General features: G+C 44.5%; 2 protein-coding genes and 1 pseudogene across 3 annotated transcripts; 2 read left to right on the plus strand and 1 right to left on the minus strand.

Annotated features, from left to right (window-relative positions):
- The first annotated feature begins 15,599 nt into the window (after positions 1 to 15,599).
- FBXW11 (F-box and WD repeat domain containing 11) lies at positions 15,600 to 195,421 on the plus strand. 2 transcript variants are annotated; one of them, XM_083181811.1, is made up of 14 exons: positions 15,601 to 15,757; positions 52,383 to 52,484; positions 59,943 to 60,005; positions 90,916 to 91,141; positions 92,811 to 92,997; positions 93,089 to 93,179; positions 132,878 to 133,015; positions 133,719 to 133,837; positions 137,209 to 137,458; positions 142,855 to 142,973; positions 146,588 to 146,698; positions 147,023 to 147,101; positions 159,215 to 159,403; positions 192,717 to 195,421. In XM_083181811.1, the coding sequence occupies exons 1-13, from the start codon at positions 15,713 to 15,715 to the stop codon at positions 159,374 to 159,376; spliced, it is 1,692 nt and encodes a 563-aa protein (XP_083037937.1). In that variant the 5' UTR covers positions 15,601 to 15,712; the 3' UTR covers positions 159,377 to 159,403; positions 192,717 to 195,421. The 2 variants fall into 2 exon arrangements, with proteins under 2 accessions (XP_083037938.1, XP_083037937.1); XM_083181812.1 differs by lacking the exon at positions 52,383 to 52,484 and having other exon boundaries at positions 15,600 to 15,757.
- Positions 195,422 to 215,098: 19,677 nt separating this feature from the next.
- On the plus strand, positions 215,099 to 215,215 carry LOC146076136 (5S ribosomal RNA; annotated as a pseudogene).
- A 29,039-nt stretch (positions 215,216 to 244,254) lies between these two features.
- NPM1 (nucleophosmin 1) lies at positions 244,255 to 263,861 on the minus strand. The gene is made up of 11 exons (XM_083181813.1): positions 263,691 to 263,861; positions 262,865 to 262,947; positions 258,513 to 258,632; positions 257,223 to 257,316; positions 257,010 to 257,122; positions 251,154 to 251,224; positions 250,697 to 250,733; positions 248,153 to 248,242; positions 245,138 to 245,248; positions 244,731 to 244,805; positions 244,255 to 244,503 (listed from the first exon to the last, which is right to left on the minus strand). The coding sequence occupies exons 1-11, from the start codon at positions 263,749 to 263,751 to the stop codon at positions 244,453 to 244,455; spliced, it is 906 nt and encodes a 301-aa protein (XP_083037939.1). The 5' UTR covers positions 263,752 to 263,861; the 3' UTR covers positions 244,255 to 244,452.
- Positions 263,862 to 288,358: the final 24,497 nt, after the last annotated feature.

A 288,358-nucleotide genomic window follows, 5' to 3' on the forward strand; every position in this document is an offset into this window, starting at 1 on the left:
GGGTTAATGCTTTGGCCGGGGGGACTTGTATAAAAAGTCTCCCCCCGGCTGTGGCATTACCCTGCTGGCTGGTTGTGTCCGGTGCTGGTTCTTAAAATACGGGGGACCCCTAGTCATTTTGTCCCCCGTATTTTGGGAACCAGCGCCGGACCTTGAGCCTGGTGCTGGTTTTATAAAATCCAGGGAACCCCAACTTGATTGTTCCTTTGATTTTATGATACCAGCACCGGCTTTTTGAGCCCGGGGCTGGTTATGCTTAGGGGGGGGACCGCACGCCGTTTTTTTTTCTTTTTTTTTTGACAACCAAAATCGCATATATGAAAATGCGCACATTTTCAGGACTGAAAATGCGCACATTTTCATGACTAAAAATCGACCTAAATCGCGGCAAATCGCATTTTTTGCCGCTAATTCGCATCTCATTACATATGCGAATTCGCTGCAAAAAACGCGATTTTTAAAGGTGCGATTTGGTGCGATTTTTTTTTTGTCTAAAAAAACGCACCCTATTACATTTCGCCCCTGGTATCTGGCCAGCGTGGGGATCCATGAAGCACTGGGGAGGCAGCGTGGTCCTTGTGGTGGATGGGCAGTCAGCGGCAGGGCCCCTCTGAGGCAGTTGTTGGTCTCGTAAATTTGGATGAAACGAGATCACAAAGATATATTTTCAGATATACTTTATATTTTAAATTATGTTTTTAAAGTAAAAATTTTTTATTTATCATTGTCTGGTTGCTTTTTTATGATATATATAGCCATTTTATGTCATTTCAAATGTGCATACAGATGGAGGGTAACTAGTTATAGCATGGACTGAACATGGGATGACCAAGTCCAGCCCACCAATGGAAGGGCGGGTTCGCCCACGAAACAGACAGGAGCCCAATTTCAAAAGATCAGCCTTCTGCCTCCTAACCATAGATGGTCCCCACCACCTCCCTGAACCCCCTCCCCCCCTAAACCATGCCCTTCTCCCTGAAGCAGAGACGGCCAGGGTTCCTCCACCAAGTATCCCAGTGTAAAGGAATTCCAAAAAAAGCTGCGCTCGTCTACAGAGTAATTCTGGTAAACGTCGTAGCTGACTGAGAGTTGCACCATCTTTATATGTAAGCAATATATATTTAGTGATGCCAGGACCATGTTCTAGTTCAGAAACTTGGAGAAATGTCTGTGGTGTTGGAAGTAAGACCATATGAACGTTGGGGAGGGAGGGAAATCGCGGAAGACAAAGGGAGACAGACACATGCAGCTGGACAATGGGAGAGGGATGAAACCAGTTGAAAAAAGTGGGAGTTTGAAGGAGCCAGACATTTGGAAATGATGAATAAAGATGACGGTCTGGCCATGGTGTAAATTGTATGGAATAATTATCAAATTCAAAGACATGTAAGTTATTACAGAGGCCAGAATATTTTTCAACTGTTGACTTACATATCTTGCGAACTCAGTGGTGGTTGGTCAGTGTGCACAAACTGCCTCAAATTTGGATTTTGTTTGATCAGGGGATATATGTTTAGGCAAGTAGTAGGATTTATTATGTTTTTATATATTCAAAACAAAGCCCAGACACAGACAGGAGTGTCAATAACCTTGGTTTAAGGCTTTAATAAATTATATTTATTAAGTGACGGTACTTGTTTCCTAGCGGGGCGCCCAGATTTATTACGTACGCAAACATAGTGAAATCACATTGCATGACGTATAGTAGTAGCATGCGATGCGATTTTCCCGTTCCCGCTCCCTGTCATTCCCGACCCCTGTCAGATCCTCTCAGAAATTACTCTGAGGTGATATTCTACCGTGAGAAGAAGTGTACCTCAGAGCTGGTGTTACGATGGCCGCCTGGGCGCTGGATGGAACTACAGGAGGCTGGAGGTCAGGCGTGAGCCCGTAGCCGGGACCGCCAGTTAGGACGGCCACAGCGAACCCTACTCTGACTCTATTGAGTCCCCCGGGTAGATGACAAACCCCTGCGGGAACTAGGCTTCACCTGTGGCCGCCGCGTTCGAAGGAGCGAGTTAGGACCGCTCCAACCTCGATGCAGCCAGGTCTTATGGATGGACAAAGGGTGAGCGATCGTCATGGGTAACTCAAGAGGAAGGTACTAACTAACGGGCCTAACTGAATAATGCCCCTATCTGCTGGCACCTGGCCAAAAGACGGGAATGCGACCCAGTCGCAAGCACCAGAGACAGACACAGGGAATCTCCAAACCAAGGGTATAACACAGCGAGTCCCAAAAACAAAACCAGATTAGAACGGGGAAGGCCCTGCCTATTGAACGCAAGGAAATGAAGATAGATTACTGGTACCACCAGAGGGAGGAAAAGGGCTGGGCCCACGGTGGGGCGCAGTCCTAACCCCAAACAAACTAAACAACAGGCTGGATGGCCCAATAACTACTAACTAGCTTGGCAGCTCTCCAAAAGAACAAAAAATGGAAAATAACCAGGCTCCACAGGAGCACTTACGTGACCCACTGAGAGATGGTGAGCGTGGATCAGAACCGGACACAGGAGCTGAGCAGCATGCTCGCAGTGAACCGGCAAGAGACCAGGACCAAGCAGTGGCAGACAGATCCAAGGGTAACACCCAGACGCTGGAACCAAGGGACCAGATATATTAGCTAAAAGTTATAACCGGCGTCTGTACCCAGCAGACGCCAGCTTCTTATTTGAAACTGCGCGCCAGATGCCGCCGGGTGGAAGTTCGGGGACGTTGCCTAGCAACGTCCTGACACCTGGAATCAGAGAGAGGCTTGGGACGTTGCCCAGCAACGTCCCCAGCCCTGCTGCGCTGCCACGCTGCCCAACATCCGCCGACCGTCTGGGTGCTGGGGGTCCCGGACGGCAACGCGCAACAGCTGGTGGTGATTTGTGGTGATTATTTGCTGTATCATTGTTATTGATCGAGATTGGCTGGAGTTATTAATGTGTTCTAGCTGCCGCAGATGGAGGAGGAGGCTGTCACCTTTTTCCAGGTGCACGATCTGCTTCCGGTGGCGCAGAATTGCGGAAATGGGCACGCCATGCGCCTTTCTTTGAATGAGTCGATGTGGCGCTGCCATGTGAAGGTGTGTTGGCTGAAGGTCACCCTGAGATTGGCACACTGGTTTCCAGGCTGCCGCTTGTCATTTCTCACCATGCTGCGATTTATTTATTCATGGTCCCAGGAGCAGACGTCTATTGAATACTGCAGCCAGCAGCTGGACATGTCCAAGAAGACGGCTGTGCTGTATAATCGCTGGATACGTGAGGCATGTGCTCTGGACATAATGGCGCAGCCCCAGCGGAAGATTGGTGGCCCTAGCCACATCGTTGAAGTGGATGAGAACCTTTTTGTTAAAAGGAAGAACAATGCTGGCCGCATTCTTCCACAACAGTGGATATTTGGAGGGATCTGCCGGGAGACAGGCCAGTGTTTTCTACAAATGGTGCCCAGGAGAGATGCCACAACGTTAATGGACTCCATTAAGCAGAATATAGAGCCGGGCATGACAATATATACAGACTGCTGGAGGGCCTATTCTACCGCCCAATTTGAACTGGCTGGATATCATCATTTTACCGTTAACCACCGGTTCAATTTAATTGATCCGGCTACAGGGGTCCACACTCAAAACGTGGAACGACTTTGGGGTGCTCCAGTCATACTTAACGGAGTTCATGTGGCGCAAAACCTTGGGAGCTGAGGACCCTTTCCTCTGTGTAATTGAGGCTCTGAAGATCCCCCCAAAGGACGATTAATCATGTTTTAAATGTATTATTCTTGTTACTTTTATTGTTCTTGTTCTTTAATCATTTCTGATTCTGATTTTAAACTTATCTTTTAATTGTTCTTAATTATTTATGCTCATTAATCAAATTATTTCAGTAAATTAGTTATTAGTTAACACACATGTCGTCATTACTGTGTCAGCTGTATGAACTTGCAGGTGTGAATGTGTTCCTAAAACAGCAGCACTATCCACACCACCCCGAAGCGTGGCGAGCGCAGCGAGAGGTGTCGTAACGCGTCCTCTGACCTTTTAATATCCCTGTTATCCACGTCGGGGTGGAGTTGATATTATATAGTGTGGCGAGCGCAGCGAGCCCCGCGAGGGGACGCGGATCACTTTACATGTATTCCGCATCCGCTCGCCACGCTTCGGGCTCGGTGGCTCGCTACGCTCACCACACTATATAAAATCAACTCCACTCCAACGTGGATAGTGGGGGTATGAAAAGGTCGGAGGACGCGTTCCGCCGCTGCTCGCCACGCTTCGGGGTGGCGTTGATACTGGGGTTGACGCTAAACAATGGAATAGGTGCAGGTGCTTACAATTGTACTGTATGCACCCATCACATCACATGGCATGGGTGCTTGTACAATGAAATATCGCATCGCATTTGGTGCACTGAGATCGGATTCGATATTTCATTGTATAAGCACTCCTGTGCACTTTATATGGACATCGCATCGCATGCTACTACAACGTGGCATACAATGCGATGCAATGCGATTTCACTATGGTGAATAGCCCAGTATGCTAAATGCGTACTGGGCGCCCTGCTAGGAAACAAGTACCAAAGTGACGATTAAAATGTAATTTTTTAAACATAAATCTTATATATTTTTTTTAAATACAATTGAAGTCAATTCTGAAATGAGGTCCAATAAGTTATTTAATGTTAAACAACAACAAACTGTTAAAAATAAAAACTCTATGATGGAAACAAAACAAGCATAACCAACAAGACAAAGATATTACACTATACATTGTTCCTGCCATTGGACAGCTCCTTCACCGTTAAAAAAAATTGCATATATTTGTCACACACATTTTTTCCAGTTGATGTTACACCATGCGCAGAAGATGTCTGTTCCATATTGTCCAATGGACAATTTTCATTAATTTGATGCAGCTAGAACAATGGTATAAATTTTTCAGGTTCCAAATCAATTGCAGTGTGAAAGACCCTGAAATGATTGCACAGAATTCCAAATGTATTCTCAATTATGCCCTAGAGAGTTGGTAATTGAAAATGTTTTTTTCTTTTGACAATGCCCGCTGTGGAAATAGTTTCATAATATGCTCTTCTAAGGTAAAGGCCTCATCAGCAAAAAAATTAAGGTACTTGTTTCCTAGCACGGCCACAAAGATTAACATCTGTGACATCTGTATCCATCTTTAGTATCGCGTCGTGTTGTGCACATTATGGTATGGTAACGATGGTCCCGACACGTGTCATACCGACGATGTTTTTTTTTTCCTTCTGTTTTTTAATCGCCATCTCGTTCATCGCGTCGGGTACCTCTAAATAGCTGCTCCCGATGTCCCCGACGGTAACGTTTTGATGTCAAAATTTAGTCAATCGCGTCGGTCGCGTCGAATGTTACCTCTAATGCTACCGATGGTTGCGATGAACCCGATTTTCATTAGGCACATTCCCCCTAGGTTTTTCCCGCTATGTAGGCCCATCTCTAATAGGCCCACTTAACCCTTGTAGTCCTGCCTCTTATCAATTCTTCCTACAAACATATGTTTTAATGTGTGTTTCTATGTAAACATGAAATCTGCCCTATGTAATCTGCACAGTTACAGCATGATATTATCTCATCACTGTCAATATTTACTATCATAAGCCGGCCCCTTCCCAATCCGGCCCCTTCTGACAGCTAGTCTCGAAGCTCTTTGTGGGTTTTGTCTCGGTTGGAGTGAGACGTGTGTTTATTGCTGGTTGATTTTGGCTGACTGATCCTTTGCTGGTGAAATCTCCCAAATTGATTCCGTGCTTTAAACACTATTTGTGCTGATCCTGTGCTTTGTGCTCTGGATTGCTACTGTTCCTGAATCCTGTGCTGTGCTGTGGATTGCTGTGCTGATCCTGTTACCCTGCTTATCCTGAGTCCTGTGCTGTGGATTGCGGTGGTGTGGATTGCTGTCTGCTGGAATCGGTGTCCTCCGATATGGCTGAGGCGAGTTTCTTCACCTTGCCTACAACTGAGGCAGAGGCTGTGGCGTTTCTGCAGCGTCACCATCTGCTGCCAGCGGAGGCTACGTGTGGGAATGGCCATCCCATGCGGCTGAACCTCAAGGAGACGATGTGGCGCTGTAACATCAGGGACTGCCGCCTGAAGAGGAGTCTCTGAGCGGGAATGTTTTTCCCTGGCTGCCGCTTGCCCTTTGTAACCGTGGTCCACTTCATCTTCTTCTGGGTCGAGGAGATGACCAGTATCGACTACTGTGAGAGGCACCTGGACATGTCTAAAAAAACCGCTGTGCTTTATAACAAGTACATGCGGGAAGCCTGCCTGCTTGACCTGATGGCGCAGCCGCAGCGCCGGATTGGAGGTCCCGGCATGATTGTCGAGGTAGATGAGACTCTCTTTGTTAAAAGGCAGGCTAACGTGGGCCGGGTGTTACCCCAGCAGTGGGTATTTGGTGGCATTTGCCGTGAAACTGGGCAATGTTTCGCCAAGAAAGTTGATACTCGGGACGCCACCACCCTTATTGCTGCTATTATCCAGTTTGTTGAGCCTGGGTCTACTGTGTATACAGACTGTTGGAGGGCCTACAGTACGACCCAGCTCCAAGTAGCAGGATATGAACATGCCCGGGTCAATCACCGATATAATTTTGTGGATCCAACAACAGGGGTGCATACCCAAAACATTGAGCGCATGTGGGGGGCGTGTAAGTGGCGCAACAAGCGCCAACGGGGGACTGCCAGACACATGCTTCAGGGGTACCTGGAGGAATTTATGTGGCGGAAGAGCCTTGCACGTGACGACCCCTTTGCCCGTGCATTACATGCCTTGACTTTGTTACCCAAAGACTGATTTACGAACAATTCCCCCATCCTATTTATAATTATCCCATTTTTTACTACTGTCCTTTGCTTGTTTTTAAATGAAATGCATATTTTCTTGATTATTTTAATTTTGAAGTAAAATTGCAAAAATGATTTAAAAAAAATTGTCTTTACTGTCTCTGAAGAATGATTGTGGATGTATGTATGAATGGATTGCAGTCACACACCGCCACTATCCACGCCACTTTAGAGGCGTGGTCAGGGGCGATGTTCATGTCACCACATATTTGATAAGATGTACTGTGCTGATTACAGCAAATCCGGAAAGCACAAACTGCTTGGGGGCTTTGCTGTGATCAATACACTACATTTTATGAAATCCATGTTGACATGTATAGTCGACAAGTTGACATGGTCCACATGACGACAAGTGGTAAAATTACGTCGCGTCGGCCGCAATGTACTGTAACCATAACAGTACAATGCGTCCGACCGACGCAATATTTCATAGTATAAGCACTATATAGTGCTTATCATGTCAGTCGCGTCGGACACAATGTACAAGGGCTGCGACCGACGCGATCAATATTTTTATAAATACTCCGCCACACTTATCTGGCGAAATCGCGTAGGTCGGGGTGTAAGGGACGGTGTACCGTCTAACGCGAGCGACGCGAGGTATGAGAAGTGACGTCCATAGTAAGTGCTGCTGAGTTCTTCTAATATAAAACATCGATTTTGATGACGGGCAAAGGCCAAAGGCGCCAAAAGCACCCTGGGGAAGGACAACAGCAGCCATTTTACATGGTCATTAATCAGTGCCTGCAGCTGAAGTTTCTGGCCTCCTGCCCCTGCGCAAAAAGTAAGCAGATGTCATGATTATTCTATTCAGGTGGGGTGTGGGGTTTGGGAGAGTCATATACAGAGTGTTGTAGGGAGGGGGGGCGCTTTAGGGGGACAATAATATATATATTTATATAGCTGGTTTTTCTTATGTGTAGGAGCCCTGTTATGCAGGGTGGGGTACAAGTATTCATGCTGAGGGGAGAGGGAGAGAGGGGAGACAGGGGGGAGTGGGGAGAAGAACTACATAAGGGGGATTGTGATCATGTATACCAGTGATGAAATCCAGGGTGTTGTATAGTTTTTAAAGTGTGTGGATCATGTCTATTTTCAAGGGTACTGCTCATGTATAGATGTAGACAGTGATCATGTGAAGGGGGTGATGTTGTGCAGGTTTTAGGGTGATCTGACTAATGCACTTGGGTGTACAAAGTGTTGATATATTGCCAGGATCATATTCTCATGTGGTTGTTATTGCAATGGTGCTGCAGGTATCATGATGTATCCTATTACTGTTAATGTGCAAGCTTTTGATTTTTTTCTGGTTTTTCAAAAATGTAAAAAGAGTTGGAGTAGACTTTGTGTAACTTGTGTCCGATTACAGTGCCCATGTCATGCCATCCCGAAGCGTGGCGAGCGCAGCGGTACGCGTCCTACGACCTTTTCATACCCCCACTATCCACGTCGGCGTGGAGTTGAGAATATAATAGTGTGGCGAGCGCAGCGAGCCCGAAGCGTGGCGAGCGGACGCTGATACCTGTGTAGCCCACGAGGGGACGTGGATACCTGTGAAGCCCGCGAGGGGACGCAGGGATCTGTGAAGGTATCAGTGTCCCCTCGCCACGCTTCGGGCTCGGTGGCTCGCCACATTATTATATTCTCAACTCCACACCGACGTGGATAGTGGGGGTATGAAAAGGTCGTAGGACGCGTACCGCCGCCGCTCGCCACGCTTCGGGATGGCGTGGATAGTGGGGGACACATATATATCAGTGCTTCTGTCAGCAAATGTGGTGTATATTGCAGTTATTATGTAATATGCAATTAGAGTCTCAGATTAAAGCCTTGTTTTTTTTTCTCGTATTCTATTTCAGTTGTTCACATTTCATTCATTCATTTGCCAATAAGGCTAATTTTGGATTTTGTGTATTTTCGCAAATTCTACACCGTCTCAGGTAAATATTAGTGGCTTTCTGTTGCGTATTAATGAATAACAGTGGAGTGCATTGTAGTTTCCATGCAAAACTTCATTTTTTGAAATTTTGTTATTGAAAATGTGTATTATGATGTGTCCTTTTAATATTAATGTGCGAGGTGGATTTTTTTCCCATTATTTTAGGGATGAACTGTTGGAGTAGACTTTGTGTAACTTGTGTCCGATTACAGTGCCCATGTCACGCCATCCCGAAGCGTGGCGAGCCCCGCGAGGGGCAGCGGTATGCGTCCTACGACCTTTTCATACCCCCACTATCCACGTCGGCGTGGAGTTGAGAATATAATAGTGTGGCGAGCGCAGCGAGCCACCGAGCCCGAAGCGTGGCGAGCGTTACTTCAATTATTAATTTGTAATTCGGCTAATTTGAGTTTCAATTTATAATTTGGCAGCAATGTTCTTGTTTCTGTTCCTTTCTGATTTCTCCATAATGAACTGTTTTTGGTCATGTACTGCAATTTTGGTTGGTGAACGTTGCAGTCCGGTCTTCCTGAAGTTTGTGATGACCGTACTTGTTTTGCTCCTTCACTAACCACTGTTCTGCATATTTGTGTTTTCTTCCGGATTCATGTGATTGTTTGCATTAGTTGGCACAGTTTTCTAGTGTGCCGTTATCTTCCCATGCCTCATTTCAATTTGCCTATTTGTGATAGCCAGGCATCTATTCTTCTTGTACTGATCGTTCAACTTCTTCTGCATGTGACCCATGTTCTTGTATTTTTGTTTATAAAATAATGTTAAAAAAATAAAAAAAATACAAAATGCTTAAAGATACAAAAAAAAGTAAAAAAAAAAAATTAAAGATCCTGTTTGGGTCTCCCCCATTCCCATTGCCTCTGTTAATATGCGTGGGTCTCCCCTATGCTCGAAAAAAAAAAATTCCAGGATCCTGTTTGGGTCTCCCCCATTCCCCTTGCCTCTGTTAATATATGCATGATCCTGTTTGGGTCTCACCAATTCCCCTTGCCTCTGTTAATATATGTTATGTGATGTATTAATTTATTTTTATTTATTTTTTCAATAAAAAAAAATAAAAAAGGCCAGTTATTACTCAAAAAATGACCACAAAAAAAAATAAAGGCCTGAGAACAACTTAAAATTTTTTACAAAATAAAACCCGTTAAATGTATTGACATGTGTCGTGTGATTTATTGTGTCTAATTTAGGGGTTCAAAATGGGGTGCAAAATGTAAATGTACTTGTAAAACCTGTAAATGTGGGGTATAATTGTAAGCACCCATGTCAAAACATGAAATGGGTGCTTGCAATGAAGAAATCGCGTCGATCGCGTCGGGGGCATTGAATACTGACATTCAGTGCTCCCGATGGGACCGATGGCTTGTTATGCCGCCGATTTCGGTCAATTCTTCAATCATCGCGTCGGTCGCGTCGCGGTAATTGAAGCATGGTACACAATGCCCGCGATTTCTGAAATCAAGAGCATCACGTCCGTCGGGGTTGATCGCGGCCCTTACAGTGCACTAAATAAGAGCCGCGACCGATCCCGATTGTGGCCGTGCTAGGAAACAAGTACCAAAATTTAATTTAACCCATATTTGCAAAATTATGAATTGGGCAGATGCAGACAATTTGCCTTTAGACGCTCGTAGAACTGGGTGGCTTTGAATGTACCACCATATGAGGAACGGCCATTTGTTTCAACATCAACGTATAAAAATTCATAAATAGAATTTGCTATGGCATCATAGCTATGCTGAAATAGCCTTTGTAGGTATAAAACAGGAAGTCACTGTTTGCAGGTGGTTAGGGATTGCGATTGTTAAATTATCAAACACAAGCAGACCCCTTCTCCGTCAGGCTTTGCATATTTGCAAAGTGACAAATTAACTACAATGACCATACCCTCTACATTAGAATATACAGGCAAACCAAGCAGAGAGTTAACTTTGGAGGACCGGATAAAAGCCACGGCATTCATACAGTGCTTTGAAAGGATTCACTTCATTCCCCAATCTGGAGAGCATCTTGGTGTAACATTCTTACATTGAACATTTGATTAGTGACATTGCTGCTGTCCACTGCTTTGAGGTATAAGCGTGGGATACCGGTAAATTAATTTTTTTGACAAGATCTTTGGTAAGGAAATCTACAAGGACACAAATATGATGGGGGCCAACTTAGGTCTCAAGGGTGACAGGTAGTATAAGTTTAAGTGTGGGAGGTGATTTTTCAAGATGTCCTAGCCTGACTCCCCCACAGGTCAGGACTTGGCATTTATTGAAAGCTCAGGACAAAAACCAATGAAGGAAGCAGCACAATACAGACATGATCTGCTCCCACAGCGTTCAAAGAAGATCCTGTCAGCAGGGACATGATATCCGCCACCTTACTTCTGGATGATGGGAAGTTCTGTGGTTGGAGCTCAAACTGGAAACCCCAGCAGACTTGGGGTTACATTAGTACTTGTGGTGTACTAGAAACTGGAGGAGTGAATAGGACGCTATAGGAGGCGGGCAGAAGGAGTCATCACTACAGGAACGGATGGCATTTAGGACTGCTGTAAACTATCCAGATGAGCAGAAACATCCTGCAAATAGGTGATCACTCGCTTCTGAGCGGCTTCCTGAGTCTCGATACATGATGTAACATCTTGGAGGGCTGCTTTTCCCACATTTCTGTCATGAGTCTAGTCCATTGGCCTTGAACAAACTGTTAGAACTAGGGAGCGATGTGTTCTTGGCTGTGACCATAGTGGATCAGTGGTGGAAGCTGGATAAAGGAAACTTGGGGTTTTAATGTATTGATGGTGCATACACTAGATAGATGATGCTGAGAAACAAAGGACATAGCTGGGGGAGGAGTTTAATACTCTTAATTTATTTATTACCAGTTATTTATATAGTGCATAAATATTTTACAGATAGTATTTAAACATCAGTCCTTGCCCCATTTTAGTTTACAATCTATATCCCCTAATGTACATGCACACACAGAGACACTTTCTAGGAATCATTTATTGGGAGCCAATTAACCTATCTGAGTTGTAACTAGTGACTTGGGATTCCTCTGACTAAGGATTCCCTTCGTGGCCAAAAATATATCAAGTTTTCTTGAATTTAAATACATTAACAGTAGTTGCTGTCACATCTACACCAGCAAGGAATGTTACTGCTCTAATGATAAAAGAATCCTCTTCTTAATTTAGCATGGAATTTCTTTTCCTCACGCCTCAGTCGGTCTGGGAACCGATAGTACTGAACAGTATATTGGAATGGGTTCCAATGGTCGGTCTAGGAACCAATGGCGATGTTATTGGACTGGATAACAATGGTCTGTCTGGGAACTGATGGTGATGTTATTGGACTAGATACCGATGGTCAGTCTGAGAACCAATGGTGCTGTTTTTGGACTGGCTACCGATTTCAGTCTGGGAACCGACGGTGATGATGTTATCTAACTGAACACTGATGGTAATTTTATCAGACTAGATACTGATGGTCGGTCTGGGAATCTCTGGTGATGTTATAGGACTGAAAACTGATGGTCGCTCTGGGAACCAATGGTCGATCCTTTGCTGGGAAATCCTGGGCTGCACAGCAGATACTTCAGAAGGAGAGCTGGAGGTCGTAACAGAAGCAGTAATTCTGACAGAGGGAGAATAACCAGATAGCAGATGCAGTAGCAGGACACAGGTAAAAGGTATCATGTATCAGGTAAGAGCCTGGAGTCTAGGAAGCAAACTCTGGGAAGTCTCACAGGAGGTAGTCACTTGCTCAAGGCTATGGATACTGAGCTCACTACTTCTATCCCCCTCAGTGTTTGTTGATTGGACAGGAATGCGCATGACAACAGTAGCATCCTGTATTTTAGCAAAGGGTACACAGTGATGAGAATGTACATAAGTCATGTAACAAAATCTAGGAACTGTGGATTAGTGCATGATGGTCAGCTGACACCAGTTGTCATGGCGACGCCCATGTTTAATGGAATTGGCGTGGGAAGCTGGACGAAGGGGGCAAGCCCTGGGGTTGGATAGGGACATCATGCCACTGGTTGTATCCACAGGCAGAGGCATTGGCAGATCCATTGACCATGCTCCCGTCAACCGGATACAACTAGCACTGGGCAACCATGGTCTAAATTTGTGGCTGTAATCTCCGGGATGTGAGTATTACTGCCAAGTGCTACAAGCTCTGGGGCGGGAGGGTGGGTGTTGGGTTTTACCCATGATTACAATCTCCAGGGAGAGGGGGTTTGGGAAATGATAGGTCGATATGAGGAGATGGCCTTGCATGCGCTGCTATAGGATACTTGTGGTTGGGCAGCACTGTCATGGGTGGTGGTGATTGGGGTAAAACCTCCATGCTTTCATCTAGTGTGGCTTCAGGGGACAGATATGAGCACCCCAGCATGACAAAACACTATAGGGGGTACATAAGACTACCACAGTACTTGACCAAACAGTATAACAGTATAGGGATTCCCTATGAGAACCTCAGCATTAAAGCACAATGGTAACGTATAATACACCCAAACAAGAACCTTTACAATATAGCAGACCATTATGCAATATATATTTGTGTATAAATGCAAATTCCCCCCAGATTGTAAGCCTGCGAGCAGCGCCTTGCTACCATTTCGACTATCTGTAATGTAATGTAATGTAGTATGCCTATTTCCAATTGTAAATTGAGTAATGGAGCTTGCTGCAATGTATAAGAAGCTATTAACAAATAAAATATGTGCACCTCAGGGAACATTTTGATGGAGGAACATCTGAACACCAGAATGACTACACTTTTTAAGGGGGGTGCACACCTGGCCTATTGACCCACCATATCAACACCTTTTTTGAGGGACACCCATTGACATTCTGTCCCCCAGCATGTCAGTACTGTTTGGGGTGCTTATAAAGTCAGGGTAGAGGGCAGTATCAAGCACTGTGAGCCAGCTACCCTTGGTGTGCCTGCTGCCAGCCAGGTCCCTTACTATACACTGTCCATCTTATTATTATTATTATCCTCATGCAAGTCACCACTAGTGGCCATAGAGACCACCATGGCCTCCCCCCAGTTATCTCTCAACTGTTGGGGAACTTAAACCATACTTGCCAACTTCTCTTGTGCCCTGTCCGGGAGAGGGCAGCAAGTTACAAAAAGTAGGGGGCATGGACATCGATCGTGATGTAAATGGGGCGGGGCCATGGGCGCAGCTAACCAAATTACATTTCGATTCAAATTTTAAATCCTTCCTCTTCTCTTACTCCCTCCATGCTGCTGCAGCTTTATTAAAATAATTGTTTCCTTTCCTCCTGCACCCTCATTATTGTTCCTCTCTCCCCTCCCTATTGCTTCATAAATATGATATAAAGCAGTGAGGAGGGGGAGAGGAACAATTTTGATGAAGCTGCGCTGCTGCAGCAGCGTGGAGGTCTTAAGGCGGAAGGAGACAGAGGGAGGTATCAATGACCTAATTCGTGCTGTGCAGCGAATCCTGTTTTGGATTCTTTGCACAATCGCCGGGTTCCGGAGGGCCAGCCCTCCCTCACCCCCTATTCAACGCCTCAGGGGCTCGCTGCCCCTGGCGGCCGCTTTTAACCCCCCTGGCGAATGCCACAAGGAGCCAGGGGACGGCGGCAGGCAGGGAGATGGAAGCTGGACACTGTGGGGGTGAAGGAGGGCTGGCAGGGACACAGGGAGTGCCCCCAGAGAGCTGGCAGGGGACTGGGATAGGGACCATGGAGTCGCTGCACTCACTGGTCCCAATCCTGCATATTTAATGATCAGGACCAGTGTGAAGTGAATATATGAATATTAAGGAGCGGCTCAAGGCCCCCTGCTGGCGAATGTGTAAAAAAAAAAAAAATAGTAAAAAAATAATATATATTAAATATATATTTGCAGCACATGAATAAAAAAAGCATGCCCCTTCACAGAAAAAATAATCCGATTTTTTGACACCAAATATTAAATAAAATCCCCTTTATTTTAAAAGATCACATTCCAGTTTACCTAAAAAAGATGACGAATGCAAAACGGTGAATCATGGCGAAAATCACTGGAGAAAGCAGTTCTCCATTTGAGCATTGAATACACTCTCGGCTAATTTGATTAAAAACCCCATTGAAAACCACCGGCGAATCGGCAGACATTCGCTGTTCACTTGCTGCGAATTGTCTCCATTGAATAGGGAGAATCATTTTTTTCAGAGGAAAAATTTGCCGCTAGCCCGGATAAATGCCAGATTCGCTGTAAACTATGGCGAATCTGAGGCAAAGCCTGAGGGGAGCTCTCACTCAGCCAGGGAGCTGAGTGAGAGAAGCAGAAGGCAAGCACCGTAGCAGCCAGCCTCTAGCTTACTCACCATCTCTTCTATGGTGCTGCCTTCTGCTGCTCGTCCACTCTCTCACCACTGCTGCCGCTCCCAAGGCCGCCCGGTGCTGTGCTGCGGCCAGCGATACCCCTCTACGTCCCACAAAAGCCCTGCCGGCAATATAGTGCAAGCAATATATCTCCCCCCGTGTGTACGCACCTTTAACGCTGCACTGTTGGTATGCCTGAGGACCGTGGTTGGGAAAGCCTGCTGTACAGTGTCAGCTAGCCCTCCTCCAGCGCTGTATTGAACGTGCACGCCTAGTCTCTGGCTGCTGAAATGTCGCAGCGGCCATTTTCCCGTAGTCCAAAATAGGATCAAGCCAAAGAAATAGATATTGGTCACTGAGGAGCCCTACATTCACAAATGAAATGGCATAGTCGCGCTTTTGTGGTCATGTGATTTTACGTCATTACGTTCTCGTCGAGCCTGTGCCGCCTGCGTCGTGCTTCCGCCTGCTGCTGCTTTTGCTGCGTTACTCGGGGTGGGGGGAAGGGGAGCGACATCGGCAGTGTCGGTATAGGAGATCATGGAGCCGGACTCTGTAATAGAGGATAAAACCATTGAGCTCATGGTGAGTACAAGACGCCTGTGCTGCGGGGAAGTACCGAAGTGATATTGTAATCCTGAAGATATAATCGCAGCCTGAGATGTGACGTGTAGCGGCGCCCGCTATCATCGTATTGTTGTGTTCTATGTAAATTGTGCGGCTGTATCAAATGTGTGTCTCTGACATCGGCCAGCCCAACATCTCAATCTCCATCACCGTGCCTGTGCGCCATTGTCACTGCTATAGGCGGCTCATGGCGAGACACAGATACCCGGCCCTGGTGTAAGCCGCCTCATCCTCCGGCGCCCACAGAGAGAGGAGGGGCCGGGCCCGTAGCCTGTCTGCCGCAGAGCATCCACCGTACATTGTCTACGTCTGTCTCCAGAGTAACCTCATCTGCCGGGGTATCCGCCCGCAATCCATAGTGTATATCCCGGCCTGTCACTGGTAGTGCCTCTCATTCCCATTTAGCAGGCAGACTGCTTGTCATCCGATACTACTAGATGATGGGGACAATACGTTTTCTGACCTGTCCTGAACAGAATTTTCCATTTTCATAACAGTTAATTCTGTATAAGCACATGCCTTGTTTCCATGGTTTCTTCTTTAAGATTTTTTATTTTTATTTTGAAGCTTAAACATGTAAATGAATTGTGATGATGGAAGTGCTCTGAAAAGATAATGGGCATTTGTGCCAAATAAGAACTCCATCCACTATCCGGATATTGTTCAGGAGCAGTTTCAGGGCTTCATATGACCTAACTTGCGTCTATGATAGGTCCAGCACTGTCTTCAGCTTAGTGGCTGGTAATTTACTGCTGTCAACAGCGGGTTGTATGTAATGCTCATGCATGGCTGCAGTCTGCATGTGCAATGCAATTGTACATGGTAAGAACTCTTCAAAACACGCTGTCAGATTTACTATAAATCTGAAAACACAAAGGTACTATTAGTAATCATTGCCACAATTAGGGTCCCTCAAAGAAAGTTTGCTGGCTTCCATACACATTAGGCACAAAAAGAATGGTTGGTGCCAACATAACGTCTAATAGTCATCTGCCAATATTAATATATGCAGACAAATCAACCCCTGGGTTTACATAAATGTTATTTGAACCCTTAGCGATATATTCATTTGTAATATTGCTACCGATCTCCTGTCTAAAGGGACCCATCAGCCAATGAGATGCGCCTATCAGGCATCGATAATCGGCAATCCGTGGATTGGAAACCTTAAGAATGTAAAATAAAAAGTCCAGATTACGCAATCCATGATGGGATCGGGATTTTTAGACATGTTTAATATCGGACGCGACTATCGTGATTGCCTCTATATACCACAGGAGTATTAACTCCTTAAAGCAATGGTAGATTGTGGGGCGATACGCAATTGATGATGGTTTTCACGATCATAACGGCTGGGTTTAGCAGCTAAACCTGACCAAACTAATGGACTCCCTGTGGAAAAGTCAATTAGGTGACTTTTTGCACATTTAAATTCGCCAACCTGGTAAAAAAAAAAGATAACTCTTGCTTTTTTCTTTCTTTTTTTTTTGCCAGATCTGTCAATGGCAGAAATCTGGAGCATAAACATAGATGCATACACTCTTTGTCATTATCTGTGAAGAAAGCTGTTGTAAGAATGTTATACTGCTAAAACAGTATAAAGTGTAATGCTCAGTACACACCTAATCTTGCTTGCTACCATTCATGTAAGCATATACACTTACTGATTGGACACCCGCCCTTTGTTATTTTGACATCATGGGTACTTAGGTGGGTATTTCAATTTGTCCAATCAGCTTTGATGTCAGTACCCATATCAGCCAGATATCAGATATTGGCTATGCGGCAACTTTTGCAGTCTGTGAACTGTCATGTGACACCTGCCATTTGGCTTGTGATATATCGTCTATCTGCTCAAATGGACAAAATATTGCCCAATGTGTACCCAGTTTAAGAATGCCAGCTTACTGAAGGGTAAGTTCTACATAGACATTTAAAGATGTTCACTTTTATTAAACAGGCCATTTGGTTAACCTAAATATATGTGTACAGGATTTCTAAGTAAACTTAATTATACATTTTTAATTAGTGTATCTATTTTACTATGTAATACTTTTTATTTTCAATAAATAATCTTCTTCTAACCTCGTAGCTAACTAATAGCATTTTAATGATACGGGCAGATTTGCAGCATGCACAATAATACATAAGTCCTGTGTTCTTTTTCCATCCTGTAATACCCATGTGAAGTGTCAAAAAGAACTAAATCGGTAAAAGGTGCCTACACACGAACGATTTGAAGCACAATGTGGGCGTTCCTTATCGATCAGACCGACCAATTGTTCCATGCATCGTTAACGATGCTTGTACCCGTCGATAGTTAACATTGGTGTATGTTCTTCCATGCATGCAAGAAGATCATAGACCAATCTTTTGTGAGGTGTATCAAATCGTTCAGTGTGTATGCACAATGAACCATTTGATACACTATTGAATAAAATCAGATAGCTTCCTTCATCGTTCTGTGAGTATGCACCTTTATTCAATTGTCCTTTTTTTGTTTTTTTTTACTTATTCAGAAAAAAAAAATTAACATGAGGAAAAACAAGCAAAGTAAAAAAAAAAGGTACCTTCAATTACAACCTTCAATTAAATAAACAGAAATCAGTCCATACACACTGCAACGATGATCACGCTCATCGCTGGGGGGAAAGCCGCCCGGCGCCGTCAGCGGTGAGAGGACTGCTTTGCATAGTGCAGTGCTATGCAAAGCCGCTCATCTGCTGCTATAACAAGCAGATGAACGGCTTTCCCGGCGATAATGCGGGAGCGAAAGCAGCAACACTCATCGCCGGGCCATACACACTGAGCGGCTTTGAGCTGAAAGCCGCTCAAACATTCTGTTTTGAGCGACTTTCAGCTCAGTCACCCAGTGTGTATGGGCCTTTAGTGCACACAAATAATAAGAATAATCAGATAACAGAAGTGCAACAAAAGCAAAATAGTTAGAAAATATGACAATAACATGAATAGGAGCTAACAGAGTGAATGGAAAAGATACCAGGGGGACTTGTGATATATTCTATTGACGCAAATGAATCCTCCTAGAGATAGCTGCCATGGACGATGCCTCTGCGTGTTTTCAACTCTTTTTTCGCGACTAGAAATAATTTGGCACCTGTTGAGCATTGAATTGTTCTGCAGATTTGTGCTCCCAAACACACCAAGTTTACGTAACAGCCGAACCTGTGCAAAGTATTAGGCACACCTACAACAAAGTCAATTTGTACAAATTTGTGATCTCCGCTTCAGGAGGGTGTGAGCAGAAATAATGGGCATCCTTCTGCGAAACAATTGAATTGTCAATTAAATTGAATACACCCATAATCAAAGTTTTTTTTTTGTTTTGTTAATAAGTACTTTGCCAGAAAAGAAACAAATGGTCCATCTAGTCTTCCCATCAAAAGTGCTAAGAAAAATCTGAGATTTTTTTTATCCTTAAGGTGCGTACACACGTCACAAAATTGCTGGCAATATGGTCGCTGAGTACGGAGCTCATTGCTGCGTGTATGGGCATCTTAAGAATCCAACAACTGCAGTGGGGAAGCCTTTTGAAAAGCCAGTGCTTGTTTTTAGAGTTTAAAAATGGACAGGTGTATTATTACAGTTATGGGCATGAGACTACCCTTCACTGTCTTCTGTTTTTCTATCAGCATCTACTCAGCTCTTGCATTAATCTGATATCACAATTTTAAGGTTACCCCCTGTTCTTTGCCCCATTACTCTGAAATTAGCTCCTTTACACCATAAGACTTTGTGTCATTATCCAAACTCATTAATGATTCCTCAAAATTCATGCTTCATAAGCATTTTAGCTCTACTCATAATTTCCTATTCAGCCCCCTTGATAACACAATTACCCTCTCCTTAGTGTTCATTCTAGCACCCGCTATCTTTGAAAACCCATGCAGTTCCTCTTCCCTGCCTGGGGTGTTGCTGTCTGCTGTGGTGTTTCTAGCACATGTCTGGTTGGCATATCAGTGCTGATATACAGACCACACTGTGCTAGAAGCACTACAGCAGACAGTAACACCCCAGGCAGGGAAGAAGAACTGCATGGGTTTTCAAATATAGTGTTCATTCTAGCACCTGCTATCTCCTGGTCACACCCCTCAGACTGTAAACCTTCACTGCTTGCCTGATGCGTCTCTACCACTAGTTTTCATTTGGTCCTATGTCTCCCATCCTCTGCTAGCATCTCTATTCTTGTCTGCCCAAGACCACCCATTCATGTATAACAGGATAATTGAGTACTGGGTTGCTTAGTACTTGTCTCTCTCCCATATTTCCACATATCCTCCATTCAATTATGGCTGCTCATCCCAATCTTTATGGTAAACTTGAGAGTTCCTGCACTAATGTAGCCTGAATGTGCTCACCATTCATTTAAGGGGTGCTTCAATTGTATAATAGGGTCTCATAATTTCGTTTATCATTTAAGATGGGGAGGTAAACAATTGTTTGAATGAGCACTGATCACACCTAGAAATACTGGGTTCAGCCAGGAAAAACCTCTAAACCAGATTAAAGTATTGAGCAATGTGAAAAGTGCCACTTGGGAGGGGAGAACAATTGAATTGCCTCCTGAGAGTATAATTATATTACCCAGTTGTTTAGTGTGTGTGTATGTCTAATAATTTCAACTATGAAATTATGCAAATAAGCAAAGAGATTATGTAACCAAATCGTAGCTATTGGCAGATATGCAAGTTTAAAGGATAGCTTTAATTGAATCTCTCTATTGATTGAGTTACTGAAGTTAATGCTGGGTAGACAGAGCAAGCATGTCCAAACTGTGGCCCTCCAGCTGTTGTTTTAGCATTCCCTAATAGAAAAACTGTAGCAAGGCATAATGGGACTTGTAGTTTCACAACAGCTGCAGGGGCCTAGATTAGACATTCCTGCATTAGAGTAATATTGGCATGATTTGCTGTATCATATATCCAAATCATGCATATTGTCAATGTGTATGTCCTTTTGCACATTCCCATGCGACATCTTCAACATTTTGGGCCTTATTCTAGTTCACTCTTAGAGGCAAATTCCTTCTCAAATAGACAAAACCATGTGCACTACAGGTGGTGCAGATATAACGTGCAGAGAGAGTGAAGCCCTGTACACACGCTTAGATTTGCTTTTGATGTTAGATTCGATTTTCTATTAGATCATCCCATTCGGTTTGACATTAGATCTGTACTTTTGCATTCGATTTCACAATGTAGGCACAATGTACTCATTCAATTTACTGGATCGAATTCGAGATTTCATGGCTGCATAGTAGATTTTTCTATTTGATTTTGAGAAAACGGGAGTGCGAATCGAATCGAATGCAGATCGAAAGTGTCCTTAAAACCATTCGATGTGGATTCGATTTTGCTTCTATAAGCAAAATCGAATCGAAAACGGAAAAATCTAAGCATGTGTACACAGCTTTAGATTTGGATAAGGTTTTTCTTCAAAGTGATATCTATATTGCAGTGTAAAAAATAAAGCAGTCAGTGTTTTCCCTGCACAGAAACAAAATAACTCGCCCAAATCTATTCTAACTGCACCTGTTACATCTGCCCCCCTGCAGTGCACATGGTTTTTTCCATCTGACAAGGAATTTTCCCTCATAGGGGGGTATTCAATCGCTGGAGACCATCTCCCCACGGGGGAGATGGTCGCCGGGCCCTATTCAATGCTGTTTCCCCGACAGCATTGAGCAGGGTTTCTCGGCAGAACGAGCCTGACTTCACAAGTGCATTTCTTCAGCACTATTGTTTATAAATCCATTTCAGTTTCCGGTGGATGAGCTCTCTCCACTCTTATTTACCATTTGATACCAGCGTAAGATGGTGGAAAGTAGAAGATGGTTCTGTGTATTAACCCATCACACTTTTTCTATAACTGTCATCTCTGCTGCTCTCTCATCTGTTTCCAGCTCCTCTGCAATGACCCATGGTAACAGGGAAGGTTAGAGTGCAGCAGAAGCACACCTTAGCTTTCTTTAAGGACATTGGTGCCCTCTCATCTATGAGGAGAGTTACTGACTCCTCTCCCCTTATAACCCCGCCTCCATGTACTATGGACATTGTACATATGTTTTTTCCATGGCTTGTCCACTGCTGATATTTTTCCATGCATGGAATTGACTTCACTTATATGAAAATATATTTTTTAATTGATTTTGGATGTGCTGGCTTCCAGAATTATTGCCTAATTAACCTAGTGTTCATTGTAGCACTCACCATATATGAAAACCCATGCAGTTCCTCTTCCCTGCCTGGGGTGTCGCTGTCTGCTCTAGTGCTTTTAGCACAGTGTGGTCTTTATATCAGCACTGATATGCAAACCTGACCTGTGCTAGAAACACCATAACAGACAGCGATACCCTAGGCAATATAAATACTGCACTTTTTTCTTGAAAAAGGAAGTAAACCGACTTCCGAAACGTTGACCCACTCCTGGTGTGTTGTGTCTTCTTATTAACAAGTCCCCGAGAGTGCCAGACTCTGCCAAGCTATTTATCCTTCCCTCTGGCACCCTAGCAGCTGTACCCAGGGTTTGACAGAGTGCCTGCTATCTGCATTTTATTTATATATAGAAAGGATAGTGGCCCCAATAATGCGCTTAGAAGAGCAGCACCTCTATAGTACCTTGCTGTTAGTAAAGGTACAGGTAGAACAAAGATAGAAAAAAAGGGGAATAGGGGTACGCTAAGTGTACCACTTATTGGCTATACATGCAATAAATCAATAAAAATTATTTTATAAAAACAGGTAAACATTTATTGGTGGTTCGTCCAGCAGTATGAATTCATTTCACTGTTTCAGGATTTTTCAAGAAAGAGCCACAAACAATGTAGATCCGCGGTCCGACGCGTTTCGTCCCTTAGGACTTCATCAGGGGCAATGAATCAATCTAATAAGGAGGAATCTCCTATACAGTGTATGGGTGAAGTTGTTTCTTCTGGTTGCTCTTTTAGAGCTGCCAATTTCGGTGAAAGAGAGCTCTCAGGTGCAATTATGTTCTATCCACAATGACAAATTAGCACAGCCTCAATTTAATTGAATGTGGTCTTCTCAGACCCAAGGGTGAGTTCACACAGACCAGGAGATAGACTCACGCAGAGAGTTATATCGTTCCTTTGGGGGTGAGCCAGGCACCAAGGTAAGCTGCTGTGCTGTCCTTAGCCTCCGTGCACCCCAAGCCCCCTTCCAAGAGGATAATGGATGCTGCACACAAGCATGCAGTAAGCATAATGCAGGATTGGTGCAGCATTTTGGATAACTTCCATGGGTTGCGTACTCCACCCTGACAAGGTACCAGGTGTGGCAGCCATTTTAGGTGCTCTGCGTAGGATTACACTGGGTGGAATTACCCCTAAAAGAAATTGCCCATAATGGGTGATTTCAGTGTATACTCAGGTCCATGTATTTTGCATCCCATCCACAAATGCACCAGATGAGGCAGCCATGGTGGGCGCACTACAAAGGTTACATTGTAGGAGGCGAGCCATGCAAGGACCAATGCATATATTGGAAAGCAAATACTTGCGTATGATAAACTCTGCACAGAAACATCCACGTGACCCCCAGAGAAACAATCTGAGGCAACCAAATGTGTACACTGCAGTGCAATCTGCGGAGGTACACATTACAGGAATAGCACATGCTGGGGTAGATGTATGCTGTGGGTGTGGTACAGGGGTCCGACAGTTGGGATCCCGACAGTCATTAGCCTGATGTCGGGATCCTGACTGGCTGGACCCAGACAGCATGGTGAGTGCAACTAAGCCCTTGCGGGCTCGATACGCTGCGGGCACGGTGGCTCACTATGTTAGCCACCTATTCTATTCTCCCTCTATGGGAGTCGTGGACCCCCACGAGGGAAAATAGCAGGTGGCCGTCGGGATCCCGACTGTCGGGACCCCGTCCGGCACCCGTGTGCTGCAGGGGTGGGGAGAGAATAGACATGAACACACCTTTGCAGGGGACCGATGAATGGAAAATATTTTGAAATCCTTTTCATAGAATCATCAATGTCCTGGACTCATGAGAGCAGTACAGGTGGTTATGAGAAATAGGGGGGCACATTCAAATATGGTAGAAGAGTTGCTACGTAGACTGACCCTGGTGCTTCCCCTCACAGCTCCATGCTCACCATGAGGGGTAGGCCGGGGGGCAGTCCTGGTGTTCTCAGCCGTAGGGGTGGTGGCCTGGTCCAGGTGTTTTCATGGCAAAGGTACCCCATTTACACCGCTGCTGACTTGGGTCAACGAGGCCAAAACCTAACAAGACCCTAGTTAGGCCTGATTTGGAATTCAGAGTTCAATTCTGTGCCCAATACTACAAAAAGGACATTACTGAAATAAGTTCAATGAAGGGCACCCAAGCTCATTAAAGAAATGGAATCCTTGAGATACAGTATGAGGACAGATTAGCAAATTTGGGAATGTTTAAGCCTTAGAAAAGACATTTTAAGAGAAGACAGACTTAACATGTATAAATATAGTGTTGACTCTAGATTTATTTTATTTTTTTAGAGCAGAGTGCTGATCACTGAGCAGGGCACATTTTACAATCTAAATATACATAAAAAAAGTATGTATAAAAAAAAAAATGTGCACACTGCCAGATTATGACCATTACACATTATGCAACATAAGTGCTGCTTACCTACATGCTCATTGCAATGGGTTACTTGCTTGTGACAGGGGTTACATGCTGGTTTCCACTGGGCAGAGGGGGGTTCACGCTCGTTGCCATATGGTGGGAGGAATCTGACTCTCATACTGGTTGCTTAGGGGTGTATATTTCATGCTCGTTGCATAGGGGGCTGTAAAAGCTGTGAGTTGAGCGACATGTCTGCGCTGTGGGGGACGGGATGCTTCTGTTATAGCTGACAAGCTGCTCTAAGTTGAGCAGCTCTTTCAGTCACATCTAGTCCCTAGCTGCACAGACAGGCTGCTCACCTCCTCTGCTGAGAGGCTGTCCGCTCTTCCAGCCACATCCTGTCCCCAGCTGCTCTCAGCAGAGGACTGGACTTTTACACCGTGTGGCAGGGGGTGGTGGAAGGGCGCACAGTAAAACCTGTTCAAAGGGCAAGGCAGCTTAAGAAAGTAAAAAAGATGGCAGGGCGCCGTACCCTGTAAACTAAACCTTGTGAACACTATAAATACATCGGGGGGCGATATAAGGAATTATAAGGCAGCCTATTTACACTCATTGACCTTGACATGTGGGCATCCTCTTAGACTAGAGGAAAGGAAATTTGGGATTTACGGTTAAGGTGGTAATGGTATGGAACTCTCTTCCGGAGGAGGTGGTGGCGGCAGACACAAACACATTTTTTTAAATCTTTTGGTACTTGTTTAGTTTCACAGCGGCAGATATCACATGCGATTTGCATAAGATTACGGCATGGAGTTGATTTTATATAATGTGGCGAGCGCACCGAGCCTGAAGCGTGGCAAGCGGACGCGGATTACTTTACATGTATTCCGTGGCGAGCTCACGTGGAATACATGTAAAGTAATCCGCGGGGCTCGCTGCGCTTGCCACACTATATAAAATCAACTCCATGCCGTAGTGGATAGTGGGGTTATGAACAGGTAATCGCATCACACATCGAATCGCATGCAATATATCTGCCGCCGTGAAACTAAACAAGTACCAACTTTTTATTAGTTTTCTGATCGATTTTTTTTTTTTTTTCCCCAACAAGAAATGTATACATAGATACAAAACCCAATTGGTAACATTTCTGAACATAAGTGAAATGGTCATTCAAAGAAAATTTCCACAAGTTATTGAAGGAAGTATTCACATTAATAGTATACTACTAACAATTTGTATTTTTCCTAACAACTATGCAGCTAATGCTACTAATACTAAACCATAAGACAACCTGACTCACACAAGAGGGAAACATTCTTTTCTGGGTAACCACGCACATTACGTTTATACTCAACAAAATCCAATGTAGGTTGGGTTATTAGAGGGGTTTGAATTAGTTAAATTAGTCAGAGGTTTGTACATCTCAAATTTAAGTCATTATCCCATTAAATTGTTTATTGGGATCTTATACTTTAGAGAAGGCTCGGGGGATACAATAAACACATTTTAAGTGTTTGTTATAACAATGAATATTGTTATCCAATAATCAATATGATTTTGTATAGGGATAAGGGGGCACGTTAACCTAAGCAGAATCAGTAGTTGGTTATCTTAAAGTATATATAATATATATCAATTCTTCTGGTTGGCACTGAAAGACTCACAGTTCAATAAACACTGGACAAGTGTATTAATGTCAACATTTTGGGCTGTTATGCCCTTTATACATACATATACTTGTTAGAAGGATGTCTTTATTCAGTCTTAAGGTGCCCACACACTAGAAAGATCTGCGATCATAAGATGTGCGCATAAATTAGCCTTCAAATCTTTTGTCCGATCTGGACAAAAGATTTCAGGCAAGCGCACATCTTTACCAAAGATTTTTCCTAAGATCCCGTGTGCGTTCCTATGGATCTTTTGTTAAATCTTCTGATCTTTTGTGCAGCACGTAAGATCAGAAGATTTAGCAAAAGATCCACGGGAGCGAGCATCGGCCGATTTATCGAAAATCTGCGATTTTCGGTAAATATAGGTCGATATATCGGCCGATTTATCGAAAATCGGCCCAAAAATCGTTCTAGTGTGTGGGCACCTTTACTTACCATGCTACTTAAGGTTATTACATGTTCAAAAGGTCTTTTTTTTTTTCCTTCATAATTTACTATCCGCTAGGACTTCAATTGAGAATAGTAACCTGTACCAAACACATCGAGTGTACAAGTGTCCACCAATTTGGTGAAACCTTCAAAGTGATTCAAAATATTGAATCCCACCCCTCACAGACTCTTATACCCCATTCACACTGCACTTGTTAAATGGTATATTGCTGTTTTTCCCCTTTCAAAACGTTTAAGGCTGCAGTGGGAAAGTGCCAGAGTTGATTTACCGGTTAAAGATAACCGGTATTTCAACACATTTAAAAAGCAGAGTCCTACACGTTTCAGAGCCGTTTTTTATGCAGTGAGAATGTCTCTGAAAAGATATTTAAGATCCCCACTCATCTTCCCCCTCCCCTGGTACCCCCCCTCCCCTTGTACCTTGCAGCTGGTACCGCCCCCCACCTTGCATATTGTACCCCCGCAACCCCCTCCCCTGGTACCTGGCAGCGATCCATCCGGGCAGGGGGGCAGCTTGGTAGGCAGCGGGCATTCCAGGGCTCCTAGTTGGCAGGTCCCAGACTGATGCATGAAAGCATCATGCAGGAGGAGGCTGCAGCTGGTGCACAGACAGCGGGGGCACTGGGGATCCGGGCAGGTCCGTGCTCAGTAGGAGGAAGATCCATTAAGAGATTGTCAAATGGGAAATAGCGGAGTGACTCATTAGATATGCGCATATGTAATTTCCGTGCCTGCTATTACCCATTCGCAGCAGGGACCCCCGCCGATGAAATGACAATCTCCTAATGGACCTTCCTCCGCTTCCTCCTCCTGAGCACGGACCTGCCCGGATCCCCAGTGCCCCCGCTGTCTGTGCACCAGCTGCAGCCTCCTTCTGAATCATGCTCCTGCATCAGTGGGGGACCTGCCGAATAGGAGCCCTGGCATGCCGCTGCCTACTGCACTGCCCCACTGCCCGGATGGATTGCTGCCAGGTACCAGGGGAGGGGGGGTACCAGCTGCCAGGTACCGAGGGGGGGGGGACAGGTACCAGGGAACACGTAGTATATTACTGGTGAATTACCATTTTTGTACCTTTCAAAACAGGTTTAATGTGAATGGTACAAAAACGGTAATATACAGTTTAAAACATGCAGTGGGAAAGGGGTTTTAGGCTAGACACGTTTTAAAGTCCCATTTAACAATACCGTGTCTTTACCCGTTTCTGCAGTGGGAAAGCCGCATTAGTGGGTGTTTTTGACCGATAGTGGTTAAACAAAATAAACTATGAAGGCACTGATCACATCTCAGGTGATTAAGAAAAATAATTACTAATGCAGCATTCTTTATTTGAATGATATTCTTAAAATGTTACTTGTAGTTTCTAAACACTTTATATATTGATTACAGTACATAGTCACTCCTAAATATGTTAATTATTTACAGCTTTCCAGATAGTCATAAAAAAAAATCTTTTTTTTTCGTACGAAATGAGCTTCCGTATTGAAAATGTGTGTGACTTATGCTTTGAAAAAATGATTTATGATGTATGTTTTTATATTGTTGCATTCTGGTTACAAACTATTTCAAATGATCTTTTTTATTTTTTGTTAAGTTGATTCATCTGGTTGCCTAGATTCTATAGTAGCAGACTTTTTATCATTAGGGTAAATTCAATTCAATTTGCTGTGAATAGTGCCAGGAGGGAGCTTCCCAAGTTATTTAAAATGTGTGCACTGTTAAGTCAGACTAGTGGATTTCTACTAGCGGGTGTGGTATAACACACAGACAGTTGGGCGTCTGACAGCGGGGACTCAGACAGCGGGGCAAGCTCAACGAAGCCCCTTGCGGGATTGCCATGCTGCGGGCACAGTGGTTCACTACACTTCCCACCATGGCACCCTACTAGCACCCTCCTGAGGTGTGTGCAGAAATGTAACAGAACTAGGTTGGCGTTGCTATTTTGTGCCCTAGTGTGACGCAAACCGAATTGCATTGGATCACTTAAATTGGAGAATGCCAGTTCTCATGATTAAACACCTGCGAGTACCGGCATTCTTTGATCTACAGTAAATGTGCGCTGGTTTGAATAGCTTCTGGAGCTCCCTCTCAGCGTTATTCACAGCTCGCTGAATAAGACCATGTTGTCACAAATATGCAATATAGCCAGAACATTCTTTATGTGCAGTATTCATGTTTTTTCTTTTTAACTGAACTTTGCTTGGTCATAGAAAGCCTGTGTTTGTTAAGGTATATAGCAAGCTAGTGCCAAAGACCCAAGCCATGCAGCGATGATGGTCACCACTATATAAATGTTATTGCTGCACTGCCTTCAAGGTAAAATGCTGGCACTGTGCACCAATGTAGTATGTACATTTTGAATCCCTGTCTTGGCTTACTGTGTGTGACACATTAACAGTGTCTTGTGGCTCTAACACTCAAGTAGTTTAGTCCCTGTGCTGGGCCCTAGAGAAATATTGTTTTAAAGAGAATTATGTTGGCAAATGATTTAATGTATTTTAATGTTCTATTTAATGATTAACGCTGCTGTGCTGAATGGTTATTGGAAAAGTTCAGTCTCTGTGTGCCAGTTGTGGAGATGTATTTCATTTATTTGGTTAACAAGGTATTTTGTGATTTTTGATATTTGTGACCTTGGGGCAGATGTATTAAGCCTTAACAAGAGATAAATGCAAGGGTGATAAGGAGAGATAAACTTCCAGCCAATCACCTCCTAACTGACTTTTTTCAAACACAGGCTGTAACATGGCAGTTAGCAGGTGATTGGCTGGACATTTATCTCTTTATCACCCTTGCATTTATCTCTTGTTAAAGCTTAATACATCTGCCCATTCTGCCTTAGGAATTTGGTTGATAATCACTTAATGCCCTCAGTTACCTGCTCTCAGTGAGAAATGTAATGGCCTGCAATATTTAGGTATCATCGAGATGGTGTTTATTTCCACTTTAAAACATTAATCAAATGGGTTGGGATTGTTTGGTCTACAGCATGTTGATCGACATGGTTCAAGGTCGACAAGCATTAGGTCGACAGTGTCTAGGTCGATAGACAAAAGGTCAACATGGGGATTTTCACTATTTCTCTTTTGTCCATCCTGGTGACACAGCTAACCTTGGGATGTAGGAGGGTCCGCAGGAGCCAAGGCACCTATGTTGAAGTCTTTGGACGCAGGCTCCTCCCTTCTGCATCCCATCATGCTTCAGTTCGTTTTAGGTGCCCACAGGAGTGGGTGCTATGCTCGGCTGCTCCTGCAGCCGCCGGTTTTTCTTTGGATTTTTAACTAGAATAGTTAGAATTTTATTAACTTAGTAGTCAGTGCAGGTTTTCCAGTGTGCTGCTTCTGCCAGAAGCATCACACACTGAGAGCGCAGCAGAGGCTGACAGAAGTGCGTCCTGTCGGCTCTCTGTGTGCAGGGGTACGCTCTCTGCACAGCGCTTAACCTCAAAAGGGAAGAGGTTTGCCTGGGCCCCGGGGGTGTCCTGAACCTGCTCTCTACTTAGAAGGTGATCTTGGTGGACGGACCTCCTGCGATGGCGCAGCTGGACGACTCCAAGTGATCCCGGAGAGGCACTGGAGGTGAGGACAAATCCTTGTGGGAGCGGTTAAAGGGGGAAAGTCGCCAAACTGGCTACCTTACCCCACTGAAGCAGAGACTTGGTCTCTTCCTGTTCTGTGTGCTGGCGCCATTTCTCTGACATGCAGCAGGGGCCACTGGGAATCACTTCGGGTTTTGGAGCTTGGTTAGCAGGGAGCTAGGCACTACTTAGTTTTAATACAGGGGAGACTAGCTCCTCCCCTCCAAGACCCATCATCTCCCAGTGAGAAAATTGTGCCGAGGGAGCTAGTCACAGCTCTCACTGCTCCTGCACTACTCTAAGCCTTTTTTCAACTATTTTCTTCAGCTTTTCTACATAAATCTTAGGATCCCTTCCCTGCTTATTAAAAAGCTAGGGTCCGGGTTCCTGCGCCCCTGGGTTTCCCAGGCTGTCAGTCAGAGCCTCTTCAAAGGCTCCTGCTGTGACATCTTCAGCGTTCCTGCCGACCTCCAGCAAAAAGGATTGCCAGGCGCTGCTCCTAGAGCCTCAGCAGGGTGAGTACAAACCTCCCCCAGTACATATGCCGTAGCGCTTACCCGGCAGACGCCGCCGCTAATATTTGGCGGGGCGGAAGGGGTTAATGGCGGCAGCGGCGGGGGGTCTGAAGCGCGGTTTGTACGAAGGCGCAAGTACCAGCCCCCACCTGTCCCTACCCTCTACACGCGGGCAGCGCTGTCCCTGCAAGGCGGGGGTTAATGGCGGCCGCGAGGAGAATATAAGCGCGCCTGAATACACAGGCGCAGCTAACTCTCCAAGTGCCGGCAGCCTCAGTCCCTTACTTAAGCAAGGCACAGGCAAAAGCTGCGGAGAGGAGGGGGGGAAGGTGCGCGCTGAGGTGGGCATGGCGCGGCCCTGTTAACACACACACACACTATATGCTGCTCTCTCCCTCTTGTCTTTTCAGGCAGACTGCAGCTACTGTAACCCTTTCAGGGCAAACTATCTGTCAGAGATTTGACTGTTTATAGGGACTTACTCCCTTCCAGGACCCGCTCCCCCAGGGGGGATTTGGTTACTGCCCTAGGGTGATCTCTGTCTTGTGTTGGGTGTGTGTGTGTGTGTGTGGGGGGGGGGGGTGTCTGTGTGTGCCTTACATTGACTGGCCCACGTGCAGACATGGCGAGCAGGTCCAAGGCTGCTCAGAAGTCTTTCACCTGCACGGTTTGTTCAAACAAGTTCTCCCAATACTCTGATGGGGGAACTTCAGTCTGTCAGACCTGTGCGGTCTCCCCGTCAGGGTCCCAGAGTACCGACACTCCAGCCCCCCAGTGGGCTGCAGCCTTAGTCGGCACTATGACTTAGTTGTCTGCGGAGTTGGCAGTATCCCGCAGGGCAGAGCCTGCATGGGCTACGACCTTGTCCAGGTCGGTGGACTCCTTAGCGGGGGCCCTTTCCAAGCCCCAGAGACCGGGTCCCTTAGCCCAGAAGCGCCCTTTTCAGATGATGCTTCAGGGAGACGACACCGACGAGGAGCCTGAGCCCTTCGAAGAGATGGAAGAGGGCGAGTGGGAGGAGGTACAGGATACCCCTCAGGAGGCGGAGCCAACTCCGGTTGGTATAGAAGCTCTTATTCTTGCAGTTAAGGAGGTGCTGCATTTGCCTGAGGATCCTCCTCCGGCTCCCCAGGAGTTGGATTTATTTGGAAATACACAGAAAACCTCTGTGGTTTTTCCTTGCCCTAACCAGGATCAGCTTCTTGAGGCTTGGAAGCGACCGGACAGGCGTTTTCAGGTACCAAAGAGGTTCCCTTCAATGTACCCCTTCGAACCGGCAGCCTTGAGCAAATGGGAAACGCCTCCACCGGTGGACACATCCGTGTCCAGGTTATCTAAGAAGACTACCCTACCTGTCCCAGGGGCATGTTCGCTTAAGGATCCGTCAGACCGGAAGTTGGAGGCCACCTTTAAGGCTATGTATACGGCTGCTGGTGCCCAGCTTTGGCCGGCCATAGTGTCGGCCTGGGTAAATAGGGCAAATGCCAGGTGGGCGGAGCTGATCACTGAGGGCCATGACTCAGGGATGCCAGCAGAGGAGATTCGACAACTGGCGGAACATATAAAGGAGTCGGCGGGATTCCTTGGAGACGCTGCTAAGGACATTTCCCTTATTTCTTCACGCATCTCTGCGAATGCCATTGCAGCGAGACGGGCCTTGTGGCTGAGGTCTTGGCAGGCTGACGCAGAATCTAAGAGAGCGGTCGAGGGCCTCCCCTTTGCAGGTGATATTCTGTTTGGTCCAGAACTGGACAGATGGATTTCACAGGCAACGGGGGAAAATCTGCTTTTTGCCAACAGCGGCGCCGCCTCAGAGACGCCAGTATGTGGGACCCTCTTTTCAATCCTTTCGCCCACAGCGTTCCTTTCGTGGCAGAGGAAGAGGCTTCCAATCCTCCAGAGGTACTAGAGCCAGATCACGACCACAGGCCACCCCCCGGGTCCAGGAGCCAAAACAGCCCCCAAAGCCGGCAGCATGACGGTTTGCCAGCTTCAGTGGGAGACTGGTCAGTCGGAGCACGCCTCTCCTACTTCAGAAACCAATGGTTCTCCCTAATGGAGGACCCTTGGGTTCGCAGGATTATCTCGGAGGGCTATCGTATACAGTTCGACGCTCCTCCTCCCAACAGGTTCTTCACCACAGCGCTGCCAGAATCCTCGGTCAAGAGAGATGGGATTCTCCTGGCTATCCAGATGCTGTTGGACTCTCAGGTCATCTGTCCGGTTCCGGTCTCACAGGTCATCTGTCCGGTTCCGGTCTCACAGAGAAGGTTGGGGTATTATTCCAATCTCTTTGTGGTGCCGAAGCCGGATGGGTCAGTCCGACCCATCCTAAACCTCAAGGCTTTAAACCTACTGGTCTCGCGCCAACCATTCAAGATGGAGTCAGTCCACTCCGTAATAGCTTCCTTGGAGCCAGGGGAATATATGATTTCCCTGGATATCAGGGATGCTTATCTGCATATCCCCATCTGCAGCCATCACCAAGTTTTTCTGTGCTTCGCAGTGGGCAGAGACCATTTTCAATTCAGGGCTCTGCCTTTTGGATTATCGTCAGCCCCCAGAGTGTTCACCAAGACTCTGTCGGTTGCGATCGCAGCTCTTCGGAGCCAGGGGGTGACGATAATCCCTTATCTGGACGACCTTCTCGTCAAGGCCCCTTCAGTTCAGATGCTCGAGGATCATACCAGGAGGACTATTATGATGCTGACCAGTTTAGGCTGGGTCATGAACTACAAGAAGTCCTCGCTGACTCCTACTCAGAGGATTCGGTTCCTGGGCCTTTGGTTGGACACAGAGGCTCAGAGAGTCTTTCTACCGGAGGAAAAGATTTTGGCCATTCAGGAGCTAGCACGAAGGGTGTTGCTACCTCAAAAGGTCAGTTTGCACCTTTGTGTGCAGTTACTGGGGAAGATGGTGTCAGCCTTTCTAGCACTGAGCTGGGGACGCTTTCACTCCAGGACTTTTCAGATGGACCTCCTCAGAAAGGGAGCAGGTTCTCATCTATTGCTTCACAGACAGATCAGGTTATCCCCCCATGCCCGTCTATCCTTGACTTGGTGGCTCCAGCGAGATCACTTGAGCAAGGGCCGTCGGTTCGCGATCCACAATTGGACGGTAATGACGACAGACGCCAGTCTGAGTGGTTGGGGAGCGGTGCTCCTAGACCTCAGAATGCAAGGAAAATGGACCACCCAGGAACAGACCTTACCGATCAATGTATTGGAGTTAAGGGCTATTTACAATGCGCTGGTCAGATCGGAGAATCTTCTTCAGGGTCACGCGGTGAAGGTCCGCTCGGACAACGCGACAGCAGTGGCCTATGTGAACAGGCAAGGGGGAACGCGCAGCCGAATGGCCGTGACAGAGGTCAGAAGAATCCTTCTTTGGGCAGAGCGTTGGAAGGTGGTTCTGATGGCGGTGTTCCTACCAGGAGTGGAGAACATAGAAGCAGATTTTCTCAGCCGCAAGAGTCTGCATCCAGGAGAATGGTCCCTACACCCAGAGGTGTTTCAAGAGCTCACCAGGAGGTGGGGCACTCCCGAGGTGGACCTGATGGCCTCGCGGGAAAATCATCAGCTACCAAAATATGTGGCTCGCACAAGAGACCCAGGAGCAATAGCAGTCGACGCTCTATCAACTCCGTGGGACTACAGGTTTGTCTACCTGTTCCCTCCGCTTCCTCTCCTAGCGCCAGTCTTGAAGAAGCTCAAGAGCGAGTCAGTCCAGGCGATTCTCATTGCGCCGTTTTGGCCTCGACGGTCATGGTTCTCGGACATTCAGAGGATGGCAGTGGACGACCCCGTCCGGTTGCCGCTACGCCAGGACCTTCTACAACAGGGCCCATTTTGGCACCAAAAGTTGACGCAGCTCCATTTGACGGCGTGGCTGTTGAGACCGCAGTATTGAGGGAGCGGGGCATACCTCGTTCGGTAATTCCCACCATGCTGAGGGCTCGCAGACCTTCGTCAGCGGCCCATTACCACCGGATTTGGCGCTCCTATGCGAGGTGGTGTGAGGAAAAGGGCTGGCCTTACCGGAGTTTCAAGCTCTCACACCTGTTGCTGTTCCTGCAACGAGGTCTAGATGGAGGCCTTAAGCTAGGATCGCTGAAGGTACAGATCTCAGCGTTATCCATCCTTTTTCAAAGGAGGTTGGCACTCTTGCCTGAGATCCAGACCTTTTTGCAAGGGGTCCTAAGAGTGCAACCACCGTTTGCTCCACCTGTTCCTCCATGGGACTTAGACTTGGTCCTGTCGTTCCTCCAGTCAGAAACCTTTGAACCGCTTGAAAAGGTGGAACTTAAGTTCTTATGTTGGAAAACGGTCCTTCTGTTAGCTCTGGCCTCCGCGCGCAGAGTATCAGAGCTTAGTGCACTGTCCTGCAGAGCTCCATATCTCATTTTTCATGAGGACAGGGCAGAGTTACGCACGACGTCTGCATTCCTCCCAAAGGTAGTCTCTTCATATCATATGAATCAGCCTATAGTGGTACCGGCTTTTCAAGGGGACTCTTCTCAACAAGAATCATTGGATGTTGTGCGCGCCCTAAAGATCTATGTGTCTAGAACTCGACGTATCCGTAAGACGGATAGTTTGTTCGTTCTGTATGACGCTTTTCGCCGGGGACGTCCGGCTTCAAAACAGACATTAGCGAGATGGATTAAATTCACAATCAGAAGTGCCTACTTAAGGGCGGGAAGAGTTCCGCCTTCCTCCTTGACGGCACATTCTACTAGATCTGTAAGCACGTCTTGGGCTGCAAGACGAGGTGCTTCAGTTGCGCAGAATTGCAGGGCTGAGAACCACTGCAATAAATTATAAAAGGAAAAGGTTAACAAATGCAAATATAACTTTTTATAAGGCAGGCAAACAAGGCTAGTGACTTAGGACCCATACACACTAACTGATGCACTAAATCGCCAACATCATTAACCACGACAAACCATATAACACATAAAGACTGAACAATATATTTTACATACATCACCTGGCCCCCACTGCTAGCATGCTTTGTTGCAGATATAGTCATCTTTGGGCATGCAGCACAGATGAAAAGGAGGGGGAGGGTCGTAAACTACGCTTGGGCGCTCACATCTTTAATGATATTGTTCATACACGCAATGACATTATAAACAATGTTGCTCAGTAGGGCCGAAATTAGCTATATTTTTTTATATCGCTTAGGGCAGGCATGTCCAAACTTTGTCCCTCCAGCTGTTGTGAAACTCCAGCATGCCTTGCCATGGTTTTAGCATTCCCTATAAGCAAAAGTGTGGCAAGGCATGAATCTTGTAGTTTCCCAACAGCTGGAGGGCCATAGTTTGGACATGCCTGGCTTAGGTTGTATGGGGCTTTATAACAAATCTAGGAGGTTACCCTGTCCTGGAGTCCACAGTCCGAACCAGGGTATGAAAAAAGCTCTTAGCTTCATATACAGACCCTGCGGCATCCCTAAGCCAAGTTGTAATCTCTCACAAAGCATCTCCTAGCTAAGGTAGCAGCATAGGTTCACAGTCCGCAATGGTCGTCGGCAAACATAGGAGGAAATCAGAATCATCTTTATTGGCCAGGTATACTTGCGTATGCTTGGAATCTTTTGTGGTAACAGTGCAGCATCAATCAGGGAACACAAAGGGGGTGGGAAGAGAGGCATAAACATACATCACATACATTTCACATGTATCTAGAAAAGTTTGAGTTAGTATTTAGTATTTGGTATGTTCAATACGATTTAGTTGGTGCACAGCTATTGGGAAGAAGCCTTTTGTAGTTCTTGTCGTCTTTGCTGGGATGGACCTAAAACGTCTGCCTGACGGAAGGGGTTCAAACAGGTTGTGGCCAGGGTGTAGCTTGTCCGCCAAGATCTTTCCTGCACGCTTATTGACCCTGGCTAGGTATAGTTCTTGGACAGTGGGGAGCTCCGCCCCAATGATCTTTTCTGCCATCCTCACCACTCTTTGCAACCTTCGTCTGTCATTCTCGTTTGCTCCTCCGAGCCAGATTGTGATCGAGGAGCAAAGGACAGACTCTACTATGGCAGTGTAGAAGATGAGCAGCAGCTCCTGCGGGATGTTGAATTTCTTGAGTTGCCTCAGGAAGAACAACCGCTGCTGAGCCTTCTTGACAGTTGTAATGATGTTGGGACCCCATTTGAGGTCGCAGGAAATCTTTGTTCCTAGGAATTTGAAGGAGTCGACCCTCGACACTACTCTGTCAGATATTATGAGTGGGTGCATGGCATTTGGTTTCCTTCTGAAGTCCACCACCATCGCCACCGTTTTGAGGGGGTTGAGGTCAAGGTTGTTTCCGCTACACCATTTAGTTAGCCGATCCACCTCCCGTCTGTATGCCGACTCGTTTCCATCCATGATTAGGCCGATAACCGTTGTGTCGTCTGCAAATTTTATAATTTTTACTGACTGTTCTGCTGAGGTGCAGTCTTTTGTGTAGAGGGAGAAGAGCAGGGGGGAGAGGACACATCCTTGAGGGGCACCGGTGCTAATTATGCATGTGTTTGAAATGAATGCGCCTGCTTTCACTGCCTGTTTCCTTTCAGTCAGGAAGTCAGTGATCCAGGAGCATGTAGGTTCTGGGACTGCTAGTGAACGGAGTTTTGGCTCCAGGATGTGAGGGATGATAATGTTGAATGCCGAGCTGAAATCAACAAATGGTATCCTTGCATAGGTGCCTGGACTGTCCAGGTGCTGTAGAATGTGGTGCAGCCCTAGGTTGACTGCATCCTCGACACTTCTGTTTGCTCGGTAGGCAAACTGCAGGGGGTCGAGGTGAGCATTTGTAACAACTCTCAGGTGGTTCAGCACAGTACGTTCAAGCACTTTCATGACCACCGATGTTAGTGCAATCGGCCTGTAGTCATTGAGGTCTTTCGCAGTTGAGCTCTTGGGAACCGGGACGATAATTGAGCCTTTGAAGCAGGTGGGGACCTTGCACATTTCTAGTGAAGTGATGAAAATCCTGGTAAAGATAGGGGCAAACTGTGTTGCACAGGTCTTGAGAGCAGATGGAGACACTCCGTCTGGGCCTCCAGCTTTCCTAGGGTTGACCCTCTTGAACATTCCTTCTACCTCTGTTTGGTCCACCTGGAGAGTCTGGGGGTGGCAGTTTTGGTAGGAGGGTGGGCAAGCCGTTTTGCCCCGGTCAGGGGTTGGACTGATGCAGGTAGCTTCCTTCTCGAACCTGCAGTAGAAATCGTTCAGCTCGTTCACTAGTTTCTGGTGCATGGTGGAGGGGGTTCGAGAGATCTTGTAGTTGGTTATAGCTTGCATGCCTCTCAAAGCTGACGCGGGGTCGTTGGTTGACAGGTTGTTCGCCAGCTTGTCTGAGAATCTTATTTTTGCCAGCTTGATTTCCCGTGTTAGGGAGTTCCTGGCCTGTTTGAACAGGACAATATCACCACTGCGATAGGCTTCTTTCTTTGCCCGACGGAGCTTCCTGAGTTGACCGCTGAACCATGGCTTGTTGTTGTTGAAGGTGCGTGCTGTTTTGATTGGCACACACAGGTCCTCGCAGAAGCTGATGTAGGCTGTCACTGTGTCGGTCAGATCGTCTAGGTTTGTAGCGGAGGATTCAAAGACTCCCCAGTCTGTGCATTCGAGACAGGCCTGAAGCTTTATTTTTGCCTCGTTTGTCCAGCTTTTGACTGATCTGACCACTGGTTTAGCTGACCTTAGACCTAAGTTCTACAAGATGGCCCGGAACAGGAGGAGACTTGGGGAAAAAGCTGGTCTAATAGGAAAAATGGAAAGAGCTCCTTATCACCAGCAAAAAAGGAGTCAGAGATTCACCTTGTATAGGTACAGTAGCTGACGGAGACAAATCACAGTGGCCACAGCGAGAAGACAGTGGAGAGAGTAGATCTTCAGTACGATTGCTGGTGTCTTACTGAACTCAGAACTCACAGCCTACAAAATGTAGAAGAGAAGGTGCCAAACAGAAAGCTGCAACAGGGAAAGATGTCTGGTTTCTCTGCCCTACAGAGCTTTGAGGATGAGGTCTCCTTACCCAGTCTATCGCACAGCGGCCATAGAGATCAGACTGGATTAAGGGAGGTTTGTTGGGAGAGCAGCTTGTCTTGCAGGACTCAGCAAGAAGCATCTCTAGATTGCACAGTCACATGAAAGCCATGGGGATTAGTGGCATATTGCCTGCATACTGCAACAGCGGGAGCCCGTACAAAACAGAGCTGGATTGCTTTGGCAGGTGCAGTCTAAAATCCTCAGGACAGCACCTGCCTGGTGGGATGGGAGAGACACCAGCACATGAGCAAGTGGTAGGTGCAAACACAAAATTAATTTGTTTCAGAAGATCCCAGGAAGCAGTCTACCTATTGGAGAGCTCGGGGAGGCTAAATATAGGTAGAAAGAAGGGGAGCTGGCATGACGTGGTAACTACGGTGCCCTAGCATCTGAAGCTAGAGAAAGCCCTGATGCAGCACAGAGCAGCATTTGTGTGGAGTACACACTACAGTTTGAGGATCCCTTATCCAAATATCCGTTATCAAAATTATTCCAAAAACCATAGACTTGTAAATGTACTTTTAGTTTTTATTTTTTGCTGAAAACTTCGTGGCTACATCTGTAATTGGCACTACTGGGGAAATAACATGTAACTGGCACTTAATATGTGCAAGGACATGATTGCTTGGCATTCAAATTCAGTGTCTGAGAATACACAAACTTTGTTTCATGTTTTAAAACCTTGTTTCTCTACCGTCCAATGGGATACTGGGTTCAATACTATGGGGATAGAGTTCTTCCGCAGGAGAGACAGGCACATAAGATCTTTCACTGTGGGTGCACTGGCACATCACCTCCCACTTTCTCTCAGTTTAGAAAAATGTGCCTCAGGAGAGGCTGCACTTCTGGTAGCTCCAGAGGATTTTTCTTGAAACTTTTATTTAATTTATTATTTTGGGGCGCTGCTTTTGGACCAAAGCAGCAGTCCTGCTTCGAGTATGCCAGGGGAAGGGTCAGTCACCGGCCTCTTAAGGCGCAGAGCTGCCCTGCTGCAGGACTTTGTCCTGAGAGGGGGTTTCTCTCACCGCACAGCATTGCGCTGGGGCGAGCAGACCTCCCAGCTACCGCACACCCCTGGCAATGTCCGAAGACGTTGAGTGGTGAGTACCAGTCAGGGTTCCCCACAGGGGGCACCCCGACTTCTAGGTTCGGCAAGATGGCGGTGGCAGTAGTGGCAGCCCTCACGCAGGGACCGCGTGAACCCCCCATCCTTAAGACTGACACACACAGTTAGCCGCTGGACCACCAGGGCTATAACTTAAATTTGTTTTTTACACAGATAAGCGCAAATGTCAGTATAATACACTGAAGGCGCCAGCTCCGTGCAAGGGGGCAGGGCTTCACTCAGAGCGGGACCAGGCTCTGCTGGGTGCCTTTTTTACTGTTTACTGCAGGCGCCATTACAGGAGCTTCTCAGCGCTGCTGAGATCCTGAAAATGCAGAGACAGCAAGCTAAATGCTATTTAGCACTTGTCTAGTGTTGCCTAGCTTATATTACTGTGTAGTTGTAACACTGTGTATTATAACAGAACCTGCTCTCAGATCACGTGAGCTTAGGTTAAACAAGGTACACTGGTCCCCAAGTAGCTCTGATTCTTACCCCACTGACTAGATAATAAGCGATTAGTCTCTTACACTTAGAGTCTATACTGATATATATATATATATATATATATATATATATATATATATATATATATATATATATATATATATATATATATATATATATATATATATATATATATATATATATATATATATATATATATATATATATATATATATGGAGCCTGACGAAAATGCACATGCATTGAAACGTTGCTTGTCTGCAAATAAACTTTTTTGGATTACTACAATGTCTGGAGTGCTACGTCCACACCCGCCACAGTCTACATAACCTTTGACGGGGCACCCGACCAGCTACAGCAACAGGGCAGTGTGCTCGGCCACACCAAACAAGTGTATATATGTGTGTGTGTGTGTATATATATATATATATATATATATATATATATATATATATATATATATATATTCACTCTGTGCACAGATAGTGTGAGTGAAGTGTGTGTTATTGTGGTGACTACAGCAAAATGGCTGCTTGGTTTGCAGCACAAAATTTGCATCTCAATCACAGGTTACCTGTGAACCATGTATGTTACTACAGCCCAGTGGGGCTATCACACAGGTCAGTGGGATGCCCCCACAGTTATGTGGAGGGTCACAGGTTGAAAGAGAGCCTGTGTGTGACAACAGTATTCACACTTCTGGACTCTATTTATTCTCAGTTGGCTGCTAGTAACAGCAGACCCAGACAGTGCAGAGAAAAGTATCCATATTATCTGCAAGGGTTGATACTCTACCCCCCACCCCCCTTCCTGCACAGCCCCAGAAAAGGCCTGCAGCAGTGATTACCTAAGGGAGTGTTAAAACTGTGGCAAGGCATGCTGGGATTTGTAGTTTCACAACATCTGGAGGGCCACAGTTTGAAGACCCATGCTCTAGAGGAACTCACGGATGAGGATTCCTCCTTATGACCCAGAAAAGGCAGCCTGTCTATTTTACGGAACAATCGGAACAGCATGAAAGAACCCGAAAAAGAGGTTCCAATTAACTAAGTGGTTTGCTAATAAATATCCTTTGACCCTGCAGGTAGGAAAATGTGGGAGGAGCCACCTGTTGTGGACTCCTCAGTTTTGTGCCTTTTAAGGAAGGTATTGCTTCCAGTCCGGGAGTATCCACTCTTAGGGATGGAGCTGACAGGAGACTTGAAGCTACAGTTCAGGTCCATGTATACAGCAAGTGGGGCTTCACAGCGTCCTGTTCTAGCCAGCTGTTGGATGGCCAAGGCCATTTATACCTGGTCCACGCAAATCCAAGAGGGTTTGTTGGGGGACATGTCTGTTGCACAGCTAGGTGAAAAGCTGCGCCACATTCAGGACACAGCAAGAGTGCTTTGCAAAGCACAAAAGGAGCTGGGTGCTATAAATGCACGCAATTCAGCCATGTCTGTGTCAGCCAGAAGAGCCCTGTGGCTACAGTATGTCAGTGGGAAGCAGACGCGGACTCAAAACGCAGTGTGACATTCCCTTTGTGGGAGATAGACTGTCACACTTCAGCCATGTATGGGAAGCCTAGTACCTAGATCCCTGGGCCCGAAATCTTATTTTGCAGGGCTAAAGGCTGGAGTTTGCCAGTCCTCCCCCAGAAGATTCTTCCGATCAGCCTTTCCAGCATCGGAACAGAATCGTACACTCCTTCAGGGAGCCATACAGAGACTACTTCAGTCAAAGGTAGTTATTCCGGTTCTAAGGCAGGAACAAGGTCAGGGTTGTTACTCAAACCTCTTCCTTGTACCAAAACCGGATGGGTCGGTAAGACCCATTCTCAATCTGAGATCCTTGAACCCTTTTCTTCAGGTGTCCAAGTTCAGAATGGAGTCGCTCCGCTCGGTAATTGCCAGTCTGGAACAAGGGGAGTTCCTAGCCTCCATAGATGTGAAGGACGCCTACCTACACATACCTATATGGACCCCGCACCAAATGTTCCTAAGATTTGCGCTGGGCGACGACTATGATCAATTTCAGGCGTTGCCGTTCGGTCTGTCCATGGCACCACGCATGTTCACAAAGATAATGGCGGAAATGGTCTCTCCTCACCAAGGGGTACATGTAATACCATACCTGGACGACCTGCAAATCAAGGCAGGATCAGATGAGGCCTTGAGGAGTGCAATCCAGCTGACATTGAGACATTGACTCATCATGGGTGGACTTTGAATCTGCCAAAGTCATTGCTTGCCCCAAAATAGAAAATGCTGTTTCTGGGTATGATCCTAGATACGGTAGAACGGAAGGTTTTTCTACCGATGGGTATGATGGGTTGAATACTCTGAGATGTGTCAGTGTGGTGTTTCACCCATAGGAGGTCCCTAGATATATTTAGTATAATTTAGGGATAGATTTCCCATATACCAAAATGTGTGTTGGTTCACCTATACAGGTAAATCGACTCTTATGTGGCAGGAGGTATTTCAAATTATGATATTATACCAGTTAATTGGTACACTCCCCCGAATCAGCGTATTTTAGGGGTATATTCCCCAAAGAATATTTCATACACTGGCACAGAGTCAATGTATTCAGTGTAATTTAGGGATATCTTCCCAAAGAGTGTTACATACATTGACCCAGAATCAATACGATTAGAGGTATTTTCCAGAGAGTGTGCTCCCATATAATTTTTAGGGTTGAATTCCCTGTGGGAGTCCTAAGGTGTATGCACTGGTATAAAGTCTATATAGTTAGGGGTGTATTCCCCATAGAGTATTAATTAAACTGGCACAGCGTCGATATAGTTGGGGGTATCTTCCCCAAGTGGTATTACACACACTGGTATAGTTTAGGGATAGATTTCCCATATATCAAAATTTGTGTTGGTTCACCTATACAGGTAAGTCGACTATTATGTGGCAGGAGGTCTCTCAAATTATGGTATTATACCAGTTAGTACATTCCCCAGAGTCAACGTATTTTAGGGGTATATTCCCCAAGGAGTGTTTCATACACTGGCACAGAATCAATGTATTCAGTGTAATTAGGGATATCTTCCCAAGGAGTGTTACATACATTGACCCAGAATCAATACAGTTAGAGGTATTTTCCAGAGAGTGTGCTCCCATATAATTTTTAGGGTTGAATTCCCTGTGGGAGTCCTAAGGTGTATGCACTGGTATAACGTCTATATAATTAGGGGTGTATTCCCCATAGAGTTTTGAGTAAACTGGCACATAGTCGATATAGTAAGGGGTATCTTCCCCAAGTGGTATTACACACACTGGTCCAGAGTCAATATAATTAGGGATATCTCCCTCAGAGAGTGTGATCCCAAATAATTTTTATGGCCAAATTCCCTGTAAGAATCCCAATAAGATTTTTTAGAAATAAGAATTCAGAATTTTCTGCTAAGGTAGCCCAATACAATTTTTACTTAATCTGTATCCAGGAGGTTATAGCCAGACTACCTGTAGCAGCCACTGCTAACAGATCAGACAGTGGTCTTGCGTATATACGCATATCTGGCAGCATTTTTATACAGCCCAGTACTAAGTACCATATGAAAGGTGTTTGAATAGCAGTACCCTGCATCTCTCAGCAGGTGTCGCTGCTGTACCTCAGAGCACATAAAGTATATGAAGACAAAGTATCAATTTGTCTCCTAAACTATGATCTCAATGTGCTAACATATGTAACAAACTTCTTAGTGTCATTATAAAACTCTGTTTGATAATAAGAAGCATAGAGTGTGACAAAACTCGTTATTGGGCTTAAATAACCTCTCGATTCATACCAAGTGGTCTAAGTCGTTACAGTACCAGACAAATTTGGTATACAGCAATTTGAATGAATAGGAATACACCTTCACATTCTTTATGAAGTGATCCTATATCTGCACACTTAGAACCAATTACCACCACTCTAAAGGGGAATATACACCCCCCACGATGATATTTTGCTTGTTTATGTAAAAATTGTATTGGGCTACCTTAGCAGAAAATTCTGAATTCTTATTTCTAAAAAATCTTATTGGGATTCTTACAGGGAATTTGACCATAAAAATTATTTGGGATCACACTCTCTGAGGGAGATATCCCTAATTATATTGACTCTGGACCAGTGTGTGTAATACCACTTGGGGAAGATACCCCTTACTATATCGACTATGTGCCAGTTTACTCAAAACTCTATGGGGAATACACCCCTAATTATATAGACGTTATACCAGTGCATACACCTTAGGACTCCCACAGGGAATTCAACCCTAAAAATTATATGGGAGCACACTCTCTGGGAAAATACCTCTAACTGTATTGATTCTGGGTCAATGTATGTAACACTCCTTGGGAAGATATCCCTAATTACACTGAATACATTGATTCTGTGCCAGTGTATGAAACACTCCTTGGGGAATATACCCCTAAAATACGTTGACTCTGGGGAATGTACTAACTAACTGGTATAATACCATAATTTGAGAGACCTCCTGCCACATAATAGTCGACTTACCTGTATAGGTGAACCAACACAAATTTTGATATATGGGAAATCTATCCCTAAACTATACCAGTGTGTGTAATACCACTTGGGGAAGATACCCCCAACTATATCGACGCTGTGCCAGTTTAATTAATACTCTATGGGGAATACACCCCTAACTATATAGACTTTATACCAGTGCATACACCTTAGGACTCCCACAGGGAATTCAACCCTAAAAATTATATGGGAGCACACTCTCTGGAAAATACCTCTAATCGTATTGATTCTGGGTCAATGTATGTAACACTCTTTGGGAAGATATCCCTAAATTACACTGAATACATTGACTCTGTGCCAGTGTATGAAATATTCTTTGGGGAATATACCCCTAAAATACGCTGATTCGGGGGAGTGTACCAATTAACTGGTATAATATCATAATTTGAAATACCTCCTGCCACATAAGAGTCGATTTACCTGTATAGGTGAACCAACACACATTTTGGTATATGGGAAATCTATCCCTAAATTATACTAAATATATCTAGGGACCTCCTATGGGTGAAACACCACACTGACACATCTCAGAGTATTCAACCCATCATACCCAAGAAAAGCCCCCATAAAGCAATAATAAATAAATACGTGTGGTAATATTTCTTTATTGATACAGATTTGAAATTAAATGTAAGGACTCCAGTGGGAATGCACCCCAATTGATATCAGAGTACTAGCACCAACATTCGTATCTACCTACATTTTTAAAATCTTTAAATCACATTTTCTCTCTTAATCACTGTTTGTTGATCAATGTAAAAAATCTTTTAACCCCTTATTTCGCTACATGTGGTGATTTCCTTATCCATCATGGTCCTAATAAAGATAAAAGGAACCTCCACTTTTTAATAGTATTTGAAAAGGAATAAAACCAGTTATATTTCTTATGATTGTCCAGTAAGGAGTGCATCCGTACAAACTCTCTTCTCTTTTTTTGACTTTGTATGCTAATGTTTGGGATAGCACCCCCACTGTTGTGAACCGACATACAGTGGTAGATTGCCCGCCAAATAGAGGGCATCAATCTTCCTTTTTTTGTGTGCAGAACCCGCCCAAACCCCTATCCATTTTCTACCGATGGAGAAGAACAGCTCTTCAGCTGTTGGTAGAGGAGGGGCTAACAACCCCTCAATTGACTGTTCATCTTTGCCTCAAACTTTTGGGCAATATGGTGGCTTCCTTCGAAGCACTCCAGTTTGGCCGATTTCATTCCAGAACATTTCAACTGGATATTCTGGCAAAGTGGTCGGGGTCCCCCCCTTCAAATGCACAGAAGGATTCGGCTGTCGGCTCAGACCAAGCTCTTACTCCAATGGTGGTTGAACTCAACCAATCTCCTGGCAGGTCAGTGTTTCCAGATCCAGGATTGGCTCCTGTTAACCAAGGATGCCAGCCTAAGAGGCTTGGGAGCGGTGATTCAGGGTTTCCGTCTTTACGGCAGATGTCTCTCTTGGAATCCAGGTTACACATCAACAAGCTGAAGTTGAGGGCGGTATATATATATATATATATATATATATATATATATATATATATATATATATATATATATATATATATATATATATATATATATATATATATATATATATATATATATATATATATATATATATAATTAAGGTGTATGTAAAACGTATTGCTCAGATTCGAAAGTCGGATTGCCTCTTGTGCTGTATGATGCACAAAGGAAGGGCTCTCCAGCATCCAAGCAGACCATTGCCTGTTGGATACACTATACAACAGGCTTACAGAATGGCTGGTCTTACACTACCAATTTCATTGAAGGCTCATTCAACAGATCAGTGGGGACTTCCTGGGCAGATGCCTGAGGTGTATCGGCCTTACAGCTCTGCAGAGCTGCAAGTTGGTCAGGTCAACACACATTGTAAAATTTTACAAGTTTGACGCTCTGGCCAGGGAGGATTCCCAGTTAGGACAAGCGGTTCTACAGCAGACTCCGCACATACCCGCCCGTTCTGGTAGCTTTGGGACCTCCCCATAGTATTGAACCCAGTATCCCATTGGACGATAGAGAAAATAGGATTTTGGGTACCTACCAGGAAATCCTTTTCTCGTAGTCCATATGGGATACTGGGCGCCCGCCTCTGTGCGGATACTCTCCTGTCCAGTCGAACCAGTGAGGTCTAACCTCTGAAACTTAACATACTGTAACTTCAGTTATGTTGGCTTGTTGCTTTGTTGTCAGTGCTGACATTTTTTCAATTGCTTGGCTTGTGGCCTCATTGTCAATTCTGACAATTTTCAATTGCTAGGTTACATCTGAATATTAAGTATTCACCTGCTGTTTCATTGTTTATTGTTTGACTGTTGTGTGCTGGTGCAAATCTCACCGCACTGACTTATTCACATACCACCTCATAGTCGCCTCTCGTTCGGCACAGTTTTTCATTAACTGAGAGGAAGTGATAGAGGGGAGGAGCCAGTGCACCCACAGTGAAAGATCTTATTGTGCCTGTCTCTCCTGCGGAGGAACTCTATCCCCATAGTATTGAACCCAGTATCCCATATGGACTACGAGAAAAGGATTTACCGGTAGGTACCCAAAATCCTATTTTCATGCACAAATGCATCTCATGTGTTTTATGTGCTTATACAACATATGCACGATATCTAAATCAAATATAGAAATATTCAAAAAAGATCAATATTCAGGGAGAATGCACATTTAGGATCATTTAAAAAAATCTTTAGATTATTTTTTTATTTATTTGTGATCAATACTGTAGATCTATTATAACAGCTGCAGGTAATAGGTGTTTCACGGGATGGAGTTCTACTTATGAACAGATTACAGTTAACAATCCAATTCAATCAGCCCACAGGGGCATGGAAGCAATGGAGGACCCTGTAATTATGCCGCTCTGTATTGCAATGGATGGGCCTCGCCTAGATTTCGGGAGTGCAATTCTGGGCTCCACACTACAAAAAAAGAACTTGGAAATGTTCAGCAAAGGGCAACCAAACGAATTAAAGGGATGGAGTATTTAAACTATTAAAACAGATTAGCCTTCTTACATTTTAGAAAGGGTTGGACAAGTACTCATGTTGTCATACAGGGTTATAACCATCACGTTATGGGTTAGTGTGGGTAATGGCAATTTAATAACTGGATAGCCTTATTTAGATAGTAGAGCATACCAGTTGAGGATATAACCTCTAGACCCAACTCTCTAATACAGGCATGCCCAAACTTTGTCCCTCCAGCTGTTGTAAAAATAAGTCTCATCATGCCTTACCACAGTTTTGCTATTATGGAATGCTAAAACTGGCGAGGCATGCTGGGATCTGTAGTTTCACAACAGCTGGAGGGCCAAAGATTGGACATACCTGCCTTTATTCAACCTTGCTTACTTTATTAATATGTATGTTACACCAATGTTGGTATTCCCCACCAATGGGTTCACAATCAACCCTGAAGTTTCAACAATAAAATACCAAATTTGGCATGGTGATCCAACAAAGCTGCCTTCACTTCAGCAAACCCTGAAGTTTAGCTGGGCAAAATAATGAACCCACCATCCGCCTCATATTTAACACGAGGGTCATGGATCCCAGATTTGGCCCAAGAGCTAACACTGAAGCTCTGCTTTCATGAAGGGAAGTTCAGAGACACTATTGATGTAGCCAATTGACTGCTTATGACAGAGTTTGAATAAGTAAATCCATTTGGTAAGCAAGCAGGAAATGTTTGGGTTCTGTGTAAGTATCTGATAAGTACTTGGATATGCAGAATTTGAGTTAAAACTCGCAGGACATTACATTAATATGAAATAGGATGTAACAGATTAATAGAACCCCGGCACACACTTCTGTTTCAAGAATACTGCTGAATTATGCTCTGTTCATTTTACTTGACCGCATCATGCTCCTAATTCATGTCACAACTCTGTCCCTTTTGTTGAGAGCAGCCAACCACATTGTACTGCCGCATGAGCTGGAAGTCTCACATTGATTTACCAAAGGGAAAATATCTGGAGAAAACGCACAGCTTATGGTTATTGGTGAACATGCTTATATTCACTTGGAAGAAGCTATACAATGAGCATTGTTACACTTGGTTCTGTTCTCTGATGGCATTAACAAATCAATAGCATAAAAAAGTATTTTTAGTGCCATACAATTTATATATAAATCGGTACTTGTGAGTTATCTGGGCGTCCGATTTTGGATCCGATATCGTATGCGATATCGCATGCAAATCGCATGCAAATCGTAAGTACAAAATCGGGAGCCTCACAAGTACCGATTTGCTATTCATTTCATTACCCCACTATCCCCAAAGTGTGTCTATCAACGTGAACCCGAAGCGTGGCGAGCGCAGCGAGCCCGCGAGGGGCGGCGGTACGCGTCCTCCGACCTTTTCATGCCCTACTATCCACTAGGGCGTGGAGTGAGAATAGAATAGTGTGGCGAGCGCAGCGAGCCACCGAGCCCGAAGCGTGGCGAGCGCAGCGAGCCCCGCGAGGGGACGCGGACACCTTCACAGGTATACGCGTGCCCTTGCGGGCTTCACAGGTGTCCGCGTCCCCTCGCGGGGCTCGCTGCGCTCGCCACGCTTCGGGCTCGGTGGCTCGCTGCGCTCGCCACACTATTCTATTCTCACTCCACGCCCTAGTGGATAGTAGGGCATGAAAAGGTCGGAGGACGCGTACCGCCGCCCCTCGCGGGCTCGCTGCGCTCGCCACGCTTCGGGTTCACGTTGATAGACACACTTTGGAGATAGTGGGGTAATGAAATGAATAGCAAATCTTATGCAAATCGCATGCTAAATCGCATGTAAATCGCAAATCGGATCCGATATCGTATGCGATATCGGATGCGATATCGCATGCAAATCGCATGCAAATCGTAAGTACAAAATCGGACGCCCGGATAACTCACAAGTACCTATAAATCTTTGTTACATGTCTACATATTATTTATTGATGCCACTGTAACTTATAAGCACCATGCAATATCTTGGAAATTAACTGCTCCTTTGAAACCCTACTCTGTAGGCCTTAAGTTAGTGAAAAGGAAGCAGAAAGTTTGACATTTCAAGTGGTAGGTGCAAACACAAAATGCATTTGTTTCCTATGTACCTTGTACACATAGCCTCAAAGTCACTTTATACAAAATTAACTCAGGAGAGGATATGGAAACACTACAAAGTGACCTAAATAAACTGGAAAGGTGGAAAATGCAGTTTTAACGTTGAAAAATGTAAAATAATTCATTATGGGAACAAAAATGAAACCGGCTACTTATAGGCTAAATGGAGATATTATAGGGAATTCTGCTGTAGTGAAGAAGCTGTGGGAGATTAATCCTATTGGGGGTATTTAAAGATATTGTAACATAGGGGTGTGGTATAGGGGTCCGACAGTCGGAATCCCGACAGTCATTATCGTGACTGGCCGAACCCAGACTTGGAGGTCATCATAGATGAAAAATTGGGTAACAGTGCACACTGCTTAAGTGCAGCAGCAAAAGCAAACAGGACTCTGGAATGCATTAAAAGGGGTATGGATTCAAGGGATGCCAATGTGATAGTGCCTCTTTACAAGACATTGGTGAGACCATAATTGGAATATTGTGTTCAGTTCTGGGCACCGCACCTTTAAAAATGACCATAAATGAATTTAAACCGGTACAGAGAAGTTCTAGTAAAAGGTCTCAAATCACTAAAATACAAAGATAGGTTAACCAGGCTGAATATGTTGAGAGGTGATCTGATTAGTATATTCAAATACACGATTGGTAATCATATGGAACTGGGAAATGATTTGTTCACACACAGGCCTATACTTAGGACATGCGGGCATGTACTGAGGCTCGAGGAAAATTAAAATTCCGTACTGAATTAAGAGGAGTATTCTTCACCATTAGAGCGGTTAAATTATGGAACTCATTGCCAGTGGGGGTGATTACAGCAACTACTGTTAATTAATTTAAATCAAAACTGGATGCTTTTTTAGCCACTAAGGGAATCCTATAGATATGACTTACTCAAGTCAGTAGTTAACAGATATTTTGAACTTGGTGGACTGACATCTATTTTCGGACTTAATTACTATGTTACTGGGTGCTGGACGGGGTCCCGACAGTCGGGATCCTGACAGGCATTCACCCGACGGCCGTCGGCTATTTTCCATAGAGGAAGAATAGAATAGGTGGCGAGCCACCGTGCCCGCAGCGTGGCGAGCGCAGAGAGCCCGCAAGGGGCTTTGTTGCACTCGCCATGCTGTCTGGGTCCGGCCAGTCGGGATAATGACTGTCGGGACTCCGACTGTCGGACCCCTATACCACACCCCTATGTTACTATGTATATTACTATGTTACAATATCTTTAAATACCCCCAATAGGATTAATCTCCCACCGCTATTCCCGTTTGTGCTTGAAACATAATTTGTGTAAATTGAACAATTGGAAAGCCATCTCTAAATTCTTTTGGGGAAAAATACAAATTTGAATATGGTAGACTCAGACTGTAGTAGACGACTTGTTTCTGCATCTAACAAAATAACGGACCAGGTACTCATTGACTGTTACAAAAGGGGGGAGGAGGGTTAAAGTAATGGTGTTCAATAAGAGCAATTAAGTAATGGGTGCGTAATCAGAACTGAAGTGCCCAGAAAGATGGAGTTTTACAAGTAGCAGCTAATCCTGTCTAAATTAGTCCCCACGAGGAAAATACATTTTATCACACATTTTATACTCGCCGGCTTGGGAGGTTGCAAGCAGAAATGATGGGGCTGACAGTGATCACACCCAGATGGAAAAACAATTGAAATGCTGCAGCTATCTACTGGTGGGCACCTAAAAAACAATTGATTTGCCTAACTGGGAGTCTCACAAATCCGATGTTAAAATAGTGACAATGCAGCTGCAAAGATTCTGATCACAAACTCCTGGAAGATAGGAGACCGCTATCATGACCTATGGACCACGTCATTGACCTTTGTAACATTGGTCCTATGGGACTCCGGTATTCCCATGCTGTCCTTTTTTTTTTTTTTCTTTCCCTTGTTTTTATAAGGCATGCTAATTATTGGACTGCTGATGAAGCAATTAAATTGCTCCGGGTGTCCATTAAGTTGTGTGTTTGACAAATTGATTGTGTTTAACTGCATAAAGTGACTTAAACCATTCTACTGTCCTGGTTAGGGTGCCTGAACCACTGACTTTTCACACCTCTCTGTCCGCCAACTCATCACGCTGCAAGCAGAAATGTCCTCCCATGGCATGCATGCGTAAGCGGCACAATAATGTAATTTCTCTGTGGAGACACCCTTTAGTTACAGCCACCGTGAATCCCTTCCCCTCCCTGCAGTAAGTGTGTATTAGCTGTGCAATCCAAACTTAATCACCTTGTATTGCTTTTAAAATGCTAGTCCACTTTCATTCAGTGCTGTTTTTGTTAACTTATTTCGCTCCGAGTATACTTTTCTTTAAGCAGAAATGGTCCTGAACGAATTATAGTATTTAGTTCACATGCCATTTTTTTATGTGTCTGAAAAGCATGCAGAGTTGCTTGTCCATGCTCAGTACATTAATATACTCAAGTTGCTTGCCTGAAATATTTTTGTGGCATCTAACTGCTTTTTTCCTTCCTTTTTGTCACCCTGCAGTGTTCTGTGCCAAGGTCTTTGTGGCTAGGCTGCTCCAACCTGGTAGAGAGCATGTGCGCACTGAGATGCCTGCAGAGCATGCCCAGTGTCAGATGTCTCCAGGTGCCTTTCTTCTTTCTTGTACTATTATCTGTATGCTCTGTCTTGTGCAACATTCATTACTTTTTTTGACTTGGTGGTCTGGCTATTTTGCATGCCATTTTCATGTTCTATTTGTTTAATTTGATAGTGTGACAAGTTTGTGTAATTGTGAATCCTGTTGAGCATGTTAGTTGTTTTGCCATTAATTGATGTGGTATGCTCAAAAATCATTTGCGCAGAATTTTTTTTTTTTAATTTGTATATTTAAAATTTTTGTCTTGCATCTTTAGTAGATACTGTGCATGCAAAATACCCAGAGACTGACTCTTATCCATTTTCCACTGCCGCAATAACCTGGATTATCATTAGGTCTACTCAGGCCACAGCTTGGTTTAAAAATGGTCTTGAAAAATAACCCAGGTCAAGTGACCTGGGAATCTTACCCTTGTTGCTAGTGTAAAACCAATATCGCCGGTTATCAGACCGGCTATACTTAAAAGCTGCTGATTGGCTGTGTATGCAGAGATCCACATTAATGCTGTGTACACACGGGGGAGATATGGGCTGTAATCGCTGGGAATATGGTCGCAGGCGACCATATTGCCAGTGATTGGGAGTGTGCCCCGGCGATAAATCGCCGGGTGCGCGCTCCCGTTTTCTACCCCATTGTAATCGCTGGTCGCAGGAGCTTGCTCCTGTGACCAGCTAATTACCTCTGCGGCACCCCCAGCAGAGGTTCCTTTTCAACAGCGACCATCTCTGGTCGCTTGTTGAAAAGGAGACACTGAGCAATATATTGCTCAGCAATATATTGCAAGCAATATATTGCTAGCAATATATCTCCCCCCGTGTGTACGCACCTTAAGAGTGTCTGCCTGAATGTGACCTGCAGGGCAGACCGGGGGGTTCAGTGTAAATGGGGACTGACCTAGGAATAACCCATATTAGAAGCGCAGTGTAAACAGGGTCAGTGCAGTCTCCAGAAACCTGGGTGGGACCTAGGTTTTTGGTGGAAAAGTGGTATTCCTTTAGTTTTGGTTTTACAGCTTTAATCTCTAGTTTGTAATGTAATATAGTCTTGGCAAAAATGTTAACTCTCGCTGTACAGCAAAACTATAGGTGGAATTAGTAAAAATTCGCACACCACATGTGGTGAAATCGCCAAATTTGTCTAAAATGGACTCTCGGTATAAACTTAGAACGAGAGAGCAATTCTCAGAATTATCTGGTTGATAATTATTTTGGGTATACACTTAAATCTGGTTAGCAGATGAACACTGTCAGCCTTTGTTCTACTACAGTATCTATGTGCATATTGGAAGTTGACCTCATTTTAGCAAAGTGGTTGGTTTATCCATTATTTTGGCCATACATTTTGCTATCCATCTGATCAATCCATCTGTATTTATCTAGAATTAGGTCACTGATATGTGCAGATTACACTTTCCGTTTGGCTACGTCTCCCCTCATGCATTTACAGATTGAAGTTATTCGCAGACTTGACATTCCCATCTATATGGATCAGATACAATCTGACTACATTTGATTTTGTTCTGATCTGATGGGATCACACACCTGCTGCAGTGGCATCTAAAGTCCAAATCCTTGTTCTGCTAAATGGTAGACATCCGTTATTGGCAATGCGTCTGGGAATTGTCAAAACAAAACATTTTTAATAAATGTTTTGGGTCTGAATCGGTGAATTGAGAATTTCCCCTATATCCCGACCCAGGCATCACCACGCCGAATAGAGCGTCAATTGAATTGCTCCATCTGGTAACATCTAGTTTTTGCCAATGTGATAAACAATGGACTCCCCAACCACCTGATTTTTGATCAAGTTTGCCACATACACATGTCCAAATCATACCTATACACTGTTTTTGCTTTTTGATCATAAAGAAGTACAGATCCCAATATTCAAATTAACCGGTACTCGCAGGGGTTTAGTTGAGAGTTCTGGCATTTCTCTACTGAAGTGCCTCCAGTGATGCTATTTGCCATGTGCTAGGTTAGAAGGCCTCATTGCCATCCTAGTTTTGTCAGATTTCTGCTTGTGCCCCAGGAGGGTTGAGAGCAGAAAACCATTATTTAGTGTTACCAGCGCTCTAATTTGAATAGCTCTGAAAACTCCGCTCCCAGTGCTATTCACATCATTCTGAATAGAATTGGTTCCTTCTCTGGGAACTTGGAGTAGCATTGCTATAGCTCAGCGGTTCCCAACCTTTTTTCTCTCCTGTACCCCTTGATTTGGATTTTCATTTGAGTAGCCCCTCCTCCCAGTGTGAAATATCCACAGTACTTAAGAGTGGAGTGGAAGTGAGCGGTATGTGTATCCTTATATTAAGGAGTAGCAGAGGACTAGTGTGCAGTAAGGAATAGGTTCCCTCTGTGTCTGGCCTCTTGCTGTGTACTGTCTCCGGGGTTCCCGCTAATGCCTGTAGGATTAATGTTGCTGTTTCCTACACACCGTGTCAGTGCAGGGCAGATGATCGCTGATGTCTGTGGGCAGCGCAGATAGCTCCCTGTGGATTGCTGGTCAGGCAAAAGGGAGATGCTGATCGCGCTGCAGATGGAACCGGAAGTGATGCACCATAGGGAGACTTCTTTTTCTTCCGCCATTACCAATATTCTTTTTAAGTACACCCAACTGGTTTGCAAAGTACCCCCGGGGGTACTAGTACCCCATGTTGGGAACCACTGCTATAGCTAATAATGAGTACTTATAGTGCTTTAGTAGACCATTTATGTGACCTGAAAATTAAAGAAAACCCTGTATCCTAGCTATTTGTCAATGACCAATAATGTTAAACAGTAGCTACATCTGTATTATTAAATATATTAAAGGAATGTCATAGTAAATTCTTCATGAATATCCTTTTTTAAAGCATTTAAGGTTAATAAATATATTTTAAGGAAATATACAGCAGAAAAAAAAATCTAAAGTAGAAAAAGAAACTAAATCTGCGGATATTTATAGTACAAGAACGTTGTCAGTGCTTCATTTTTAGTTTTTTTAAACAATACCTTATTAAGGTAAAAGAATAATAGTATATGGAAAGGATCTGAATGTGTAGATGATGGAGTACTTTTTATTAGTATAAACAAGGAGTTCCAATCGGACAAACTGACAGAAGAGAGCAGTGCCTATGAATTCATCCTGTCTTTTATAAAGCCATGCTATCTATACTGGGACAGTGCTTTCCATAAACTTTGTGTTTTTGTTCTTGGTTTTATATTTTTATAGTACCAATCTGTTTTTTTGTGTGAGTGAATGAAATTAATGTGTTATGAGGGGTGTGTAAATCATGTAGGCTGCATATAGTTACCCCCTGTACCTGGGAGTCACTATTGCATGTTATTCATTATGTATTGTAAATAGGTTTTATAAGCCTTTAACCAGCTTAATGTAAATTTTTATCAATAGTTACTTACATTATTATTTTCTGAAATATTGTGATATTCAAGTTATTAATCGCTTGCGTTCTCCCGACGGTGATTTTGGGGGATGTGATATTCAATTGCTTTTTCTTATTGCTTGGAGAGCATAAAGCCGCTAAAGCAGATGTAAGTTATGGGTGTGATGTGAAAATCACAGTTCAGCTTTCAAACTGGACCCTTCAATTTTTTGTTATTTTTTTTTTACATCTTGCCACCTATGGGATAGGATGCAGGCTGGAATGCCAGCAGTGGCAGATGATCGCGCACCAAACGGGGACAAAATGTGTAATAGCTTCATTGGATGTAACTGTTAACCTTGCTAAACCCAGAGCTTTCAGGCAAGTTAAATGCTAATAAGCATTTGAACGGAACCACAATTGAATATCTCCGATAGACTCCCTTTCTTATAGATGCCCAGGTGGCACACGGTAGAGTCCAATTGTCTTTTTACTGGTGGTGTCATTTAACAATAAATCAGATTAAGGTGTCCATACATCTACAGATTGAATGTCAGATTGGGTTGGTTGGAACAAAAACCTGGTCATATCTGAATGACCGTTTTTGTCAGTTTTCCAGCATTTCAAAGGAAATGGTCAACTGTCATTTGCTCTCATCCATAAGCAGGATTTTGTTCCAACCAGCCCAATCTGACAATCGATCTGTAGATGTATGGTGAGCTTTACTGTGTTCTCAGCATTTTGCTTTTCATAAGAACCCATGGAGATTTTCATGAAATTAGTTGAAGCTGTCTGTAGTGGAGCAGGGAAGTAATACCTGGTTAGTGAGAGTTCTATTCCATCTTTCCAGACCATGTAGTCAGAAGACTTTTCTGATATTTCTGATTTGAAACATGTAAAGGTGGGTTTATGGTTTATGTATTGTGCTCTAAATATGCCACTTTATTGCTAGGGTAAGATTTTTGGTTTGTTTGCCAGAATGAGCACCCTAGCAGTTTTCAGGGCTAAATAAATGTCTCCTCCTTTAATCTTTTATCGTGGATAATGTGGCCAAACCATTACATTTGAATGAAGTAAGGTGGAGTAGGGACCAGGAATCTATTTTTTTTTTTATCATTCTTTAAGATTGATTTTCTATTCAAAAATTCAGTACAGCAGGCATGTCCAAACTATGGCCCTCCAGCTGTTGTGAAACTACAAGTCCCAGCATGCTGCGGTGTCACTATTTCAGGGGACTTAAAGGCAGGTAGGCAATGTAACAAAGCAATGAAGAAGGCAAGTCAGATGCTTGGTTGCATAGGGAGAGGTATCAGCAGTAGAAAAAAAGAAGTAATAATGCCACTGTATATATCATTGGTACGACCTCATCTAGAGTATTGTGTTCAGTTCTGGAGGCCATATCTCCAGAAGGATATAAATACATTAGAGACTGTACAAAGAATGGCAACTAAAATGGTGCATGGCCTACATCACAAAACATACCAGAAAATACTAAAATATCTTAATATGTATACTTTACAGCAGAGAAGGGAAAGGGGGGAGATGATAGAAACTTTCAAATATATCAAGGGTTTTAACAAGGTACAGGTGGGAGACATTCTTCACAGGAAGAGGAGCAGCAGAACACGAGGACATGCACTGAAACTAGAGGGAGGAAGATTCAGGGGAAATTTGAGGAAGAATTACTTCACAGAAAGAGTAGTAGATAAGTGGAATAGCCTCCCATCAGATGTGGTAGAGGAAAATACAGTAGTACAATTTAAATATGCTTGAGATAGGCACATTTATATCCTTACAAAAAAATACGGATCAAATATGGTTTGAGGTAACATGTTTAAACAAGGGGTAAACTAGATGAGCCAAGTGGTTCTTGTCTGCCGTCAAATTCTATGTTTCTATGCTGAAATTATGGCAAGACATGCTGGGATGTGTAGTTTCACAACAGCTGAAGGGCCACAATTTGGACATGCCTGCAGTACAGCATAAAATAATTTGGGTACGTTATAATTGCTTTGGTTTCTAATAACTGTGCTTACTGGCATATATTCAATGCCGTGGGCGAGCGGTGACTGCGAGCAGGACTTTTTGCTCGCAGTCACCGCTCACCCTGTCAGTATTCAACTGACACCCCTCATTCGCAAATTCCCCCTCGCTCCGTTTTTTGAGAGAGGGGGAATTTGCGAATGTGCCTCCAAAAGCTGCGAAAGCCGAGGCTAATTACAGCGAGTTTGCTGCACTAGCCGCGGCTCTCGCAGTTTAGGGGAATCCTCACCGTTCTGTGACGGCAAGGATTCACCTGGAACGTTGCATAGTGCGAGCGGCTGGCGCGGGGGTTAAACTGCGAGGATCACTGGTTTTCTGTGATCCTCGCAGTTTAACCCCCTCGCCGGCCGCTCGCATCGGCATTGAATACTGGCCACTGTGTTTACAAAATATACCAAAAGTAACACCTGACAGTTTTTATATGCATGGTCTAATATTTTTTCAGAAGAGCTTTAAAACAATTCCCAAATGTGTTAATGTTTTTAGACACGTTTTGTAAACATTATGTATTTTTTTTTCATCTAATTTTATTTGAGTGTGTTTTTGTTGTACTGAAGCACTTCCATATGTGTCAACAGACTTAATTTTTAAGGTGTCCATACACTTATCCAATTTGGGCCAATTGCATCCCATCACGGCGGATTGGGCAGAGAAATTGGCCAAAATCGGATGTGTTTTAACATCCCATATGAATTGATACGTGGTCACTGCTGCAGGTTCAATCTATTGGGCCATCAGCAGCACATCTCTGGTGCTTTTTAGCACCCACGATGTGTTGGGTTCGAGGTAGGTGTGCGCCAGTGGCACACCTGTGTGCAGGGGCGAGGTTCGGGCTGCGTTGAGTGCCCGGGGGGGCCAGCGTGTGGAGGCAGAATAAAAAATAAAAATGAAAAAAAGCAATCGAGAAGCCTGTCCGATTGGCTGAGACAGCGCTCCCGGCCAATTAATTAATTGTCTTGATTTCTTTTATTTTTTTTATTTTTTTTTATTGTGTGGCTGCAGTGCTTCTCAGACACTACCCGCCCCACTGCTGTATGGTCACCCATGGGCTCTCAGCACAGCCTGGCACCCGACACTGCCGCTCGCCAGTTTTTTTGTTTTTTTTTAAATCTCCTGCCTCGCAGCTCCCCGGAGTTTACATGGAATAAATCACATGCGATTTTATCCCATGTAAAAAATGGCACATCAAGTGCCAAATCGTTAGCGAGCTCTTCCGGGGAGCTGCTGGGGGGAAATTGGCTCTGACTTGTCCTCAGGACAAGTCAGGCTAGTGTATGGGGACCTCAACTGTGACTATTGTATCAAAGTTGCATGTAATTACAGACTGATCACAGTAGTCCAGAATGATTAATAAATACAAAGTTTTAACACAATTGACACCATGTACAAGAATGCTGGGGCTGTTTTCCTGTGTGTAGTGAATTCCAGTATCAAGTTATTTCACTGTCCAAATGTTTCCAGAAACTTAAAATTACACCATGAAAAATTGTGATTCCCAATAATTTGATTTGCATTATTATTGAACTATATAGGTAAATGCGGATGGAAGATTACTATAGACCAGTGTCTGGACAGTCTAAACTCAGTCTTGTCAAGGCATCTGCTTAAGGAGCTGAAAAGCTGTTTTAGGTACAAATGGGTAACCCAGTGGTTCCCAAACCTTTTTTGACCACGGCGCCCTAGAGCACAGGTTCTCAAAGTCGGTACTCAGGACCCCACACAGTGCATGTTTTGCAGGTCTCTTCACAGAATCAAGTGAAATAATTAGCTATTATTATATGTAATTATCTATTAATAAATACACAATAAAATAAATTAATTAAATAAAATTTAATTGAATAACATAAAAACCTTAAACAATCACTCCTTTCTGCAGTGAGCTGTTATTTTCCAACAACTGTGTTTTTCGTTGTTACCCCCGAGCAATAGCTAAATGCTAAAATATGTTGTAATTAGACCTGCATGCTGAGATTTTAATGGTTTGCTGTGTATCTTAAAGAAATATCACTACAAATGAGCTTACTGTTCTTTTCCTTAGAACACATCCGTAATGGATGACCTGAATGGAGATGAATCTCCGAAAAAAAACACTTTATGGCAGGTAAGAAAATATTTTCTATTCTGTTAAATAAATAAGTGTGTATGTGTGTATGTATATATGTATATATGTATGTATATATATATATATATGTATGTATATATATATATATATATATATATATATAATCTATCTGCAGGTCCACCACTTCAGTGTGCTGAGTTATTTTTTGTCGGGTGCCTCCCCCGTGTTGCAGTTGTATCGGAGTGAGCCTGTTTCATTTCCTGGGAGGGCACCCAGATTATCTCCAGAGTGCCGGCCAACCACACCATTGATTATTTATTTATATATATATATATATATATATATTTTTTTTTTTTTTTATGTGTGTAGTGTGGCAGATGGGACTTTTCTTATTATAGAATAGGTAGGGATAAATATTTTATTTTTCTGTTATTATGACTAAACCATTTCGCACTACAACTCCTACCCCAGAAAGGTGAATCTAAATTTAATCTTCCAACTGTTCAGACGCTTTGTGTGCTGGCAGTAAACAAGGAGTGTGCCATCCACCAATTGCAGTTGACCTAGATCTACCCTCTGAAGAATGGCTAAGTAGGACCATGATCTATAAAACACATTTTGTTTATGCTATACCCTCACCTCTACATATTTTCCCAAACCTTTGTAAATAATGCCACTTAAGTATGAGGGGAATTTAGCTGCAGTAACCTATTTAGAGTACTTAATTCATCTAAATGCAACTTAACATGGCCATTGGCAACCTTTTTGCTATTCAATTGGGTGTGGTATAGTGTGGGTATAGTAAGGATTCTGAGAGTTATTAGTCCGATGTCGGAATCCCGACTGCCGGGACTCACAGAGGGGTGAGTGCAAGGAAGCTCCTATTCCATTCTCCCTCTATGGGGGTCGTTGACCCTCACGTGGGAGAATAGCCCCTGTCAGCCGGGATTCCGACGTTGGTGTAATGATTATCAAAATCCCAACTGTCGGGAGGCTGTCTGGGACCCATTTGATTAGCTGTGCAAATGAAGCATAGGATTTACCACCCCTGGGCAGGTGAAATGTTTGGGAAAATCCCTATTTTTTTTGTTGGCGCTTAGTTCAGGATTTCTGGGACACCCTTTTAAAAGTTCGTAATAATCTTATCTTGGCCAATTACATATATTTTTTGCGTCTATAATTGGGAAAATGTAAAATAATTGGTTAAATGATGTGCGAGAGGTATATGGTGTTGTATTGAGGGGGGTAAAGCTTTTTAGGGTTGCAGGTGGGAGTTACAGGTCTTTAAATAAACCTTTAAATTGTCAATCTCCACTTGCAGGCGTTTTTATGCAACTGAAATATATCAAGATAATTCACATTAATCTGAGGTAAACAAACATTTTTGGTGGGTATAATTGCCCCTACGACTGCAAGCAAAAATTATTTTGGGTGAATGAATAATTTTAAGTTTTCAGATGGGATTTTATGCTTTGCCATCTAGAGGAGAATTAATTTAGTAGTGGTAATTTACACCTGGTGGAAGCCTCTGGCTTGAATACCCATGGGTATTGAATTAGAGGCTTGTTTTCTTGCCCAGTGTTTTATCATGGCATTAGAATCTGCAGTATTAAGACACGGTCTATAATTTAAACCTTACTATAGGTACTCTCATCCCCACAATCAGAGGCTAATGTCCTGCACTGGCTACTGTGCTACACAGGATATCCCCTTTAGCTGCGGAGACAGGAGGTGCTGACTGACGAATGATCCCATTCCAATGTTACACAGACAGCATTTAGTTCTACAAGCATTAGGTCTACCCCACTAGGTCGACTGGCAGGAAGGTCGACCTGACTTAAGGTCGACATGGGCCAAGGTCGACATGACTTAAGGTCGAATTTGCATAAAGGTCGACATGAGGAAGGTCGACTGGTCATAAGGTCGACATGGGTTTTTCACTGTGTTTTTATCCGAATGTCGACACAGTCGACATGGACACAGTTGGCAATGAGAATCGGACCCTCGCATAGCTCGCTTCGCTCGCAATGCTTCTGGCACGGTGCCTCGCTGCGCTCGGCACACTATTTTATTCTCCCACCTCGCCCTAGTGGATGGTAGGGCATAAAATACCGCCTGTTGGCACATGTCGGCTCAAAAAACAGTGAAAAACCCATGTCGACCTTATGACCAGTCGACCTTCCTCATGTCGACCTTTATGCAAATTCGACCTTAAGTCATGTCGACCTTGGCCCATGTCGACCTTAAGTCAGGTCGACCTTCCTGCCAGTCGACCTAGTGGGGTAGACCTAATGACTGTAGACCTAAGTTCATTCTAATAGATGACCGCATCCCGTAACATTTTACTCCCCGTTTACAACTGACAAGTTATTCTCGCTCGCTTGCTGCACCAGGTACCAGACAGTTACAAAGCAAGCAGTTTTTTAACCCCTTCCCGACATTTGACGTAAATGTACGTCATGACTTTAAAATGTCACCGCGTCTAGAGACGCGGTGACAGAGGGATGATGTCTGCTGTCCCTGACAGCAGACATCTTCCCTCATTGCCCAGGGGGGGCAGCGATGCCCCCCCCCCCGATCGGCGATCGTTGCAATTAGCTGTTCAAATGTGAACAGCCAATTGCAGCGTTTACTGTGTTATGTATATAATTTTGACTCTGCTGCCACCTAGTGTCCAAAAAAAATAAAAGAAAGTTGAAATAATGATGTAATAATAAAGTTTACATATGGTCTATGTTAGTTATGAACTATTTTGAGTGGTATGATTATTTGTCTTACAAGCAGAAAATTTAACATTGGCAAAATGGCAAAATGTTCAATTTTTTTACGACATTTTGGTATTTTTCACAAAAAAAAAAGACTGTATCGACCAAAATTTACCACTAACTTAAAGTACAATGTGTCACGAGAAAACAATCTCAAAATCACTGGGATAAGTAAAAGCAAAAAAAAGTTATCCCCACTTAAGTGATACATGTCAGATTTGAAAAAAAGGCCTCTGTCAGGAAGGCAAAAACAGGCTGCGTCAGTAAGGGGTTAAACAGTCTATAGGTCACTAGGTTGTGCTGCCTATTTTCACACTACCTTGGGTGGCTTCCACCAAGAGAGACAAATGCAACATAGCTGCCTTTAGTCACCCGATTAACACCACTACTGCATTTATTGAAACCATCTTTTTAATTGAATTGATTTCTTGGACCTTTCCTGAACGGTATTATTTACCCAGAGTGTTACTAATTTACAGTAGGACTTTTAGAATATGGTTTCTCTCCCGACACTTCATCTGGCGCATATTATCTATCTATCTATCTATTGCCTGTGTCTCTCTAAATACACTGCCATCTGTTGGCAGCACATGAAGCTACATCTTTCTCATACATGCACAAACAGAGGCAAAGGTAGCAGACTAGCTTTTGAAGCATTTGCTTCTGCTTTGGGTGGGATTACTAGCTATATGTAAAGACACAATAGCATATGTAGCAATACAGGGACTTACCTAAAAAGTGTGCTTATACATTTACACAATATATCTGCTTGGAGATTATCCTGTTAAATATATTTTGCTGGTTTAACCCCTTCCTGACAGAGCCAGTTTTTGCGTTCCTGACAGAGCCCTTTTTTTCAAATCTGACATGTCTCACTTAAGTGGGGATAACTTTTTTTTGCTTTTACTTATCCCAGTGATTTTGAGATTGTTTTTTCGTGACACATTGTACTTCAAATTAGTGGTAAATTTGGGTCGATACAGTCTGTGTTTTTTTGTGAAAAATACCAAAATATCGTGAAAAAATTGAAAATTTAGCAATTTGCAAAATGTAAAATTTTCTGCTTGTGAGACAAATAATCATACCACTCAAAATAGTTAATAACTAACATAGACCATATGTCTACTTTATGTTTCCATCATTATTTCAACTTCCTTTTCATTTTTTTGGACACTAGGAGGCTTACAATATGAATAGCAAATTCTCAAATTTTCAAGAAAATTTCAAACACTGATTTTTTTAGGGGCCAGTTCAGTTCTGATGTGACTTTGAGGGACTTGTATGTGAGACACCCCCATAAATGATACCATTTCAAAAACTGCACCCCTCACAGTATTCAAAACAGCATTTTGGAAGTTTGTTAACCCTTTAGGTGTTTCACAGGAATTAAAACAAAGTGTAGGTGAAATTTCAAAATTTCATTTTTTTTGCAGATTTGCAATTTTAATACATTTTTCTAAGGAACACAGTACATTTTACTAGAGAAATGTGACTAAAAATTGATTCCCCCAATTCTTTTGTTTTCATAAATATCCTATATGTGGCCCTAGTGTGCACGTTGACCAAACCACAGGCTTCATAATAGAAGGAGCACCTACTTGATTTTGGAGCCTCCTTTTTATGAGATTATTTTTTAGGCACCATGTAGGTTTCTAGGCACCATAAGATGCTAAAAGTTAGGAACCCCCCCACAAGTGACCCCATTTTGCAAACTACACCCCTCAGGGAATTCATCTAGGGGTATAGTGTACATTTCAAACCCCCAGGGGTTTCACCAATTTTGATACAACTGGGCAGTGAAAATGAAAAATTAAATTTTTTACACAAAAATGCAGTTCTGGCTCAAAATTTTTCATTTTCACAAGGAATGAAGGAGAAAAAGCACCCCAAAATCTGTGCCCCAATTTCTCCCGAGTACGTCAATGCCTCACATGTGACCAAAAAATACCAGTTGGGTGCATGGCAGGACTCAGAAGGGAAGGAGTGATTTTTGGATTTTGCAGCACAGATTTTGGTGGAATGAATGGTGGGTGCTATGTTGCACCAATACAGTGGAACCCCCCCACAAGTCACCCCATTTTGCAAAGTACACCCCTCAGGGAATTCATCTAGGGGTATAGTGTACATTTCAAACCCCCAGGGGTTTCACCAATTTTGATACAAGTGGGCAGTGAAAATGAAAAAATACATTTTTTTTACACAAAAATGCAGTTCTGGCTCAAAAATTTTCATTTTCAGAAGGTATGAAGGAGAAAAAGCACCCCAAAATCTGTGCCCCAATTTCTCCCGAGTACGGCAATGCCTCACATGTGACCAAAAAATACCAGTTGGGTGCATGGCAGGACTCAGAAGGGAAGGAGTGATTTTTGGATTTTGCAGCACAGATTTTGGTGGAATGAATGGTGGGTGCTATGTTGCACCAATACAGTGGAACCCCCCCACAAGTCACCCCATTTTGCAAAGTACACCCCTCAGGGAATTCATCTAGGGGTATAGTGTACATTTCAAACCCCCAGGGGTTTCACCAATTTTGATACAAGTGGGCAGTGAAAATGAAAAAATACATTTTTTTACACAAAAATGCAGTTCTGGCTCAAATTTTTTCATTTTCAGAAGGTATGGAGGAGACAAAGCACCCCAAAATCTGTGCCCCAATTTCTCCCGAGTACGGCAATGCCTCACATGTGACCAAAAAATACCATTTGGGTGCATGGCAGGACTCAGAAGGGAAGGAGTGATTTTTGGATTTTGCAGCTCAGATTCTGGTGGAATTTTGGTGGGTGCTATGTCGCATTAGCAAGACCCCCCAAGCACCAATACAGTGGAACCCCCCCACAAGTGACCCCATTTTGCAAAGTACACCCCTCAGGGAATTCATCTAGGGGTATAGTGTACATTTCAAACCCCCAGGGGTTTCACCAATTTTGATACAAGTGGGCAGTGAAAATGAAAAATTACATTTTTTTTACACAAAAATGCAGTTCTGGCTCAAAATTTTTCATTTTCAGAAGGTATGAAGGAGAAAAAGCACCCCAAAATCTGTGCCCCAATTTCTCCCGAGTACGGCAATGCCTCACATGTGACCAAAAAATACCAGTTGGGTGCATGGCAGGACTCAGAAGGGAAGGAGTGATTTTTGGATTTTGCAGCTCAGATTTTGGTGGAATGAATGGTGGGTGCTATGTTGCACCAATACAGTGGAACCCCCCCACAAGTCACCCCATTTTGCAAAGTACACCCCTCAGGGAATTCATCTAGGGGTATAGTGTACATTTCAAACCCCCGGGGGTTTCACCAATTTTGATACAAGTGGGCAGTGAAAATGAAAAATTACATTTTTTTACACAAAAATGCAGTTCTGGCTCAAAATTTTTCATTTTCAGAAGGAATGAAGGAGACAAAGCACCCCAAAATCTGTGCCCCAATTTCTCCCGAGTACGGCAATGCCTCATGTGTGACCAAAAAGTGGCAGGACTCAGAAGGGAAGGAGTGATATTTGGATTTTGCAGCACAAATTCTGGTGGAATGATGGTGGGTGCTATGTCGCATTAGCAAGACCCACAAAGCCCCAATACAGTGGAACCCCCCCACAAGTGACCCCATTTTGCAAACTACACCCCTCAGGGAATTCATCTAGGGGTATAGTGTACATTTCAAACCCCCAGGGGTGGGGTTTCACCAATTTTGATACAAGTGGGCAGTGAAAATGAAAAATTAAATTTTTTACACAAAAATGCAGTTCTGGCTCAAAATTTTTCATTTTCAGAAGGAATGAAGGAGACAAAGCACCCCAAAATCTGTGCCCCAATTTCTCCCGAGTACGGCAATGCCTCATGTGTGACCAAAAAGTGGCAGGACTCAGAAGGGAAGGAGTGATATTTGGATTTTGCAGCACAAATTCTGGTGGAATGATGGTGGGTGCTATGTCGCATTAGCAAGACCCACAAAGCCCCAATACAGTGGAACCCCCCCACAAGTGACCCCATTTTGCAAACTACACCCCTCAGGGAATTCATCTAGGGGTATAGTGTACATTTCAAACCCCCAGGGGTGGGGTTTCACCAATTTTGATACAAGTGGGCAGTGAAAATGAAAAATTAAATTTTTTACACAAAAATGCAGTTCTGGCTCAAAATTTTTCATTTTCAGAAGGAATGAAGGAGACAAAGCACCCCAAAATCTGTGCCCCAATTTCTCCCGAGTACGGCAATGCCTCACATGTGACCAAAAAATATCAGTTGGGTGCATGGCAGGACTCAGAAGGGAAGGAGTGATTTTTGGATTTTGCGGCTCAGATTCTGGTGGAATGAATGGTGGGTGCTATGTGGCATTAGCAAGACCCCCGAAGCACGGTGAAATTATGAACCTAATAATCCATAGATGTGTGGTATATTTTAAAACACTCCTTTATACATAGGCCGGGTTTGTCGGGGCAAGTGTCACACTGGAAAATAGTTTGCTTTCTTATTCCCTTTTTATAGCAAACTTTGCACCTTTTTTGTGTCCTGCCCTTTTTTCCAGTGGAGGGGATTTCATCAGGAAAATGCTGCCCTGGTACAATACGGGGGCCAGTACTAGAAGTACTGGGGCCCTCTGCCTGCTGGTTCCCAAATATTAGGCCCTTTATGACTTCCTCTTGAAAGTGCATAAATGTCCCCCTCTGGCCGATAGAACGGAATAGCACGTAAGCGTTATACAGTGCCATCTGGATGATATACACGGCCACCTTCTTGTACCAGATTTTTGTTTTCCGCAGGGCACTGTACGGCTTCAGTACCTGATCTGAAAGATCCACTCCGCCCATGTACCTATTGTAATCCAGGATACAATTAGGTTTTGAGGTGTGGGTACTGGTACCTCGTACAGGGATGGAGGTGGTACTGTCTCCATGAATTGTTGTCAGTATAAGGACATCCCTCTTGTCCTTATATTTGACCAACAACATATTTTCGGTGCATATTCCCCTGCTTTCACCCCTTCTCATTACTTGGGCAATGTGCGTTTTTGGGAGGCCTCTTTGGTTCTTGCGCACAGTACCGCAAGCTGCTGTACCTCTTGAACCAAGGGCCTTAAACAGGGGGATGCTAGTGTAAAAGTTATCCACATAGAGGTGATAACCTTTATCCAGGAAGGGGTGCACTAAATCCCAGACAATTTTTCCACTAACACCTACGAGGGAGGGGGGGCATTCTGGCGGTTCAATTCTTGAATCCTTCCCTTCATATACCCTAAACCTGTGAGTGTACCCTGAGGTGCTTTCACACAGCTTATACATTTTTATGCCATACCTTGCCCTCTTACTGGGAAGGTACTGGCGGAATTTAACCCTTCCTTTAAAATGTATAAGGGACTCGTCAATGCAAATAAATTTTTCAGGGATGTACATCTCTGCAAATTTGGCACTGAAATGATCAATGACCGGCCTGACTTTGAATAGCCGGTCAAAGGTGGGATCATCTCTGGGTGGGCACTGTGCATTATCGGTGTAATGTATAAATTTAAGAATTGTCTCAAAACGAGTCCGGGTCATGGCCATACGGTAAAATGGGGTGCTGTACAGAACATCTGTACTCCAATATTGCCTAATTTCTGGCTTTTTTACTATGCCCATATGAAACACCAGACCCCAAAACATCAGCATCTCTACTGCATCTACAGGGGTCCACCTAGCAAATGATGACGTGGGGTTTTGAGCAATAAACTGCTGGGCATATAAATTAGTTTGGTCCACCATTAAATTTATAAAATCATCAGAGAAAAATAATTTGAAAAAGTCAATTTCTCTGAGACCTGTGGAATCAAATTGGATTCCTGGCATGGCCAAAAACTCAGGAACCTGGGGCTCAAAATTGTCTGGTGGTGGGGTCCATACGAGATCAATTATTGGGGGGGGGGTCTCAGCTGCTCTACGGGGGCGTCTTTGAGGGGGTCCCTCATCACCAGAGGAGGAAGAGGAGCTTAAGACGAATCCTTCAAATTCCCCGCTTCCCTCACTGGCTGTGTCAGAGTCAGAGGCAAGCATGGCATATGCCTCCTCCGCTGAATACATTCTTCTGGATGACTGGGATGACATTTGGGATGCCATTTTTATTTTTGTGTTACTGGTAGTGAAATGTTTCAACACGTGTATAGTGTAGGGGGGGGTACAAACTTTATTTCAACCCGGGGGGTATGTAGTGTGTAGTGTGTATGTAGTGCAGAAAAAAAAAAAATACTTTATACAGGAATTTGATCCAAATATAAAAAAAAAAATTGAAGGGGTTAAAAAAAATTTTTTTTGAAGGGGTTAAAAAAAAAAAAAAAAAAAGGTCCTGCGCCAAAAATTGAGCACAGATGTTGGTCAGTAAACTGAACAGCGCTCAAAGGCAACAGGAATTTGATCAAAAAAAAAAAAATAGATCAACCCTGTGCCGAAAAAGCTGATCAGTGATGTACGTCACTGATCAGCGCACAGTGGCCACAGGACACCCACAAAATCACAGTGTGTGTAAAAAAATAAAATAAAAAAAAGACCACACAAAAACAAAAAAGGTGATCAGTGATGCGACACTGATTACCAGTGAGGGGCAGCAGGTGCACAACCTTTGGTGCAACTGACAGTGCAACTGGCAGCAACTGACAGGTATATATATATAAAAAAAAAAAAACCCTGCGCCCCCAAAAAGTTGCTGATCAGCACAGTTATACTGATCAGCACAAAAGGGGGGGGTATCAGACACAAAATATACACTCTCTATCACTCTCTGTCACTATCTCTCTCTATCTCTCTATCTCTCACTATCTCTCACTATCTATCACTCTAGGACACTGCAGCAGCAGCAGTTATTGACAGTTGACAGTTATATGTATAAAAAAAAACCTGCACCCCCAAAAAGGGTGTCATCGTCACCGATGACCCCGTCATGCCCCCTGACGCCCGGCGGTGATTGACACCTGTGTTACCGAGCGTCTGATTCGCTGGTAACACAGGAAAACGCTGTGAATGGCTGTTCACACTGAACAGCCAATCACAGCGATCGCCGACGGGGGGGCGGCATCGCAGCCCCCCCTGGGCATGCAGGGACATGTCTGCTGTCAGGGACAGCAGACATAGTCCCTCTGTCACTGCGTCTCGAGACGCAGTGACAGTTTAAAGTCATGACGTACATTTATGCCATGTGTCGGGAAGTACATCCCGGCCATGACGTAAATGTACGTCAAATGTCGGGAAGGGGTTAATACAACCTTATGCTTACATTTTTTAGACGATTTAGTCACTATGTATGTTGGTTCTTACATATGCCATACTATCTATAACACAACAATTGTGTTGATATATTTGTCTGTTTTTATATTTTTAAAAGGGTCTTATTAGCCATGTCGGACCCAATTTCCCCTGAGCTACCCAGGAGAGTTCACTTACGATTTTGGCACTTGATGTCCCAGTTTTACATGTGATAAATCCCATGAATTATCGCATGTAAATACTCTTGGGGAGCTGCAAGGGAAGTGCTGAGCTTGCAGTTGGCGGGCAGCCAGCGGCAGCAGATATGAAAAAAAAAGACAGGCTGGCTACTTGTGAATAATAAGATGTATAGTCTCATAAAATATATGCGCAAGAAGATTCTCAAGTGACCAGGCATGCAAAGATGGGCTGTTTGCCATGACTGCAGCAAAGTTATATGAAGATATATTTGTATATGTGACTCGCAACCAATCAACTGCCATCATGTCTTTTAAAAATGTAAAAAAAATTCTGCTCCCGCTAGCTGCCTGGCTCCTCCAGCTCAGCGCTTCACTGCTGCAAAGCACCCACCGCTGAACCCTATTTTTCACCATCTAAACTTTTAGTTTTCAGGCTGTTCTTGTCAAAGCTAGTTATGGATAAAATCCACACATAGTATGAGAATAATAATGAGAACTTGCAGATTTGGTGAATGGGTGAAGTTATGAACACAAATGAAGGTAAATATTTAGGATTAAGTGTGATCATTTAAGAAAAAGAATAAATTAGGAAATTGTAATAAATTTAAAATATTATTTATAATAAAATGTTTTATTTAAATTTTAAATGGAGTGGCACTGTAATTTTTGATAAATGCTTACTGCTACATTTGGTGATGTGGGAGTCCTTTTCCAAGTGAAAGCCACACTAGCCTGTCCCTACCTCCTAGTTGAAAACAGTGAAGTCGCTCTTGTGCTCCTGTCTCCTTATAGAGGTGAGAGAGCCGTGGAGCTGGTCATGCAGTCCATCATGTGTAATTAATGTGGTCCCGATTGTTCTCCTGATGAGTGATGCTGCTGGGTGTGGAAGGCCAGAAGCTGCTTTCTTAAAGGTGTTTCAATGAGATAAACATGTTTTGTGCGTTAAGCGCACATTTTTTTTTAAAGATGATAGATAAAAAAAAAACTATTAAGATGACCTGAAGTTATTGCTTCTACGGGAAATGGTCACATTACATTTGGAAGTAATCATGTACCATTAAAAAGCCTATTTTGTATGACTTTATAAAAAGAGCTTGTATGGGAATAAATTAAAAGGTGCCAAAAAATGTCAAGGTTAAATAAACAAATGGATATAAATAAATAAAAATAAAATCTAAGAATTACATTAAAATGAAAATAATTTAAAGTGAAAGGGGAAAAAATATAATAATTTCTAAAAAATGCAAAAGTATACTGGAAAAAATAGAAAAAGGAGAAGAACTGAGAGGATTTTTATCTCTGACAAATAAACATAATAAGCAAGTAATCTATAGAAGTGCGGAGGAATAAGAATGTACTTTTAAATAGGATGATTGGTTTGTTTAAATCTATTAAAAAATTAATTATATCATAAAAAGGCATTTCAAGTTGATATAGAGTCCTATGTGTTGTAGTGTCTGTAGTTCGAAAATCTATTTTGAATCTGTTATTTTGAGGTTTCTAATGTGGTCGCCACCTCGCCAATGGTTTTGGACTTTGTTGATTAATTAGATGCCCTTTGGGTTTCTGGTGTGTTTTTCAAAAAATGGTTTGACAGGCTATGGGTTATTTAAGCAAAGTATATATACCGAACCACCTAGGTGGGGCGGTATATACAGGCGCTTGAGAGTGAGTTGTTTGGCAAGCTGCTCACACCGTGGGGAGGTCAGCCCCCGAAAAATATGGGACAAGAAAACAAACAAATGGTGGAGCGCTAACACAAAATTACATATGACCAATTGGGTATCACAAATGTTTTATTTAATACTAGCTAAAAGGTTGATACGTTTTTGGCATAAAAAAAGGCAATTGCAATTTACAAATAAAAAGTGTACAGCCTAAGGTACGGTACCTTTGAAAAAGTTGTCTGTGGACGACGAAACGCGTCAGGTCTAGTGCCTACAGCCTATTTACCTTTTGGATTACAAAAGGACTCTCACTTGAACCAGCCCACCCCAGTTCCATCTTTTCCCACATTTGGATAACCGACTGGAAAATCCCACTGTTGGACACCGACTGGAAAATTCAAGGGAAACCACCACCTGCTAAAACACCTGGAGACATTACACCAAGGACTGAATTCTATGGTCCTACAAAATCAGGATCAAGTCCCAAGAACCACTCCTGCAGGTTTATGGACACCCGCCACCCCAGTTTCCCATTCATTTGTGGGAGATTGTCCAACTCGATTTCTGGAGAGCATTTCTAGGAACAAGTGAGATACACCCCCCCCCCCCCCCCCCCCCCCCATTGCTATATTTTTATGTCCTATAATAGGCTGTACACTTTTTATTTGTAAATTGCAATTGCCTTTATTTATGCCAAAAACGTATCAACCTTTTAGCTAGTATTAAATAAAACATTTGTGATACCCAATTGGTCATATGTAATTTTGTGTTAGCGCTCCACCATTTGTTTGTTTTATGGGTTATTTAAGACTCTTCTTATACTATATAGATGCTGCACAAAACGGACATTGATTTTTTTTTTTTTTTTTTTTTTTTTTTTCATCTGTCCCACATATTTTTGCCCACGTCGGTATTGGATTAAGTAGATTGCTCCTTCCATGTCCCAAAAAATTTATTCATTGGTCTTGTGTTCTATTTTGGTTTGTGTGGATTAAAAAGGTTAATTGTTCTTGTTGAATTATTACTTACATTACATGCTTTACAATTGTGGCACGGATAAAATCCCTTTGTTCTTTTAATGCTATTTGTTTCAACTAGGTCTATGTAACTAGATCCTGTTGATGATGTGTGGTTTGTCTGGTAGGACAGTTTTCAAATCTTCAACTTGAAGCACATGCCAATTTATCTTTCAATGGTCCTGGTGATACAGCTCGCATTGGGATGTAGAAGGGTCCACAGGAGCCAGGCACCTATGCTAAATCTTTTAGAGAGGTAGGCTCCTCCCATCACATCCCATATCCTCAGTTCATGTCTGGTCTCTCTGTGCGGCGCTATCCGTTTCTTTTAAGAGGCTGCCTGGGCCCCGGGGTGTCCCTGAACCGGCTTCACGCAGGTGAGGATCATGAGGGATGGGGGCTCCGTAATGGCGGCGGATGCCATTTTACAGGGAGTTTGCAAGCTGAGCTCTTTATTGAAAAAGACAGCAGCTTGTTACAGGGCCTGCAGGCGATTCCAAACGGTCCTCATTCAAAGTGGAGACACTGGGAATAGGAGAATCGGCAGATGGGAGCAGCTACAGGGGGTAATTTGGCGCCAAAACCACAGACCCCACTGTAGTCTCTTCCCTCGCTCTTCTTGGCGCCATTTTAAAGGGGTGTTTAGAAGATGCTGACTGCGGAGCTGAAGCGCTGTTTCTGGCTGAGTGATTGATTCTCCTGGGCATCGCTACCCCCTGCATTCTGGAGGAAGCATCCGGAGCATACAGACATATAAGTACTGCAATATATTATCTCAGTACTACACTCCTGTCATCTTGCACTGTGTGAATTTGTTATCATGACAGAGCAACAATCTGTAGCTTTGCGTGAGGGAGCCCCTGATACATTTGAGCGCGTGCAGGGTTTGTGCACTTCAAATTACCCCTGAACAGATGACTTAAAGGGATTTGTGCCCTGCTTACGCAGCTGTGAGACCAATGGGTAGTGTAACTCAGAGGGTAGAGCAGGCAGAGCCTGCGTGGGCCAGTGCCTTAGGCAGGTCGGTTACTGCCCTAGTGCAGTTGTTGGATAAACAGAGAGATGTTTTGGTTTCTTCTCCTAAACCCATGTCATCATCTCAACATTCTTCTGGCTCCTTGCCTTTAACACAAGCAGAGCCAGGTAATGCAGGATACAGCAAAAAGTATCAACAGATTTAATGCACTTCTGGATAAATTTGATAATGATTCTTATGTGACTTCTAAACAGTCTTATTCATTTCCTCCTTTACCGGTAGATTCGGGTGAGGAGGGGAAGTGCAATTCTGATATTCCCTGGGAGCAGGTCTGACGATGTATCGGTCCCTGGAGTGGAGGACTTAATTTTAGCAGTGAAACAGGCCTTAAGCTTATCGGATGAGGACAAAACTCATTTTAAAGGGGTGTTTAAAAGGCATCGCAGGGAGGCTGTTACTTTCCCATCAGATGAAGGTTTACAGGACCCTTTTGGAAGGGGCTTGGAAAACGCCCGATAAAAGACTCCATATGCCTAAATGATTTTTGAGGCTTTACCCCATGCCTGAGGAGCATGTTAATCTCTTGGGAAAAAGTTCCTTTGGTGGATGCCCCCGTAGCCAGACTATCAAAAGCTACAGTACTTCCTGTTCAAGGGGTTGCTGCATTTAAGGACCCCGTAGAAAAGAAGCTTGAAGGGAACTTTTTAAAGCTATTTTTGAGGGGGTGTGATTTACGCTCCGACCTCTTGTTGCTTCCGCATGGGTGTCAAAAGCCATGATTATATGGGCAAGCAATTTGTGTATAATGGTGCACTCCGACCCAGGGATCTTAATGCTGGCAGAAAAGTTAAAGGCGGCAGCTGAATATGTTTTGGAAGCTGAAGAAGAAGCACTTAAAATGGCTTCTAAGGTGTCCACTGTCTCTGTAAATGCCAGGAGCGTTCTGTGGCTTTAAAGCATGGGAAGCGGATAATGAGTCTAAGAAGGCCTTAGCCTTTAAAGGAAAACTGCTATTTGGCTCTGAGTTGGAGGACATTATTAAGCAGGCTACGGGGGGGGGATTACCTTCCTGCTCCCTCGGTTAAGCAAACCTCAAAATTTAAGGCCTTTCGGACGTCCTTTCCTTTCTCCCCTAGAGGAGGTGCGTCCACTGGAACAACCTCCCGCCACCCATCAGGCTTTCTGATTCCCTTACCTCCTTCAAGCGCTCCCTCAAAACCCACTTTATTCGACTAGCCTATCCCTCCTCCTAACCTCTTTTGATCCTCCTATCCTGCCTCCGTTCCCATCCGTTCCTACTTATCCTATTGTTTTTCGTTCGTCCACCCACCTTTTTGTATGTTAACTCTTATGAGTAGGGCCCTCCTTCCTCACGTACTCACCCTACCTCTTTACCTCACCAGGGCTCCTGCCCTGTTCTTCCCTTCCCTTCCTCTACTTCATCTTCAGTCTCCTCGACAATTTTGAAACCTTCTTTTGAACTGATGCTGATTTTAGTTCTACCAGCTATACCCCTATTTATACTGTATTTTTCAAAACACCCTGTACGTTACCTTGTAATTAGTTTTTTGTTTGCTGTGTCCGGCGCTGCGGACACCTTGTGGTGCCTTATAAATAAACGTACTACTACTACTACTTTGGAGGGAAAGGAAAGGCCCCAAAATCCCGCTTTTGGTGCATTCAATAAGAAACAAAGCACCAAGGGGGAGGAAAAATCATCAGCATGACTGCCTGGGGACTCCCCTTTCTGTCCTCAGAGTGGGGGGGTCACCTTCTGCAGTTTCGGGACACCTGGACCTTTTTAGAACAGGATCCTCGGGTCCTGGACATAGTTTCTCAAGGATACAAGATTCACTTCAAAGGTTTTCCATCAAGAAGGTTCTTACCCACACCAAAGGAGTCACGGCTCAGGACTGCCCTTTTAGGGGCGGCTCAGTCTCTTCTAGAAAAAAGAAGAATGGATTTTATTCTATTCTTTTCTTAGTACCCAAGCCAGATGGATCTTTCAGACCCATTCTGATTTTAAAGTCGTTAAGTCTCCACCTGTGGGTGGACCATTTCAAAATGGAGTCTCTGAGGTCAGTGCTACTGAGCCTAGACCAAGGAGAATTTTTGGTGTCAATGGACATCCAGGACGCATATTTACACGTTCCCATTTACAGGGAACATCAGTCTCTCCTACGCTTTGCAATAGGAGATCTGCTTTACCAGTTTCAGGCTCTACCCTTTGGGCTGGCAACGGCCCCAGGGTATTCACAAAGATCATGTCTGTTATGGCAGCCGTTCTCAGATTAAAAGGAATTATAGTGATAACTTATTTGGACGAGCTGCGGCAGAGAAATGACAACAGGACTTGACAGAGGCTATTCAGTTTCTGCAGCATCATGGCTGGCTGCTGAATTTTCAAAAATCTCAGCTAGTACCATCCCAAAGGATTCAGTTCTTGGGAGTTCTTCTAGACACACATCTACATCTGGTGTTTCTTCCGGAGTCAAAGGCCAGGGACATTTGACATCCGCCGGGAAACTACACTCCCTGAATTCCTTCTCCGACCTCCCCTCGTTTTGCACAGCACTGGGCCTCCCGAGTCTTGACATACCTAACTGGGAGTTCACTCATCCTGAGCTCCCCCCCCCCTTCGACGACCAGAGCAATCTCGGCCCTGGCAAGAAGTCCGCCATACCAAAAAGAAACATGATCAGACGTCAGCCCCACCTGAACACCTGAAAGGGCGTCTTTGTTGGACTATCTTCTACTCCTACTCCTAGCCCTTACCCAGGACTGGTGAATTTACCGTTATAGTTGATTGCTAAGTTAACTGTTTACTTGTCGTTACAAACTACCCCCCCCCCCCCACGTCCCCAATTGGAGGGACATAGTTTATTTCTCCCTTTTTTAGTACCTTTTCAAAAGTTAATATACTTAAGCTATTATTTTAGAATGTCTCATTATGACTGCATTCACTTTAACAAATCATTGAATGTGCACTATAATCTGTTTACAGCGGTGACTCCCTCACCCCATACCTGCCTTAGGCTATACTGCCTTCCGGGTTGCTGGCAGGCCTCGCGGCCAGTCGCCCCTTAGCGGGATTTTTTTCATTAGCGTTGTTGTTTAATATGTTTCCTTGTATACCTTTCCTCCATGTTTTCCTCTCACTCCCACTCTCCTCCTCCCATCTGACCTTTCCCGTAACCGTAGAAATCTCACCACACCTCGCCACATATGACTACATCAGGTAAACTTAAGATCCTTTCGATCAATGCAAAAGGCCTTAATAGCCCAGAGAAAAGATCTAGCCTACTCAGAACCCTCTGGGCCGAAAGGGCAGATATAGCCATGATACAAGAAATCCACTTCAGATTATCCTCCCAAAACCCATCCATCTCCAACCGCCGCTTCCCCCTCGCCTACTATTGCAACACGCCCAACAGCAAATCTAAAGGAGTTGCAATCCTGTTTTCTTAAAACCTTCAACTTTACGATATTTCGGTACAGAAAATAGTTCCTGGTAGAATCCTCCTTATCAAATGTAAGATCTCTGCCCAACCCTATACATTTGTAGTAGTCTATGCCCCCAAGCAAGACCAATGTTCTTTCTTTCAATCACACGTTTAGACTCCCTTTTCGAGGGCACGGTAATCGTAGGGGGAGACCTTAATTGGACCATAGACCCAATCACAGACACGTCCACTAGCTACCCGCAAATATCAAAAAGTTCACAAAATTCTACATGACCTCCAGTTGGCCGACTCCTGGAGAGTTCTAAACCCTACTGGCAGGGACTACTCCTTCTATTCCCACCCCCACCAGACCTACTCCCAACTGGACTATTTGGTACTTATGTAATATCTGGGCTCCCGTTTTTCTTGTGAGACCGCGTCCGCTCGCCACGCTTCGGGCACGGTGGCTCGCTGCGCTTGCCACACTATTTAAAGTCAACTCCATGCGTAGTTGTATAGTAGGGGTATGAAGAACTGGGGTGCATTTAACGTGGGAGCCCAGATAATACTGAATATTTATTCCTAAGCCATAGACACCTACCTCTGCTACTAGACGCATCCGTGGGCTCCATTACCTGGACGGATCATGCTCCAATCACGATGACTCTAGCGATTCCCCAACATGCCCCCGGCCAGTGGACATGGAGGCTAAATGAATCCTTATTGCAAGACATGCACTGTAAATCGGAACTAGATAAGGCACTTTTGGACTATTTCAGTCTGAATGACACCACAGATATTTCCGCAATAACGCCATGGGAGGGACACAAATGCGTCATAAGAGATAAATTGATAGTTAGGCACATACACCAAGAAACAAAAAGCTGAAAGAATACTGACACTACTGAACACTATCCACAACCTTGAAACCATGCATAAATCTAATGCTTTACCATCAACACTAGCAGAACTAGTTGAAGCCCGCTCTAATCTGAATAGAATCCTCACCGAACGCACCAAATTAGAAATACGCAAGTGTAAGAGTAGATATTACCAGTGGGGCAACAAACCGGGCCGACTTCTCGCACAAGCCATTAAAGCCCAAAGATCCGCCTCTTTTATTAATGCGATAAAAAAGGACGCAAACTCTTTATGCTTCAAAACCCCGGAGATTGCAACATGCTTCCAAAACTATTACTCCTCACTATATAACCTTCATGAACAAGCTACCCCACCAGACCACTTACACAAAGTACTTCAGGCCAAGGAATACGTATCCTCAGTAGCTTTCCTCACCTTGCCCCCTTCAGATAGAGATCTACTAGATGAACCTTTTTCTCAGCTGGAGTTGGATTTAGCAATCTCCTCCATGCCCTCTGGCAAAAGCCCAGGCCCGGACGGCTTCACAGCTATATACTATAAAACCTTTAAAAACTTCTTAGCCCCTAAACTGCTCCATGCTTTCAATGCCTTCTCCGCAGATACTCATTTCTCTAAACAGTCACTAGAGGCACACATAACTGTTATTCCAAAACCTGGAAAAGATCCCTCGATGTGCTCTAGTTATAGACCCATATCTCTTTTAAACATCGATGTTAAGCTGTTTGCAAAATTGATGGCGACTAGGCTAAACAAACTCCTCCCTGCATTGATCCACATCGACCAGGTGGGATTTGTGCCTGGCCGTGAAGCGAAGGACAACACCACCAAGGTCCTTAACCTGATCTATCTTGCCTCTCAGCATCGGATGCCCACCATTCTGGTCTCTACAGATGCTGAGAAGGCCTTTGACAGGGTTAGTTGGAGTTTCATGCGGTCTGTACTAGAGCATATCGGCCTAGGCACACAAGAACTACATAGGATTCTGGCCCTATACCACATGCCCACAGCAAGAGTAAGGACAAATGGCTTTCTCTCAGATCCATTCCCTATTAGCAACAGAACAAGGCAGGGCTGTCCCCTTTCACCGCTATTTTTTGTCCTATGTATGGAAGCCCTGGCAAGAGCCATAAGACTTAACAAACATATCTCGGGTATACAAGTCGGAGAGGCGGATTAGAAGTTGGCACTTTTCGCTGACGACCTGCTGGCAATAATCACACACCCAGAAACATCACTCCCCCACTTTGTACACGAGCTAGATCGCTACAGCTTCATTTCCAACTTCAAAGTTAACATGACCAAATCGAGCATCCTTAACATCTCAGTACCCCCCACAGGGGTCCCCCAATTGAGAAATGCCTTCCCATTCGCACGGCAACCCTCCCACATAACATACTTAGGTATTAATCTACCCAGCGACCTAACCCGACTATACTCTTTAAACTACCAACCCTTACTTAAATCCCTCCGTGCAGACTATAGCAGATGGCATAACAAACCGTTATCCTGGCTGGGCAGAATTAACATCACTAAAATGAACTCCCTACCCAAATTGCTCTACATACTCCAGACCTTACCTATCTCTGTCCCAGAAGCCTGGTTTAAATCCATCCGAACCCTGACCCAGCAATTCATATGGTTTCGTAAAAAAAACTAGAATTAAACTAGAAGTCCTGACGAGAAGTACCCAAACAGGGGGATTTCAACTACCAGACATGAAAAATTATCATGCTATACATCTAAACAGGGTACTAGACTGGGTACTAGAAGTAGAAGCAACAAACAATGGGTGGAACTAGAGGGCGTTTGCGTCCGACCATATCCTGAAATATTTCCCTGGCTCCCTAAGCTCCCTAAACCGCCACCTTCCCACCCGACCATTACCCCTACCCTAGCTAGTTGGAAACTTTTACGGCGCAACCCTATAATTTCTTCCGAACTTGACCCATTGACTTCCTTTCTGTATAACCCAGACTTCCAGCCAGGGTTAAGCACCCCCGACTTCTCCCAAAGGGCACTAGAGGGACTTTTTAGAGTTTGCCAGGTGATAGCTGGCTCAGGTGTGCGCTTGTTTTCAGATACACATTCAAAATGGGGGATCCCTTCTAGGGACTTCTGGAAGTTCCTTGAGCTTCGGAATTTCATGCAAACAAGCTCTAGAATCGCATTATCCTCACGAGAACTGACCTCTTTCGACAGACTTTGTGTAGCTACATGTGACCCCACCCACACGATCTGATTGCTATACAAACTCCTCCAAAATTCAAACAACAATACCACCTTGACATTCACCCGGGCCTGGGAGCGGGATCTAGGCCTAACTATCTCTAACAAAGAATGGGAATCTATCTTCCTAAAGGCCCACGCCAGTTCTGTTTGCATCCAAACAAGGGAAACACAATACAAAATAATTATGCGCTGGTACAGACACCCATCTATCCTACACATCATGAACCCGACCATCCCAGCAATCTGCTGTGGGTGCAGGTAAGCCACTGGGACTCTCCTACACATATGGTGGGACTGCCCTCTAATTACCTGCTTCTGGACCGATGTTATTGAGACCTCACAAAAAATACTCCACGTCTCCCTTCCCGCAACTCCTGCCTTTTGGCTATTAAACCTCTCCCCCACTCCGGTTTCTTCCTACAAAACCTTTCTATGTCAAATGCCCCCCCATTAACGCCATGATCAACGCCAACCCGAAGTGTGGCGAGCGCAGCGGTACGAGTCATCCAACCTTTTATACCCTCACTATCCACGTCGGCGTGGAGTTGATTTTATATAGTGTGGAAAGCGCAGCGAGCCACCGAGCCCGAAGCGTGGCGAGCGCAGCGCATTACTTCACACGTATTACGCTTCCCCTCGCAGGGCTCGCTATGCTCGCCACGCTTCGGGCTCGGTGGCTTGCTGCGCTCACCACACTATGTAACATCAACTCCATGTCGACGTGGATAGTGGGGGTATGAAAATGTCTGAGGACGCGTAATGCCGGCGCTCGCCACGCTTCGGGTTGACGTTGACCGTGGCGTTGCGTTAACAATGGGGGGGGGGGGGGGGGGCATTTGACATAATTAACCATCAGGGTGGGTATACAATTAAAAATTGGGGTCCAATGTAAAATCGGGTCTCAAGGAGTATTTTTACATTGGGTCCAATGTAAAAATCGGGTCCATCGCATGCCATTATAATGGCATGCGATGCGAACGATTTTTTTAATTATAAGGGAAACGTCTTTAAAGCCCAAAAATCGGGTCGGTCGGGTCCCATTGCATACCTTAAGTTGTGGTATGCGATGGGGCCTGATGGGCGCCGTGCTAGCAAACAAGTACCAAATCATCTTCATCCTCTGTGAACTCCAACCCAGTTGTCCTTCTGGGTTTCCTGCTCTGCAGCTTCCCTAGCTGGCCTTATCTTCCGGTGCTGCTTCTGTGAGAGAGACTTATATCAAACCTGCTACTCTTCAGTCTCCTCCAGACCGTGACACTTTACCCTTCGGGCCTCAGGCAGATCCACAAGGTACCCCTAGCGTGACACATATGTTAGTGCACTCTGACTAGCACAGCTGACCATAGATTGAATACAATGCTATGGCTTGCAGTGAAGTCAATGTTTTAGGTTGTCAAGTTACCCTGTATTAGGCCAAGCAGACACCAGCCTAATATGGCTCTAATTAGCAAGGCATCAATGTGTACATTTTCAAACACAGATACAATTTAGAAGCAGATTGTGTATGTGATAGAGCAATTCTAATAACATAAATAGGCAGCATAGTGACAGTGGAATGCAAGTTAGGTACATACGTTCAATTTTAGAGGTTATTGCCTAAGGGGTGAATGGCATGTAGTTTTTTTTAAACTCTCTTAGGCTTGAAGATGTTTTGGGGATGGTTTCATCTGTTTTCATCCTGTTAAAGTCCTGAATATGGTCTGAATATGTTGTTTCATTATATCACCCTTTTAAATAACACCCTTTGAATATAATCCAACAGCCCAGGCTTCAACAGCCTAGAGAAGTTTTCTTATGAATGATGGATCCTGACCATGTGAACTAAATATCACTTATCAAAGGTTGAGCAATCCTCCCCTCCCCAATTACAAGGCAGGCAATAAAACTCCAATATAAACAAACATTCAAATAGTAGATTGCCAGCACTTGAAGAAAAAAAATAGTTTAAAATTAGACAAGAGCACTAAAATCTAGAAATAATATTAGCACTCTAAACTGCAGGAGCAGACAGGCTAGTACAGCAAGGGATCGATATTTACCCAATCAATATATTTGATAAACTGCAGACAGTTTCAGGCCCTACCTTTCAGCCTGTCTACCTCTCCACGCATCTTCACCAATGTGATGGCGGAGATGATGTTCATGCTCAGGACTCAAAGGATAAACATCATCCCATGCCTGGATGAGTCAGAGGCAAGGTTGATTGGAGTGATAGACAACACCAGACGAGTGCTTTCCAGTCATGGCTGGATATTGAACCTACCAAAATCCTCTAGTTCCGACCCAGCGTCTCCAATTTCTGGGGATGATCTTGGACACAGTGGAGAGGAGGGTGTTCCTACCGGAGGACAAGATGTCCGCACTTCAACAGTTGCTGGTAGAAGTGATTACTCCCTTTCAGGTATCTATTTACCAATGCATCAGGTTGATGGGCAAGATGGTGGCCTCCGAGGCACTTCAGTTCGTTAGATTCCACTCCAGGGTTCTCCAATTGGACCTGCTGAGCAAGTGGTCCAGATCGCACCTCCATATGCACAGGTTGATTCACCTGTCACCTCGGACAAAGCAGTCTCTGCAGTGGTGGCTTCATCCTCCAAATCTCTTGGCGGGATGGAGGTTCAGAATCCAGGACTGGATTCTGTTAGCAACGGACGCCAGTCACCAAGGCTGGGGAGCTGTAACACGGGGTGCATTTTCAAGGGAAATGGTCACCCTGGGAAGCTCAGCTTCATATAAACAACTGAGAGGGGTCTACTATGCTCTGCTGCAGGCCCATCCTCTCCTGAAGAATCGTGTGATTCCGGTTCAGTCGGACAACGCAATGACGGTTGCGTTTATAAACCGTCAGGAAGGTATGAAGAGCAGAGCCTGCATGAGAGAGGTAACCAAGATCCTCATGGACGGAGCTTCATGCAATAGCGATATCAGCCATCTTCATCCCAGGGGTAGACTACTGGGAAGCGGACTTCCTCAGTCGTCACAATATTCACGATATACGATTTGGTGTACCTGTTTCCTCCTCTTCCGTTATTGGGAAGAGTTCTAAAAAGGATTTGAAGCCAAAAAGTGGAGGCTATTCTGGTGGCTTTAGACTGGCCTCGAAGGGCGTGGTACGCAACTCTACAGTACATGCTGTTCGAAGAACCGTGGCGCTTGCAACTCAGAAGGGATCTTCTAGTTCAAAGCCCGTTCGTCTACCAGGACTTAGGGGGGCTTCTTTTGACGGCATGGAGGTTGAGCGGCAGATCTTAGCTCAAAAGTTGTTTCATTCTTCAGTAATTCCTACAATGACCAGGCTAGGAAATCTGTGACTGCGTCCCATTATCCTAAGATATGGCATAAATATGTGGCATGGAGTGAGAAGTTTGGCTTCCTACCAGCGGATTTTAGGCTGGATCGTTTACTGCACTTTCTCCAAATGGGCTTGGGCCTGCGCCTCTGGTCCTTGAAAGTTCAGATTTTGTCCCTTTCAGTCTTCTGCCAGAAGAAGTTACCAGAAATTCAGACCTTCCTTCAAGGGGTGCTACATATTCAACCCCCATTTGTGCCGCTTACAGCACCTTGGGACCTGGAAGTAGTTCTTTCCTTCAGTCATCTTAGTTTGAGTCTTAAGACATAACTGAGTTGAAATTCCTCACCTGGAAGATGGTGATGTGGTTGGCCCTGGCAACGGCCAGGAGGGTGTCCAAGTTGAGCGCGCTTTCTTGCAAAAGCCCCTAACTTGTGTTTCACTAAGATAAGGCGGAACTTTGGACCAAACAACAATTCCTACATAAGGTTGTGTCAGCATTCCATTTGAACCAGCCGATTGTGGTACCTTCAAGCTCAGTGCACTCGGGAATACCTGAATCCTTAGATGTGGTCAGGACGCTTCGGGTGTATGTCAGTAGAGCGGCTCGAGTCCGTAAGACAGAATGTCGGTTTGTACTATACGACTCTCAGAAAAAGGGCTGCCCGGCATCAACACAATCTGTTGCTAAAAAAAAAAGTAACAGATACCGAGGTATCTGAAGTAGGGCGCCTGTATAGACCTGCTTTGTCAAGCTGCAACAAGAACAAGGGATGTCACTCCCTTACACATAAACAGAAAACACAAAAGGAAGTTGCGCTAAACTTATACTCAGGTGTGCAATTAATTTAAAAATAACATTTATTTACTATAGACAGTATTAAAATGTACGAATTATGACTTAAAAAAACATGTATAATATGTATTTTTTGTAAAATAATAAACAGAAAAAATTGAAAAACCGGTTGCTTCATTAATTTGTGCACGTATTAATGTTGTAGTCACCTTACATTCAGGTGTGTCCGAATCCTTTTTTGGGCCCAAAAGGATGTTTGAAATCCTGTAGTGGGTGGATGTTGGGAGTAGTTGGTAGCCCTCCAATGTACTTTTCTCCAACCAGGGTGGTGAGGATGGCGTTTCCTCCACAGGATTAGATGATACTGGAGCTTGGGACTGGTGGATCTTGGTACTGGCAAATTAGAGAGGTGGCGTTCCTCCACAAGGTTTGTAGGTGCCTTTTTAAGCGATCCTGCAGTCAGGGGCTGTGTACTTTGAGCTATTGCTCCACTCGTTCTCCCAACACATACGGACACACTTTGGATGGAGTGTGATGTAGCAGCAATCCTGGTGTACCGATGGTCACCGCGTTTCGCTGCTCCTGCAGCTTTTTCAAGGTGAAATGTATTGCTAGGTGGATTCGTTCCACCATAAAGCAGGCAGCACACTTATTTATGCCGGCTTCTGTAAGAGCTCCCTCTACAAGAGCGGTGGGAGCATCCTGGCGGCTGCCTGGGGCGATTCAGCATTACAGCTTTGCAGAGCTGCTACTTGCTAAGGTCAACATACCTTTGTCAAGTTCTAAAAATTTGACGCTTTGGCCAAGGAGGATACCCAGTTCGGGCAGGCTGTGTTGCAACAGGCTCCGTACGTTCCCGACTCTTCTGGAAGTTTTGGGACATCCCCAATGTATTGAGACCTCACTATCCCATATGGATGATAGTGAAAATAGGATTTTCACAAAGTCCATATGTGATACTGAGCGCCCGCCTCAGTGCGGTGTCCTTATTGCAATTTACTTGCGATCTTCAGCTACTGTTCTTGCCTGTTGGAAAAAATTTGTGTAGACAATATTGTCTAGTACCTTCTAGGTTATTTAAGGAGCCCATAGACGCTCCGTTGCTTCCGGCTCCATTTTGTACTATGCGATGCGCGCTCCCGCGCATCACATAGTACGGTACAAAAAGTATGTGCTGCACATACTTTTTGTACTAGGTACACATCGTATCGGATCGCAGTGCATGCACACTGCATGCACTAGGGATGCGATCCGATGTGTATTTTAAAAGTACAGAACGGACCGGAAAAAACGGACCGTGTATGGGGGGCATTACTCCTTTCACATTACAGCTAAAACACGGTATATTGCAGATTTTAAATGGCTTTAAAACATATCTAGCTGTAATGTGAAAGGTCCAGAGAGAATTTACCTTTTTTTAAAATACCTGTAATCCAAAACGGGTTAAAAGCAGTGTCCTACCAGTTTCAGAGCCAATCCATTTGTAATGTAAATGGCTCTGAAATGGTATTTACAAGTCATGAGCAGGTCACAGAGGGTGATAGGCTATCTCCCTTGTGATCTCACCAGGCACAGACAGGAAGTAAAGAGCAGAGAGGAGACTTTTTTTACCCAATGCATACTGTGCAGGTGTTGGGATCATTTGGTCAACAGTCTTTAGGTCGACACTGTTGGGTCAACATGCTGGAAGGTCGATATGAGTCTAGGTTAACATGCTGGAAGGTCGACAGGTGTCTAGGTCGACATGGGGTTTTTCGCAGTTTTTTTTTTTCTCGAATGTCGACATGGACACTGTTTTAAGTGCACGCTTCCCCTCAAATGGCTTGCTATGCTCGCTATGCTTTGGGCAAGGTTTTCTTTTATTCTCCCACCATGCCCTGTTGGATGGTCGGGCATGAAATACCGGCACATGTTGGCTCAAAAAACTGTGAAAAACCACATGTCAACCTAACCCGTGTCGCCTAACGCATGTGTTGACCTTCTCCCCTGTCAACCCAGACTCATGACGACCTTCTGCCATGTGGACCTAGACACCTGTTGACCTTCCAGTATGTCGACTTAAAAGTGTCGACCTAATGACTGTCGACCATCTTATGGTCGACCCATCGACCGTATCCCCTTTATTTTTACCTTATTCATTTATTTCTACATATTTATTTTACTTTAATTTTTATTTTTACCTACCCCCTCCTTTTTATGCTGTAAAAACCTCATATGTGCGCATGTGTCCCAGAAATAACCATTTAAAATGACATCCACTGTTTTCTATGGATGAAATGATTGAATGTGAATGGAACAAAAACGGTATTGAAATGGTAATATACCAGTTACAACATGCAATGTGAAAGGGGTTTAACTGGCTTTAGACCCGTTTTAAGAAACGTTTACAAAAACGTGTTGAAAGCAGGTTTGTAGTGTGAAAGCAGCATAAAAACCTGAGTTTGAACAAGGTTCACATCTGAGTTTTGGTGACATTGTTGCTCGCTAATTGTCACGGTAGTTACTTTGATAAAATTACAATAACAGGGTTTAACTAATTTTAGTTGAGTGTGTTCTTGTTGTGTGCTGGTATAAATCTCACCACATTTTTTGTTTAACATTTTATCCTACCTCACATACGTTTATCCTTCCAGAGGGCACAATTTCCTGGCTTGTAGAGGGGAGGAGCCAGCCAGGTTGAAGAAAGTTTTATGTGCCAGTTTCTCCTGTCGGACGACATCTATTCCCCAATCTGTGTCATTCCATATCTAGACGATCTGCTATTGTAAGCTCGGTCAGAAGAGGCTTTACAACCAGACCTTACTGGTGTCCATGCACACTCTCAGACCACGGTTGGTTATTGAACATACCGAAGTCCTCCCATATACCATCCCAAAGACTTCTCTTTCTGGGAATGGTTTTGGACACTGTACAAATGGAAGTGTTTCTTACAAGGGACAAGATATCTACCTGCTGCTCCTTGTGGACCTACTGGCACAACGTCAGGTTTCAGTGCATCAGGTTGCTCGGAAAGATGGTGGCCTCATTCGAGGCGCTCCAATTCAGGAGATTTCATTCCAGGGTATTCCAACTGGAGCTTCTGAGCAAATGGTCCGGCTCTCATCTTCATATACATTGGTAGATTGTGTTATCATTCCAAACCAGATTGTCGCTACAATGGTGTAAGCACACTCCCAACCTGCTGGCGGGCCGGAGCTTTGGTATCCAGGAATGGATTCTGGTCACGACGGATGCCAGTCTTATGTGTTGGGGTGCTTTGATGAAAGGGATGTCCTTCCAAGGGAAGTGGACCTTCTGGGAAACAAAGCTCCACATCAACAATCTGGAGTGGAGAGCAGTGTATTATGCAGTACTGGAAGAAGCCCCTCTCTTTGTATGCGAATCAGGGTTGGATTTGGGCCTATGACTGGGTTCATTAAAGGTTCAGGTTTCGGCCTTGTCCATCTTCTTTCATAAGAAGCTGGCTAATATCCCTGAAGTTCAGACGTTCCTTCAAGGTGTCTTACATATAAAACCTCAGTTTGAGGCTCCCACTCCACTGTGGGTCCTAGATGTCGTCCTGTCGTTCTTACAGTCCTCTTAGTTTGAACCTGTGGATGAGGTAGACTTAAAGTACCTCACTTTGAAGACAGTGGTCTTGTTAGCCTTAGCCTCGGCTAGGTGGGTCTCTGAACTAGGGGCGTTAGCCTGTAAGAGCCCATATTTGATCTTCCATGAGGACAGAACGGAGTTGCGTACCAAGCCTCGTTTTTTTTCCTAAAGTGGTGTCTGCATTCCATATGAACCATTGTAGTTCCGGCTAGTGGACCCTCAATCTGATGTCCCAGCTTCTCTGGATGTGGTTAGGGCACTCCGTGTGTACGTCCAGAGAATGACTAGAGTTCGCAAGACAAAGTGTCTTTGTCCTATATGATTCTCAAATGAGAGGACATCCTGCTTCAAAGCAGTCTATTGCATGATTGATCTGTAAAACGATCAAACAGGCTTATGTTGTGGCGGACCTTCCAACGCCTTCTGGGGTGAAAGCCCATTCCACACGTTCAGTGGGGACCTCCTGGGCGGTTGCTTGAGGAGTCTCGCCCCCTCCAATTATGTAGGACCGCTACATGGTCTGGTCAACATACCTTTGTCAAATTTTACACGTTTGACGCCCAGGCCGGGGAAGATACTCAGTTTGGGCAGGCGGTTCTGCGGCAATCTCTGCATGTTCCCACCCGTTCTGGTGTCTTTGATATGTCCCCAACGCCATGAACGATTCCCAGTATCCCATATGTATGCAAGAGAAAATAGGATTTTAATACCTACTGGTAAATCCTGATCTCGGAGTCCATATGGGATACTGGGTGCCTGCCTCTGTACGCAGTTCTGCTGCTACTGTTCTCACTGGTGTGAGATGTTTGTGTCACTCAGGTGACCCCCCTGTTACTTTTGTTGTCACTCAGTTGACCAAATGTATTTTTGTTGTCACTAGTGACCAACTGTATTTTTTCGTCACTAAGGAATTGTTGCCACTATGGTGACCAACTATTTTTGCTTTGGCATTGACGCGACCACTTGTTTATTCGGTACTGCTTTCCTAGCACGGCGCCCGTCTCATTGATTGTATGCCTTAAGTTTAAGGTACTTAAGGCATACAATCAACGCGATGGACCCGATTTCTTTAATCTCATGGATCTTATGCATCCATAAGATGCATGAGATCCATGAGATAAAAAATCGTGAGCCCCCAATAACCATTGTTAACGCCACCAGCACTATGGAAGAAAAAGGGGATTTGAGACCGCGCTCGCTAAAAGAGGTGTGCAACAGGTGTACTTAAAACATTTATTTTGAAAATGGGTACATGTAAATATAAAAAAATACAATAAAATGCAATAAAAAGATTGGGGGGTATCACAAGTAAAATAATAAGAGCAGGGATATTCAACCACAGTCCAATGGTGGTAATGTCCTGTGTCCGTTCCTATAATACCTCCAGGTAATTATCTTGTAGAATGCTAATTGCAATGAGGATAAGGAAGAACTGTTGGTCTCCAAACCAGGGAGCTCCCGATGTTGGGGGGTGCTCTACCCGGTGGGCTTGATGTTGTTGCCACTTGATTTCCTTGATGGGAGTGATGTTAATCTCCTAACCAGGGAGCTCCTGATGGTAGGTGGTGCTCAACCTGGTGGGCCTGATGGTATTGCCGCTTGATTCAAGGAAGGAGACAGTTCAGGAGGTTGGTCCGGTTTCAGGATGAAGATGAAAGGGGTGTCTGTAGATAGGGGTGTCCCTGCTCCCCTTCACCAACGCGTTTCGCTATGAGCTTTATCACCTTCTTTTGGGCTAGACTTCCCAATTCCAGAGACCGCAGCTCCAGCAAAACAACTCTACTCAGGCGCCCTTTGGGCCACTTTTGTGACCAACAACCTTTTTTCTGCCACCAGCACTATCAACGCCAACCCGAAGCGTGGCGAGCGGCGGCGGTACGCGTCCTCCGACCTTTTCATACCCCCACTATCCACGTCGGCGTGGAGTTGATTTTATAGTGTGGCAAGCACAGCGAGCCACCGAGCCCGAAGCGCGGCGAGGGGACGCGGACTACTTTACATGTATTCCGCGTCCCCTCGCAGGGCTCGATGGCTCGCTGCGCTCGCCACACTATATAAAATCAACTCCACGCCGACGTGGATAGTGGGGGTATGAAAAGGTCGGAGGACGCGTACCGCCGCCCCTCGCGGGCTCACTGCGCTCGCCACGCTTCGGGTTGGCGTCAAGTGGGGTGGCATTAACAATGGGGGGGGGGCATTTAGCCCATGTGGGGGGGGTTAGCAATTAAAATTGGGGTTTTGGGGCCTTTTTACATTGATTCCAATGTAAAAATCTCGTTGATTGCATCATCTCATGCATCTTATGCCGCACAAACACATAAGATGCATGAGATGCTTGAGATATCAGCCCCACACATACAATCTAGATTGTGGGCGCCGTGCTAGGAAAGCAGTACCGTTTATTCTGTGGTAGCTTTTCTGAACTGATATCTTGCATTTACCCCAAATGTCCGCATCAGTGAAAAGTTGTACACATGACTCGAAATATGACCGCTTTCTTAATATGAAGGTAAAAAAAAATAATGTATTATTATGACTGCTAACTCAGTGGTCATAACATACCAAAAAATTCTATATTTTTTTTAAAAATAGTAGAGCAAAAAAAAATTTTTTTATTCTGGAACATTTGATATTTATTGACCCTTCAGGTAACTTGCGTGCTCTTGACTGAACAGACAGAAATTCTGCTTGTGCATAATAATAGTACTATATGATTATCAATATGATGTGCAGGTGCTTAGCGAACACACTGGCTTTAAATTGCTTGTAGTGAAACAGGGTGCGCATTCTTTTTCACACCTGCAATAGCTTACATGGTCTACTTGCCCAGTTGTATTTGTGTTTAGCAAGTCTATATATAACTTGATTATTTATTTTTCCATGTATTACAGATCAGTAATGGAACATCATCCGTAATTGTACCAAGAAAACGCACAACTGACGGAAATTATGAGAAAGAAAAGGACTTGTGTATAAAATATTTTGATCAGTGGTCTGAATCAGATCAAGTGGAGTTTGTTGAACACCTTATTTCTCGGATGTGTCACTACCAACATGGACATATAAATTCATACTTGAAGCCCATGTTGCAACGGGATTTTATCACTGCACTGCCAGGTATACACAGTTGTATTTACATATGCTTAGCGAGTAGTGCCCTTTTTTAATGTGAATTGGTGGATATAGAGTCTAATCCTTTGAATGATTGCTCTTACTGGTAAAAGGAGAAAATAGAATGTGTCCACTAGTCCCAGTGACTCTTATTACTTGCTTTTTTTTTTTTTCTCTAAAAAGGTGCTTGTATGCTCTGACCTTCTTCAATATAACACCTGTGTTCTAGGCAAGGAAATCTGTCTCCACTGTTCGGTCAAAAAAAAAGACAGTAGGGAGATGTGCATATGATTTGGTTTTATAGTCCTACGTTCTAGGTCCCATAGGAAAAACTGACATACTTAATATGAATTTGCTACTACAACATTTTTAATGCAATACATAAAAGGTTGTCTACATTTACCAATGTGATGAAGTCACTTTTGGTTGCAAATACACAACTATTTCTTGGAGTTAGTAATACCCCTTTTACACCAAAATCCCTGGTCGGACCCTGGTCTTTGAACATGGGAGTTTCCAGGGTTGGACCCAGCTTCATACCCCATTTACACAGCACTGTGACCCAGGTCGGACCCAGGTCTGCACCGTTTACACTGAACCTGGGTCAGCACTGCTTTTCCCTATGGATGACATTAAAAATGTCCATTTTAGGATAAACTGCCATCCAACTTTATTTAGTAAAATATTTTTCAAAAAGTCTTATTCACTGCTCAAGCACACATAGGGGTATAAAAGTGCAGCATCACCCATGTGCTCTCCCCAGCCCCTTCCACTGCAGCAGCAGACCGAATCTCCCATGTGCCCCCCCACCCCCCCCCCCAAAAATATATAATAATAATATAAATTATACTGCATCCAATTATGATTTCTGTGTGCACTGCCCGTATCCTTCCTGGCTGCTGTCTTTTGCCACTGCAGCGCACTGTGGAAAGGCGTCCAGCACTTCTGGTATCCTTTCAGCACTACCCAGATGTGTCAACCTGGGTTGGTACCATTTACACCGCCCACGACCCAGGTCCAACCAGTGTTCAACCCTGGTCAGGACCTGGGTAGGAGACCAGTGTTACTGGACCTGGGTTGACCCCTTTTACACCAACGCTGACCTGGGTCCGACCTGGGTTATTTCTTGGTGTAAAAGGGGTATTAATATGCAGTATATTGCAGAGTGGTCTATCTTTGCGATCCTGAAGGCCAGCAAAGCTTTTAAGAAGTTATAAGCAATTCGGTTGGCAGCTCCCACCTTCTCTAACTCTTTTTAGAGAGACATTGTACAATGTGTTTCAAATGCATTGGTTGGAGACAAAGATTAACTTATGTACTGAATATGTGCCTATGATGTGTACACAGTTTGAACTGAGTGTCTTGGGGGTCGATCCCATTAATCCCTAAGGGGGCGGATGATTCGCCGACTGCGAAACACTGCACCCGAATGGCAACTCACACTCGTCTGGGTTAATAGGATAGACTTCTTGGTCAGTTACACTGTTAAAAAATAGTTGTAGACGTGGACTTTTTTTCATATACACCTTTTTTTATTGTGTTTCAAATGTTTTTGCTGAATGTGATGTAATAAATAAAAAGTTCAAATAAAAAAAAATGAAGAATTTACGCAAATCACCCATTCTTATGTTTTTTTATGTTGATAACCACTTTTGTGACTTATCCTCTATTGTAGAACAGGGCTTGGAGCATATTGCAGAAAACATATTATCTTACTTGGATGCTCGATCACTGTGTGCAGCAGAACTTGTGTGCAAAGAATGGCAGAGAGTGATTTCAGAGGGCATGCTGTGGAAGAAATTAATAGAGCGAATGGTGCGTACTGATCCATTGTGGAAGGGGTTGTCTGAAAGAAGAGGGTGGTAAGTGTTTTTGTTTTTTTTTACTATATTTTTAAATGTTTGGTATTGAAGTAGATCGGGTAACTTAACTACATTTTTTTTTTTTGTTCAGGGATCAATATCTCTTTAAAAACAGACCAACTGATGGCCCACCAAACTCATTTTACAGATCACTGTATCCCAAAATTATTGAAGATATTGAGGTACGTCATTTTTTTAATAATATTTTGGCCTGTACCCAGATTTACTGTAATGATGCTAAAAATTAGACTTTACAGTTCCTTTTTTTTTCTTTTTTCATCATTGGAGGTTAAAAAAAAAATAAAAATAAAAAAAAAAATAAAAAACCATGGCACTCTGATTTTAGAATTAGGAGCAAATAAAAAAAGAAAAAAGAAAAAAAGTAAGATCTGTGAAGGACTGGGACAATTCACTGTCCTCTATAATGTTTAGAGTACACCAATCGCAAATTTGGAACAAGAAGTAATCTGAATCTTTCTTTCACCTTGTCTCCACCATGTCGGCTTTCATTACAATTAGTGCTGTAGATTGTGTATGGTAGAGATCAGCCAATATGGTGACCAGATAGAGAGCACTTAAAGTATACACAGTAGACAGTATATACATATATTTATAAACGATCTATTAAAAAGGCAAATATTTAGAGGACTTGCGCTTCCGGTCTCATGCGGGCAGCAGCTTGATACAGCTGCTCCGCACATGGACCGACTCACCTGCTGTCTGGGCTGACCCCCACCCAGCCCATAATCCGACCGCATAACCCCCGCTGAGGCACCGCTGCAGCAAATGGAGAAATTTTTATCCCACCCGGGTAGCCAAAAGTCGCAGCAGGAATGGCCGGAGAAGCGCCCGGCCAAATAAAATATGGCACCCGACACGGCCTCAGCTCCCCTTAATCCAGCACAGAAGCTGCCGGATGTACAGGTACAGCTGCGCCCTCCAAACATTGACCACCCTGTCACATACAATGATATAGTGACTGCTATAACAGCCACAATGACTCCCCTGCTATCAAAAGCAGTGGCAGACATAACACTGCAACTGCAGCATCTCACAAACAGAGTCTCTGACAATGAGAATAAAATAGGAGCGGTGTGTCATGACATGCACATTGCACAGCGAGACATTATCAGAATACAGAAAGAAAACATGCAATTATGGAACAAACTTGACGAAATGGAGAACTGTTCAATATAATAATGTCCGGTTGATCTTCCCGGAAAATACCTAATCTGGTCTGGGAAGGTCACAAACTCAGACTTTTCCAAGATTATTCGGTGGAACTTTCCAGACAAAGAAAAGCTTTCTCCCCCATCTGTACAGCCCTGGTTGCTGACTAGATAAAGTTTGCCCTCATTTACCTGGCCCGTTTGTGCATATTTACAGAAGGACCTGCATTACGACTTTAATTCTCCAGAAGACCCACAAGCCTTTCTGAGAGAGAAACGAAGGCCACACCCTGTAGATATAACTGACCCACCTAACTGACTTTTCTCTAATATTATATCTACATTGTCCTGAAGAAAAGATGCATATGAAAAGTTTAGTTGACTCATAGTTTCATCCACCTGAAAATCTGTATTGCCTTTAAATAATTCAGGATGACTCTTGAGTTCCAGTTCTAACTAAGTAAAATGTGTTCAGAGTTCAAATATTTTATATAGATATTATTCATATTTTTTTCTGTACGTATAGATACACAAGGTGTGTCTATTAAATTCCAGGACTGTACGTGTAGTTAATGAATGAAAATGTGTAGGAATGCGTCATCATGTGGATGTGATAGCATAACCAATGAGGTGCAAAGGTGGAACAAATGCGCAGTGATTGTATCAGCATCCGGTTTGGAGAAGGTAAACGCAGGTGGTTCATTAGAGCGCTTGTCACGGTCGGTGATGGAGCAAAGAGTGAATATCAAGTTTTGTTTCAAAATTGGGAAACCGCTGAGTGAAACCTACGAGTTACTGAAAATTGCATATGGAGATGCTGCTATGTCCCGCTCCTGTACTTTCGAATGGTATGCACGCTTTGGCGATGGCAGGGAAAGCACGGAAGATGATCAGCGCAGTGGGCGATCCATCACAAAACTAACAGAAAATGAGGTCGCAAAAGTCTGTGCTTTGGTGACTGCAGATCGCCGAAAGACCTTTAGGATGCTTGTGGACGAGTTAAATATGGGCAAGGACAAAGGGAGAATTTGGGAAAGAGAAAGATTTGTTCGCGGTTTGTGCCGCATTTTTTGACCGACGATCAGAAGCAATGCAGAATGGAAGCTTGTGGGGACTTATTTGACGTCGTTTCTACAATCGATCGTGACAGGCGACGAATCCTGGTGTTACCAGTACGATCCCGAAACAAAGAGACAGAGTTAAGAATGGAGATCACCATCTTCTCCAAGACAGAAAAAATTCCGTTTCCAGAACTCGAAAGTGAGTCTTGTTGATCGCTTTTTTTGATCCATCACGAGTTTGTGCCACCTAATCAAACTGTCAACAAAGAGTACTACGAAGCTGTTTTGCATCAGTTAGTTAAACGAGTACACCGCGTGCGACCGAATATGGATAAAGGCAGCTGGCTCCTACTGCATGAAAATGCGAGGCCCCACTGTGCTCTCAATGTGAAGTGCTTTTTGGCAAAACATGACATCGTAGAGGTTAATCATCCTCTGTATTCTCCTGATTTGTCACCTCCTGACTTTTACTTGTTCCCAAAACTTAAAACTGATCTGAAAGGGTATCAATTTCAGGATGTAGAGGACATAAAGAAAAACGTAACCGCTCAACTTCAAAGCCTATCTTCAGAGGACTACGAAGCGTGTTTCCAGAATTTGTACCGCTGTGCACAAGTGTGTGAGTGCCGGAGGTGATTATTTTGAGGAGTATTAAACGTATGTTTGTTTTTAATTATTCATTCCGTTGTATTAGCCCTAGTCCTGGAATTTAATACACACCTTGTATATCAATGTCTTGATATATTCTCCTACCCCCAGCTTTTAGCTTTTAATTGTCTATAGTATTACCTCCTTTACTCCACTATTACATTTTGACAATACGGTTAGATGTATTGTTACAAAGCGAGAGGTATAGCCATTTTAGCTCAAAAAAATATCCCTATAGACATCACTTAATCCCAAGCTGATCCAGAGGGAAGATATTTATTTGTATCTATGAATATATATATATATATATATATATATATATATATATATATATATATATATATATATATATATATATATATATATATATATATATATATAATAAACCAATCGTAGTATGTTCCATATATGCCCCAAATACATATACTAAATCTTTCTTTGCAAATATTAATACACTGCTTATGCCTCACAGAGCCACTCCTATAATACTATGTGGAGACTTTAACCTTATGGCTCACCCCATATTAGATAGATCCTCAACCACCTCACGACACAGACAAAATCCCAAATTTGGTATTCCCTTTCTGCTTAAATCCTTAGGATTAGTAGATACATGGAGAGCCCTCCTTTCCTACAAACCGAGAATATACCTGCCTATCTGCGGCACATGCCACATTCTCGAGGATTACTTCAGCACATCTGAAAGTCTTTTCCCTCATGTAACAAATGCGGTAATTCACCCTATCCTCTTATCTGATCATGCCCTTATTCAGATTTCCATACAAATCTCTAAAGAAATCTCCACATGTAAGACATGGAGATTCCCAGCTCATCTTACCCATTCTCCCCCCTTTGCTACATTACTAGAATCAGAATGGACAGATTTGCATACCCACAATAGTGAAACTCTAGCTACAAACCCCCCTGTGTACTGGATGGCAGCAAAATCAGTCAGAGGCACCATCATTATATATGAAGCCCAACTTAAACGACAATATTCACATAATTATCTCCAACTTCAGGAATCTCTCACTGAGGCCTACTCTACATATATTTCCAGCCCATCATCCTCTAACAGACTTGCAAACAAAATCTTTGATAGAATACTTATTGCCGGCAGCCCCGGGGAGAACACACCAGACCCACAGGGGGATGGGCGTGACCACGGCAGGACGTGCGTAAGGGCGGGCTTCTGACCTCCCCCATGGCTACCGTCTATGTTGACGTCTCTCCCCATGAACCGGTGAACCTACCCAGCCTGTGAGCCCTTGCTGCCGCCGTGTCTGTCTCAACGTGAGGGAGTGATAATCGGGCCGCTGTGTCTCTGTGTGCCTCTGTGCACCTCCGTGTGCTGCCCCGCTGAAGCCGGAAGGAAACTGAGAACGCCGGCGAATGACGTAGCGGCCGAGCGTCTTTCCTGTACGGCCGCAGACAAGCTCCGGGTGCGTGTGAGAGACGCGAACCGGATAAGAAGCAGTCGCAGGCGGAGAGGCACAGACCCTGTACATCTGGGTGTCTGTCAGATCCTGTAAGTGCCTGCCAGGCGTTGTGTGAGGACGCCGGAGCAAGGCACGCTAACTACAGAAGCTGGGGCTGTGTCCAGGGCGCGAGTGAGAGGCGCTGCCCTGTGAAAAAGCCTGAACACAGTGTATGCGGTTAACAGAAGGAGTTTCAAGGCTGGAGGGAGTAGAAAATCGGAGGCTGGAGGGTCCATGACAACGGGGAAGACAGACAAACTATCTGCAGCAGGAGATAAGCATAAAGAAAGGCAAAAGTGATCAGCAAGTGGTGAGCAAAACTGAAATTGATCTGTTTAGAGTGGATGTATGATAAACACTGTGAGCCCTGTGATAGAAAAACATTCACTAATTCGTGACTTTAACGACAACTCTAAGTGAGTATATACCCAGGGCTGAGAGTATTCTACTAAAGAGACTGCACTGAGTATATAGTGGCACACATCTTTCTGAATTAAACCAGTTTTGGTGAAAAACCCTCCCTGACCAGCTCTGTCAAGGTGGCAGTAAAGACCTGGCCCCAAGTAATTTCTACTGTGCAAATACACATTAACAGGCATCAACATGGGCAAAACAGGCCAGTGTACAGCTGCGGCCAGACTCGAGAGATTTGCCAGGTCCCAGGCGGGTAATAATTCGCAAACAAGCACCCCCCAAACAACTCCGATTAAAGAAAATAAGACCCCGCAGCAACCCGAGGTTACGTTGCAGCAGGTGTTGGCAATCAATACCTGTGAGACCCGCCTTTTGGTACAAATACACAAAGTGCAATCAGATATTACCCTGCTCAGAGAGGATGCACAAAAAATCCGCGAAAGAGTGGGGGAGGTGGAGAATCGTGTGGCGGCGGTGGAGGACATTGTGGCCCCATTACAGAAACAAGTTAATTGGGTGTCAGGACAATTGGCAGATGTACGACTAAAAATTTCTGATATGGAGGGAAGATTAAGACGAAATAACGTCCGCTTTATAGGTTTTGAAGAGCGTATTGAGGGCAATGCCCCCGAAAAATTCTTGGAGGACTGGCTAATACAGTTGTTTGGCAAAGGGGCCTTCTCAGGACAATTTACTATAGAGCGAGCTCACCGAGTTCCTGGACGGGCACCTCCTCCGGGGGGACCCCCGCGCACAATGATTGCCAAATTGCTTAATTTTAGGGACCGGGACTTGGTGCTGAGATTGGCACGGGAGAAAGGGGAGCTTTGCTTTAATGAAAAAAGAATTTAGGTCTTTCCAGACTATTCGGTGGACGTGCAAAGAGACCGAGCAAAATTTAAAACCATTAAAAACCGTCTTAGAGAACTGGGACTGCACTATTCGATGCTCTATCCCTCTAAATTAAAAATAGTGTCAGATGGTGCTACCAAGTTTTTCTCTACCCCAGAGGATGCGGCCGGTTGGCTGGATAGCACACATCCGGGGAGAAAACAGCTGGGGTCCAGCTAGCCTTCCACATTTGGGGGTCTGACATTGTGACCTAGTGTATTTGCATCAAGTGTACTATGCTATGTTTATGCTTATTCTTTTTTTTTTGTTGTTGTTTGTTTTCCTTTTTTCTTATTCTCCTCTTTCAAAAGTGGGGATACAAGTGCCGGAATGGGGATTGACCGCATTATGTTCTTTTTTCTTGTTGTATAAAATATAATACTAGAGCAGTGAGCTATGGGGGGGGGGGGGGGGGGGGGACGACTTTTTTGTGAGCAGAGGGCATGGTCCCTATGCCAGCTGCCTAGTCCAAGGATGGGCAAGCATATATATATATATATATATCCGTTTTTTCTTTTTTATTGTTAGCATTCCAATATGGTTAGAATAATGACCTGGAACGTCAGAGGGCTGAACAGTAGGGTTAAAAGAGCTTTAGTTCTTAAACAGTGCAAGAATATGGAAGCAGATATTATCTGCTTACAGGAGACACATCTATGTGGGGATCGCTTGGCCTCCTTGAAACGACCATGGATAGGTCATTTGTATCATTCACCCTTTTCATCCTCCTCTAGGGGAGTGTCAATATTGATAAAAAAATCCCTGGTTTTCAAGGCAGGAACAATAAAGATAGATAGTGGGGGAAGATTCATATTCTTCCAGTGTTCTATTGAGCACGTAAATATGTGTATTCTTACAGTGTACATCCCACCCCCGTTTGCATATGATGTTGTTAAACAAGCTGTGGAATTTGCAGCATCATTTCCAGATAATGGGGTAGTCTGCCTGGGAGATTTTAATAATGTTCTATCGACATGTTTAGATAGATGGAACGGGTCTGGTAATAACAAGGTTAAAGAAGACAATAGATTCGCTAACTTTGTAGGTGCAGTTGGATGGCAGGATCCGTGGAGGATGAGGAATCCTGAACTCCAGCAGTACTCCTGCTATTCATCTGCACACAAAGTCTTTTCAAGAATAGATATGATATTGGTTTCTAACCAGATCATGGATAAAGTCACCCAGGTAGAATACAAGGCACGGGGAATTTCCGACCATTCGCCAATATGTATACAAATTAATCTGACGATAGAGACGGGATACCGTTACTGGAAGCTGCAACCGTACTAGCTCTCTCAAATAGGAGATCAAGATGAAATAGAAGCGATAATAGTAGAATTCTTTAGTGAAAACAGGGGGACAGTTGAAAATACGTGTTTGTGGGATGCCTTCAAAGCATATTTAAGGGGCATCTTTATTAAAAGAATTGCTTTTGCCAAACAGTCAAATCGAAAGAGGGTAAAAGAATTAGAGGCAAGGATGGTTGGGCTAGAAAATAAGTTTCTGGGGAGCAGATTGGAAGTGGATAGAATAGCCTGGCAATCGGCCCATAATGAGTGGGTAGAATACCTTCAGGATGTGACGTGTCGTAGGCTGACGGCTAAGTCTCATGCGTGGTATGCTAATTCAGATCGCGCTGGAAAATTTTTAGCCTTCCTGGTAAAACAGGATAGGCCACCAAATATAGTTTCGATGATAAAGACAGAATCAGATGAAGTAATATGTGAAGCCCCTAAGATTGCTGAAGTCTTTGCGTCACATTTTGAGAGTGTGTACAGGTCTCGCTCTAATTGTGGAGAAGAAGAAATAGGGACTTATTTGAGGAGGCTCAACCTATCTAAAATATCTCCCTGTGCAAGGGAATCCTTGGATTCACCACTGACGTTAGAAGAAGTGACAATAGCAATTAATTCTTTCCCGAAAGGCAAGGCACCTGGATTGGATGGCCTCCCCATGGAGGTGTATCAGAGGTATATCAGCGATCTGGGCCAAAGGCTTTTAAATGTATTTGTGACTATGGAGGAGGAGATGCGCACTCCTACCTCAATGACAGAAGCCACGATAATTGTAATCCCGAAGAACGGGAAGGACCCGACTAGGGTTGATTCATATCGGCCCATTTCGCTGATCTCCGCTGATGCAAAAATATATGCAAAAATATTAGCAAATAGGCTCAGGAAGGTAATTGAACAAGTAGTTCACCCAGATCAGACGGGTTTCATGGCAGGGAAATCGACAATGATTAACATTCGAAGGGCTTACACTTATCTCCAATGTGCCGAATGTGACGGGTCGGACGCATTGCTCGCATCCTTTGATGCGTGCAAGGCGTTCGACTCGGTCGAGTGGAATTTTTTATGGCAGGTACTCCATGAGTTTGGCGTTGGAGATGGGTTTATAAGACGGGTATCGCTTCTATACCAGAATCCGATGGCTAGGGTGACGATTAATGAATTTACTTCTCCCCCCTTCCACCTTTATAGAGGTACCCGGCAGGGGTGCCCTCTTTCCCCTTTTTTATTTGCCATGGCGATGGAACCCTTGGCCTGTCAGTTAAGATCGATACTGAAGAGGGATCAGGAGACAGGGTACGCTAGGAGAAATTTAATATCACTATTTGCGGATGACTTATTGGTTGGACTGGGGGAACCGCAAGATCTACATATGGTGATAGGAAATCTTCAGGAATTTGGGGATTACTCCGGGTTGAGGATGAATTGGAATAAATCTAATTATATACAACTTAGTAAACAAGAGGACTCAACCTTGAGTAGTGAAATTTCACTAAATAAGGTGGAAAGGTTTAGATATCTGGGAATTGTAATGTCGAATAATTCAGTAGATTTCATCATAGATAACGTTGTTCCCTTTATAAGTGAACTTAGGGCTAAATGCCGGAGTTGGTCTAAATTACCATTATCCCAAATAGGACGGGTAAATTTGCTTAAAATGATAGCGTTGCCTAAATTTTTGTATATAGTACAGCAGTCCCCAGTTTTTATTAAGGATCAGTATTTTAGGAAGATTAAAAGTATCATTTCATCTTTTGTGTGGAGGGATAAGCGACCTAGGGTAAGGTTGGACACTCTGAGCCGTGATAGAAATAAGGGAGGACTTGCCCTACCAGAATTTAAAGTATATTATATTGCGGCCCAGATGGTACACCTATGCTCATGGGTACGACCTGATGAGGTCACAGAGGAGTTGATAAATATATTAAGGTGTGTGAATCCAGGGATTGCCCCCATACAGAGATTGATGGTGAAGGGGTTGGGTAGGAATCTGCCTCCGATAATATGCCAGGCTGTTAAAGTCTGGATATGGTCATGTAAGCTTACTAAATACGACAAGTTGGACCCTGACACTCCTTTTATGTATTTACAAACGGTGAGCCATTTGAAAGAACAACAGGGTGTGAGATGGTGGAACGATAAAGGGGTAAGCTCCATTGGACAGTGGTACGTTGATGGGGGGTTGAAGTCCTTTACCCAAATGCAGGTGGAATTTGGTCTACCTAAGGAAGCATTCTATAAGTACCTACAGATAAGGAGTGCCTTGGTCCAATTTGAAAAAGAAGATGGGTGAACGATAGAGGACTCCCCGTGTAAAAGATTCATTAAAACATTAGGGCAGGGAGGGGGGGGGGGGGGGGGTAAACGTCTATCTAAAATGTATAGGTTTCTCCACGCCTATTCACAATCAGAGGAACTGGGGATACTAGAGTCAAAATGGAAGGAGGATATTTCCCTCCTTGACGAGGCGAGTTGGTGCTCTGCTCTGAATGGACTTAAAGACGCGACCAATTCCATGCGGGTACAACAGATACAATTTAATATCCTCCATAGGATCTATCTGACACCTGTCCGTATGAAGAAATACACACACTCTAGATCAGATAAATGCCCTAAATGCGGTATAGCGGCTGCGTCTTTTATACATTTGCTATGGGACTGTAAAATAGTGAGCCTTTTTTGGGGAGGGGTAGGTAGCATTCTCGAACAGATTGGTATTCCAAAAGTCGCGTTAAATAAACTTAATATGATTCTGGGGGTATGTAAAGAAGTAGGAATAACAAGAGATATGAAACAGCTGTTTAAAAATCTGACCTCACTTGCTAAAGTTATAATTGCCCGCCAATGGTTGGCTTCTAAAGGTCCGGCAGTGGCTGAATGGATTATGCTGGTAAACTCCACTAGTAGACATGAGAAATTTGTATACGCATCCCGGGGGGTGTCTCCAAAGTATTATAGTATATGGAATAACTGGAACCGCTCAACATATTACAGTGTGTGTAATGACTTAAAGGATTAAAAAAAAAATTATTTTTATTTTTTTTAATGTATATATAAGTATAAAAGGTATAGCAAAAAAGTATCTATATGAATAAGAATAAAGTTGGATGTTACACTAAGGAGAATTAACACTTAAGTATTTTTTTTTTTTTTTTTTTTCTTCACTAGATAAAAGGATGTAAGCTCGCAGGAGCAAATAAACACAATATAAAAGGAGCTTTAGAATATAAAGATATGTGCACTATAAGCAATATGTCTATAAAGAAAAGTAAATCTAGATAACCTAGGTCACTTTCACTAGATAATTGGTTGGAAGCTCGCAGGAGCAAATAAACACAATATAAAATAAGTGTTAGAATATAAATATATGTGCACTATAAGGAATATGTTTACATAGAAAGTGGATGAAAGTATATGTTTTTTTTGATTCCTTGTCTAGAGGGATAGCGGTGTTGGGGATAAGGGTGGATAGTTCCTATAAGTATGAAGGGAGGCTGAAATAGGATGTAATAAGAAAGGAACGGAGGATCAATTAATATTAAATCTGATAACCCATGTATATGAAAATAGTCAAGAAGACTCAATTATTGATATAAATACAATGTGCAATGGTATGTTCTATGTACTCGCTTTTATGTATCTGTGTATTGTGTAGTGTTGTTTGTTGGTATATGTATACATGTAAATGTTTTTTTTTTATATGGAAAAAATACAAAAATAAAGACTCAATTAAAAAAAAAAAGAAGACATTGCCGTCTATGGGGGTATTCAATGTGGGGGGTCACGGCAGTCGAGCTTGCTTGACCGCCGTGACCCAGTCCCGTTCTCGGTCAGCTCGACCGTGAACACGCAGGCAGGATTCAATGTCCCGCGTGCAGCGGGACGAGAGGGGGGTGCAGCCGCGAGCTGCAGCCGGCAGCTCGTCCCTTCCCGGCAGAACGAGCCCGACAGCTTGTGATATTGCTTGTGCTATATTAACACATTATTCACCCAAATCAGACAGGCTTTATATACAGTAAGGTAGGCACTCAGTGCAGAATGTGAGAGAGGTTCTAGCAACCACCCAATCTCTCTATTCCAATGAGTGTTCTAATAATCCAAATCTAATTTTATCAGGAGACGCAGAGAAGGCCTTTGATCTGGTCCTATGGCCACAACAATGTCTAACTTTGGCATACCTCCCGCCTATATTGCCTTCATTAAGATTATTTACACTAACTCATCTTCCCAGATTGCATGTAACGGCTTCTTGTCACCCCCTTTTCCTATCCAAAGAGGTACTCGTCAGGGATGCCCACTCTCCCCCTTACTTTTCGCCATAGCGATCAAACCCCTAACTTTAGCACTTAGAAGGTCTATATCCTTTACAGGTATTTTTATAAATAATAAAGAAATGAAGTTAGCATTGTTCACAGATGATATGCTATTGTTTGTCTCCAACCCCCTTGTGTCAATACCAGCTATCATGGATTTCATTGAATCCAAGGACCCATCTCTGGGTACTAAATTAACATTTCTAAATCAGAAGTTCTTCCACTAATGTCCGTTTCTCCCCGAATTCAATTGCACCCCATTATGTCCCAGTTTCAAATAAAACATACACATATCAAATATTTAGGCATAGCAATAACCAGAGACCCTCAACTGCTGTATAGAAATATCACCCCACTAATCTCAAAAATCAAAACCCAATTAGACGGATGGACAAAATTACCATTATCACTCTTAGGTAGAGCATTTGTGCTAAAGAGTATAATATTCCCAAAAATCTTTTACTGCCTTCAACTAATCCCTTGTATACTACATAACTCCGATATCAGACTCTTAAATACGATCATGTCCAAATTCTTATGGGCAGAGAAACGTCCAAGAATGGCAATCCACAAACTAATGAAATCACGCTCAATGGGAGGCCTTCAGATACCCAATTTCCAACATTACTCTTGGGTAATACATTTCCGCGTCATTAATGATTGGTTACAAAACTCATCTACGTTTACAGATATGAATTTAGATGCAGCTATTTTCCATCCTTTCTCTCCTAGTGCTCTACTCCACAATCCTTATTCCCCCACACATCTTAAACCACATCCTCTTTAGGGGCTCCTATAATGCTTGGCTTACAATAAACAAAAAATTGCTTAGAGACCCCACTAAATCCCAGTATTTACCACTGGGGGCAACCCTACTTTTCCCCCCTCCTTGACCAATTCCACATTCAGAGAATGGAAAAATAAGGGACTAGACTTAGCAACAAAGTTATTCGATCCTGGAGGCTCTATTTTTCACTTTTCTACTCTGAAAACTACTTACAATCTATCGAATACACAGTTCTTTATGTAACTCCAAGGTAGACACGGTCACACCCTTGATCCCATTTCTTTTGTCAACACATGATCCAGACCCTTTATCACATACTTTCGCTCTACTGAGTGTTTCCAAGTACAAAGCTAAATATATATGTGATACCTTATCCTCACATACCATAGACAAGTTTAACCCACAACTCTTATACAAATGGTCATTAAACATCCCCAGTATAACTGATAATGATGATCTTTTTGCTCACTTCGCGCAAACAATGAGTCACAATCTGCATACCTGCAAGAAGTACATTTTAAAACCATACATAGATTATGTATTGCCCCGGCTCAAAGCTAACATATAAATTTTGAAGCTACTGGGGAATGTTTAAAGTGCAAAATGGCAAATGCCAACTTTCCACTGTTTCTGGTCATGCTCTAAAATACTGAGATTTTGGCGTAAAACATTGGTATCTATTAATGGTATATGCTCGTCTAACTTCCCCCTGGATCCACGGGCATGCCTCTGTGCAAACTTTTCGGGATGGCAGATTCCACCACCTCTCTCAGCTAGTATATCATTCCTTACAACCATCTTTACGATGGCTTAAAAGCTTATCCTAACCCACTGGACAGTCAAAACTGCCCCTAGGTTAGAAGATCTGAAAAATAGAATATATAAATTAATGCTATAGAATACTGTATATTAATTAATGCTTTTTGACAAAAAGAAAACCTCTGAATAATCCCACTATGCCTCCGGACAAATCTTTGTCCAAATGGGGATGCTTTATGGAGTCCTTACCTCAACACCAAAAAACCCAAGCTATCCAAAATTTAACCCTAAACTGATATTATACAATGATTTGACTGGCATTCCAGATTGCTTGTGTGGGTGTTTCCTGGATACATTACGAATGACAAACTCACTACCAAGGACGAATACATAGTATCCTCCCCAATGAACCCAAGGATATACCCCAACTTCAGCAGAGGAGAAGTGGAAGTCCTATATTGTAAATGTTTACAGGAAGATACTGGCCTAACTCGCCCTATATAAGCTATACAAATGACATCACTATATTTAGAACCTATTCCATTAGATTTACCACTAAGACTAGACTCAGTGACACCCACTTCATTTAAACCCCTTCCCCCCCTGATGGATCCTAATCCCCCCCCCCTTTTTTTACCCATCCATCATACCATGCTATCACCCCTTCCATACTGTATTTGAAGGGTCTCTTTATTTAAATGCTCGGTTATATTACCCTACTTAACTATTTATGTAGAAATTTTACTACGGTAAAGTTCTCAGACTATATATATGCCAAGGATAATATCCTGAATACCTTACGTGATATAACAGGACCTTCGCTGGTTAATATGGGAATGTGTGGTTATGTTACTAAAGCTACAGATATGACTATACGTGTGTGGGAAATTCCACTCTTTACATGAATCTCTAATTTCAAGTTTTCGATTGTCTATATTGTTAACTTATTGTGACTTATTCATTTCAAATAAGAAATTTATACAACAAAAAAGCAAATATTTAGAGCCACATTCTGGTCAGTAATGCAAATCTGGTGATTATGTATTCTCTCAATGAGTAAAGGCCCATACACACTAGAAGATTCTTTCCAATTGCTCTGATTAGAATGAAATCTGGAAATTTTTGGGAACAAATCAACCATTTTCTCCCAAAAGTTGGAAAATGGACAAAAGCAATAATCTGCATAAATAGATTTAACCAATTTGTCTATGACCATTTTCATCTATTTTCCATGTTTAGGAGCAAATTGTCAGTTGTCATTTGCGCCAAAAATTTCCAGATTTTCATTCCAACCAGACAGATTGGAAAGATAATTTTCTAGTGTGTATGGGCCTTAAGCAGAGTCTGCACTTTATTATTTAAATGTCATAGCCAGCAAATTTTCAATCATAAGGGATTCTTCAAGCGCTATCAACCACCTCCATTTTATGTCACAAATCAAGATAATGGAGAATAAAATAATTCCCAGAATGGAGAGAATATATACTCACCAGATTTGCATTACTGACCAGAATGTGGTTGTGAGTATTTGCTTTTTAATAGAGCTGTTTATAAATGTGTATACTGTCTTATTCATGTCCTATGAATAAATCTGAATATTTTTAACTTTTAGCGTTCTCTAATGTACTGTTTGCGTGTGCTGAATATTGGTTACCATTAAAGCCATTTGGGAGCTGCTGTTTTTAATATTTAAGTGGTTAATGTGTTGATAGGAAGTAATATTTACATATAAATCTGTGATACTCTCTGCGCCCATTTTTAAAATGTTTTTATATGGGACCATATCTAGTAACATGATGAATGTTTCAAGATTGGAAGATATGTATTTGCTGAAAATGATCTGCAAGTAGCTAAAAAATATTTGCAATGTACGGATAATTATTAATCAGAAAAATAAAACTATTAAAACGATTTTGAGATATGTATAGTGCCCCTTTATAGAGGTAGGAAGTATTTCATTTTAAAACCTAAGCTTCCTTGTATCGTCTATAGTCAAAAGCAGCCAGTATTTTATCTTTAGTTGCAACTTGTTTTGTACAAATAACAAACTGCACATTCTCTTGCTCCCTTTTTTCTTTTTATATTTAAAACTCAGAATCATGCACTTAAGGGCCCAAAGTTTGTCAAAGCTGCTTGCTCATCAGTGGTTTTGCCCATTTTGGGTTAGTAAATATAGCCCCATTTTAGTTTACATTAAATGACCATCCGTTCTGTATTCAGCCTGCTTTTTTTCAGCTTCAAAGTAATAAGATGATTTCAGATTTTGAACAGCATGTGAACATGACAGAAGCCCTTTTTTTGGACAACTGCAGCAATTTCTTATTTTATATAGCTCATGGTTATTTATCTGACAGTTGAGACATGCATAGGCTACTTGTATGTCCAATTGTAGGGTCACCCAGTTTCTGATTAAGTTTTTTTTAAACATTACTTTTTTTTTGAAAAATGTTCACATATAAATGTGGTACGGAAAAAATAGTAGGGCAGCCAGGTACAGCGAAAAACACACAATTGAGGCCCAGTTGGCCTTATACCAAAACAAACAAGAGAAGAAAAAAATTACATTATAATAATTATAATTACAAAACTTTGTATGGGGAAATGTTGTACATACAAATCAGTAAAATAATTGTATACAGTCGAGTGGCCCATTTGTTCTCTATAGAGGTTTCAGCCATACCATTTCTTAAGAATTGAAGGAGAGGAGAATTATTTGGCCCCAGCAGTTTCAAGCCTGAGGATCGCCTCTGATCAAGTTGTGACCTATAACATATTTCTCTCCAGTGGACAATTGATCCAAGTATATGTGAAATAATGCTATAGCAGGGTCTGTAGGGATGGTCACACCTAGGATCGTACTTATCTGAAACACCTCTTCCCAGAGTGGTTGTAAATGCGGGCAAGCCCAGAAAATATGGTAGATATCACCAAACCTTGAAACACTTCCTCCAGCAGAATCTAGATGTAAAAGACCACATTTGATGTTGCCTCTGTGGGGTGAAGTATGCTCTCTGTAACAATTTGAAGAACGTTTCTGAGTGGTTGATGCATTTGGAAAGTTTAAAACTATCTCCAGTAAACAGATCTCCTATTGATTCAAGTCCACTACTTATCCAATTATCCAGTACTGGATTCGGGATCAATATCATCAATGCTTTCAATGCTAAGAAGAGGGACGGTAGGGTTGCCTCTTCAGAGGCCGATATCAATTTATGCCATACTGTACATCCAGAGTAGTCTTAATTGATTTACAGGAACCCACCCACTGACGGGTGGTGGGGAGCGGCATCCACAACAGATCAGGGAGAGGCACTGGGTAACAACTACCACTTTCTAATATAACCCAAGGTTTTGGTGATTCTAGATCAAACCAATCTCTAGTCTGATCAATTATACATGCAAAGTGATATTTCTCGATATCTGGGAAAGCTATACCTCCTGCTAGTTTAGGCAAAACTAGAATATTCCTTGCAATTCTTGGAGTGGAGCCTTTAGATATAGAATTAATTATTTCTGCTCCCTGTCGCCAAGAGACTGAGACGCGCAAGCGTGTGTGACGCTCGCATGTCCCCGTCAGATGGAGCGCCTCTCCACCAGCCTGCAGCAACTCACGGAATCTGGCAATTCCCTGAGCTGGCTGAGATACGCTCCATCTGTACATGCCGTGAACATGAGAGTAGAATGTAAAGTCTTTCACTGATCGATGTTTCCAGTGCAATATATCAAATAATCGTATTCAGCTAGTAACTGGTGAAAACCATTTTCCGAATGGAAGGGTTGACTGGAGAGCTGAGGATACTTATGCATTCTATCAACTAGTGGGTCCAAAACCTTATTAAAATCACCCAATATTATTAAAGTGCCTTTAACATGTTGTTGGATTCTGGAACAGAGTTTCCTACAAAATTATAATTGTCTTGCATTAGTGGCATAACAAACTACCAAAGTGGCCCTTATTTTCTCAAGCTGCCCGATGAGGATCAAATATCTCCCTTCAGGGTTACAATATTTGGAAGAGAGGGTGAAAGCACAGTGTTGTGAGAATAGCCTTGCTGCCACTGCTTTTTTTTCAGGGCCATTGGCCACATAACAGAAAGGGTTTGTCGCGTCATTAAACTGAGCAGGAGCTGAGGCTTTAAAGTGGATCTCTTGTATTGTGACAATCTTTGCTTTATGTTTATGAAAGAAATTTAAAGCTAATCCCCTTTTGTGAGGGGAATTAAGCCCCTTTGCGTTAATTTAAACAATATTAACCATTATTTAACTAGCCTGTACACCCCAGCCCACACCTTGACATACATGGTCTAAACAACTATCTGGCAATAATAGGGGGAATAGTGAAGGGTGAAGAAATAAACAAGAACAACCAAGACAGAGAGAACTCTTGGCACTTTTGGATGCTGTACCATGGCAACTTAAGAATTGGGGTGTAGTGGCTAATCCACCTACGCGCGGAATAACATGTTAAAGTTCTTCACTATTAGGGATCTGTTACTTCAAAACACCAAAACAGTATCACAAAATAGACATAATAGATGTGGGTATTACAGTTGAAAAGGGCTAAATGACCTAAACATTTAGCCGATACTTCTGGAGCAACGGATGTAAGGTTAACATGGATACGCCTACTTCTAACAGCTAATTGAAGAATCAGTAAAGTGAAAAAAAAACCTCTTAAACTGTGGATGATACATTATACTATACGTTAGTTATAATCTACAAAGTCAAGTAGAGAGGAAAACCTTTTAAAAGCAAAAAATAGCAGTACTGTAACAAAACATGGAATCATTAAGCAATCATAAACCACATTTAAATAACACTTATGATGAAGCGCCTGCTGTGAACCAGTCCTGCTGAAGACAATGGTCAGTAGACAGAATTGTAGAAGTCTGCAATGTTCCATTTGCAAAGTAGATTCTTTCCTTCCTCTAGGGTAGCAATTACAGAGGTTTAGCTCACTGGAAGGATCTATATGGAATATTGTTCTTGTGAAGAACAGATGTGATGCAGTAAAAGAAACCTCTTTTTAGATAAGGTCATGAGATAAATCCCAAATGATTTGGAAAGGGCCTAGAATCAACCTCCTATGGCCTAGCAGCCTTTAAAGTTGCCTCCTCGACGTGGAAGAAATGGATCCAATGGAACTCCTTCTGCTGCATTCCTAGCCTTGGGAAGCCGATTGATGTGATCTATCAAAAGGTCTGGCGACTTAGTAGATGGCAAGAGCCTCTTAAATAGATCCATTGCAAAGTTGTTCAAACCACTGTTTGAGATGTTTTCAGGAACTCCACGTAATTTTAAGTTATGTCTAGACCGATCTTCAATGTTGTAGACTATATCCCTAAGTGCTGCCACTTCGGCCTGTAGCAACTCTTGCGAAGCGCTCAATTCGTTATGTGAGCTAACTACTGTACTTCCCCCATTTTCATTTCCAGGTGATCTCTACACCCCCCATCCCCTAAAGTAGTCTAAGGACTGTTGGCATGTTTGGAGAGTAGTTCGAAATTCCTCTGTATATTCCTCCTTAAACTTCAACAGTAGAAGCTTCATTGTTTTTACTTTAAGAGCCTCATTATCTCCGACAGGTTCTATCGAGCTTTCCTTTAGGACTGGTGAAAGTGCTGACAGCTGCCGCAGCAGGCATTTCTGTTGCAGAAGTAGATGCCCCATTATATTTAACCCTCGAGGATTGTATGGAGGGTTTAAAGAAGGCCACCTAAGAGACCGAAATAGCAGCTTTACTACTTTCTGGAGGCATAATAAGGTTGTAATGAAAGTGATCAATTCTTTATAGAATAAACAGAGCTTACAGTTACTTGATCAAGATGACTCCATTTTATTGTTCAGAATATCAACACACAGGTAATAGGGCAAGGTGGAGTGATTAGCTATTCATCATTTGTAACGCTTTTCCATCACTTGTCCAGTACACTGGATTTAACACAAGTTTGATGTGTCCTAGGATCTTATGGCCACTAGATGTCCTCCTGGGATAAAAAGGAAAACAAAAAAGGAAAGCTCATCAGATTCATAGAAAGTAATGGGCATCAATCACTGCAAATCAGGGATTATCGCCTATTGAGTGAAATTCACCTTAGGCTCTGGGGAGTATCATAAGGGGTCCCCAGCTTCTGCACACATTAAATAGTCCCCGAGAGAAATACTTAAAATGGCCACTACCTCTCACACCGCTCATCTTTAATGAGCAGACAGTGCACCTCTGTCCCACAGCACCCTGTACCTCTACAAACGGAGCTCCAAAGGTGGTCCCAAGTGAGTAGCCTGTGTGGTGATATCTGGCTGTTCCCTCTACACTGCGGGCCGCAAATCCATCATTTGGCGATACTGGATCCCTCCACCAGATTAAAATCCAAGGGTCCGGTCTCTGAAGGCTGTGCAGGCCGCTATCCGCCTGCATGTGAAAACGCACTCCCCGGTTCTGCTACGGGCCTCTCCAACAGGAGGATTCCGCCGCTGGTGGTGAGGGGGAAGGGTAAACAGCATGTCCTAGAGCTGCCCTTTTCGCAGGACACGTCTGGTCAGTATGACGTTCAGGCCATGCCCCGTCTCTGATTTCCGAAAGGTATTTCAGAATGCAGGGGATAGAAAGCATTATCTGCAGACAAGACACAGTCTTCATGAGACAGATGTTATAAGCTTTGGATAGTGATAAAAAGAAGACAGATGAAATACCAGCCAAATTGTCTTCTCACTGCGATGTTGCACGCTGTGTTTGCAAAATGACTGGAAATGTTTGGTAGTTTATCTCTCTACTTAATCACCTTCCAAGACTTTGTATACCGATTCCCATGACTGCATCTAAAGTCGTGTCCATTCTTAATTGTGGAAGTGTAAGGAGCATTAATTGCTGCCATAGTGAGTGATTGGAAAGGCTTTTTTTTTTTTTTTGCAATGTTTCCCCCAATAATCCTGTCTCTTTATCATGTACTACCTATGCAGAGCACAATTGGATTTTAACAGATTTACAAATGATTGGCAAAAGTGAAGAGAATTTAAAGGAAATTTAAAGCGTAAAAAAGGTGATTTGAAGACCTCTCATGTCTCCATTATTTCCACATGTCTCCACCCTAATTCAAGTGCCTGGGAAAATTCTCGGAGCTCATGTGTTATCACAGGTTCCGACAGTTATTTACCGGGGATTGTTAAGTGTGTCTCAGGCATGCAAAACAGAATACCCAATAACAGTGGGTGTCGTGGTACACCTGGTTTAACTCTATAATGTATTTATGACTAATCATGGAATATTTAGACTAATTAGGGGCATTTAAGATTCAAACTGAATACTTTTGTTAGTAAAGAGCATGTTAATTAGAATTTAGGCATTTCCCTTATTGCTCTATAAGCCACTAGAACTAGTAGTGTATTTGGACTTCATGACATTGAGAATTTCTAAGGAATTAAAATCCCAACAGTGTCACCCAGATGGTGGCCCATTATTAGGAGGTAAACTTAATTTGATATCTGCATTTAATGTTGCTTACAGCTCAATTATTTTGAATAGATAACCAGAAGGAGGACGAATTGGGACACGTTTCTTTTGAAAATAATTTTAATGCACATATTAACAGGACTTCATATCTCATTATTTATATCAAATAAAAGGTATATTTTAGACCACAGTGCACTCTTAATTAGTGTCCAAATACATAGGAAGATAGCTTGACTTCTAAATCCATATTAAATTGAAGTACCACTTGAGGCAGTATTTGCCTTCCAGGAAAATCAGCTGTTGTATGTTGGTGTGTACTTTGTTGAAGGATGCAGCTCAGATGTATAGCAAGTAAAGTGGAAAAACTTTTGACCACTGAGTAGTAGTTGATTGATAATTGATTCCATGAGTAGAGATGTTTGAGTAATGATGCGTACCACAAACTGGGTGACATTTCTCATTATGCTGTCAGTGCCCACCAGTTAGCCAACCTGGGGATTATTTTGAAGGGAGGCCCATTCTGGTACCCCCCCCCCCCTTAAGAAATTGCCAATGTGGAAATATTCTAGGTGAATAGGGCCATGTATAAATGATGGTGTGCCACATTCTCCTCCAGTGCTGGAAATCACTTAATTTTCATTATGGTTGTTGGAGCACAGATAATAGTAGTGCACTAGTTCAGGAGTATTGTCTTTGTGCATAAGGTGTTTAGAAATGCATTAAAACATTAGGGTTTCTGTAATTTAACTAGAAGGCTTTATCTAGAGCAGAGGTTCTCAAACTGTGGGTCACGGCACCAAAGAGGGTCCTGACCACCTCAGCATGTGCTCTCTAATCCATGTTGCGGACCATCAGTTTCATTACTCCTCTAATCTCTCAGCCAGTGATCCTAATCTATATAATTCATGTGGTATTGCACTTGAAATAATGGACTATGCCTCAGAGTCCTTACAGGACAAACCTGGGGTCCTGAGGTGGCACTGCCCACATTTTACTAAAATTGTGCCATTTTAGGAAGGTGGAAATATGCAAATGTGTCTAGCTTTAAGTGACCTCCAACTAGATGCTTAATTTTATATTTATTTTTTACGTTGCGTTCACATTTTATATATGGAATGTGTACTTAGAATTATATACATAGTAACATAGTAATTAAGGCTGAAAGAAGACGTTAGTCCATCGAGTTCAACCGATCTAACTTGTAACTACTGACATGAATAAGTCATATCTATAGGATTCCCTTAGTGGCCAAAAATGCATCCAGTTTTGATTTAAATTCATTAACAGTAGTTGCTGTAATCACCCCCACCAGCAATGAGTTTCAGAATTTTACTGCTCTAATGGTGAAAAATCCTCTTCTTAATTCAGTACAGAATTTATTTTCCTCGAGCCTCAGTACATGCCCGCGTGTCCTAAGTATAGGCCGGTTAGTGAACAAATTATCTCCCAATTCCATATGATTCCCAATCCTGTATTTGAACATTCTAATCATATCACCTCTCAACCACTGTTTCTCCAGTGAAAACATATTCAGCCTGGTTAACCTATCTTTGTATTCTAGTAATTCAAGACCTTTTACTAGTTTACCGCCCTTATCTGTACCTGTTCCAATTCATTTATGGACATTTTTAAAGGTGCGGTGCCCAGAATTGAACACAATATTCCAAGTGTGGTCTCACCAATGCCTTGTAAAGAGGCACTATCACATCGGCATCCCTTGAATCGGTACCCTTTTAATGCATGCCAGTGTCCTGTTTTATTTTGCTGCTGCTCTTGAACTATTACCCATTTTTTTCATCTATGATGACCCCCAAGAACTTCCTATAATAACTCCATTTAGCCTATAAGTAGCGTGTTCATTTTTGTTCCCATAATGAATTTCTGTACATTTTTCAACGTTAAACTGGATTTTCCACCTTTCCAGTTTAAGTCACTTTGTAGTGTTTCTACATCCTCTCCTGAGTTCATTTCCTTACACAATTTCGTGTCGTCTGCAAATATTGCAATTTTACTCACGATGTCACTTATCATTAATGAATATATTAAACAAGGTGGGTCCCAATATTGAACCTTGCGGGTCTCCACTTTGGATCTTACCCAAGCTGGAATGTATGCCATTTACCATTTATATGGAAGTGTCATCATTTCTTTGTTTAATTTTGAGGTGTTTTTTTTTTCTTTTTAGAATGATTTGACAGCATATTATAATCATCATGCTTTATTTATATGGCTAGAGAAAACAGCTGCTTTCATAAGTTCATAACATAATTAAGTATCAGGAGTACAGTGTAGACCATAGACTAAGTAAGAGAAGGATAAGCAGATTAGTAGAGCCCTGCTTGTTAGAGCTTACTTGCTTAGAAATGTCAAACTCCTGTAAATCTACTACAGTATATTCATCATTCTAGAGGTCTGAGATTTAGGGCCAGATGTATCAACCTTCAAAAAGTGATAGTGTGATTTTAGCACTTGCAAGTTCATTGCAACTAAATTTTTACTTGAAAATGACTAAACTGTGGGGTCCCTTGTTTCTGGCTCTCAAAAACTGAGATTTTAACCCTAGAACTAGCTGGTATCCATGTGATGGGTCGACCCTTTCAAGTGGTCGACCTGACAGTTGGCGACACACAATATATGGTCTTCACAAGTTTGTTTTATTCCACTTTTCACTAACAACCTATGGGATACTGGGATCATCTCAAGACATTGGGTATTAGAGGGTATTCGCAGGAGACAGGCACATCTATAACTTTGAACTGGGTGTACTGGCTCCTCCCCTCTGATTCCCCACCCATGAACCAGTTTAGAAAAATGTGCCCTCAGGAGAGGATGCACACTGCTGGAGCTCCAGAGAGTTTGTCTTCAGTTTTATTTATTTTGCTGTGTTGGACTTCACAGTATTCCTGCTTTGTGGAAAGTCAGGAGAAGGGTTAAGTTGCAGGCCTCTTAAGGTACCAAGCTGACCCTGCTGCAGGACCACTGTCCTGAGAGGGTGATTGTCATCGCGGGCATTGCGCTGCAGCTTTACACACCCCCAGCATGCCGCACACTCCTGACCCCTGTGCATTGTGCGGCAAGATGGCGGCAGTCGCGGTGTCCCTGCACAGGGACTGCGCAGGCCCCCTGTCACAGACTGGATGCTAGGGGCTAGCCACTGGAACACCAGGGCAATTCCCCATAAAAACTCTGTACAATACAGCCAGCTCCAGTATATAGTATAAGCCCAGTTACTATGTGACTATGTAAGAGCGGGACCAGAGAGCTCTGTGGGCGCCAACACTGCTTCCCACTTCTCCCTACGACACCATTACTGCCTGTCAGAATGAGAAAGTACTGAGAATTACCGGGTGAGTGGGAACTGATACACGGAACAGTCCCAAAACAGCTTAAATGTACAGTCCTATGGAGTGTATCTGCTGGGCTCCAGGTCCTGTCACGCGTTTCTTCCTCTTAGCGGAGGACTTTTTCAAGGTGTCACCTTGAAAAAGTCCTCCGCTAAGAGGAAGAAACGCGTTGGTGTTATATGCATATGGACTGACGAGACAGACTGATACCCGGGGGATCGTGACAGGACCTGGAGCCTAGCAGATACACTCCATAGGACTGTACATTTAAGCTGTTTTGGGACTGTTAGGTGTATCAGTTCCCACTCACCTGGTAATTCTCAGTACTTTCTCATTCTGGATTCCGCTTATGCACTTTAAAACAGTGCTAATTGCTTTGTGTTATTGAGATTTTATGTGTGTTTTTTAATTGTGTTTTAATGAGAAATGTATTAAATTAGAAGTGCTTTAAAAAAAACGTACTTCACCATTGCACATTTTTTCTCATTTCTATGTAAATTGTCACCGGAGAGATCCAGGTGTAATCAAGACTCCAAGCGCCGGATAAGTCTGATTCCTAATTCTTTTTGTGATATTACTTGAATGTATATGTGCTTGTAAACCAACTCCTCATTCTGGGAGTTCAGGTTAAGCATGTGCTGGTCCCCTCAGTATCTCTGAGTACTCCCCCACAGGCTTCTTAAAGCTATACACAAGGAGTGTTAGACGCTCACACATAGTTTCTATACACTGCACACTGATTTATATCTGTATGTCACTGTGTATTCTGTGTGTTTGTGGGAAGGTTACAGTCTCCAGCATGGTGAGAAAGATAACCTGTGTGATATGCAGCACAAAGTTTGTGCCTGGGTCCACCTCACAGATTACTTGTGAGCAATGCATGTCCCCACAACTCAGTGGAGTCTCACCCCAACTTAGTGGGACACCTGCAGTCAGACCCCCAGGAGTCTGACTATGGCAATGAGAGGTGTTGGATCTCCCTCTGATGGAGTCAGAGGAGGGCGACCCATTTTTTGTTTCACAGAGAAAACAAAGGATTGTCTTTCCTGAGCAGACTGACTTGGAGGACACATTTAAGGAAGCCTGCGTTTTTTCAGCTGTCCAAAAGGTTCAAATCCGCTTTTCCCTATGACCCAGTTGGTAGGAAAGTGTGGGAGGGGCCACCAATAGTTGATGCTTTGGTATCCAGTTTGTCCAAAAAGGTAGTACTCCCTGTCCCAGGGTCTGACACACTAAAGGATAGTTCTGATAAAAAGCTGGATACCACCTTTAAAGCCATATACACGGCAAGCGGTGCGTCTCAGAGGCCAGTCCTCGCCAGCTGCTGGATGGCAAAGTCTATCCTTACCTAGGCTTTGCAAATCCAGCAGGGTTTGTTGGCAGACATGTCAGTGGCGCAAGTCGCTGAGAAGGAAAATCAACATTTTTGCCGACAATGTCCACGCAGACTAGACGCCCATTCTCCGTGCAGTCATATCCGCCATTTCAGTCCTTTCGGCCTTCCAGGCCTAAGCAGCGGGCAAGAGGAGCTTCCTCTGCTGCCAGAGGTGTTTGGGGTAAGTTCAGTAAGTCTGCAGCCCCAGTGTCACAGGACTGTGCTCCTGTTACATCCACCCCAAAGCCCTCCGCATGACTCTGGGGGTCTCTCCATGAGTCTCTGGCGAAGTGGGGGGTTTGCTGGCGCTTTTCGGCCACGTGTGGGATGCCTCTCACCTGGATTCCTGGGTGTGGGATCTTATTTCCAATGGCTACAGGCTGGAGTTTGCAGGACCTCCCCCCTCACAGGTTCTTCTGATCAGGCTTACCAGCAGCTGCGGAGTATCCGGTAATCTTGCGCCAAGCAATACATAGACTGAAACAAGCGCTGGTCATTGTACCGGTCCCAGTGGAGGAACGGGGCAGGGGTTATTACTCCAACCTGTTAGTTGTATCGAAACTGGATGGTTAGGTATGGCCCATACTAAATCTAAAAACTCTGAACCCCTTCCTAAAGGTGTGAAAGTTCAGAATGGAGTCTCTGAGGGCAGTAATAGCAAGCCTGGAGGAAGGGAGAGTTCCTAGCGTCGTTAGATGTGAAGGACGCCTACCTCCACATCCCTATTTGGGGCCCTCATCAGGCGTTTCTGAGGTTTGCTCTGAAAGACTAGCACTTTCAGTTGAGAGCGTTGCCATTCGGTCTATCGACTGCGCCACGCATTTTTACAAAGGTGATGGTGGAAATGATGATTCGGCGAAGGAGGAAAGGGATCAACATCATCCCTTACCTAGACGATTTGCTACTCGAGAAAGTCTCTGGTAGGTGTGCGCTAATAGCTGCCCTGTGGTAGTTACATCAGATGGTACCCCTAAACCACTCAAAACACACAAGTAGAAGCAAAAACAAATAGATGTCCCCTCCACTGGCACTAAGGATGGTGAAATAGGACATCCCTCTGTAATAAGATACGATCCTTTTCTCCAAACATGGAATGACAGATAAGGGGAGATAAATACCATACGTTCCTCTGACAGAGTGAACGATCCTCTTCTCCGTATACAAACTCTGAGATAGATGGTGATGGAAGATACCCCAAAACAAATATGAATGGTATATAGTTTAAAACCTTTTATTGAATCAACAATATAAAAACAGGAAGGTGAATGAACCAAATGTGGAATCTAAATTCTCAAACAGGCACAGGTATGCAGGGGTGATACCCGGAATAACAGCCGCTGCTCTCTGGATGTTCACAGTAGATCCATAGGTCCAAAAACCTCCAAGATAAAAGTCCAAAGGAACTTCAAACGCGTTTTCGACTGCTAAATGCAGTCTTTTTCAAGTGGACAGTCGCTCCTGTGGTGAACCCATGCTCCAAACCTGTTAGCAGAAAGGAGGTTCAGGATCCAGGATAGGATCAATGGAGACCAGTCTGTTAGGATGTGGAGCGGTGACTCAGGGCAGGTCTTTTCAGGGCCGTTGGACATTGTGGGAGTCAAAGCTACACATCAATGTCCTAGAGTTCAGAGCTGTGTACTACGTGATCCTGCAGGCTCAATTGTTCCTCCAGAATTGGCCGTTCCAGGTGCAATCCGACAATGCCACAAAGGTGGTGTATGTCAACTGCCAAGGCGGAAGAGGTCTTGCATGAGGGAGGTCTCCAAGATTCTGTCCTGGGCAGAACTACATGTGATGGCAAGCTCAGCCATCTTCATCCCGGGGGTGGAGAACTGGGAGGTGGATTTCCTCAGTCGCCGAGACCTCCACCCCGGGGAGTGAAGTCTCAACCCCCAAGTGTTTGCAAGCATTGTGGATCGTTGGGGTCGACCAGAAATAGATATGGCATTCAAGTTCAACAACAAGGTCACAGCTACTGCTCGAGAACCAGAGATCTCGGGCGGAGGCTGTGGATGCTCTGATGATGGCATGGTCCTTCAGACTGGTGTACCTTTTTCCACCTTTTCTGCTGCTGGCAAAGGTTCACAAGAGTGCGAGATCTTCAGGCCCTATTGGTGGAGGATCCATGGCGTCTGCCTCTAAGAAACGATCTGCTCACTCAGGGTCCCTGCGTCTACCAGAACTTAGGGCGGCTTCGTTTAATGGCCTGGAGGATGAGCGGCAGATTCTAGCTCATAAGGGCCTCCACGAATCAGTCATAACCACGATGGCTAAAGCCCAGAAACCGGTAACAGCGACCCACTACCACCATATTTGTAGAAAATATGCAGGATAGGGGACAACGGGATTTCCACCAGCGGAATTTAACCTGGATAGGTTTCTCAGATTCCTGCAGGCCGATTTGGATTTGGGCCTACGTTTGGGCTCTTTAAAGGTCCAGATTTCGGCCCTGTCAATTTTCTTCCAGAAGAAATTGGCTAGCTTACTGGAGGTGCAGACTTTCCTCCAAAGAGTCCTTCATATTCAGCCTCCTTTTGTACCTCCTACAGCGCCGTGGAGCTTGGACGTAGTTTTAACTTTCTTACAATCGTCCTGGTTTGAACCTTTAGCATTGGTGGACTTTAAGTACCTCACCTGGAAAAGTGGTACTTTTGGCATTGGCCTCGGCTCGTGGAGTCTCTGAGTTAAGGGCTATGTCTTGTAATAGTCCCTACTTGATTTCTCAATAGGACAGGGCAGAGTTGAGAACAAACCCGTAGTTCCTCCCTAAGGTGATCTCTTTATTTCATCTGAACCAACCTCTTGTGGTTCCTTCCGGTTCAAATTCTCCTGATATCCCGGAGTCCTTGGACGTGGTTCGGGCTCTGCGTGTATACGTCCAGAGAACAGCGAGAGTTTGCAAGACGGACTGTCTTTGTGCTCTACGATGCACAGAAGAAGGGTCCTCCGGCATCAAAACAGTCCATTGCGCGTTGGATTCGTACAATGATACAACAGGCTTATGTGGTAGTGGGCTTGCCTACACCTTCAGGATTGAAGGCGCCTTCCACTAGGTCAGTGGGTGCATCCTGGGCAGCTGCTCGGGGTGTTTCTGCCTTACAGCTCTGTAGAGCTGCAACGTGGTCGGGTCAGCATACTTTCGTAAAATCGTACAAATTTGACGCCCTGGCCAAAGAGGATACCCAATTTGGGTGGGCGGTACTGCAGCAGTCTCCGCACTTTCCCACCCCTTCTGGAAGCTTTGGGACGTCCCCAATGTCTTGAGACGATCCCAGTATCCCATAGGATGTTAGTGAAAATAGGATTTTAATACCTACCTGTAGATCCTTTTTACGTAGTCCTTATGGGTGCGGGGTCTCGCTTTCAGATACTTAGTCTGTTTGTTAAAAAAGCCCACCTTGTTTTTGGTGGCCTCATTGTTGAGTTCAATTTTTTTATTTTGGTTGTATGCAGGTGTGCTGGTATAAATATCACCACATGTTTCACAAATATGTATTTACATAGTGACCTATATCATTCCTCTCATATGTTCATCCAGTTTTTCCTTAACTGGTTTGTGGGTGGGGAATCAGAGGGGAGGAGCCAGTACACCCAGTTCAAAGTTAGATGTGCCTGTCTCCTGCGGATACCCTCTAATACCCAATGTCTTGAGACGATCCCAGTATCCCATAAGGACTAAGGATTTACCGGTAGGTATTAAAATCCTATTTCACTTTCATTCATATGAGGTACTGAGGGGAATAGAGGGATCCGACAGACAGGCACATAACTTTTCTTCAGCCAGGGTGTGCTGGCTCCTCCCCTCTAGCTCCCCCTCGTAGTCTGTTTTAGAAAATGTGCCCTCAGGAGAGGATGCACACTCCTGGAGCTCCAGAGAGATTTTCTTCAGTTTATTTTAGTTTGTTATTTTGGGGTTGCTGTTTTGGGCTTAACAGCTTCCCTGCGACGAGGGAAGCTGGGGGAAGGGACTGTTGTAGGCCTCTTAAGGAACCAAACTTTCCCTGCTGCAGGTCCACCGACCTGAGAGGGTGCTGTTACCGCGGGCATTGTGCTGCACCGAGCACACCCCTGGCTCAGCCTGAAAACATCGGTGGTGAGTAATAACCGGGTCCCCTCAGTGGGGTACACCGGTTTTATGTGCGGCCTAATGGCGATGGCGGCGCAGTGGCCCTGCACAGAGATCGCGCGCAGCTGTTTTTACACTGCAGCCACGCCGACACACTGGATGCCAGGCATTGTCACTGGACCACCAGGGCATATACCGCTACAGATGGAGCTGGCCTTATTATTGCTGGCGGAGCGCCAGGACCGTGTCCCTGGCGATCCGCCAGCAATCTGGCGCTCTGGCTGAATGAGACGCTCGTGCGTCTCCCACGCACGAGCGTCTCAATAGCCGGGCGGCGAGGCGGCGCGGCGGGTGCAGTCCTGCCCGTCTCCAGCTTCAGGGAGACGGGCAGGGCTGCGGGGGGCTGCGGGGGGGCGGTGTGGACCGGCGGGGACCCGGGGAAGCCGGCGGGGACCCGGGGAAAGGCACCGTCGGAACGGGACGCGCGTGCACCTCGTGCACGCGCGTCCCCTTCCGACATACAGATGGCGAGGGGCGGGGGATGGCGGGTGGCGAGTCCTCCGCCATCCCCAGCAACGACAAGCCCGGCGCTATCTGTATGTGGATAAATCTTTATGAAAAGGTTCCCAGGCGCCAGTATAAATATTAGTATAGCCCTGGCGCCATTACAAGGGGCGGGGCTTAGCTCAGAGCGGGACCAGAAAGCTCTGTGGGTGCGAACACTGCTTCCTGCTTCTCCCTGCTGCGCCATTACTGTCTGAAGAACACTCCTCAGCGATGAGGTAGTGAAGGGAGATATCTGCAGAAGAGCAAAGTGTTTCACTGCTTCCTGCTTCCCCATGCTGCACATTACTGTACTAACAGACACTCCTCAGCGGTGAGATAGTGAAGGGAAATTTCTGCAGCAAAACAGCAAAGTGTTTTCAGCGCTTAATAAATGTTTATTGTGTGTTACTCAGTACACTCAATACTGTATGTATATAACTTGAAGGTATATGTGTTGGTAAACCAACTCCTCAGGGAGTTTAGGTTAAGAACTGGTCCCCTCATACTGCTTTTACATTGCAGAAATGGGTAATGACACGGTATTCTTAAATGGGACTTTAAAACGTGACTGAGCCTTGAGACCTTTCACATTGCAGGTAAAAAACGTTTTAAAAATCATTTAATACCATTCAAAATTCAACCCGTTTAACCCCCAAGGGACACGTTTCAAGCCATTGAAATAGAGCTGTTCAAACTGCCAAAAAAACGGCTTTGAACCGTATAGGCTTTTTAACAGTGTTGAAATACCGGTTAACTTTAACCGGTAAATCAACTTTGGCACTTTCACATTGCAGCCTTAAACGTTTTAAAATGGGAAAAAAACAGCAATATACCGTTTTTAAAAGTGCAATGTGAAAGGGGTATCAGCGTCTCTGAGTACTCCCCCACAGGCTGGTTAAAGCTATACACACACACACACAGTGTTAGCTCACACATAGTTTCTATACACTTCACACTGATTTATATCTATATTTCACTGTGTATGTTAAAGCTACAAACATCCAGTGATAGAGCTCACACATATATAGATTCTATACACTGCACACTGATATATATAATTCTATTTCACGGTGATGGTTGTGTGCTGTAAAAAGGGTTTTTATTCTCCAGCAATGGTGTGAAAAATAACCTGGGTCATTGCGGCTCTAAATTTATACCTAGGTCCACTGCACAGAGTGCCTATGAACAATGGCAGGTATTCAATGCTTTGGCGAGTCCGGCTTACTGCTCACTGTTCTGGTCTCGCAATGACCTCGCCAAAGCACTCGCACTTTTGTTCTCCTCGTCATTTGTTCAGCCCGTCTTATTCAATGCTTGACCAGGTCGCTGCCCCTCTGAGCAAACTTAGCATAATTGGGCGAGTGTAATTGGGCTTGCTGTAGCTGGAGAGAAAGATAAGATCCATTTCCTGCAGGAGTGCGAGGCTGCGAGCTGCTCTGTGAGCTGGGCAGATTTGTGTATGCTGTTCAGAGGATTTTAGTGAGCAGAGGATTTATTACAAAGGTCAGTCTTTTGTGGAAAAGCTGTGTTTCTCCTCAAAGGCCAAATGAAGGAGTGAGGAAAAAGAAAGGAATCATGGGAAATAACTAGGAACATTACAAACTGCTTTCTTATTGGTCACCAGGAAAATAACATAATAAAATCGAAATAAATTAACTGAGGAGTACAGCAATAAGCCATTTGCAATAAATACATTACAGTACATTACAGGATTTTTTTAAAGCAAACAACACAAACAAAAATAAAAAACCACAAAGATAACACTATCCTTCACCTAAAAAAGATTACGAGGAGAAAATGGAGAATGTCGCTTAAAAATAAAACCTGCAGCACTCGCTCATTCTGCATTGAATAGACTTTTGGAGAGAGACACTAAAACTCCCTTTGAGGATATCCAGTGAACAACGGTGAGAAGCACACAGCGAACCATGTGACCATCGCTAGTTATTTTTGGAGAACATGTGGAGTTGAATAGAGCGAGGACCAAAACTAGTGAGAGAAGTTCACTTCTCACTGAAAAAACAGCACACTCGCCATTAAAAACAGCTAAAGAGGAGCATTGAATACACCTAAATGTATGTCCCCACATCCGGGGGCTTCACCCCCACCTCAGTGGGACCCCGCAATCAGCAGGCAGTGTCAGCTCAATTGGCTGAAAATACTGTGCAGACCAAGCAAGTGCAGCAGGACCTCTCTGTTCTGTCTGCACGGGTGGATAATATTACCTCCACTACGGGCCAGTCACGTAAGGGTGCTGCGGCCGCCATGTTGCCTGATTCAGAGGCTGATTCTCAGGCAGGTGACGATAATAAGGATAATGATGATGATGAGGCACAGCTTCCTGAATCTCAATCATTTCTCCATTACCCGGAGCCTCTTATTATGACTATAAGAGGTTTTGGATATCCCTCTGGCTGAAATACACAGGAAAAGGGTTATTACTCCAACCTGGTTGTGGTACCTAAGCCGGGTGGCTCTGTACGGCCCATTCTGAAATTGAAATCTCTGAACCCCTTCTTAGGGTGTTCAAGTTCGGAATGGAATCTCTAGGGCTATCATAGCAAGCCTAGAAGAGGGAGAGTTCCTAACATCACTGGATGGTAAGGACGCCTATCTCCACATCCCTATTGGGGCCCTCATCTTGCATTCCTGAGATTGCTCCAAAACACAAGCTTTACTGCTCCTCGTATATTACGAGGGTCATGGCAGAAATGATGACTCTGCTGAGGAGGTTGGAATCAACATCATTCCCTATCTGGATGACTTGGTTATAAAAGCAAGGTCAGAACAGATCCTAGTACAGGATATTGTCAAGACCAAACAAATTCTGTTGGACCATGGGTGGATTCTCAACATCCCCAAGTCCTACCTGACACTACACATTGCCTGCTCTTCCTGGACACAAAAAAAAAATTCTGCCTCAGGTGAAGGCGTGGGCCATTCAGACTCTGGTCTTAGAGATTCTGGAAAAACCTCAGGTATCAGTACACCAGTGTATTCAACATCTGGAAAAAAATGGTGGTTACTTTCGAGGCGATCCAGTTTGGTCGGTTCCAATCCAGAGTGTTCCAACTGGATTTACTGGTCAGGGTCGCTTCTCCAGATACACAAGATCATATTCTTGTCACATCAGGCCCGGCAATCGCTCCTGGGATGGACACATGCTCCAAACCTACTTGCTGGAAGGACATTTGGGATTCAAGATGGATCTTCCTAACAACTGACGCATGGCTGTTAGGTTGGGGAGCGGTGACTCAGGGCAGGTCCTTTCAAGGCCAATGGACATCATGGGAGTTAAAGCTCCACATCAATGTCCTGGAGTTGAGAGCTGTGTACTATACGATTCTACAAACTACCACTCCTGCGAGGTCAGGCGGTCCAAGTGCAGTCCGACAATATGAAGACAGTGGCGTATGTCAACCGCCAGGGATGACCGAAGAACAGGTCATGCATGAAGGAGGCTTCCAAAATCCCGTCTTGGGGCAGAGATGAGGTGATGGCGTTTTCAGCCATCTTTATCCTGGGGGTGGACAACTGGGAAACGGATTTGCTCACTCGCCACGACCTTCACCCCGGGGAGTGGGGATTACACCCCCAAGTGTTCAGGAGCATAGTGGAACTATGGGGATTACCACGAATAGACCTGATGGTCTACGGAGTCAACAAGAGGGTCGACAGATACTGTTCCAGAACAAGAGTTCCACAAGCAAGAGGCGGTAGATGCTCTGACTACAACATGGAGGTACCAGTTGGTGTACCTGTTCCCACTTCTTCCACTTCTGGGAAAAGAGTGGCGAAGGATTCGAAGCCAAAGAGTGGAGGCAATTAGGATAGCTCCAGATTGGCCTCGGAGAGCATGGTATGCAAGTCTGCAGAACATGGTAGTGGAAGATCCATGGCGATTGCCTCTTAGAAGGGATCTTCTAGTTCAAGGCCCCTTTGTCCATCCACTAAGGCGGCTTAGTTAGCAGCCTGGAGGTTGAGCGGAAGATCTTGGCTCACAAAGGGAAATTTCATTTATCGGTCATCTAAACCATGACACAGGCCGAAAAAGCGGTAACTGCCTCCAATTACCACAAGATTTGGCGAGAATACGTGGATTGGTGCGAAAAGATGAGTTTTCCACTAGGGGACTTCAAATTGGAGAGGTTCCTGCATTTGTTGCAGGTGGGCCTAGATATGGGACTCCGTCTGGGGTCCTAAAATGTCCAGATATCAGCCCTATCTATTTTCTTTCAGAAGAAATTGGCTGGTTTTCAAGAAGTCCAGACGTTCCTACAAGGGGTCCTATGTATACAGCCCCCATTTGTGCCTCCCGCGGCACCTTGGTATTTGGACGTGGTCCTTACCTTCAACCCTCATTATTTTAACCATTGGATACTATTGATTTGAGGTATCTCACCTCGAAGACGGTGATATTGCTTGCTCTGGCTTCGGCCAGAAGAGTGTCGGAGCTAATTGCTCTTTCCTGTAAAAGTCCATATCTGATTTTCCATCAGGCTAGGGCACAACTTAGGACAAGGCCTCAATTTTTACCTAAGGTGGTGTCGGCGTTCTATATGAACCAGCCGATTGTGGTGCCTTCAAACTGGGATATCAGAATATCCCAGTTTCCTTGGATGTGGTTCAATCCCTTACGGCAGGGGTTCCCAATCTTTTTCTAATCACGGCACCCTAGAGTATCAGAATTTTTCCAAGGCACCCCTAGGCCAAAATAAATCTATATCAAATTAAGTAGATTGTGTTTATATGTGCTTCTTAGGTTCAGTTATGTGGTAAAGGGCAGAATTTGGTTCTGATTGTACACATTTTATGATTGGCAGCCACCAGCACTGGTTTTGTCCAGAAATAATTAATCATAAACAATTTGAACTGGTCCTGGACGACCAACCCGAGGCACCCCTGCAAGTGTCCCGAGGCACCCTAGGCGCGCACAGTTTGGGAACCACTGCCTTACGGTCTATGTCATGGGTACTGCAAGAGTCTGTAAGACTGATAGTCTGGTGCTTTACGACGCACAAAAGAAAGGCTGGCCGGCTTCAAAGCAATCAGTGGCTAGGTGGATACGTTCCACCATACAACAGGCCTATGTGGCAGCCCAATTGACTATCCCGGCCTCGGTGTGAGCTCACTCCACTAGAGCCGTGGGCGCATCCTGTGCGGCTGCCCATGGTGTTTCAGCATTGCAGCTCTGTAGAGCTGCCACTTGGTCAGGTCAACATTCCTTTGTTAAATATTATAAATTTGACACTTTGGCCAAGGATGATACCCAGTTTGGGCAGGCGGTGTTGCAACAGGCTCCGCACGTTCCCGCCCTTTCTGGAAGCTTTGGGACCTCCCCAATGTATTGAGACCTCAGTACCTCCTATTAATGAAAGTGAAAATAGGATTTTAGTACCCACCAGTAAATCCTTTTCAGAGTTCATATTAGGTACAGAGCGCCCACCTCAGTGCGGTGCCTTGATTGCAGTTTCTGTGATTCTGTTATCTACTGTTCTCACATGGTGAGACAGTAAAGCTGGGTACACATCTATACAATCCCTATTTTCTTCCGACCGTTCGACCGATCGTAGACCCGTCGGACCGTCCACAAACAGCCGATACGAGCATATACACCTGTATAATTTTACTTGCGACGTCCGATGTACTCTCGTCCAAACAGTCGTAAGAAAAAGATTGTACCACCGTACACACTGTCTCGATTTGGGCTATTGACACGTCATATATGAACAAAATTATCATAATGGGCTGGGTTAGGGCATACTTATAGCAAACCACTATATAGATGGGTTACGCGAAATTAGTCAGCCGGCAGGGTGACTGAACTTCTATATAGACGGGTTTGCGTCTAAATTTTAATCAGCCTGCAGGGGCACCGGACCGCACCCAGGAACCTATCGACAGGCCCAAGATAGGTAAGTATCAGAATGTATGGGCTTTGGATGTATTAAAGTTTTATTTTTCGTGTGTGTCAGTGCGTTTATTTGACTATTTTTATTACTGTGGAACTACAAGTGCCAGCTGGCCCTTTAATGCCCTGCATGCTGGGACTTGTGGTTCTCCAAGTCCCAGCATGCGGGGGAGGCTTGCTGGGACTCATAGTTCCACAGTAAAAGACAATAGTTTTTATAAAAAAAATTTTTTTTACACTTCAATCAGACCGTGGACAGCACCAGGCTTCAGCCTGGTCAGGTAAGTCCTGGAGGGCCCCCCCCCCTTTATTGGGGGGGGGGGGGGGGGCCCACTTCCCTAGGACCCTGAATGCTTTGGCCAGGGGGACTTGTATAAAAAGTCTCCCTCCGGCTGTGGCATTACCCTGCTGGCTGGTTTGGCCTGGGGCTGGTTCTTAAAATACGGGGGACCCCTAGTCATTTTGTCCCCCGTATTTTGGCAACCAGCCCTGGACCTGGAGCCTGGGGCTAGTTTAAAAAAATCAGCGAAGCTCTATTTGTGTTCTGATTTTTTTTTTTTTTAATACCAGCCCTGGCTTTTCATCCTGGTGCTGGTTACAGCCGTGGGGGGTAAAAGGGTGACTAAAATGTAGACGCATAATCCGTCTATATAGAAGTTTAGTTACCCTGCCAGCTTCTTAAAATTTAGATGCAAACCCGTCTATATGTGCTGTAGGAGAGATCATGCAGCTATGGAACGCCCCACATGGGCGTTCCAGCTTTGGCAGTATAGTCGCAAGGACGGCCAGCATATCGATCGAACGTGCGTACACACTGCACTTTTGTTCCGATATGGGACCGTCCTGTCTGATGAAAATTAAATAGCACAGAACCTTCGACCGACAGAGTATGGACAGACAAGACCATTTTTTGCCGTTTATCGCTCGTACAGGACAGCGTACACACCTATACAATTGAACGACCATCCGACCCAGAACGGAAGAATATATATAGATATAGATATATATAGGTTTTTTTGAGTCTCTGCGATTACACAAATCTTCTCCTCATCATCTGTATACATACACTCATATATTCTTGGTATTCTCTGTATATATATTTATGTGTTTTGTGTATTCTTGGGGCTTTTATATTTATTAATATTGATTTATTTTTATATTTATTTATTTATATATTATAAATATTTCCAGATCTGTGGTTCAAAAAATGCTTATTTAAAATCTTTTTAGTATAAAATATCCATATAGTATATATATGTTTTAGCGATATTTTATGTAATTTGTAAGGTCACTATGAATTATCCTCTCCATTTTATCTTAAGCAAATGCTTACTATGTTTTTTAAGGAATTCATTGTCTAAATATCTATTTATATGCGTAATAGTATCAGTATTATATTTATCTGTTTTATCAGCCTTTCCTAAAGTCATATAAACCCATTGCTTATAGTAATCCTAATGTCCTTACATGGGGACATATTTACTGCACCTGTCAAAACGAATGACAATTCCGCATAGAAATGAATGAGATTTATTCCCAGGCAAAATGGTGCCGATCACAGAGCCTCCTAGAAAATGGCCGCCGCTACATCCCCCTCCCGGAGCTACGTTCCAGTGCACGGGCAGGGGAGATGTGGCGCTAGGCTATAAAGGGACTCAGCGCTAACACCAGATGGTGTGAGAGCGCCCCCCGCCCCTCATACACGGCCGGAGAAGCGCTAACTCCGTGCCGCTAGTTTCTGTGCGCACTGCGCATGCGCAATACATACAATGGGAGTCAAATCTCCCAAGTTCCCTCAGGCGAATCTCGCACATGCGCAGTGCACCTATGAGAACGCCAATGAACCCGGAAATTGATTAGAACAGGGCTATATATACCCTGTAGGTGCATAGTCTCCTCTCACCTGACCCTTGATGAAGTCCCAAACAAAGAAAAGGGGATGAAACGCGTTGGTCACACTGGATACCTACCTCCACTCTCCAATGTGCATTGATGCACACTCCAGATAAGCTTTTTTAACATTGTTAAATTGTACGAGTCCATTACCTATGTTTTTCTATTAAAATCCTTTATAAAACGTTATCACACTATCTAGTTTCTCTACCCCCCCCCTTTTTGGTGGGAGGTTCTGTCTATTTTAAGGTACCCAAACTTTGAAAGGCTACAGGGGTCCTTATCAACATTGGACCCCTGTCAAATGTGAGTCAATAATTTTATTATTTAAGCACTTTTCACTGGGTGTAATTCAAAATTTGACCACACGGTGGCAGCAAACCACCATTTACTACCAAGTCACTTTTAAAGCAATTCCTGCTTTTAATATAAAATACCTTCTCCTTTGGATCCTATACCTTATCCGAGTCCCGTGACTGTGGACAAGAAGGACCGAATAGGAGACGGATATAAGAAAGACCTTTCTACACGTGAATTTCTCAAATATTTCCGGTACGCACATCACTTAATTATTTAAGGATTGTCACTTTTACACTGAAGGCGCAACTGTCTATCATTGACTATATATATATATATATATATATATATATATATATATATATATATATATATATATATATATATATATATATATATATATATATATATATATATATATATATATATATATATATATATATATAGATATATATATATATATATATATATATCCACAACCAGTTATATTGCACTCACACTCACAGTTCATCCAATTTATATCATGGGGTGCTCCACTCTCCCATAGAAAAACTTCCGTGGTACATAATCCAAGTAAAAGCAATCCAGAGCATCTGATGCTGTCTGTTGCAGGAAGTGTAAGCAGAGCCATGAGTAAGGGCCTCTACAGGTCCGAAACGTCGGCATTGGCACTGATGGAAAAATAAAGAACCTTTGAATTTACAAAAGTGGTGAGTGCTCTGGATTGCTTTTACATATATATATAGATATATATATATATATATATATATATATATATATATATATATATATATAAATATGAGTTTTGGTGACACTTGCTCCGTATGAATCAATTAGTGATTTCTAGTTATATACCAAATCACAACAATGGGGTTAACTACGTTTAGTTAAGAGTGTTTTTGTTTGTGTTATGGTGTGCTGGTGAGAATCTCACCACATTTTTGTTACGTTAATCCTACCTCTCATACGTTATCCTTCCTTCGGGCACAGTTTCTTAACTGACTAAGAAGGGAGCTAGAGGGGAGAAGCCAGCACACCCTGGCTGAAGGAAAGTTATGTGACTGTTTCCTGTCAGATCTCTCTATCCCCCAATGTATTGAGACCTCAGTACCTCATATGAACTCTGAAAAGGATTTACCGGTAGGTACTAAAATCCTATTTTTTATACTTTACCATCCAAATGGACTACAATTGGGAATGGTGATCTGTGCTGAGCATGGCATGTGAAGCTGTACACTAATTTGGTACTATGTACTCAAACCTACAATTTGAAACTCGGAAAACCTAAAATAATCTGACACAGAAATAATCGACAAAGGACACAGTTTTTCATTACGTCGAACATATGTTTAAACCCTTCCCGACATTTGACGTACATTTACGTCATGGTCGGGATGTACTTCCCGACACATGACGTAAATGTACGTCATGACTTTAAAGTGTCACTGCGTCTAGAGACGCGGTGACAGAGGGACGATGTCTGCTGTTCCTGACAGCAGACATCTTCCCTCATTGCCCAGGCGGGGCAGCGATGCCCCCCCCCCGATCGGCGATCGTTGCAATTGGCTGTTCAAATGTGAACAGCCAATTGCAGCGTTTACTGTTATGTATATAATTTTGACTCTGCTGCCCCCTAGTGTCCAAAAAAAATAAAAGAAAGTTGAAATAATGAATGAAGCATAAAGTTTACATATGGTCTATGTTAGTTATGAACTATTTTGAGTGGTATGATTATTTGTCTCACAAGCAGAAAATTTAACATTTTGCAAATTGAAAAATGTTCAATTTTTTTACGACATTTTGGTATTTTTCACAAAAAAAAAAGACTGTATCGACCAAAATTTACCACTAACTTAAAGTACAATGTGTCACGAGAAAACAATCTCAAAATCACTGGGATAAGTAAAAGCAAAAAAAAGTTATCCCCACTTAAGTGATACATGTCAGATTTGAAAAAAAGGCCTCTGTCAGGAAGGCAAAAACAGGCTGCGTCGGTAAGGGGTTAACTAATTATGTCTAACATCTGTTTAACTTAAAAAAATAAAAACAAGAAATGCTTTGCCTACTTGCAGTGCTCTTGTTATGGAACCAAGAAGTAAGATTTACTACAGGCTTTTTTTTTTTTCAAAACTACAGGCTTTTTTTTTTTCTCAAAAAAGTTGCTAAGTGGTTTTTATTTGTTTTAGACCATAGAATCAAACTGGAGATGTGGAAGACATAATCTGCAGAGAATACAGTGCCGTTCAGAGAATAGTAAAGGAGTTTACTGTCTTCAATACGACGATGAAAAGATAATTAGTGGACTGCGGGATAACTCAATCAAAGTAAGAACTTTCCATTAGCTGTAATGTACTTTCAAACTCTTTCTAGAAAATGTACTTTCATATGTCATTTAAAGTGTGTTTTTTAAGACCAATTGTTTTAGAATATTTCAGATATGAAGACACTACCAGAAGCCTTTGTTAAGGGCATGAGCATTATTAGGAGATTATTTAGTAAATACGTTCAAATTATTGTATTTTTAAAGACAAGTTGATACTTTAGGGTTATATCAGGGTTGCAAGATTCAGGATACATTTGTATTTTAGGTTACAGGGAGCCAAAAATCTAACACAACTGCAATGCAGGAGTATTAAGATGTATACAACTATCGATGTGAATTGTGACGCACGGGACCACTCATTGCTGGGAGCGATAGGTGCTCCATTTTTAACGATCTAGTCAGATCGCTTAGAAATAAGTCTAAAATCACCCTGTGTATGCCCCTTTTATACACGCAAGGTAGCATCCAAATATTTCTTATGACCTGGGTTAAATTGCTGGATTGGTCAACCCGGGTTATAAGCTGTGATGCTTTTACACCGCACCTCAACCATACATCATCAACCTGGCAATAACCTGCATCCGAGGTGCACTGTGAAAGGGGTATTAAAGTGTAATATGTACTGGCACATGCTAGCAAACAGTTGTTTTATAATCTCTGCTGCAATAATGATATACTTAAATCATTGAATTATGTTTTAACAGATATGGGACAAAACCACCTTGGAGTGTCTGAAAATCCTTACAGGACATACTGGATCAGTACTTTGTTTACAGTATGATGAGCGAGTCATAGTAACTGGTTCTTCAGACTCCACTGTAAGGTATTGTTTCACAATTATGCTATTATTCTGATATTTGCTGGTTAAGGAAAAGCTTTATAAAATGAAGACCTGGCTTAAATTGTCCTCTAGATAATCATTCCCACTGTGGGTGTTACAGAACCTTTAATTAAGGAAAAATAGCAACTGTAGTTGCTATCTGTTCCTCCTAATATTTGCTGTAATTTGTATTCCGGGATTAGAGTGTTGGGATTATACTTTTGCGCATGTAACATAGGTTGAAAAAAGACGTTGGTCCATCGAGTTCAATCTGGTTGACTTGTAGCCACTGACTTAAATTAATTAACAGTAGTTGCTGTAACCTCCCCCACCAGCAATGAGTTCCAGAATTTTACTGCTCTAATGGTGAAGAATCCTCTTCTTAATTCAGGAATTTATTTTCCTTGAGCCTCAGTACAAGTCCTATGCATAGGCCTGTTAGTGAACAAATCATCTCCCAGTTCCATATCATTCCAAATCCTGTATTTGTACATGCTAATGATATCAACTTCTCAACCTCCATTTCTCCAGTGAAAACATACTCAGCTTGGTTAGCCTATCTTTGTATTCTAGTGATCCAAGACCTTTTAAAAGCTTAGTCGACTCTTCTCTGTACCTGTTCCAATTCATTTATGTCCTTTTTTTAAAAATGAGGTGCCCAGAACTGAACAGTGAATTCCAAGTGTGGTCTCGCCAATGCCTTGTAAAGAGACACAATCACATTGGCATCCCTTGAATCTATTCCCCTTTTAATGCATGCCAGTGTCCTGTTTTATTTTGCTGCTGCACTTGCACTGTGCACTATTACCCAATTTTTCATCTATGATGAACCCCAAGTCCATCTCTACAACAGAATTTCCTATAATAACTCCATTTAGCCTATAAGTAGCTTGTTCATTTTTGTTCCCATAATGAATTACTTTACATTTATCAACGATAAACTGCATTTTCCACCTTTTTCACCCACCTTTCATGTTGTTCTGCAAATATTGCAAATTTTACTCACTGTCACTTTCTATATCATTAATGAATATATTAAACAAGGTGGGTTTCAATATTGAACCTTGTGGATCTCCACTTTGAACCTTCCCCTTACTGGAATGTATGGCATTTTTCCACCACTCTGTCCCCGATTGTGCAACCATTTTTTAATCCAATTACAATTATCCTAACCCTAAATTATCTAGTTTTATTAATAACCTTTTATTAGGTACCGTGTCAATAGCAGTATTACATCAGATTTTCCGAAGTCCACCCTAAACTGATTTCCTCTTAGAAGCTAATTAGTCTGACATTATCTATTTTTGATGAACCCATGCTGAGCCTTACTTATCACCTTCTACTGTTCTAAGAAATTTTGGATACTATCTCTCATTCTTCTTTCTAATATTTTCCCCACAATGGATGTAAGGCAGACCAGTCTATAATTTTCAGGCTTAGTTTAGCTACCTTTCTTCCATATTGGTACTACTGTACGTAAGCTATGCACCATTCCCTTGGTACAGTCCCAGAGTTTGATTCCTTGAATATCAGATATAATAATAGTGCTATGACAGAACTCAATTCTTTTAGTATCCTAGGGTGTAGGATACTGTAATGTGCAGCTCTGCGCAATTTGACATGGTCAGAGGCCACCCTGCTCCCGGCCGCAACGCCCACCCATGTGAGTAAATGGGCATGGTTGGGGCGGGGGGGTGTTCTTTTTTTTATTTTATTAGGGAGGCCAAAAAATTGCCACCGGATTGGCATCCCTAACTAGACCACATTAATACTAGCTCACATTAAACAATTAAATGTTATCAGTTTTTGTATAAATTGTTAAAAACCTAATGCAAAAGTTTTATGTTAATATGGTAATAAAAAATGTTTAATAAAGATTTTAATGGAATACATTTAATCAGGTGTTTTAAAGGAAATTATTTTAACACTTGACTAATAACTTTAAGTAAATGATATAGAACATTATGCTCTATTGTAGAGATGATACCTAAAGGCCTTGTTTGGTTTTTATACCAGTTTTATGTGCGCTATTTTGATATACAATTTTTTTGTCCACTTGTATTCTAAGGAAGACAGCTTGAGAGCTCTGTGGATGCACTAAAGCAGGGATTCTCAAAATATTTTGCTAGAACCCTGTCTGACTATAAATTATTACAGGACCCCAGCAAGTTACTGCAGAATGGCCGTTACATGTGTGGTCAGCAGAACACACATGAACAGAAGTATTGCAGAAGCACAAAACAAGTAAAGTGACTGTTAATGTGACAGAGAGGCAATGGGTCATGGGGACATAGAAGAGGGGGCTTTTCCTTAATGAATATCCCGTTTCCCCCCTCCCCCATAAAGAACTGCTGCCCTCGGGGTGCCCGCAGATGACACCCCCCCCCCCCCCCCCATGCTGCACTTTCTTACAAGAGGTTCTTCACAAAATTCTAATGGCTCCTGAATGCGAACTGCTTGTTTTAGCTATGATTCCTACAGCTCAGAGGCTCCAGGAGTGCCCTCGCTGCCAGCTGTCTGTGTGCCCCCTGTGGATAACAACATGTAGATGAAGGATCCATGTCAGAGCACTGAAGAGTGAGAGGAGCTGCTTGATGACTCCTTAGCTCTCCAAGCCAATGATCCATGGATTCTGAAGTAACATACAGTTCAACTGATTTTATCAGACTCCTTGGATCACTGACTGAGAGATCAGGGGAGTCATTAGCCTATAGATTGTAAGCTTACAGCAGAGCCCTCTTTACTACAAGTCTGTATGCTGTTACCCAGTTTATCACTGTCTACAATTGTAAAGCGCAACGGAATCTGCTGCGCTATGTAAGAAACTGTAAAAAATAAATAAATTAGCCTGGTAGTCTGCAACATGGAGTTGCGACCCCACAGTTTTAGAACCTCTGCACAAAAAGTATTCATTTTCAGATTTCTAAAAAGTAATGATAAATAACTTTTCGTTAATACTGTATATAGTCGCTTGTAACCTGGCATAAATAGTATTAATTTCCTTGCATGTGCTTAAAATAATATTCAAAAAGTAGCAAGCAATTGAAATGGAGTTCCACTTTTGCAATTGTAGAAGCCTGAAAATGTTTTATAGCGCACTTCGGCAATCAGTGTGGCTCTCCATGTGTTAAATAAAAACTATTAAAAGTCCCTGTCATTCTGGCAGGTTGTGCTGGGATGTTTCACAACATCTGAAGAACCATAATTTGTCCAGATCTGTTTCATGGTATTGTTAGACTAGTTTTAAAGAATTGGAATAGGGATAAGAAAAGACACACTAGTAATTTCTGTATTTTTTTATGTAGAGATATGTAAACAAATAACAATAATTCTACTTTGTATCAGTCATTAACATGATTGATCTTATGTTGTAGAGTCTGGGAAGTGAATAGTGGAGAGGTGCTAAATACTCTAATTCATCATAATGAAGCAGTTCTTCATCTTCGATTCTGCAATGGCTTAATGGTAACATGTTCGAAGGATCGTTCAATTGCTGTTTGGGATATGGCATCTCCCACAGACATAACACTGCGCCGTGTTCTAGTTGGTCATCGTGCAGCTGTTAACGTAGTGGACTTTGATGACAAATATATTGTTTCTGCTTCTGGTGATCGAACAATAAAGGTGTGTTAAAGTTTATCCTTTAAATAATTGTATATGATCTGTAACCACGTGTTAGTGACTCCTCCTATGTTGTAAAATGTTAACTAGCTCCTACCCTGGCACCTGGTTGATGATTGCTTCTTTCCATGGACTGCTTTTTGAGGGCTTGGAGATACTGATCTGACTGCAGGAGAGCCAGAGAACTGAATAGTATTAAGATCTCGTTTGAAATCATACAGCAGATGCGGTCTTACTGAAAATAGGAATATTGTTTGTTCCAATAAGTTCATTTATTGCTGTAGAAGTGCTAGAAATATAACATCCAGTTGATTTTAGAAGTTCTGATGACACACACCACACTGTTTATTAGCCTATGTTTTTCAGAGCCACATCAGACCTCTTTATCCAGTTTAAATGCACACATGTTGGCATGGGCAAACCAGATGGACCTCTGCCTCTTTAAACCAATTAAGGTTAGGCCACATTATCAGCTGTTATCAGGAAACAATACCTGCCTCATTTTGACCCAAACTCAGTGGACATAAATCTGTCAATTGAAAACAAGTGCTCTTGCTCTGAGAAGGGTACTTTATAGATCAGATATTTAATATGCCATTTTATTTGTGTAAAACTAGTCCCCTACTCTTCATAAATAGGTGCAAAAGCAATATGGGGTTGCTAAAGGCATGGCCAGTCTGACTGTTATGCTTGGTATGTGGCTGAGTAAGGCATCACAGTGAGGAGGGCACTGGGCAGCCATGTAGAGTCAGCATTTTAAATGTTGTGCTGGTCGCTAGACAATCGGAGCATGTGAACCGGCAGCCAGTCACGCAGAGGCAGCTCCTGATTTGCTGCAGGCCGGTGAGCCAGCGCCTCGTTTGCAATAGCCACTGGCCTGCTCTGTGACTAATGTGGAAACTCCACACGACACACTGAAACTGTGGAGACCGCTAATTTCTGATTCAGCCAGGAGCTGCGTCGCTCATACCTGAGCAGCATGACCAAATAGAGGCCTGCTGTGCTAAACTAGAGCCTGTTACCATGCTGAGCATGAGTACCTGCAGTTTACAGCCAGTACTGAACGTACACCCAGTACCCACTCCGCTCTGTATGCAGTCAGTGGATAGACCATGTCTAGGTAGACCACTAATGGTCAACAGTGACTAGATCGACACTTAAAAAGGGTAAACATACTGTACCTTAGGTTGATGCCACCAAAAGGTCGACATAGGCAAGGTCGACAGTCAAGAGGTTGACATGAGTTTTACATGTTTTTTTAAAACAAAAAGGTGGTTTTCATACTTTATTATATTCGTTCTCAATGCTCACTTGGATAGTAGTGTGCTGAGTGCAGCAAGGCACTGTGCCCAAAGCATAGCGAGCCATGCAAGGGGGCAAGGTATGTATATGTGTGTGTGTGTGTATGTGTGTCTATATATATGTGTGTGTGTGTGTGTATGTGTATGTATATATATATATATATATATATATATATATATACAGTGTCCATGTTTCTGTACCATTACATAGACATGTAAAAACTAATTGACCTTTTGATTGTCGACATTGCCTATGTTGACCATGTGTGTCAACCTTGTGGCAGTGTCAACCTATGGTATGTCGACCCTTTTTCTGTGTCAGCCTAGTCAATGTTGACCTAGTGATTGTTGACCTAGACATTCTCTATCATCTATACCGTAACCTTCGGCTCTACCGTATTTTCCTGCACCTTTACAATGTATCCAAGCTGAACTCCATCCCGCTCTGTAGCCGACCGTGCTGTAACCCGCTCTATATTTGTCCCTCAAAACTTTCATACTGTACCTGGGAGGAATTTGGAGTTGTACAACAAAAATTGATGCCTCCCTTGCATTGAGAGCGCCCAAATCTATATATGCTTACCAAAATTAGGCTTTTGACTGGTCCTGTTAAAGACTGTATCAGTACTGAAGATATTTTAAAACACACTATTACCCGAATATGTAATCTGGGCTACAATTGCAAACAAGTGCGTAAGGAAACAAAAAGTGATAATCAATAATCAAATAATTTAGCAATTTACAAATGTTATTGAGAAATTTAAAATGTAAGATTACTATTTCACTTTCACTATGGTGGCCAACAAAGGTTAGAAGAATAAAGAACCGTATTACAAGTTAAAAAATAAAAATAAAGAATAAGGGGGCATTCAATCCAGGTTTCCGACTGTTTGGAGATCCCAACAGTTGGAATCTAGGCCGTTTTCTTTACTTCCAACAGGAACTCGACAATTACAATTCTGTATTTAATGTACAGAGTGTCGGAAAGTCTGCATATTGGCGAAAACAGCCGCGGTTTGTCGAAAGTTATTTGGACAATCTGCGGCCGTTTCTGACAAAATTCGGATCTGTTGTGTGGCAATCTGCCTTCAATGCTGTCTGAAACGGTAGTATTGAATAGGTGGCTGCAGCGATTACCCGGCCAGGATAAATTATCGGGTTTAATTTTTCTTTGATGCTTTATTTTTAGACCTTTTTTTAACTTGATTCTTTGTTTTTTAAATTTTAAAGTTACTTGTATTTTTTTTTTCTTTTTTGGGAACATTGTTGCCTACCAAAGTAAATTATTGTTTTCTTGTGAGAAAGCTGGATATACTGGACTATGGGGCGGGGCAGCGTTGGGGAGCAAAGGAGTTATTATTCAAACTAAACTGTAATAAGCTTGAGGTCCCTCACCTCTGCAACCCCTTGCAGGCGGTGCAACTTTAACAGTGCTGGAGGCAAAAACATGAAAACTATTTGGACAGAGGACCAGGTAGCTGCTAGACAGACCTACCTGTTCCACATTAGTGGTTTTCTGAAAAACATTGTAATTTAGCGTTTCTTATGCAGATACAACCATAGTCAAACACAAAACATAAGTCGTGCTGCATATCATTTTAATCGGCAATGTCTGCTTGTGTATCTTTTATGCAATATGAATAAGACCTTTTCAAAGATAACATTGCACAAATAAGATTGGCACTACAGAGTCATGCCACAGCATGGCATGACTAGAGGGGCTATTTAACCCACAAGGAGGCTAGAGGTATGATAAAGATGACTACACCTACCATTCTCTGAACTGGAGTAGGCAATAGCCTACCCTTGACCAGCCCAAGTGGGCACTGGCTCCTTTAAGCGCTAGGTTACTTAAGATTTCGATTTAGAACTCTTGTTGGTTACAGATAAACAATCAATCTTTTGTGCAGGATCTCTGCATGGAAAAACCTGTGTTTAGCACAATGTCCCTACAGGTCACTTCCCTGCGCAAATAGAAAAATACATGAAAGTATGGACCTCTATTTTTTGGGGGCCAGCCACAGTAAGAAAATCAATCCCACTGATGGCTTGAGCAATAATAGCATTTAAATTGATGCCCAAAAAGTATACTTCCGCCAAAAGGAAAGACTTTCAAGGAATGCTTAGATTCAGAATCTCCGTCCCAAGCACAAAATCAAAGAGCCCTTCTGGGCAGTGACGGCCGGCGGTGAGCACTGCTGCGCGCTCCCGCAACATTGCCGGAAAAGCCGTTCATCTGCTGGTTATACCAGCAGATGAGCGACTTTCAGGACGGCTTTGCATAGTGTTCTGCTATGCAACGCCGTCCTCCACCCCCCTCCGTCGGCGCCGGGCAGGGGAAAGTTGCTCAGTGTGTATGCACTGAGCGGCTTTCCCTGCAGCGATGAACGCGATCACCGCTGTCCATAAACGCTGGGCATAGTCGCCCTGTGTGTATGGACCTTAACATAGCATTTTGTATGCAGATACAGCATGTCAAGCTCTCAGAGTAGGCAGTAAAAGCTGATTAGAAATCACTTTGTCATTAGAAAGTGTGTATTGTGGTAGGCTTAACTAATTACAGATTTAGGAGCAGTTTCAGTTACAATCTACCAATTTCCAAAAAACAAGAGTTAAAGGGTACAATCTTACAGCACTCTTTATAATGCTGAAGTTAATACATATTGACAAAAGGTTGACATGCGTTTTTTTACATTTTTGTGTGAATGTTGACACCTGAGTATGTGGATTCCCAATTAGCATTGTGTGTACCATCAAATGGCTTGCTTAACTCGCTATGCTTTGGGCCTTTTGTCTCGCTCTATTACTGGGCTCGCCACATTTTAACATTTATCCAGAATTCAATTTTGAATGGTAAAGACAGTCCCCAAAAAACCCGAAAAGAATCTGGTCACCATTTTAGGCATTGGCTTATGCATTGTCAACCTATCTCAGTCAACGAGTATCTCCTCTAACTCTGGGACAGTAGACAAGTATGGATTTTTCTGGTCAGCACCTAGAACTGTATACGTATAAAAAAGTAGCAACGGCTATGTAAGGGAGCACATATTAGTTAAAAATCCATTCCAGTTGGTGCCATCCACGTGGACCATGATTGGGAATAGTAATCTTGCCAAGTGTGGCGAGTTTACATATGGTTAAACATACAATAAAACACTTGTTGACCTTTTGACCCTGTCAACCTAATACATGTTTATCATATGGTGTCGACCTATTTGTCTATCTTTTACTCCAAACCCTACTTAAATTGTTACACTGAGGCTAGACACTGGAATTCTCTACAGAGAGCGCTAGGAAAAGCAGAATGTAAGCATTTCTAAGGGGCTGTACACACAGTGCAAATTGTCTTGTGATTATATCCTGAATTGATCAATTGAGATCAAATTGCACGGCAAGCAAAATGCATTTGATTTTGACTGTACAGTACGGATCTTTACTGTATCGGTACTATATACTGTAGTCTTTGTTTCTATTTGATATAGAATAAACGGGAGTTCTCATCGGGATTAAATCGGCATCGAATGTGGCTGAAAACCTTTCGATTTTGCTTATATAAGCAATATCAAATAGAAAAATAGACTAAATTGAACAGTGTGTACACCCTATTACCACCAATAGCATCACAATTTGTAATGAATATATTAAAGTTTATTATTTTATTGCCAGTTTAGCATGACTATCTCCAGCAATCTTTGAAGTAAAATTGTTAGATGCTCCTAGGGCATTGGTTCCCCAACTGTGTGCCTAGGCACCCTGGGTTGCCTCCGGGCACTTGCAAGGGTGCCTCAGGTTGGTGGTCCAGGACCAATTAACATGTGAACAAACAGAAGCAAATCCTGTCCCTCACCACATAACTGACCAGAGGGTTGACCTATAAACACTATTTACTTTATTATTTGTTTGTGATTTTGCAATAAGAAATGTTTTTTCTAGGGGGGCCGTGAAAAAATGTTGATTATCTAGTGCGCTGTGATTCCAAAATGTTTTGGAAGCCCTGCCCTAGGGTTTCTTTCTGGATTTCCTTTGTATGCATGTACCATTTTTTTAATAATATTTTTGTTGTTTTAAATAAATTTTTTGTGTGTGTGTGCAATTTAGGTTTGGAGCACCAGTACTTGTGAATTTGTTCGCACACTTAATGGACACAAACGTGGCATTGCTTGCCTACAATATAGGGATCGGTTAGTTGTGAGTGGCTCTTCAGATAATACCATCAGGTAAATATTTTAAATGTCCTATTTTCAAAGTTCCATGTTATTCCCTAGCATTATTAATTTCAAACTGCAGCAATTGGAATCAAACTTGGTCAAATATATATATATATATATATATATATATATATATATATATATACACACAATACCAATCTGCGCAACACAGGAGTGTATTCAGGTCCGTCCAATTGAATAATAGTTGGTGCAGCTCACTTCAATAGAGGCTTGCTCGAGCCTCAGGAAATGTAAGACATGTAAAACAGAGAAGAAGGAGCGCACAAATGAGCGAGTATATCAAATTTTACTTAAAAAAGTGTATAAAGCTCACATACATAATAGAAATAAAATATCGGCATATCCACCCAATCACCGGCAAACGTCTGAAGCCAAATGCGGGGAAATCCAACGGGGAAAGATGGTCACAATCAACCCGGCGGTGTGGCGGCGTCAGCGGCACGACCAAGGAGAGCAGATACTGGACGGAGCGGCAAGTTGAGATCAGCACGTCAGGTAACCACGTCCCAACGCGTTTCGTCAACCGCCGGGTTGATTGTGACCATCTTTCCCCGTTGGATTTCCCCGCATTTGGCTTCAGACGTTTGCCGGTGATTGGGTGGATATGCTGATATTTTATTTCTATTATGTATGTGAGCTTTATACACTTTGTTAAGTAAAATTTGATATACTCGCTCATTTGTGCGCTCCTTCTTCTCTGTTTTACATATATATATATATATATATATATATATATATATATATTTATAAAACCATATTTCTAGAAATATATATATAGTGTTCATTCTAGCACGCGCTATCTTTGAAAACCCATGCAGTTCCTCTTTCCTATAGAGTTCTACTCCATGAGGAGTATAGTGAGTGTTTGCACAGCCTTATAAGTTGATTGATCCCTGATTTTTGCAGGGTAAGAAGACCCCAGGAAGAATTGTTTTATTTGGTATTGGGGGTGCTGTTCCCCAATACATATATATTTTACAAACAAAGAAGAAAAAGAGCTGTCTGGGGGAACGCACTGGTCATTTTTTAAAAATATAACTTTTAATAATTTTTATTTTAATATTCCCTATATCATGGGTCTTCAAACTGTGGCCCTCCAGATTTTGTGAAACTACAAATCCCAGCATGCCTTGCCACAGTTTTGCTATAAGGGAGTGTTAAAACTGTGGCAAGGCATGCTAGGATTTTTAGTTTCACAACATCTGGAGGGCCACGGTTTGGAGACCCATGACCTATATCAAGGTAGGGGAACTTACATAAACAGCAGAAATTTTATAGGGGTTAAAGTCACATACAACACATACAAGAATCTATAAAGTGTGTTTAAAGAAAGAAAATGGTACTTGTTTCCTAGAACGGCCACAACGATTTAGATCGTTGTGGTCGTAAGATAAAAAATCGGATCGATCGCATCGCATGCGATTTGGTCGCATACGATGCGACCGATCCGATCGACCGATTTTTCACCCGATTTTTTTTTTTTTTTTCACCAGATTTGTTTCAATTGCCCCCCCAAATGTTAATAAGTGTGCTAGACCCCACGATAGACGTGAACCCGAAGCGTGGCGAGCGCAGCGAGCCCGCGAGGGGCGGCGGTGCGCGTCCTCCGACCTTTTCATTCCCCTACTATCCACTAGGGCGTGGAGTGAGAATATAATAGTGTGGCGAGCGCAGCGAGCCACCGAGCCCGAAGCGTGGCGAGCGCAGCGAGCCCCGCGAGGGGACGCGTCTAACTTCACAGGTATACGCGTCTCCTCGCGGGGCTCGCTGCGCTCGCCACGCTTCGGGCTCGGTGGCTCGCTGCGCTCGCCACACTATTATATTCTCACTCCACGCCCTAGTGGATAGTAGGGGAATGAAAAGGTCGGAGGACGCGCACCGCCGCCCCTCGCGGGCTCGCTGCGCTCGCCACGCTTCGGGTTCACGTCTATCGTGGGGTCATGGCGGGCACATAAAAAATGTGAAATGGGTCATATTGGCCCATTTCACCTTTTTTATCATTTTTCCCTATGTGAGATGGACTTAATCAAGTCCATCTCATCTTGTGCCATTATAATGGCACAAGACCGACCGATTTCAATGTTAAAAGATTTTTTAACATTGAAGTCTATGGAAAAATCGGGTCAATCGGTCGGTCGCATCGCGGCCGATTTTAATTGGTCGCGACCGACCGATTGACCCGATTTCTGTCAATCAAAGTGAAAAAATTGTAAAAAATCGGCCACATCGTGAGGATCGTGTCCCTTAATTAAGAGCCACGATCACTCACGATTGTGGCCGTTCTAGGAAACAAGTACCAAGAAAATTATTGTGCTTTAAAATTTTAACAGGTGTCTGTATAAGAGAAATGTCTATTCCATATAGCCCTGAAGAAGAAATGAGTTTGCTACTAATAATACTCTATAACTAAGACTCTGATGTTGCAGCAGGAGAGTAAGTTATCCAAATCCTATTGAGGATACACTATGCTTGTAGTCGCAATGTTGCAATTTATAGTATAATACTGTTTAGCATTCGACACAAGACACAGTGATGACGGGGTGTTACAATGTATTGTAGTTAGTTTGGGGCTTGATGGCCTTGACAAAGCTGGTAAACAGCGAAACGTTGCATTGGCACATGTCTTGTCCAGGAGATGTCTATTTAGCCTAGATTGTATGAAACTTAGAAAATGTTTAGCCAGCATAGTGTATCCTCAATAGGATTTGGATAAATTACTCTCCTGCTGCAACATCAGAGTCTTTGTTATATAGAGTATTATTAGTAGCAAACTCATTTCTTCTTCAGGGCTATATGGAATAGACATTTCTCTTGGACCTGTGTAAATTTTAAAACACAATAATATTCTTTCTTTAAACACACTATATGTATTCTTGTATGTGTTGTATGTGATTTTAACCCCTATAAAATTTCTGCTGTTTATGTAAGTTCCCCTACCTTGATATAGGGAATATTAAAATAAAAATTATTAAATGTTATATTTTAGAAAAATGACCAGTGCATTCCCCCAGACAGCTCTTTTTCTTCTTCGTTTGTAAAATATAGTTCCTCTTCCTGCCTGGGTTGTTGCTGTCTGCTGGAGTATTTCTAGCACAGTGTGGTCTGTATATCAGCACTGATATGCAAACCAGACATGTGCTAAAAATATCACAGCAGACAGCAACACCCCAGGCAGGGAACCAGGAACTGTATGGGTTTTCTAAGATAGCGGGTGCTAGAATGAACACTATATATTTACTGGGGATACGGTCACTAGGTCTACAACAACTAGGTCGACAAGCATTAAGTCAATATGGGGAAGGTTGAAATGGGATATTTCACTTATTTTTGAGCCAATATGTGCCAACAGGCAAGTTCAAGCCCTACCATCCACTAAGGCATGGTGGGAGTATAAAATAGTGCCCGTAGCATGGCGAATGCAGTGGCACACTTTTTTAGTGTTGACTGACGGGAAAGTGAAAAAACCCATGTCGACCTTCCCCATGTTGACCTAATGACCATGTCGACCTAGTTGCTGTCTATCCAATGTGCCATACCTATTTAAAGAATGTCATATTATAATAAGAAAAGTATTTTAACTTGGTATCTGTCTTCCCAAATAGATTATGGGATATAGAATGTGGAGCATGTTTACGGGTTTTAGAAGGACATGAAGAACTTGTGCGCTGTATAAGATTTGACAACAAGAGAATTGTCAGTGGTGCATATGATGGGTATGTATTAATAATATTTTTGATTGGTATTTAAAGGGGTTTTCCTTTTTTTTTTTTTTTCTATCTCTAAAACTAAAGTAGTTGTAATGTACTGAAAATGGAATGGGACAAAATAGAAGCGCAGAGTGGAGAATGGTTTGGGATGAATTTATTTCCAGTCCATATAAAATGAAACCAGTTTAAATAGTTATTTCAGAGTTTAACAAAATTGCTAGCTGCATCTCAAACTAGTACTTTCCTGAGTATATATGCATTTGTGTTCTTATTTTGAAGTGAACTATTTAGGGTTTTTATTTTTTAAGAACTATCGACTTTTTTTTCCAGGAAAATAAAAGTTTGGGATCTGCAGGCTGCATTGGATCCTCGTGCCCCAGCAAGCACTTTGTGTTTGCGTACTTTAGTGGTATGTATAATTGTGCAACTAGAATCATTCATGGAGGCTTAATCAGACCAGTATTTCTCAAACTCTATGAATGCCTGTACAAACGTGTTATGCACCCATATATATATTTTTGGATAGATCTGTTATCAGCTTTGCTACACAAGCCTACGCAATCTGTCTGTAAACAATGTTGTTAAGACTTATTGCTGGTACACACTGGCTGACAGACCAGTGATTATATCAGCCATTCAATTGGTATACTGTATTGCACAGTGTGTAACCAGCATAACAGTTTGTGTTTTTACAGTGTCCCACAGGAATAATTAATACCACCTGTATATCTATTGTCCATCAGTAAACACACCTGTTCACCAGCTTAGATGCTTTGGAAAATGTGCACTGAATGGGGTCTTGAGAACTGGGTTTGATGAATACTGATTTAGAAACTCAAACTTTGTTCTCAGTACCCCTAGCAATTCATGTTCTCAATGCCTCCTGTGGATTTTTAGAATGTGTTTAAAACCTCATACTTGCCTACCTGACCCTCTCCATGAGGGAGAAAATGCTCTGTTCCTAGACTTCCCTGGTAATGTATGATTGCCATCAACTGTGGTGAGCTAGTTAATTGATGAGACCAATGTTTCACCACTGGTGATAACGATCGTAAATTACCAGGGAAATCCAGAAACAGTGTATTGGCTCCCTCATGGAGAGGGTCAGGTAGGCAAGGATGTTTTAAAATTTTAATAGGCCAGTCAGGTGGTCTGGGAAACCTGAACTGTTCTGGATCCTAAGGACCAAGTTTTGAGCAAAACACCTTTAGCATTTTTAATATTTAAAGTTTTCAACTCTTAGTTTTTATTTTACAACTCAATCTTTACCATTCCTAACAAATTATATGTTTGAAAAATGTATTAATCAGTGTAATCTCAGAGAGAGGGATCGGAGAGGAGGGCAGACAGGGAGAGGCAGGGGGGTGGAGGGAGAGAGGGGTGGGGGGGTTGCAGAGAGAGGGAGGGACGAGAAGGGCAGATGGGGAGAGGGAGAGACGGAGATTATATATAAAATATATAGATTAGATATTGTAACAAACGACCTTCCACCAGACAAGACACTGACATGGTCGTAGGGAAAAGCAGTATGTTTACTTCCATGGCACTTCAAACAGGTCTTTTCCAAAGCAAGTTTACTGGGACTTAACTAGTCCACAAACCACATGCACTGTACCCAATCTCAGACTCCCTGTCACTTACACACTGGCCCACCACCCTGGCCACTTGCTGGCATCAGGAGCCCTGAGCCTTTGCTTTAACGAGGTTTAAGAAAGTGTGACACAAGTGAAACAAGTGTGAATCATGCCTGATTACTGGAAGGGCTTTCTTCAACAATTGGACACGACCTACATGGATGGGATTCTCCAGTATTTCGCTTAGTCCTAAACCCAGGTAGTTCATCTTTATGGATTAAAAGCACGATTTACACTTTATGCTGGTTGGAAGTCTGAATGCCACTTCTCTGCATCTGTCTGTATATATTTTGGTGTTTAGGATTTTGGGGTGCTCCAGACTCCTCAAAGGTTGAATCCTCCGACCGTGGGTTTAAATTTAAAGTTCAATTTCTCTTTCATCCAATCCGGTGACACAGCTCACGATGGGATGTAGGAGGGGTCCGCAGGAGCCAGGCACCTATGCTTCAATTCTTTGGGAGCAGGCTCCTCCCTTCTGCATCCCACAATGCCTCCATTCGTTTTAGGTGCCCACAGGAGTGGGTGCTATGCTGAGCATTTTTCTTAGGAATTTTTACTAGTTTAGCTAGGTTTTTTATTATTTTATTAACTAATAGTTCGACCAGGTTTTTTCCAGCGTGTAACTTCATACTGAAGTTAACACACGCTGAGAGCGCAGCAGAGGCTGACAGAAGCGCATCCTGTCAGCTCTCTGTGTGCAGAGGGAAGCGGTTGCTCCCTCTGCACAGTGCTTACTTCTAACGACAAGAGGTTTCCTAGGCTCCGGGGGGGTTCTAACCAGCTCCTTGCCTAGAAGGTGATCTTGGGGGACGGACCCCCTCGATGACGCCCGCCATATTATAGAGAGCTTAAAGACAGAAATCCCTTGGGGAGTTGGCGTCTTTTACAGGAGTCCAGCGCTGCTGGACAGCTCCAAATGGTCCCATTGTGTTGGGAGTTACTGGAGGTGAGGAGATGCACTCGTGGGAGCGGCTGAAGGGGGAAAGGCGCCAAAAACGGCAACCCTCCCCGCTGAAGCAGAGACTTGGTCTCTTCCTGTCCTGTTCTCTGGTGCCATTTCTCTCCATGCTGTGGAGCTGATACTGGGCGAATTTCTACACAGAGGTCTCTCCTGGAAAGCGCTCCCTCAGCTGATCGCTGGCAACAGAGGAAATCACAGATAAGTACACTGATACATTACTCTGTGCTTTGCCTGGCATTTTGCATTGTGTTTTTAACATGACTGACGAGTGCACTTCTGTTGCTGGGGAGGAGGGAGCGAGGGGCATGTTCTTTTATTGCAAAAAGTGTAATGCAAAATTACCATGAGGACCAGGGGGCATTGTGCCCTTCCTGTGATGCTGTTCCCTGTTGGTCGCGGGCCCTGTGGTCTGAGGTAGCTGAACCAGCATGGGCTGTTGCTTTAGGAAGGTCCATCCTTAACAGAGGCTTTGAATAGGCAAAAGGATTCCTTGTTAGTGTCTCCTGGCCAGGTCCATTTATCTCAGGCTTCTGGGTGGTCTGTTACCCCAGCGCAGGGGACCCAATTTTACTGCGGGCTATGCAGAATACTGCTCAGGGTGTGCATAAGATGACATCCCTTATGGAGCAGTTTACCAAATCCTCTGAGGATATTGCAAATAGGCATGCTTTTTCTATGCCCCCTCTTTTGAATTTAGATTCTGATGATGATGGGGTGTGTGAGGAGGATTTGAGTTGGATCCAGAGTAAAGAAGCTGATACTTCAGTTTCTGGCATTGAGGATTTAATTCTGTCTGTTAAGCAGGCTTTAAATTTAACTGAGGAGGTAAAAAACCCTGCACGCTGCGTTTTTAAGAAGAGTCGCAAGGACCCTGTTTCTTTTCCTTCAGATGAAGGGATGGTTTCTTTGCTAGGGGAAGCAGGAAAATCCCCAGACAAAAGATTGTTAATGACTAAAAAATATGCAAATATATACCCTATGCCGAAGGATCATATTAAGATATGGGAAAATATTCCATTGGTTGATATATCTGTGGCCAGATTGTCTAAAGCCACAGCCTTACCAGTGCAAAGTGGTGCGGCCTTTAAGGACCAAGTGGATAAAAAGGTAGAAGGTTGCCTCAAGGCAATTTTTGAAGGCGTGGGTTTCATGCTGCGTCCCATTATTGCTTCGGCTTGGGTTGCAAAAGCAATGGTCAAATGGGCGGAGACTTTAAGCAGTCAGCTCCAGCATGATGCAGAGGCCTATTCATTAGCTGAAAAGTTGAGATGTGCTGCTGAGTACATCTGTGAAGCTGGTGAGGAAGGCGCAAAGATGGCGTCTAAGGTTTCTGTAACTTCCGTCACAGCCAGATGGGCACTTTGGCTAAAGGCATGGGAGGTGGATAGTGAATCCAAAAAGTTTCGCTGGAAACTGCCCTTCAAGGGGGAGTTATTCTTTGGGTCTGAATTAGAGGACATTATAAAACAGGCTACGGGGGTGAAGAGCACATTTCTCTCAACTACACCTAAGCCTACAGGCTCTAAATTTGGAGTGTTTAAGCTGTCCTTTCGTCACTCCATTTCGAGGTGGAGCGTCTAACCGAGGACAGGCAGGGCGTGGAAGATTCCAGGCCAGTAGAGGAAGGACTCCCAAGTCCAAGTTGGGAGTCTTTGCAAAGAAACATGCAACGAAAGGTGAGGATAAGTCCTCTGCATGACGGGGCGGAGGCTCCCTGTTCTGGGATCAGAGTGGGGGGTCGCCTCCTGCAGTCTCGGGACAGGGGGAGAGAGTCCACCTGGGATCCCTGGGTTTTTTCCATTGTTTCCGAAGGTTACCGGATAAATCTCAGGGGCTCCCCCCCCCACAGATTTCTCCCTACTCCCTTACCACAGACCGCGTCCCTGAGGTCCGCGCTCCTGGGAGCAGCCTTGCCTCTCAAGGAGAAAGGGGTGGTGATCCCGGTACCTCAGGAGGAGAGAAAGAAGGGATTTTATGCCATCCTTTTCTTAGTACCCAAACCGGACGGCTCTTTCAGACCTATTCTAAATTTGAAATCTTTAAATCTTCATCTTTGGGTGGATCACTTTCGCATGGAGTCTCTGCGCTCGGTGCTTTTAAGCATAGAACCGGGAGTTTTTCTGGCATCAATGGATATTCAGGATGCGTACCTCCATGTGCCTATCCACAATGAACATCAGTCCCTTCTCCGGTTTGCAATAGGAGAGAACCATTGGCAGTTTCAGGCTCTGCCGTTTGGTCTGGCAACGGCCCCCAAGGGTGTTCACAAAAGTGATGGCAGTCATGGCTGCAGCCCTCAGACTGAGGGGTATAATAATTATTCCTTATCTGGACAACTTTCTATTCAAGGCAGAGTCAGCGGAGAAGTCTCTGTGCATTGCGTCACAATTCTTACAAGACATGGGGTGGGTGCTAAATCTACCAAAGTCTCATTTGACACCCACACAGAGTCTGCAATTTCTGGGGGTGATTTTGGATACGCACCTGCACAGGGTGTTTCTACCAGAACCCAAGGCAGTGGAAATTTGGCAGATGGTTTTGAATATTTTACAAGCACCTGCGCACCTATGGTGTGGCAAGGAGTACGGTTGCTTGGGAAAATGGTGGCAATGTTCGAGACTCTTCAGTTTGCCAGATTCCATTCAAGGATTTTTCAATGGAATAGCCTGTCGTGTTGGTCGGGAAATGCAGAGACCATGAAACAGGAAAGGTTGCTTCTGTCTCAGGAGTCGAGAGAATCCCTGATCTTGTGGACAGATGTGGAGATTTTACAGCTGGGATGTTCCCTCCGCTCCTGGGATTGGCTGGTCATCATGACTGATGCCTGCCTCAGGGGTTGGGGGGCGGTAGTTCTTAATTTGCGGCTACAGGGCCTCTGGTCAAGGGAAGAATCCAGGCTTCCCATCAATGTTATGGAACTTCGGGCAGTATGGAATGCGTTGCTTCAGGCGGAGGAGTTCCTGAAAGGATCACCATTACGTGTACAGTCCGATAATGCCACAACAGTGGCTTACCTGAAACATCAGGGCGGGACCCGCAGCATGATGGTAATGAAGGAAGTCTCACGGATTCTCACTTGGGCAGAGATCAACGTTCCTGTGTTGTCGGCTGTCTTCATTCCAGGGATCAGGAATGTGGAAACGGACTTCCTCAGCAGGGAGACACTGCTGGAGGGGGAATGGTCACTTCATCAGGAAGTGTTTCAGGAGATTGTGGATCGCTGGGGTCTACCAGAAATAGAACTGATAGCGACAAGGAGCAAATGTCAGGTACCGAGATTTTGTTCTCGAGCAAGGTATCCAACAGCTTGGGCAGTGGATGCCATGACAGTTCCTTGGAGTTTTCACATGGTTTACATATTCCCTCCGTTTCCCATGCTCCCGAGAGTATTGAAGAGAGTGAAGGGCCAGGGCGTGCAGACTATTCCAATTGCGCTGAATTGGCCCAGGAGGTTGTGGTACTGAGATTGTCGACGGACACTTGGGGCTCCCTCTGCGACAGGATTTGCTAAAGCAAGGACCGTTTCTTCACCCGGACCCAGATCATCTCAATTTGACGGCGTGGCTTATGAAACCTCCTTATTGAAGAAGGGGTTTTCAGATGAGGTTATACAGACCATGGTTAGGGCTCGTAAGTCTGTGTCTGCAGCCAATTACCATCGGGTCTGGAAGATATATATTAGGTGGTGTGAACGTCAAAGTTCATACATCTAGGTTCAAACTTTCAAGACTTTTGGATTTCTTGCAGGATGGTTTCAATGCCGGACTCAGTCTACAGTCTTTGAAAGTCCAAATATCCGCATTGTCAATCTTTTTTCAAAAGAGGGTAGCCTTGTTACCAGAGGTTCAGACTTTTTTACAGGCATAACTAGGCTTAAACCCTCTTATAGGCAGCCGGTAGCGCCTTGGGATTTGTATTTGGTTCTGTCAGTTTTGCAAAACCCTCCTTTTGAACCTTTAAGATCAGCTGAACTTAAATATGTTTCTTGGAAACTGAATTTTTTGTTGGCCATTGCCTCGGCTAGGCGGGTGTCAGAGTTGGGTGCCTTGTCTTGCAAGTCATCATTTTTGATTTTTCATGATAGGGCTGTGCTTCGAACAGTTCCTAAATTCCTACTTAAGGTAGTGTCTTCTTTTCATTTAAACCAGGACATTGTTCTTCCGGTGTCCCGAAGGGGTAAGAAATAGGGACAAATTAAAGAAATTGGACATCTTTCGCGTCTTGCGAATTTACGTGGATAGGCTAAAGGACATTCGCAAATCTGATTTGGTTTTATATGATGTGCATAACATTTGGTGGCCTGCTTCTAAGCAGACCATTGCCCGTTGGTTGAGATCAACGATTGCCTTTGCCTACTGTAAAGCAGGTAGGCCTGTTCCTTCACGGATAAATGCACATACCACCAGGTCAGTTGCTTCCTCGTGGGCGGTGCGCCATGGGGATACAGGGGAGCAGTTGTGAAGGGCTGCCACCTGGTGCTCTGTTCACACCTTTACCAAATTTTACAGGTTTCATGAGTTCGCATCGGAGGACGCTTCATTTGGACGGCACTGATGAGATCTGTCAGTCTGAGTACCCTCCCAAAGGACCGGCTCGTGAACGTCCCATCGTGAGCTCTGTCACCGGACTGGACGAAAGAGAAAAGGGGATTTTTGTAAGAACTTACCATTCAAACCCCTTTCTCGGAGTCTAGTCCGGTGACATAGCAATCCCTCCCTTACGCTCAGTAAGTTATACCGTTTATGTGTTATGGTTCTTTGAGTTGCATGTAAGATGTTCAGGCATTGTGCTGAATTTTGTATCCTAGTGTGCTCTTGAAGTTGAACTGAGGCATTGTGGGATGCAGAAGGGAGGCCCTGCTCCCAAAGAATTGAAGCATAGGTGCGGACCCCTCCTACATCCCATCGTGAGCTGTTTCACCAGACTGGACTCAGAGAAAGGGGTTTGAACGGTAAGTTCCTACAAAAATCCCCTTTTCGGTAATGAGGGCACTCACTAGTCTTTTTCAGCAAATTTCAAATCTTCTTTATTAAAATAGGCATGGTATTAAACAACGTTTCGGTCCTCTAGTGGGACATTAATCATGGTAACCAACATCCCTCCATCTGCTGTCTCCCGGAAGGATGTTGGTTACCATGTGTGTGTGTATCATATACGTATTAGTAAAAAAGATTCAGTCCTATGCACGGCACTCCCCTAAATTTGTGGGGTGTGAGCTAAGTCCAGAAAACAGTGGTGGGCTGTTTACAAAGTAGCATTGAGAGATGTGGTATGGACTTGGATAGCGACTGGCGTGCATGAATTATATTATAATGGAACAGTATTTGTAAATAAGTTCACAATTTATTATACACAGTGGAAAGAATAAATAAAGTTTATATATACATACATAAAATTGGGGTGGAGTTAATTTTATATAGTGTGGCGAGTGCAGCGGGCCACCGAGCCCGAAGCGTGGCGAGCGCAGGGAGCCCCACGAGGGGACGCGTATCATGTTACATGTATTACACGTACCCTCGCTGCGCTCGACAAACTATATAAAATCAACTCCACGTTGACTTGGATAGTGGGGGTATGAAAAGGTCGGTCAGACACGTACCGCCTGCGCTCGCCATGATTCGGTACGTGTCTGACCGACCGTGTGTGTGTGTGTGTGTGTGTGTGTGTGTGTATGTGTGTGTATGTGTGTATATATATATATATATATATATATATATATATATATATATATATATATATATATATATATATATATATATATATATATATATATATATATACTTGGTGGGGATGGAGCGGCACTCTCAGCAGGAAGAAACACAGGTACACGTTGTTAGATAGAGCGATGTTTCAACGTCCTTTATTTGGACGTCGCTCTATCTAACAACGTGTACCTGTGTTTCTTCCTGCTGAGAGTGCCGCTCCATCCCCACCAAGTATGCTATCCCTCTGTGCAGGCACCCAGCCAATTTCCTCTGCATAGCTGCTGTGGACTGTGCCGGTCTCTTGGACATATATACATACATACATACATACATACATACATACATGAGAAAGACCTTCGTTTGCGCTAATTATAAGCAGCTACTCTATAAGACCTCCCTGTTAGTGGAGGACAGTAACGATGGATATGTGCACGAGAAAAAGATATAGAGCGTGCTATTAAGAAACCTCCACCTTAGTGTATTTGTGCAACAGTAAGGTACAGATTTTTACAATTTGTAAAATGGCTTTATTAAAACATAAATGGTGTAGTCGATGTCAGACACAATTGACAACATTGATGGTACATTTTTGGTACATGAATTTCAGGTGGGTCTCGACTCACCTGAAATTCATGTACCAAAAATGTACCATCAATGTTGTCAATTGTGTCTGACATCGACTACACCATTTATGTTTTAATAAAGCCATTTTACAAATTGTAAAAATCTGTACCTTACTGTTGCACAAATACACTAAGGTGGAGGTTTCTTAATAGCGCTCTCTATCTTTTTCTTGTGTGTGTATATGTGTGTGTGTATATATATATATATATTTGGATAGATGCGGCACTCCCTGAACAATAGATAAAAGGCAACGAGCCGGTGCCCCCCGACAAAATGAATCCAAAGGATTTAAATAGAATAGTGGTGGACTGCGGCACTCAAAAAATTTACACAGACTGCCTGGGTAATATACATACATACATACATACACCATGTTTCTGAGTGCCACTCCATTGGATTTACTTCAAATATTAATTGGACACACACAACCAGGTATAGTCCCTATAGGCTTATACCTGGTTGTGTCCAATTCATTTTTTTTTTTATTAAGTGCCCCATCCGGGAATATGGATGGTGGAGTGAGAGCTTTGCCTCATTTAAAGAGCGAGAGTGCTGACCGAGTGCACTTTATTTTTGCACTTAGCATTTTGCACTTTATTTTTGCACTTAGCATTTTGCACTTTATTTTTGCACTTAGCATTTTGCACTTTATTTTTGCACTTTATTTTGCACTTAGCACTTTTGTCACGCGCAGCCGATATCCTGACGAAATGTCGTTGGTAGCCATGAAACGTTGATAGAACCACCACGGCTTGTCATGTAATAGAAACATAGGGTACTTGTGTATTATCTGGGCGCCCGATTTTTTCATTGCATGCCACTACTTAAGGCATGCAATGCAATGCGATTTTTCATTGTAAAGACCCGATTTTTAATTGTATAGTCAGCCATGGGTGATTTCATACCCCCACTATCCAACTACGCATGGAGTTGATTTTATATAGTTTAAACACAAGAAAAGAGCATCAAAGTGTGGTGCACCTTTTTTTAAATATGTTACCTCAAACCATATTTGATCCTTATTGCTTTGTAAGGATATCAATATGTCTATATCCTAAGTCTGTTTAAATTGCTCTACTGTATTTTCCTATACCAATTCTGATGAGAGGCTGTTCCACTTATCCATTACCCTTTCTGTGAAGTAATTTTTCCAAATTGACCCTGAATCTTCCTCCCTCTAGTTTCTGAACCTTGTTAAAACTCTTGAAATATTTGAAGGTTTCTAGCATGTCCCCAATTTCCTTTCTCTGCTCTAAACTATACATATTAAGATATTTTTGTCTTTCCAGGTAGTTGCCCTTCTTTGTACAGTCTCTAATGTATTTATATCCTTCTGGAGATATGGCTTCCAGAACTGAACACAGTACTCTAGATGAGGTCGTACTAATGACCTATACAGTGGCATTATTACTTCTGTCTACTGCCGATACCTCTCCCTGTGCAACCAAGCATCTGATTTGCCTCCTTCGTTGCTTTGTTACATTGCCTACCTGCCTTATAAGTCACATGAAATAGTGACGCCTAGATACCTTTCCTCCTCAGTAGCTTCCATTATAGTGCCATTTATACTACATTTAGTCTTTGAAATTTTTGAGACCCAAGTGCATGATTTTGCATTTTTTGGGGGAATTAAACTTTAGTTGCCATGCTCTTGACCAATTCTCTAATCTACCTAGATCATCAATAATTTGTTTTACCCCTCCTGGTGTGTCTACCCTGTGTATGTACTTCTAATTACACTTGCTTCTGAACCTAATTCGTGGAGTGCCGCCTGATATGTTCTAAGTAGGAACAATATATGACGTATCTAAATCCCAGCAGGGCACCCCGGCAGCTGACTCTGGGTGAGACAGTCAGCTGCCGGGGCGCCCTGCTGGAACTCCCACCAATTTTTTCAAAACATTTTTTTTACGACGTATCGAATTAATTGACTGTGTTGTATATTCACTCAAGGTTTCTACTGCTGGTAACACTTTTATATTAATCTGGTCTTGTACAAACTGAAACTTTGTTCAAGTTTTTCCTCCTTTGACCTCTTCACCTTCAGAGACCAAGAATGTCCTCTCTCTGTTGAGTGCTTCAGATTTCACCATCTAGTATAACTTGGAAGCCATCTAGCATTGTTAAATCCCTATCACTATTTATAATTGCCCACCAAAGTTTGGCTTTTTTTCTTAGTATGGGACTTTTTGTGTTGAATGTATGGGCCTATGGTATACAAGGGATGATCAGCTTTTGGGCCAAAGATGGCATTATTTCTGTAATAGCACTGTTCACGGGCTGCTGTTGTGAAGGTGTATTTATTATTTATTTACAGTTTATTATATAGCGCAGCATATTCCGTTGAGCTTTACAATTGGAAACAACAGTTAATAAACAAGCTGGGTAGATACAAACCGACATGAAGGTAGGATTACAATCTATAGGGATAAAATTGTGACTTGGACAAGTGGCACCACTATGAATAACCAACATGGAAACTGTGGAACACCATGTGCCATTAATGTGAGAGGTGAATATCGACTACTAAGGTGCATCTCAGGGTTGCTCAGTGGAGCAGCTTACCATCAAAATGAACCTGGGGCTACAAGTTCAGCAAACCCTTCTACATATGGGGCTTCAAAGCAAAGGATGGTCACTGCACCTTCAATTTACACGGCAGTATTGGAAATCTCCTGGTTGGTGGAGGGTTGCCTTCTAAGATGAGTCACATTTTCTGCTTCGTCGAACAGAAAAATGTTTACATGTCTGATGAGTAACATCAGAAAACAAATACCATACAACCATTGATGGAAGAACACATGCGGTCGGCGGCAGCGTTTTAGTCTGGGGAATGTTTTCTTGGCATTCTCTGGACCATCTTATCCATGTGGAAGGCACTCTTGACCAATTTGGTATTCATTGTATCCTTGCAGATCACATACACCCATACATGCTGATTGTCTTCCCTGGGTGGATGGGACAGCAAGACGAGACATGTCACCTAGCTAGAAATGTCCAACAATGGTTGAGCGAGCACGACCAAGACTTCCACATACTTCTCTGATTGGCTATTAGCTGGTGGTCTTAATAATGTGATTCTACTGTGGGTGTGCATATTTTATATTTTTTTGTGGTTGAATGGCTTTTTCTTGTGTCCCAAAGATGGTTTTATTATAATTGTTTTTTATTTGTTTGTCTATTTGTTTCATTTGGCTTAAAGTGATCTTGCAGAATTGCCTTGCTCAGTTCAAGTCCTTTTGCATTGATATATTTGCCATGAGCTATTTGTCTGAAAAGGGTGAATTACCATTTTACATACCTTGTTAAGAATAATGTATAAAGTATGCTTAATAGCGTGATAGCCCATGAACAATTTATCATGTCACCATGCAGTAAATAAATTACATTAGCATTTCAAACAGCTGGAATATCATTTATCCCATGCCAGTGCATTTTACCTACAGAACCTATTTTCAAAATCAGGATTAAACTTTTTAACGGTAAAATAAAGCGGTTTATTTTTATGTGACTATTTGTTTAGCATATCCTGTTTCTATTGTAAGTATGGAGTAATATCTTATGTGCTCTCTCTAACAAAAGCCATTTATTTTTTTAGGAACATTCAGGACGCGTATTTCGCCTTCAATTCGATGAATTCCAAATCATTAGCAGCTCCCATGATGATACAATTTTGATCTGGGATTTTCTAAACGTTCCTTCAAATGCTCCAAATGATACACGTTCTCCATCTAGGACATACACTTACATCTCCAGATAGCATCATGCACTTTTCTGGCGTTACCAGGTGAGTTTCATTTTTCACACTCTTGTCTATATGTTATTGGAATAGTATTTCCTATAAGATACATACCATTTAAAATTCTTGTCTTTGTTTTTATTTATTTTTTGTTTTTTAACTTTTCTCTTGCCATCTATCTGTGCCTCCCATTCTGGCAGGTGTATTAAGCCTGGCGAAGAGATAAACTGGAGATAAAGTGAAAGGAGATAATGCACCGGCCAATCAACTTCCAACTGTCATATTTCAAACACAGCTGATTGGCCGGTGCGTTATCTCCTTCCACTTTATCTCCAGTTTATCTCTTCACCAGGCTGAATACATCTGCCCCATTATTACTTGCATGCTAATCACACTTAGCCAACCAATTTATTAATTCCCCAAATAAATGAAGTTACTTCAGTGTCAGTTAATTGCTTCATCTAAAAATGGTTGTGGATAGCATTTAGCCTATTTCATTTGTATTGCAGTAAGCCCAAGATCTTGAACACAATCTGACATTTTCATTTGCTACAATTCTTGCCCATGTGATCACCTGTCTGTATGGCAGGTGCGGCCTGCATTACGTATTCATTATTAAGTTGACATCTTATCATCCTTGGGGCACTTATCAACAGGTGCTCAAGGCTCTTTGAAAATGGTAATCCAAAGAAAATCATCCCTGGCATGCTATGAATGTACACCATGTAAATAAGCGATTGGACATTGACAGCAAATAGATCAACAAGATTTTATTGACTACATGGGAAATGAGGCTCTAGACTGCACACCCTGACTATTGGGTGCTACTCAAAACAGAAGGAGTGCAGGTGCACTTTACTGCCTCCGTAAAGGCATCCGTGCCTTTTACAGAGGTAGAAATCAGGGATGGGGAACCTTCGGCCCTCCAGCTGTTGTTCAACTGCATATCCCAGCATGCCCTGCTACAGTTTTGCTATTTGGCCATACTAAAACTGTTGCAGGGCTGTGTAGTTCAACAACAGCTGAAGGGTCAAAGGTTCCCCATCCCTGGCATAGATGCTGAGGGGGGAGGAGGCCAGTGCTCAAGTGTGTCCTAATGATGGGGAGGGATTCCGGTTGTTTCTATGTATATAAGTCTGTTTTGTGAGACCATTGTTTGTCCCTCACGACAGGCATTACAGGCCGAACCATAAACATACTTTGTTTTTTCACCACATGGAAGTGCCGCCTTATTCTACATTACTTTCATGGACATATTGTCTTGGAGGGGGCACCGGACCATTACACAAAGGAGAGTGCTATGAGTGCCACAGTCGAAAGTGAGATTGGCGCCTCCTTGTGCAGTATGTATGTAATAAATTGACTCCCTCCACCACATAGAGACAACAGCACCCAGAAAATTCAAGGAGTACCGTTTCTGGTGGTATTCCACCACTGCTTGATACGTGCTTCAATTATGGGTATCCACTGTCTATCCGGAAAACTTATTTTAACACTATTGTATTCCTCTCATTGGCAATGCACAAGAAAGAAACAGTAGTGTAATACCATTTACACAGTTTATTCGCACCACAAACACAATAAAATATCAGTACAATATAAAATAATTTTTTTTCAGCTTATCTGATGTAAGATGAAGTCAGTCCATCACCAAGCAATAGAACCAGTCACCTCGACGCGTTTCGTCCTTGCCCTTCCGGCTGGACTTGCACAGGAGTGTGACTGTTTAGCTCAAAAGTCCTGTTTATATAGTATGTGTTAAACCAACTTCCGTTTTAGAATTCCCACCACTGCTGGTGTACACTTCCGGTTCCAAGAATACTAGTGGAATGCATAATTCTACTTCCGGGAGTCCCAGTGGAACGCACAGGACTTCCGGTTTTTACACACTATCTAAAAAGGCCGCTAATTGCGGTAAACTCACAATTCTCTAAACAACATTACTAATACATATAACTCGCACCAATGTGGCTAATATGTCCCCAAATTGTTAAATAGAAATAAGCACGAGTGAAACACTGATGCGGCTTCTCACTTTTGCATCAGGGACATGCATCTCCTTCCGGAGTGCGCGCAGATTACCCGATCTGCTTCCATGCGTGCCCGTTGTCATGGCTACGCCCACTGACCATCTCTAACTGATGGACACCACATTGTTGCACATTTAACTTCCATAAGACCCGCTGGAACGCACAGGGCTTCCGGTATCGCTGTGAAGCTCTTTTTTTTTACTTTTGTTGTGGTTCAAAATTACTCTCAGAAAAAAAAACATACAATAAATGTCCATATATTAGACATTAATATTGTTAACATGGAAAAATAATTGATAAGAAATGGCAGAGGGTTTATATGGTCACAATGCCCGGACCCTCCCTCCAATCCCCTATTACAATGTAATAAACTACAGTATACAATATAATATACAATATAAAAACTACACGGTGCACAAGAAGAATCACAGAAAATAAACAAGATCAATTCCATAGCAGCAAAGATGAATATAAATGTGAATATAGCAGCAAGAAAAAGGGGGGTATGACATAATAATTTCAAATTATGTTAAAAATTCATTAACAGGGTAAACTCCTAAAAAGGGGGCCAACTAATAGTTGTCATTATTATTATTATAATTTTATTTATAAGGGGCCACAAGTGTTTCGCAGCGCTGTACAAAGGGAACAATACAGGGAGACAAAGCTTGGCATAACATTGAATAAATAACAAAAATACAGTACAAATAAATAGCGCCACAGATCAATACACATTACAGCTTAAATGTAAGTAGTGAGGACTCAATCAACATACAACTAGAGGCTTGATGCCAATGATGGAGAGTAGTATGCGGACAAAGATGGTCACTGAGTGTTGGAGTATAGGAGAGCTGTGAGTGAAATGTCAAGAGAAGTGGGCTTTGACAACAGGAGGGAAGAGGGCCCTGCTCAGAGGATTTTACAATCTAGTAGGAAGGGGAGACAGACAGATTACAAGAGGTGCAAGCGAGTGGGTGGTGGTTAGATAGCAGGATGTAAAAAGGCAAGGGGTCGGAGAACCAGCTGGTTTATGCAGTGGAAGGGTACGCTTTGATGAATAGGTGAGTTTTTAGTGCCCGTTTGAAGCTTTGCAAGGTCGGGGAGAGTCTAATGGAGCGAGGAAGTGCGTTCCACTGAAGGGGTGCAGCACGGGCAAAGTCCTGTACTCTAGCATGGGAAGCAGTGATCAGGGTGGAGGAGAGACGACAGTCGTCAGCCGACTGTAGAGGGCGGGAGGGTGCATGAATGGAGATGAGGTTAGAGATATATGGAGCAATGGAATTAGAGATGGCCCTGTATGTGAGTGTGAGGTGTTTGAAGAGGATTCTGTAGAGGAATGGAAGCCAGTGCAGATTTTGTTGAAGGGGAGTGGCAGAATTAGAGCGGCGGGAGAGGAAGATAAGCCTGGCTGCAGCATTGAGGACAGATTGGAGAGGAGCCAGTTGGGATTGAGCGAGGCCGGTGAGGAGAACATTGCAGTAGTCCAGCCGTGAGATGACCAGTGAGTGGATGATCAGCTTAGTTGCACTCTGTGAGAGAAAGGGCCTGATGCGAGCAATGTTGCGTAACTGGAACCGGCAAGAATGGGCCAGGGCTTGGATGTGGGGTGCAAAGGAGAGGGAGGAGTCAAGAGTGACACCCAGGCAGCGGAGCGGGGGAGATGGTGGTGGTGTTAACAGTGATAGAGATATTAGTAGGGGGCATAGCTCTGGGTGGGGGAAAGATAATCAGTTCGGTTTTGTCCAGTTTGGTTTTGTCATTGAGGCCATTCGGTGCTAGGGTACCTAATTCATGTATCCAGTACATCTCACGTCTGGATAATAAATTCTCCCTGTCTCTCCCTCTGGGGCCAAGGGTTACATGTTCTAAAACTTTGCATTTCTCCTATGTCACATCTTTGCTTCATATCTGATTACAATACTTTTTCTTATGTGACGGATGAGACTGTATAAGATTGAGCTTTTCAAAAATGTAAAGAAAATGTTTCTATTGTATTTGTGTAACTTCTCATATGCAATCTTACTCAAATAAAAATTAACATGCAAAAAAAAAAAAAACTTTGCATTTAAAATCTTATGTGCTGCTGTTATGATATTTCCACCTTATTTTCTATTCCTCTAATGTGCACCTACATTCTGATTTTTAGACTACGTTTCGTTTTTCCTAAATACTTAAGGCCGCACTTGCACTCAAGCATGTAGACTACCCAACACGTATTGCAGTTCACTAGACTCTTCAATTTAAAAGACTGCGTACCATTGAAATTACTAAAAGTTTTTCCATCTGAGTGTGCAAATTGGCAGATATTGCACTTATTACATTTGTTAAAGCCTTTCACTTGGGCCCAGGGATTGTCAGCTTCTACCTTCCTCTTTGAAAGCATACTAGGTGCTAGATTATCTTTAATATTTTTTGCCTTTTTAAAAACAACGTCTGGTCTAGGTGGGAGGATATTTGTCAAAACCGGGTCCTTGTGCAAAATGTCCCAATGTTTGGTTAAAATTTTCCTAATACTCCACCTAGACCAGCGGGTCTTCCGGAAGTTCAATGTGCAACAATGTGGCGTCCATCATTTAGAGATGGTCAGCGGGCGTAGCCATGACAACGGGCACGAACGGAAGCAGATTGGATAATCTGCGGAAGTAGATGCATGTCCCTGATGGGAAAGTGAGAAGCCGCATCAGTGTTTCACTCGTGCTTATTTCTATTTAACAATTTGGGGACATATGAGCCGCATTGGTGCGAGTTATATGTATTAGTAATGTTGTTCAGAGAATCATGAGTTTACCGCTATTAGCGAGATTTTAGATAGAATTAGAATTATGCGTTCCACTAGTATTCTTGGATCCGGAAGTGTACACCCGCAGTGGCGGGAATTCTAAACAGGAAGTTGGTTTAACACATACTATATAAACAAGACTTTTGAGCTAAACAGTCACGCTCCTGAGGAAGTCCAGCCGGAAGGGCAAGGACGAAACGCGTCGAGGTGACTGGTTCTATTGCTTGGTGATGGACTGACTTCATCTTACATCAGATAAGCTGAAAAAAAATCTTTTATATTGTACGGATATTTTATTGTTTTTGTGGTGCGAATAAACTGTGTAAATGGTATTACACTAGTGTTTCCTTCTTGTGCTCTTGTTTCCCATGTGCATTGCCAATGAGAGGAATACGAGAAGTTTTCCAGATAGACGGTGGATACCCATAATTGAATCACGTATCAAGCAGTGGTGGAATACCACCAGAAATGGTACTCCTTGAATTTTAGGGGTGCTGTTGTGTCTCTCTGGGCCTTATTTTGGTTCATTCTTTCTGACAAAATCCTTCTTAGATGGGCAAAACCATGTGCACTGCAGGTGGGGCAGGTGTTACTTGTGCAGAGAGAATTAGATTTGGGTGGGGTTTTACTTCAAAGTGAGATCTATATTGCAGTGTAAAAATAAAGCAGTCAGTATTTTCCCTGCACAGAAACAAAATAACTCACCCAAATCTAATTCTCTCTGCACATGTTACATCTGCCCCCCCTGCAGTGCACATGGTTTTGTCCATCTAAGAAGGATTTTGTCAGAAAGAATGAACCAAAATAAGGCCCTCTATGTGGTGGAGGGAGTCATTTTATTACATACATATTGCACAAGGAGGTGCCCATCTTACTTTTGTTTTTTAGATCATTGTAAAGTGTATTCCGTGAACAGAACCCCATTGGAGAGGTGCTGCTGCCCTGAACGAAGGGAGAGTGCTTAAAAGCGTACAATTTTAGAGTACGAACGTGTCTCGGGACTCACAATTAAGTGACATTATGAGGGTTATTTTTTTTGATTGTGCTGATATATATATATATATATATACTTGCAATTCGAGTCGGCACTCCACAAATAAATAACTTGGCCCGGTGCCCGCCAACTCCCACAGGAATAGACAATGCAATAGATGAAGCGGCACTCGTAGCACTTAGGAAAATAATACACGGAGACAGCAATGCGTTTCTCAACGTTTCAATCAGTCACGATTTTCGTCAGGAGAAGTACTTCTCCTGACGAAAATCGTGACTGATTGAAACGTTGAGAAACGCATTGCTGTCTCCGTGTATTATTTTCCTAAGTGCTACGAGTGCCGCTTCATCTATTGCAATATATATATATATATATATATATATATATATATATATATATATATATATATATATATATATATATATATATATATATATATATATATATATATATATATATATATATATATATATATATATATATAGCAGAACAGGCAGGTAGGCACTCACTCTGAGTATTAAAGGCACGGTGCATAAGTCCATATAGTAATGATAAGGAAACTCACTCACCCAATCTCCGTAGCAGGCAGAAAAAGCAAGAAGGGACCAGCACTCGTTTTTTTTTGTGGAAGAAAAAGATTGTATTGGAGTTTACAATGCAGGCATGTTAAGTACAAACATCGTGTACAGCTGACCCAACAGCCGTTTCAACCAGAGGTTCTGGTTTTCGTCAGGGGTGACGCATACTGGAAGTAGTAGACATATAAATACATATGAAAAGGGCGCCAGTCCCTCCTACATTGACCCTGTCAGCTGGTATCGCCAGCGGGTTCAGTGGTGACTGACAGCCGCAGCAGCGGGGCTGCCGTCATCAGGGCTGACGTCAGCAGGGGATTCCCTGTGTCTCTCCGTATGCGATCAGCTGTATAGAGCTGTTTGATGTGCGGGCGCCGGACTGCTTGTTCCTAAGGCAACAAGCTGGGTGTAAAACAAATGGCCAGACGGGAGTGATAATGTGAAGTGTGTAATGTGTAAAACAAAGTGGGCGCTGTCATAATAAACCGACAGCTGACATGTGTCCAATGTAGACAATGGGACCTCACGGTGATGAAACTAAGTGGGATGCGTGTTGGTGCTGGCAAGTGATGGCCCAGGGGTGGATATGGCAACGCCTACGGTGCAACAGTGTGCACTAACAGAGCTAATGGTACAGCAATACACACTTAGTAACTTTCACATATTGCAAGCAACTACAACGGTGGGCTGGTGCATATGGCAATGCTCACCATTCAGAAGCACACTCAGGTGCTGTTTGTGAGCCCCATCCGTTTAGTGCTGCTGAGTGCTCTGCAGACTGGACACCAAAAAGCAGTTGCCACCCAAGGCTGGTACATACGGCGATGCTCCCCTGTTACAGAAGAGGCCCGAATCTGAGGGATAAATTGGTCGTTACAGATAGGACTCGGTCCATTGACAAATCCAATTGCTGGCTTATGAAAAAACCAGGAGTGTTCAGATGCACTTATATGTCTACTACTTCCAGTATGCGTCACCCCTGACGAAAACCAGAACCTCTGGTTGAAACGGCTGTTGGGTCAGCTGTACACGATGTTGTTACTTAACATGCCTGCATTGTAAACTCCAATACAATCTTTTTCTTCCACAAAAAAAACGAGTGCTGGTCCCTTCTTGCTTTTTCTGCCTGCTACGGAGATTGGGTGAGTGAGTTTCCATATATATATATATATATATAATCTCATACTGTAGTAAATTTTGTGTATTGGTTATTAATTTCAAAACAGTCAAAACTATAATAAACTGAGTTACATAACATTGTCGCTGTGGCGCTATAATTTCCAGAGCCCAGGGAGAACAAATTAAAATCATCAATGTAGATTAATTTGGGGGGGTCATTCATCGCTAGTCTAGTGAGATACCACGTAGTTGTTTTTAATGTAATTGTTTCCTCACGGAAAGTGGTAGTATCACAGAAAGAACACAAGGTCTACAGGAGTGGCGCATGGGACTCTCAGCTGATACGTAAAAATAAATCTGGACCCATCTGGGAAATGTATTAACCAGTTAAAAAGCTTTATTATGTTAAAAATAGCATACAATAAAAGTGCACATGCAAATCAATGTTTTTAAAGTGCAAATGCAATAACAAACAAGTAAAGCAGGGAGTATTTAACAAGCTTATACCAGTAGACGGGTGTAGAATCAACAATTATCTCGCCATAAGAGGTGGATGCGATGGGCTAGGTGCTCAAAAAGATGGTGGGTCCCGGGTAGCCACTGCAACCACCTCTTATGGTGTCCACAGCAGCAGGTGAGCAGATGTCCTTGTTCACCCTGTCGACATCAGAGGAGGAGGCATTGTTGTTTTTACAACCAAAAAAAAATTTGCTGCCAGTTACGCAGACTTGCGTTAACCGGCATCCCATGAGGCTCGCAGTGAAAGAAGGTACGTTGCACTGCCACATCAAGTCCTGCCGTCGAAAGGTCACTGTGCGAGCAGACCTTTGGTACCCTGGATGCCGGCTGCCGTTCGTCACCCTGATAAGGTTTCTGTGCTGCTGGGCACAGGAACTTACTAGTGTTGTCTACCACCGGAGGTAGTTACAGATGTCGATTAAGACGACGGTGCAGTATAACGCACTTATGAGGGAGGCCTACCTACAAATAATCAGTGGGGTATTGATACCCCTATTTACCCTACTGATTATTTGTTTATTTGTTCAAGTAGGAACCTTTATTATGTAACCATGTTTCCGGCTAGTTATAGGAACGATCATTTGTTGATGTGTCCCCTTATGTGTCACTTCAGCCGGCTCAGTTGGTACCAATAAATACTGTGGAACCAGATTGAGGTCTGTGATGAAGATGGGAACAATTTCCCCGGCGGACAATAGCCCATTACCTCACTTCCGCTAGGTTATGTCCGGCGGATTGGATAAACAATGAACATCAAAATATTTACATTGTGGTTTCCAGCGGATAAACGCCCGTCGCGTCACTTCCGCTGAGCAAACTTCCAGATGGATATAGTCCTAGTCTGCTACAGCTTTGAGCCCACACGCTGACTCTTTAGGCAGAAGTAGAGGTGGAACGCGTATGCGTTCAACCAGAGTTTAACATTTAGGAAAAACTAACATCTGATGTAAGTATTCTCTTATAACATCTACTAAACACGATTTATTTATAAATATACTTGCATACCTACTAGCTGATTCATTTCCTCTCTATTGGTATATGAATTTAGAAACATTATCCCGGCCGGTCATGTGACTTGGACCCGGAAGTACTATGATTGTTTGTTTTTATACCTGATATTTTCTTTTTATTAAAACTGTGATTGAACCTTATGTGATTATTAGTAATTATATGTCTGTCTCCAAACCGCTATATGGATGCTCTTTTTTTATAGTACTACTGTTTATTACAATTCTGATTGCTCAGCCTCTAATTGAGTGCTCATTAGTAGTGCTATATATACACCATCTATCCCCATATTCCTCGTCACCTTTGATGAAGCTACAGCCAGTAGTGAAAGTAGTAGTCCGATGTTTCTGCACACCTGGAGAAACTGTTTGGTTACCTTGGACTGTCTTTACATCATTTGGGTCGCTCCAACCAGTGCCTTAAGTGTGGGAACCAACCACGGGCCCTACAGCGATTCCTGACCCTCCATCTGATATTTGGAGCCACCAGGTCACCAACTACCGTTACCATCTGCTATTTGGAGCCCTTGGGTCACTAGCTACCAATACCATCGGGAAATATTCAATTCAAAGCCACCACCCACCATCCAGTTGTCTCACACTGCTTTCCTCCAGCGGCTTGTCGGGGGCACCGCACCACCAGAGAGGACCTTGGGACACTAGGTGAGCAAACGTCCGGACCCATATGCAGATTCCTCCAGCGGCATAACATCAGGAGACCGTGTGAATAGAGAGGACTTGTATTTCTTTACTCCAAATCACAGACAGTGACCATATATTCAGTCCTTGGTAATGTGCACTTACCTGCTATTTCATTTATAAATACCTAAAACCCCTACTCCAATTCTCTTCAGGAGTTAGCATTCCAATCACTTTTAATATGTGATATTTATTGCATGTATAAATGTATTAATGTGTTTTTTATATAAATACTATCTTATTTCATTGTATTTGTGTTATTCATTGTAGCAAAAGGTGCTGCTCTCTACATTCAATTTTTAATTCAACTCTGTTACTGTGATCATAGCTTTCTCATGCACCCTAGATAAGCTAATTTATCTGAAACCTGTGACAGTTGACCCTTTAAAACTAATTCAAGAGTTGTGTTGGTTATAGTGTAGGACTTGCAGTGAAATGGGGTCCCTTGGCGATGGGCTGCAAGCTTAAATGCATTGATCAATTCATGAACCCATTATTTATTTGATCCAGTATTTATTTGATTATTTGTATATTAAGGTGTTAGTTTATTATGCTGAGTGCCGAGCCCTCTGTATTTGTATTTAGTGAGTGGTCACAGGTCCGTGCACCCCAGCCTGGGAATTGTGTGTGTGTGTGTGTGTGTGTGTGTGTGTGTGTGTGTGTATATATATGTATATATATATATATATATATATATATATATATATATATATATATATATATATATATAGTTTGTAGCGGCCCGGCACTCTCCTAAATGATGCAGCAGGCCCCGGTGCCCTCTCGGATAGAGGTAGATAGGTGGGCAATGATGGGCGGCACTCGGAGGTAACTTTCAAAGGTTTAATCAGGTGCGGCAAACGACCAACGTTTCGGGGGTGCGGTAACCCCTTTGTCAAGGTGCTCAAACGGAAAACAAGTGCAGAATAAAACATCTTACCTTTTATAGGTGAACATGGACAGTCCTCCCCGTCCGCCCCCTTGTGTGCGCGCCATACAGAGCCTTCCGGTACGGAAGTGCAGAGGGCGGAAGCTGTCCGAGCCTGTGTGCCACTGACACGCTGGTGACCCGCATGTTGTGGGTAGTCATGGCAACCTTCCGGATACAACAGTGTCTTCACCATCGGCTCTGCCTGACGCGAACAGCACTAGATGGGCAACAAAGTGAAATGTTTACAAGTGCATCATAGTGACTCAATATGATAAATGCGTGCATGTCAATAATAGTACAATTTAAAAAACATATTATGGTGCCCTGTGTGTAGACGCATCAGGGTGCGTGCATTAATAAGACGCTCCTATCCTTCAGTAAGGAGCGACCGCTGTGCAGTACAATAAAGGGGCAGAAGTGGCTCCGTGGGAGCTGATTGAAAGTGACATGTGCATATAATAAACTGAATTAAAAAGCGTTTCCAGTACCCATTAGGGGGGAGGGGTTTTACAATCAGGTTATCGGTTACAGTAAGATATGGAACATATAGTGCGCTTGAGGGACAAACCTCTTCAGGCATTTATTGGGTGACAAAGACACCTATGGGGGGGGGGGGTCGCAGATACTCGGGGGTGAATTATGGCCACCGTGGTGATGTTGCACTGCTAGGACGACTGCCTAGCAGTTTTTTGGGGGGGCTTTCAGACTCCTAAAAATACAGACAAAGGCATTCTGACGAAGTCCGTAGTGACGAAACGCGTTGGGTCGTGGTTTCCCGATGAGTCTACTGCTCCATTAACTGTTCCGTCCGGTCCTGATCCTAGTGTTTGACACGCTTGATACCGCTCCACCGCCGGGCTCACCTTCATCTGTGGGATCCACTGTGACCACCCCGCCTGTGCTGTGAACTCTGCTGCCCTTGTCCAGACGTGGCTTGTGCAACATGATACGGTTGATATGCTGATTATCTTTTACCTATATGTATGTACTTTTATTACCTTTTTTCAGTAAAGTCAAACTATTATACTTATCGGTGCGCTCCTTCTATTTTCTTCCATGTCCTTTGCTGTGTGAGGCACGAGCTAGCCTCCATTGAAGTCGAGCTGCCCTTATTACCTTTCCGTGGACGGAATCTATTGAAAATTGGGACTTTGCGCAGATTGGTACAGTGTCTGTAGGTACATATACATACATATGCAAGAAAAGACATGGGCATGACCCTCAGATATCACAGGACCATATATGACATGTATTTAAAGGGAAAGTACATTAATACCAGTGTGATCTTTGGGGACTGCCAGTTCCAATCTTAAGATCCATCTTGCCTCACATTTAAGAAGTGACAGACCCCTATTACCCCCTCTAATAGAGGCAGGGATATGGTCTATCCTACAGTATTTTAATTGTGCCATTGAATGGCCTGCCACAACCCAATGGCGGGCCACTGGCTGATCGCTGGTACCTTTGGAGATTGCTGATTTAATTGCTGACCTGTGGGCTGCCATACGTTCCTTAAAGGCACGCTCCGTTTTACCTATGTATGACAACCCATAGGGACAGACAATCTGGTACACCACATACATGCTATTGCAGGTCAAGGTGTGATTGATGGTCATGGACTTACCAGATTGGGGGATGTGGGAATGTAAGACCTCCAATCAGAAAACGACAGGTGGTACAAGTACACCTGACATTACCCCTAAGGATCTGCTTTTTAGGGGGATTGATTACTACATTGGTCTTAACCAATACATCTCTTAGGTTAGGTGGTCTTTTGTAACACGATAACAGATCTGTTTTCTGAAGGCCCAAATCCGGATCTGTCTTGACCATGGGCCAGAGTCGTTTAGAAATAGAGTTAACAACTCTACTACCAGAGTTAAACGTAGTAACCCATGGCATACGGGTTACTCCCAATGGCTCAGTTTTTTTAGGGGTCAACAAATCATCTCTATTTAAACTCATAACCTTGGATTTAGCTGACTCCAAAACAGACTGAGGATATCCTCTTTGTTGGAATCGCTCCAACATGGTTCCCATTTGGGCCTCCGCTTGTAATGGATTGGAGTTAATGCGCTTGGTGCGCAGTAGTTGGGAGAAAGGCAATCCTCTAACTGATGCACTAGGGTGACAGCTAGTGTAGTGTGTTGTTCCTGTCGGTATCCTTAGTATATAAACTGGTTACCAGGTTGCCCGACTCTACTCGTATTTCAACATCCAGAAACTTAACACACTCCTGACTATGGGTGTTCGTAAATTTTACTGGGCAATCCGTCAAGTTGTGTTGCTGTATGTGATCCACCAGGTCCTCAGCAGGACCCTTCCAAAAAATAAGCAGATCATCTATGTAGCGGGTGTAGAAAAGAATACGACCCACCACATGATGATCTGTGAAGAACACATCCTCCTCTACCTTAAACATAAAAATGTTTGCATATGAGGAAGGTGTACCCACACCGAAACAGCTGTCGGGCCGAATGGGGCTTATTACTACAGGGCTGCCCCTTGATTGAAGAGAATGATAAGTACAGCATTGTCTCTTCTGTTTTTGCATTGAAATGCTTTGGTTACTGGATTGAATTCTTTTTCAATACAATTGGATGAAATTTAACTGGTGGTGTGCTGGTCTCTCATTCCTGGATGCTTATAGTTGATGGGATCAGTGTTGTGTATATGTATGTATGTATATATATATATATATATATATATATATATATATATATATATATATATATATATATATATATATATTCTATCTCTATTTATCAGTATTTTAAGTTCCTTGACAACAGCTTGTGGTATGTTTTGCCATGGTGGCATAAAAGAAGGTACAGTACAGTTGGCTTAGATTGAAAACACCAATGTGTCCCAGATGTTCTCAATGTTTTAAGATCTGGACTCTGAGCTGGCCATTCCACACCTGTTTAAAAAAAAAAAAAAAAAACTGTCACAGTACTGTACATACATGCATCCACTGAAACATTGGAAATAAAATGTTTATTTGTATATTGAGTACCACTATGATGTCTGTGTATATGTGTAAATAAGATATGTGTGTATATGTGTGAGAGATTATTATAAGGGCACGGTCATGCTCTTATAGTAAGGCTGAATCGAACAAACGTAATTCTCCCATAGGGAACAACTTCTGAGATGGGGGCATGGTGTTTGAGGGGCTACATCTCAAAAGTAATTGGATGTACTGAGGTGAAATTTGGCATGGACGCGTAGAATCGTCACCTGGTGCTGTCTGCCAAATTAAGGTAAAATAATAAAAACTTAAGAATTGAGAGTAACCTAAAGTTTCAACTGTCAAGGTTTTTTTCTGCCACTTCCTGTATAGGATTTCAGACCGTTTTCCCATATAGGGCGGTATTCAATGAGCCTGATTCGCCATGTTTTTATGGCGAATTTGTGCTGTTTGGCGAATTTTTGACAAAAACGGCGAATCACCCTATTCAATGACCACATGGCAAATACATTTGAAGGTTTTTTTCGCCATGATTCACCGAGTAGGAATCTTTTTATGGAGAAGTGGAATGTGAACTTTTAAAATAGTGTTTTGTTTTTTACATTTGGTGTAAAAAAATCAGGAATTTTATTCTGAGGAGGGGCACGCTACTTTTATTCATGTGCTGTAAGCACATGAATATATATTTAATTAAAAAATATATATATATTTTTTTTTTACACAGCAGCCAGCAGGGGGCGCCGGAACCGAGCCGCTCATTACATATTCATATATTCACTGCACCCGATCGTTACGATCGGGTATAGTGAATATACACTCCCCTGCTGGCACCCCTGGGGGGCAGCCTGTGCTGCCTGGCACCCGGGGAGCCCACCTGCCCCCCACAAACGTTCTGGGCCAGGCAGAGAGACTTCCATCTCTCTGCCTGGCACCGTCCTCAGGCTCCCTGCGGCATTCGCCGCAGGAGCTCATATTCGCCAGTCAGGGGCAGCGAGCCCCTGACACGTTGAATACCGGAGCCCGCTGGCTCCGGAACGTGGCGAATGTGCAGCGAATCCTAAAAAGGATTCGCTGCACCTCGCAGGTATTCACATTGAATACCGCCCATAGTCTATGAGGGGATTTTTGGTAAGGAAGAATTAAGACTCGTGGTTTGTTTTATTAGATAGATATTGTCCCAGTGTAGTGCCTTTTGGGGCTAAGGTTTTTCAGATAGTTAGTTTTTTTTAAATTTAGTGAAACATGCCCCATTATAAAGATAGGGCATTTCAACTTGTAGCGGTTGAGCAGTGGCCGCTAGCAGGGGGTGTACTCCGAAAGGTTTCACTTGGGTGCACAAACATGGCTGACTTCTGCTCCCAAACTGAAATGATTTTGTGTAAGTGGAATTAGCTGTGGTTATGTTATAGTGGGGTGGGAGGTGGTAGGTGTGGGGGACGCTGTGTGATTATTAGCCCTGACACAGTTACATAGTAGGTGAGGCTGAATAAAGACTTGCGTCCATCTAGTTCAACCTATGTTTAGAATAGCTTATCCCTTGAGTATGTTCCGATACTTTAAAGACAGATTATGTTACTTATTCGTACCCATGGATGTTTTTAACCAATAAATGTTTATCCAACCTTATTTTAAACGTATTTATAGTGTCTGCCGACGCCACTTCTCCTGGAAGAGAGTTCCAAAGTTTGACTGTTCTGACTGTAAAGAAATTTTTTCTTCTAGATGAACAAAATATTTTTTCTTATAATCTAAACTCGTGCCCTCGCGTCCTAAATTCCTGTCTAGCAAAAAAAAAGTGTGTTTGACAGTTCCTTATATTGGCCCGTAATGTATTTATACATATTGAGCATGTTCCCTCTTAAACGTCTCTTCTCTAGTGTAAATAGTCGCAGATTGCTCAATCTCTCCTCGTAGCTTAAATTCTCCATATCCCTAATAAGCTTTGTTGCTCTTTTTTGGATTTTTTTCTAATTCTATGATGTCCTTTTCATAGCGTGGGGCCCAGAATTGTACTCCATATTCGAGGTGCGGTCTAACCAATGATTTGTACAGAGGCATAATTACTTTTGAATCCCTAGTTTCCATGCCCCTTTTAATACATGCTAGAGTTTTGTTGGCCTTTTTTGCTGCTATATTACGTTGAGCACTACACCCTAGTTTGTTGTCTATTTGGACTCCTAGAACCTTTTCGAGTACTGAATTAGCCAATTCATCCCCACTTAGGTTATAACTAGCACACTGGTTATGTCTCCCTAGGTGCATGACCTTGCATTTGTCCACATTGAACCTCATCTTCCACTTTTTTGCCCACTCATCTAGATTGTCAAGATCAGTTTGAAGCGTGGTGACATCTTCTGATGATTTAATAACGCTGCTCAGTTTTGTATCGTCCGCAAAGATGGATACATTGCTGAGTAACCCTATCCCAATATCGTTCATAAAAATGTTAAATAAAATGGGCCCTAGAACTGAACCCTGTGGCACTCCACTTTGTACTGGTATCATATTTGAAACGGCACGGTTTGTTCTCTATTACAAAGCCAGTTCCCTACCCATCTACAGATATTTGCCCCTAATCCCAGGTCCTCCATTTTATTTATCAACCTCTTGTGTGGTACGGTGTCAAAGGCTTTAGCAAAATCTAGGATCTGTTCTAATTACAGTTTAGTAGGGTCCGTGGTGCTGTGCCAGAGGTGGCTGTAAGATTAGTGAACTTCATCTAATTTAGTCACTGCACTGCTGGGAAATTCAAAGTGCTTTCTGTGGGGACGGCCTCAGGGAGATGGGCTGCTGCGTTACTGTTCCATCAGCAGGTGTTATATGGCTGGGGTGCTGTCCAGGTGACTTTCTACTTGTTTTACTTGACACTGCCCCTCCCCCTCTTTTTAGCTATATCATCTGTAGGCTTTTAAAATAACTTGTTTATTTTATAGGTCTGTTTTTTTCTATGTAAACCGTATCATATTGTCTGTTTTTAAATAGTGCTATTGTGCACTTTTATATGTATAAAATAAATTTTCTTATGTTTTAAAAAAAGAAAACCTACCCCCTCTTTTTTTATATATCCAGGTATTTGTTGTCGCTTACACCTCTTTCCAATCCACTCCATTTTACTCTTGTGACACCTCTTACCAAGGTGTCCTTACTAAGAGGTTAGCTGACACCCCTTATCTCCGAAAAAGGGCACCTGCATATAGCTCTACCGATAGAGTAACTAACTGTCTAGGACACAAGTGGCGCCCTGCATCCCTTTCTCTTTTTATATATATATATATATATATATATATATATATATATATATATACACCCCCCATGAAAATCCTGTGTTTACCCCCATGTGGCGAGCCTGTAGCCCCTAGCAGAAAGCCTATCAGCAATCGCCCCAGTCTTCCCAGGAGATTGATAGAGTACATCTTGGTTCAGCAGACCTATCACCATCCTTTCCCTCAAGGTGCCATTTTCATAGAAAAGCTGTGATGCAGGGAGCTGAGTAGCTGCAGGGCCATGATGCAGGGAGCTGAGAAGCTGCAGGAGATGATGTGCAGCTACAGGGAGCAACAGCCCTCCGCAGCCATGGCCAATGCTTATACTCACTTGCAAATATATGTAATTACAATAGAAATCTTAAACATAATTGATGTTTCAAACGTGCTCCACGCAGGCTCACACGTCACTCTACTCCTGACCCACACTCAGCCATGAGCACTCACCACCTGTAGGCAGTGTGAGCATGTGTACACCTATGCTGCAATATACCATTTCCCTGCTTCTACCTCTGCACCACTGATTCAAGGGCTGTCACTCAGCACCAAAAAGCTGTGTTAGCGGCCACTGCTCTGTAGTGTGGATACCTGGTGACTTGAGTCCACACCCAAGGTTTCTTCCTACTTCCGATGGCATGTTTGATGTCTCTGCTCCCTTCTTGTGGGTGTGGCCTAGGACCCGCCCTGAAAGAGCCATCCCTATCTTCAGTAATGGAGCAGAGTGCCAAGGAGAAGACTAGGGATGGCCATTGGCGTAATCGCCATTGATGTCACTAGTAAAAGTGCCCATCGATAGTAACATGATATGGATGTACATCGATGGGTTTCTATCAATGGTCATATCTTATGTTGGGCTAATTAGACCGTGGGCCATTAAGATCCTGGGAGGTCGATGTTTATGGAACATCGATGATCTATACCTATCCATAGCAGTCAATTCCTTCTTGGCTGTAGCTGCTACTACGTCTTCTTAGTGAGGATAACGTACTTTAGGTCTTTTTGGCAGATTTTCTTGAGAGCTATATAAAGAGATTTCTGCATGTGTGCCATATTACATGTATGTCCTATTATATATGTGCCTTCAGGACTGTTTCAATGGATGTCTTCTGAAATCATGCATACATGAGTACTATCTTCAGAGGCAAAACCAGTGACTTATTTTAACTGGACCTCACTAAGCTTAAAAGGCTTCTCGGTACTTGTTTAGTTTCACGGCGGCAGCTGTGCGCTAAGTTTGAATCCTGGCAGCCGTACACCATTGGCTGGCTTACTTCTCTAAGCTACGTTGTCAGCGTAGCGCCGGCAGCAGCGAAGCTACGTTATCAGCGTAGCTACGTTATCAGCGTAGCTGCCTTACTTGTATAGTTTTACAGCACCAGCTTGAACTACGTTGTCAGCGTAGTGACTCCGCGGCAGCCCAGCGCTGACAGGTCATTGTGGCACTTGTAGTTCCACAGAGAAATAGACAGCCCGGCAAACTGCTAACGAAGGGGGCGTCTGAATTTTGCGTCTAGTACTTAGACGCTATAGCGTCTTAAGTACAGCACCAGCAAACTGCTCGTTTAGACGCTTTAGCGTCTAAAGTTAGATCCTCCGCAAACCTCTAACAAGGGTGCATCTAAATTTAAATGCTAGAGCCTCTAAATTTTAGTGGGGTATAGGGGTGCAGCATTATCCCAAAAAAGACAGACCAAAAAAATTGTGAAAAACACTAGTAAACTTGTCGACAAATGACATTTGTCGACGTAACAGCTGTCGACCTTGTTTATTTCACTATCCACGCCAGCCCAAAGCGTGGTGAGCGCAGCTGGGGGACGCGTTACGTGTCCTACCGACCTTTTCATACCCCCACTATCCACGTCGGCGTGGAGTTGATTTTATAAAGTGTGGGGAGCCACCAAGCCCGAAGCATTGCGAGCCCCGCGAGGGGACGCGGGTAACTTCACATGTATTCCGCGTCCCCTCGCTTCGCTCACCACACTTTATAAAGTCAACTCCATGCCGACGTGGATTGTGGGGGTATGAAAAGGTCGGTAGGTCACGTAACGCGTCCCCTCGCTGCGATCGCCACACTTCGGGCTGGCGTGGACAGTGCGGTTGTTTCGGGAACATATTCACACCTGCCATATTATACACCTAATGGCTATGCTAGAACTAGACGCTGCTTCTGACAGGGACACTAGTTCTGACTAATTACGATGACTACGCTAGTCGTGGGAACACTACACCGATTTTGACAGGGACACTTATGCTGACTACACTATGCTACTTCTGGCTGACTACGCTGGTCGCGCGGAACACACTACGCTGAGTACGCTTGTCGCGGGAACACGAGGCCGATTCTGAAAGGGACGGTACGCTAAGTACGTAACTGCCGCCGGGAAACTAAGTACCGGTTTCTCCTTTTCAGCTTAGTGATAGATAGTCCCACAAGTCCCCCCTTCAAATTCTTTTATAGATTGTATGGCAAATCAGATCCACCGTTTCTTTCATAAACATCTACAGTATAGCTTTAAGGGGTACATATATCAAGTTATTTAATTTTGCTGTTCGGGTGGGATCACCACCAGTCCAGCAGTGACATTTCTGTATGCAGCCTCCTGAGGTGGAGGGTGAAAATGTGCAGTTTCACGAATGCCCAAACAAGACTTTTCACATTGCGGCCTCTATTTTAGCTAGGTTTAGCTGCTCTGAATGGCAAAACCCAGTGCTTTAATGCACTTAAAAAGTAATATGCACCCGATGATTGGTGTCACACAATGCTTTCTCCTGCAATCAGCGACTGAGCACTAAGCCTCACCCTGCACCCCATCCCACCACACTCTGCTCTCCTTTATTACTCCTCACCCTATACTGCCTCCCTGCACCTACTGTTCTCCTTCTCTACTCCTCACCTTGCAGCCCCTCCAGGCACCCACTGCTGTATAAGACCACCCTTTACCCCCACCCAGCACACATTGCGCTGCATTACCCTTTTCCCTGCACACACTGCTCTAGTGCATTATCCTTCACCCTGCACTCCCTCCTCCCCTTTAAACTGAACCCACTGCTTGCATGTACTGCCCTCCTAAACTACCCCTCTACCCCTCACACACTGCTCTCCTACACCACCCCTCACCCGACCCACACGCACTGCTCTGTTTCAATAATCTGCACCTCCTCCTCCCGAAAATTATTCCCCCTCCCAACACACACTGCTTTCTTACACTAGTGCTGCTTTCAGACCGCACAACTGGCTTTGACCCTGTAATTGAAAACGTTTCCAAAAAACGGGTCTGCCAGGTAAAACAATTTATTAAACAAATAAAAAATACATATATATCACATAAGAGTGTATAATTGCTAAAAACATCTATTGATGGTATATTGCACTTTGTACGAAAGGGCCGTTAATATAGGGGGGAGGATACTGTGGAAAATATACAGTCACACTTGTTCCTATGTGGACTCCCTTTTTAGACAGTTTTTGCCAAAATGGATGTATAGTAACTGGTTTGGTGGGTTTCCATAAACCTGTTTGGATAGCCAGATGTGGTATATCACTTCGTTAGCATAGGTGTTGTTTACTCACGGAAAGAACGGCTCCAGAGTGAACAGGTGGTGGTGTCCCTTGAATGTCCAGTGGGCAAAAAGTTGGTGTTGAGGGAGTTGGTCCAAGTGGTTGGTAGAAAACTTTGTAATCCGGTTTGTATCCACAAAGGTATCCAGGGGTGAAACCTGACACGTTTCGTCATCCACAGATGACTTTTTCAAAGGTATGACTTGGTGGGTGGGATCTCAGATATTTATACCATCAAACAGGAAGTACAACTTTGACCTCCAAACAAAGTGCTACCCTATTGGTCAGTATTGAAAGACATATTGGGCTCCAGTATTGGGCTCCAGACAGCAGTGTTGGGGCCAAGCCCAGCACCAAAGTATGCTGCTGGGCTGTCCCCAGCCCCCGTGCCCCCCCAGCCTCTGTCCATGAGGTGAATAGATGCTGCACAGAGGGGGACAAATAGATCATTAGACCATTCCCCCCACTCTAACTAAGGCCAACAGATAATGCGATTTACTCCTCTGTCTGTGATTATCTCATGGGCGCACCACGTATCTTGCGGTTCATTTACCGGAAGTATGACGCAATTTGCGTTCCAGGCACCCGGAAATGACCCGCAGGATGCTGTTTGCTGCCTTTTCATGGTTTTATTTGGTTTATTTTCATCTGAAAAAATTATTTATACTTTATCTTAATATACAGACTGCCTCCTGTATCCTGCATTATGTTTTAGATTGTCTATTGTATGTTATTAAATGTCTTTCAATACTGACCAATAGGGTAGCACTTTGTTTGGAGGTCAAAGTTGTACTTCCTGTTTGATGGTATAAATATCTGAGATCCCATCCACCAAGTCATACCTTTGAAAAAGTCATCTGTGGATGACGAAACGCGTCAGGTTTCACCCCTGGATACCTTTGTGGATACAAACCGGATAACAAAGTTTTCTACCAACCACTTGGACCAACTCCCTCAACACCAACTTTTTGCCCACTGGACATTCAAGGGACACCACCACCTGTTCACTCTGGAGCCGTTCTTTCCGTGAGTAAACAACACCTATGCTCACGAAGTGATATACCACATCTGGCTATCCAAACAGGTTTATGGAAACCCACCAAACCAGTTGCTATACATCCATTTTGGCAAAAACTGTCTAAAAAGGGAGTCCACATAAGAACAAGTGTGACTGTATATTTTCCACAGTATCCTCCCCCCTATATTAGGGGCCCTTTCGTACAAAGTGCAATATACCATCAATAGATGTTTTTAGCAATTATACACTCTTATGTGATATATATGTATTTTTTATTTGTTTAATAAATTGTTTATACATTTATACCCAATTGGTCAGGATTGTAATTCTTTCATTGATTCAGCGCTCCACCAACCCAGTTTTTCCTCCATGTTTTCTCCTGGGGGAATGACCACCCCCACTGGTGTGAGCAGCTACACAGATTAGCCCTCCCCAAGCGCCTGTTTTTTGCGTTCACAGAGACATACTCTCCCCCCCCCCTTTTTACCACCTACGGTAGAGAGACGTCCTCTGTGCGCAAATTTCTCTTTTCTGCCAGGTAAAACCCCTTTCACACTGCATCTCTTAAACGGTATATTACCGTTTTAATGCTGGGGTTTTTTTTACATATCCTGGCAGACCCGGTTTTGGAAAAGTTTTCAAACACAGGGTCAAAGCCAGTAGCATTTCCAAATGCCAGGTCGGATCTGGAATGCACAGTACACCAGACAGCAGCAGAGGCTGTGTGTGCCCCCTGCCCAACCTCCATGTTGACCGCAGGACGCTGTAGTCCAGAGGTTGGGGTTCCTCTATTGCTGTAAACGGGAGCAGGTCCTGCCCGTGTTCTACCCTGGTCAGGCCCTGAGTAGAAGTTCTGTGTAAAGGGACACAGGTTAACACCTTTTACAGTGGGTCCTCGAGGGAAAACTTGGGTTTTTGTGGCGGTGTAAAAAGGAGGAGTATTAGTTATTTATTTACAGTTTCTTATATAGTGCAGCAGATTCTGTTGCGCTTTACAATTGTAAACAGAGATAAAACAGACTGGTTAACTAAGAATGGACAGACATGTAGGTAGGAGGGCCCTGCTGCAAGCTTACAATCTATAGGGATATAGGAGGGAAATATAAGGACAGGCACCAGTAATAGCATAGCTTGTAGGTCCAGAAGGGAAGGTATATAATACAGAAGTGCCTCAGAGGGTTATGCGTATGGAACTTAAATATGATCGGCTTGCCTGAAGAGGTGAGTTTTCAGGAAACGCTTGAAAGTTTGGAGGCTAGTGGTGAGTCTTATTGTGCGAGGAAGGTTCCATAGGTGGGAGCAGCCCGATAAAAATGCTGTAATAGTGAATAGGAGCTAGTGATCCGTGCAGAAGAGAGATGCAGATCTTGTGCAGAGCGGAGTGGTCAAGATGGGAGATATTTTGAGATAAGTAAAGAGCTATAAGTATGTTATGGTTAATAGCTTTATATGCTAGCAGAAGGGCTTTATATTGAATATGGTAAAACACAGGAAACCAATGGAGCGTTTTGCTAGGAAGATCAGCCTAGCAGTAACATTTAGAATGAATTGCAGTGGCTAGAGTCTGTTCTTGGGAAGACCAGTTAGGAGACTATTGCAATAATTAATGCGGGATATAATGAGTGCATGGATAAGAGATTTAGTAGTGCCTTTTGTGAGAGAGGGTCGTATTTTGGATATGTTTTTTAGATGCATGTAACATGATTTGGAGACAGATTAATTGTGGGGAACAAAGTACAGTTCAGAGTCGAGGATGACCCCTTACCTTGCACCCCCTCCCCATATACACCACTCTCCAAGGAAATCTAGCCCTAGGCTGACCAGTTTTAGGGCTGGTTAAAGTGATGTTGGGTTACCCCGCACAGTGTCCCCATGCCATGTTATTAGCCCCTTAGCTGGTTCTGCCTGGTGCTGGTTTTTGGAAAACAGGGGCAATCCAACACTGTCCCCCCCCCCCCCCCCCCTAATTTCCATAACCAAGTCAGGTATAGAGGTCTGGGGCTGGTTTAGGAATGCATGCCGTGCTGAGATTGGAGGACATGTTCATCAAATCTTAATAGGGGCATGGTGTTAGAGGAGCTAAACCTCATAGAATGCCGCATGTCAGGCAAAACAATTTGTAATTGTGAGTAATCTAAAGTTTTAACTGTTAGTAACAGGCTGCTGCTGCCTCTCCCTCCCTTACTTTCTCCCTCTATCAGCTGGCGCTGGATTTCTCACCTCCACTCCCAGCACCATGCACACTGGCTGTCTCCCCCTCCCTGCATCTGCTGCAGAGTCAGCAAAGTATTTTGACCAAAGATAAAAGTATAAACAATTCTGCTTGGTAAATAAAATAAAAAAATTTTGCACAGTGATGATATATGAACATTTTCATTAAACATTTAAAAAAAAAAATGTTTATTCTTACAGTGAAATTTTCACATTTCTGAATTTATTTATTTTTTTAATAAAAAGCTATGAAATTCCATAGACAAGAAAACCTCACGGTTTCACATGTCCCATTAAGGCTTCTTACACATAATCTGGCATTTCAGAAACCTGTTGTAACTCTTCCACTCAAATGCCAAAAAGCAATGAAATTCCGATCATTAAGGCTGACTCCTTAATGGACGTGTCCCTTGTGCAATACAGATATGGTACGCCATCACAGCCTGTGGGTAAGTGCAGATTCAGCACTCTGCTGTCACTAACACATTGGTGGAGCTGCTTCACAGATTTGTGTGCTCATTGGAATACACACACATGCAGTCTATGGAACGGAAGGTCTGAGCAGTTATGTTGCACACTCATCCTTATAAGTATCCACAATCATTAACACTGTCTATCCCACTGAGTTACCAGAACTATCTCATCGGGGTCCAACATCTTTCACACACACAACCTATATCTATTTAATTTAGTATTCACATGCAGTTTAGTTGCAAAAACTATAATACTCCAACTACTGTGCATCTACACTTTCTTCTATACACCTCCTTGCTGCTCCGTCTTCCCCAATCTTTACTACTGTGTGTTTTCCCAACTGTGTATTCCCTCATCCACACAAATGTGTCTTTCCCCATCTGTGCTGCCCTGTCTTTCCACACCAATGCCACTCTGTTTCCTTCTATCTGCGCCACTGGCTTTCTCTCCCCCCCCCCCCCCCCCCCCCCCCCCCCCCCCCCCCCCCCCCCCCCCCCCCCCCCTTAATCCGTGCTACTGTCTTTCTCCTATCTTGGCCACTCTGTCTTGAAGATTAATTTTTATAAGTTTTACACATTAAATTGCAGGGGGGTAGGGAAGTACAGGTATTAGGGGGAGAGGGAAAATAAAAATAAAATAAAAAGGGGGCACACATTGAAACAGACGTTCTGAAACAGATCAATATTTCTATCGCTATAGGGATTGTTCAAATACAGTACTAGGCATACATAGAGTAAGCTGTTGGGGGGAGAACAGCGCGTAGATAATCATCACAGTGTGGGTTCTGACATGGCCTGTCATGTTTTAGAGGTCCAGTATTCAGTCCAGCTAAGCCATTTGATTAATGGGTTGGATGTCGCGGAAGAGTAGCGTACTCCTGCGGTCTCGTATTCACAATGATATTGAACAGCTTGTTCTATTTGAGGGATTGTTGGGATTCTGGTGGAGCGCCAGCACTGCGCAATTAGAATTTTGGAGGTGATTAGAATATGACCCATAATATATCTATCATTGCTGGAAAGCCCTCCTCCTATCGAATGGAATATAGCTACTTTCGGGGCCGGAGGGATGGGTATTTTCAATACCTTTGAGACAAGTGCGAAAACCGCGGCCCAGAATCCCGAGATGCATGGGCATTCCCAGAATATGTGGAATAGGGAGCCTACGTGGCCACAGTTTCGCCAGCACAAATTCGAGTTAGCTGGACTGAATTTATGTAGTAAAGCAGGAGTCATATACATACGATGAAGTAGTTTATAAAATTGTTCGGAGTGTGAAATACATTTAGACAATTTAAAACAGATTTGAAAGATTTGGTGCCACTCTTCTTCACTAATGGATTCCTTCAAATCCTGATCCCATTTTATCAAGGATGGGTATTTTTTTAATCTCGATGGCGCCATCAGGAAATTATACCACCAGGTGATACCTCCCCTACTGCCCACGCATGTCAATTTATTCAGAATATACCGGGGGAGTGAGGGTACGACATGGGGAGTTGTGGTTACTGTAAACAGCCAATGTCTGAGCTGCAGGAACTTGTAGAAGTCCCTATGGGAGAGGGAGAATTGGGATTGGAGTTGTGCATATGTTAGTAAAGTTCCCGAGGATGTAGCCTCCGCGAGTGTTGAAACCCCCTGAGAGTCCCATGAGGTGAAGGAGAGATTTGGTATCTGGGAGGCTATGGCTGGGAGCGACAGCTGGGAACAAGGTAGTGTTATATCTGAGGCTAATTTTGCCACCTCCAGCCATGCCTTGCGAGTGTGTATGATAGAGGAAATTGGTGTCAGGGAGCGAATGTCTACTGAAATGGGAAACCACAGACAGTCTGTGAGTGGGCAAGAGGACATTAGGTTACGTTCCAGGGACACCCACACTTTAGGGTCTTCTGTCGCAAACCAAGCACCTATTTGAGAGAGGATACTAGCGATTTGGTAGTTATGCAGGTCATGGTATGCCACCCCCACTTCCCGTTTTGGGAGTGATAGAATCCTCCGGGCCAGTCTGGGTTTAGCGCCTTTCCAAATGTATTTAGTAAAAGCGGATTGGAATTTATTTAACAGGGGCATGGGAACCAGGAGGGGAATGGTTCTAAATAGGTATAAAATTTTATGTAATATCATCATTTTCAGAGCCGCGATTCTGCCAAGCCAAGAGATGTGCAACATCATCCAATCGGTTGACATCAGTGAGATCTTTTGGAGGAGCGGGGCATAGTTAGCCTGGATTAGATCCCCAGTTGAAGGGGTAATGTGAATTCCCAAGTATTTAAGACTACTTGTTTGCCAGGAGTAGTGATACTTAGTTCTTAGTGATTGTAGGAGATCATGGTGGTAGTTTATAGGAAGAGCCTCAGTTTTGGATCCGTTTAATTTGTAATAAGATACAGCGGAATATTCATCCAGGATCTTATGGAGATTAGGCAGGGAATACTCTGGGTCAATGAGGGAGAGTAAGACGTCGTCTGCAAATAGACATATTTTATACGTCACGCCCGATAACTCCGGGCCCTTAACGGAATTTGATGATCTTATAGTTTCGGCAAGTGGTTCAATTGCCAGAGCAAAAACTAAGGGAGACAGGGGGCAGCCTTGGCGAGTTCCATTGGAGATTCTAAAGGAGGAGGACAGTAGACCGCTTACAAATACTCTGGCTGATGGGGAAGAATATAAGGCAGATATGGATGTCAAGGCGCGTCCCGTTATACCGAATTTACGAAGTACCGCATGTAGATAGCCCCAATGTAGTCTGTCAAAGGCCTTCTCAGCATCCAAGGACAGCAGCAGCAACTGTTCGCCCGAACCCGAGAAGGCCTCGACTAAATCAATTATTCTCCTAGTGTTATCTGGTGACTGTCTACCTTGCACGAACCCCACTTGATCCTGATTAATGAGGGTGGGGAGCAGGGGATTAAGTCTGTTGGCTATCAATTTAGCGTAAATTTTAACATCCGAATTAAGCAATGCTATGGGTCGATAATTGGTTATAATGGCGGGGTTCTTTCCTGGTTTAGGGAAAGCGACTATCCTAGCTTCAAGCATTTCTTTTGGAAAGCTACCCAACGTGGATGCTTCATTAAACATTTGGGCCAAAATAGGGGAAAGGGTATCTTTAAAATGGGAGTAAAATTTGTTGGTGTAGCCATCTGGGCCGGGGGCTTTTTCGGCCGGGAGTGACTCAATAACAGAGTTGATCTCCGCCACTGACCAGGGCGGGGAAAGTGTGTGGAGGGCATTCATGCTGAGGGAAGGGAGAGTAATCTGGGCAAGGAATTGATCTATAGCGGAAGTTGAGGGCTGTGGGGTTGCTGGGTCTGCCGTCAGGTTGTATAGGGTAGAATAATATTCAGCAAAGGCATTAGCTATATCCGCTGGGTTAGACACCTTAAGGCCTCTGTTGTCTGTGATTGATCGTATTCGGTCTTTGGCTAGTTTCCCTCTTAGCTTTCTGGCAAGGAGTCTGCCCGCTCTGTCACCTTGTATATAGAATTTCTGTTTCAATTTGGATAGGGATCTATGCACTTCCTGTAAAGCTATGACATTCCATTCTTCCCTAACCCGCAGGAGGTCCTTATAAATCTTAGGATCAGAGGGGGACATTTTGTGTCTTGCCTCCATATCTGCCATTCGGGTTTCTACATTTATCTGGTGAGTAGCTGCTCTTTTGCGTATGCGGGCCGCCGCCTGAATCGCGGATCCCCGGACAACTGCTTTTAACGCGCACCAGAAATTAAATTGTGACGTGTCATCTGGTGAGTTGGTTTCTAGGTATTGAGAAAGGGACTCGGAGATAATCTGTTGTGCCTCCATGTCTAGCAAAAGATACTCGCCAAGGCGCCAGGTGCTGGGGGGGGTCTGGGCAGAGGACAAATTCCAATGTATACATAATGTGGCGTGGTCGGACCATGTCACAGGCAGAATGGAAGCTTTCGTAATCTGTTGTAGGGCCCATTTGTCAGTAAAAACTAAGTCAATGCGGGAGTAAGTACCATGGACTGGGGAAAAGAAGGTGTAATCTCTTACATTAGGATTTTTGGCTCTCCAGACATCGTAGAGATCGTATTCGTGTAAAATTCTCCGGAAAGCGGAGGACTGAGTGGGCTCTGTGCGGTTACCATGCTTATTGTGTTTTACAGTTTTGTCAACAGAGGGGTCCACTACTAGGTTAAAGTCTCCCAAAACCATAAGCAGCCCCTTCCGACATGTTGAGAGAGTGGTACAGAATTTCCTTAAGAAAGGGAGTTGCTTGGAGTTAGGGGCATAGAGGACTGCTAATGTTACTTGTTTACTGTTTAGTTTCCCGGTGACAATGAGATATCTGCCCTCCCGATCGGTGAACTGTTGTTCCAATACAAAGTCACAGGACCTGGAGATCAGAAGGGCGACACCCGCCTTCTTGCTAGGCCCGTTGGATTGGTAACAATGGGGATAGAAGGGGCTGGAGAATTGGGGAGGGGATGATTGGAGGAAGTGGGTTTCTTGGAGAGCGACAATATGGGCTTTCTGTTTGCTAAAGTACTTCAGGGCCACCTGTCTCTTGTTAGGCGAGTTAAGGCCTTTGACGTTCAGTGATAGAAGTTTAACCATTTAAGCGGAAGGGTAGGCATGTTACTTCACAGCCAAATCTCATCATGTAATAGTAGAACAACTGTGTGCATTTTAAAGGTAAATAAAATAAAATAAGGGGGAAGTGAAAAAAGGAGCCAAGTAAACAATGGGAGGGGGAGGGTTGACAGGGGTAAATTAGCTCCATAAAGGGGCTATAGAGGGCCACCAACTTAGGTGACACAATAGGGGCGTGTGGGGGTAGCTAACACCACCAACACTCCTGTGGGAGCATAGTGAAAGAGATGAGACATGAAAAGAGCGGAAAGACGATCCTGTGTCGTGGTCTCCACCGTCCCCGAGGGCCGGGGGAGGGGGGACTGCTGCCAATATAGTGTTTGAGCCGTAGCGGATAACCGTAGGCATTAAGATCTAGCTCTATTCTAAAGGAGAGCCACGACCCAGGACTCATCAGAAGTTACTATATAACAATATTAAACTAAACTAAGCGGTAGCATATAAGCCAACTGGGCCATAAAGGTGCCAAACAATTCCAAATCACATAGCTTGAGTCAAGACAAACTGTTAGAAAGAGAACATAGTCAATCATAGAACATAATAGACTATTCTAAAGTAGGGATCCATTGTAGTTGAGGGGCAGGGTCAAACCTCAGGGCATGGCGTAATGCTAATTGGGTCTGCCTGCCACTGACCAGTCTTGGGTGAGGCGCAGATCTTCAGGGCTCCTCCCGGGGCCCACCTCTAGTTTCCAGGAAGCCAGAAACTGTAAGCCCTCAGAGGGTGTAGAACTATTTCTCCGAATGAGTAATTTTGTGGGATAACCCCACCTGTACGGAATGTCTGCTTCTCTGAGGGCCTTTGTCACCGGGGCAAACGACCTGCGAAGAGACAGGGTACCCGCGGACAGATCGCCAAAGATCTGGAGATCTCCAAGGGCTGAAGCGGAGTGGCTGGATGGTCTAGCGGACCTGAGCAATGAGTCCTTGATATGGAAATAGTGGAGGCGCATGAGCGTGTCACGCGGGGCATCTTGGGGGGGCGTTCCGGGCTTTTGGGATGCGATGAATGCGATCTAGAAGAAAGTCTGCGATCTGTGTGGTTGGCATCAGTTTGGAGAACACATCTGTGACGTATTGCGTTAGGTCTGAGTTGGGGACAGTTTCAGGGATGCCTCTTATTTTGACGTTGTTGCGTCTCGATCTGTCCTCCATGTCGCAAATCTTGGATTGTAGTGCCCTCACTTCATCCTGGACTCATTCGTGGAGGGCGAGAAGTTCGTTGTGGGATTTGACCACTTCATCCATCTTGTTCTCGATGTGGTCCGTGCGGCGTCCGACCGCCTCTATATCTTGCTGGCAGGATTGGAGAGCTGATTTAAAGTCTGTGGATATTTCTGTTTTAAATGATAAAAATCATTAATCATTAATAATAGTTGTTTCATCAGTCCCAATGTAAGGGGGGCATCGTCACCTACTGGTGATTGTTGACTGTTGCCCGCCATGTTAGGCTCGAAAGGTGCGCTGTGTGCTGATAAAGTAGGCGTACAGGAACCTTTGTTTGCAGCCTGCTTTGGATTAGGCGATTGAGATGAGGATTTAAAAAAGCTGACTGGGGTGACGCCACTTGTTTCCTTCACTTTTTTAGGGGGCATGGTTGCCGCAGGTTAAGGGGCAGTTGACGGGATGATTAGACTTAAAGAAGGCTCAAATACAGGTACACGCTAAGCTGTCGGTAGGTTAGAGTAAGCCCGCTGACATACTGCCACCGCGGTTTAGATACAAATCATAACGGAGTGGTGGTGAGTGTCAGCATCCCCTAGAGCATACAAGGTGTCATTTTTGAGGAAGTGGAGGACTTAGGGGACAGTGTAGTAGGGCTGGTTACTGATTAGCGAGGGACCAGATGGGGTGGTCGTGCCAGCACTGGCCACCAGCAACAAGTTGTACCCGCTATATATATGTCCCCCGCGGGGTCCCTGGGGTGAGGGGCAGCTGGAGCAAAACTCAAGGGAGTGCTGTGTGGGGTCCTGCACTTGAGGATAACCCCTGATGATTGCCAGGCACTGTGGGGTCTCAGTGAGGTATCACTGCTGTGATGCTGCGGCTGTAATGGATGGTCCAAGATGGCCGCCGCTTGTGTAATGTCAGGGGTGAAGTGGGGCTCTTCCACTCCGTGGGGGCTCCCAGGTCACTCACCTAGGTCTTCTTGAGCGGCGCTGGGTCAGGGGGAGGTCCGCTTACCTCTGTGCCCCGTTTCTGGGGTCTCCAGGGGTCCCGGCGCTCCGCCGCCGGGTGCCCACAGAAATCGAGGCCGCGGCTTGGAGCTCAGTGTAGGCCTCAATCACGGGAGGGTGTAAAAGCCGTTCCCAGGCACCGCTGTTCGTTCCGCTTGGATCCGGAGCGTCCCCACCGGCTGGATGAGCGAGGGTGAGTGGGTCCAGGCTGTTGAAAAGGGCTGTGGGCAGGTTTTTTGGGGAAAAACTTGCAGCAGCTGCGAGACTGGGCTACCTGCTCCTTCCGTGGTCAGACCACGCCCCCCTTGGCCACTCTGTCTAACCTCCAACTGCTCCACTGTTTCCTACCCAATCGCATCACTCTGTGTTACCTCCCCCAATCTGTGTCACTGTTTTCCACCCATCTGCTTCATTAGTCCCCCATCAGTGCTTCTTAGCCTTCCCACCATCTACACATTTCTGTTCCTCCCCATCCGCACCACACTGTCTCCTCCCCCAGTCAACACCACTTTTACCACATCCGGTCAGCTCTGTCTTCTAAGACCCTCAGTTGCATAGACTGAATGTGTGTATTCCAATAAGCACACAAATCTGTGAATTAGCAGCTCCACCATTGTGTGAGTGACAGCAATCTCACTCTGTGAGAGTGCTGAATCTGCACTTACCCACAGACTGTGATGGCGTACCAGATCTGTATTGCACAAGGAACACGTCCATGATCGGAATTTCATTGCTTTTTGGCGTTTGAGTGGAAGAGTTACAACAGGTTTCTGAAATGCCAGATCAATTGTAAGAAGCCTTAATGGGACATGTGAAACCGTGAGGTTTTTTTGTCTATGGAAAAAAAAAAGTCTACAGTCAGTCAGGCTTTGAAAAAGGAACGGTTGTTCGCCACTAGTATATAAGGTCCACTTTGTCTGGGTTATTGAATATGGGTCTCAACACAGACCAGACGTTGACCTTAATGAGGTGAAGTGTACTGGGTGAGATCCAAATCCGGAATGATCTCACCCAGTACACTTCACCTCATTGAGGTCAAAGTCTGGTCTGTGTTGAGACCCATATTCAATAACCCAGACAAAGTGGACCTTATATACTAGTGGCAAACAACCGTTCCTTTTTCAAAGCCTGACTGTCTCTAGACTTGGAAGTTGGTCTAAAAGGTCTTCTGAATTAGCAAAATTTCTAATTAAGAAGGTGTCTACTGTTCATATTGCCCCTGATGAAGTCACGTGTGTGACGAAACTCGTTTGGTCGCATGTGTTTTTGCCTTGACATCTAACAACTGGGAACAAAGTACTTCATTGTATTGATCCACTGGATTTTTAATTCACTTTCTGATCAATATGTTATTACATTTATGTTTTTAAAACTGTTGTTTTATTGGAGAGCGCCCTCTGAACTCTTTTCTGCATTTCTAAACTTTTGGTCCCATCTAAGGGGACCCTACAGAGGTGCTGCTCTTTTTCAGTAGAGTGCGCAATTTATGGTACCCATTCACTACCTCTCTCTCTCTCTCTCTCTCTAGATAGATAGATAGATAGATATATATATTACTTGGAGAATTTTCTTTCTTGAAATCTTATAGCAGCTATGGTGTATTGATTGGATGTTAGTAAATAATCATATTATATCATGATACTCTCATACAAAAACTTTGAGGCAAATTGTCTGAATTATTAGTATGAAGTTGTTTCATTAACCCTCACAGGCTTTATTAAATAATCTACTTCATACTCAGAGGAATTCTCAGACAGGAAAGCTGATATTTTCACTGCTTTCTAACAATCAATGAATTAATTGCTTCCCACACCTTAAAAGTTAGTGGGAATTTGATATATGTTTGATGTTGTTGTGTCTTTGTCCTACGTTGTCTAGGTCTGACTAAAAACAGACCACCTCTTTTAAATATTAAAATTCAGTTTGAACTATTACTGTTGAACCAGAAGGCTGTGCCCCACCCGGGAGACTTCTTGATATCCCTCTTGGATATCTTTTTCTTGCATATACTTACCCTACTCCCAGGGAGCACCTCCGCAACTCTACAACAAATTATTTAGCCACTTTTGTTGCACGGAGTATGCCTTCATAACCAATGACAAATTAAACCTGTGCCCTAGGCCCATCTCCTCTTTCCCCTTCTACCCAAACCATTATCACTATTGTAACAGTGTACAGTGCATTAACACATAATTTGACTATACATAGTGACTACTACATTTGCTAAAGCATTATTTTGTTGCCAGTTATTCTTGCATTCTATACTATTTAAATTGTATGCATTTACTTTTTTTTTTTTTAAATCACCTCTTCTACTTTTACGTTAGAGCTGTAAGAAAGCTGCTATCGTATCATACAGTATTTATATCTGTTAATGATTATTTGTGTTTTTAATTTTTTTATTTTTTTTGTAGGGATTAGCTATGCTGAACTACTGTACTGGATATGTGGATGCTGCAAGAAGCTCATTTGAGTAATTAATGGAAATTGTTACTGGTTCCACGCAGAAGCAAGTGTTTCATTAACAAATAACTTATATTGACCTTAGCTCTTCTAATGACAAGAATTTACAACCCTCTTCAAAAGGTTCATATTGAAGATCTGTATGGTAACTCAATCGAGAAATCCAAACATGAAAATATATAATTTTTATGAGAACTGGACATTCTCTGGGGCAGTAAATGCGAAAGGGTGTGACCTCATTTGTTTTGCACTTAGTGACTTTCATAAAGAATGTTTTCCAGTAGTGATTGGGTGCCAAACATATCCAAATTGTACTATGTGTTTGCTTTGTTTGTTCACCTTTAAAAAGAAACTGTTTTTGTTTAGCATGTATGTATTAATAATTAAACTGTATTTGCCAATTATTGCATTTTTGGAATACTTTCACTCTTGTACACAGATATCTTTTTTTTCTAGCATGTGTTTACCGTAATGCTAGTTATTTGATGTAGAAGAAAACTAAATTGTATAATTAGTCATTAGCAGTTAAACACTGGTAAACAATAAACAAATCCAAACTGATTATTATGTTCTACTGGTGAATTATTGTGATTCTAAACTAAATTTAATGGCCCTCCTTAAATTTAAATAAAAAAAATCCCACTATTTTCTATTTTTATGATCTGAAACTTTTTTGTAAAATTTATTTCACACCTAACAATTTTTTCAAGGCATACATATCCCACACAGTGTTTGTAGTAATCTGTTAATAATTCTTTATGTGCATCAAGCATTATTAAATGTTGACCATGCAAATAAGGCTACAGCAAGAATCCAAGACTTAAGTTTCCATCATCTCATTTTTTTTTTTGAGGAGTAAGAAGTGAAGAAACTGAATTCTACTGTACGTGAGCCTAAGTGGGGTATTTTAGCAAAGGTCAGATAAAATTGTTAGAGATGAAGAACCACCTAATCTAAATCTGCCTTAAATTTAACAAGGTGTTTGTGAAAAATGACAGTAGTTCATTGGTTGATTCTTTATGACTCTCAATTTTATCTCTAAGCTTTAACAGATACCCCATTTAGACCTAAAACTAGTGGAAAACCGCCACACTTTGGCAATTTTGTAATCTCTAAAATTACATTGAAAGATTTGAGGCGACCAGTGCACTTTAACCAAAATGCCATTTGCAGTATTCCAGGTTAACTGAGTAGTACAGAATTTAGTATGTAATTTGCATCTCTTTTAAAATTGTTAGTTTATATTCCTAATTTGTGCCAAAGTTATTCACCTTAAACCATGTAGCAATACATGCAGAGTTAAAATTTTCTTGCTTGTCACTATGAGCAACCTCATTTGCAGTGATACCTTGCATTCAAAGCCATCCTTTTCCTGGTAAATCTGTTCTTTGTATATTTTAAGTTCTTCATTTGATTAAAAACAAAATGTAAATTTACATAAACATGTGAATAGAATATTAATATGCCATTATATATGTAAATCTTACTATTTAAACCACATAACTTTAGCAGTCTGATATCACACTAGATATGTAATTGTAATGGAACAATGTTTGTACAATATGGTTCCTGTGGGTCACACAATGTATATAAGCACAAATATGTAATAGGCTTGTTCAGTGTTTTGAAGTCGGTAAGTTCAGTGAATGGTCACGTTTAGTGGTAGGTTAATTCATTCATTTGAAACACATCACAGAAACCAGAGTGAGTACTCTGTTACTGTTTTACTATTCATGATAGTGTATGTATGTGTGTGTGTGTAAATAAATGTATTTTAAATGTGTGTGTGTGTGTACAAGCACCATGGAGGGCTCCTGGTGCTTGTACACTAAAATGTATGCGTGCGTGTGTGTGTGTGCGTGTGTGCGTGTGTGTGTGTATGAGCTGGTTCCTTATATTGAAGTATGGGACTTTTAGCCCATGACTCATATAATTTATAATAAATCATGATTATGTTTGTTTTGTATATATTCATATGATACAATTCTGAGATTTTAACGAACGCACCTGCACACATATATGTTTATCTGACCCCTTGAGAGGATTTACTTTTTTTTTCCCTCCTACACCTCACACAGAAGAAATTAAATTTTATGAAGATATGTTAATTTCTTTAAAAAGTATTTTTATTAGTCGATGACAAAGTGTGTGCGTTTCTTGCTGTGCCATTTAGTGATCCATTTCCCACAGGTGGAGGTGAGAAGAACTTTAGTAAATGGATGGTAATGTAAGCCTTTCACAACTTTGCGTTACAGTAATACTCGGAGTAGTGTGTGAACATTGTCTGATTAATGTTTACTCTACATTACTGCGTGCTTAAAAACAAAATATGCAGTAAATATATGTATATAATGCTTGACTGAGATACTCCTCTTTTGGGAAAATAGTTAATTTTTGTAGTTCTGTTTTGTGAAACCCACAGTTAAAATTTGATGCCCTAGAACTCCAAAATATATTAACATACTGGCTGCGCTCTAAATATTATTTTGCAAACAATTATCAGGCAAATGTACATTACAACTGTAAGCACTGGAATACATTTCATTTCTGTGTTTATCAGCATCTGTGTATGAATAGTTTATTGAAACTGTACATATTGTTTATGAAAGCTTTGTACTGTGGAATGTGCTTAATAAATAAAATGTTCTGAAAGGAAGTTTGTTTATTTATTACTTCGGGCCTGGAGATGGGGGGGGGGGGGATCTACGAGGACAACTGTGTCGGGCCCTGACAGTTCTGAGGGGCCCCAGAGGTGGGGCATGGCTGCAGGCTGTGGTCAGGCCCGGTGACAGGGGGGTCTAGGGAGACAACTGGGATGGGCCCTGATGATTCTGAGGGCCCCCAGAGGCATTGCATAGCTGCGGCAGCAGTGACTTATGCCATTTGCTCACTGCTGCAGCCGTCCACCTGTACTATCTGTGTGGTCCCGTCGCCTTGGGCGTATACAGGTTGTGCTGTGCCGCCTTTACTGTGGGACCATACATATAGTACAGGTCGGGTGGCTGTGGCAGAGCACAGATGGTGGCACACTGATGTCCTGGATCGAATGTAATCACCTGGCAATGAGCATTTAACCCCCCCCCCCCCCGGCAACGAGTATGTAAACTTCCCCTGACAATGAGCATGTAATCTACCCTGGGCAACGAGCCACCAATACTCCCACCCTCCCTCTCTGCTCCACACCACTAATAGTGCTTGAGGGGGTGCGGGCCCCCAGAAATATTAGTATATGGGGGGCTCAAGATTTCTGTTGGGTTATAAGGAAAGGCTCACCAGGTTAAGTATGTTTACATTGGAGAGGTGGAGTCTGAGAGGGGATATGATTGCTTAATATATATATATATATATATATATATGTATAATGTGATTTCAGGTGCCCTCTCAGAGATGATAGTATAGTTACCGTCCAAGAACAAACCGAGGCACTCAGGAGGTCTTTGTAAAAAAACTTTAAAGGCAGTGGAGAAAAGGTTCCCTCTGCCTTTAAAGTTTTTTACAAAGACCTCCTGAGTGCCTCTGTTCTTGGACAGTAACTATATATATATATATATAGGGAAACTTCTCCTAACACTGTGAGCCAAAAGGATGGCGTATTGTGGTAGAAAAAAAGAGGCAGCACTCTGCGGGCTTTGTCAAATATAAATAAAGTGTATTAAAGCATAGGATTGGACAACGTTTCAAAACCCGAAGGTTTTTTCCTCAGGTCCACAAATAGCAAAAGTAGCAGGTTGACAACCTGCTACTTTTGCTATTTGTGGACCTGAGGAAAAAACCTTCGGGTTTTGAAACGTTGTCCAATCCTATGCTTTAATACACTTTATTTATATTTGACAAAGCCCGCAGAGTGCTGCCTCTTTTTTTCTACCACAATACGCCATCCTTTTGGCTCACAGTGTTAGGAGAAGTTTCCCTATATTATTCGTTTGGAAGGCACCGCGGCATCTGACCATCTTTCATTTATCTGGAGTGCCAATCTCTGTTATTGCATATATATATATATATATATATACACAAATACAACGAACTAGCTGGCAATGTGTTTTCCAGAAGGATTGTACACAGGACACATGCTCACCCCCTAAGGTGAGAAGTTTCTAACCCAGCTAAGATAGGGTTTCTTCTACAGTAAGGGCAGTTTACAAATTGAATACTCTGCCAAAGAAAGTAGCAATAGCAGATTCAATTGATACGTTTAAAAATCGATTAGACAAATTTTTTACTGAAATGTATCCAGGGGTATAATCACTGATTATAATGTGGACTCAGATTGGACAGACATTTTGGGTCATTGGGGGAATAGAATAGACTAGTGGAGCAGATCTATTATTACCCCCATAACATTTTAGAAATAATGGGTCCCGCTTCTCATGCATAAGGAGGAGAAGCGGGAGACACATTACAGACTGATGTATTAACACCCCCCCCCCCCCCCCTTGCTGATAAGGAAAGCTGTTATGTATAGAGTCCACAGTTCTCCTTATTGGCAGCCTCGCCAGCGCTGCACATTTTTAAAAACACCCCTTCCCTTCCCCCCTCCGGGCATGTGTGAGATCCCTCTATTATCGCAAGATCTCGACCAGAGCCAGCAGCAGGGCTAGCATTGTCCCTGCAGTGGGGATAGGACAATGCTAGGCCTGGGCTGGCGAAGCTGCCAGGGCGGATTAACGCCTTGAAGGCTGTTAATACATCGCCACGGCCGTTAATTGCTTTGGGGATTGCAGGGGACAGCCCCACCGAACATTACTCCGCGGGCTGTCCCTAGAACACATTAGGTGTACTTAGGTTAATACTTTTTTTAAATTTAATCCATGACACACACCCCCCCCCCCCCCTCGTTAAATAGCACTAAGTGCAGATATGTTGATACATCTGCCCAAGTGTCTTTTTTTTTTTAACCACTCAAAATGTTTTCCTTAAGACTAATATGAGAGAATTGTGGCTTGTATATTCCAAACCTTTAAGTATTTAATTCTGATGACACTCTAATCAAGAGTCACCTTTAATTTTAGAAGACAAAGTTAAATGTTAAGAACTTGCAACTTAGAAAATATTAAGTTGTATATAGATGTATAATTATACAAAGCCTTGTTGACATTGTTTTAAAGGCCATTTTAATTAAGTTTGATTAGGTGGATGTACAGCCATCTTTCATGCATTGACATGAATTCAAACTAAAGTAGCCTTTTCCAGTGATGATAAATCCCTATGAGAAACGCACATCAATTATTAATAGAACATTAATGAAACACTCATTCAACCTGAAAAATGGGAAAACCATAATAAGTACAACGTAAAAAAATGTTTTTTTAATCTTTGGATGAATGTGTAAAAAAAAAAAAATACAATAATTATCCTACCAAATAGTTGACATCAGATTAAAGAACTATTTCAGAATGAATAAACAAGCATTCATATTTTCATGAGGCATGCACTCCCAGTTTAGCACAATGTAAGATTTATGTAAACGTCTTGCAATATCCATTTCTTTTTATGTACAAGATATTAATTTGCTGTACTGATTGCACTGATGTATAAACCATTAAATGTCTTAGAATGTCTTTGTATAAAATATTTAAATTAATAAGTACAAATTGGGGCAGTACACCATCTGCCATATAGTCTACAGCACTATGCAACTTTGTATGCCATTAATGTAATTGACTGCACCATACTGTATAACTTACAGGATTACAAAATAAATAAGCTGGTACTGCTAGTTAGTGTGTTAAGCCCCAAAAACAGAGTGTAATGGTTCATTCAAACTATAGACTCATTTGGCACAAAATAACTGAAAGTACACCACAAGAATATAAAACGCAGTGTAGGTCAGGCCCTTTTCAACTAGAAGCCCAAATGACAAATTCACCCCACAACACAACAATGACCCACTAAAAATTCCTGTCAGCTATGGTTGCTTATAACGAGCAAAATAAAGTTTGCTAGTCTTCACTTTTGCTTTCCACAGTGCTTACAAAGTTGGGATGCTCACCTACTGTGTGGTTCCTCTGTAAAATAGGGAAGACATCAGGCTTTTCAGATGACACCTGTGGACAGTGTATACTATATATACTCGAGTATAATGGAGAAGGGGGTGAGTGCTCGCGCTAAATACCTCTTGTGGCGAGGGGGCTGCTGGGCTGGAGTGGTCCAAACTCCCAGAAATACAGTATGATCGCAGGTGGGTAGCCTAGCGCTCACCTCTTGTGTAACCCAGTGGTGTATGCGGCAGATATGAAATGAAGTAAAAGAAACGTAATGTTCCTTTAAGAGGTTTATTAGGTATACAAAAGATAATAAATGCGCAATAAAATATGCAATGTAACTCCGTCTAGCCAGCCAGGAGCTGCTGCACGGTGGTAATAATGCAGACTGGATGGCAGGAGGGCTAGGATATAGTTGAGAGGGTGGTGGGGGGTAGTGCCCCTGTGATAATGTCTCACAGGGAGCTGGGTAAGTAAGGGGTGGGAGGCAGTGGTAGAGCCGTATGAATATGCAAAGTACAGGATGGTATGTACAGGCTATCACTGTTAGTGGGGGAATGCGGGAGATTGGAGTGTAAGTCACTGAAGAGTGTCCGGTGACAGCAAGGCAGTCAGTTCGTGAGGTCAAGGTGAGAGGGTGAGTGTCGCCGGGTGTTGGCGTCCCAAACCACCCAGTTTTTTGTTGTACAATTAGGTGCCTGGGCTTATATTCGGGTCGACTTATACTCGAGTATATACGGTATATATATATATATATATAATCTATTCGTTCAAAAACAAATATATATATATTATATAGTATAAGGGCACGGTCGTGCCCTTATAGTAAGGCTGAATCGACCAAACACAATTTTTCCATAGGGAACTCTTGAGATGGGGCATGGTGTTTGAGGGGCTACACCTCAAAAGTGACTGGACGCACTGAGCTGAAATTTAGCATGGACGCGTAGAATCGTCAACCGGTGCTGCATGCCAAATCAGGGTGAAATAGTAAAAAATTTGCACTTGGGAGCAATCTGAACTTCCAACTGCCAGTTTTTTTCTGCCACAGAAGTGGCTATTTGACACCGTTTGTAATGAAAGTCTATGAGGGGATTTTTGGGAAGGCATAACTCAGGGTAGAGGAAGAATTAAGTCTTGGGGTTTATTTTATTAGATAGATATTGTCCCAGTGTAGTGCCTTTTGGGGTTAAGGTTTTACAGATAGTTACAGGTTTTTTTTGTTTATTTAGTGAAAAATGTCCCATTTTAAGGATAGGGCTTTTCAACTTGTTGCACATGTGCAGTGGCGCAGGAGTACACAGAGAGGCTTCACTTGGGTGTACCAAGATGGCCGATGCATAGGTGTGCATAAGGCAATAGCCCTTCATATTGCTGCTGCTGATGATTTATGGCTATATATATATATATATATATATATATATATATATATATATATATATATATATAGAGAGAGAGAGAGAGTTGTTCGGCAGGATGGCACTCAATAAGGATATATAAGATCTTCGGTGCCAGGAACTTAATTAAGTAATAGAGAGCACTTACCCCCTTTCTTTGCAGGCGAGGATGGAACCGGCACACGAGTTTAAAGATGAAGAAAAAAGTGTAGTTTATTGTACAAGCATAATTTTGCACAAACAGTCAGCTGTAACCTAACAGCCGTTTCAACCACTTCCTAGTGGTTTTCGTCAGAGGTGAAGAAACATTACAGGGATTGCGCCAAAATTTACACCAAAGAGAGGCCAGTCAGACCTCCTGTGACGTCAGCAAGCGTCACTTACAGTGAGTGACAGCGGGGCTTGGTTGCTGGGGCCGCGGCTCAGTGGAGAGTCATCAGGGATCTCCCGATACGTCAGCGCTGTGCTGGTATTGGGATTGTCCTGCGTAATGTGTGGGACTTCATGGCAGGTGACTTCAGGGGTACAGCCGCGATGCTGATGTCAGGGCGGTGAAGCAGTGCCTGGAGGATCGGTGTGAGAAGGGGGTAGCGGGAATAACGAATATAGGATACACAGCAGCGGATACATATCTCAGCTGTTTACCAGTGTCCACCAGTGGGACATATATGGGTGACTAGTGCCCGTCCAGTCGACACAGGGCCGTGTCGATCCCGGACAAAATTGGGCACGTATAACCATTCTATTCAGCATGGAACATACCAGGGGATGTAAAGACTATTCCTACACACGGCGGTGTAGGTTATGAAACTATGATACATATAGCAACAGGAGATAGAAGTACACACTCGGCGGTGTGTATTGGTGACATGAGACCCTGGACACACGGCGGTGTTCAGGGGACAGACAAGTTAGCTGGGTATAAATATCATAGAAAGACACCCAGTTTGAAATCCTCATTCAGACCCTGTGGTGCCAGACTTTTAAGCCTGAAAATCCAAGAAAGTTCTCTTTGCAAGAGGAGTCTTTCCCTGTCGCCTCCGTATTTCAGAGGTGGAACATGGTCTAGGATAGTGCATTTCAAATCAATCATTTTATGTCTCAGTTCCATAAAATGTCTTGCGACAGGCAGGTTTCTGAGGTCACTGGGTAGTCATGGGGTTGATGCTTTTTTTGATTGAGGATCTATGCTGGTTAAATCTCTCCTTGAAGGTGCAGGTAGTCTTGCCCACATAGATTTTGTGGCAAGGGCATTGTAATGCATATACTATGTATCTACTGTTGCAGTCGAGGTGGTACTTGATGTTGAAGTTCTCACCATTGAAGGGATTAACAAATCTTGTGCCAGTCAGAAGGTACTGGCAATTCACACAACCTCCACATTTGAAGGTGCCTTTTTTACATGTAAGCCATGTTTGTCGTGATCCAATAGCAGGATTAGGAGTGGTTTTGACCAATAGGTCCCTCAGGTTTGGCCCTCTCCGGTACGCGAACCTAGGGGGTGCTGTGATCTCTTTAGAGAGAACCGGATCGCTGGTAAGCAGGTGCCAATGCTCATTCACCTTGTCTCTAATGTGCTTAGAGGCCACTGTGTATGTGCTCACAAAGTTGAGTCTGTTCTCTTTTATTGCGCTCTCAGGTCCTTTTGGTTGGATGAGGTCTTCTCTATTCAGTTCCATCACTCTTTGGATCGCCTTCTCCACCTCACGTTTATCATAACCCCTTTCGAGGAATTTTTCTTTCATTGTAGATATAGCTGTTTTAGTGAGCTCAGGGTCGGAAGTTATCCTGATCACTCTCAGCAGTTGGGAATAGGGCAGCCCTCGTTTAAGAGGCTCTGGATGGAAGCTGGTGGCTGCAAGCAAAGTATTTTTATCAGATTCTTTGGAGTAGATTTTTGTTGATAGTCGACCATTTTCTATCATCACTGTAACATCCAGGTAATTGATGAGTTTTTCGCTAAAGTTGATCGTGAACCTAATGGTACCCGGTATGGTATTAAGTTCATTAAAGAACTTCAGCAGTCTTTCCTCCCCTCCTGTCCAGATGAGAAAAAGATCGTCTATATAGCGGACGTATAAGGCGATGTCAGCGCTATACATACTATTCCCACAGATATGTGTCTCCTCATAAGCGGCCATGGTCAGGTTGGCATACGCCGGTGCCATGTTAGAACCCATGGCGGTCCCCTGGCGTTGCAGGAAGAACCTGCCTTCAAAAAGGAAATAATTTTTCGTAAGAATAGTTTCCATGAGGGACAACACAAATTCAACCGGTGGTCCTTCATAGACATCACTGGTGAGCAGGGCTTCACGGCATGCTGTTAACCCTACCGAATGTGGGATGTTTGTGTAGAGGCTTGTGATATCAAGTGTCACAAGCAGCGCTCCACTCAGGGTTTGTTGGTAGGCTTGTATCTTCCTTAGGAAGTCGCTTGTATCCGCTATAAAGCTTCTGGTCTTTTTAACCACTGGTTGGAGATAAAAGTCCACTAATTGTGATAATGGCTGACAGAGTGATCCACGAGCCGAAATGATCGGCCTTCCAGGTGGGGTCACCAACGACTTGTGGACTTTAGGGAGCGTGTATAAGCATGGTGTCTTTGGATGAGGTTGCATGAGAAACTTGGCCGTTTCTTCACTGATGTAGTTGTTAGTCTTGCCCAATTGAATAGTTTGGTCGATAGCTTGTTTGTACCTCCACGTAGGGTCTGAATCCAATTGCTCGTAGCATGTTTTGTTGGATAAGTGTGCCATTGCTTCAGTAATGTAGTATGCCCTGTCAAGCAGGACAATACCACGACCCTTATCTGCTGGTCTGATTATAAGGTCCACATCATTAGAGAGGGTATCAATGGCTAGCTTCTCATTTTTCGTGATATTATAGTATGAGATTTTTTGTTTCTCAATGAAAGGGTTTGTATCCCTCTTCAGGACCCTATTGAAGGTGCTGATGGATGGATTAGTAGAGGGTGGGTCGAAGGTACTTTTGTTTCTTAGTGGAGGTGTGCAGGGTATTCTGTTGTTGTCTTCTCCCCTGGTTACAGGATGTCTAATGAAGTGATCCCGCAGGCGGAGTTGCCTACCAAGGCGAAACATGTCAATTTGCCAGTTGAAAAGTTTTGTGTTAGGGTAGGCACAAAGGAAAGGCCCCGATTTAGTAGTGTGGATTCGGCACTGGTTAGAGTATGCTTAGAGAGATTAAACACAACAGTCCCGTTCTTTATTTCTGTGGTTTTCTTCTTCCTCTTTCTCCCACCCCGGCAGGTGGGTAGTAGAGGTTTTTTGGCGGGCGTCGATTTCTGTCTCCCCGTGCAAGATAGTTTGTTTGCTGGTTGTCCGATGTGGTGTTTTCTGAGTCGCTCGCCGATGTTTGCGACTGGGTCTCAATATCTGTGTATTGCGTTGGGGGTCTTCGGCCACCCCCCCTCCTTTGTTGTTGTCTGAACCTCCTGGGTTCTATCCTGGAGAACCAAGGGTACACACGGCTTTCTTTATAATCCTGTTTCACCTGCTTATATTTTTGTTTTTTGAATTTAAGGAGGCCGGTTTTAAATGTCTCTATCTCCTTGTCCAGTTTGTTCAACAGGCTGCATTCAGGTGTTTCAAGTTCCTTATAAGGAGTAGCGCTTTGAAGTTCAGCAATCTCTGCTTTTATTGTCTCCAGATCTGATCCAGTCTGCTCGATCACCAGTAGCATCAAATCTTGCGAGCATTTATTCAGTATGTTACACCATCTGCTGCAAAACTCGTTATTGTGCCTTCCTAATGTGGGCTGGTTATATAGCCTAAATCCTCGGGGGATAAGTGCCTCTTTATAGTATTGTGACAAAGTTTGTCCATGTAAAGTTAATTCAATCTCACGCTTCCTCAGCTTCAGTAGATCATTGTATAGCTCTTCAGGGGTATCTTTGTTGAAAGCTAGATCTTCAGTGTCTGCAAATAGGATTCTTGACGCATCTGTTGCGCTAAACTGCAGCGCAGATGTAGCATCATTTCCAGCAGCAAGCGACATTTGTATCCAAAGCAACCTAACTTGTAGCAGTATACGCTAGATTGCTGTACCAAATGTGCAAAAATCGTCGATAAGTAAAAAGTCAGTAATAGAGTAGTTTAGTCATGATAAAACATAGTTCATGGTGCTCAATCCCGATAATAAAGGAGAATAATAGAGTTGTTCGGCAGGATGGCACTCAATAAGGATATATAAGATCTTCGGTGCCAGGAACTTAATTAAGTAATAGAGAGCACTTACCCCCTTCCTTTGCAGGCGAGGATGGAACCGGCACACGAGTTTAAAGATGAAGAAAAAAGTGTAGTTTATTGTACAAGCATAATTTTGCACAAACAGTCAGCTGTAACCTAACAGCCGTTTCAACCACTTCCTAGTGGTTTTCGTCAGAGGTGAAGAAACATTACAGGGAGCCTGTTTAAATCACATAGGATTGCGCCAAAATGTACACAAAAGAGAGGCCAGTCAGACCTCCTGTGACGTCAGCAAGCGTCACTTACAGTGAGTGACAGCGGGGCTTGGTTGCTGGGGGCGCGGCTCAGTGGTGAGTCATCAGGGATCTCCCTACGTCAGCGCTGTGCTGGTTTTGGGATTGTCCTGCGTAATGTGTGGGACTTCATGGCAGGTGACTGCGGGGGTACAGCCGCGATGCTGTTACAGTCTGGCTGATGTCAGGGCGGTGAAGCAGTGCCTGGAGGATCGGTGTGAGAAGGGGTAGCGGGGTGTGTGAATGGAGGTCTGATTGCCCATTCGTAGATGTAGAACGTACATATACAAGGGGGAACACATGAAAAAACAGAAACAACCTGTTGCACAGCTAATACATGATCAGGTTATCACAGTCTAAGACATTAAAGCTGGTGTAATCAACATGCGGTATTAAGTCGACATAGGGAAGTGTTGACCCAAATCTGGCAGACTAAGACAGCAAGTATCCGGTGTGGATACCTGTGGCAGAAATGCAGCGAATTTTTAAACTAGACAAAATCGCTAAAACGGTCGACATCAGCCCGTGTCGATCCCGGAGGTGGCATAGAACCAATCTAATGAATAACGAATATAGGATACACAGCAGCCGATACATATCTCAGCTGTTTACCAGTGTCCACCAGTGGGACATATATGGGTGACTAGTGCCCGTCCAGTCGACACAGGGCCGTGTCGATCCCGGACAAAATTGGGCACGTATGGTTCTATGCCACCTCCGGGATCGACACGGGCTGATGTTGACCGTTTTAGCGATTTTGTCTAGTTTAAAAATTCGCTGCATTTCTGCCACAGGTACCCACACCGGATACTTGCTGTCTTAGTCTGCCAGATTTGGGTCAACACTTCCCTATGTCGACTTAATACCGCATGTTGATTACACCAGCTTTAATGTCTTAGACTGTGATAACCTGATCATGTATTAGCTGTGCAACAGGTTGTTTCTGTTTTTTCATGTGTTCCCCCTTGTATATGTATATATATTGATATATCCTTATTGAGTGCCATCCTGCCGAACAACTCTATTATTCTCCTTTATTATCGGGATTGAGCACCATGAACTATGTTTTATCATGACTAAACTACTCTATTACTGACTTTTTACTTATCGACGATTTTTGCACATTTGGTACAGCAATCTAGCGTATACTGCTACAAGTTAGGTTGCTTTGGATACAAATGTCGCTTGCTGCTGGAAATGATGCTACATCTGCGCTGCAGTTTAGCGCAACAGATGCGGCAAGAATCCTATTTGCAGACACTGAAGATCTAGCTTTCAACAAAGATACCCCTGAAGAGCTATACAATGATCTACTGAAGCTGAGGAAGCGTGAGATTGAATTAACTTTACATGGACAAACTTTGTCACAATACTATAAAGAGGCACTTATCCCCCGAGGATTTAGGCTATATAACCAGCCCACATTAGGAAGGCACAATAACGAGTTTTGCAGCAGATGGTGTAACATACTGAATAAATGCTCGCAAGATTTGATGCTACTGGTGATCGAGCAGACTGGATCAGATCTGGAGACAATAAAAGCAGAGATTGCTGAACTTCAAAGCGCTACTCCTTATAAGGAACTTGAAACACCTGAATAGGGAAGCATATTCCCGGGGCATTTTTTCAATCCCGGGATTCGGGATTGAAAAATGCTCAATCCCGGGATTCCCGGGATCCCGGGATTGGCTTTCCTAATTAAAAGACTGCCCCACAAACTTACATTTGATGGTTACCGGGTGGGGGGACGGGTCGTCCATGCTGCTGGCGTGCTGGCTTCGCGCTGGCTGTGGGAGCTTGGGCTGGGCGAGTGGGCGCGCTGGCTGGCTGGGTGCTTGGGCTGGGTGGGTGGGTGGACGCGCTGTCCGGCATGGCATTACAATGCCGGGCGCGTCCTCTGCCTGCGCAGCGTGACCCCTGATCTCACGCTGAGAGGTCACGCTGCACACAGTGCTGCCGGGAGAAGTCGGGCAGCGTCTGAGCGATGCTCAGACGCTGCCCGGCATTAGACTGCGCGCATGCGCAGTCTAATCCCGAAATCCCGGGATTGGAAATTCCAATCCCGGGATTGAAATCCCGGCGTTTTGGGGGCCAAATCCCGGGATCCCGCCGATCCCGATCCCGGGATTGGCCACCCTACACCTGAATGCAGCCTGTTGAACAAACTGGACAAGGAGATAGAGACATTTAAAACCGGCCTCCTTAAATTCAAAAAAACAAAAATATAAGCAGGTGAAACAGGATTATAAAGAAAGCCGTGTGTACCCTTGGTTCTCCAGGATAGAACCCAGGAGGTTCAGACAACAACAAAGGAGGGGGGTGGCCGAAGACCCCCAATGCAATACACAGATATTAAGACACAGTCGCAAACATCGGCGAGCGACTCAGAAAACACCACATCTGACAACCAGCAAACAAACTATCTTGCACGGGGAGACAGAAATCGACGCCCGCCATGGGTTCTAACATGGCACTGGTGTATGCCAACCTGACCATGGCCGCTTATGAGAAGACACATATCTGTGGGAATAGTATGTATAGCGCTGACATCGCCTTATACGTCCGCTATATAGACGATCTTTTTCTCATCTGGACAGGAGGGGAGGAAAGACTGCTGAAGTTCTTTAATGAACTTAATACCATACCGGGTACCATTAGGTTCACGATCAACTTTAGCGAAAAACTCATCAATTACCTGGATGTTACAGTGATGATAGAAAATGGTCGACTATCAACAAAAATCTACTCCAAAGAATCTGATAAAAATACTTTGCTTGCAGCCACCAGCTTCCATCCAGAGCCTCTTAAACGAGGGCTGCCCTATTCCCAACTGCTGAGAGTGATCAGGATAACTTCCAACCCTGAGCTCACTAAAACAGCTATATCTACAATGAAAGAAAAATTCCTCGAAAGGGGTTATGATAAACGTGAGGTGGAGAAGGCGATCCAAAGAGTGATGGAACTGAATAGAGAAGACCTCATCCAACCAAAAGGACCTGAGAGTGCAATAAAAGAGAACAGACTCAACTTTGTGAGCACATACACAGTGGCCTCTAAGCACATTAGAGACAAGGTGAATGAGCATTGGCACCTGCTTACCAGCGATCCGGTTCTCTCTAAAGAGATCACAGCACCCCCTAGGTTCGCGTACCGGAGAGGGCCAAACCTGAGGGACCTATTGGTCAAAACCACTCCTAATCCTGCTATTGGATCACGACAAACATGGCTTACATGTAAAAAAGGCACCTTCAAATGTGGAGGTTGTGTGAATTGCCAGTACCTTCTGACTGGCACAAGATTTGTTAATCCCCTCAATGGTGAGAACTTCAACATCAAGTACCACCTCGACTGCAACAGTAGATACATAGTATATGCATTACAATGCCCTTGCCACAAAATCTATGTGGGCAAGACTACCTGCACCTTCAAGGAGAGATTTAACCAGCATAGATCCTCAATCAAAAAAAGCATCAACCCCATGACTACCCAGAGTGACCTCAGAAACCTGCCTGTCGCAAGACATTTTATGGAACTGAGACATAAAATGATTGATTTGAAATGCACTATCCTAGACCATGTTCCACCTCTGAAATACGGAGGCGACAGGGAAAGACTCCTCTTGCAAAGAGAACTTTCTTGGATTTTCAGGCTTAAAAGTCTGGCACCACAGGGTCTGAATGAGGATTTCAAACTGGGTGTCTTTCAATGATATTTATACCCAGCTAACTTGTCTGTCCCCTGAACACCGCCGTGTGTCCAGGGTCTCATGTCACCAATACACACCGCCGAGTGTGTACTTCTATCTCCTGTTGCTATATGTATCATAGTTTCATAACCTACACCGCCGTGTGTAGGAATAGTCTTTACATCCCCTGGTATGTTCCATGCTGAATAGAATGGTTATACGTGCCCAATTTTGTCCGGGATCGACACGGCCCTGTGTCGACTGGACGGGCACTAGTCACCCATATATGTCCCACTGGTGGACACTGGTAAACAGCTGAGATATGTATCGGCTGCTGTGTATCCTATATTCGTTATTCATTAGATTGGTTCTATGCCACCTCCGGGATCGACACGGGCTGATGTCGACCGTTTTAGTGATTTTGTCTAGTTTAAAAATTCGCTGCATTTCTGCCACAGGTACCCACACCGGATACTTGCTGTCTTAGTCTGCCAGATTTGGGTCAACACTTCCCTAGGTCGACTTAATACCGCATGTTGATTACACCAGCTTTAATGTCTTAGACTGTGATAACCTGATCATGTATTAGCTGTGCAACAGGTTGTTTCTGTTTTTTCATGTGTTCCCCCTTGTATATGTACGTTCTACATCTACGAATGGGCAATCAGACCTCCATTCACACACCCCGCTACCCCCTTCTCACACCGATCCTCCAGGCACTGCTTCACCGCCCTGACATCAGCCAGACTGTAACAGCATCGCGGCTGTACCCCCGAAGTCACCTGCCATGAAGTCCCACACATAACGCAGGACAATCCCAATACCAGCACAGCGCTGACGTATCGGGAGATCCCTGATGACTCACCACTGAGCCGCGCCCTCAGCAACCAAGCCCCCCTGTCACTCACTGTAAGTGACGCTTGCTGACGTCACAGGAGGTCTGACTGGCCTCTCTTTGGTGTAAATTTTGGCGCAATCCTATGTGATTTAAACAGGCTCCCTGTAATGTTTCTTCACCTCTGACGAAAACCACTAGGAAGTGGTTGAAACGGCTGTTAGGTTACAGCTGACTGTTTGTGCAAAATTATGCTTGTACAATAAACTACACTTTTTTCTTTATCTATCTTCATATATATATATATATATATATATATATATATATATATTATTATTATATATATATATATATTCCTCCTTCAGTCCCTCTCTGGCGAGTGCGGTCGTCGCAGCTTAGACGGTGGGAACACTGCCTCAACAGACTCTGCGTCTGTGATTGAACCCCGCCGCGATACTCAAAGGTATTTTGAACCTTACTACAGTGAATCTCTCTCACGGATAGACTCTGTGTCTGTTACGTGACCGCGCTGTTACCGCCACAGAGCCGAACACTCGCGCTTCACCCGGCTGGGCACTCTTAAACGAGCCGCCCGCAGCGTTAGATCTGAGCGCTGATTGATACATACCCCTAATTACAGGTTAGCTTTTGCACTATTTGACGTTTGAGGGAAAGGGGGAGGGGAAGACGGACCAGTGCACAGGTTGGTGTCGTAGTAGATAAGTATGGGAAGATAGTTGTAGAAGTCCACAATAAATTTTAATTATGAGAACAGGAGGTTCCCTCAAAAATCACGGATGTGGAGGTGCGCCCTAGAGAGTAAAAGTTTATGGAAAGAAGAAGAAGGAACGACTCTCTCTTGTGTTGGGGCACTCTTAAGTTTAGTGATTACATATAGTAATCAATAGAAAATTTAATTATTAGATAGTCTGAGATGAAATATTAGTGGGATAGAGGGTACTAGCTCAAAAATGGGGAGTCAGGTGGGAGAATGCTAGTTGCACATTGTGATAAGGGGTGGAATATTCCACCTCTGGGTGGGTAGTTGAAGTCTAAAAATTAACTTTTATTTAGTATAGGATAAAATAGTTACTAGACAGACATTTACAGACGTTTAACACAAAACACTTAAACATATAGACAAGTTTAGGGTAACACTTGAATATCTTTGCCCATAGGGCACTGTGTCCTCTTGTGATACCTCGACTGAGGTTGGTTGTGTACAGAATCCCAAGTGGGATTAATGCCTCCTCTGAGGTAGATTGTGTATAGAATCCCCGGTGGAATAGTTTGGTCCTGTCCCTTGCCCAAGGTGGCTATACCTCTGTTTGAAGGGTCCCTAGTTTGGGGAGGGGGTTTAATTATTGAAGGGTCAGGGGTTCCACTGTTGGGGCTTAGACGTTCCTGCAATAGGCGGGCTAGATCTTGGGGTTATGGTTATGCAAGGAAACCTTTGTTTGGAGGCTGGGTGGATAGCTGATACCAAAAAGGGTTCACTCTTTCTAGATGATTATACTGTGTGCCCCGTTTAGGGGATTGATGTATTGGTGTCACGCACTTGGGTTCTTATTCCCCACAGATTCGTACACACTATGGTCAGGTAATTGTTATCTCTGGCCAGAGATATATCGTATGGTAAGTCTCAGGTCAGGTTACCCGGTACGTGCAGAGAAAATTACATGACGTGCTAAATACCTCAAAAAAGGGGTCAAAATGCAAGCATGAACATAAATCCTGTATCACAGTATTTCCTCTTCAGGCGAGGAGATTATTAGCACAGTTAGCCTAAAGAACCTTAGATCCTTCTCATCTCCCTGAGAGGAATCACAGTGCAGACATCATTTTCTATCTTATGCCACAATGTTTCCTTTCCTGAGTAAAGATATTCTCAGCAGAATTGACCTTTATACAAGGGTTGATAACAACAGTGTGCTAATTAAACCATTACACCATTCAAAAACCTCTAACCTCGTCATGAAATCTCTACACAATTTAGAATTCCTTGAGAAGGAGACATATCAATAGGTCATGAGTCTTATTACTTGTACACGAGGACACAACTTACAGGCCTATTATAGCCCAATTACCAGTAGTCCCTTGGAAGGGTGAATATTTTATTAATCTGCCTAATAAGCAGATATACAATCTATCTCACAGAATCACGAGAGACCCGTACGAAAAAAGCTGTTTTTTGTGAAACTTCACTGGGTATTTACATTACATATGTAAAGTTATTAAAACAGACACTTTTTCATTACGGGGTAAAGGTAGCAGTATAAACTAACTATTTTTCCCGCAAGGAGACAGGGAAAGGACTGAAATGAGGGGAGGTAAGGGAGGGTGTGTGATGAAAGGAGGCAAGGTAGGGTAAGATAGAAATAAAGGGTTAAGGTCCCGGTCTGCCCAATAGGCATGGGTAGTCTCACCGACTTTATATACCCGTAACAGAAGGGAGAGTCTGGTTCGAGGCTGGAGAGTCTCCTTTCCCCTCTGGCAGGTTGTCTACTCCAACTGTCAGCTGCCACTTGGTGAGAGTGGGCTTTTGAGGGTATTGTGGGGGATGTTCCCAACCTTGTAGGGTATCAGGTCAGAGGTGGAAAATGCTCTGTGTAATCCTCTGTAGCAAGCGGCTGCTGCCCAGCTTTATGTACCTGTGGGCTCAGGGCGGAATAAATGTATGTTTTATGGGAGAGGTCACCCTTCTCTCATAGTAATTCAAGGAAATTGCACGCTGCCTAGGCTGCATGCATACCCAAGGAGCGCAGTTGTACTCAGAAAAAAATAACAATAATAATTTTCCTTAATGGAATTATTTATTAAAAAACAATATATAACAATTTATACATAGAATAAAAATTCATTAGAAGTGCACTTCAAACATAGATCAGACAGACAGGACAAACAACATAAGACAAACGGATGCTTGGCATATATGGTAACTAATATGCAAAGCAGTGTACCCACTTTGCACAATGTGCAACAGTTTGTCACAAACTGAGGAAGCCGCTGATGACTGCTAAGAGGCGGAGAAACGCGTTTTTTGGAGCTGTGTTTGATGCCAGGATATGGCAAAGTGACCCCTGTATACTGCTGCTAAAAATTGTCTGCAAAGTGGGTACACTGCTTTGGCTGCAGCTGCATCCCTCCTCAGCAATTGAGAATATCCAGCTGAGTAGAGGAAGGACTGAGCCCTGACCACACACATAGAGTGGGGACATTTCTGTGCAGCTTGAAGCTCTATCTAAAGAGCAGGACTGGTAACTATGCACATAAATCTGCCAGTCAGTGTTGTATTGAGAAATAAGCATATTAGTTACCATATTAGTTACCATATATGCCAAGCATCCGTTTGTCTTATGTTGTTTGTCCTGTCTGTCTGATCTATGTTTGAAGTGCACTTCTAATGAATTTTTATTCTATGTATAAATTGCTATATATTGTTTTTTAATAAATAATTCCATTAAGGAAAATTATTATTGTTATTTTTTTCTGAGTACAACTGCGCTCCTTGGGTATGCATGCAGCCTAGGCAGCATGCAATTTCCTTGAATTGCTTTATCTGTATAGAGGCACACAACCTCTGTTTCCAAGGAGCTGCAATAGCCCTCAGAATCTCTTTATAATTTTAAATTTTTTTTTTTTTTTAGTATTTTTCTATTTGTTACAAGCACATATTCCTTCTATCCTACCAGCGCTCCCAGGGTCACATTCCTCTTCTCTCATAGTACTTTCAACGCCCTGGGCCGGTTACCGTCAATTTGTCGACGGACCTTAGAGGCATGGCGGGTGAGCGGGCTTGTATTGGCGCAGAAAGAGGGATATTTGACGAGAGCAATCAAGTAGAGATACTGCTGTCAGGGTGAGCACCCAGATTCCCCTGTTTAGACAATTTCCAGTGCAGGGTGAGTCATGGGTGCTGTGCCCGGATGAGTGCTCCCTGAACAGGGAGTAATACCCTAGATAAAGTATACAGTAAGTGCTGGGATAGGTGTGCTGCTGTCCTCCACATATACGTTAGGAATACAGTGGTGGAGAGTGAGCGGCACCTATCAAGGAGCCAGCTAGTAGGGAAAGTAGAGAGCAGGTTAAGAAATGGGCGGATAATGGATAGAGGTTCTAGGGAGGGAGGGAGAAGAGGGGGGGGGGGTAACACAAGTCAGGAAAAGTAACGGGGGTTGCGGGAGAAGGTGGTACCTGCCTGTGTACAGCGTACACGTGTGTGGCACTGTGATTCCTCTCAGGGAGATGAGAAGGATCTAAGGTTCTTTAGGCTAACTGTGCTAATAATCTCCTCGCCTGAAGAGGAAATACTGTGATACAGGATTTATGTTCATGCTTGCATTTTGACCCCTTTTTTGAGGTATTTAGCACGTCATGTAATTTTCTCTGCACGTACCGGGTAACCTGACCTGAGACTTACCATACGATATATCTCTGGCCAGAGATAACAATTACCTGACCATAGTGTGTACGAATCTGTGGGGAATAAGAACCCAAGTGCGTGACACCAATACATCAATCCCCTAAACGGGGCACACAGTATAATCATCTAGAAAGAGTGAACCCTTTTTGGTATCAGCTATCCACCCAGCCTCCAAACAAAGGTTTCCTTGCATAACCATAACCCCAAGATCTAGCCCGCCTATTGCAGGAACGTCTAAGCCCCAACAGTGGAACCCCTGACCCTTCAATAATTAAACCCCCTCCCCAAACTAGGGACCCTTCAAACAGAGGTATAGCCACCTTGGGCAAGGGACAGGACCAAACTATTCCATCCGGGATTCTATACACAATCTACCTCAGAGGAGGCATTAATCCCACTTGGGATTCTGTACACAACCAACCTCAGTCGAGGTATCACAAGAGGACACAGTGCCCTATGGGCAAAGATATTCAAGTGTTACCCTAAACTTGTCTATATGTTTAAGTGTTTTGTGTTAAACGTCTGTAAATGTCTGTCTATTAACTATTTTATCCTATACTAAATAAAAGTTAATTTTTAGACTTCAACTACCCACCCAGAGGTGGAATATTCCACCCCTTATCACAATGTGCAACTAGCATTCTCCCACCTGACTCCCCATTTTTGAGCTAGTACCCTCTATCCCACTAATATTTCATCTCAGACTATCTAATAATTAAATTTTCTATTGATTACTATATGTAATCACTAAACGTAAGAGTGCCCCAACACAAGAGAGAGTCGTTCCTTCTTCTTCTTTCCTTTTGCACTATTTGCCATACTTACCGTAACCTGGGCTCTGACCCCAGCATACGGTCAGCGATTCTCTGGTGACTCACACCCAATATACGGGCATAAGTCGCATCTTGCTAGAAACCTTAGTATTTATCCTGCAAACGCTGTCACCTGCTGTCATCATCTTTCACTATTATTCAAATTGGTATGATTCGAATTTAACCAATTACGTATAACATCCAACTAATACTAAATAGTGGGCCGCAGTATCATGTTGCAAATTAGGAACCATTAAATAAATACTTGCGATTACATCTGTTGCCAATCATCCATTACCCCAATTTAAATATTTAACCATTTATTGAGATCCTCTTTTCCTCTGATTTTTGTCGGTATATGCATTTGTTATAAGTTACTGTGTATGCTGCTACTAATGATTCTGTGTCCATTGTGCACATACACTAATCCATGAATCAGAAAGACCTTACTCACCCCTGCATGTGGTACAGTGCACAGTATTTCCCATTACTGGCACAGTAACTACAAACCCAGAAAACTCCAGCAGTGGGTACATATACCTATATTATCTGTGCATTATTCCCTCCTCCTTTGTCTATTTCTACCTACTACCATCTCTCACCTGGACTCGTTCACTCTCTCATTCACCTGGGTGACACCAGGTGAAAAGCAGAAGTGACCTCTGGCTCCCAGTAACATTTGAGGCTCTCTCATCTGTCGATATATACTGCCATACATCGCTGTGCCGCCTGATCCCATCCGAACTCAGCAGCTAAGCAGTGACTGGCTGGATCAGTACCTCTTGGGAGACCACCAGGGAATATCCAGTGCTGTATTACTATCCAGACAGCAGAAGTAGCGAATGCACACGAAGAGCATTCCCCCCTTCCTCTCATCTACAAACTCTGCTTCACCATTAATAACCTAAACCTGTAACCCTTACAACTATATATGGGTTAAATTATTGTATGATATCAATTGAGGGTCCGTAGCAAGACTCAAACAAAACAATCAATACACCTTGGTTGTGCATGTTGCTATTATTTTGTATTATTCTGTCTTGCTCAAAAATTGCCTATTGCCTGGTAAATTCCCTGCAAATCATTTTCGCCTACTTGACGGACGTTGTATTACGACCCCCTTTTTTGCATTGTGTATTAACTATTATAATCAATTACCTCAGTTTAACTCGCATGCTATTCTGCATATTAAACTGTCTTTTGCATCAAAACTGACGTGTGCATGTATGTATTTTAAGTGTTAATAAAGGTTAGATTTTACTTCACCCATTTGTTCACTATCTTTTCACCGACTTACTATTTTAAGTGTGCCCCAAAAACCCGTTTTGTTCTCCCTGCGTCTTTCTGTAGACACTTACTCTAATTCAGTTATTTCGCTGAACCTTTGGGAGCACCGCCAACCAAGTACCCCATGCTAATCTTTCCCATAATATGTCTAATGTTGGTTATTCACTATCTTCATTTTCTACTCTTTTTCTAAAATCTGCCTGTGACACTTCACCCAGTTATTATTAGTACCCCACTGCCTGTCATCCTCAATTACCATCCTCATGCTGCTGTACCCCACGGCTCATCACCCTTATGCTGCTGTACCCCACTGCCCATCACTCTCACGCTGCTGTACCCCACTGCCCATCACTCTCACCCACCACCCTCACTTTGCTGTCACCCACTGCTCATCACCCACACCCACCATCCTCACATTGCTGTACCCCACTGCCTGTCACCCTCACCCACCACCCTCACGCTGCTGTACCCCACTGCCCGTCAACTTCACCCACCATCCCCACGCTGCTGTACTCCACTGCCTGTCACCCTCACCCACCACCTTCACATTGCTGTACCCCACTGCCCATCACCCTCACACTAATGTACCCCACTGCCCATAACCCTCACCCACCATCCTCATGCTGCTATACCCCACTGTCTGATGCCCTCACCCACCACCCACATGCTGCTGTAGCCCACTGCCCATCACCCTGACGCTGCTGTCACCCACTGCCCATCACCCTCACCCACCATCCTCACTCTGCTGTACACCACTGCCGGTCGCCATCACCCACCATCCTCATAGTTACATAGTAGGTAAGGCTGAAAAAAGACTTGCGTCCATCTAGTTCAACCTGGTATAGATATCCATTGCTGATTTGGTAGGTTCTGGTATTTTACAGACAAATTATATTTCTTATTTGTACCCATGGATGTTTTTCTCCAGTAAATGTTTGTCCAACTTTGCCTTGAACGCATTTAATGAGCCAGCCGTTACCACCTCTCTGGGAAGAGAGTTCCAGAGTTTGACTGTTCTGACCGTAAAGAAATTCTTTCTACTAGCTGAATGAAATCTTTTTTCTTCTAATCTATACTCATGCCCTCGCGTCCTAGATTCCTTTCTAGTAGAAAATAGGGTGTGTGACAGTTCCTTATATTGGCCCTTGATATACTTGTACATGTTGAGCATGTCCCCCCTTAAACGTCTCTTTTCTAATGTAAATAGTCCCAAATTGCTTAATCTCTCCCCGTAGCTTAAATTCTCCATTCCCCTAATAAGCTTTGTTGCACGCCTTTGGACTTTTTCTAATTCTATGATGTCCTTTTTATAGTGTGGGGCCCAGAACTGTACTCCGTACTCTAGGTGAGGTCTCACCAATGCTTTATATAGTGGCATAATTACCCTTGAGTCTCTAGTTTCCATTCCCCTCTTAATACATGCCAGAATTTTGTTGGCCTTTTTTGTAGCTACATTACAATGGGCACTACATCCTAGATTGCTGTCTATTTGGACTCCTAGATCCTTTTCAAGTATGGAATTACCCAGTTCCTCTCCGCTAAGGTTGTAACTTGCACACTGGTTGTGTCTCCCAAGGTGCATAACCTTACATTTATCTACATTGAACCTCATCTTCCATTTTTTTGCCCACTCATCTAGAATTGCAAGATCATTTTGAAGCATGGTGACATCTTCTGGTGATTTGATGACTTTGCTAAGTTTTGTATCGTCCGCAAAGATGGATACATTGCTGAGTAACCCTATCCCAATATCGTTAATAAAAATGTTAAACAAAATGGGCCCCAAAACCGAACCCTGGGGCACTCCACTTAGTACCGGTATCATATCTGATACGGCACCATTCACAACCACTCTTTGTTCTCTATTACATAGCCAATTCCCTACCCATCTGCAGATATTTTCACCCAATCCTAGGTTCTCCATTTTATTAATCAATCTCTTGTGTGGGACAGTATCAAATGCTTTAGCGAAATCTAGGAAAATCACATCTACAACATTTCCATTATCGAGGTTTTTGCTAACCTCTTCATAGAACCCTAGTAGATTAGTTTGGGATGAACGATTTTTCACGAACCCATGTTGGTTAGTACTGAGTAGACGGTGATGATCTAAATATTCCTGGATACCATCCCTTAAAAATCCTTCAAATAGTTTACCCACAATTGATGTTAAACTAACGGGTCTGTAATTAGCGGGATCTTCCTTTTTTCCTTTTTTGAATATTGGCACTACCTCTGCTATTCTCCAATCTTTTGGTACTATACCTGACGATAGTGACTTGCTAAAGATATAATGTAGGGGGGTAGCTAGTTCATCCCTTAATTCCATTAATACCCTCGGATGAATCCCATCTGGCCCTGGTGACTTATTTGTTTTGAATTTGCTTAGCCTCAGTATTATTTCCTTCGGCGTGAAATCCACAATGAGATCTGGCTTATTTGTCCAATTTGTGGTAAATGTTCGTTCCACAGTCTGCTCTCCCTTAGTAAATACTGATGAGAAGAACTCATTTAACAGTTTTGCTTTTCCCTTGTCCTCAGTAACACTTTTTCCACTAGTATCAGTTAGTGGGCCTATGTTTTCCTTAATTAAACGTTTACTATTTATGTATTTAAAAAACTTCTTTGGGTTGGTTTTGCTTTCAGTGCCTATGCACTCTTCATATAATATTTTAGCTGCTTTGATTACCCCTTTACAAGTTTTGTTTGATTCTTTGTATTTTGCGAACGCCTCCTCATTCAAGTTATTTTTATAGAATTTAAAGGCTCTGGTTTTATTGTTGATAGCTGACCTTACTTCTTTGTCCAACCATGGTGGCTTTTTTTTGTTGAATTTACCTTTAGTTACTTTAGGAATGTATTCAATAGTTAGTGAATCAAGCACCTTTTTTAGAGTATCCCACATTTCCTTTGCATTTTTTCCCTCCATAACCGTTTCCCACCCAATTCCTGTTAGGGCTTCCCTGAATAATTCAAAGTTCGCTTTTCTGAAGTTTAGTATTTTTGCAGATCCTTTTTGATGTAATTTACTGAAGTTGATTTCCAGTGAAACCATATTGTGATCACTATTCCCTAATTGTTCAATTACTTTTGTGTTTGAAACGAAGTCTGTGTTATTTGTTAATACTAAGTCCAAGAGCGCCTCATCACGAGTTGGAGTTTCTACCGTTTGTGTAATAAACTGGTCTTTAAGTAAGCTTAAGAACCCATTGCTTCTTGCTGATTTACCTGTTTCGTTTTCCCAATCAATGTCGGGTAAATTAAAATCCCCCATAATTAATACCTGACCCTGATTTGATGCTTGTTTGATTTGGTTTAAAAGAAGAGACTCTTCCCTTTCATTTATATTTGGTGGTCTATAGCATACCCCTATTATAAATTTGTTTTTTGGTTTCTTATTATTGTCGGTTATCTCTGCACACACTGTCTCCGAGTTGTCGTCTTCCAGGTCTGTGCTCATATTTTTCTCACATGATGTTAAGTTATTATTTACATATAGGCACACACCCCCGCCCCTTCTATTTTCCCTGTCTTTCCTGTAGAGTGTATATCCCTCCATGTTTAATGCCCAGTCATGCGACTCATTACACCATGTTTCTGTAATACCAATGATGTCGTAGTCATCCCTACTAATCACCGTTTCAAGTTCCCCGATTTTACTCATTAAGCTTCTTGCATTAGCCAGTAAGCATTTTAATTTATGTTTATTTTTAGATATGGCTCTAATATTGTGATTAGTTTCACCCCAGGACCCATTTGAATTCTTTACTAGCTTCCTCTTTCCCCTCTCCCCTTCAATAGACTCTCTACAGGCCTCCCCACCATGCACACTGCCTGCCCTCTCCATAGTTCCGGGAATTCTTCCTCTGTCATTCCCTCCTTCCCGTATACTAAGATCATCTGTACCTAAGAACTGTAATGGGGTAACGTGACTGTTACAACATAACATTTTATTACATGACATTCCTGATGCACCCTGAGAGTTACCCCCGATTATACCCTTGTTATGTCCCAGGACTTTGTCTATGTCTCCGTCCCCCCCCCCCCATCTCCTTCCCCCATATGATTCCTGATCCCAGTCCGGCTTCTCTCCCTGATGGTCCCATAATGTCTTGCTGCCCCCACCCCCCCCGTCGCCTAGTTTAAAATCTCCTCCAACCCTCTAACCATCCTTCCCCCCTCACGCTGCTGTAGCCCACTGCCTGTCACCCTTACCCACCATCCTCACTCTGCTGTACCCCACTGCCTGTCACCCTCACCCACCATCCTCACTCTGCTGTACCCCACTGCCTGTCACCCTCACCCACCACCCTGACGCTGCTGTACCCCACTGCCCGTCAAGTTCACCCACCATCCTCATGCTACTGTACCCCACTGCCAATCACCCTCACTCACCATCCTCACGCTGCTGTACCCCACTGCCTGTCAACCTCACCCACCATCCTCACACTGCAGTACCCCACTGCGTCACCCTCACCCTGCTGTACGCCACTGCCCATCACCCTCACAATGCTGTACCCCACTGCCCATCACCCTCACACTAATATGTAACCCACTGCCCATAACCCTCACCCGCCATCCTCATGCTGCTGTACCCCACTGTCTGATGCCCTCACCCACCAACCGCATGCTGCTGTAGCCCACTGTCCATCACCCTGACGCTGCTGTCACCCACTGCCCATAACCCTCACCCACCATCCTCACTCTACTGTACCCCACTGCCTGTCACCCTCACCCACCATCCTCACGCTGCTGTACCCCACTGCCCATCACCCTCATGCTGCTGTACCCCACGGCTCATCACCCTCACCCACCACCTTCACATTGCTGTACCCCACTGCCCATCACACTCACACTAATGTACCCCACTGCCCATAACCCTCACCCGCCATCCTCATGCTGCTGTACCCCACTGTCTGATGCCCTCACCCACCACCCGCATGCTGCTGTAGCCCACTGCCCATCACCCTGACGCTGCTGTCACCCACTGCCCATCACCCTCACCCACCATCCTCACTCTGCTGTACACTACTGCCGGTCGCCATCACCCACCACCCTCACGCTGCTGTAGCCCACTGCCTGTCACCCTTACCCACCATCCTCACTCTGCTGTAGCCCACTGCCTGTCGCCCTCACCCACCACTCTCACGCTGCTGTACCCCACTGCCTGTCGCCCTCACCCACCACCCTCATGCTGCTGTACCCCACTGCCCATCACACTGCTGTACCCCACTGCCAGTTACCCTTACCCATCATCCTCACTCTGCTGTACCCCACTGCCCATCACCCTCACCCACCACCCTCACGCTGCTGTACCCCACTGCCCATCACCCTCACCCACCATCCTCACGCTGCTGTACTCCACTGCCCATCACACTCACACTAATGTACCCCACTGCCCATAACCCTCACCCGCCATCCTCATGCTGCTGTACCCCACTGTCTGATGCCCTCACCCACCACCCGTATGCTGCTGTAGCCCACTGCCCATCACCCTGACGCTGCTGTCACCCACTGCCCATCACCCTCACCCACCATCCTCACTCTGCTGTACACTACTGCCGGTCGCCATCACCCACCACCCTCACGCTGCTGTAGCCCACTGCCTGTCACCCTTACCCACCATCCTCACTCTGCTGTAGCCCACTGCCTGTCGCCCTCACCCACCACTCTCACGCTGCTGTACCCTACTGCCTGTCGCCCTCACCCACCACCCTCATGCTGCTGTACCCCACTGCCCATCACACTGCTGTACCCCACTGCCAGTTACCCTTACCCATCATCCTCACTCTGCTGTACCCCACTGCCCATCACCCTCACCCACCACCCTCACGCTGCTGTACCCCACTGCCCATCACCCTCACCCACCATCCTCACGCTGCTGTACCCCACTGTCTGTCAACCTCACCCACCCTACTCATGCTGCTGTACCCCACTGCCTGTTGCCCTCAACCACCACCCTCACGTTTAGGGATGTCAATTACGGGGCATTTTTTCAATCCCAGGCATAGCGGGCGGTCGGCTGGGGAGGGGGGGTGGCATAGCGGGCAGTAGGCTGGGGGGGGGGGCATAGCAGGCGGCCGTCTCTGTTTGTTGGGACAGTGAGCTGTATAGACAGGCATAGCGGCGGCCAGGCTGCGCAGCATGACGTAATGTCAGGGGTCACGCTGCGCAGCCTGGCTGGGCGCCGCAATGCCTGTCTATACAGCGCACTGTCCTGACTCCCTTAGAGTGGCACCAGCGTTAAGATGCAGTCAGCCGGGCAGCGTCTGAGCCATATTCTAAGGTGCTCAGCGTTGCCCGGCGTTTTTTTGGCATCGGGGTACTAATCCCGGGATTGGAAGCTTCAATAGTGTGATTCAAATCCCGATGATTTTAGGCCCAAATCCCAGGATCCCGTCTATCCCGGGATTGGCCTCCCTACTCACGCTGTTGTACCCCACTGCCCGTCAACTTCACCCACCATCATCATGCTGCTGTAGCCCACTGCCCATCATCCTCACGCTGCTGTACCCCACTGCCCATCACTCTCACCCACCACCCTCACTCTGCTGTCACCCACTGCTCATCACACACAACCCACCATCCTCACGCTGCTGTACTCCACTGCCTGTCTCCCTCACCCACCACTCACACGCTGCTGTACCCCATTGCCTGTCACCCTTACCCAACATCCTCACTCTGCTGGGTACTTGTGTATTATAACGGCGCCCCCGATGTTTGTCGCATGTTTTTATCGCATGCCATGCACCCGATGGCATGCGATGCAACGCGATTTTTGCCCCCTATGCGATGAAACATTGTATAAGCAGCCTTTTAAGCAATGCTGCGCTCGCCACACTTTCTATTCTCATCTCCACGCTGATGTAGATAATTTAAAAATTGTATGACATTGTACAATATCGCGCAATATCGCATCGCATACCATCGCATGCCTTTTGGTATGCGATGCGATGGGCGCCCCTATAATACACAAGTACCCTCTGCTTTACCCCACTGCCCAGCACACTCACCCACCATCCTCACGCTGCTGTACCCCACTGCCGGTCATCCTCACCCACCGCCCTCACGTTGCTTGTGCTTGACTGCCTGTAACCCTTACCCACCATCCTCACGCTGCTGTACCCCACTGCCTGTCAACTTCACCGACCATCCTCATACTGCTGTACCCTACTGTTCATCACCCTCATGCTAATGTCACCCACTGCTCATCACCCTCATCCACCAACCTCACATTGCTGTACCCGACTGGCCATCACCCTCACACTACTGTACCCCACTGCCCATAACCCTCACCCACCATCCTCATGCTGCTGTACCCCACTACCTGTCAGCCTCACCCACCACCCTCACGCTGCTGTACCCCACTGCACGTCACCATCACCCACCATCCTCATACTGCTGTAGCCCACTGCCCATCACTCTCATGCTGCTTTTCCCCACTGCCTGTCACCCTCACTCTACTGTACCCCACTGCCTGTCGCACTCACCCACCACCCTCATGCTGCTGTAAACCACTGCCTGTCGCCCTCACCCAGCACCCTCACGCTGCTGTACCCCACTGCCTATCACCCTCACGCTGCTATACCCCACTGCCTGTCACCCTTACCCACCATCCTTACTCTGCTGTACCCCACTGCCAGTCACCCTCACCCACCACCCTCACGTTGCCTGTGACCCACTGCCTGTCACCCTCACCCACCATACTCATGCTGCTGTACCCCACTGCCTGTCAACCTCAGCCACCATCCTCATGCTGCTGTACCCCACTGCCCATCACCCTCACGCTGCTGACACCCAGTGCTCATCACCCTCACCCACTATCCTCACATTGCTGTACCACACTGCCCATCACCCTCACGCTGCTGTACCCCATTGCCGGTCACCCTCACCCACCGCCCTCACGTTGCTTGTGCCTGACTGCCTGTAACCCTTACCCCTCACCCTCACTCTGCTGTACCCCACTGCCTGTCACCCTCACGCTGCGGTACCCCACTGCCCGTCACCATCACCCCCCATCCTCATACTGCTGTAGCCCACTGCCTATCACTCTCATGCTGCTTTTTCCCACTGCCTGTCACCCTCACCCACCATCATTTCGCTGCTATACCCCACTGCCTGTCGCCCTCACCCACCACCCTCATGCTGCTGTACCCCACTGCCTGTCAACCTCACCCACCATCCTCATGCTGCTCTACCCCACTGCCCATCATCCTCACGCTGCTGACACCCACTGCTCATCACCCTCACCCACCATCCTCACATTGCTGTACCCCACTGCCAGTCACCCTCACCCACCACCCTCTCACTGCTGTACCCCACTGTCTGTCACCCTCACTCACCACCCTCTTGCTGCTTTACCCCACTGCCTGTCACCCTCACCCACCATCCTCATGCTGCTGTACCACACTGCCCATCACCCTCCCGCTGCTGTACCCCACTGCCCTTCACTCTCACTCTGCTGTCACCCACTGCTCATCACACTCACCCACCATCCTCACATTGCTGTACCCCACTGCCAGTCACCCTCACCCACCACCCTCTCACTGCTGTACCCCACTGTCTGTCACCCTCACTCACCACCCTCTTGCTGCTTTACCCCACTGCCTGTCACCCTCACCCACCATCCTCACGCTGCTGTACCCCACTGCCTGTCACCCTCACCCACCATCCTCACGCTGCTGTACCCCACTGCCTGTCACTCTCACCCACCATCCTCATGCTGCTGTACCCCACTGCCTGTCACCCTCACCCACCATCCTCACGCTGCTGTACCCCACTGCCTGTCAACCTCACGCTGCGGTTACCCACTGCTCATCACCCTCACCCACCATCCTCACATTGCTGTACCCCACTGCCCATCACCCTTACGCTGCTGTACCCCACTGCCCATCACTCTCACCCACCACCCTCACTTTGCTGTCACCCACTGCTCATCACCCTCACCCACCACCCTCACGCTGCTGTACCCCACTGCCCGTCAACTTCACCCACCATCCCCACGCTGCTGTACCCCACTGCCTGTCACCCTCACCCACCATCCTCATGCTGCTGTACCCCACGGCTCATCACCCTCACCCACCACCTTCACATCGCTGTACCCCACTGCCCATCACCCTCACACTAATGTACCCCACTGCCCATAACCCTCACCCGCCATCCTCATGCTGCTGTACCCCACTGTCTGATGCCCTCACCCACCACCTGCACGCTGCTGTCACCCACTGCCCATCACCCTCACCCACCATCCTCACTCTGCTGTACACCACTGCCGGTCGCCATCACCCACCACCCTCACGCTGCTGTAGCCCACTGCCTGTCACCCTTACCCACCATCCTCACTCTGCTGTACCCCACTGCCTGTCACCCTCACCCACCACGCTCACGCTGCTGTACCCCACTGCCCGTCAAGTTCACCCACCATCCTCACGCTGCTGTACCCCACTGCCTGTCACCCTCACCCACCATCCTCACGCTGCTGTACCCCACTGCCTGTCAACCTCACGCTGCGGTTACCCACTGCTCATCACCCTCACCCACCATCCTCACATTGCTGTACCCCACTGCCCATCACCCTTACGCTGCTGTACCCCACTGCCCATCACTCTCACCCACCACCCTCACTTTGCTGTCACCCACTGCTCATCACCCTCACCCACCACCCTCACGCTGCTGTACCCCACTGCCCGTCAACTTCACCCACCATCCCCACGCTGCTGTACCCCACTGCCTGTCACCCTCACCCACCATCCTCATGCTGCTGTACCCCACGGCTCATCACCCTCACCCACCACCTTCACATCGCTGTACCCCACTGCCCATCACCCTCACACTAATGTGCCCCACTGCCCATAACCCTCACCCGCAATCCTCATGCTGCTGTACCCCACTGTCTGATGTCCTCACCCACCACCTGCATGCTGCTGTAGCCCACTGCCCATCACCCTGACGCTGCTGTCACCCACTGCCCATCACCCATACCCACCATCCTCACTCTGCTGTACACCACTGCCGGTCGCCATCACCCACCACCCTCACGCTGCTGTAGCCCACTGCCTGTCACCCTTACCCACCATCCTCACTCTGCTGTACCCCACTGCCTGTCACCCTCACCCACCACGCTCACGCTGCTGTACCCCACTGCCCGTCAAGTTCACCCACCATCCTCACGCTGCTGTACCCCACTGCCTGTCACCCTTACCCACCACCCTCACGCTGCTGTCACCCACTGCCCATAACCCTCACCCAACATCCTCATGCTGCTGTACCCCACTGTCTGATGCCCTCACCCACCAACCGCATGCTGCTGTAGCCCACTGCCCGTCACCCTGACGCTGCTGTCACCCACTGCCCATCACCCTCACCCTCCATCCTCACTCTGCTGTACACCACTGCCGGTCGCCATCACACACCACCTTCACGCTGCTGTACCCCACTGCCTGTCACCCTCACGCACCATCCTCACTCTGCTGTACCCCACTGCCTGTCACCCTCACCCACCACCCTCACGCTGCTGTACCCCACTGCCTGTCACCCTCACCCACCATCATCACACTGCTGTACCCCACTGCGTCACACTCACGCTGCTGTCACCCACTGCTCATCACCCTCACCCACCACCCTCACGCTCCTGCACCCCACTGCCTGTCAACCTCACCCACCATACTCATGCTGCTGTAGCCCACTGCACATCACCCTCAAGCTGCTGACACCCACTGCTCATCACCCTCAACCACCATCCTCACATTGCTGTACCCCACTGCCCATCACCCTCACGCTGCTGCACTCCACTGCCTCTTGCCCTCACCCACCACCCTCACGCTCCTGCACCCCACTGCCCATCACCCTCATCCACCATCCTCATGCTGCTTTACCCCACTGCCCATCACCCACCATCCTCACGCTGCTGTACCCCACTGCCTGTCACCCTCACCCACCATCCTCACGCTGCTGTACCCCACTGCCTGTCACTCTCACCCACCATCCTCATGCTGCTGTACCCCACTGCCTTTCACCCTCACCCACCATCCTCACGCTGCTGTACCCCACTGCCTGTCAACCTCACACACCATCTCCACGCTACTGTACCCAACTACCTGTCACCCTCATGCTGCTGTACCCCACTGCCCATCACCCTCACGCTGCTGTACCCCACTGCCCATCACCCTCACCCACATGCTGGTGTACCCCACTGCCTGTCAACTTCACCCACCATCCTCATGGTGCTGTAGCACACTGCCCATCACCCTCACTGCCTCTTGCCCTCACCCACCACCCTCATGCTGCTGTACCCCACTGCCCATCACCCTCACCCACCATCCTTACGCTGCTGTACCCAGCTACCCATCATCCACCATCCTCATGCTGCTGTACCCCACTGCCAGTCACCCTCACCCACCATCCTCACGCTGCTGTACCCCACTGCCTGTCACCCTCACCCACCATCATCACGCTACTGTACCCTACTGCCTGTCACCCTTACGCTGCTGTCACCCACTGCTCATCACCCTCACCCACCATCCTCACATTGCTGTGCCCCACTGCCTGTCACCCTCACCCACCACCCTCACACTGCTGTGCCCCACTGCCCGTCAACTTCACCCACCATCCTCATGCAGCTGTACCCCACTGCCAGTCACCCTCACCCACCATACTCACGCTGCTGTGCCCCACTGCCAGTCACCCTCACCCACCACCCTCTTGCTGCTGTACCCCACTGCCTGTCACCCTCACCCACCAACCTCACGCTGCTGTAACCTGCTGCTCATCACCCTCATGCTGCTGTCACCCACTGTTTATCAACCGCACCCACCACCCTCACATTGCTGCACCACACTCCTCATCACCCTCACACTACTGAACCCCACTGCCCATAACCCTCACCCACCATCCTCATGCTGCTGTACCCCACTGCCTGTTGCTTTCACACTGTTGTACCCCACTGCCTGTGAACTTCACCTACCATACTCACGCTGCTGTACTCCACTGCCGGTCACCCTCACCCACCGCCCTCACTTTGCTTTTGCCTGACTGCCTGTCACCCTCACCCACCATCCTCACGCTCCTGCACCCCACTGCCTGTCAACCTCACACACCATACTCATGCTGCTGTAGCCCACTGCCCATCACCCTCAAGCTGCTGTTCTCCACTTTCTGTTACCCTCACGAAGCTGTACCCCACTGCCTGTCGCCCTCACCCACCACTCTCACGCTGCTGTACCCCACTGCCTGTCGCCCTCACCCACCACCCTTATGCTGCGGTACCCCACTGCCCATCACCCTCACACTGCTGTACCCCACTGCCAGTCACCCTTACCCATCATCCTCACTCTGCTGTACCCCACTGCCTGTCACCCTCACCCACCACCCTCACGCTGCTGTACCCCACTGCCCATCACCCTCACCCACCATCATTTCGCTGCTATACCCCACTGCCTGTCGCACTCACCCACCACCCTCATGCTGCTGTACCCCACTGCCCATCATCCTCACGCTGCTGACACCCACTGCTCATCACCCTCATACATCATCCTCACATTGCTGTACCCCACTGCCAGTCAACTGCACCCACCATCCCCACGCTGCTGTACCCCACTGCCTGTCACCCTCACCCACCACCCTCACGCTGCTGTACCCCACTGCCCGTCAACTTCACCCACCATCCCCACGCTGCTGTACCCCACTGCCTGTCACCCTCACCCACCATCCTCATGCTGCTGTACCCCACGGCTCATCACCCTCACCCACCACCTTCACATCGCTGTACCCCACTGCCCATCACCCTCACACTAATGTACCCCACTGCCCATAACCCTCACCCGCCATCCTCATGCTGCTGTACCCCACTGTCTGATGCCCTCACCCACCACCCGCATGCTGCTGTAGCCCACTGCCCATCACCCTGACGCTGCTGTCACCCACTGCCCATCACCCTCACCCACCATCCTCACTCTGCTGTACACTACTGCCGGTCGCCATCACCCACCACCCTCACGCTGCTGTAGCCCACTGCCTGTCACCCTTACCCACCATCCTCACTCTGCTGTAGCCCACTGCCTGTCGCCCTCACCCACCACCCTCATGCTGCTGTACCCCACTGCCCATCACACTGCTGTACCCCACTGCCAGTTACCCTTACCCATCATCCTCACTCTGCTGTACCCCACTGCCCATCACCCTCACCCACCACCCTCACGCTGCTGTACCCCACTGCCCATCACCCTCACCCACCATCCTCACGCTGCTGTACTCCACTGCCTGTCACCCTCACGCTGCTGTACCCCACTGCCTGTCACCCTCACCCACCATCCTCACGCTGCTGTACCCCACTGTCTGTCAACCTCACCCACCCTACTCATGCTGCTGTCACCCACTGCTCCTCACCCACCACCCTCATATTGCTGTACCCCACTGCCCATCACCCTCACACTACTGTACCCCACTGCCCATAATCCTCACCCACCATCCTCATGCTGCTGTACCCCACTGCCTGTTGCCCTCAACCACCACCCTCACGTTTAGGGATGTCAATTACGGGGCATTTTTTCAATCCCAGGCATAGCGGGCGGTCGGCTGGGGAGGGGGGGTGGCATAGCGGGCAGTAGGCTGGGGGGGGGGGCATAGCAGGCGGCCGACTCTGTTTGTTGGGACAGTGAGCTGTATAGACAGACATAGCGGCGGCCAGGCTGCGCAGCATGACGTAATGTCAGGGGTCACGCTGCGCAGCCTGGCTGGGCGCCGCAATGCCTGTCTATACAGCGCACTGTCCTGACTCCCTTAGAGTGGCACCAGCGTTAAGATGCAGTCAGCCGGGCAGCGTCTGAGCCATATTCTAAGGTGCTCAGCGTTGCCCGGCATTTTTTTGGCATCGGGGTACTAATCCCGGGATTGGAAGCTTCAATAGTGGGATTCAAATCCCGATGATTTTAGGCCCAAATCCCAGGATCCCGTCTATCCCGGGATTGGCCTCCCTACTCACGCTGTTGTACCCCACTGCCTGTCAACTTCACCCACCATCCTCATGCTGCTGTAGCCCACTGCCCATCATCCTCACGCTGCTGTACCCCACTGCCCATCACTCTCACCCACCACCCTCACTCTGCTGTCACCCACTGCTCATCACACACAACCCACCATCCTCACGCTGCTGTACTCCACTGCCTGTCTCCCTCACCCACCACTCACACGCTGCTGTACCCCACTGCCCATCACCCTCACGCTGCTGTACCCCATTGCCTGTCACCCTTACCCACCATCCTCACTCTGCTGGGTACTTGTGTATTATAACGGCGCCCCCGATGTTTGTCGCATGTTTTTATCGCATGCCATGCACCCGATGGCATGCGATGCAATGCGATTTTTGCCCTCTATGCGATGAAACATTGTATAAGCAGCCTTTTAAGCAATGCTGCGCTCACCACACTTTCTATTCTCATCTCCACGCTGACGTGGATAATTTAAAAATTGTATGACATTGTACAATATCGCGCAATATCGCATCGCATACCATCGCATGCCTTTTGGTATGCGATGCGATGGGCACCCCTATAATACACAAGTACCCTCTGCTTTACCCCACTGCCCAGCACACTCACCCACCATCCTCACGCTGCTGTACCCCACTGCCGGTCATCCTCACCCACCGCCCTCACGTTGCTTGTGCTTGACTGCCTGTAACCCTTACCCACCATCCTCACGCTGCTGTACCCCACTGCCTGTCAACTTCACCGACCATCCTCATACTGCTGTACCCTACTGTTCATCACCCTCATGCTAATGTCACCCACTGCTCATCACCCTCATCCACCAACCTCACATTGCTGTACCCGACTGGCCATCACCCTCACACTACTGTACCCCACTGCCCATAACCCTCACCCACCATCCTCATGCTGCTGTACCCCACTGCCTGTCAGCCTCACCCACCACCCTCACGCTGCTGTACCCCACTGCACGTCACCATCACCCACCATCCTCATACTGCTGTAGCCCACTGCCCATCACTCTCATGCTGCTTTTCCCCACTGCCTGTCACCCTCACTCTACTGTACCCCACTGCCTGTCGCACTCACCCACCACCCTCATGCTGCTGTAAACCACTGCCTGTCGCCCTCACCCAGCACCCTCACGCTGCTGTACCCCACTGCCTATCACCCTCACGCTGCTATACCCCACTGCCTGTCACCCTTACCCACCATCCTTACTCTGCTGTACCCCACTGCCAGTCACCCTCACCCACCACCCTCACGTTGCCTGTGACCCACTGCCTGTCACCCTCACCCACCATACTCATGCTGCTGTACCCCACTGCCTGTCAACCTCAGCCACCATCCTCATGCTGCTGTACCCCACTGCCCATCACCCTCACGCTGCTGACACCCAGTGCTCATCACCCTCACCCACTATCCTCACATTGCTGTACCACACTGCCCATCACCCTCACGCTGCTGTACCCCACTGCCGGTCACCCTCACCCACCGCCCTCACGTTGCTTGTGCCTGACTGCCTGTAACCCTTACCCCTCACCCTCACTCTGCTGTACCCCGCTGCCTGTCACCCTCACGCTGCGGTACCCCACTGCCCGTCACCATCACCCCCCATCCTCATACTGCTGTAGCCCACTGCCTATCACTCTCATGCTGCTTTTCCCCACTGCCTGTCACCCTCACCCACCATCATTTCGCTGCTATACCCCACTGCCTGTCGCCCTCACCCACCACCCTCATGCTGCTGTACCCCACTGCCTGTCAACCTCACCCACCATCCTCATGCTGCTCTACCCCACTGCACATCATCCTCACGCTGCTGACACCCACTGCTCATCACCCTCACCCACCATCCTCACATTGCTGTACCCCAGTGCCAGTCACCCTCACCCACCACTCTCTCACTGCTGTACCCCACTGTCTGTCACCCTCACTCACCACCCTCTTGCTGCTTTACCCCACTGCCTGTCACCCTCACCCACCATCCTCACGCTGCTGTACCACACTGCCCATCACCCTCCCGCAGCTGTACCCCACTGCCCTTCACTCTCACTCTGCTGTCACCCACTGCTCATCACACTCACACACCATCCTCACATTGCTGTACCCCACTGCCAGTCACCCTCACCCACCACCCTCTCACTGCTGTACCCCACTGTCTGTCACCCTCACTCACCACCCTCTTGCTGCTTTACCCCACTGCCTGTCACCCTCACCCACCATCCTCACGCTGCTGTACCCCACTGCCTGTCACCCTCACCCACCATCCTCACGCTGCTGTACCCCACTGCCTGTCACTCTCACCCACCATCCTCATGCTGCTGTACCCCACTGCCTGTCACCCTCACCCACCATCCTCACGCTGCTGTACCCCACTGCCTGTCAACCTCACGCTGCGGTTACCCACTGCTCATCACCCTCACCCACCAACCTCACATTGCTGTACCCCACTGCCCATCACCCTTACGCTGCTGTACCCCACTGCCCATCACTCACCCACCACCCTCACTTTGCTGTCACCCACTGCTCATCACCCTCACCCACCACCCTCACGCTGCTGTACCCCACTGCCCGTCAACTTCACCCACCATCCCCACGCTGCTGTACCCCACTGCCTGTCACCCTCACCCACCATCCTCATGCTGCTGTACCCCACGGCTCATCACCCTCATCCACCACCTTCACATCGCTGTACCCCACTGCCCATCACCCTCACACTAATGTACCCCACTGCCCATAACCCTCACCCGCCATCCTCATGCTGCTGTACCCCACTGTCTGATGCCCTCACCCACCACCTGCATGCTGCTGTAGCCCACTGCCCATCACCCTGACGCTGCTGTCACCCACTGCCCATCACCCTCACCCACCACCTTCACGCTGCTGTACCCCACTGCCTGTCACCCTCACCCACCATCCTCACTCTGCTGTACCCCACTGCCTGTCACCCTCACCCACCACCCTCACGCTGCTGTACCCCACTGCCTGTCACCCTCACCCACCATCATCACACTGCTGTACCCCACTGCGTCACACTCACGCTGCTGTCACCCACTGCTCATCACCCTCACCCACCACCCTCACGCTCCTGCACCCCACTGCCTGTCAACCTCACCCACCATACTCATGCTGCTGTAGCCCACTGCACATCACCCTCAAGCTGCTGACACCCACTGCTCATCACCCTCAACCACCATCCTCACATTGCTGTACCCTACTGCCCATCACCCTCACGCTGCTGCACTCCACTGCCTCTTGCCCTCACCCACCACCCTCACGCTCCTGCACCCCACTGCCCATCACCCTCATCCACCATCCTCATGCTGCTTTACCCCACTGCCCATCACCCACCATCCTCACGCTGCTGTACCCCACTGCCTGTCACCCTCACCCACCATCCTCACGCTGCTGTACCCCACTGCCTGTCACTCTCACCCACCATCCTCATGCTGCTGTACCCCACTGCCTTTCACCCTCACCCACCATCCTCACGCTGCTGTACCCCACTGCCTGTCAACCTCACACACCATCTCCACGCTACTGTACCCAACTACCTGTCACCCTCATGCTGCTGTACCCCACTGCCCATCACCCTCACGCTGCTGTACCCCACTGCCCATCACCCTCACCCACATGCTGGTGTACCCCACTGCCCGTCAACTTCACCCACCATCCTCATGGTGCTGTAGCACACTGCCCATCACCCTCACTGCCTCTTGCCCTCACCCACCACCCTCATGCTGCTGTACCCCACTGCCCATCACCCTCACCCACCATCCTCACGCCACTGTACCCAGCTACCCATCATCCACCATCCTCATGCTGCTGTACCCCACTGCCAGTCACCCTCACCCACCATCCTCACGCTGCTGTACCCCACTGCCTGTCACCCTCACCCACCATCATCACGCTACTGTACCCTACTGCCTGTCACCCTTACGCTGCTGTCACCCACTGCTCATCACCCTCACCCACCATCCTCACATTGCTGTGCCCCACTGCCTGTCACCCTCACCCACCACCCTCACACTGCTGTGCCCCACTGCCCGTCAACTTCACCCACCATCCTCATGCAGCTGTACCGCACTGCCAGTCACCCTCACCCACCATACTCACGCTGCTGTGCCCCACTGCCAGTCACCCTCACCCACCACCCTCTTGCTGCTGTACCCCACTGCCTGTCACCCTCACCCACCAACCTCACGCTGCTGTACCCTGCTGCTCATCACCCTCATGCTGCTGTCACCCACTGTTTATCACCCGCACCCACCACCCTCACATTGCTGCACCACACTCCTCATCACCCTCACACTACTGAACCCCACTGCCCATAACCCTCACCCACCATCCTCATGCTGCTGTACCCCACTGCCTGTTGCTTTCACACTGTTGTACCCCACTGCCTGTGAACTTCACCTACCATACTCACGCTGCTGTACTCCACTGCCGGTCACCCTCACCCACCGCCCTCACTTTGCTTTTGCCTGACTGCCTGTCACCCTCACCCACCATCCTCACGCTCCTGCACCCCACTGCCTGTCAACCTCACACACCATACTCATGCTGCTGTAGCCCACTGCCCATCACCCTCAAGCTGCTGTTCTCCACTTTCTGTTACCCTCACGAAGCTGTACCCCACTGCCTGTCGCCCTCACCCACCACTCTCACGCTGCTGTACCCCACTGCCTGTCGCCCTCACCCACCACCCTTATGCTGCTGTACCCCACTGCCCATCACCCTCACACTGCTGTACCTCACTGCCAGTCACCCTTACCCATCATCCTCACTCTGCTGTACCCCACTGCCTGTTACCCTCACACTGTTGTACCCCACTCCCCGTCATTTTCACCCACCATCCTCATGCTGCTGTTCCCCACTGCCTGTTACCCTTACGCTGCTGTACCCAACTGCCTGTCGCTCTCACCCACCACCCTCACGCTGCTGTACTCCACTGCCCATCACCCTCATCCACCATCCTCTTGCTGCTGTACCCCACTGCCTGTCACTCTCACCCACCCCCCTCATGCTGCTGTAGCCCACTGCCTGTCACCCTCACCCACCAACCTCACGCTGCTGTACCCCACTGCCTGTCAACCTCACCCACCATCCTCATGCTGCTGTACCCTACTCCTCATCACCATCATGCTGCTGTCACCCACTGCTCATCACCCGCACCCACCAACCTCACATTGCTGTACCCCACTGTCCATCACCCTCACGCTGCTATACCCCACTGCCTGTCACCCTTACCCACCATCCTCACTCTGCTGTACCCCACTGCCAGTAACCCTCACCCACCACCCTCACGTTGCCTGTGCCCTACTGCCTGTCACCCTCACCCACCATCCTCATGCTCCTGCACCCCACTACCTGTCACCCTCACCCACCATACTTATGCTGCGGTACCCCACTGCCTGTCAACCTCACCCACCATCCTCATGCTGCTGTACCCCACTGCGCATCACCCTCACGCTGCTGTACCCCACTGCCCATCACTCTCACTCTGCTGTCACCCACTGCCTGCCACCCTCACCCAACATCCTCACACTGCTGTACCCCACTGCCTGTCACCCTCACTCACCACCCTCTTGCTGCTGTACCCCACTGCCTGTCACCCTCACGCTGCTGTCACCCACTGCTCATCACCCTCACATTGCTGTACCCCACTGCCTGTCACCATCACCCACCACCCTCGCGCTGCTGTACCCCACTGCCCGTCAACTTCACCCACCACCCTCGCGCTGCTGTACCCCACTGCCCATCACCCTCACGCTGCTGTACCCCACTGCCCATCACTCTCACTCTGCTGTCACCCACTGCTCATCACACTCACCCACCATCCTCACATTGCTGTACCCCACTGCCAGTCACCCTCACCCACCATCCTCACGCTGCTGTACCCCACTGCCTGTCACCCTCACTCACCACCCTCTTGCTGCTGTACCCCACTGCCCATCACCCTCACCCACCATCCTCACGCTGCTGTACCCCACTGCCTGTCACCCTCACTCATCACCCTCTTGCTGCTGTATCCCACTGTCTGTCACCCTCACCCACCATCCTCACGTTGCTGTATCCCACTGCCTGTCAATTTCACCCACCATCCTCATGCTGCTGTACCCCACTGCCCATGAACTTCACCCATCATACTCATGCTGCTGTACCCCACTGCCCATCACCCTCACGCTGCTGTACCCCACTGCCTGTCACCCTCACCCACCATCCCCACGCTTTGTACACCACTGCCAGTCACCCTCACCCACCATCCTCACGCTGCAGTACCCCACGGCTCATCACCCTCACCCACCACCTTCACATTGCTGTACCCCACTGCCCATCACCCCCACACTAATGTACCCCACTGCCCGTCAACCTCACGCTGCTGTACCCCACTGCCCGTCAACCTCACGCTGCTGTACCCCACTGCCCGTCAACCTCACGCTGCTGTACCCCACTGCCTGTCACCCTCACGCTGCTTTCACCCACTGCTCATCACCCTCACATTGCTGTACCCCACTTCCCATCACCCTCACTCTGCTGTACCCCACTGCCCATCACTCTCACCCACCACCCTCTTTGCTGTCACCCACTGCCTGTCACCCTCACCCACCATCCTCATGCTGCTGTACCCCACTGCCCATCAACTTCACCCACCATCCTCATGCTACTGTAGCCCACTGCCCATCACCCTCACGCTGCTGTACCCCACTGCCTGTCAGCCTAACCCACCATCCCCACGCTGCTGTACCCCACTGCCTGTCACCCTCACCCACCATCCTCATGCTGCTGTACCCCACTGCCCATCAACTTCACCCACCATCCTCATGCTACTGTAGCCCACTGCCTGTCAGCCTAACCCACCATCCCCACGCTGCTGTACCCCACCCTCACCCACCACCTTCACATTGCTGTACCCCACTGCCCATCACCCTCACACTAATGTACCCCACTGCCCATAATCCTCACCCACCATCCTCATGCTGCTGTACCCCACTGCCTGTCGCCGTCACCCACCACCCTCACGCTGCGGTACCCCCACTGCCCGTCAACTTCACCCACCATCCTCATGCTACTGTAGCCCACTGCCCATCACCCTCACGCTGCTGTACCCCACTGCCTGTCAGCCTAACCCACCATCCCCACGCTGCTGTACCCCACTGCCCATCAACCTCACCCACCATCCTCATGCTGCTGTCACCCTCACTCACCACCCTCTTGCTGCTGTACCCCACTGCCTGTCACCCTCACGCTACTGTCACCCACTGCTCATCACCCTCACTCTGCTGTCACCCACTGCTCATCACCCTCACATTGCTGTACCCCACTGCCTGTCACCCTCACCCACCACCCTCGCGCTGCTGTACCCCACTGCCCGTCAACTTCACCCACCATCCTCATGCTGCTGTACCCCACTGCCCATCAACCTCACGCTGCTGTACCCTACTGCCCATCACTCTGCTGTCACCCACTGCTCATCACACTCAACCACTATCCTCACATTGCTGTACCCCACTGCCAGTCACCCTCTCCCACCACCCTAACACTGCTGTACCCCACTGTCTGTCACCCTCACTCACCACCCTCTTGCTGCTTTACCGTGCTGCCTGTCACCCTCACGCTGCTGTACCCCACTACCTGTCACCCTCACGCTGCTGTACCCCACTGCCTGTCAACCTCACCCACCATCATCACGCTGCTGTACCCCACTGCCCGTCAACCTCATGCTGCTGTACCCCACTGCCCGTCTACCTCACGCTGCTGTACCCCACTGCCTGTCACCCTCACGCTGCTTTCACCCACTGCTCATCATCCTCACATTGCTGTACCCCACTGCCCATCACTCACCCACCACCCTCACTTTCCTGTCACCCTCACCCACGCTGCTGTAACCCACTGCCCGTCAACTTTACCCACCATCCTCATGCTGCTGTACCCCACTGCCTTTCACACTCACCCACCATCCTCATGCTGCTGTACCCCACTGCCCATCAACTTCACCCACCATCCTCATGCTACTGTAGCCCACTGCCCATCACCCTCACGCTGCTGTACCCCACTGCCTGTCAGCCTAACCCACCATCCCCACGCTGCTGTACCCCACTGCCTGTCACCCTCACCCACCATCCTCATGCTGCTGTACCCCACTGCCCATCAACTTCACCCACCATCCTCATGCTACTGTAGCCCACTGCCCATCACCCTCACGCTGCTGTACCCCACTGCCTGTCAACCTCACACTAATGTACCCCACTGCCCATAACCCTCACCCACCATCCTCATGCTGCTGTACCCCACTGTCTGTCGCCCACACCCACCACGCGCATGCTTTTTTAGCCCACTGCCCATCACCCTGACGCTGCTGTACCCCACTGCCTGTCGCCGTCACCCACCACCCTAACGCTGCAGTACCCCCACCACCCTCACACTGCTGTACCTCACTGCCCATCACCCTCACGCTGCTGTACCCCATTGCTTTTCACCCTCACGCTGCTGTCACCCACTGCTCATCACCCTCACCTACCATCTTCACATTGCTGTACGCCACTGCCTGTCACCCTCACCCACCATCTTCACGCTACTGTACCCCACTGCCTCACCCACCACCCTGACACTGCTGTACCCCACTGCCTCACCCACCATCCTCACACTGCCGTTTCCCACTGCCTGTCAACCTCACACACCATCCTCACGCTGCTTTTCCCCAATGCCTGTCAACCTAACCCACCATCCTCACACTTGTGTACCCCACTGCCCATCACCCTCATATCATGTTGCTGTCACCCTCACCCACCACCCTAACACTGTGGTCACGCACTATCAGTCACCCTCACCCACTGCCCGTGTGCCTCACACTGTCACCCACTGCCCATTACCCTCACACTGTCGTCACCCACTGCACATCACCCTCACTCACTGCCCATCACATTCACACTTCCATCAACCACATTGCTCATTCATCCTCACACTGTCAAACTAGAGACGGTTGAGGGTGATTACAAAAAGACATCTGGTGTAAAGGTGGTTAACGGGTGAGAATGTAACCCATGGGTATGCCTCTAATCCAAGGGCTAGAGGCAGCTATAGATCCAGATAACGTACCTACTATAGAGACCCTGAGACCGCCCAGTCCTCCATCATCTGATGTAGGAAGAGAAAGGATGAGATACAGTAGGTTGCACACTGTTGATAATGGAAAAAGGGGGGGCAGACCCAAATCACACAAGGTGATTTAGGGTCTGGTGCGCCTGACCTGAGTTGATTTCTTAGCAGCTGCCCTATAACAGGATAGTTAGTCCTGTACAAGGTGAACAAAAGCATAGATAAAAAAGGGGGGTGGGAAGCGCTGATTGGATGGTATTGTGTGCAAAGTTATGCTTAAAAATAAAAAATTAGATTGGTTAGATCTATCACAAAGATTTAATATGCTTCTAAAAGACATAAAGCCAGAATATATACAGGCTATAAAAACAATCTTTTTAAAAAAAAAATGAAATTAATATCTCACCGAACCAACCATTCGAATGGGTTTGACCCAGAGAGTCCCAAACATCCAAATTAATAGACAATGATGTCTCCCACTTGGCGGTGGGGAAGATCCAAATGTCCAATTGGAGCTGTGGTAATGTCCCCAAGCGTGCAATATAGTCACAGGAGTGGCCCAAGATGGCACGAATCACCAACTCCTACCGCTTGGTGTATGGAGCAGGATGCTGTCCATAGTAGAGGTCGAGGACAGCATCCCGCTCAATACATCAAGCGGTAGGAGTTGGTGATTCGTGCCATCTTGGGCCACTCTTGTCCTCCCTCCATATTGCACGCTTGGGGACATTACCACAGCTCCAATTGGACGTTTGGAACTTCCCCACCACCAAGTGGGAGACATCATTGTCTATTAATTTGGACGTTTGGGACTCTCTGGGTCAAACCCATTCGAATGGTTGGTTCGGTGAGATATTGATTTCATTTAAAAAAAAAAAAAAGATTGTTGTCATTGTTTTTATAGCCTGTATATTTTCTGGCTTTATGTCTTTTAGAAGCATATTAAATCTTTGTGATAGATCTAACCAATCTTATTTTTAATTTTTTTTTTTATGCATTACTTTGCACACAATACCATCCAATCAGCGCTGCCCACCCCCCTTTTTTCTCTTTGCACACTGTTGATACCTTATTTGGATTCCACTAATAAGGGGAATGGGTTATAAAAAGTAACTTTTATTAGAATCCTATATAGCAATAATAGCGACAGCCTGTCAGAAGAATAAGATCAGGATATAAGCCGGGTCCTGCTGTAATAAAACGCAGGGGTCACGGCAAACACAAAGTGACATACCCCAGATCTGACGAACAGGGGCCCTATCTAATAGCTGGCTCCTAACATACCAATAGAAGCAGTGGTAAAACTTAATCACATCTATTGGCAATAGATGCTCTAAGATTATAACAGACTACACTAAAGGCAGAAGGGCAATAATAGTCATTAAGATATGCTCAAACTGTGAATGTGCACACTTCATCTAAGAACAACAACAGCGTGCCCTATTAATACAAAATAAATGAAGGAGCACTCTAAAACAAAGAAGGACACAAGCCGTATAACAGCTAAAGCAGCAGGGACCCTACTCAATTCTGAAAAGGATTACAGACAAATATCTGTGAAAAGATAAACCTGCACGTGTATAACAATTAAGTTGCAACATTTAATAGAGAAATTTCAAGAGTCAGCCCCTAGGACAGGGGTTCCTAAACTTTTTTGAATCACGGCACCCTAGAGCCTCAAAATATTTTCAAGGCACCCAGAGTACAATCAAAACTGGTTTAAGAGCCTAATTACCCAATTTTCTTGGATATTACAGTTCTGAAGAGAGGTCAATTTTTGGACTATACTTTGTTCAAAAAAACAACTGACAGAAACACGCTACTGTGGGCGACTAGTCATCACCCGGACTCATTAAAGTCAAAATTACCTCACAAGTTTTGAGAGTGATGAGGAACAATTCAAATGCAGATGCCATGGAGGTATAACTGATAGAGTGCTTTGAACGCTATAAGGAAAGCGGGTACAGCTCGAAAGTCATCCAGAGTAGCCTCACCAGAGCTAGAAAAAGGTTTAAAGAACAGACAGAAGACAGTTGATGGTACAGCGTGTGTTACACGCATGATCATGAATATCCATCGTGATACTCACATCAAAAATACCCAGAGAATTATTAAAGATCAATGGTCAATAATCTCCTCTGATTAAGCATTTAAGAATATGGGGCCTCCGCAACCCTTATTGAGTATCTCGAGAGGATGTAACCTACAAGATCGCCTTTTACGACCCAATATGAAACCGGTGAAAATGCACCAGGACAAGTGGCTCATTAAGAAAAATGGCTACTATAAGTGTCTGGGTTGTGCCACTTGTAGAGCATTGATCACTGGCCCATACTTCTACCATCCCCACAAAAGGTACAAAAATCTACCTCAAACATCGGCTGTAGTGTCAGCTTGATGATGTAATTTATTACTTGATCTGCCCATGCGGCTTAATGTATGGGTGGAAGACTGTGAGGATTAATCAGCCCAGATCCTCAATCCGGCTGGCTTATGCAACAGGAACCACAGATAAACCAGTAGCTGCTCACTTTATGAAAGAGGGGCATCAGTTGTCTACGCTGCACTATATGGCAATTTACTGGATTTACAAACACCCCCCCCAGAGGAGGTGATCAGGGACTGTTGCTATTAAAAAGAGAAGCTAGCTGTATTCATCAGCTGGACACGGTTGATGAATCGATACTTTATTTCTCACATTTTTGCAGTTAGCCTTTTTTTTGCTACCCAGGACTTGATGTGTGGCCCACCTACCTCACGCGATCAAGTGGGTCTAATTTTGGGTCCATATCTGGTCGGTACACTTTTTATATGTACATATTTGTGGTGTGTTTTTTGGTTTAATATATTTATAATGTACTATGCCTCCCTAGTACCACGTAGACAGACAAGTGGCCTCCAGTAATGTAAAGTATATACCATCATGCTATTACCATCCGGTTTCTATGCTGCTTAAACATAGCGCAATTTCCATCCATACATTGAACATCTGGTTTTTATGATGAGTATGTAGCAATAGACTTCTGTTGAATCATGAGGATTAGCACTGCATGGGTTAATATACACTCTTTACCATGCGCTCGTCAGTCGGAATGCTGCCACTTTATAATATAGCTTGTAGGCGGGCTCCAAGGCTTAGCACCAGACGAGTTGATTGAGATGTGCTTTGCATTTCACACTTCTTTGTTGGAACGCAGCAGCATAACATAAGCCGCACTTCATGTTGTAGTCTCAGTATCTAGGAGACCGGGAGGAGTTTGCATGGGGGACAGCGGAACTTCCGGCTGGAGGTTCCGAGCTGCGTTCCAAACTAATGGAACGCAAGCCGCAATGTCCCCAGCTTGATGTATATGATGAAGGATGTCGCAGGTATGTGCTTTAGATATGACCTGCTATGCTAGGAATTTAATTGAGCCATGTTAGGTGACATGTAGGTGACATGTAGAAGGCATGACAGATTGGTCTTATATGACATTTATTTGCTAATTGGAGCCGTGGAGGGTCACTTCCTCCCAGCATGGTATTTACGGTGGGTCCGTTTGTCTGTGTTAGACGCATTTGGAGCTGTAAACCATCTTTGTACTGGTCTTGACAAAGGGCCCAGAGAGGCTCGAAACGTCAATAGATTGTTCTAAAACTGTGGTGATTTATTAAACCTTTCTATTGGTGTGTGTAATATATATACATACATATACACACACACACACTTTTGTACTTCAAGTCATCTTTTACTTTTTGTTTATATTCTGTGTAAGCTGCTGCAGAGCCCTTCGGTTGTCAAAACTGATAAGACTGCACATGGCAGACTATCCCTAGTGTTTTTTTACATCTGCAAACTGCCAAATCAGTGAAATTATCCACAGCTGTGACCATCTACTCTTGCTCTTTCAGTTGGTGTCACTGAAGTCAGGAACATAAACAGTACAGCTCCTGGGGCTGCACATCTTCCCAAAAGTTCTGAGAGCTATTAGATTTAAGTATTCACTGTATTTCTTGGCGGTCATGTTACTGAATAGATGTTACATATTTGTTCCATATTATCTTGTATATAAATGCGAATTGTATTTTGTTTAAAAAAGTTAAAAAAAAGCACACTTGAGCTTGCTTTTTGCAATCTGCATATTCTGTTCACCTGCAAATATACCAGAGTTGCGGGAAACATTTCAGGTTACCCAAATATTTCCTTAGACAACACTAACCTAGGTATCCTACAATGTCACATTGCAACACATTTATAAACACAGAAAGAAGAGCTGAAGGAGTTAACATGGAAAAGGAATGTCAACACGGACACAAAGCTTACAATAGACTAAAGCAAGAAAAGGCAGCACTAGCAGAAGGAATACACTTCACAATTGTTCCTTCATTGATGGACTAGGAGGCTCCAGGAAAACTTTTTCTACAGGACCGTCACATTTTAGAAGGTTCTTTGATCCAACTACAGACCCCCAACCTCACTATAAAATTTTTACCCAGCTACCTAATTTTAACTAATTCTTCATCAGCAGAAATAGTTGTCGAATTAGTGCCATGAATTTAGAGCTCTTGACAAAATAAGCTACCTTCCCTAGTTAGCACTAAAGAAATATTCTGATTGTTGTGCATTGTATGTGTTACCAATCTTCGAACCCTCTTGTATGATATGGTTGTCTAGATCACTGCAAGGTGGGGTTTTAGGCGATTTTATGATCACAAATGGTCAATCAAATGAAGATTTTATTCCTAACATGTCTGTAGCAAAGGAATAAAGTATGTTGGTGGACTCAAACAAGTTATTGATAGTCAATCTTAGGCTTTAGTTTTTTTTATGATGGTTTCCCTTTAACAACTTTAATACAGTAATTTGAGATGTGGTCTTGCACCCAGACAAATAAAACATTAGGCCAGGGCTTCACAATTTTAAAAGTGATCGTATATTTAAGTTTATTCCAACAATGTACTGTGCTACACTATATTCTGATATCAGTACTTGTGTACATCTTTTGCCAATAACTATTTGCAGAGACCATTGTACCATGAGCTAACCTGGGCAAATACATGGGATCAAGACACAATAAAGGAGGACATTAGATTTCTCAGATGCAAATTATAAGCTAATGTTGACTGTCAAAAACACCTTTCAAAAAGGTGGTAAAGTAGTTAGACCATATTTGCTTTCTATGCCAATTTCCTCAAACTGCCACTATGGACTAGGATTTAAGGATACTTATGTTTGAGAACATGTGACTTACACAATTTGATTTAATCACCTGCACTGACGCATGGATTTTCTTAAAACCTGGATTGTAATGGCAAAGTTTGGTGCCATCCCCTTTGTTGAACTTGTTTGATAAAGGTTTCAACACAGATTATTGTAGCTCTAAATTAAGAATGATGTCCAGAAACTGCATTTTTTCCCACCTGGAATGCTGTTACTACATTTGGAGATATTTGCTGCAAATAATGGGACATGATTTAAGCATAAGTATTATAGTCATTAGAAACCACTTCATTTGTCTGGTCATCTTTATTATGCCATAAGAGAACTAGAACATTGAAATGTACAAAACAGGTGGAACTGTAGCGTTTACTTGGCAAATTGTTAGAAATTTACATAGGACCAACTGTTCGCCAACTTGCATTTAAAAAAAAAAATATATAAAATGTGAAAATAAACCAGCTGACAACCAAAGGGAAAAAGACAAGCTATTTTAAGTCTTTCAGAGCCTTTCTCCAATTCCAGAGGTCATCAATAACCTGAAATATTTAAAGACATTATTAATGCAAGAAAAAGGTTCTCTTTAGAAAATGTCTTAAGAGGGCTATGTGGTACACTTTGCATAGGTACTATTTTGTTCTATGGTTAGTCATAACAATGCATGTGATTAAGAATCCATACAAACTGAACTGACCCATGCACTCCCATATTAAGTCTATGTAAATGTAACCTAAGCATAGTAGACTTACTGAAGCCTGTTACTCACCTTTTTGTTGTCAGTTCTGAAACAATTCTTCACATAGTTTGTGAACTTTGCTTCAATTTTAGGAAGCACAGAACCCTGGAAAGATCAAAAACAAGAGAAATGTCCAGTTATTAATTTCATATCTAGTGGGGTATCAACCCTCAGAAAGAAGTTTGTGATTATTTGCTGCAAACCCAGGTTTTGGCAAATTCACATCAGGCTTTGCACTGGTTTTGAACCATGTTGATTCCAAACCCCACCACCCCCCAAAAAAATGACGCTGCATGGGTGGAGGTGCCCATTAATGAATGGTTTGGCAAATCGTTGCCTTTTTTGTCTGGCAAATAAAACCGCAGTGATTTAATACCCCATTTTAGGTTCTTTACAGTATTTGCACCACCTATGAACTAACCGAGCAATACACTTACCTTTTCTATTGTTGCTTGCATTTTTGCTTTAATTTCTTCAAGTGTAAAGGGGACCTTTGGAGACCTATTAGGAGTTTGCTTGCCCTCTTGTTTCCCTTTTTGTTCTGGTGTCTGAAATAAAGTTTGTACAAAGCTATTATGCATTTATTACATTAGATACTACATTTCCAGCATGCAAGTTCACTTCTTAACCTTAAATATATAAGACAACTAAAGTATGCAGAAGAGGGAGAAGAGTTCCTAAGGTCTTAGGTTTACTTAGAGCATTACTGTATTTCCCTTTTAAGGAGATGCCATAACTGGGCCCATAATGCCTAGACATAGAAGTACAAATTAAAATGTAGAATTATGGAACACTCAAGATGCATAAAAAGATTTTAATGCTTAATTATTTAACTATTTAAAATTATATACTTAATCAGCAAGTGTAATGTTTGTACAACTGGAAGACATCCTGATTTCACTATTTTATTTATATGATGCTTTTTACAGCATGAATCAATCACTTTAGACATAAAAGCAAATGCCACAGAATCCTGGGTTTTTGCCTTGTGGTATAAGGCACAAGTTTTACAGCAAGTAGAAAATAAAATTTAACAGGAAAAAAAAAAGGTACTTTTTTGTTCACGGCGGCAGATATATCAGATGCGATATTGGCCGATCCGATGCGATTTTTTTACCTGCTCATAAAGCCCAAAGCGTGACGAGGGGACGTGGATTACTAAGCTCGCCACACTATAAAATCAACTCCATGCATAGTGGATAGTGGGGTTATGAACAGGTAAAAACATTGCATCAGATCGGCCGATATATAGGCCGCCGTGAAAATAAACAATCTAGGAGCGCAAAATAAAAGCATGTCTGGTGCAGTCATCGATTCCACACGATACAAAATGGGTGATCATATTCTAACTGAGCAAGATCCTAAGAAAAAAAAAAGTCAGCTCCATGTATTTTTCATCCATACTATACTAGCTGAGTGTTGGGTGCACTACAAAAGGTTTTTGGAGGTGGGTAACCAATACAAGGTCACAAGGTTTATGGGAAAATGGACATTTGTAAAAGTTTGGAAACCACTAAATGTATCCTTTCTTGAATCACAACAATAGCTTATTGGCAGGTTATAACTCATTTTTTTGAAGCTTGACATCTAGCCTATAGTGAGGCACATGATTCACTTCTGTTTAAGATATTTTATCATCAGTACCCAATAATAATTTGGTCTATTAACACTGAGAAATTTGAATTTGTCCTGTACCCCCAACCTGAGGCACCCCTTGCATGTGTCCTGCTGCACCCTTGGGTGACCGCACACAGTTTAGGTTATTACTTGAATATATCATGTATGATTAGATAAACATGTAGCTGCCCATAAAAGGTACTAAGACATTGTAGATTACTGCTGGCAGGCTGTACAAATAAAAGGTATAGAATACAGTGGGATAACAGGAAGAAAATATCTAAAAGTGACATAAGAGTATTAAGAGTGGCAAGGGCAAAATGAGAATGATTTCCCAAGTTTTGTGAGCAGAAGGAAAGCATACAAGAAGGCTGTGGACAGGAATAGCGGTTTAGGTGCGAAAAACCTATCTGGAGGCATCAGTAGTATGGATTAATGGATGCCAGGCAGCAGTGAAGTAGTGGAGGCATTGATAGCAGCAGGGCTGTGGAGTCGAGGAGTCGGAGGAAATTTCGAGTACCTGGAGTCGGCAAACAATGCACCGACTCCAACTCAGACTCCGAAATTATAATTAATGACTTCTCTACTGTAAGAATAAAGACCAATGCATGCAGTGCCTCACATAACCACAAAACGAACACGTTAAGTGACCGTGAAAAAGCAGTAACCATGCAGGTTAATTTCTTCACCATGATGAGGCTGCACCAAAACACCCCACAGTAACACACCTCAAACAGACTAATTTGCACAGTAAGCAGAGTCAGTGTACACTATGCGTCAGTGACTACTGCAGTGTGTGATGCTTAACTAACCAGTGGAGTAGAATCAGAGCAAAATGGGGGACCAGTACACCCTAAACCTTAGCTCACAGATCTGGGAGAGCTGGTAGCACAACACAGTGCAATATACAAGCAATATAGCGCAGCAGCGCTAAAACGCTTAAATAACTTGCTGTCTCTGCCGCGCTGCAAGGATCAGAATCCACCACGCCACTGAGGAGCTGTAATGATGACCTGACAGCATGAAGAAGCAGAGACAGGGCACACCCAGCAGAGCCTGAACCCGCTCCGAGTGAAGCCCCACCCCCTATACATGGAGCTGGCGCTTCTAACATTTATACTGGCATAAAATGCATTTTTAATAAAAAACGCAATGGGTATCCCTGCTGGTCCAGCGGCAATCCCCCTATGCCAGTGAAATGTGGGGGCCGCCGCCACCGCCATCTTGCCACACAAAGCGGTTGGAGTGTCCTTGTGGGACCCCCAACCTGTACTCACAACAGACGGCTTATGACCTGTCAGGGGTGTGCGGCAGCTGGGGGACTTGCTCTCTACAGCGCAATGCTGTGCGGTGACAAGTCCCACAAAGGACAGATGTCCTGCAGCAGGGTCAGCTCTGCACCTGAAGAGGCCGGGGACTGACCCTTCCCCTGACTCCCACGAAGCAGGACAGCTGCTTGGTCAAAGCAGCGCCCCAAAATTACAAAAAAAAAAAAAAAAAAAAAAAAAAAACTCTGGAGCATCCAGGAAGCACTGCCTCTGAGGCACATTTTTCTAAACTGACTAGTGGAGGGAGATTGTGTGGGTGCACTGGCTCCTCCCCTCTAAGTTTTAATGTGCCTGTCTCTCCTGCGGAGGATCTCTATCCCCATAGTATTCAACCCAGTATCCCATTGGACGGTAGAGAAATATATATAAAAAAAAACAGTTTCAGGTTACACTTCCACAATACAGAAATTTCATAAAATTTAAAGCAATATAGCCTTAAGATCTCATAAGTGGAGCATGTATGATTACATTGTTAACAGGTGCACACAAAATGAAGGCATAACTTACTTTTGGAGGTTTAGCGGGTGTGGACGGTTCTGAAGCTTTTCCATTATGGTTTGATTTCTGAGCAGATTTTGGTTTTGTAACTGGAAGATTCTATAGAGAAGAGAAATGAGTAACAGCAGGTTAGAATGAGAATTGGGTGGGCTTGCTTAAGAAATGGGTCGAGAGTGAGGGACAGAGCATTCCAGAGATAGGGAGAAGCACTTTAGAAGTCTTGGAGGTAGGAAAAAATAATCAGTAGACAGGAGAGGCAGCAGTTAAGAGTAGACAGGAGTGTAAGGGGAGAGGTCAAAAAGGTACATGGGAAAGCGCTTTGTGAGTGATAAGTTTGAATTGGATTCTATAAGGGAAGGTGAGCCAGTGAAGGGCTTGTAGAAGAGGGGAGGTGTATATACTGGGTAAGGAAAATTAGCCAGGCTGCAGCACTGAGGATAAACATTTGTCAGGGATTCAACAGATTACAACAGTCCATTCTGGAGATAAGGGTCGGATTCTGGAAGTAATTTTGAGATTAAAGCAGCAGGTTTGTGCTGAAGGTGTGATTTGGAGACCTAACACTTGGCGGCTAGAGGAAATAGTAGTGCCATCAATAATGAGATTGTGGGAGGTGAGATTATGGTGGAAAGATGATCAGCTCAGTCTAAAGCTGTGTACACACTGTGCAATATATTGCTCAGTGTCTCCTTTTCATCAGCGACCAGAGATGGTCGCTGATGAACAGGAGAGACTGCTGGGGGTTCTGCATAGGGAAACAGCTGACCATTAGGAGGCTGAACACGGGAGCGTGCACCTGGCGATTTATTGCTGCTGCAGCACAAACAAATCGCTGGCAATATGGTCGCTCAGCGACCATATTGCCAGCGATATTGCACTGTGTGTACACAGCTTTAGACATGTTAAATTTGAGAAAGCGCTGGGACATCCAAGAATAGAGATCGTTGAAGACATTATTGAGAAGAGCAGGAGAAAGCTCAGGGGATTAAAGGTAGATTTATGTATTATCAGGATAGAGATGATGTTGGAAAGTCATGAGAGCTAATGAGTTCACCTAAAGAGGACAGTAAAGGAAAGGACAAACAGAACCCTGGTTGGCACATACTGTTAGTGGGGGGAGGTTGAGACATAGGAGACAGAAAAGGAACAATCAGGTAGGACAGCCAGAAGGGGGCAGTATAACGCAGACCAAGGAAGTTAAGTATTATCAGAAGAGGGTGGTTCAGTGTGTCAAAATCAGACATTAAGATATGCAGAGTAGTGGCCCTTTCGTAGCATGGAGAGCATTGCAGATTTGTGAGGGCTGTTTCAGTGGAGAGGATGGAAGCCAGACTGGAATGGGTCAATTAGGGAGTATGAGGGAAAAAGGGCAGTTGTAGACGATACACTCAAGGAGTTTGAAGGCAAAAGGAAAGAAATTGGTCAGTCGTTAGATAGGGTGTTTGGATCAAAACAGGATGAGAGCTTTCTTGAAAGCAGATTGTTAAGTGTCTGATGAGGTAGATTGATGAGGTGGACTAGATGGCAACAAGCAGAGAGAATGGTAGGTTGAGGCAGAGGAGGGTAAAGGAGCTGGATGGGGAGGTGATGAGCGGGGAGGAACGGATGAGGGCCATGACTTCCTCACCAGATACTTGGGAGAATTATGTCGTCAAGACATTTTCTGATTCTGTATGTATCAAGTATATATGCGTTCTTCACTATGTATATTAATATGTTCATTTTTCCATAACTAATATAACATTTTATATTTAAAAAAAAAAAAGTTGGTGGGAGGGATTGTAAGGGACAGGTTGTTGGTTGCTGATGGGATGTGATGTCCTGATGTATGGAGACAAGTCAAGAGCTGAGTGATGGAGGTGGGCAGAGGAAGGAGTTGAGTGGCAAAGGCGCCAAAGGTTTTTAAACTGGGAAGAGATTAGGTTTTTTTAAAAGTGTGAAAGTTTAAGGGAAAGGGCAGCACTAAAGGATGAAAGCATTAGTTTAAAATGGAGGTTGTTGCTCAGCAGTATGTGAGCATTATTGGAGATATCTAGTGCATTGAGTGCGTCAGGGTTGAGGTGTAGTTTGCAAGGGTGAATAGTGGTGGGTGGAGCAACAGAATCTAGAGCAGAAGGGATGTATCATAGGAAGTGGCTTGTTTAGTCTGTCAGAGGCAGGATAGGGAGGCAGGGTCAGATGTACCATTAATGCATTGAACACTAATCCCACTTAATTCTTTGTATTAAAAGCTAGTTATATTTTATTAACAGGTTTAAAGCTTTTCAATTTATGTTGAAAACTCATTCAGCTACAGTTTTTAGTGACATACAGTGCCATTCTTGGAATGGCTAAAAGAACAAATGTATGAGTTTACATTAGTTTAGCTGCCTCACTTGTAGTTTAATATACCAAATTTTGAAGATCAATACAATTTATATCATTGCTAAAAGACCAGCTGTAATAAACATCAGTAGTCAATCTGTAAAAATTTAGTTGTCCCTGTATGTTTGCATACATATACAACAAGATGCATTGTAAATATTGAAGGTTGAAAATTGTGAGAGACACTACCTTTTTAACTGGTGTTTCTTCTTCCTCCTCATCATCCCTAAAAAAAAAAAAAAAAAAAAAGAAGGACTTAACTGGCTATTGTTTAAAACACCAATTAGAATAGGCAAGTAGAACTTTACGAGGTAACCAAACATTAAATGTGGTAAATTATGGTTTCTACTGTACACTGACCCTTTTTAGTTAATACAACTGATTTCCTTGCAATGGTGGAAATTCCATCACTACTTTGGGGCCATTCCTAGTACACCACTTAATGACCTGTCTTCAAAGCTTAATTATAAGTGCCAAGTTTAATGCCAAGTGCTCACCCAAGAGTAAAGCAGAAGTAGTTGGGTTATATTGTACAAGTGTCACTTCCAGCATAACTAATCAGTGCCAAAAATTCATAACCACTCAAGAACCAAGTAGAACGCACTATATACAACTATTTAAGCCATAGAACCATTACTGCTCTTACTCAAACTCCTCCTCATCATCATCATCGTCATCATCATCATCATCTTCATCCTCTTCTAATTTAGGCTTTTTCTGTTTAAAAAATAAAATAGGATTTTAATACCTACCAGTAAATCCTTTTCACAGAGTTCATATGGGGTACTGAGGTCTTATAACCTTGGGGAATAGAGGGTATCCGGCAGGAGACAGGCACATAACTTTCCTTCAACCAGGGTGTGTTGGCTCCTCCCCTCTACTTCACCTTACTAGCTGGCTAAGAAACTGTGCCAGAAGGATGGATAACGTATGTGAGGCAGGATTAGCATAAGTAGTAACTTGGTGAGTTTCGCACCAGCACACAACACTCAACTAAACTTAGTTAACCCCATCATTGTGTTATATAATGTATAATCCCTTAAAGATTTGTGGGGAGCTAGAAGTCACCAAAACTCAGACGCTCCAGTGTAGGTCAACAGACCTGTAACGTACAAAAGCCACTGTTTTGCAACCTGCAAGAAGGCTGCAACAGGATTACAACATGTGCAATCAGAGCACCGCACTGAGGCAGACGCACAGTACCCAAATATGAACTCCATGAAAAGGATTTACTGGTAGGTATTAAAATCCTATTTTCACTATTATTCATATGGGGTACTGAGGTCTTATAACCTTGGGGAGGTCCCAAAGCTTCCAGAAAGGGCAGGAATGTGTGGAGGCTGTTGCAACACCGCCTGCCCAAACTGGGTATCATCCTTGGCCATAGTGTCAAACTTATAAAATTTGACGAAAGTATGTTGACCTGACCAAGTGGCAGCTCTACATAGCTGCAATGCTGACACCTCGAGCAGCCGCCCAGGATGTCCCCAGGGCTCTGGTGGAATGAGCTCACAGGAGGCCGGTATAGTCAAATGGGCTGCCACATGCCTGCTGTATGGTGGAACGAATCCACCTAGCAATCGATTGTTTTGATGCCAGGCAGCCTTTCTTGTGTGCATCATAAAGCACAAAAAGACACTGTCTTACGGACCCTTGACGTCCTCTTGACAAAGACCTTCAAGATCTTAACCACATCAAGTGATTCCGGGATATGATGCCCCGAAGAAGGTACCACAAACAGCTTATGTGGAACACAGACCACTTTTGGCAGGAACTGCTGTTTCGTCCAAAATTCCGCCCTGTCCTGATGGAAAATCAGCTATGGACTCTTACAAGAGAGCACTAAGCTCAAACTCTTCTGGCCGAAGCCAGAGCCAGTAACGTCACTGTCTTCCAGGTAAGGTATTTTAAGTCAATGGTGTCCACTGGTTCAAACCAGGATGACTGAAGATATATAGATATGTCCCAAGGTGCCATCTGGGCTACAAATGGAGGCTGTATTCTCAAGACTCCTTGTAAAAGTCTGGAAATGCTAACTTTCTGGAAAAAGATAGAAAGGGCCGACACTTGAACCTTTAAAGACCCCAGCCGGAGTCCTTCATCAAGGCCCACCTGCAAGAAATGCAGAAGACAGTCCAATCTAAAGTCCGCTGGCGGAAAACTCATGTGCTCACACCAAGAAACATATCTTTGCCAAATCTTGTGGTAGTGTGACGCAGTCACTGCCTTCCTGGCCCGGGTCATGGTGTCTATGACCGAGGAATGAAATCCTTTTAGAGCCAATATGTTCCACTCAACCTCCAGGCCGTTAAACGAAGAAGCCCTAAGTCCTGATAGACGACAGGGCCTTGCACCAGAAGATCTCTTCTGAGAGGCAGTCTCCAAGGTTCTTCTACCAACATGCTTTGCAGACTTGCGTAAGACACTCTCTGGGGCCAATCCGGTGCAATTAGGATTGCTTCCACCCTTTGGTGTCTGATTCTCTGCAACACTCTCCCCAGAAGGGGCGAGAACAGGTACACCAGTCCGTACGACCACAGTGTAGTCAGAGCATCTATTGCCTCTGCTTGTGGATCTCTTGTCCTTGAGCAATACCTTTCCACTTTGTGGTTGGTCCTTGAGGCCATCATATCTATCTGTGGGAGCCCCCACAGATCTACGATGCTTCAGAGCACCTGAGGATGTAACCCCCATTCCCCAGGGTGAAGGTCGTGACGACTGAGAAAGTCCGCCTCCCAGTTGTCCAACCCGGGGATGAAGATGGCAGAGATTGCAACTCTGTCCAGGCCAGAATCTTGAAGACTTCTCGCATGCATGCTCTTCATACCTCCCATGCGATTTATATAAGCAACCGTAGTCGCATTGTCCAACTGGACTTGTATCGCCTGATGTTCCAGGAGGGATTAAGTCTCCAGAAGAGCATAGTATACTGCCCTCAGCTCCAAGTTGTTTATGTGGAGCTGTGCTTCCAGGGGTGACCATTGTCCTTGGAGCCTCATCCCTTGGGTTACCGTCCCCCAGCCTTGCAGGCTGGCATCTGTAGTTAGCAGGGTCCTGGATCCCGAAAAGTCTCCCCGCAAGATTTGGCATATGTAGCCACCATTGCAGTGACTTTCTTGCCTTTACAGACAAGCAAATCAACCTGTGGATGTGCGAGCCCGACCACTTGCTTAACAGGTCCCACTGGAATACTCTCGAGTGGAATCTCACAAACTGGAGAGCATCAAATGAGGCCACCATCGTCCCCATCAGTCTGATGCAGCGGTAGACAGACTCTCTCCGGAGACAGAACTTCCAGTAGCAGCTGTTGTAGTGCAGCAATTTTCTCCAATGGGAGAAACACCCTTCTTTCCACTGTGTCCAAAACCATCCTCAAGAACTGGAGACGTTGAGATGGTATCAGTGAAGACTTGGGTATATTCAGTACCCATCCATGACCCGACAGCAGACGTCTGGTCGTCTCAATGGCCCCCAGCAACTCCAGTACTGACTCAGCTTTTAGTAGCAGGCCGTATAAGTATGGGATAATGTTTATCCCCTGAGTCCTTAATAGGGACATCATTTCCGCCATCACTTTGGTGAAGACTCGTGGGGCTGTCGAGAGTCCAAATGGTAGGGCTTGGAACTGGAATTGTTTGTCAAGAATTGCAAATCTCAGGAAAGCCTGGTGTTGAGCCCACACCGGTATGTGAAGGTACGTGGCCTTCAAATCGATGGATGTATTCTTCCAGTCCTGCAATAACCGCCCTCAGGGATTCCATTTGGAACACTGCGATGCGGGACGCCGCTAGAAGATTTTTGTGAAGTACACCACTAACAGTACATTAGAGTGAAGTAGCAGAGGGCATAGGTGCCCTTCCTATGTGATTGTAAGGGGGTTCCTGTGTAAATCGCCAGAAGCTTTTAGGCACCTCTCTGCAAACTCCACCAGGCCAGACTTTGAACTCAGACTCAACACTTCCTACACCAATCACCAGGAGAGGCCGTAGGTCCTGGGCTCAGGACCCACGGTAGTTAAAGTCTAGTACAGACTTTCTGAAAACCCATTGGGAAATCTTCCCTGGTGACACTTGTTAAGGAAGATTCCCATTTATTGGGCACCCCACATAGGTGTACGGAAACAGTTATTACCGCACAAGGTACCCCATTACCCCTAGGGTAATTAGGCCCAAAGTCCTCATTTCCCCCCAACAACAGAGTTTGGTATATATATTTTGAATTTAATAAAATCTATTCATTTTATCCATACATTTTACAATTCTCACAATTCTTTACACACCAACACCACCAGCTTTCTCAACACAAGCAGGATAGCGCTTTCACACTCCAAACGTTTACTATAGCCAATAAGGGACCGGGATACCCTTAAGCAGGGCTGGGCAACACCGGCCCTCCAGATTCAGCATGGCCACATAGCAAAACTAATGCAAAGCATCCTGGGATGTGTAGTTCACTAACATGTGGAGGGCCGGTGTTGCCCAGCCCTGCCCTTAAGGGACAAGAAGCACATGTATAGTTTAGGGCAAAATATAGGCTGAGCGCAGTGTTCCTATCCAGCTTTTGTATAAAACATCTGTGCGCGATTCCTGAGCCACCGCGCCATCATCATGCCACACATAAAACCAGCATACCCCACTGAGGGGACCCGGTTATTACTCACCACCAACGTTTTCAGGCTGAGCCAGGGGTGTGTGGCAGCTGGGGGTGTGCTCGCTGCAGCGCAATGCCTGCGGTAACAGCACCCTCTCAGGTCAGTGGACCTGCAGCAGGGGTCAATTTGGTTCCTTGAAAGGCCTGCAACTGTCCCTTCCCCCGGCTTCCCTCGTCGCAGGGCAGCTGTTAAGCCCAAACAGCAACCCGAAAATAATAAACTAAAATAAACTGAAGAAAAACTCTCTAGAACTCCAGGAGTGTGCATCCTCTCCTGAGGGCACATTTTCTAAAACTGGCTAGTAAGGGGAAGTAGAGGGGAGGAGCCAGCACACCCTGTTGAAGAAAAGTTATGTGCCCGTCTCCTGTAAGATACCCTCTATTCCACAAGGTTTTAAGACCTCAGTACCCCATAAGAATGATAGTGAAAAGTTTACAATAGCTCTTCAAATTAGACCTGTGGTTCCCATAATGTGTCCTTAGGCAACCTGGCTACCGCATGTAATTTATTGCCCGCAGTTCCAGCAGGTAGTCCGCGCCGGGAGGGGGTAGGTGGAGGAGTGTGGGTGTCTGACAGATAAAAGGTCCTGGCGGCTAAGCAGAGGATGCAGGCAAGGGAGGCACTCTTCCAAACCTGCATCCCCGCTGCTCTCTTCTGTGGCTGCCTGTTACTGCATGACAGGCAGCATGAAGCTCCCTCCCAGCTCCCCCAACCCCATTTGATTACATCAGTGGCTGAAAAGGGTGTGGAGCTACATGGGACGAGGGTGTGGAGCTACATGGAAGAGCTGAGAGGAAAAGATGTGCTGCCAGCCTGATTTAAGGTAAATGTGTGTGAGAATTTTATACTGTCTGCATTTGGTGTGGGTGTTACGCAGCACTACTACTGTGGGCAACTGGGGTGTGTGTTACGGAGCACTACTATGGTCAGTAACTGGTGTGGGCGTTATGCAGCGCTTCTACTGTCGCCAACTGGTGCAGGCATTACTCAGCACTACTCCTTTAAAAACATTTTTTTGTGCCCTCATACTCAAAAGTATGAGAGGGCGCAAATTTGCAGGAGGGTGCTGAACACCCTAGCACGTGCCCTTCTAGCAGGCAATCTAGTATAAGTACAGGGCTGTATATGGGTGTGGGTGGTTGCGTGCTACCGGTGATTTATACAAGGGTCAAGCTGGTATGTTCCTGGTGCATGATCATGAGAGGTGCCGCACAGCAGGGAGTTATAGGGATGGGTGGCATGTTATAATAGTTGATTTATGCACTGAAACCTCAGGCTGGTAATACCCATGCATGCACCAGGGCTTTTGGACTGCTGCAATCCAGGTGCCACACGGCTTTTGACTACTTTTTTTACACCCACATCCAGCATAATTGTGGGTAACGTCTTTTCCATTGCAGTGAGCAGGTCCCATTAATCTGGGTTTACTTGTTTAAACTGCACCACGATCTGGGTTCAACCCAAAGCATTTTCCGAGTTGAAATCCCATGTCTAAGGCCTTTTGCAACACCTGCAAACACTGGTTATTGCATGCCCCCATGCAAAAATCTGTGTAATAAGGGCTGGTCATAAAAATGCAATAACTGGGGGAGGTGTTGGTGCATGAATTTGATAGGACTAGACCTCTTATTGGGGAAGCTGCCCTTTGCATTGCATGTCGCATATGTCAGTATATATGCGATGAGCGGCGGGATTTACTGGTTGGTATATCCCACCCATAGTGTTTAGTATTGTATTATTGTATCAGTATTTGTGGCTTACGGGTGCCTTGAAAAAGTCAATGAAAACCAAAAGGGTGCCTTGGACTTGGGAACCACTGAATTAGACAAAAAAACTAAACAGTTTCCATACCTGAGGAACTTTAGATGTTGAAGCAGAAGGCCTTTTAGTATTCCTTGGGCTTTCTGTATTTTCTTCTTCCTCCTCCTCCTCCTCATCATCTGATGAACCCAAATCTTCTAAAGCTAAAATAATTTTTTTAATTTCACAACAGCATATTAATAAGCAATGAAGTACATAATCTAAAGCACATTTGAGGGCTTGCTACAACTAAAAATTACTTACCAACAAGATGCTGTCCACTGACATATACTGGACCGGTGCCAGACTTAAGCCTGAAAACCACTGGAGGTGCAATTTCAAATCCACCAAGAGATACCTAGGAGCAAACAGATTCTCGTGAAACAGAACATTTAGGCATTTGATTTTTTCCACCCCATGGATTCCCCTAACCATTGGTCTTCGAGACTCTGCACTTTAGACACTAACCAATGAATAGTCTATTAACACATCCTAGAACTTGTAGTATTCACAGAACAAAATCTGCAAATTAGCAGGATTTGACAAGGTATATTTGGGTTGCTCCAATATACAATATAGCTGTTGACAAAACAGACACTTTGAAAATACAGCTTTGATGTCATCACTGAAGGTCATGGTAGACATTTTTTTCCTACAGAGCTGAGTACATAAAAGAACAGATACCACACTATTTTAAAATTGGGTCTCAGAAACTTGACTTCTCTAACTAAATCAACCCTTCCAAAATGTTGTAGTTTGGCCAACTTAAATCTGATAATAGATCTAAATTTTTTTTTACAATTGTAAAAATTGTCAGTTCTGACACCTGTCAGATTTATTCCCCTTTTACACCGCCTCAAAACTCTGGGTCATCGACGGTGTAAATGTGTCACAGTGTCCTGACCTGGGTAGAACACGGCTAGGACATGGGTAGAGGGCGGTGTAAATGAGTACACCGGGTCAGATGACACAGGCTCCCATTTACATCAATAGGGGACATCCAACCTGCGGACCGCAGCGTCCACAGGTTGGACGGGGGGCACACAGCCTGCGCTGCTGCCTGCTATACTCTGCAGACAGCAGCGGAGGAGGTGAATGGATGCCTGTATGCGGCATCCATTCACCTCCCGGACGACGGCTGGTCCCCAGCACGGCGATCGGTGTATCCGGCGGGGATCACCGCGGTGCCGGCGCTTGGAGATGAGGTCATCTCCAAGCGCTGCCTCAGTCTACACTGCGGATGGGCACCGCAGTGTAAATGGAGTAAATCCCGGATCCGGGATTTTTGGTGTAAAAGGGGTATTGTTCCAGGGTTAGCTTTAGAAAAAGGTCTAAAAAAAAAAAAAAGGGGGTTAATAAATGTTGGTTGTCAGTTATAAAAAAAAATAGCTTCAGGAAATGTTTAAACCCTTTCACCATATTGTGCAAAAATTACTTATCACTTAAATATATACCTTTAGCAATTGACCAGCATGTACTCCTGAAGAGCAATGCCATACTCCAATAGTGATATTTCACTTTCCATTTTGTTCGAGCGACATATTTGATACTTACTGTTGGTTGTACGGATGGTTTCAAGGATGCAAGCACAATTTTGATTGTTTTTCCTTCATAGCTCATTCCTTCAGCTTCAACAATGTGTAGTTCATCTTTAGCAGCAGCACCTAAACTAACCTGCAAGAGAAGATTAAGTTTTAAGCTGTACGCTGTACAATGAAAGTTGTAGCTGTCAAGGCACACTATTTTCATATACTGAGGCAGACCTACTGGCACAATTACATTCACTTTAAAAAGGCACGAAGGGCATCCTAAATGCAAAATCAATGCGTACCATTTATTAATGTAGTGAACATTCTGCAGCGCTTTAAAAAAAAAAGTTAAACATCCAGGGCAGGATGTACTATGGCAAAAATGCGGTAAACAGCTGGTTTAGCGCATTTTCAAATTTACTAAAACCCTGCCGCACCGTCTTCGGCGGGCACGGTATTGCCACTGTTGGGTGGCGATTCCCTATAGAAGCCTATGGGCTTCTATCGCTGCCCGCACCCCCCTCCCCTGTCCTCAGTGCTGCTCCTCCTCCCCCAGCAGCATGTCACAGCAGGGGATGTCCTTTCAGCTGCAGGGGTGAGGAGGAGATGCCAGAAAGCCCAGGAAGTGACGGAGACCCCCCACAAACCACATTACAGGTATTGCCGGGGCATCCAACACCGCACCGCCAGCCGCATATGTTAGTACAGGGCGCGACGAGGGTCACCGATATATGTTAATACATCCCGCCCCCAGTCCGTGCCCCAACGGAACTTACAAGATATATTCCCTACCACATGAACAAGCACATTCATTATAGGGTTAATTAATGTTGGGAGACATTTAATCTATATATATGGATTTACATAGATTAAGCTTAATTCTACAAAAAAAATTAAGAAAAGCCATTTTGTCCTACGTTTATCGGCAAAGGGGCTTAACCACTAAACAGATTCCTCTGATGAGCCATTTCAATATACATAAGATTCTTCAGCCCTCTCACAATAGGCAGTGTCCAACTCTAATCTTACACCCAATGAAAAAAAGGTCTACACGGATCAGTAGCTGGAACGTTGCCGTGTAAACTGGTGTCCTGGGTCATCTGACAAGGGTACTGTTACAAGCCTTTCGAGAGCTAAGTCACAAATGCTTGGATATGACCCAAGAAACGGATTGTGTGTGCAGTACATAGAACCTAGCCAAATCAAAGTTAGTGTGAGCAAGGTCTGACCAGTATTGAAGACCAGTCAGATTCATTATTTAGGTGGAAAAGGGGTATAACTTCCCATCCCCTCTCTAGCTATTCAAACGTGTATGTGCACATGTACACACACACACACACCTCTTGCCCTGTGGGGAGAAAACATGACATTTGTTTCTGGGAGCAGACCCTACTTGCCAAACCCAAATGTACCACATATAGCTGTATAAAGATAGAAACCATTCAAAAGTACCAGATGCAAGAATAAAAAGGCCATTTGGGAATTCAAAAGCCAGAAGTTTCCTATTTCTGGTACCCAAATGGTAGGTCAACAAGCATACAGACAAAAAGGTGACACATGAAGAGGTTGACACAAGTTCTTAATTTTTTTAACTTCCATACTAAGCAACCAATGTGAACGCCGACTGGGAATAGCAAAGTGTGCAGAGTCCAGCACTAGTGCAGCTAGGCACCTGCACCAAAGCAGGGTGATCCCAGCAAGCCATGCATGGAGTGGTGGTACAAAAAACAAAAAAAAAAAGTAAAACCCATGTTTGACATCCCATATTTCTGTTTACTATTTTCAGAGGAAGAATGCAGAAAACCTGGATGCCTGATCACAGTATCCATTAAATAACTGCTAGGAAGCCATGCTTAATTGCTTGCCAAAACACAAAGAACTTTATTGCGTATAGCAATTTCATAAGGACTGCATGTAATTCCATGCTAGTTAATGGGAGTTCCTCACTAGTGATCGGCAATGAGCTTGTTCGGAATCATGATGACCAACATAAGATAGAAAAGCATATCAATATTTTCTCAATGCAAGTGATGCTAATGAACCGGAAGGACATGCTATGTATAGTAATCAAGGGCACTTCCATAGTAACAATGTAACTATTTAACTAGACCAGAGCAAGTATAAGCCAGATCTAAACACAATGACAAAAACCTGGTAGCAGGCTTTAAGCTCCCTATATACTACGCTAAAGTATTGCATGCAACATGTGAGAATTTTGCATACAACGTCATAGGCAAGCCCAGTCATGACAGGAAATGATAAATCCTCATGGCAGCCATGACTACATACGGTTCCGATGTGCAAAATCAAACATAGCACTTCCAATGATTTATTGGCTCGATGGGGCAAAATAGCATGATAACGTGCCTTATCGCACTAGTGTATGGCAACCTTAAGAATACCTCCCAACTGTGCTGGTTAGAGCGGGACATTCCTGCTATTTGGGTCCCTACCCCAGCTAGCAATGTCCTGTGGGCAAGGGACAGCCAGAGATCACCACTGCTCTGCTGTAGAGATACTATGCACAAGCACATGACATCTCTTCAGTACAAGGAGGGAGGGAGCTTCCCAGCTGTTAGGGGAACACTGACATGCACCTGAAAACGGGGGTCTGGGCAGGCACCTGGCCATGCCCCTTACCAGGTATCTCCACCCCTTTTTGGGCCAGACACAGCATATCCTGATTTAGGTGAGGCAGTTGGGATGTATGCTATAGAGGTCAATGGGTAAAAATACAGTGAGCCCCACGAGGAACTAGTGTTGCATTAGTGCAGCAAACTTTCACAATCCCAGATAAAGTTTTGCAACCTAAAATAATTTAGTACTGGAGATTGCCTGGGTTCACTATGAGCAGCCACACCAAACTAGAGATGGCTAGTGAATCGCTGCCTCGACTCAGTGACTCGACCCATTTAAGCTGAATACATGATTCGAGTTAGTCACTGTGGCAAGAGCCGAGACAGCAGCATTATAGCATAGTAAGCTCAGCCCCTCCTCTCTGAATCGTCAGGCTCTGCAGGAGAAAGGAGAGTGCAGTAACAGCTGAGTCCAAGTTATGTCTATGCTGGGAGCCGTGCACTGTCTCCCTGTGCCTGCAATTCCACACTACTCATGAGCCCAGCCACTGACTAAACTTCCTGTCTGTCAGCACACAGCGCAAACTGAGGGACAGAGACTCTGCAAGTCCCTGAGTGTGCTGTGAGCCCTGCACTGTATCCCTGTGCCTGTAATTACATATGAGTAGTGAATCGAGAGCCGAGTCATGCCCCTTTCAGACCGCACTTTGTAAACGGTATATTGCCGTTTTTTTACCGTTAAACGGTTAAAACGGTAATCTGTGCTGTCTGAAAGGTGCAGATCCAATTAACCGGTTTGAAAATAGTTTTTTCAAACCGGTTAAAATGCAGGGTCCTACCCGTTTCAGACCAGGTATTTTGGGATCAAAATCTGGTCTGAAACGGTATTTAGGACCCAGCCAATGAGCTGGGTCCTAAATTCAGAGCAGCAAATATTTAATGAGCACTCATTAAATATTCGCAGCACTGGAGCCGCCCCCCGCCCCCCATGTGTCGACACCAGCCGTGCAGCCGGTACCTTCGTTGTGGATCCCGGCAGTGAAGTATGGTCGGGGAAGCACTTATGGAAAAAAAAAAGCATCTTTCAGAAAATGGCTGCCCCATAGGAAAACCTGTTTTAAAAAATTGTCTTTCGTATGGGGGCATCCATTTTCCGAAAGTCACTTTTCTTATAAGAAAAGTGACTTTCGGAAAATGGCTGCCCCCATACGAAAGACAGGTTTTTTTTTAAACTGATTTTCCTATAGGGCAGCCATTTTCTGAAAGACGCTTTTTTTCATAAGTGCTTCCCCGACCAACTGCAGTGCCGGATCACGCAACAGAGGTACCGGCTGCACAGGGGGGGGGGGGGGGGGGTTGTTAGCCCTGGGGTGGGGGGGATTTGGGGGTGTTAACCCCCGGGGGAGGGGGGGCGGCGCGCTCTGAAGACTGGCTTTGACCCTGTTTTTGGAAAGTTTCCAAAACGGGTCTGCCAGTGTAAAAAATATACCGTTTAAGAGATGCGGTGTGAAAGGGCTTTTACCTGGCAGACCCATTTTTGGAAACGTTTCCAAATACAGGGTCAAAGCCAGTTTTGCGGCCTGAAAGCTTACCGTTTAAGAGATGCAGTGTGAAAGGGCTTTTACCTGGCAGACCCATTTTTGGAAATGTTTCCAAATACAGGGTCAAAGCCAGTTTTGCGGTCTGAAAGCAGCATTACTGTCTCAACACACTTCACTGAGACGTGCGGCTCAATTCATTCCAATGAATAGTCTTGCCCATGACTACACCAAACCATTTTAATTGGTTCTTTAGTACTTACCGTTCTCAGAGATAACTGGTGCTCATTTTCATCATCATCCAACTTAAAAGCATACTCCTTTTTGTCTGCCTTAAGTTCGCAGCCTACAAAAAAAAAATTGAACATTTAGCATCTTATACAGAAAGCCATACTATAAAGCACGGGGGGACAAATGCATTAAGCTTTAACAAGAGATAAATTCAAGGGTGATAAGGAGAGCTAAACGTCCAGCTAATCACCTGCTAACTGGCATGTTACAGCCTGTTTTTGAAAAAAGTCAGTAAGGAGGTGATTGGCTGGACGTTTATCTCTCCTTATCACCCTTGCATTTATCTTCTCTTAATACATCTGCCCCAGGGTGACCCATGCACAATGTTACCCACGCACATACACTATATACCAGGTAATTACATTGTTGATGGGAAAAGCGTTTAAGAGTCCAAATTTAAAAAAAAAAAAAATCGTTACATTTTCTTCACATATCTAAACTGAAACCCCACGCAGAACAGTGGAAATCATTAGATTATTATATCAATGAGCACAGCTTACCTAAAGAAATACAATACATACAACCCCCCACGCCGCCATTAGCCTGACTATAGCATCCTACCCACACGTGGCGGAGGACACAACCAGATCTGCAAATAACAGATTAATACCGCATTGAGCGACGCCTGTGATATCAATCTGAGATCTTTAACAAAAGCAGGCTCTCACCCAACCACACAGCTCGAACTGGGCTTCGCTACAAGAATCTCTCTAATACAACTGTAAGGTTGCGCTGCACACCACGAAAGGCCAGAGTACACTACACGGAGGGTAACAAAGAAAACCCGGGCGTATATACCGAAGAGGAAGTTCTGCGGGCGGAGGGGAGCCATGTGCTCCATATCCATGCTGTCTTCCATTTCTCCTACCGCGATAGCTACCGGATACTGATGACAACGGACGGCGTCTACTGAATGGAAGCGGCCGCGCGTGCGACCGGCCTTTATGAGCAGCTGAATCCTCGCGATAGCCTAGTAGCGCCGGGAGCAGGGTGGGGCTTGTCAGAATGTAGTAAGACGAGCGCCGATTGGTTTAGCGTCTGGGTCGCTCTATGACTGGTGAGCCGTAAAACGTGTTACGGCGTAGGCCAAAAAAACCATACAGTACTGTGTGTGGAAAAAGATAAATCTTTGCTAAGGCTTTTGAGGCCTAGAACTGGGCTGGTCACGGTGTCGCACGTGACTGCAGTATTGAGTATTCGGGAACACATGGTTGTGTCTAGATCCCCTTCAGTTCTGTTCCCCGTACTTTTACTGACTAGATATTTGATTATCGCCCTCTCTAGACAAGAAAGTTTAAAGATATGGCTTAGAAGGGCCCTCCTGAGCACTGTCTTTTTTTTCAATTTATTACGTTTCTTATATAGCAGAACATATTCCTTTGCACTTTACAATAGGATGACCCCCTTCCTCTTTAATGAGGGACATGCTTCAACAAGTGTATGCACGGCTGTGCCATGCTAGGTCCCCACCACCGCATATATCGCCAGTTACATACATCAACATTGGCTTTAAGCCCCATAAACACTAGGCGATATTGTGAACAATATAGCCCATAAAGGGGCCTCTGAGTGTTATTGTTCACAATATTGTCTTGTATACACTCAATATTGTTAACGATTATGTAAATGATGATTGATGTCTTCCAAACATGCCGGTCAATTTGGCAATACAGCCAAGCGGCCTGCATGCTAATGGGACCTGATGTCGTCACTGAACAATGTCGGAAGCTGATACAGTTCAGTGAGTATGGCCGATATGCATACCTCCCAACTGTCACGATTACAGCGGGACAGTCCCGATTTTCGGGTCCTGTCCCGCTGTCCCACCCGCGGCAGGCATTGTCCCGCTGCGGGAGGTGGCAGTTGGGAGACCCCCCAATCTAATAGAATAGATGTTGTGCGCATGCGCACAGTGTCTATTCTCGTATGAAAATGAGGTTGCGTCTAATTAGCATAAGCCGCACCCTCATTTGCATGCACCCGCCCCCTTTTCGCCGCGCGAGTGTCCCTATTTCATCAACACAGAAGTTGGGAGGTATGCGATATGGTTAACTATATTGGCCATGGCTAGGGTTGCCACCTCTCCCGGATTTCCGGGATTCTCCCGTTTTTGGTGGCAACCCTTCATGAGACTTTTCCAGTCTCCCGGATTCCGGTATTCTCCCGGAATCCGGGTGTCTAAAAAAGCCTCCTGCCCTCTATTGTCTTTGCCAGTTGTATTTCCCCTCTGTGGCGCCGCTGCTCCTGCCAGGCCTGCCTCCGCAGCCTGACAGACGCGCTCGCGAGATGATGATGTCATCATCTTGCGAGTTTTCGTCCTTCAGGCCAGGGCCATCTTAACAGCATTATGGGCCCCCGGGCAAAGCAGTCCAGCGGGGCCCCTCCCTACACAACCTTGTGGGTGCCACTGTACTGTATGTATGTGTGTATATATATGTATATGTTCATACAGGGGCGGATCCAGGAGAAAATGACAGGGGGGCACCATCAGGGCCGTCTTAACAGCAGTGTGGGCCCCTGGGTAAAGCAATGCACTGGGGCCCTTACCCATTCTCCCCTCCTAGGGGTGGGGGGTGCTATTAGCAGCAGCTTTGATGTCCCACGGGTGGCAGGGGGTGCTCTAGCTTCCATTCAACATGTAGGACCTGGAGCAGTAACTTCTGCTAGTTACTCCTTTACTGCACAGGTGGTGGGAGGGAGAACACTAACATGTGGAAGGGGCACTGAGCTGAATGACGGGTCCCTTGTAAATGACTTCCAGGGAGGTAGTGATAGGGTATAGTTTTATACACAGGGGAGGGTTGGATAATGGAGTGGGCTTAATATTCGCCATTTTCTGGTGGATGGGCAGCTTGTTTGACTGCAGATATCGGCAATTATCTGTAAATAGATTTCTTAGCCTTCAATAGTATAAAAACCTAGAGTCCCTTTGTTCAGGAGGTGCTGGGAACTTGGGTATCAGAGATCAGGAGCCAGAGCAATCCATTGACAAAACTATAAAACTATACACCAGACGTTTGGAGCTGGAGCAGGGACCGGCTGCTGTAAGCCTAATATCTCTGGTTCTGAAAAAGATAGAGACAAGCCGCTAGTGTTGACAGAAAGGGGAGAGTCCCAGCTTTTGGACTATACTCTCAGAAAAACCAAGTCAGAGAGAACCTGAGAAATACAGTATGACTGGGAAGTAAATGAGTAATTAGCAGAAGTTAATGTGGACTGCTGCTTTGAAGTTGGATATCTCCAGTTCCCCAAGGCCGATTTTCAAAATTCTGGTATCCCTGGAAAAAGGGGATCCTCAGCTATCAGAAAAGGGCCCTTATACACCTGGGGCCCCTGGGCAAGTGCCCATTAAGCCCATACGAAAAGACGGCCCTGCTTCAGGCCCAGCGCCGCTTGTATGGAGACTCCGTTCAGCCTCCTTACCTCCACTGCCGCCTGTGCCACTGCATACAACAGATCATCAGCTGACAGGCAAGGCTGCGACTCTGCTTGCGGGTGTCCTGTGTGGTCTCCTCTCTGCTTCTCCCGGCGGGGCATTCCTCTTCCTACAGCCGCTGCCAGCTGCCCCTGCCCAGCCATTAGTAGCTAAATAAAGTTAAGTATATATACGCCTGGGTTGTTTAAACCCCTTGGCCCCAGTGCTTATAACTTCAGCACCATTAATCCCCGCTGACAAATCTCCCTGCATAGACAGTACTTGTGTAGTTTCACGACGCCAGCATGGCGCCGTGCGTCTGAGTCCCCTTGCCATGCTGGCGCCGTGAAACTACACAAGAACCGCATAGACTAACCTGCGGGGCTGCTTTCACTGACAGCACGCTTCAATGAGTGAACCACTGCTGCTCAGTACCTAACAGGTTAATCAGTGGGGTGGCTTGCACTGACAGCACGCTTCAGTGAATCTGCACAGCACAGCATCTGTAGTGAAGCCTGTCAAACATCTTGGCTACAGTGTCGGGTTGGCCAGTGATTATTTCTCTACATTGAATTATTTATGTTTGTGCTTGACATTATTCTTTACTGTGCATTCCACATTTACTTCAGTCAGTGGTATAATGACATCAGTGGTATAATGACACACGCTACTAGGAATCCCCTCCACACAGTGCCTTCCCTGAGCCTCTCATTTATACCCCTTTTACACCGCCGCAAAACCACGGGTCTTCGGCGGGTCAGACCGGATCAGCAGCGGTGTAAATGGAACACGCCGTGTCCCTCTACACGGGACTTCTACCCAGGTCCTGAACACGACCAGGACCTGGGTAGAGGGTGGTGTAAATGGGTACGCCGGGTCATCTGATCCGGCTTCCATTTACATCAATGGGGAACGTACAACCTGCGGTCCGCAGGTTGGGCGGGGGGCACAGACAGCCTGCGCTGCTGTCTGCTATACTCTGCAGACAGCAGCGGAGGAGGTGAATGGATGCCTATGTGCGGCATCCATTCACCTCCCGGACAAGGGCTGGGGGGTGCACAGGGGCTGGGGGAAGCCCAGAAGATTACCTTAGTGCTGGGCTTGCCCCCAGCGCAGCGGTACGGGTCCTGGCGGCAGCGCTTGGAGATGACGTCATCTCCAAGCGGCGGTGGGGGGCTGCGGGCAGTGTAAATGGAGTAAACGCCAGGATCTGTTACTGTGCTTTTAATGTTTTATCACTTGTTCACCTTCTTTCACTAGGTGTTTGGGCACCGTTGTATTCTCCCACGAAGTTGGCTAAGCTGCAGGGAAACCAGAGGATGTTATATGCGATTAGGTGCCAATTTTGGAATGTGTCCCATTTGGGAAATGTTGATTAGGAAAGCAGGATGCTTCCAATGCCTAGGATGTGTAACATGCAGATCCCTGGAAAAATTGGTTTTAAGATCCAGAAACAGTACACAGCGCTAAAGTTAAAAATAAATAAATTCAAAAATATCATGAAAATAAAGTGAACAAAATCAATGTGCACAAGTATAAGGTCAAGAGTACTTCCCTTTCATATGTCTCAATGGGAGGGAAGTAAGAGTATCGTCCCTTGAAGGAATTCTTTTAAGGTGCGAGATCCGTGCGTTTTTGTATGTCTCTCAAAAAAGGGCATGAAATTAAGAAAATGTACATTGTATAAACAAATGGAATTCAATACAAATGAATCCTAAATAGTAAAGTTCAAGGTATTGACAGAGGAATAGGTTTTCTCCCGACTTCTATATTTTGTCACGAGGTCTACTTCAGGGGCGTACCTCTACTCACTTAGATATTATATGTTATAATCCCATAAAGGTATCTTTTTCAAACAAAGTTTGCTGACAGAAAGGATAGGGGGTACTCACTGGTTGCTCGGTGGGTTAAATCTCATCAGGGTATCTTTTGTGAAGGTTATCCCAAAGATTATGGGGGAAATTTACTAAAGGAAATTTATAAAAAATAGGTGTATTTGTATCCAGAAATACACTTATTTTTGACATTTACTATCCCGAAAATACGGCAATTCGTATTTGTATTGATAGCACATCAATACGAATACGAATTGCCGTGTTTTCGGGATAGTAAATGTAAAAAATAAGTGTATTTCTGGATACAAATACACCTATTTTTTTTACAAATTTCCTTTAGTAAATTTCCCCCTATATATCAGGTGAATGAATATATATTGGCGTACCCCCACTCACATCCAAGATGGTTAATGAAAGCACATCAAGGTATCTTTTATGTGTTTATTCAAGGTAGAGGTCTTAAAGAGGATAGCGTACCACACTCACGGTGTTTTAGACTGGAGCCAGACGCATCAAGGTTTCTTTGTAATATCAAAAAGAGGGTCTTTATGTTTTATTTCCACAGAAATTCTCTCAATGTGGATGTTGGTGACCTATTGGTGGGCAACACATTTAGCCATACACACAATGGAAAATGTTATACCTGTTACATGTAGAAGTACTTATGTAGTTGCCCCTGTGGATTGGCGTATGTGGGGAAAACCCAGAGACAATTAAAAGAAAGAATGGCCCAACATTGTTTAGCAATCCGACAGGCACTTGAATAGGGGTAAGTGATCAACCAGTAGCTTGCCACTGTCAACAAAGCATAGAATATCCAGTATTATAATTATTATTATTATAAATCATGTCCCGGTTAATATTAGAGGGGGCAACAGAGGCAGAGTTCTCTTGCAGAAAGAAAGTCGGTGGATCCACCTATTAGACACCATTGGTCCTAGTGGTTTAAATGACACTCTAGGATTGCAGTGCTTTATATGAAATTGAGTGGAACATGTTTTGTGTTAATTCTATCTATACAGTTTTTAATATGATTACAACATGGGTATGAATTCATAATCTATAGTGATGTTTGGCATGATACCTAAGGATTTATAGCAGCTACTCTAATAGATGTACATCTCCTTGTGTTTTACATACACAGATATGTCATTATGTGTAATATTTCTTGTTTTTATGATTAATTGGTTGTTGCTTGGCAACCGCATAACATGTAACACTGTGAGAATTCACGCTCTCCCTGGCAGCGCAAATTGGACACCATCTGGTAATGTCTTGAGGATGTTGTAAGTTGTCCCAATATAGTGACGTATATCCGAGACTTTGTGAATAATTGCTCTCACAGGGTCTCACAGGTGAATGCTTTTAATTAGTGTTAATGCTTTTAGATGTACATATGTGTGTGTGTTTGTGTGTGTTTGTTCATTTTTTAGAATGCTATCCCTGAAGACAAAACGTAGGAAATAAAGGACTTTTTATTAATGCCGTAACTTTCAGTCTGTGGAGTGCCACCTCAGAACGTTTGCTGTGTGAAGACTTTGTTGTTTATTTTGAACAGCAGGTCGCAGCATCTCAGGTTAATTCATATGCAAGCGTTATTACAGTCAATCTCAGCATCACAGACTTTTGCAAAGGATCCAGTGATACTTACAATGGCCCACACACCCCTGGCCTATCGCTTGGGCAGCTATTCCACCATCAAGAGCAAGGTGACTCTGCCCTGGAAACCCTTATATCAGGAAAAAAAAGGTGCTGCTGATTACACACCTGGATTCTGCTACTCTGGCCTGGATCCTCCACATTACTTTCATGTGGGAAGATGCTGTCTTTGCCACACTGTGTTTGTATGTGTGTGTGTATATATATAGATGAATGACACCGGCACTCCAGCAAGACAATAGGGTAATGGACCGGGGTGCTGCCCACGTGGAGAATGTAGAGGGGATTGCACAGCAGCACTCACTCGGATTTGAATGAACAACTCAAGACTCAAGGTCAAAGTCGACGTTTGGGATTTTACTCCGTTATCAGGACAAACCAAAAGATAATGTACAATAAACAGACATAAATACAATGTGTAGAACCATGCTCCTCCTTTCCTCCGCCCACAAACAGCCGCAATCCCCTCTATATATATATATATATATATATCCATCAGCAGTGGCAGGCACTCGCATAAAACATGTAGAAGTCGCCGGGGTGCCAGTACAAAGAAATATATGCAGCAGATAGAAACGTCACTCCTCCGGACTTGTAAATAACATACACAGCACACAGGGTGCTTTACAGGGAATGTGTACAGCAGACGTAACCAGCCTGTACACCTGTATACCACATGATGCAGGTGTGCAGGCGGTTCGTCATTTATTAACCGGTAATCCACTATATGTTGGTCCTTCTATTTCACTGTTTCTAGACCTTCTAACATTTATTTGACAAATAATTACTTTTTATTTGAAGGAAAATTCTATTTACAAGTCGCTGGTTGCGCTATGGGGCCCTCAGTGGCCCCAGCATACGCAAACGCCTTCATGTATTATGTTGAGCAGGAATTGTTTTATTGTAGCGGTTCTCTTAAAAAAAGAGGTACTGTTGTACAAGAGGTATATTAATGACCTCCTCATATTTTGGGGAGGAAACATCACAGATTTGGAGAAACTGATTGAGGAGTATAACCACAGTGGCAGTGTGGTTAAATTTACTCATACAGTTGATCCTCATCTGGTGGAATTTTTGGATGTATCCATCAGTGTTAAACAAGGTATAATTGAAACGTCATTGTTTTAGAAAATAAAACAGATAGAAACACTATCTTAAGAGATGAAAGTTTTCACCCAACTCCATTGCGCTGGGGACTGCCTTATTCCCAAATGTTAAGGGTAAAAATAATTACATCTAACCCAGAGTCTGTCCCTGAAGCTCTACAAGCTACCCCAGAGTAGAACTGAATGAACTAAGGGAAAAAAAGTCTCATTAATTCCTAGAGAACAATTGTTGAGGCCCAAAAGTAAGGGGGTGGGTAAAATGGATAAAAAGATCCCTTGGGTTAACCGGTATACTTCCTAATTCCAAACATAATACTAAGAAAGTAAAAAGTTTATGGTCAATTGTCTCTTCAGACAAAGAATTACCCCTGCTACATGGTACGCAGCTTCTCCCGAGTTATACTCGTGGTAGAAGTATAAAGGACACGGTGGTCAAGATGGACATAACTGGATTGGATCGAACACAGTCGACCCATTTTTTATCTAAAAAGAATGGTTGTCATCGATGCCTGGGGTGTACAAGCTGCAGGTCCATTTCTGTGGGAAGTACATTTTGTCATCCTCATACAGGTGCAAAAATTCCCATAAAATTCCCCATCTCTTGTACCACTACTTTTGTCCTCTACACATTGACCTGTCCGTGTGGGCTGACCTATGTTGGGAAGACCCAGCGAACCTTCCGGGAATGCATGGCCCAACATAGGTCAGCAATCCATCAGTCACAGGACAAGGGTCATTCAGACCAACCGGTAGCGCGGCATTGTATACAGTTTAAACACAGCATTGCGAGCATAAGAACAATGGTTATTGATCATGTGCCACCATCATTGAGAGGAGGAATAGAAACAGGATTCTCATGCAGAAAGAGAGTCATTGGATTTTTAAGTTAAAAACACTTGCCCCTAGGGGGTTAAATGAAACACTGGGGCTCCAGTGTTTCTTATGATAAATACTGTACTCTGCATGTTATTTTTCTCCACCTGCTATATATATGCTATACATATGCTATATATATATATATATATATATATATATATATATATACAATATTGTAGTTATATGCTTATATAATTATTGTTTTCATGTACTGTATGTAACTATATCAACTGTCTGCTCGATTATTGCAGTTTATTCATTCTAATGTATTTTTTAACGTTTTTCACTTTGTTTATGTGTTTCCATAGTAACCGGATGCTTGTTGCCACGCTGACCCGGCTCGGCAGAACGCACTTCCTGGATCACGTGTTCCTGGAGAAGCCAGCTGACTGTGAGGTAAGGCCTGACGGAAGTCAGGTGAGAGCGACTTCCGCCGGTGTCCTCGCCGGGAGCTGAGTGAACCTGAGGATTACAGTGATGGCGGGCAAAGTGACGGGGAGTCTGTGGCTTGAATTCAGCAGGTATCGGGTTAATCTGTGAGGCGGGCGGGAAAATGTGGGGTATATGTATGTTGGCATTTCTATTGTATTGTTATGTCCCTGATAACTTCGTAACGGCGTGGGACCGGAATAAAAAGTTAGTGATTTTTTTGCAAAGAAAGCCTGTTGGAGTGCCGCCTGTTATTCCTGTGCTGTATGTGAACCTGCGGGTTCTTGGGAAGGCACCGCAGCAAGTATCACATTGTACTCTGGAGTGCCGGACTCTGTCTCTATATTTATATATATATATATATATATATATATATATATATATATATATATATATATATATGAAAAAGGGGATGTGACCTTTTTTTCTGTGCTAGTGTTGGGGCAGCACTTCTATAGTGCATTGCTGCTAATAAAGGCACAACAGATACAAATACAAATGATGCTGCTTTTGACTGGGGATTCACACAGCTTTTGGCATACTGAATGTACTATTGAAAGTGAGCCTGGTAGTTATCTGCCTTTAACCGGCTGTTTAAAGTGATATTCATCAATGAGTGTCTATTCCCATCGCCCAATATTGGTTTTGATTCCTGGTTGCTACGGAGCCTATTTCCTTTGATTGACTGATATCTGATACAGAACCTGATGATATCAGCCCGTTTACAATTGTGTTTTTAAATGAATTTCTACTGAGAGCCCCAGCTCATTGTTTATAGATCAGATTAGATCCAGATCACCCCTGAGGAAGTCCTGGCGGATGAAACGTGTAGGGCAGGGGTTCCCAATCTTTTTTGAATCACGGCACCCTAGAGTATCAGAATTATTTAACGGCACCCCTAGGCCAAAAAATAATTAATTCAATTGGGTTTATATGCGATACTTAGGGTCAGTTATGTGGTAAAGGGCAGGATTTGCTTCTGTTTGTACACATTTTATGATTGGCAGCCACTGGCACTGGTTTTGCTCATAGATATTTAACCATTAATAATTTGAGTTGTTCCTGGACCACCAACCCGGGGCACCCCTGCATGTGTCCCGAGGCACCCCAGGGAGCCACGGCACACAGTTTGGGAACCACTGGCGTAGGGTCATATCTGTACAACTACCTTATGGTGTTGAATCATCTTTTGGATTTACCATTTGATTTCATGTAAAGTTTTACTATTGAAATGAAAGTCTATGTATTAATAACTGTAATAAACACAGATTTTATAACATTGTGTATTTTCTGTGGTGGAGAAATTACATTGGGCGCACTCCTATTCTTTCCCATTTTCCTATATATATATATATATATATATATATATATATATATATATATATATATATATATATTGCCATCACATCTGCGCTCCACCCCACAGTCAGCCTCAGACAGCGCATCCAGCCAGGAACTTGCTGTTGGAACGCATCAGGCGGCTAACACCGCACTTCCTCGTTCCACCTACTGCAACTATAAAGCGCAGAGGGTCTTATTCTGGTTCACTCCGTCTGGCAAATTTCTTCTTAGATGGACAAAACCATGTGCACTGCAGGCTGGCAGATGTAAAATGTGCAGAGTGAATTAGATTTGGGTGAATTATTTTGTTTCTGTGCAGGGAAAATACTGACTGCTTTATATTTATACTGCAATATGGATCTCACTTTGAAGTAAAACCACACCCAAATATATCTCTCACTGCACAAATAACATCTACCCCACCTGCAGTGCACATGGTTTTGTCCATCTAAGAAGGAATTTGCCAGAAGAAGTGAACCAAAATAAGGTTTCACTGGAAATATGGTTTCACTGGAAATCAATATGGTTTCACTGGAAATCAACTTCAGTAAATTACATCATAAAGGATCGACAAAAATACTACCCAATCTTAATTTAATGATTGAGCAAACATATAAACTCGCCATCGGGTATCCCCAGGTCCACACTTTACAATTCACCATAAACCTTAACTTAACCTTAACAACTAAACTTATCTAATAAAAAAGACACGGATACAAAGTGCTAGCGTTTCAAAATTAATGTCAAATTTATTTTGACAATTAACTATAACTATAAATGGTGGCGGCACCAAAGAACGGTCACTGTAGGAAAGTGGGGGTTAAAGATGACTACCATACACACCATCGCTGGTGGACACTCTCCCTGGTCATCCACCCGGGCTGGTGGTGGCCATCCCCCGGACAGAAGCATGGCCCTTGACTATCGATGTCAAGGGAGAGCGCACCCCACTATCTACACACACACAGAAATCTTACAAGGATGACCGTTCTTTACCGCCACAGCTAGGCCCTAAGCCGCAGCACCACCACCAACTAACAAAACGCTCAGCACTGTGTATCCAACCAGTCAAAAACATCGCCTAAAAACAGAGCCACGCCCTCCGGGCTCAAATGAACACCATCGCTTCTATACAGTGCACTCCGCTGAAAGCCGATGGCATCATGGCAAATAACACCCCTGCCATTGGTCAGCAGATACCTCTCAACTGCAGCGTTCACCTTCTTCCGTGAATGCTCCAGGCGGGGGCAGGATACAGCATTCCTCCAGACTCTCCTGGATATAATGGAGGACCACACCAACCGACATGTTGGCAAACACTGTGCAATGATATGGAGGTCCCGGACAATCACAGAGCGTAGCTCAAGAGTGGATACCCGCCCTAAATCATTACCACCCAGGTGGCACATAATGATTCTCGGGACCCCAAACCTCCGCAGGGCTCGAATCAGCCCAGCCTGCAGTCCACTCCACTTCATTCCTCTCTCACCCAGCCACCTAACCTCCCCAGCCTGATGGAACACACATACATCAGAGGCGATGGTCGCCCGTGAGGCCCAAAATACAAATGAATGGCCCATCATCCACACGGACTTTACATCCTGTCGACCTGAAATATGTATAGAGAGGTTAGGGAGCTGTCGACAAACTGAAACAATGTTACACATGTACACATGTTAGGAGAGAGGAAGGAAAAAAATGGCCGACCAGCTCTTGAGGCACAAAACACACCGCCTGGAGTAAACTAACAAGTACGCCGTGCCAGATTGTAATTAAGCCAAATTGTGCCCCCAGGCAAATGCGAAAACACACCTCAAGGCCCCCACGGGAAGTTGGTGAGCGCTTATGCGTCCAGTTGGCCATGGTGAAAAGTGACAGATAGAGTAGGCCGAATGTACCTTCGGAATGCTGCCGAGCGCCATCGACCCAGAGACTGAATCTCTGCATCGGAGCGGCCCTCCGCAGCCGCCGAGGTAGCAGCCCCAATCCTAAAGGAATGCGACCCAAATTCCTTTGGATCGAGACCCGTGGCCTCCAGCGCCCGCCCCAAGACGTGACAAAACTGGTACTTGGTGAGCGGCGTCCCATCCTCATGCATCAGCCATGCGCCAGGTAGGTCCGGGTGCACCCGTGCGAAGGCCGAGACCAATGCCACGGGGCACGCACCTTCCACCGTGCACGGGAGCAAGGACAGCCACCACCCCCTACCAGCCTAGTCCGTCTTAGAACGTCGCAGGTGACATAGCACCGAGTCAGCTTGGACCACCAGGTCATCCACGCCCAGCAATGCTGAAAGCAACGACATATCAATAGGGCGCCTGCAGTCCGGGAGAGCCGGCGAAGCTCGTCGCCATCCTAGCAACGCCCTGGACACCAAGAATGACTGGGACGGGTCCGCCCTACCCTGCAAAGAGGAGAAAAAAGACACCCCTGCCAAAGTCGTGCGCACAGAGGCGACAGAACGACCTATGGAGTACAAACTCCAAACAAAGGCCATCATGGCCGCTTCAGGTGTCTTACGTGCAGGGCCGGCGCTACCCACTCAGCAGCTCCTGCAAAGCAGGGAGGCGCCATGCTGAAAAGGCGCTGTCTCCCTCCCTGCTCTGCTAAAGCTGCCTCAGCCCTCACTGTCACTGCCTCCTGCACGCCACCCTCAGTGCCTGTCTGACAGCAGGCGCGGCAGTATAAAGAGCTGCTCCCTGCACCGCGCACACACTGTCCTCCTCCTGCGACCTGCCCCCTGTTCCTCATGGACACTTGCGCTGAGGCATGTAGTGTTGTGTGTGAATGCCTGGATGACATGTCATGTCCGGATCCGCCCCCTACCCATTGCTCCTTGCGCCTGTCAATTGAATGATGAACAGGCAGCAGCGCCGCCTCCTCTTCCTTCCCTCTTCTCAGTGTGCTGTGCCAGTCCTCAACACTCCGCCCCCTCTTCTTCCATCTCTTCCTTCTCTCTCCTCCTTTCCCCCTCAGTCACGAGTGCTGCACATTCTTTTTGTACTGCTTTCGGATAGCATCACACACACATTGCATGCATGCTGTGCGATGCGATCTAGCCCATAACGTATACGATTCTCGCAGCGTGTATGGGCACCTTTAGTGCCTGCAACATTTTGCGGACACAGCACTGAGATGGTGTATGCATACATGTACATGCACCCGAGATCCTCCATAGGATCGCATGTTGCATACACTCCCACAATCGGGCTGCAGCTTGTTGCAATGGCAATGTGAAAGGGCGCAAAATGTATGGTTTGCAGGAGGGCGCCGGACACCCTAGCACCGGCCCTGCTTACGTGTCTGGGGAGCGGACAGCCAGAACTGCTCCCACTCGTGCCGTCCTGCCTGATAGCAACGGAGCGTCCTTGGTGCAATAGGCTGCATGGCTAGCCCCTCCATTCCGGCCTGATCATCTGCCAAATATAAGAGGGACAGTGTTCACCAACAAGGGAGGCATCAGGTGCCAGGGCCCGGAACTTATCCCAGTCGGCCCTGGACAATGCGTCTGCATTGAGTTCTCCACTCCGGGAACATGTTGTGTTCTAAAAAGACAATTTAATACAAATAATTTGTGCATAGAATACAATATAGAAACACATAGTAATTTGTGAAAACACCAAAGAATATTCTACCAATGCAGTAATAGGGCAAAGGTCTTTGAGCAAAAAGACATAGTAAATCAAAGGGGAAGAGACAAATACACATTCCCTCAGAGTTCTTATGGTTTTGCCCACGTACATTAGTCTGCATGGGCAGACCAGAAAGTATATACTGTGTTCCAATTGTCAATAGAGTCTGTGTCTTATCTTCTTGCCACTATGCGGATGGCAAAATCAAGGTCCTGTGATTAGGTATTTGCACATAGTGTATCCCAAGCACTTGAAACACCCCTTATTTAATGAAAGCCATGTTTCAGACAGATCAGGGCCATCTTTTCGTATGTGCTTCATGGGCACTTGCCCAGGAGCCCCAGGCCCTATGCTGATAGCCGAGTATCCCCTTTTTCCAGGGATACCAGATTTTGAAAATCGGCCCTGGAGAACTGGAGATATCCAACTTCAAAGCAGCAGTCCACATCCGACCTGTTAATTGCAATTCCCAGTCATATGTCTTAGGTTCTCTCTGACTTAGACTCTAGGTTTTTATCATGCCCAGAACCAGAGATATCAGCCTTCCAGCAGCCGGTTCCTGCTCCAGCTCCAAACGTCTGGTGTACAGTTTTATATTTTTGTCAATGGATTGCTCTGGCTCCTGATCTGTAATCCCCAAGTTCCCAGCACCTCCTCAAAGTTGGGACTCTAGGTTTTTATACTATTGAAGGCTTAGAAATCTATTTCCAGATAATGGCGATATCTGCAGTCAAACAAGCTGCCCTTCCACCGGAAAATGACAAATATTAAGCCCACTCCATTATCCAACCCTCCCCTGCATATAAAACACCCCCTACCTCCCTGGAAGTCATTAACAAGGGACCCTTCATTCAGCTCAGTGCCCACAAGTTAGTGTTCTCCCTCCCACCACCTGTGCAATAAAGGAGTAATTAGCAGAAGTTACTGCTCCAGGTCCTACAATTAAATGGATAAGACAAGGGAAAGGGGAGTGAATAAATCACTCAGTAGCGCTGGCTGTTTCACAGGGGGATCAGACCCTTTTATTAATTATATGATTGTGTGGACAAAAAGCAAAAGGTGTATGTGGGGATAATAAGTATCACCACCAGGTGGCGCTGCTCCACTCAATAATGAGTAACAATGAGGCAATGTTCAAGGAAGATTAAGATAATCCTTCTTTTAATAAAAAGGTCATATTACATACAAAATAAAAAATGCGCATTTACATATGAATTTACACTCAAAATGGACACACAAGACATAAAACATATAACATAAAAGGCATGGGCTGGTTATGAGGCTTCAATGGCTGCACTATTGTTAGTATTCTGAGACAATATCAGACTTATAAATGAGCAATAGTTACCAGTCACGCATGAATCTATGGATTTTTCGATGTGGTAGATTGTGGGTGACCAAGACCTATCCAGCTGAGGAAGCCGCCGATTAGAAGGAGGCGGAGAAACGTGTTTTGGATCCCGTTCTAGCCCTACTGTTTACCAGTCACCAGCTCATTGGATTACAAATACCCCACTGTGGACTCAGAATTCTTTTGGGGTGGAACCAGCGCCTGGAGCCTGTCTCCCATACCAGGGAGTGAACAACACACTGCATTACAGCAATAATACAGTGCTCAGATATAGGACTTGGCCACCCACAATCTACCACATGCGGAACTGGTAACTATTGCTCATTTATAAGTCTGATATAAGTCTTGAACATTGCCTCATTGTTACTCATTATTGAGTGGAGCAGCGCCACCTGGTGGTGATATTTATTATCCCCACATACACCTTTTACTAAATGGATAAGAACCTGGTTGCAGGATAGGAAACAGACAGTTGTAGTAAATGGAGTGCATTCCATCGAGGGACATGTTACCAGTGGAGTACCCAAGGGATCTGTATTGCACCAGTGCTCTTTAATATCTTTTTTAGTGACATTGCAAATGGTATTCAATCCACAATATCCCCCATGTAGCCGACAGCCCCATCCTTGTCCCACCTGAAAGCTCTGCCAGTGGATAAGCTCCGGAGAAGTACCGGTGTCTCTTCCCCTCGACGCTGCCTGTGAGAGGCTCTTGGTGCATTGCCCAGGGACCAGGAAGCCGGCCACCCGATTCCTCCATAGTCAGAGGGGACGCGTCACTGCCTGCGTCCACAGCCACGTCATCATCCAGCGCACCCAGCGTCATCGGGAGGACGCCAGGAGTACAGCGCGGCAGACGGAGGCTGCAGCCCCGGCCCTCCAGCACAGTAGGAGAGGTCGTGTGGGCACTGTGTGAGCGGCGGTGGCAGCGGTGGCCCCGGATATCAGTAAGGAGGGGAGTATAGCCCTACAGTAGGCGGCAGACATCCGCCGGGTAAAGCAGCAGCTGGAGGGAGAAGAGGCTCCCAGAAACGTGACTGTGAGGCCCCGGGACCTTGAGAGCTACCCTGAGAGCTACCCAGACGCAGTGGATATTATATCTGGTCTGAATACTCATCTCTGAGGGTGGCAGAGGAAGCTGAAGATTGGAGGGGAGATTATCTGGACCAAATCAATTACAGTGACCCTGCCTGGATATCGGACTGTGGCAAAAAGCATCAGTAAGGTAAAAAACCTGTATCTGGCCATTCTGTGTATAACCTGCTGCAACTTGCGGGTGAAAAAAAGTTAAAAATGGGAAAAACAGGACATACTACCACAGCGGCCGCTCGCTTGGAAAAGTACGCCAGGACACAAGCTGCCAATAATTCCCAGCCCACTACACCCCAAACGACACCTTCCAAAGTACCTTGTCAGGTGACTGTTCCGGAAGTAACACTGCAGCAGGTCTTAGAGGCAGTGAATAACTGCGAAGTGAGGCTATCCGAACAGATTAACAAAGTCCAGTCGGACATTATGCTGATCAGGGATGATGCACAGAAAACCAGGGACAGGGTCACTGAGCTAGAGAAGAGACAGTCAACTATAGAGGACACAGTTGGGCCGTTGCAGGTCCAAGTCACTAATATTACCAACCAGCTGGGGGAGCTGCGCTCCAAGTACACGGATATGGAAGGTCGGATCCGATACGATTTCCCGGCGGTCGGGATCCCGGCGGTCGGAATCCCGACACTGGAATCCCGACCGCCGAAATCCCGACAAGGGGGGGACATGGATCGCCCCCCCTTGCGGGCTCGCTGTGCTCGCCACGCAGCGGGCCCGGTGCCTCGCTACGCTCGGCACGCTATTTTATTCTCCCTCTATGGGTGTCGTGGACACCCACGGAGGGAGAAAGTTTCGGGATTTCGGCGGTCGGGATTCCAGTGTCGGGATTCCGACCGCCGGGATCCCGACCGCCGGCAAATCAACTGCATCCCGGAAGGTCGATTAAGACGAAACAACATACAGTTTGTCGGGTTAGAAGAGAGAGCAGAGGGGAGAGAACCTGAGAAGTTCCTAGAAGAATGGTTAAAAAAAGAACTGGGGCGTGATAACTTTACTGCCCAATTTGCCATAGAAAGGGCCCACCGTGTACCCGCCCGGCTTCCCATACCTGGGGGACCTCCCCGCACCATGATCGCTAAATTTCTGCATTATCAAGATCGGGACAGAGTGTTAAGACTGACACAGGATAAGCAGGAGTTTGGCCTTAATGGAGTAAAGATCGCAACATTTTCCGGATCTGCCACAAGAAGTCCAGAGAGATCGGGCCAGATTTCGTAACATCAAAAACAGGCTGCGAGAACTGGACTTAAAATATGGCATGCTCTATCCCTCTAAATTAAGAGTGGTTGATAATGGGGAAGTAAAATTCTTCACAGCAGCATCAGATGCTGCTATGTGGCTAGATAAAGCTTACCTGGGTAAAAAACAAATGGCAACTGAATAGATAGGTATCCATTATAATCCACCATAAATTATGGTGGAAACAAGATTAGGATTCAAAACGGGCGGGTAGACCTAGCTAGAATAGACGGAGTGTTGGCTGGAGTGGGGGGGGGGAAGGGGGCTACTATAGATCAGAGATATAAAAATCCTGAATCAGCGCCGGGGGCACCTGCCGTGCTGGAGGTGGTCATTAAATAAAGGTCCCGATTGGGAGGGAAAAGGGATAGAGGGAAGGGGTTTATGTGGGGTCAGGATAAAGGTATGCCTAGAAGGGTAGGTTATACAGGGCGGGGGGAGGAGGGGGGGTACATGTTTTATGTTGAGTGTGTTTTTTGTATGTTGCATTTCAGCCCTAATTTCAAACCCCTATATCTGTACAGTCTTAAAAACAGTTAAACAAGGCTTTATTATATCTAGAATAAGGCGAGATCCCTTTTACCAACCCCAGGACAGAAGCGAGAAAATACTTGAACAATGTATAATGACAAGAGGAGATGGTTAAAATGATGACGTGGAATGTGCGGGGCCTAAACTGTAAGATCAAGCCCTCATTAGTGCTTAAACAGTGTAAGGCCCTAGATGCTGATATAATCTGTCTACAGGAGACTCATCTGTGTGGGGAGAAATTGCTTTCACTAAAACAACCTTGGATAGCCAGATCATTCCACGCACCATTTACATCTGCCTCCCGGGGGGTGTCTATTTTGATTAAAAAAACTGTGATGTATGAGCATATAGATATGCAGATTGATAAGAACGGGTGTTATGTTTTTCTGGAGGGTGTTGTTAACTCGGTGAGACTTAGCATACTTGCAGTATATGTCCCTCCGCCATTTGGATATGAGGCACTCAGTGCGGCGACAGATTTTATTGCAATTAGGCCAGACAACCCCTTGATATGTTTAGGTGATTTTAACATGGTGATGAATTATGATCTGGATGTATGGCGCCCCAGAATCGGTAGACCAACCGGTAGAAGTGGGTTTGCCAAATTTTATTCTGAGATGGGTTGGTATGAAGTATGGAGAGAGAAGTTCCCGGGGAACCGTCAGTTTTCATGTTACTCACCTACTTTTAATAATTGTTCGAGAATTGACATGGTGTTTGTATCGAGAGACCTATTAAGTAAAATTCTAACTATTGAATATACAGCAAGAGGTATCTCGGATCATTCACCATTGGTAGTACAAATTGATCCCAACCCCTGTCGGGGCTTTCAGTATTGGAGGTTTCAATCATCATGGTTACCCCAGTTTGGGGATTTAAATGGAATAAACATGGAAATTGACATTTTTTTTTGGAACGAATCTCGAGTCGGCCAAACCAGGGATAATTTGGGAAACCTTCAAGGCCTTTCTAAGAGGGGTACTGATCAAAAAAACTGTACAGGTCAGAAGTAAACTCCAAAAAAAAGAGCTGTCCTTGGAAATCAATATGTTGAATCTAGAGAAAATATATCAAGCCGCACATACGGAACTTAGCAGACAGGAATGGCAGCTAGCCCAGCGGGCCTGGGTAACTCACCTTCAAGAAATGGGCAAATGTAGGCTAATAAAAGAATCACATAAAACATACCTAAATTCAGATCGTTCAGGTAAATTAATGGCATATCTAGCTAGAGTTGATAAACCTTCGAACATAATCCCCAAAATATCCTCAAATGCGGGGGAAATTCTCACTGATACACCACAGGTGGCGGAGGTATTTGTGACGCATTTGAGAGATATTTATAAATCCAGAATAGGAAATGGTAGCCCAGATTACACAAACTACCTGAAGGCTATAGACCTTCCAAAACTTTCAGACGAATCAAGGGAATTATTAGAACAGCCAATTAGATTAGCAGAGGTGGTAGAGGCCATAAAAGCGCTATCAAATGGGAAAGCACCCGGAATAGATGGCATACCAGCAGAAATCTATAGGGAATTTGGTGACACTCTGGCGCCACGTTTATTGTATTTCTTCCAGGAAATGGAGGCTGAGGGTACCCTATCCCAATCCATGACAGAGGCGGTTATCACAGTTATACTTAAAAAAGGGAAAGACCCACTGAGGGTCGATTCATATAGTCTACTCTACTCACGGTGGACGCCAAAATATTCTCGACAATTCTGGCAAAGAGATTAAGCTCGGTAATTGATGAGATCGTACACCCAGATCAGACTGGTTTTATGAGGGGGAAATCAACGGCTATAAATCTCCGTAGGGTATTCTCATATCTCCAAACTGGGAAGATAAGTGGGTTAGAAACAGCAGTGGCCTCATTTGATGCCAATAAGGCTTTTGATTCCCTTGAGTGGACATATGTGAAAAATGCTTTAGTTATTAGGTATGGGACCTTAATTTATAAAAAGAATATTCACAATATATCACAATCCTAGGGCTAGGGTCGTTATTAACAGCTATGTATCAGATTTGTTCCCATTATATCGGGGAACGAGACAGGGCTGCCCACTCTCCCCCATTTTATTCGCAATTGCCATTGAGCCAGTGGCGAGTAAGCTCAGATATATCTTGGCGGAGGGGAGTGCGGCAGAGGCGGAGGGGATGTGCAGTCTTGTCTCGTTATATGCAGACGATATTCTTGTGGGTATGGCAAATTATAGGAGAGATCTTCCTCGGGTAGTTGAGACCCTCCGGGCCTTTGGAGTGTATTCGGGTTTAACAATAAACAGGGAGAAATCCCAAATTCTGATAGATGGAAAGATAGGAGATTTAAATAGAGGGTTAGTACAAACAGAATGCATCCCGAGAGTTGAGAAACTTAACTACCTTGAGGTTGTGATATCTTGTGATCCAAGGCAATATGAAATATATAATATCCAACCCCTGATAGTAGAAATAAAAGCTAAGTGTAAGAGCTGGCTTAAATTACCCCTGACAGTTATAGGGAGGGTCAATCTTATAAAAATGGTAATATTGCCAAAACTGTTATATATATTGCAACACTCCCCCATATATTTTAGAGACCCGACATTTAAGCGCCTAAACGGAATTTTAACATCCTTTATATGGAGGAATAAAACCCCTAGAATTAAACCTGCCACACTAATGAGGCCAAGAGAACAGGGGGACTGGCCTTTCCGAACTTTAAAATATATTATATAGCAGCTCAGCTTGTGCACCTAAGCAAATGGCTTCGGGAGCAGGATCAGTCCATTGAACTATTAAATATGGTTAAGAGGACCCTACCAGGTTACTCGCCCCTACAAGCCATTCTCACCAAAAAATGCAGTAAGAGATATCCTCAAATCCTAAACCAGGCAATAAAAATCTGGAATTGGACAAGTAGGGAAAAGGGATACACGGGGTTGGACCCCGAAACGACCATTTTTTCACTCCCCCCCCTTTAAAAAACTAGTAGAACAACAAGGAGGTGCACAATTGTATGTTTGGGGTGTAGAAAATATGGGGCAATTACTGGATCAGAACAGACTGAAATCGTTCTCCCAACTCCAGGAAGAATTTAACCTCCCCAAAAACATGTTTTTTCAGTATCTCCAAGTAAGGAGTGCACTGGAGGAATATATAAAAGAGACCCCTATTAAAATTGAAGATAACCCAATAAAAAATTGTATTAAAAAAATAGGCCCAGCCAAGGGCATCTCAAAGTGTTATAAACAAATTATGGACCTGATCCAGAAGGATCAGTTAGAATCGTTGAGGGAAAAATGGGCGATTGATATTCCAGAAGTTACCGAGGAGAACTGGGGAAGAGCTATGTCAATACCTAAAGTGTCTACTAACTCTCTAAGAGTTCAGCAGATTCAATACAATATTATACACCGAACATATTTATCACCAGTAAAAATTAGCAAGTTCTCGGGTAATGGGGCAGACAATTGTCCAAAGTGCAACTAAGAAAAATGTAATTTCTGGCACCTAGTATGGCAATGTAACATGGTGCAAAAATTTTGGGGCGGGGTCAGAGATATATTGGTGGAGGTGGGAATACCGCGACAGGAAATTACGCCTCTAGCACTGATAATGGGACTATGGCCAATGAGGGGAATCACTGCAGATAATAGACAGTTGGCAATTAACCTCAGCTCCATAGCCAAAGTTAGCATCGCGAGAAAGTGGATGGCTAAGCTTGCCCCTCTAAGAATAGAATGGATCAATCTTGTAAATAGTACCCTTGAACACGAGAGGGATGTATATCTTTCAAGAAATAGAATCGAGAAATTCTATAACACATGGGGATCTTGATTAAAACACGGCATTATAAAGGCACATTGAACACAAATTAGGCTTAGATTGAAAAGATATCCTGAAAAATAGATAAGCACAAAAAGGAACACTTTGAAGTAAAATAAAACGATGAAAACAGATTAAACACTGTCCCACACTAGGGAATATAAATTTAAGTAGACAGAGTAGGCCATAGGTTAAGGTAATTATACACAATACGGACTAAATTAATTAATTGCACTTTAATCCACGTAAATAGTGGAGGGAATATAAAAAAATAATTATAAAAAAAATAATAGAAAAAAATAAAAAGAAGAGGGAATGGGAACCAATTTAAATTAATTATTAGAAGTAGGGGATGATCCAAACCTAGATATGGTTTAAAAATAAGAGGGGCAAAGGATGGGGAAAAATAGGGGCTGTAAAAGTGTCAGTGGGGGAGTAATAATTTCCAGTAGTCGTTGAGGTACGGGAAATAGGAACAGGCCTGGAGGAATAGAAAGGATAGAAGGGGGGAAAGAAGGGGGGAAAGAAGGGGAGGGTAATGGAAATGCATGCTATTTTTTGTCCTTTTTTTGTGTAGTTTTTGTGTAGCTTGTTTTTGTGTCTAGTTTAGTATGTTGGTAAGGTAAAATTCTGTAGCAGCTATACGCTGTGTCTGAATATGCCGAATGTGTGTCTATTTGTTTATATGTATTATCTTAAAAAATTTAATAAAGTAGGATTTAAATGCAAATGGTATTCAAGGGAAAGTATGCCTTTTTGGAGATGACACAAAGATATGCATGAGTAGACACACCAGGAGGGGTAAATCAAATGACTGATGATCTAGGTAAACTTGAGAATTGGTCAAGAGCATGGCAACTACAGTTTAATGCTAAAAAATGCAAAATTATGCACTTGGGACTCAAAAACCCAAAGGCTCAATATAGTATCAAGGGTACTATAATGGAAACTACTGAGGAGGAAAGAGATCTAGGAGTCACTATTTCAAGTGAATTAAAGGCAGGAAAGCAATGTAGCAAAGCAATGAGGAAGGCTAGTCAGATGCTTGGTTGCATAGGGAGAGGAATCAGTAGCAGAAAAAAAGACGTAATAATGCCACTTTATAGGTCATTGGTACGGCCTCATCTGGAATACTGTGTCCAGTTCTGGAGACCATATCTTCAGAAGGATATAAATACATTAGAGGGTGTACAAAGAAGGGCAACTAAAATGGTGCATGGCCTACATCACAAAACTTACCTGGAAAGACTAAAAGATCTTAACATGTATAGTTTGGAGCAGAGAAGGGAAAGGGCGGGACATGATAGAAATCTTCAAATATATCAAGGGTTTTAACATAGTACAGGAGGGAAATTTTCTTCAAAGGAAAAGAAGTAATAAAACATGAGGACATGCACTGAAACTGGAGGGAGGTAGGTTCAGGGGAAATGTTAGGAAGAATTACTTCACAGTAAGGGTAGTGGATAAGTGGAATAGCCTCCCATCAGAGGTAGTAGAGGCTAAGACAGTTGAACAATTTAAACATGCTTGGGATAGGCATATGAATATTCTTACAAAGAAATAAGGATTAAAAAGGGTTGAGATTACCTGAAGGGTAAAAATAAGGGGCAGACTAGATGGGCCAAAAGTTTCTAAGTTTCTTTGTTACATGTTGAATGAAAGATAGAGCACCCCCTGCCACCCGGGGTTGGGATCATTTGGTCTACAGCATTATGGTCGACAATCATTAGTTCAATACCATTAGGTCGACATGGAAAAAGGTAGACACGGCTCTAGGTCGACATGGGAAAAGGTCGACATGGTTCTAGGTCGAAAAGTTCATTAGTTCGACAGGTCGTTAGTTCGACAGGCCATTAGTTCAACATTGTCTAGGTCGACAGTCAAAAGGTCAACATGGGGTTTTTCACAGTTCTTTTACCTGAATGTCAACACAGTCAACATGGACACAGCTTAAAGTGCACCGCATCCCCTCGCTGCGCTCGAAATGCGCCGGGCATGGTGCCTCGCTGCACTCGGCACACTATTTCTCCCACCACGCCCTAGTGGATGGTAGGGCATGAAATACTGCCTGTTGGCACATGTTGGCTCAAAAAACAGTGAAAAACTTCATGTCGACCTTGTGAATGTCGACCTAGACAATGTCAAACTAATGACCTGTCGAACCAACGACCTGTCGAACTAATGACCTTTAGACCTAGAACCATGTCGACCTAGACCCATGTCGACCTTTTCACATGTCGACCTAATGGTGTTTACCTAATGACTGTCGACCATAATGCTGTAGACCAAATGACCGCATCCCGCCACCCGTGGGACATCAAAGCTGCTGCTGTTAGCACCCCCCACCCCTAGGAGGGGAGAATGGGTAAGGGCCCCAGTGCATTGCTTTGCCCAGGGGCTCACACTGCTGATAAGACAGCCCTGAGAGGGATCATTGTTTGGACTCATGTTGGGGCATAATAAAGTAGTCCTTCAAATTTCGCCCTCTAGACATACTCAACATCGGAGGTTCAGAGCCCAATTTCTTAAAAGCCGCATCAGTTTGAATCCAGTTACAATGTTTTTTAATGGCCCTTTGTGTGTTGTTTAGATTGGAATCACAATGTACATTCAATAGCAATCTTAGGTTTCCACCTACTTGTCCCTGGTGTTAAAGAAAAATATTTTTTTGTACCAGGGGGAATATTACCTGCAATTAGCAGGCTCAGCAATGGGGTCTAATATAGCTCCAGCGCTAGCGAACATCAAAGTACAATTTCATGAAAACAATACACAGGGATGACCAAAGGTCTATCTCACCATTTAGGGTAGGTGCGGTGGGCTGGGTGCTATATGATGGAAAGTCCCAGGTATCAATGCGGTGCACCACCGCACAGGCTTGAATAAACGAGGTCACGAGTTACGAGTTAAAAGTAACTCCCGTCAGAGTGATGGCATCCTCACTACAAGTTTCGCATTTTAAATCCTTCTTCAGATATGGATGCCATCACTCTGAAGTTTGGGGTTTTTATACCCTTTCAATTAGGAGGAATCCCATTCATCTGGGGGTGGAAGTGACATGGTGTAGTAACATGAAAAGCTGTCCCCTGCTGGGGTCAGAGGGTGGAAGTGACATGTAGTGGTATCAAATAATATGGTC

Source organism: Crinia signifera, chromosome 4, assembly GCF_055691185.1.
Source record: "Crinia signifera chromosome 4, ASM5569118v1, whole genome shotgun sequence".
Classification (NCBI taxonomy): domain Eukaryota; kingdom Metazoa; phylum Chordata; class Amphibia; order Anura; family Myobatrachidae; genus Crinia; species Crinia signifera.

Excerpts from the sequence above, each read along its gene's own strand:
- NPM1 (XM_083181813.1), bottom strand. The coding sequence starts at position 263,751 with ATGGAAGACAGCATGGATATGGAGCACATGGCTCCCCTCCGCCCGCAG. Across the intron at positions 257,123-257,222 it reads CAGTGGACAGCATCTTGTTG|CTTTAGAAGATTTGGGTTCA; the intron begins GTAAGTAATTTT and ends AAATTATTTTAG. Across the intron at positions 244,806-245,137 it reads TGCAAGCAACAATAGAAAAG|GGTTCTGTGCTTCCTAAAAT; the intron begins GTAAGTGTATTG and ends TGATCTTTCCAG.
- FBXW11 (XM_083181811.1), top strand. The coding sequence starts at position 15,713 with ATGGAGCCGGACTCTGTAATAGAGGATAAAACCATTGAGCTCATG. Across the intron at positions 60,006-90,915 it reads AAAAAAACACTTTATGGCAG|ATCAGTAATGGAACATCATC; the intron begins GTAAGAAAATAT and ends CATGTATTACAG. Across the intron at positions 147,102-159,214 it reads TGTGTTTGCGTACTTTAGTG|GAACATTCAGGACGCGTATT; the intron begins GTATGTATAATT and ends TTATTTTTTTAG.